Source organism: Chaetodon auriga, chromosome 24 (assembly GCF_051107435.1).
Source record: "Chaetodon auriga isolate fChaAug3 chromosome 24, fChaAug3.hap1, whole genome shotgun sequence".
Taxonomy (NCBI): Eukaryota; Metazoa; Chordata; class Actinopteri; order Chaetodontiformes; family Chaetodontidae; genus Chaetodon; species Chaetodon auriga.
The window spans coordinates 5,379,580-5,663,959 of NC_135097.1; the positions used below are offsets into that span (position 1 = coordinate 5,379,580).

General features: G+C 45.2%; 13 protein-coding genes across 21 annotated transcripts; 7 read left to right on the top strand and 6 right to left on the bottom strand.

The window, feature by feature from the left end:
* The first annotated feature begins 8,164 nt into the window (after nt 1-8,164).
* On the top strand, nt 8,165-11,237 carry pnp5a (purine nucleoside phosphorylase 5a). Its single transcript, XM_076725022.1, has 6 exons — nt 8,165-8,402; nt 9,210-9,379; nt 9,465-9,568; nt 9,713-9,888; nt 9,987-10,177; nt 10,484-11,237. The coding sequence occupies exons 1-6, from the start codon at nt 8,380-8,382 to the stop codon at nt 10,699-10,701; spliced, it is 882 nt and encodes a 293-aa protein (XP_076581137.1). The 5' UTR covers nt 8,165-8,379; the 3' UTR covers nt 10,702-11,237.
* Nucleotides 11,238-11,347: 110 nt separating this feature from the next.
* Nucleotides 11,348-33,652, bottom strand: capn1 (calpain 1). Its single transcript, XM_076724623.1, has 22 exons — nt 33,539-33,652; nt 29,535-30,277; nt 27,951-28,020; nt 25,237-25,355; nt 20,166-20,299; nt 19,477-19,645; nt 18,782-18,865; nt 18,426-18,511; nt 17,616-17,690; nt 17,146-17,306; nt 16,600-16,760; nt 16,120-16,131; nt 15,749-15,960; nt 15,543-15,582; nt 15,391-15,456; nt 15,256-15,313; nt 15,071-15,135; nt 14,564-14,632; nt 14,310-14,388; nt 13,835-13,951; nt 13,494-13,552; nt 11,348-13,029 (listed from the first exon to the last, which is right to left on the bottom strand). The coding sequence occupies exons 2-22, from the start codon at nt 29,787-29,789 to the stop codon at nt 13,003-13,005; spliced, it is 2,118 nt and encodes a 705-aa protein (XP_076580738.1). The 5' UTR covers nt 29,790-30,277; nt 33,539-33,652; the 3' UTR covers nt 11,348-13,002.
* An 840-nt stretch (nt 33,653-34,492) lies between these two features.
* sf3b2 (splicing factor 3b, subunit 2) lies at nt 34,493-43,487 on the top strand. Its single transcript, XM_076724622.1, has 22 exons — nt 34,493-34,699; nt 35,173-35,219; nt 35,417-35,467; nt 35,666-35,896; nt 36,106-36,156; nt 36,402-36,489; nt 37,296-37,390; nt 37,542-37,650; nt 37,853-37,947; nt 38,091-38,309; nt 38,451-38,573; nt 38,660-38,740; nt 38,842-39,069; nt 39,153-39,302; nt 39,458-39,547; nt 40,124-40,231; nt 40,362-40,469; nt 40,812-40,954; nt 41,249-41,350; nt 42,508-42,607; nt 42,707-42,898; nt 43,079-43,487. Exons 1-22 carry the CDS (start codon nt 34,570-34,572, stop codon nt 43,148-43,150), a joined length of 2,613 nt encoding a protein of 870 aa, XP_076580737.1. The 5' UTR covers nt 34,493-34,569; the 3' UTR covers nt 43,151-43,487.
* Nucleotides 43,488-48,308: 4,821 nt separating this feature from the next.
* pacs1 (phosphofurin acidic cluster sorting protein 1) lies at nt 48,309-99,506 on the top strand. Of its 3 annotated transcripts, none has more exons than XM_076724516.1 (23): nt 48,309-48,881; nt 76,393-76,480; nt 77,052-77,141; nt 77,990-78,115; nt 81,960-82,104; nt 82,184-82,275; nt 83,238-83,315; nt 86,257-86,316; nt 88,842-89,002; nt 89,820-89,913; nt 90,915-90,998; nt 91,229-91,350; nt 92,183-92,318; nt 92,657-92,761; nt 92,893-92,999; nt 93,549-93,703; nt 93,878-94,091; nt 94,174-94,216; nt 94,318-94,360; nt 94,462-94,603; nt 95,253-95,491; nt 95,995-96,114; nt 96,215-99,506. In XM_076724516.1, exons 1-23 carry the CDS (start codon nt 48,727-48,729, stop codon nt 96,331-96,333), a joined length of 2,718 nt encoding a protein of 905 aa, XP_076580631.1. In that variant the 5' UTR covers nt 48,309-48,726; the 3' UTR covers nt 96,334-99,506. The 3 variants fall into 3 exon arrangements, with proteins under 3 accessions (XP_076580631.1, XP_076580633.1, XP_076580632.1); XM_076724518.1 differs by having other exon boundaries at nt 48,605-48,881; nt 90,918-90,998; XM_076724517.1 differs by having other exon boundaries at nt 48,605-48,881; nt 77,052-77,135; nt 77,984-78,115.
* A 2,127-nt stretch (nt 99,507-101,633) lies between these two features.
* On the top strand, nt 101,634-112,144 carry klc2 (kinesin light chain 2). 2 transcript variants are annotated; one of them, XM_076724445.1, is made up of 14 exons: nt 101,634-101,829; nt 104,959-105,204; nt 105,319-105,661; nt 106,310-106,526; nt 106,614-106,803; nt 106,890-107,063; nt 107,221-107,320; nt 107,816-107,865; nt 108,027-108,094; nt 108,276-108,384; nt 108,687-108,839; nt 108,988-109,112; nt 109,268-109,325; nt 109,526-112,144. In XM_076724445.1, exons 2-14 carry the CDS (start codon nt 104,977-104,979, stop codon nt 109,607-109,609), a joined length of 1,899 nt encoding a protein of 632 aa, XP_076580560.1. In that variant the 5' UTR covers nt 101,634-101,829; nt 104,959-104,976; the 3' UTR covers nt 109,610-112,144. The 2 variants fall into 2 exon arrangements, with proteins under 2 accessions (XP_076580560.1, XP_076580559.1); XM_076724444.1 differs by lacking the exon at nt 101,634-101,829 and adding an exon at nt 102,263-102,371.
* A 755-nt stretch (nt 112,145-112,899) lies between these two features.
* prkd4 (protein kinase D4) lies at nt 112,900-123,616 on the top strand. 3 transcript variants are annotated; one of them, XM_076724443.1, is made up of 18 exons: nt 112,900-113,142; nt 115,082-115,220; nt 116,560-116,691; nt 116,770-116,924; nt 117,011-117,206; nt 117,750-117,833; nt 118,529-118,676; nt 118,934-119,057; nt 119,360-119,437; nt 119,520-119,733; nt 119,905-119,930; nt 120,036-120,108; nt 121,196-121,302; nt 121,403-121,564; nt 122,121-122,219; nt 122,296-122,563; nt 122,942-123,027; nt 123,273-123,616. In XM_076724443.1, the coding sequence occupies exons 1-18, from the start codon at nt 112,987-112,989 to the stop codon at nt 123,435-123,437; spliced, it is 2,412 nt and encodes an 803-aa protein (XP_076580558.1). In that variant the 5' UTR covers nt 112,900-112,986; the 3' UTR covers nt 123,438-123,616. The 3 variants fall into 3 exon arrangements, with proteins under 3 accessions (XP_076580558.1, XP_076580556.1, XP_076580557.1); XM_076724441.1 differs by having other exon boundaries at nt 119,905-120,108; nt 123,273-123,557; XM_076724442.1 differs by having other exon boundaries at nt 119,905-120,108; nt 122,869-123,027; nt 123,273-123,432.
* A 27-nt stretch (nt 123,617-123,643) lies between these two features.
* actn3b (actinin alpha 3b) lies at nt 123,644-156,074 on the bottom strand. 2 transcript variants are annotated; one of them, XM_076724439.1, is made up of 23 exons: nt 155,936-156,074; nt 155,338-155,463; nt 151,550-151,721; nt 134,512-134,626; nt 133,801-133,920; nt 132,895-132,981; nt 131,810-131,897; nt 131,550-131,628; nt 131,240-131,321; nt 130,845-130,930; nt 130,597-130,689; nt 129,932-130,162; nt 129,350-129,497; nt 128,958-129,108; nt 128,206-128,314; nt 127,973-128,113; nt 127,388-127,570; nt 126,854-126,988; nt 126,250-126,429; nt 126,008-126,154; nt 125,789-125,854; nt 125,494-125,652; nt 123,644-125,075 (listed from the first exon to the last, which is right to left on the bottom strand). In XM_076724439.1, exons 3-23 carry the CDS (start codon nt 151,682-151,684, stop codon nt 124,917-124,919), a joined length of 2,694 nt encoding a protein of 897 aa, XP_076580554.1. In that variant the 5' UTR covers nt 151,685-151,721; nt 155,338-155,463; nt 155,936-156,074; the 3' UTR covers nt 123,644-124,916. The 2 variants fall into 2 exon arrangements, with proteins under 2 accessions (XP_076580554.1, XP_076580555.1); XM_076724440.1 differs by lacking the exons at nt 131,550-131,628; nt 132,895-132,981; nt 133,801-133,920; ... (2 more) ...; nt 155,338-155,463; nt 155,936-156,074 and having other exon boundaries at nt 131,810-131,860.
* On the bottom strand, nt 155,509-162,914 carry rbm14b (RNA binding motif protein 14b). 3 transcript variants are annotated; one of them, XM_076724449.1, is made up of 4 exons: nt 162,812-162,914; nt 160,693-161,045; nt 158,841-159,888; nt 155,509-158,521 (listed from the first exon to the last, which is right to left on the bottom strand). In XM_076724449.1, exons 2-4 carry the CDS (start codon nt 161,039-161,041, stop codon nt 158,209-158,211), a joined length of 1,710 nt encoding a protein of 569 aa, XP_076580564.1. In that variant the 5' UTR covers nt 161,042-161,045; nt 162,812-162,914; the 3' UTR covers nt 155,509-158,208. The 3 variants fall into 3 exon arrangements, with proteins under 3 accessions (XP_076580564.1, XP_076580561.1, XP_076580562.1); XM_076724446.1 differs by having other exon boundaries at nt 158,841-159,909; XM_076724447.1 differs by having other exon boundaries at nt 158,841-159,909; nt 162,743-162,816.
* Nucleotides 162,915-163,016: 102 nt separating this feature from the next.
* ccs (copper chaperone for superoxide dismutase) lies at nt 163,017-168,482 on the bottom strand. Its single transcript, XM_076724450.1, has 8 exons — nt 168,337-168,482; nt 168,012-168,084; nt 167,290-167,427; nt 166,219-166,393; nt 165,950-166,010; nt 165,697-165,774; nt 165,400-165,503; nt 163,017-164,913 (listed from the first exon to the last, which is right to left on the bottom strand). Exons 1-8 carry the CDS (start codon nt 168,358-168,360, stop codon nt 164,754-164,756), a joined length of 813 nt encoding a protein of 270 aa, XP_076580565.1. The 5' UTR covers nt 168,361-168,482; the 3' UTR covers nt 163,017-164,753.
* A 7,536-nt stretch (nt 168,483-176,018) lies between these two features.
* On the top strand, nt 176,019-214,705 carry gal3st3 (galactose-3-O-sulfotransferase 3). Its single transcript, XM_076725098.1, has 3 exons — nt 176,019-176,440; nt 208,566-208,670; nt 209,816-214,705. Exons 2-3 carry the CDS (start codon nt 208,588-208,590, stop codon nt 211,116-211,118), a joined length of 1,386 nt encoding a protein of 461 aa, XP_076581213.1. The 5' UTR covers nt 176,019-176,440; nt 208,566-208,587; the 3' UTR covers nt 211,119-214,705.
* A 24,845-nt stretch (nt 214,706-239,550) lies between these two features.
* Nucleotides 239,551-267,452, top strand: rin1b (Ras and Rab interactor 1b). Its single transcript, XM_076725670.1, has 12 exons — nt 239,551-239,889; nt 252,624-252,761; nt 253,585-253,699; nt 253,921-253,993; nt 254,255-254,346; nt 255,178-255,359; nt 255,677-255,961; nt 256,521-257,073; nt 260,503-260,811; nt 261,393-261,524; nt 262,166-262,335; nt 265,480-267,452. The coding sequence occupies exons 2-12, from the start codon at nt 252,624-252,626 to the stop codon at nt 265,801-265,803; spliced, it is 2,373 nt and encodes a 790-aa protein (XP_076581785.1). The 5' UTR covers nt 239,551-239,889; the 3' UTR covers nt 265,804-267,452.
* On the bottom strand, nt 266,643-272,641 carry LOC143317512 (actin-related protein 2). The gene is made up of 9 exons (XM_076725671.1): nt 272,502-272,641; nt 271,410-271,520; nt 270,809-270,967; nt 270,481-270,610; nt 270,163-270,299; nt 269,899-270,048; nt 269,526-269,671; nt 269,268-269,400; nt 266,643-268,797 (listed from the first exon to the last, which is right to left on the bottom strand). Exons 1-9 carry the CDS (start codon nt 272,547-272,549, stop codon nt 268,627-268,629), a joined length of 1,185 nt encoding a protein of 394 aa, XP_076581786.1. The 5' UTR covers nt 272,550-272,641; the 3' UTR covers nt 266,643-268,626.
* Nucleotides 272,642-274,487: 1,846 nt separating this feature from the next.
* Nucleotides 274,488-278,170, bottom strand: six7 (SIX homeobox 7). The gene is made up of 3 exons (XM_076725039.1): nt 277,531-278,170; nt 276,101-276,264; nt 274,488-275,802 (listed from the first exon to the last, which is right to left on the bottom strand). The coding sequence occupies exons 1-3, from the start codon at nt 277,936-277,938 to the stop codon at nt 275,592-275,594; spliced, it is 783 nt and encodes a 260-aa protein (XP_076581154.1). The 5' UTR covers nt 277,939-278,170; the 3' UTR covers nt 274,488-275,591.
* Between the last annotated feature and the right edge of the window lie 6,210 nt (nt 278,171-284,380).

Consider the following 284,380-nt stretch of genomic DNA (forward strand, 5'->3'; position numbering starts at 1 on the left):
CTCTCATGTTACACCCCTGTTTGAAGGGGACGATCCTGCTTATCTCAGTAACGACCCTGTTACAGTTTGTAATATTTGCCTGAAGCTCTGGAGTCCTTGACTGATAAACAAATCAGGTGTTTGGTTTCAAGGTATGACATGAAGACAGTTATGCTTTTCCTTTGCAAGTTTCCCGAAACTTTAAATGAGGCATTATATAGTTAAATGTGCACAAATTTGCATAAATTTAGAGAAAAGAAATCACAGAAAATATTGTCACTTTCACCCTGTTCTTAGGAATAAATCGTAACATGAATCAGACACTGATTAACGTATGAGCAGACCTTCAGTAGATCCCTTTAGAATTTAGGATTAAAACTGGAAGCTCTGGTGTACGTAAATGCTGCAGAAGTGGAGACTTCTGGCTCAGAGTGTGAGAAAAAAACTCATTTTGAGAATAAAATGAATGAACAAAGAGAGAAAGAGGTCATTGGATGCGCTGCCCCCTGCAGCTCCATCAGAGAGGTGTGAAGCCGAACCATTCAACAGGTCGGTCTTCATACTTGGATGCTTTTAAAGTTATGTGTTTACTCTTTTTAAGATTCTGTTCATGACTCCTTTCTGTTTTCCTGCTGCTTATGTCAGCCTCTAGGCGGACATCTTGCTGCTTTTATCCTCACCTACATTTCTTCACCTGCTCATTTCTGGACGCGGCGCAGCTGGTCCAGAGCGTCGGCACAGACAGCTGAAAAGACAAACAGGTTGTGTGGGTCACCTGTTACATAACTGACTGCACAAATGGCCATATGTGTCCCTACACACCCACGCTATTCGTGTGTCATCGCTCACTTTACACACGTCTTTCTTCATGCACTTTGTAGAGCAGTCCATGCTTCTCTTGAAACAGAACTTTTTTTTTTTTTTAGATATTAAAATCCAGGAATCGATTGTGGATATTTTTGGTCACTGAAATGAACCTTTTGGAAAAGTCCCTCCAGGATGAAGATATCCAGAAACTCTGTTTGCATGTGTTAACGTGTAGACATAAAAAAATAAAAAATAAAAATATCTCCTTTGTTTGACGTCAGAGCGGGTGCCGTTATCTGCTTTGTTTACATGAAGCGGTTTTGCGCAATGGCAGAAATGGCCAAAACAGTGCTGGTGCTAACCTTGCTAACAGGCCTTTTTACATGTTTACACATAAATGTACAGTTAATCTTTCACTTTTATTGAGGAACGGAGGCGTCAGAATGCACCACAGAGGTCACTGCTACATAATCCAACGCTCCCACGACAAGGACCCCGCGGCCAACATCACCAGATTTGGAGGAGACCCAGTTGGACCGCTTGTTGTAGGTCGACTACCTGTAGTAGCTTTTTTCAGGCCTCTGATTGGCCAACGTGGCATTGGGGTGAGGGCTATATCGGTGCTTTGGTCTGACGTGTGTTCGTGTTTTCATGTGTAGGGAGACTTTTTAAAAAACAGTGGTTGTGTGAACAAGATTTCCGATTTATTTATTTATTTATTTATTTATTTATTTGGAGAATGAAGGTGGGAAAAAGCTGCTTTTTTAAAAATAGCTGCCTACATGTGAACTTAATTTATGGCCCAATAAATGCCCCTAACCCTTACACGAACAGCGTCAATGCAGCATTATAAAGCTGTTTGTAATTCTAAAGCCTCATTTTTTAGAGGTATTACTTGAGGTAAACCAACGGCGCAGATAGGACAGACAGTATTTTTTTTCCAAGGATGGCGAAGGCATGACTTGCCAGACTCTGCATCTAATAGACTTACAATGATATTCCTACCCAAACCCCAACCAATCATCACTCCTCATGCCTAAACCAAACCTCCTCATATCTAAACCTAGCCAACCCAGTCAACGAGGCACTCGTACCAGCCAATCAGAGGCAGACGAGGGCGTGTCACACCTTTGCCATCCTAGGAAAAGAAAGGCAGCTCACTACAGAATGGTGCACATCAGGTGGGATTTAGAAGTATGCTGCACACCTGCATGAAACCACTGGGAATCCTGCAGCAGTAGACGTATCCTCAATAATCATAGTGCATCTCAGAAATAAAGTGGAGTTAGACATTTCCATATAACAGAACTGAATTGGTGTTAATCCAAGTCTAACCTGAGCAGGAATAGTGACTAACATCCCCGCTAAATTAAATCAGTTGCTCTGAAACAAAGTTTTGTTCCATTAAATTCCAGGTAATAATCCTCCAGACACGCTTTCCCATCTTAATCTCCACCGTATGAGTGAAGTCAGCGTGTGAAAATGAGACCACATGATTCTGTTTTCACATGTAGCCTCAATGTTCCACTGATACAAACCTCTGCAGCTGCACGCACACATGTGGAATGTGTCTCTATTACCGTGACCTCTTTCACTCATACTGTACATGTAATGCACAGAAGAGCTCCGAACCAGTGACTGAAAGATTACTTCATGAGATGCTGAGATTGCAGGATTTTTAAAGTAGAGCCGAGTCAGAGCGCAGTTCAAAGCCCCACCTGGCACCCAGAGCACTGATGTGTACGATCGAGCAAACATCCATGTATGTGTTCTTATATTCACGGTACTCCTGAGCAGGCTGAAGATTCAGCGCTCTGGATTTTCCCCAGTATCTTCTAACCCTCCATGTCGGTGCCACTGTCAAGGTAAAAGCCCAACCTTTGACTTTCATCCAGTCGTCGCTCACATGCTTGTTTTCCCAGTGTTATCTTTGAGATAAGATGTCTGCAGGTTATGTAAAACACATTTCCATCACTCTTTTTAGAAATATCCCTGATAAAGGACTCTTCAAATCTTGTTTCACATGTTTGTTTTTTTTTATTTACCTCACCATAGATCTATTTCTAGTGCAAGCTTGTTTTTTTTTTCCTCTGTTGTTTGTATTTCTCTAAATCAGCTGCATGTTTTTTATTGCCGAGCAGAAAAAGTAGATTTTTTTAAATTTGATTTCAGATTTTTAAAGTCGCCCTGAAACCTTGAACTGACGTTGAGAATGTGCTTTCATTGTAGATGTCAAAATGTGTATGTTTTTGCTACAGAAAAACACCCACTAGAGAACATTTTTGACAACATATGAAGACTTTTTAGGCCGTTTTTCATGTGTGAGCTGCGGAAAAGTTGTCCTATAACTGCGGACAGCAGTTCATCTAACAGTGAGAGTGTTAAAGGAATGTGTCCTGATAACAAGGACACACACACGCTGATGGTATGTTGAACTCATCGCACTGTAAGTTCACGAGCACTCGTCATGACCCAGTGCTGATTGACAGGCAGCGCTTCAGTTTTATGTAACTTGTTTTATTGCAGGAATGACACCAGGAGACGCTAAACATTTGCTTTGTTTTCCAGGAATTCTACTTTTATGAGGTCATATTTTAGTTTCATTGCTTGAATAGACACAGCGTCAAGGCTGCAAAACAAAGTCTGACATGTATGTATGACATACACAAAAACACACGACACACACATACATGCATGTCCTCGAGAGGCTCCACAGATCGTTAAGCCAGTTGAATACATAATCAGCAACATCAGACAATAACATAACAGCCCGAAATGTAAGAATTCATCTTACTTTAGATGTAGCTCAGTTTCCTCTTCCAGCTCTCTCTTCCAGCATCGTTTGGTACAATATTTCTAATACAATATTTAAGATTTTAACCTAAAATTAGCCTGGTAGGTGCAATTTGTAGCCTTCACTTATTGTTTTACAGTGTCATTTTGTCAATAAACAGTTTCAAGTTATCATTTTAGGGCTGTGTTAATTACTATTATATCAACTTAGGTGTTGTTTTTAGATCCTTTTGGGGCACATCGAGTCATCCACTTTAAATTTCCATCATCGCCTTCAGCTGTGCATGGGAGGTGCTTAGGTGATAAATCATCTCATTGCCCTCCATGATTCAGAAAGTAGGCCATGAGTCCACAGTGGGTCAACCTCTCACACACAAGTTGTCCCATAAGATCAATAATTTGTATTTTATATGGGGACAGTTTACCTGTAGGACACTGGGAACAGAATGTAACAGCCAGTTCTGTTCAGGTCTGTATAGGACAGGTGAAAGGCTAATTTAGGTGTTTTGTGGGACATCAAGAAGTGCGTTTGTACAACCTCAGGTGTCTTCACTGTGCTGTGCGTGGGGCTTTTATCAGAACAATGTGATGAGCAAAGTAAAAGATAAGAAAATCTGCTGCAGAGTGAAGAAACGGCACCACAAAGAATGGAAACAGATTTTTTTATGCAGGTTGAAACTTCTCGTGTCACCGTGCACCCAGAAGACCAAGCTGCTCTTCTGAGGGTCAAACAGCCAAAACAGTCGAGTCGTCACTGTCTCCAACACTCTGTTGAATGTGTAATATTTACCACAGACGCTCCACAAATAAGAGATCTGCATCATGTTAATTGGGACCTAACCGAACTTAGAGACTTGTGGGAACTGGACGGAGCTAAGAGTTCCTGATATAATCTAACCACTGAATCATAAAAAGCCTTGTAAGTCCTTACTTTAAGGCAGGGGTGAGGAACCTCCGGCCTCTCTACCTCATACGCAACGTTAGCAACGTTACTCTGAGTGGACGTCTTGCACATCACGTCAATGCATCATGGCACCAGACATGAAAACATGAGTAGAGTTAGAGGCTGCATACCCACAACATACTGTAACACACCTGAATCTCCAACCAAGCTGTTGGCAGCTGAGTTGCATTGTGGGTAATGTAGGTCTAGGGTTTTGACAAGAACAAGGAGTTTGACATCCAGGCTGCGCAGATCTGCAGCTGGTTAAAGGGAGGCTGCTAGTATTGATCTAAAATGACTGCGGGGGCAGGACCTGTCAGCAGGCGATGTCCGTCTCAGCGGCTGTCTTATGAAGCTACGAGGAGTCATTGATTTCAGGTGAGGACTTCACTGTGTGGGATATCTCAGCTTTGCATTAGCTCTGGCAGCTTTGGGAATGACGTCAAACACAGCAGATGTGGAAGGCAAATCGAGATGTGTAACATCACTAACCAGTATGACTCAGCAGCGTCTGCTGACACTGTATCCCGTAACTGACCGATGTCTGCGTGCAGCATGTACAACTAGCTGACAGTGAGGTGACAGACTTCTGCGGGAGTTCATCTGTGTTTATCTTGGACTGACCTCGCTGTAACTTTGGATCCACGTTATCAGAGTCCTTTCTGCTTCTGGATTAGATCATTTGAGGGGATGAGCTGTGCGTTTGATGCAAATTGCAAATAAGCACAAACCCATTTGCAAATTGAGACCAAGCAGACACAACGGTTTGTTAACTGGAGCTGAGAAAGTACGAGCAGGCAGCACCCACATACTTGGCACTGGGAACCCCTTCAGCATCTTTGCTCCTGAAGGACTGAAACATAGTAGTTGTCAGTAAGAGTCCTCAGATCCTCTTGTATTTACAAAAAGGCTTTTTTGCCTGCAGCAAATCTGACAGGATAAAATTGGGAAGAAGCCTCATGGCACTCGAGCTTTAAACCTTCTCTGGCAGCGTTTGGAGCAGATGTTTGCATGTTAGGAAGATATTAACCAGGAGTCAATGGGTTTTCTGCAGGGCATGAAACTTTGTTCATGATGTGGTTGCACCAATTTCAACCACAAAACATCAACATTTACCTTACATACGATCTGAAGGGGGTGAATGGAAAAATTGGTCCAAAATACATAAACAAAGTTTGGCACCAGACACCTGACAGACAACTGACTGCAACCATGTGACGGCTCCGTTCCTGCCTCTACCAGCGTCTCCATCAGGAGAATCCGCAGGAACATTTTTATTGACGTTTCATTTGGCCGTAAAAAACTGAGGGACGGGTACACAGGTTTCTGTGGGCCGTCGTGCTACAGTCGGATGGCCCCCACTCATTGGCTGAGCCAAAGGCGTGTTCACTGTAACCCAGGGGAGGGGAGAAGAGGTCAGCGGGTCAACGACTCCCTCTGCGTTATCAGACAAAGTGAGCAACTGGGTTGAAAAAGAGTGAGAGATAGGCCAAAGCCAGAACCCAAACAGAGAGGTGGTTGACTCGGTAGGAAATCATAATACACATCAAGGCTGACGGCTGGCCTCTTATGTGTCAACGCCAAACAACAACTCAAGGTCCAGCGACGTCAGGCTGCGTGTTGTGGCGTCGGCTCCCTGTGTTTTGGCTGGTGCTGGACTTCGGCGTTCTTTGCTCTGCACAAGAAATTTGTGTTTGTCATCGAGTCTTGTGTTCTTAAAAAACAAGCAGCTTACGATCATTTCAGCCCGTTTTGATAGTTCAGATCAGCTCCGCCATCAGCTAACAGGAAAGTGCTGCTTCCACGCCAACGCACAGGTGATGCAATTAAATCAAAGGGCTGTTCTGCACAATTAGTTCTTGACACTTTAAGTGCATTTTTGCTGGTCTTAGTGAGGTACTTTTACTGCAGTAAAACTTTCAATGCAGACCTTTTACTTCTGCATACTTCTTCCACCTCTGCTAATCTGCTAATAAGTGTTTTCTGCTGTTTCGCACACGGCTCGCCTGCATGAATGTGTGCTCAGTGTACCGTTCAGCTCCATGTTTATTATGGCGGATCAATTACAGGACGATCAGTCCAGGTGATATTTCTCGTGATCGTGACTGCGCTTGCACGACTGGAATATCCCACGAGTACAGCGCGGAGCCATAAAAGATTATTTCATGACTTGCCGGCCTGTGATGTGCCTCGTTTACAACACACGCCTGCTCCAAACAGGGTGTGCCAGTGGACTAAGTCTTACTGGCAACAAAAGCAAAAACACACATCGTGATGCAATCTGTTTCAGGGTTGGTGGGACGTCATGTTGAGCTTCGGTGGTTTTGTCAACCTCTTCTGAACACGTCCTTCTTAGTATTTCAAACTGCATCAATGCAGTTTGACCCTTTGGGGAATTTCAACATGTTACATTTCAGCCTGAAAAATGTCCATAAAGCGTCAGATGTCTGAATTGGTCTGAATTGTAGCTTTTCATCATATTAGCTGTGGAAAACACTCCAAAAAAACTGCTGCTGTCACTAGTTTCAAGCTGGAGGTACAGTCAGAGGGCTGCTTTTAAAGTAAATACATAAAGCATAATGCAAATAAACTTCGTACTTCCCGGCAACTGGAGGAGTGTTTGTCATATTTGATGGTACAGCTGTTTGTTGGACATGTTAGAAGTAGCACTGTAGGGTCTCAGGTCTGTGTTGGAAGGAGTATTCAGATCTTTTACTTAAGCAAAAGTAGCCATACAGCAATCTAAAAACACTCTGTTAGAAGTTAAAAGCCAATATTAAATATACAGAACTTTTATTAGCATTCTGAGTTACAGAAATGGGATCTTTAGAAACATTAGAAATGGATGTGTACCAGTGGATACTTGCAAATCACTGGGACTTTACACAGAAGGCAACCATAACATAGATCTCTAGATGTCTTGTTCAGTTTTATTGCTTCTTCAGCACTTAGTGAGCGTGACCTTCAGACAGCACGAGTCTTTTGCTGTGTCTGTGACTGGAAACCTGGGATTAAGACAAGAGCAAGACGGAAAAACCTGTCATCTTATTTTTACTTTGATCATCAACTGGGTTTTACTTTCCATCCCATTTTCCAATCATTATTGCATTCTGTCCCTGCTTTCACATTCACTGTGTCTTTTTTGTGTGAAGCACTTGTTGCATGTGATTCCTTCGTTGTAAAGCTGCATTTCTTGTATGAAAGGCGTCATACAAATCAAGTTCATCACTCTTACTGCAGTCAGCCCGTGCTGTGATCACATGACCCGATGGACAGGTGAGACACAGGGTGTTCAAAACAAAACGCAAAGCACATCTTGTTCTGCATCTGGCACAATAACTAATGTTGATCAATAAGAAGCTGACTGGTCATTGGTGAGTGGATGTTGCAACAGCTGTCAAAGCCTGCTGACAGGGATGTGGACATTGAATGCAGCAGCGTTTAAAGTGGCTGATGATGGGAAGAGGGAGGGGAAGGAAGTATAGTTCCTCTTCTAAGTTGCATAGATTTTTGAAGGTGTGTCCACTCAGCCAATGAGGCTGCAGCAGGCCACATGCGTCATCTTTAGCAGGGGAGGAGCGGGTGCGGGGGTGGGGGTGTCTGAGCCTTTAATAAAAAGCCGACCACTGCGCCTTCTCCCCCAGACACAAGTGAGAAGGACCGAAGACTTTAACTGGACTCCAAACCTCAAGAGAAGACATTTTTACAAATCTTTTCCTCCTAATATTTGACAGACCGCTGGGCTCTGATTCAACGTTTCACCACTTTGGAACTTGTTTTTTCTGCGCTAAAAAAGTGTGCAGTCGCCCATTTACTCCTTTTTCTTCCATCGGCAGACACTTATTTAATCTTCCGCAATGTTTCCAGAGGTAAACAAAGGGTGAGTACACATTTTGAACAGCCTGTACTTTCAGGCCTCCTCTTCCCGTGCTGCTGAGCACATGGCCCCTTCATGGGCCGGTCAGCACAGTGGGTGAAATAATACACTGGGAATGTTTGGCAGGTGGCCAGAAAAAGTTTGCTCATGAGCTGAGTTTAAATGGAAAAAAAGGGTCTTGCACTGTGTCTTTGACAGCTTTTATGGACTTAACAGCACATTTTAGCTGATTAGTGATAAAAGGTGCTGACTTGAACTTGAAGCACTACAGCGCTAACTTAGTATAGTTATTTATAGCGCAGTGTTTAACAGCCAAACTGGGGTTTATCCATTGGTCCATGTTTAAGTGAGGGTGAAACTAGCAGCATGTCAAATTAAACCAATTACACAAATCACAGGGGATGAGTGAGCGGAACATTTCAACCCAGCAGCAGAAAAAATGTGTGTGTTGAAGTGCATTAAAAGGCGCGATACGGCCGTGACTCTGCAGGAATGTGTGTGTGTGTGTGTGTGTGTGTGTCTTCAAAAGTCGTATCCTTATTAACAGCACTTCTCAGGTTAGGCCTCTTATCCTGTAATCTGATAATAATGACCGCATCACATGTTGGGCAGTGAATCAGGAGGCAGGTGATTAAGGGCAAAACATTTTTCATGAATGACGTGTCTGTGGTCATTTTGGCTTGACAGTAAGCACTTTAACATCATTTAGGGATAAGACTAATTTAAGCTAATAAAAGCTTTGGAGTGACTCCTGCTTGATTTGCTGACTGCGGTCATCCTAATCTCTGACCCTTTTTTTATGTCATCCAGCTACAGCTACGAGGAGTGCAAGGCCACTGCCGATTGGCTGCTGGCCCAGACCGACGTCCGACCCACAGTTGGCATCGTGTGCGGCTCCGGGCTCGGAGGTCTTGCTGACATGTTAAAGGACCAGGTTGCCTTCAACTACAAGGACATCCCCAACTTCCCACAGAGCACCGGTGAGTTCGACCACAAACCTCTCTGCTGCTGACTGGTTTCCACTCATGGTTGAGATTTACTGATTTTTTTCTTTTTTCCCTGCAGTGCACGGACACGCAGGTCGGCTGGTCTTCGGCACCCTGAAGGGGAGGCCGTGTGTTTGCATGCAGGGGCGTTTCCACTTGTATGAGGGCTACCCAATCCAGAAGGTGTGTGCGCTTCAGAGAGCATTTGAACTCTTCAACTGACTTTGATTTGCTGTGAAATCTGTAAGAATGTTCCATACCCTGTCACGCTGCTGAAAGATCCTTTTAGTTCCCTCTGATGTGACATCTGTATTTACTTGTTTCCAGATCACGTTGCCCATTCGCATCTTCAAGCTGCTCGGCGTGGAGACGGTGATGCTGACCAACGCAGCCGGAGGCCTCAATCAGGACTTCAAAGTGGGAGACGTCATGATCATCAAAGACCACCTCAACATGCCGGGCTTCGCTGGCAACAATCCGCTGGCTGGACCCAACGATGAGAGGTAGGTGTGAGGGTGTGGACCTGTGCATGCTGTCAGGTCTCCTCTGGCTTGTACCTCACTAAACCCTCCACTTGTCCCTCTTCTTCCTCCTCTCACAGGTTCGGTGTGCGTTTCCCCTGCATGTCCGACGCCTATGACAGAGAGCTGCAGCAGCTGGCCATGGACGTGGGACAGGAGCTCGGCTACCAGGACTTCCTGAAGGAGGGCGTCTACTGCGTGCTGGGCGGACCCTCGTTTGAGACCATTGCTGAGTGCCGCATGCTGCACAAACTGGGCGCTGATGCTGTTGGTGAGTAGTTCTCGTGGACTTAATAGTGATTATTAGCCATGAATACAAAATATTTTACAGTTGAAGTGCACGTGCATCAATTCTGTATGAAAAATGAACCATTGAAGCTGCAGAAAGAGAGAAATCAAAGCTGTAACGCTTAATACAAACCAATTAGCAACATTAGCTCTGCATTTCTTCTTCTGTTAGCCAGCGTGGCATCGCATTTCATAGCTTTAAGTAGTAAAAATAATCATTTTATATCCATCTCGTGTCTTTAATGCTTTTCCTGAAGGTTTATCTTAAATGCCGTCTTTTCCTCACCAGGCATGAGCACAGCGCACGAGGTGATCATCGCGCGCCACTGCGGCATGCGCGTTTTCGCCCTCTCGTTGATCACCAACCAGGCGGTGATGGACTACGACAGCGAGGAGAAGGCCAACCACGAGGAGGTCCTTCAGACGGGCAAGCAGCGGGCGGAGCAGCTGGAGCGGCTGGTTTCCACCATGGTGACCAGGATCGAGCACAACAACAACTACGCTTAAGAGGCGCCATGCTGCGTCAGGGGCACTCATGCTAATCAGAAGCTAGTTTTTAGCCTTTGGGCTTGACTGACGGAGACTTAAAGTTGTGGCTCACGTTTAATGATACTGTGCCAAAGAAAATCACACAGTTCATCTTTTAGGTGAGCAGTTGGGCTGTTTGTAGGGTTAGGTCAAAAGACGATAGCAATCTTAGTCCTCTGAATAATCTCACTTAGATGTAAACACACATAGAGAACACACACAATCTTTGTTGTCACGTCACCGTGCTTACATTCCTCCTGTCGAGCGGCTCCACGCAAAAAAGCCGCTTTTTTTTTTTTTTGTATCATTTTAGCCTACGCGTGTTTGTTCTAACTTAAAAATATATGATCAGCTTGTATAAATGTCTGCAATTTAACTTAACAATGAGCAAAAATCTGAAGTTAAGATCTTAATGTTATGATGTTGTTGAAATATGTACATTGGTGGACTTAAGGTATTTTATTGTGCTTTTTTAATATGAATGTTGTTACTAAAGGTACTATTTATTACTACAATGAGTTTGTGTTGTTCTTTGGGTGTTTTTTTTACTCATCACAACCATAAATATAACCAGACTTGATTTAGAGATTCAGTCAAAAATGAATTGCTGATTAACTCAGAGACTCATCGAAACATTCCCATTTATTTTCAAAGTGTGTTTTACAGAAACACTACATAGTAAAGTACTGCACGATGAACGGGTCCCAGAATGTCACGAGTGTAAACAGTAATGTTATATAATCATTACGCTGTAAAAACTGAAGACAAGAATGCTGGCATTGCAGGAGTATCGTATGAATTTATGGGCTTGGCAGTAACTTTTAGACGAAATTTACAAAAAGATGAAAGAAAAAATGGAAAAAGCAGAAACAGTTTTGATATTTGAGACACTTGTAGGTCAACTTTCCATGTAGATCCTCCATATTTAAAGGCTTTCAAGTCTTTTTTTTAACACTTGCTCCCCTGATTGAACAGAAAGTAGGCAGGCAGACAACATATCACATTGCATGCACACGACTTATCCACCCATCTTGCATAATTGTTTACCTTCACCAAAGGTACACGACGTGTTCTTGTTCCCTTTAAAAGGCGAGATTAAACACAAAACGCTGACACGTCCCCTTTTTAAACCACCACGACGTCCAGTTCCAACCCTGACATAAAAGCTTTTTTTTTTTCATATGTGCCATGCGTAAGGACAAACAGGTACATCTCAGAGCTAAACAGGATTAGTTTTAAAGAAATAGAAGTCAACACATTCTCTGTGATGCAGCACCCCAACATTGCCTCTGCACTGCAGGGCCCCGTCGTGCTTCATGAGTGGACCCTTGACGCTGAGGCGAAAGCAAAGTTTGGCACCAGTAAACAGAGAGCGGCAGGCCGGCGACGTCGCCACAAAGGCCGAGCACAGATACAAGTTACGCACATTCACAGGCGTTGGCACAGCTTTCCACATGGAGCTCTGAGAGGAGCGTTTTGCAGATTGTCACGTTGTCCTCAAGTACATTAACTCTTGCTGGACGAGCCACAGGATTTTTTTTTCACTTATCAATATCAAAAATCTGTTAAAAAGTATTATTTCCCCTCTGCAGATGAATGTAACCAAGCAGAAATATCCCTCACAGTCTGGTAATACTATAATATATAATATCATGGACAGCTAAAACATGCTAATGGATAAGAGCTCTCAGTAAATAATACACGTTTTTCTCCTCAATTTCTTTGTCCATTTGTTAATGTGTTTATTAATGAAGTGTTTATAAGTCAATTCATCAATTTGTTTGAGCACTTCTTTCATTTACTTCCTTTAAGCCACATTTCTGAAATGTGGTAGCGACAAGCTAGCATTTCTTTAAACATGAAAGACAGTTTGGCTGAAGAAATTTGGAGAAAAGTAGATGGCTCGATTGCTTTTTTTCAAGCAAGCTACATAAATGTGTGAGTGTTTTGTCTCCAAAATGAACCAATAAGTTTATTTCTGCCCCCAGAGCAGCTCTGCCTTCAAGTAAAGTTTGCACAGCTGGAAAATGTCTGCGCTGACTGCGAGGCTACAAGAAGTGAGCTTCCTTTTGTTGGCAAAACAGGTGACAAATAAAGGATTGGCACGTTTCCAACAGAGGCACTGTAAAGATGAATATAAAGTCTTTTAGCGTCAGAGGGCCTCAGCAGTGGAGGAGGGGAAGAACTGGAGCAGAAAAAGGCACTTCTGAAACGACAACATGCTGGGCCTGGAGCTGCAGGAGGATGCAGTGCAACAGTTACAGAGGAGCCCACGCATCCCTAGGCAAACATGGTCAGGGTGATCCACTGCAGAACAAAGACAGCATGTCAATCAGGGAATGCTAGCTGTGACTAAATCAGTTTATGCACAGAAATGGTTTGTAAATATCCAACGTGATGGGAGAAAAAAAACGTTCTTTCTGGATTTCTCTGCTTCTTACGTAATAATCACTTATGGTGCAGCGTAGATTCTTTTAAATGCATGTATTGAACTTTATTCACCACCAGCAATGAAACATGATGAAGCATGCATTATATAACACGAGCAATGATAACTTATAACGCTGCACGGACTGTTACTGTGAGTCCTTACTGCAGTAGATTGTTGAGGTGTGTTAAGGTGAGTATGCACCATCATAAGGTATCATAAGGCCCATCAATGAGTCATTGCATAAATTCACTATGAGTGCCATCATAACACACCATAAAAGTGTTACCAGACTGTGTTTGGGTTAATGGTTGCATTTCTGTTCATGTACATGTGATCATACCTGGAAGAAGTTGAGGCTTATGACTTTGTCATTATCTGTGTCCATGGTCTGAAAGGTCTCTGCACAGACAGAAACAAAGACAGTCACTTATTTTAATTCAAGTGTTTTACTTTCTATTTTGGTTTAATATGCTGCATGAATCCTCACACATCACAGCAAACCACAGACATGTGCTGCTAGTAATTTATTTTCAATAAGAAGTGGTGTGTATCGTCTGGTTATGATCTTTTTAGAGGTAAAACGTCTTTTTCTTAACAAAATGCTTTGATTGTACAAAACATATAGGAAGTAGGCGATCTCCTCCTTTAAAGACATGTAAGGTGTGCAGTAACGGCACTCACTGTACATGGTCTCCAATCTGACCAGACAGGTGACAAAGTTGTCAAAGTCGACCGTCATGTCGGCCTCCGTGTAGCGCAGGATGATCAGCTGGAACAGGTGGTTGGTCAGTTTGAAACCTGAAGGAGAAAAGACAAAAAGGAAAATCAGACCACAAGAGACACAAAAGTACAAATATACAAAGGTTTTTATCTGCATTTATGATCTACCATCCAGTTCCTCAATGCATTTAAACAGATGTTCAATGCAGAAAGTTTAAGAGGTTCATCTGGATTAAATGAAAAATACAACAGGGTGTCATCAGCATACAGATGATAAGAGATGTTGCTAAAGCTACTGATCTTCTGTTCTAATGGCAGCATGTATGCGGAGAATGAAACAGCAAAAAGAACAAAAGCATTGGAAAAAGATGTTTAACCCGTAACCCACCGTGTTTTTCTTCCATTTTTCTTGTGCTGAAAGGAAAAGGAATATTACCTGCAGACTCAAGAGCCATCCTCATCTCATAGGAGCTCATGGTGCCCGATTTGTCCAAGTCAAACTCCCTGAATATCGTCTGGCATGGTGACACAAACAGATGGAGAAAATTAAATATTTAGACAGCAAACAGGAAAATGAGAAACCAGTCAACTGTCCAGAAAATCAAAATAAATAACAGGCTGCGACCTTAAACCGCAATCGGCATCATCAAGCCTGATTTCCCCGTCTGAGCTATCAGTGTTTAATCTCACCAGGTATCGTTTAATCTTTTCCCAGAGTACGTGAAACTCTGTCAGGCCCAGCTTTCCACTGCCGTCCGTCTGAGCCGAGAGGTTGAGGAACAACAAGTACGACAACAGAACAGACGGAGCGGTTTGTGTTCCCTGACAATATTTATGTTCTACTGATGGTACAAAGCGGAAAATATGGCCACCTGCCGAAGGTCACTCCAAACAACAGGGGGCAGCACATCACCAGAGCAATTATTAACTGCCGCTCACTACACCCTTTGCTGCAGCTATCTATAGCTGTAGCTACTAGCTGTCGTAAGCTAGTTAGCTCTGTTAGCTGCACAGCTAGTGGCTCTATTATCAGACCTCACACTACACAATAAAACACAATAGAGTGTCTTCGACATAACGTCAGAGCTGTTGTTTCTACCGCTGAACGTTTTAAAGACAAATTCTGTCCATAATCTTCCACATCGCACCTTTAATGTTTAAAAACAAAGAAAAATTGAACTGTTATTGTAAGGATACGTCCATGAGATTGATCATACTGCGACACGCTTCTTTTGTGAAGCCGTCTGTCTTCAGGTCTTTATCTGTTGGCATGAAAACGTGAGAGATAAAAAGCAGAACATTCACAAAAGTCTGATGTGACATTGAACCAAAACGGAGACATTTTTAAATGCTTTTGTAATTCTCCTGCACAGCACACTAACGTTTGCTGATGATCCTGTTCAGTATGGTTTGCAGCTCTGTCACACTGATCTCCATGTCCTGTTGGCACAAACACAGACGGTCAAACAACTTCAACATGACTGTGTGAAACATTTCTCCACTCCAGCTGAGCTCACCGGCCCCGCCAGCTGCCTGAAGAGGCTCTTGAAGCCTGCGTCGATCTGGCTCTCCTCCAGCCGAGTCTGAAACGCAAACAGTGACGCTTTCAGTGCACATTCGGTTTCTTCCTCCACATCAGCTGCAGCTCTGTTGTGTTTCATCCTCTCACCTCTGCTGGAAGATCCGCTGTGACGTCATCATCAAGCTCCCTGACGTGGACAGAAAGACGACCTCAAGTTACTTCACTGGCCTTCAACATGTGTAATGGCATTGGCTTTTGCTTCTGATGTGAAGATTATATAGAAAAATGCTAAATTTGCTTCATATCATTCACAAAGCTCCTTCTCTCCCTCCTCCCACGTTGGAAGCACTCACTCAGAGTCGGCGGGCTTCTCAGAGAAAACCCTGAGGACGAAGTCGGCCTCTTTGTGCGGCTCGAAGGTGGAGGGCACGATGACGTATTCGCCGGCCGGCAGCTGCAACCGCGAGCTGACCTCCCTCAGGTTGATGAAGAGCTCTGAGCGAGCGCTGGAGGCGTGGGTGAGGAAGAAGTCTCGCTTCAGGTGGACCCCTGAGCTGCCCACTAACTGAGAGGGGAGACAGCCTACGATCAGTAGAGCTTTGACATTATGTTGTTGAATGAAGCGCTCATTGTTCTCAAAGTGAGTATTTTATTTTAATCAGGCTACATCCCATTATGTTTGCATTCCACAATGTCTGGATAGCAGAAGGAGGAAAACACGTACCTGCCTTGGAACCTGTAAAGGACAACGAGAGAGATGAGATTATTACCACGATGGATCAGAGACACAAAAAGACACAGAAGAATCCTGAAATGTCACGTTACAAGCTGAGATTCGCTGCGGTTTTAGGTACATTTAAAGTTCGCTGGCACTGCTGTTGATTGGCATGTGTCATCGCATCCACAATGAGGACGACGACTACCAACAAAATGCTGATGTCCTGCAGAACATGCAGCCAAACAGAGCAGGGAAAACTTTAAAAATGGGGTTTAAGGCGCCGCCATGAACCACAGAATCTCCCAGGTTCAAGGTCGGGCTGGAAACCTTTAACAGCGTGTGGTTCCCCTCCTCGCTCTCCCCTCATTTCCTTTAATCTCTCTACTGTTGACTCACTAATAAAGGCATAAAATCCCCCAAAAGCTACTTTTTAGATTATAGAAAATAGATTAGTGCTGAAAAACTTGACTTCTACAGGCAGCCAACCTCATAGATGGCAAAGCCGATGGTCTCCATGTCTTTGCCCTCCCGCCGTTTCTTCCTGCGGTCCTTCTGCATGAGCCCAACCAGGAAGCTGCAGTCTGATTGGCCGGGAGTGTCCGGGTGCTGCAGCACAAGCTTGAACTGAGGGTTGAGCCAAAAGGTTGCTGGGAAGAAGAAAGGTCAGATTTGTTTATCTGCGACTGTATCTTATAACAAATACTGATTTTGAATTGTGTTTTTTTTTCCACTAGTGTAGTAAATTAGAACAAAATTCTCGCTGTTTAGGTCACAGTCGATCGAGAAAACAGACGTCCATGCATGTCTTCAGTCCTGATGGGGAATTTCCAAAACTGACAGGCCATTGTTTGGTTAGTTATTGTTTAAATGGGAGTCACTGGTTCACATTCCTTCAGTGAATTCATCCAAATCTTCCCTCCTTTGTTTTTTTCCAACATTTTTATCCCCCCAAAAATGTCCAAAACTGAAGCAGCATTCAGCGCCTCTGGAGCAGAATCCAACTCAGTTTTCCTCCATCTCATCCCTTCATACCTGGGTAGTTCCTGCAGCCTCCAGCCGTGCTGCCTCTCCTCCACTCCCCCTGATAGAGCGAGGAGCTCCACTTCTTCAGCTGGCTGTTCTGCAGGGCGTCCGCCGTCAGGTTGCACAGCTCCAGACGGCTGAACTCGCGCAGGAAGTCACTGAAGGACATCCTGAGGGACAGAAATACAGTAGATGCACCTTTTGGGTCAATGTAGAGACGCACTGCTTCTTTCCCCATCACAAAGTCAGAGAGAGCTGAACCTCGTTTCAGCACAGATACGAGAGAGAAAACTGTGTGTTTGGTGTCTGAAATCAAAGGATGACATTGAACCGACACATTTATTCCTATAATGGGTAAAACACAACATTGGCCACTGCCTACTAAGTAATGATCAGGTGATTTTCTATCAGCTGTAAAAAAGCCAAAAGTCGTGATGACACAGGTCATGATGAGAGTCCACCGGCACAAGAAGACTCACCAGAATTCACCGTCCTCGCTGCGGTTCTGGAGCCGACTTCTGACAGAGCGATCCACGTTGTCCCACTCTCTGGAGCTGAGGATTTCACACAGGAAAGACATGACAGCAGTAAGCTAACTGCTCAAGCAGACTGGGTTTTCTCCATGTGGTTCGTCTTGAAGCAGCTTCCTCTTTTCTCCAGTTTCCCTCCGGATCATCAAATCAATTTCCCTTTTCTGCCTATTATTTCAACGATCCATCGGCCTGATGCTTTGATGCCCAACAAAACTAAAAGTCTAAAGTCATGCTAGCAGCTCTGCTAGTTATGCACGTGGTTTAGTATCTTTAAATCAGCAAAGCTGCACAGTCGTGGCACTGATGGTCAAGAGGGAATGTTTCATGTCCATTTGAGCTGGTGTTGGAGTGTTGAAAATGTCCAGTTAGACCGTGACATCATGTTGGCAAACGTCTGGTATTTTTACTTCAGAACTACAGTGAGATTACATAACACAATCTCTCCCATTTCTCCTCTCTGTCTGACTCTTCTGGCCAATGCAGAGGCAGCTGGGCAGCCCAGCTAACCCCCTTCCCCCACTGCTTTTCCTTTCTTGGACTCTGTGGGATCGTATGAGTGGGAACAGTTTTTTAAGCTAATTTCACAGGTCATAAATACACGTAAGAACTGTCGAGAAAAAGGGCGAAAGCTTCCTGAAACAGCCTGCACATCTACCTGCCTCATGCACTCATAAGAAATGGGGAAATGTGTGTTTTTATTCCCAATCATTTGCGATTTAATGCCACATCTTCAGCGGCACTGAAGTAAAATCTTACTTGTCGCTCCAGGCTCCCGTCCATTCCACTTCCCCCCAGGGGTTCCTGATGCGAACCAGCTTGGTCAGATTCCCTCTGTACACCACCTAAAGGCAAAAAAAACACCACCAAATTCACGCCTTGTCGCTGTTTAACTGCTTCCACGCCTGGTGGTAGTGGCTTTCAGAAATGTTTCCCAAAGAGGATCCTTAAAGTTTCCTTTCAGTATGCTCATGTGTGTTTCAGTGGCGAAAGATAAATCTTAATTTCAATTAAACACTGATGAATAGAAGAGTGATTTCATGCTTTCTTCTTTTTCTCATGCTTTATATTGACATTGCTGTTATTTCCAGGGCAAAATGTCTGATTTGCGTCACCTCGTCCACGCCGGTCACAGAGTAGGCGTGTCCCTTCACCAGCTTCTTGAACGTGACGGCCTCCATGTCTAATGAGCTGGTGATCTGAGGATGAGAGCAGGCACAGACATTAACGTCTGGACGGTGAGGGAGAAATCCACGACTGAGACGACTCTCAATGGTTGTTTTAACTAATTCAAACAATGTGTAAGGAGTGTAACCTGCGCTGCTAACATGACGACTGCTGAGAGGGCTGCACAGCCTCGTCACAGTAAACATGTACAAACTTCCTTTGTTTGATGCCGTTAATGTCAATGTTTTACTATTTCATCATCTCCGGAGCAGAAAGCCCTCAGACCGGCCAGATGAGGTAAACCGCTTGTTCTTTCTACCCAAACTGAGCAGCACAGGGAGCACAAATGTCCTCCAGCGAGACAGACAGGGTTCAATCCCCTCCGTCTGCAAACATCCGCTTCATTGACACGTCCTTGAGAATTACCCTGAGCTTCAGCCAGCTCCAGCCTTTTCCCTCAGTCTTCACTGCCCTCTCCTGGTGCCCTCCCCGGTCACACTGTCACCTTGTTTTTTACAACTTACAATTAAAAATGCTGATTATAGTCAATTAAAAAAAAAAAAAAAAGGAACAATCTGTGACAAATCTGTGTTAATTTCTCATTTGCTTGGGTCAAAGGTGTCATGAATGTCGCAGTACTTACGTCTATGGAGCAGCCCAGCAGTGATCCCCTCTCTATGGCCCTGCTGATGATGCTGTAGAGGTCGGAGGGGGCTTTCCTCAGCTCGTACATCTCCGTCACGCCGCCTGTGAAGTCCTCAAAGCCCTCTGACGTGCTGCCGCCTGACAGAGCCTCATAGCAGCCGTTCAACCTGGGAGATTAATGAGGATTTAAAGGCATTCGTATCGTACATAGAGACTTAGTAGGTTTATGAGCAGGGCTTAAATGGAGGCCTAACACAGAAATGATGATTCTTAATGTTTATATACAGTTTAAACTGTGCAGCCGAACGACCTGATGTTAGTGGAAGTTTAGAGTAAAGGTACAGTATGTTCTCTGGCTGCTGCAGGCTGGACTACCATATATGAACGTGTGCCTGCAGCAGATGAACACTTTCACATCACACTTGCTGTTTCCTCTCCGCTCTTAACTTGGCACACTTCCACACACAATGCTTCGCTCCAGCTTTTACATCTGGGACCACAGCTGGAGCAGCTGGAGCCTGAATTTGAGAGCTTCAAGTGTTTCTCAATCACGTTCCTCACACAGACACCATCCGGTCGTAGTTTCAATTAATGTATGAGAGCTCAGACTGTAGATGTCAGCGTGAAGTGTTGATTAAAATGGTTTTTAAATGTGGACTTTGTGAAATGTCTGTGTGCCGGCCTCACTTGGCGTAGGCCTTCTCCAGCAGCGCGCTCCAGAACTCGGCTCCCTCCGCCGAGTGGACGAACAGCAGCTTCCCGTCCTTCACTGGCAGCCGGTCATCGATCACCACCTCCACCCACTCGCCGAACTGCCAGAACTGCATTGCACACAGAGGAAAACACCATTGTTACAGCTCACATAAAACAAAAGAAAAATCAGGAAAATGGGGTCAAGCATTGATGTCTGATGGGGTTGATGGGGTTTCAATCACAGAGGATGTTGGGTGGAGATTCAGAGCCTTAACTGAAGCACTTTAAACTCCTGCTTATGTAAGAGGACAGAGTGTTTGCAGATCAGGAGCAAAAGTAGTGGTTCTACAGAAACTCTACAGAAGAGACATTATTTTCAGTGCTAAAGAATTCAAAATGTCCCTTAAATTTCTCGGACATGAAGGTGAACCAGGAGGTAAAACCAGGCTTTGCTGTGCAGCAGCTGAACTGAGGGGACTGAGGGCAGGGGGAGTTTGAGACGGAGTTTTCAGCACATTCAGCCTTCACACGGTGCAGTGTACCTGTGCGCCAGCAGGGGGCAGAAGAGACCGACATGTGAAAAGATGCCAGCAGTGGCTCAAAAAGGGTTAAAACAGGATCAAGTTTCAGAGTTTCTGCTGGAAAAACATGTTTGAAATTTGGAAAACCTTACAGAGCACTTCCATCAGAGCTCGACCCAAGTGCTATGGGAAGTTTTGAAGATTCAAACCTCAACACTTCTTATCTTTCAACACAACTGACGGGCATTTGCTCAGACAAAACAAAAACCTCAGCACATCACACACTGCAGCCACGCTGAGACGCTGAAGGGAGTTTCTGTGTGTGCAGAAAACACACACAGCAGACCGAGAAACTGGTTGCACCCATACAGAAACCTCGAGGCAGTGAATCCTCATGTAAAAGAAGAGCTTGCGGTGCAGTCGTACAGTGCTGGGAAGGAAATATCTCTACGTAGAAGTGATTAGATTTGTAGAAGAGGGAGAGAAGGGCAGGGGCGTCGCAGCATCGGCAGAAAAAAGGCCACAGCTGGAGTGTGTGTGTGCACTTCATGTCACTGCAATGTGTGCACCGTAGGTGGGTGGGTGGACGGAGCTGAATTCACCTCTGGGAGGAGCTCTGTCACAACACGGCTGACTGGAGACAACACAAACACACACACACACACACACACACACACACACACACACACACACACACACACACACAGGCTTGCCTATGTTGCACACAACTTCCTCGTTTCACTCTTGGACACTGACGCTGCAGAGCATTTCTCTCACAGCGCTGTGGGAGCAGCAGCCAGCCTCACGGAGGGGAAGTCAACTCTTACCACATGACATGCAGTTAACTCAAGGATTGAGAAATCCCCAAAACAATTCAGCAAACTCTTCCGACTTTCTGCGCGAAATACAGGCTATAATAAGAACACGATAAAGGATTCTGCCCCAGTTAACGGTTTCGACTGAGATGGCTGAGATTGCCTTGTTTATAATTCATTCTTGGTCTTTTGTTTGCCTGCCTGGCTGCTTCGCACACACTCCCTCCCTTTTCTCTCCTACTTCTTAAACCAATTACGATTCCCACTGCCAGCACTCATAATTACATTTTGGGATGACTCATGCAGGTCTGGGTAACTTATCCAGAGGCTTAAAGGATCCAAAATGAAACAAAGGGGACTCCCTGGGAGACGCACAAGCGAGCAGCGAGTGGAAACATGCTCGGACAGAAAAGGAGAATGAGAAACACGATGGCATTAAAGCATCTGCTGGCAAACACCATGAAGAGAGGCTAAAAACAAGAGCCCATACAGGAATCGTAGCAGAAGATGAAACTAGGGCAGCTGCTTTCTAAATGGGACGCAGCCATACGTGTAGCATCCATGCATGTACATTAAACACATGCATGCTTTTACAAACCTTTAGAGCAAATAATAGTATTATTTCCACTCATTCTGGCAGTGAGAGCAAATGTGTGTGTGTGCACGTATATGGAGAATGACTCTGAACACAGTGTCTCTGGAAATAATCAGAGAAACAGAGGCCAGATATCCTGCTTTCCTCTGCCAGACTCCTCTGTAATTGAGTCACCGGGCCCAGCAGACGTGTGCAGAGGGGAGTTCGTTTTGGCTGATGGTATTTAGCCTTCCTTCGATATCAGATGATTCAGCGCAGCACCTCCGGAGAGAGATTCAGGGTCTTTCTCAAGGCCGCTTCAGAGTTTGATGGATGGATTTCCCTGCAATGCTATAACCTAACCCGGATGTGTGCGTGTGCTTGTGCAGTATGAGCAAGTGCTGCAGGAGACTCAGTCTTCGTGGCCACGTCCATGTGTGTGTTCTACACTGAGGGTCATTTCCTGTGCACATACTACTCGTCTTTGATGTGCGAGAGCTTCCCCTCCGCTCTCTCTTTCACTTCCTCATTTTTTCTCTCTCTCTCTCTCCCCTTTTTATAGCTCTCTCTTTCTCTCCCTTGTCAACACTTGGGCGGGCTGACAGTCTGGTTGGCACAGAGCTCGCTGCATCAAAGAGGGCAGCCGACTCAGCTCAAAGCGGCCCGTGACAAAGCAAGTTGAGACGGTGGAGAATTATTAATAACGAAAATGCTTCCCTGTCTTCTTGCTAATAAAGGTCATACAAAGGGATGAAATATCAATCTGCAGCTGTTTGGGCTGATTCTGAGCACTGAGAGAAACACGAGAGGCCGCTTGGATTAGGGGTTCGCGATCGCTCCTGCCCTTCAGACACATGCTGGTGTAAGATCAGAGGAGTCCTCAGATAAGGACTCGTCACACTGAGGCACAGGTAATGAGGCGTGTGAGATCACAGGAGAGACACGCTCCTCCGCAGCCCTTCCTGATGTCGCTAACGAACACACAGGCACGACAGAAAAGACCACGCTGACGCCTGAATCCAACGCATGATGGCAGACAGCACATGCAAAAAGACAACACGGAAGCAAACATCTTGACCAACTTCACAACACGAGCCCAGTGAGAAAACACGAGCACAAACAGAAACGCTGCAAACATCACAGACGATAACGGAAGCTGCTCCCAGGGGTCGGTGAAGAAGTGATGAACACAGCTGGGACGGACTTGCTGCTGCCACGGTTTTTGAAGTTATTGAAGTCTCTATCTGTAAGAGGAAAATGAGCTACAAAATTCAGTTTTCACTGGCGAGACAACCAGGGAGTCACAGCCCTGTTCGTCACTTTTACAGTCACCTGGAGGCAGTTTCTGCTGCCGTCTGTGCTGCTAGCTAATTTTCTGTGTGCGGTTTCTCACTTTGCAGCTCTTTTTTCTAAACGCTGCTCGTGTGGTGAAGAGCACTGAGCTCTCAGGGCCGCCACATAAAAGAGGTAATGCTTGTCAGGATGCATCAGCACCACCCGGCCGAATAACATGCTAACACTTAGCATATGGGCGGGTTACATTGGCAAAAAAGTGGAAATTTGCTGGTGAGAAAAAATCAGCTTAGCTTTAGAATGAACACAGCTAAATGATTTGAAGTTTAATCATTAGAAACCACGGCTGCAAGATTTCCCGATCTCACATTGGACTGAATTCATGTGTTCATCTGCTCACGGCTGCAGCGTTAAAAAGAGTTTACGATGAGGCCAAAGCCTGCGTCACTGCTACGAGAGCAGCAGCTGCGGTCTCAACTCACCTGTGCTTTGTGTTTGTGTGTTTGTGTGTTTGTGTGTGTGTATCAGTATCTCAGTATTTGTTTGTTTTTTTTGTTCAAAGTTCAGCTGATAAGGCGTAGAGGCAGATGAATAGATGTTTTGCATTTTCAGTGTCAAAGCAGAAGGACTGGTCCTTCGGGCGGGAGGCGACACAGAGCTGCAGCCGACGGAGGCTTGACTGCTCACAGCAGTTTGGCCTGCACAGGCGTGACTGACAGATCGTATCTTCTCTCAGCTTCACAGTCCTGTGTTTGATCACGAAATGGGCGTCGGTCCCTTTAGGAGAGTGTGCTGAAATCAGGCGGTGACTCAAATCCTCCCAGGTAACGTTTATTGACTGACTGGGCGTGGAGGTGAGAGGTCAGCCATCTTGGGTGACTCAGTGGGGTTTTACAAGTGAAAAAAAGGTGGTTATGAAAGGAACAGTACTGTTTTACATTGTCAGCCTCGCTGGGAAATATCTGGGGAGGAAAGGAATAATTTACTCTAAATAACTGACTAACTAACAGCTAACTAACTCACTGGTTCAACAAATCAGGCAATAAACTGCACATTAGGACGAGAGCTACAGATTATTAACATTATCTTATCATCTATAAATCATTTTTCAATGAATCTGTTCATTATATGATCTACGTATCATTCTGCAAATGGTTATTCTAGCAAAACAAGGGTTAAAAACCCAAATGGATGCGATTTATAATTATACTGTATGTAGATAAAATAGATAAAATAAAATGAATGCTTGTCAGCGCATGAGTATAAATCAATGTGCTGCTTAGTGTGTATTGGCAAAAATAAAGGTAAATGATTGGAACTGACAGAATCAGGGATCTTCCTGTGACTCAGTTTCACAGCAGAAATGACATCATGCTTCTAACCACAGTAAGAAATCAACAAAATCCTTCACAGACAAAGAAAACTCAACCAACGCGTTCAAAAATGCAACCAAACAAATTTTCCCACTTTGCTTTGAACCAAAGGAACCAAACGTTGATTTCACTGAATAGTTTGCACCACCGATGGTGCGTCTAACAGGAAATGACACAACAGGAAGCTGCTGCACCACAACAGATGCAAGAAGTGAGCTGCCACAGAGCTGCTGGCTCCCACTTTATGGCTCTTTATGGCTGAATCCGAACGTCCGGACTTCCTCAGCATTAAATGGTTTCTATCCACCTGAAAGTCATCAGTCTAAACTGCAGCCTGTTAATGCACATCCACCATAAACCTCCATTTAAAACACCACCGCTGCACTGATCTGCTCACAGGGGAATTTGTGCGGGAGGCTTCGGCTGTGGTTGTCGTGTTTCCAGCCTCAGACATACACATGTAAATACAGGAAGTGGAGCTGTGGTCACCTGGAAGTGAAAGATGCCGGCGTATCCCCGCTCAAAGCTCTGCCCGTGAGGGACCACTCTGTGGAGGAGGTTGTCGTTTAAGGTCAGCGAGGCGATGGCCGCCAGCAGCCAGCAGTCCCCTGTGGACACACACAGTTTCATTACCGCGGATCAGCGCTGAGTGCCAGAAAATCAGGACTACCATGATGCATTTGGTCAGCAAATACTGTGATGATAAGTATTCTCTGCCCTCCTTTTATTTCACTTAATTGTGACAATAAACGAAAAGACAAAAATTATTCCCTGACGAGTAAAAACAAGATGAAATAGTTGGCTTTGTGGAAGTTTGAGGTATACTTTTTTATTTTCGACATTTTTTATTGTCTATTTGTTCATTTCCTTTTTATTCTTGCTGCTGGAGCACGTAGATTTCCCCAGTGTGGGATCAATAAAGTCTTATCTTACTTCTCACTGGGATTTTTACAGCCAGGAGCAACATGCGTCAGCAAAATCCATGACAGTATCCTGAAGCTGAGGAAACCTGGACTACAGCATTGTCCAAAATGCCCAAATGCAAGATTTCCACTGACTAAATCTTGACTAAGACAAAATAAATGTGACTTTAAACCAGTTGCAGCCCTTATCAGGTCAAACACACTCAGTGGGAACGCACTCACAAAACTGGAATTCACCCAGTAACAGCTCAGTGGAGGCAGGAGTGTGGAACTATGTTTGAACAAGCTTTGCCCTCTGGGAAATGGGAGAGGCACTTTGTTCCAGTGGACTCCACCGTAAGTCACTCACACAGTGGGGCTGAGCCACAATGGACGCCGTGTTGCAGAAGTGTCTCGGCTGGCGGACGGGAACACCCTGACTGACCGTTTTTTCTCAGCTCTCACACACAGGCTGCTGCATGTCGTCTAGATATGCTCATCCAAATTAAAAACAGTGGTCTGTGTTGTGTTATCTGACCTGCTGGTGATCAGATCCAGAAGTGTGACTTTTGATTGGTTTACTCTCATGTCTGTATGTGTGTACTTTCTGAAGACCATGATTGTTTTTCGTACTTTCGTTTTAGCCACTGTTCCACCTATTAATGCTGGTTAATGATACACAGGACTGTTATATGCAGGCCGTTAGACTCTTATCTGTCATATGATCTGTAAACAGCCCCTGACAGCAGCTGGTGGGCTGTCTAACAGATACCTCCATGGCACTGATCAGGACCCCTCAGCCTTGGTGCTCTTTGCCTGTAAAACAAAGTGGAGCATTTTGTTTACTGGCTCGACATTTTTGGGGTTCTTGTTCTGCAACTAAGCCACTCCTCTGGGAGTGGGGGGGGGGGTCGGGTACAGTACTTCATTTTGAGACGAGGGAAGTCGTTTCTTGCGCTGCCAGAGCCACTCAAACGGAGAGAGGCCGGCCTTGTTTACAGATGTGAAGCAGGGAAACAAAGCATGCATTATAAATGCGGCTCTGTGTCGAGCAGGAAGCATCCAGGCAATAAGCTGTTACCGGTGCTGTTAACTCTGCTCTGTTTCTCCTCTCCTTCAGGCTGTCCATCCCGCGCTGTCACTCATATTCTGACTCAGCTTGCTCTGTTGGCTTTGACTGCTCATTTTTCAATCCTCACAGCAGGTAACCTGTTGACTATAGACCTCAGATACACGCAGCAGGAGCTGGTTACAGTTGGGATAATCTTCTTTAAAAAACATTCAGGCTCAATAATCTTGGCTAACATCATCACCATATGTAATATTTAAAGGGGAGCTGCACCAGTGTTGCGCATTAACTAGATGCATGACATTTGAAAAACATGCATCCAAAGAAGAGACGCTATCTAGAGACGCTCTCCTCTGCTGCTTCTTTAAATCTGTCTCTCCCAAGTCCCCAAACTTTATGGCAGTGCAGTACTAAAAGGGTGGACGTCCTTTACTGACTTTATATTAATTTATAATGGCCTCATTCTGTTTTAGCTGACTGGCTTAAAGGTCCTGTGTTCACAAGTCTGACTTAAGTCATATCAGAGGATTGTTGTCTGTTTAATAAAGGAGAAGTCTGGTTGGACTTTTGGTGAATTATATTTATTTCACTGCGGGGGATTACGAGCTGTTCAGGCACAGTGAGCTCATTGTCTTGTCATCTTCATGAGTTTGTCTGGCCAACCAGGCTGCCGCCCACGAAATATCTCGGCGCACAACCCTCCATGAAACGACAAATTAAACAATCAAATGAGATGTAACGTGTAAACTGGAGGTGCTGGTGGACACAGCCAGGCTAGGTGTTTCTCAATGCTTCCAGTCTGTATGCTAAGCTAAGATAACCTGGCTTATCATAGCGTGAGAAGCACAGTAAGGCTCCGTTCCACTCCGACACTGAAGCAGCGAAATGGAATTCAGACATCATAAATATTGATATTCACACCACAGCGTTTTCCACTCTGACATATCGAAAAGAGGGAATAAAGTCTATCACACTTAGCAAAGGTTCAGCCTTTTACTCAGGGGCACGCTGTCTGTGTTTCTGAAGGGAAAGCTTCACTTATTCACATCCCACATCTCCCATCTTGACATCGCAGCCTGGCCACCTTTGTCCTTCTGGTTTCCTCCATCGTTCCTCACTTTGGCTTTCCACCAGATTAAATCCAAGCTATTTCTCTCCCCTCCTGCCCTCCAGTATCTGACTCACGCTGTAATAACAGTGAAACTGTTGGGAACTCTCCTGGTTGAGCTTACCTAGAGCTCCCTGGCAGATGTCTGTGCGAGTGGCTCCGTCCATGATGAACTGTGGACGCTTGCAGAACTCCTGTCAAATACACACGTAGAGAAAAACACATCAGTGCTTTGGCTTTGGATGCCCGTTTTCAAAGACATGTTCCATTGGCTGGCTAGCACAAAGAGCCAAATCCACAGAAATGACACAAAACATGGCTGATATACAGGTTTCAACAAGTCACCGCACTGCCAGTTTGAGTATCCTGCAAAACCACAAGTCAAAGATGCTGAAGATGTTTGTCAATGTCAGATTTTCTGTTGTTTGAATGACACGTGAAGTACCATATATGAGACAATGCACATTTACAGCTGTCAAAACATGTTTTTTAACTTTGACTTAGCTCAGTTTAGCTAACTTTAGCTAAAGTTTAAATCACTGTTCATCTTCCAAAAGAGTTTCCTGTGTCTCTTGTTCAGGTCTCGGTCCCAGTATCACCCTGCTTCACAGACCATCTTCTACTCTGCATGTTGAGCGTGAGAAACCCCACGTTACACAGCTATAAAAAGACATATTCCATTTATCCTTATGCCCCACAAGCACACACAGAGCTGCACACAACCCATGAGGCACATGGGTGAATGCACACACACACACACACACATGCGCGCACACAGACACACACAGGCTTAAAACTCTCTTTTTCAGTACACGTTTTTTGGAGAAATGTGAACACCATGAACCCTCTTATGCAGCGTAAATATTACAGATCCTGTGCATGCATTATAAAACATCAAGACTTTTTGGAGAGAAGAAACCCTGGGAAGCACTAGAGCTGTATGACACACGCATGTTCACACACATGGTCGTCTACACACTCAAATGGAAGCTGCAAGAGGAGCTGAGAGGCTGCAGTCACGATCACGACCCTGAGAGCTTTTAAGATCGCCTCGTTTGCTCCGTTACAGGACTGACAGCAGCGACCTGTCACAGCATGTACAAATCGAACAGTAATGAGAGCGTGCTGTCTTCAGGCCTGCCGTGATAACACCTAATGAAGACAGTCCCACTTCAGTCTCTGGTGTCACCTTCGGCTGCAGGGAGCACCGCGGTGTATTTATAATGTAGTGAACAGCGATGAGAGACTAAGACACATGGAGACAGGCCAGCAGGAAAGGACTGGGAGACACATGGAAGGATAAAAACAAGACGAGAATGCTGATATACACTCTGTCCCTCCGTGAGACACTTTCAAACTGACTTAACTGGAGCACACACAGCTCCTACCTGGTGTTATTGTACCATTAAAATGACATCTACCCATCATCCCAGAAAGTTTAGTTGCCAAGCAACAGATGAAATTCAAGTCTTGGGGTAAAAAAAAAGCTCCAAGGATGAAGAGACGTTCAGTCTGCTCATCTGCTCAGTCCTGAAGTCATCAGTCAAATGTCTGGATGATCACATACAAGCTACTGTATAGTACTGGAAAATCAGGCAAGTCTGGTAAGATGTTGGAGCTTTCCAACTGCACTTGAATGCACCAACTGGTCAGCATCTAATGAGGCATATTTACCAGATTATCTCTCTTACCCCCCTCCCTGTCTCACCGTGGGCCTCATCCAGCGGACTCCCTGGGTCTTGGAGGATCTCGGGCCGAGCTCGTTGAATCCTAGAGACGATCCGGCACAAGGGAACAAACTATCCTCAAACAGCCTCCCGCTCTGGAGGCTCTGGGCTCTCAGATGCTCAAAGTCCTGGCCCAGAAACTTCACGGCGTTGTGGTTCTGCCCCAGACCTTGCTCACGGTCCCACTGGCTCCTCAGCTTGGCGGCCATGCCTGTGGCGTGAATGCGCTCCTCCATCCTGAGCTTGTGGAGTTGACAGCGTGGGTTCAACTGTCACTCTCCGATGGATGTTTGTATGTGTTGAACTACAATATGATGTAAAGATGTGTCACTAATTAATGAGGCAACCGTGACTTATTGTAGGTACAGTTTTGATGTAAAGCACTGCAGCACTTCTGACGTAAATCCGATGAAAGGTGGTGCTGGCTTCAAGGTTCAATCATAAATCAAAATAAAACATCAGTGGCCATTAAGAAGCTATTAAATATTGATGGGACCAGGCCACTGCTTGATCAGGGTTCTTGTGGTTGCTTCCAATGCAATAACAACCAAGAGTGTAGAGGCTCAAAAAGCAAAAGCTTTACAGGCGCAAGTCCTCACAGCGAAGGCAGATCTCGTCCCAGTTAGCGACCGATCACTGCGTGTTGCTATTTTTTTTTTTTTATCCAGATGCCAACAGGAGTGCAGGGTTTCAGTCCGTCCTTGTCCCACCAGCAGCTAAAACCCTAAAAGAAAACAAGTTAAAGATCAGATGGTGAACAGAGGAAGTACTGAGAAAGTATGCAGAGATGCAAGTCCACAAATAGCTCTATAGCTGTGCATGCAACACAGGCAAAAGCAGCAGCTATATTCACTGCATGCATTCAGGGTTTAAAAGACAAAAGAGCCCACCCTCTTTCTTTTCAGTCAACTGTATACACACATGCTCGCTATGCATAGCAATGGGATTAGTCACAGTAGGCGCTAGTGCTACTTTTGCTGTGTGGTGCTGAATGTGTACACAGTGTCAGTCAGGAGCATATTAAAATCAATGATTAATCACACAGTTGTATGAACAAACTGGTGGATTGCAGCTCTGTGTGTGTGTGTGTGTGTGTGTGTGTGTGTGTGTGTGGGACAGGGCTGACACAGGGTGTGGTTTTCTGTGAATCTTGATGCACACTGAAGGCAGCACGAGGCCCACAACAGGCAAAAGCTCTCTCCAGCTCTTTAATTAAGCAGAGGAAGTGTAAACTGTCATTAGTGCCACCGAAGCTCCTGACAGAACTGGAGCTTCGTGAACGGTTCATCTCAGTTCGTATGTCTTTGTAGTCCTTCGCTCTGCTTCTTTCTGTCTCTCTCTGTCTTTCTAGCAGAGGGAAGACACATGTACACAAAAGGCTGGTTTATTTTTAACATCAACACGTTTTTTTTTTACTACTTCAACTATCCAAACCGAGCACTCTTCCTGTTCAGAGGCTCGGCTGTCAGTCACAACAGAAGCTGGAGAGAGTCATTAGCTCAAGGAAGGCAGCACACCCCTGTTACTGTTTCCACTGCTCACGGTGAACCACACCCAACCAAAACAGCCCAGATTAGTGACTGAAAAATAAAAAATGTTCCTGCTAACAGGACCAGGAAACAGGACATGCAGCTACAACAACAGGTTTCCCAGTCCTGAGTTTAACAGGCGTGTTTTCTAATGAGAACTTTAGAAGATTCAATGCTTTTACTATAGTTTCCACTCTCACTACCATTACCAGTTCTACAATTACTATTAGCCTACTGCTACAAGGTTAGCTTGTTCTTGTGAGTTACCCAAAAGGTGTTCAATGTAACAAAGATTTATTTGACTCAAGTTCGGTTTTATTCACTATATTGTAGGAAAAATACATGTGCAACTAAATAACATTAATGATGGAGACATTCCTTTTCAGTGTCCCAACAAACCACAACAGCTAGCGAGCAGGCTGAACACATTTAGAGAGCACAAAGTCATCATTAATTATTAAGCTATTACTAATTATTAAGCATGCTGTTCCTGCTACGACTAGTCAAAATGTCTAGTGTGAAAATGGACTGTGGACTGGAGCAAGTGTTAATTCAAGTTTTTCATTGAAAAACGAGGCTACAGCTAGCAGTGCTAGCTAACACGACCAGCTAGCTAGCAGAACCACCGCTACTAGCGCTATGACTCTCAATACCACGACAATATCCAAACTATTAGTACTATTTAACTGTTTTTACTAATGTTGTTACTAAAACTACTACTACAGACAATTTTGCTACCACTAATAGTAGTACTACAACTTCACGACAGGTTTTTTTATCGAAATGTTTCATAGCTTCATATGGAAAACTGAAGGAGCGATAGCTAGCATTGAATGTTCGTACTTGTCAATCATGATTACTGTAACTGCAACTGCAGATCCCATATAACACTCTAAAATACTGCATCCCCAGCTGCCAAATTATGTGAGCTGGTATTACTGTACAACAAAGTATAACCTGTTCCACCAACATCCTCACCATTTCGTGGTTTTTATCTCTGCTGCATGTTATCAGGATGCAATCTGCCCCACATGAGTTCAGTCTGTCTATAATGAATATTTAATTTCCTCTTACATGTGAAATGCACTTATATACCCCCCTTGTGCACACAAAGATATCCCCCAACTCAGTGCAGGTGGTGACATGTATGAGAAATGACAAGCAGTAGACCGCATGTCCAAACACATAAGGAGAAGTCTCAAAGCTTTATCGAGATTCTGATGGAGCCAGGAAATGCAACAACTCTACGGTAACATATGCATGCACCCAAGTATAACATCATGTGTTTATGCGCTATGCCACAAGCGTGTACTGAAATACCTCCAAAGGCACGAGCATGGCATTTTCTCCATTACAGACGGTGTAATATATTGCAGCCATATGGTCAAAAAAAAAACAAAAAAAACTTTACCACATGAGGAATTAGGTTATATACATGTTATGTTATTATTAGCTGTTATTATGCAATTAGAAAAAAGATATGGGTCATGCAGCTATAAGGGGAAAACACTCAGTGAAGACAGAGATGAGGGGTCACATGAGTTTAACCGCAGGCACACAAGGGTTTTGAAACCAATACAAATGTCAGCACAGAGTGTGTCACTGCTGCTTTTCTGCTGATGCGTGTCTGCGTCGTGCCTCCTCACGACAGTCAGGGACTCACACCGCTTAAAGGCGCTTTAGTTGTACCAAACTAATGCCTGTGGCCGTGTGAGGTCCACTCTTTGTGCTATGAGTAAGCATTCTGGTCACCTCTGGTGTATTTCTGCACGCGGGGTTCACGCTGGAAACACTGTGAAATGAAATATCCAGAGTGTCTGGAGAAAATAGACCTGCAGAGAAACCAGACACGCACAGTGTCCAATAGGAGAAATAAGCGCTGACTGGCGGAGTGATCTTTATCAAAGTCGCTACGATGAAGAAATGGGCTTAAAAACAGGCTGTGCATGCAGACAACACTATCGGGTCACTTACATGTTTCACAGCATACCCTGGCGCATATGAAATGTTTAGATGGACATGTGGCTCACATAGATAAGCATGTAGCTCTGATGGGGGGTGGGGCCTCTGAGAGGGGGTAAAATGCCCAGCTGTCAGAACTGCAACTTTGTCAAGTTGAGCAACGCAAACAGCTGGCAGACCGATCTCTCTCTCATCAAATATAGTCCCCGTATACACTGAGCAGAAGGGCAGACGGAAACGCAAGAGGATTCATGCAAATAACCGCGCAGCACCGGCAGATTTCATGCTTTTATGGTGTCCCGAAAGTTGCGTGCGAGTGGTCTTGAGCAAGGAGTTACAGTTATGTTACAGTTCTTACAATGCAACCGCTCACAAACATGCGTTAAAAAAAGGGGGAAAAAAAGTTCAGGCCAGTGTGTCAAAAGCATTTAAAGATATCGATCTTATAGCAGCACATCTGCAAAATACTGTTGATGAAGGAATTTTATATTTACCTTGCCGGGAGTTTCCTTTTAAAAGGCAGTTATTTAGACATTCAATATGCTCCTTCAGTGTCTCTCTTCCCTTCCATGTTTAGCATGGGTTCGTCCCCTCCCCTGCTCTCCACCAGCCCTCGAACATAGAAACGCCCTGCTGCCTCTGCTCTGATTTATTGGCCCTAATGCGCCGCGCTCCGCAGCGCGTCTGCGCACTGCCCGCTGGTCATGAACACTCCACTGAAAGGCAGGCTGTACGCACACTGAGCTCTCATGGAGCTGTTGACTTCAGAGCACAGCCAGTTCAGTCTTATTCACATTTATGTACATTGTAGCCAATTATTCTGGCATCACATAAAGTTTTAACAAACATGCGTTTACATAAAATTGTGCGTTATTATGGGAGACAATGTGTACATATAGCCTGGCATTACTCAGGGGTAGAATGTAGCTGGTTATATTTAGCTACTTCACTATAGTTATGAACTTTACTTACATTCCAAGCTACTTTAAACTTAATTTAAGAGGAAAATATGGTCATTTTTTTTACTTCACATGTATTTGACTTTTGCAGTTTACAAGCTAATTGCACATACTAATGCATTGTAACAATACTACAATAATTTTTGACAGGCGTTATTCTGCAGCATGATGAGTATCAACTTTGCAAACTTTAAGTGTAATTTGTAGGCTAGATAATACCACTTTACTTTTACTTTTGAATACAGGACTTTTACTGACAGCGGAGACAACATTCAGTTGTTTTTCCTCTTACCAAACTTCGATACTTCAATTAATATAGAAAACAGAATATTTTACAGTTATTTTACCAACCCGTAAAGAATGATTATGGGGACGCCAAGTATCATACAAGAAGTAACCACTGACATCTAGAGGCTATAATTAGTAAATGCCATGTTCTCGTTTCGGACTTCATGTCCCAGCAAGCAGTGCGATACAGTTCTTCCCGTCATGCTTTGCACTAGTTCCGTCCTGCGCCGCTCGCGTGTCTTCCGCTGCCGCCGTTGTTCCATTGAGAGAAATTGAACATGGCATCCGACGGACCGCCGGGTACCGAGTCCCTCCCGTCCGATTTAGGGAGTGCTATTGCGGCATTGAACACATGGAGTCACCCGGAGCTTCAGTCCAAGCTTGCGGAGCTGGGAGCGCCCACGATGGGTAAGGAAATTCTGGAAAAGACTGAGAGGGCTCTGGAGGAAGGACTGTGTTTAGCTAAGTCAGTTGCTAATGCTAGCTAGCTAAACGCAACGCTTCCGTTGCGATAAGCCAAAGCTAGGCCCCCGGTGTGTTTACACTCTTTGAAACACATTTCCACTATGTGTTCATGTCAGCAACTTACTAGTAACCAGCCATGTGTTGAACGCAGCACCAGCAACGTATATCTGGTCCTGTAGTGCGGTTAGTGGCACGGATTTAGTTAGCTTGCGGGCTAACTTCAAAGGGTCATGTAACGCGAAGCGCTTGCTGGCAAACTTCTCTGGTTGTCAGTTTAGTGTTGGTGAGGGGCTTTAAATAGTGAGGCAAACACACCTTACAATCATGGAAGTGTCCGTGTAATGTTAAGCCATGACTGTTGATAACAATGGAGTCCATACTTCTTCTATGCATTAAGTTTTTTCGTCATTCATCAGGTCTCAGAGAGGAGCTGATTGACAGACTGAAGAGCTACATGATGCAGGTAAATGCCACTCCAAAGTCAATGCTTTTGGTTTTAAACATGTAATAGCATCACCCATGTATTGAGGAGGAGTTTTCTACCTGTTAGCATTGACATGTTCCACCTTCTTGATGCAATTAAAGAAACAATGCACATCTAACTTCTCAGATACTGCTGCTGAAAAAGTCTTTGTTTCATTTGTGTGTTTCTCTCTGCAGACTGGGATCCTCCTTAGCAAACCCAATGATGACAAATCAATGGGCTCGCAGGTAAATGACACATGTCAAATGGCAAACGTAGCTGAAAATGTGTGAAACTTTGTACATTGCAGTTTACTATTTTTGTGATACAAAGGCTACATTAGATTCATGTTTTGTGAATAAAAGAATAACAAGATTGAAGCCTCACTCACAGCATCAATGTGAGCTCACTTCACACCTCCCATTTTCCTCCCCTCACCTCTGCAGGTGCCAGGTATGCCTCCCATGCCCCCGATGCCCATGCCACCCATGCCTCCTGGTATGGGCATGCTCCAGGCTATGACCATGATGCCCGGAGGCCCCCCTCCACCCAGCATCCATATGGGCATGGAGCCCCCCGGTTTGCCTCCTCCAGGCCTGTCGCAGGATGATCAGCTGAAGATGGTTCAGCAGAGAGCGGCCATGGTGTTACAGCAGGAGGAGAGAGCCAAGCAGCAGGTGAGGGTGGATCCACTTGTTGCATTAAGATTTGAGTAAGGAGCACAAATTATAGAAAACAACCCAAAGCATTTGTTCTGGAATCAAAGACCCCCATTTGCATTTGGTATTAAAATGCAATCTGTGTACAGACACATAATCCAAATAAGGATGAACGCACGTTAATGCGAGGTTGTTGTTCAGTGCTGAATTGTGTCTTTGTATCACAGGGTGATCCCCATGTCATGGATGAAAATGATCTTCTGGAGCAGCAAAAGAGGGTGAGATAACAGACACAGTCCACCTGTTAAATAAAGTCACTCAGCTGTTAAGGACCAGCTTTACCTCAGATTTAAAGAGTTGAATGTCTCAAACACTGTTAGGAAATGTTGTTCTTGTGTGTAAAATTGTCTTCATGTCACTAAAATCATTAGATTTTTGTACATTGCTGCATCAACAAGTTAGAAACACTCACTTCATAACAGTTTATGTGCTTATTTCCATCTCCTCTCTTCTTCAACATCAGGCTGCAGTGCTGCTGGAACAGGAGCGTCAGCAGGAGATGGCCAAGATGGGGGGGTCCAGAGCCATTCCCCCTGTCAGCACAATGAGAGGTGCGATGGTGATGTAGTGCTCTCTAAAGCTTGGTTTAGGCTTCTGCGTCGCGGCGACGCCGTACCTACGCCGTCGACGCAGACCCCTACGCGGACCCTACGCCGTAGCCTGACGCGCACCTCCAAAAAATCCTGACTACGCGTCGCGTCGACGCGTAGTGACGTGAACGTCGAGGACTGTGATTGGTCCGTTCAGAACGTAATTTTCGGTTCAGTCGCAGCCCTATGGTCGCAGCACAACAACACCGCCATTTTCAAAGTTTCTGTGGTGAGAGCTACAAGAAAAACTGGACCAAGCCGAAGAAAGAATTATCGAGGAGGTACGCAAGTACGACCACCTCTACAACTCCTCTTCGCGGCAGCAAGAGCCCCCCGAAACCATACAAAGACACAGCCGCACCCCCCTAGCGGCTTGGCGGTGAATTGCGGAGCAACGCGTTCCCTCGACGCAGAACTACGAATGCTCAGTGACGGCGTAGGGTGTACGCCGTAGGTACGGCGTAGGGTGTACGCCGTAGGTACGGCGTCGCCGCGACGCCGAAGCCTAAACCAAGCTTTATTCCTGCTGCAAGTTGCCTCAACCATGTTTTTATAGCAGTTTCATTTTTCCTAAAGTGAAAGGAGACCGAATTATATTTGCAGACGTGGATTAGCGTGAAAATGACAGCAGTTTCATCTGTACTCTAAGCGAGGGCTTCAGATTTCCTGTGATGTTTTGGGATTTAAGTTTTTATACCTCATGTTTGGTGCAAATGGTCACATCCTAAATAACAAACTTTCATCCCCTGCAAACTGTGTTTTTGCAGGCTTGGATCCTCGCGCGCCGCTGCCTCCTGGTGTCAGTATGATGCCGACCCAGAAACAGAGAGTGCCACCTCCTCCAGGAGAAGATAACAGAGAGGTAAGCAGTGAAAAAAATGCTTCAGTTTAAAGACTTCAGTTTAGTATTTGTTCTTGAGGAAATTTCAGTTGTGTTTCTTCATTTTTCTTTTCAAAACCTGTTGGCTAATCACACAGACTGTATTTAAAAAGCAGTACGTGTATTTTTGCAGCCCTGGCAGAGTGATGAGGTCAGCGTCAGCGGCCCCAAGATCCCTCAAGCTCTGGAGAAGATCCTCCAGCTGAAGGAGATCAGACAGGAGCAGCTCACCGACCCCACAGGTCAGTACAGCTGCATTTATAGTCTCTTTGACGGACACGCGCTTTGACAATGCATGCTGCTCTGCACGCTGCAGAAGATAAGTAAGAATTACTCTGTTTTGCTGGAATATTTGGAAAAGAGTGGACATGGGGATGCAGCTGGGATGTTGAAGAATTCGAGTTTCTAATCTGACTCGTCCGCTTCTGTTTATCTGCTTTTCAGAAGAGGAAGATGATGACGAGGGTGCAGAGATGAACTCCTCTGCACCAGTCATGTCTGAGACGGAAGACGACGACGGCCAGATATCTAAGAAAGATGTAAGTCTCGTCGCGCGCTGCCTTTCTGTTGCCAGGCAGCTGTAAGACTTTGTGATTGTGCAGGTTTTCCATGTGGTTCTTTAATAAACATTTAGCTTGTTTGAGCTGTAATTTCTGAATTCACCAACCAACTCTCCCCTCAGAAAAACCGCAGACGCAGAAACCGCAAGAAGAAGAGCAAGCAGAAGCGAGCCCAGGAGAAGAAGGAGCAGCAGCAGCAGCAGCAGCAGCAGCAGCAGAAGGAGGGCGGCGACAAGGAGAAAGAGAGGGAGTCAGAGGTGGAGATCGAGTACGTCACAGAGGAGCCAGAGATCTACGACCCCAACTTCATCTTCTTCAAGAGGATCTTTGAGGCGTTCAAGGTGACGACAGAGCGCTGACCTGCTGTCGGGGTTTCAGCTTTGTGCTGCTGAACACGTTCTTTCAGAGACATTTCAGTCAAATACAGGGGATTATTTTCTGCTTTTATTTTGCTGTAATGCTGTCTTTTTCTTCTCTTCTAGCTGACGGATGATGTGAAGAAAGAGAAGGAGAAGGAGCCCGAGAAGGCCGAGAAGCAGGAGACAGCTGTGCTGCGCAAAAAGGGCTTTGAGGACGAGAAGAAAGACAGCGACGACAGCGATGAGGTTTGACTCCCTCCATCTGTTAGGAAAATGGACCAGAAAGAGCTAAATCCTGTTGGTTAACATATTAAACATTTCTTCATGTACAGGAAATCAGACCAGACGCACCGAAACTGTCAAAGAAGAAGCTGAGGAGGATGAACAGGCTGACTGTGGCCGAACTCAAACAGGTAGATTAAGACTAGCGGTTGTAATTACGGTGATGATGACAGAAGAGTTTCCAGCAGTCTGTAACCTTTCATCTCCTTTCTCTTCCACCTCTTTGCTCCAGCTGGTGGCTCGTCCAGATGTGGTGGAGATGCATGACGTGACGGCCCAGGAGCCCAAGCTGCTGGTCCACCTAAAGGCCACCAGGAATACGGTGCCGGTGCCCCGCCATTGGTGCTTCAAAAGGAAGTATCTGCAGGGCAAGAGAGGCATAGAGAAACCTCCCTTCGAGCTGCCCGAGTTCATCAAGAAGACGGGGATCCAGGAGATGAGGGAGGCCCTGCAGGAGAAGGTGGGTCACCAGGCCGACGTTTGTTCATTTAAGGAGGAGCTCTGAAATTCAAACATATCCTCTGCATTTCTCTCTGTTCACAGGAGGACGCCAAAACCATGAAAACCAAAATGAGGGAGAAGGTTCGACCCAAGATGGGAAAGATCGACATCGACTACCAGAAGCTCCACGACGCCTTCTTCAAATGGCAGATCAAACCCAAACTCACCATCCACGGAGACCTGTACTACGAGGTAGAAGAGCCTTGACAGTTCAACCATTTCTCCCAGTCTTCATATCCTGTGGGGAGAAGATGTTGAATCTTAAAGCTTTGATTAACTTGTCATTAGCGTTGTTCTGCTGCGGCCCACCAAGTGACCTGCGGTGTGTGTTTTCCGTGTCTCTGCAGGGAAAAGAGTTCGAGACTCGCCTGAAAGAGAAGAAGCCGGGCGATCTGTCGGATGAGCTGCGCATCGCTCTGGGCATGCCCGTCGGACCTGTAAGCACCACCATCGTTACTGTTCCCTGTGAATTTACTGAGCAGATTTGACCATACACAGAACATCCTCAGCAGTATGAGGTTCCAGTTGTGCCAAGAATGTGCTGTGGACAGTATATCTGTACATGTCTGTTATAGCTGCCTGTCGTATTGTGTTGTTATCCCTTCTGTCTTCATCATCCAGTTGTGTCTGTCTCCTTGTTACTGCTGTAAAATGTCCAGGCTTTTAAAGTGAACCTCCTGTAAGATGAGAAGAAACTTGTATTATTTTTATTCCGTAAACACAGTAACAAGCTCAGGAACACCACAGCTGGGATAATGACAGTCATAAAAAAATATACCTGGGCTGCTTTTCTTTGTTTTGTAAACGTCAGCTGCAGGCAGCAGCAGTCGACACGGATAAATGAACATATTTTTAGCTCTAATAACCCCTCAGAGAATTAACCCAGTATTCCACAAAGGATTCAGATAGAACAGCTTCTGTTTCCAGACGCGGCTCCTGCAGCTTTACAACATGTGTTGAGGAAACAGTCCGGGTCGGCGAGCTCACGCTGCCTGTGTCTCTTTCTTCTCCAGAACGCCCACAAGGTGCCTCCCCCCTGGCTGATAGCCATGCAGAGGTACGGCCCCCCTCCCTCCTACCCCAATCTCAAGATCCCTGGACTGAACTCCCCAATCCCTGAGGTAAGACAGCTTCTCCCACTGCAGACTTTTTTTTTTTTCCTGTACAGTAAAACAACAAACCTCCGATGAGTTTGTCCGTGTGTTTAATTTTTCTGGTTCTTCTTCATCCTCTTGTTCGTCCGCCTGACAGAACTGTACGTTTGGTTATCACGCCGGAGGCTGGGGGAAGCCGCCAGTCGATGAAATGGGCAAACCTCTGTACGGCGATGTGTTTGGGACCAATGCTGCAGACTTCCAGGTACACACACACACACACACACACACACCCATACATACACACATAGATCAGAATTAAAAGGCTTTAAGTCATCGAACATCAGCAGTTATGAGTGCAGCTCTAAATGAATAGAGAATATTTTAAGCCTGAAATTCATCAGCAGTGCAAATGTTGGACCAGAGTCTTGGTCCACTGTTGATCCTGATAGAAATGTTTCCAGTGTAGGACAGTTTTTCGTGTCCATCATACATTTTGTTCATACTGTCCTCCCGAGTCCTCTAACAGCTGAAATGGCGTCTTAATGACATCGTATACACTTGTGGAACAGACTTATGGAACAGAGGTGTCCTTGTTTATGATCAGGCCAAAGCGGAGGAGGAGGAGGTGGATCACACACCGTGGGGAGAGCTGGAGCCTTCAGATGAGGAGTCATCAGAGGAAGAGGAGGAGGAGGAGAGCGACGAGGAGAAACCGGACGAAACCGGATTCTTCACTCCAGCAGACAGGTACCCGACGTGCACATTAATGGACAAAACATGAACGTGTGAATGTTGAAGAGACTCAAAACAAGACAACATCACATTCTTTGCAATGAGCTGCGAGGCTAAATGTCACTTCTTATCACTTTTACTGGCCAAGTGTTTGACTGACGATCTGCTGGGACCGCGTGTCCTTTTTGTGTATGCACAGATGAGTGAAGCCGTTTTTGCTTATATGTTCACATTACGTAACGTTCATGTAAGCGCTCATGGAGATGGACACGCATGGATAAACTCTGCATCTCATGTCGTGTGTTTCAGCGGTTTGATCACCCCCGGAGGCTTCTCATCAGTGCCCGCCGGCATGGAGACCCCAGAGCTGATCGAGCTGAGGAAGAAGAAAATCGAGGAGGCCATGGATGGGTGAGTGTCGCTCTGTCACAGCAGTGCTGCTGGTTTAATCTCCCATTTTCTCCCACAGCAGGGCTCCTGCTGTTTGACTGCACCACATGCTAGAAACGGGGAGCTTCTGACATTCAGTGTCAGTTAATGGCTTATTGAAGGAGCTGAAAATATGGAAAACATTTATTTCCATAAACATGTCTTTAAATAAATGCGGCCATATTGATTTGGATAAATTAAATGTACATACAAGTACTTTGTATGGTTATAAGTTAACAGCCAATGTCAGAGCTGGAAGTGACCACCAGGAGGGGATAGATCAGGGGTCACTAACAGGCGGACCGCGGTCCGAGTCCGGACCCGGACACCGTCCTATACGGACCCGGACCTATATCCAGTAAATTATTAAGGGACTTCAAATTTTGACGGGACACTTATATTTTAACCGGCGCAACTTTTCTAGTCTTTACGGCACCGGTTTAGCGGCTCAGGAAACGCACAAACCAATTGCATGCGAGTTAAGCCATCCCACGTGATGCTACCCAGCCAGTCGCATCTCTGCATTGCGGACGATAAACACAGCAACTCTGACTGCAGTCAGATGAGGAGTGAGAAGCGAACGGAGAGACGATAGAAAATTAGAAAGTTAGAAAGAACAACAAAAAGTGTGGAGAGCGGGAAAAGAGGGAAAGAAAGAGAAACTGTATAACTGTTCAGCTGTTATTTTCAAATTCGTTGAGACTGTTAAGATGTGAAAGTTAACAAAGAAAGAGGAATATTCAAGCTGTTGCTTCACTTTTACTTTTTCTAAAATTAAACACTTTCTTTTATAATGCACAATTTTTCAAAAAACATTTTATTTTCTCTATTTCATTTTTAAATTCAAATCTGCCTGGTTTAATGTTAAGTGACAATAAATACTGTCGAAATGTTTTTGAATTGTACTTTCTTTATTTGATCAGATGTTGATTACATGCAGATGTTGATACAACTACTAGGCTACTTCAGTATATATATCACACAAATCATAACGTTATGACATTATGATGTTCCGGACCTTTGCTTTAGGAATTTTTCTCTAACCGGACCTCTTTGAATTTTAGTTGAATACCCCTGGGATAGATAATGAATAATGACTAATATGAGCTAAAACCCTGTGTCGTTTGTTGTGTTCATAGAAATGAGACGCCTCAGCTGTTCACAGTGCTCCCAGAGAGACGAACTGGCCCCGTAGGCGCAGCCATGATGGCCTCAACGCACATCTACGACATGTCAGGGGTAAGACGACTCTGCGTGAGCTTGAGATGAGATCTACGAGTGTGTAGCTGCTCCTTAAATGTCTTCCCTCCTCATGTTTTCCCTCTCTGCGGTCTCCAGGCCATGGCGGGTCGTAAGGCGGGCGGAGGTCAGGAGTCACAGGGCGTAGAGGTGGCCCTGGCTCCAGAGGAGCTGGAGCTGGACCCCATGGCCATGACGCAGAAGTATGAGGAGCACGTCAGAGAGCAGCAGGCCCAGGTGGAGAAAGAGGACTTCAGCGACATGGTGGCTGAGCACGCTGCCAAACAGAAGGTAGAGAGACACCAGATCAATATTATTAAAGTTAGCGTCCTTCGTCATCTAAATAAATGTAACTATATCCTATTATTTCTAAACTACAGTGGCAGGCTGTTAGCGCAGTGCGGTGTGCGGTGACATTTGATCATTAACAGCCTCTCTTTCTCCCCCCTCTGCTCGCTCGTCACCGTACAGCAAAAAAAGAGGAAGGCCCAGCCGCAGGACACGCGAGGCGGCGCCAAGAAGTACAAAGAGTTCAAGTTCTAGAGCAGAGACGCCGAGACGCAGCACCGCGCGAGAGTGAGCCACAACAGGAAATGAAAGAGGAAGAGCCGTACTCAGATTTTAACTTTGGAGGATTCAGACTACAACACCAATCATCTGTTAGACCAGTAGCAGTAAACACGTGTTTGTTCCTTTTTTAAAACTATAAATAGACGATTCCTTTTGACGCATCTCATGTAATCCATGTCACATGACAGCGGTGACGTGTATTTCCTCTCTTTGACTCTATTTGTTATGCCTTGGTTGTTGTTTTTTCACTGTAGCCATATCCTGTTTTCTGTTTTTTGTAAATAAATGAAGCGACGATGAGTTCACAGCTGCTGCCGCCATGTTTCCATTTCATCTGTGTGTGGGCAGTTGCTTACAGTAGATAATGAGGTGGTAAAATGCAAGGTGTTTGCCCGGCCTGAGTCAGCTGATCCAGTCTCAAGCAGATCGCGTGTAGACTGAAGGGAGCTGCCATTTAGGACACTGAAGTATGTTTTGTGGTAAAACTCTGGGGGGTTTGTGGGGTTAAATCACACAAAGAGGAGTTTTCGTCATATGATTATAAAAATATCACACACGGTAGAGGTTGTAAGGCTGATGCTTATCAAGACTACTGAATTTTAATAAATATTTTTTTTAAAAAATAAGCTAGCTGAACTCGGTAAAGAACAAAACTATGGGCTGGATGTGGCTAGTCTATATTTTCTTACATATTGATAAATATTCATATTTTCTTTCTGTCCTAGAGTTAAAAGGTTTGTCCCACTCTTGTCTGGATGCTTTACACGAAACTACTGGTCGCCCAGTAGCCGCTTAGCTTATTTTAATTTAGCTTATTTTAGCTAATGTAGCTGCTCGATCTGTACCGGAAGCGGAAATACAATTTTTTTTCTACATGTCAAAAATGCGGTCCCACGATGGGAGACCGCTAGCCTGGCTCTATCCAAAGGTAATAAAGTCCAGCTCACAAATTAACACGTTAAATCTTGTTTGCTTACTTCGCCAAAAACGGTGTTAAAATGACTATTAAGTGAGTGTTTTACAGGGGTTATGTGCCGGACTATTTCTTGGCTGGGACCAGTTACTTCCTGGATACTTAGCTGTTTGCCTGGTAACTGCTCAGAGCCAGGACCATCCCACTAAAACCATACCGCCAAATATATATGAAATTTATGTAATTGTCTTTAACACTTATACAGATTAATGTGAGTAATGACAGAACAAGTATTTTTTGTTTGTTTGTTTTTTATTATTATAAAGCGACAAGAGTTATTTCCTGTTTACCGGCTCGTTTGCCCCGGAAACGCTGATGTCATTACACTGAAACCGAGATGTCAGGGGGATTACCACATGCACGAGGGACTGAAAGGGCAATACCTCACACTTTCCAGTAATGACTCTCGCAAACGTGCAGCCTTTGCTGCTGTATTGCAATGCAACAAGCTGCAGTTCACGTTTGTGCGGCTGGGGGGCAGTAAAGGACCCCGAACGTGACAGTCACCTGACCGCCTGGAAAGCACAGTGACCTACATAGCTGCTGCACCCGCGTGCTGTCTCGGTCACTAGCACACACGCTCGCACACCCAGCGAGCAGCGGTCAGCTCAAAATCAAAGGCTGTCGCTTTCTTAAAAATACACATGCTGCAAATGTTACGGAGCTGTTTGCACAACGGATGGTGATTATTCAAGGTATTATTTTACCTGTATATCATTATTTCACAGTGACACCTTTGTGGTTCGGCCATGCGCCCGTTCTGGAATAAATGACATCATCTCCTGGCGTGTAAGCATGTCTTACATGTGTTTGCCAGCGCTCTCACTGGTTCAGTGTGGGAGACAGGCTGTGATGATACTGCCCACAAAGCCTCATCATCCATCCATCCACCCAAAAAAAAAAACATGAAGAGCACAATGTATGTTCTCAAATGAAGATTTGAAGCTTTTTTTGTTCTATATGATGAACTGAATATTTTTTGGGATAATGATTGGAAATTATATTAAAAAACTGAGTATTTTCCACATATTATAATGCAGCTGGGAGCCGGTTAAACCCAGGCATAATGTCAAAGAATCCATAACTATGCTATTAAGAATATTGTACATGCTGCACAATACTTTGTAAATGCAAAGCCACAGTAGATCTCTGCATGCGGGGTTAGTTGTGTTACATAAGAGACGGTGTAAACTTAATTGATTTTGACATTGGCTTTGGAGCCTGTGCAGTGTCACTTGATGACCTGGCAGATTTAGGGCGCTGTGTAAAAAGTAACCCAGGATTATCTCGTGACCATGCTTTAATCTGCTTGATTCTAATCTCTTTATCAATGGCAGGGGACAAGCGTGTTAAAAAGAGCAGGGGGTTTTGCACTGCCTTTAAGTCATCCGGCTGATTATCTACAGCGAGGGACCGAGAACAGGCCCGGGCGTCCAGACGGGTTCCAGCTCATTAGTGCACCAGCTGATTTCACCCACCGCCACGCCTTCAATCTGAGAGCGAGCTCGCCGCTGACCTCCGCTTTTGTTTTGCCAGGCTGGAATGAAAACCAAACCCTCTTCTCTGGTCTGTGACCAGAATCTGAGTACGTGGGTTTGAAGTTTGAACCTGCAGTCCACAGGCCATGAAACACACTTACCATCTATAAAACACTGGCTGCACACCATTAACAACACAGAACTGCTGGCAAGTGCAAATGTAGATCCCCGCTGTGAATAAATTGGCCTAACGAGCCAGTTTATCGCCTACACATATACACTAATTTATCACATGTGTAAGCGATGTAAGTAATGCTGCCTTGAAAAGAGGAGACTGTAGATTTAGCACTGCACTCCAATGACTCAAAAACAAATCAATGCCGCAGATCCACAATGCAACTCAACAGCCGACAGTTCAGTTTGAGATTATGGTGCGTTATGCTACAGTAGCCTCCCAGTGCTAGACTAAAGTAGAGATTAGGAGCAGGCTAGGTCTGTTAAGATCGCTTCATCCAGACAAACACACAAGAATGACACAAGGGCATGACTGCTGCACAGTGTTGGCTACGGTGTTCAGTAATTTTATGCATGAGTTTCTATTTAACATAGCAACACGTGCATGCATCTGATCTCACATCAACACTGGTTGACACCGAGTGTGAATACTATGAGATCAGCAATGACCTTGTTATATTATGAAGGGGAGAGGCCAAGATGGTGGGAGCCCTCCAACCATTTATGAAGTTAAAAAACTGGCTTTTCTAATTTTCTGCCTCATAAGCATTACGCAGAAAGTCTTCCAGAGACAATATTCAGGATTTCATCAGTATACTGTATTAAAATGTCAATGTAATGCATCTCTTTTGCATTAGTTATAAGTAGATGCAGCTTCACTGCTGTCAATCTCCTCAATGTCCCATGATGCCTTCCTGAAGATCTGAATGATAAAGATGCAGGTTAGTTTAGTCATTTTTTGTAGTCGCGGATGTTTTGCGTCAAAAATCAAGCAGCACGGTGCTGTTTCATGCTGCAGTGCTGCAGTGAGAAATCCATTCAAGTGACGTCTTAATGGATTTGATGGAGACAAACAAACATGCAGCCGGGCCGCGCTGTGACGCCGGTGGAGTGATTAGGTCACCTTCTGATTCACATTCAGATTCAGAGATCGTAATCGTAGCCAAGCCTTTGTCACCTGAGGGTGCAAACACTACACCTGTTTCATGCTGCACTCGCAGGCAGCCCAACACATGGAGAGCTGCAGCACGGTGTTTGTGTCACAGGGGGAAGTGTTGCTTCCCGTTGGTGATTAGAAGGTAAACAGAAGTGGGAAAAAACATGGCAGACGAGGCTTTAAACCGCATTTGACCTCATAACCTGCCACTTAAAAAGGAAGCAAAAATCTTTCCTGGACACTAAAAGCTGGACTTTCCGTTCATACTATGAAATGAAAGGGAGCTCAATACGCAGGCTGGAACCGGTTTTACAACTTTGTATATTTGTCTGCTTACAACAGCCGAGAGAAGGCGTGTGTGCGTGTGAGTGATGTGAGCTTGCACGTGTGTGTGACTAATGGGAATCATTTCAGCAACACCTGAGACTCCAGCCCGTGTGCCATATGGGCCTAAAATACAACAATGCACAAATTCACCCACACTGATCCTCAGTGAAACATCAGAATACGTTTTCCTGTAGAGGGAGAGTTTGCTCTAATGCAAACACAATACACATAGTCATACAAAGTGCAGGTGGTGGGAGGATAAAGCAGTGAATGATGGGCCAATATCGGCACTGAGGCTGGTGTAAATAAAAGTCACTGTAAGGAGGGAAAGGTGTTGTTTCACTTTGCACAACCACACTGATCAACTGGCTGAGTAATGAGGTCAAAGGTCACAAAGTGCCTCTTGCTTTCGCTTTTATTTTCAAATTGAAATAAGCCTTATATTTGCATGGTCACACTTATGTTAGTACAGAGGATATACTGCACCATGCCTGTACTGTAAATGTGTACTATAAATGTTTATACTATATATGCAGCGTACCATGCAGCCTAGTATAACATAAGGAAAACATTTAAAAAATAAAACAGTTGAAATAATAAATACATAGATTAATATACTAAGACTAATAATAACAATAATAATGGAACTAATACATATATTTCACAATATTTAATATTTTTAACAATATTGTATTTATAAACAATAATATTCTTAGTATTATAAATTGTTTTTATTGTATAAATTTATCAAACTATTTTATGAAACTGAATATTAAGTATACAAATTAAAATGAAACAATAATGAAATACACTTAGTAAGTACGTAACATAATAAAACAAACATAATTGAAATAATAATAATAAATAATCTGTCTTAATTCAATTAACTGTGGTACTATAGTATGAGATATGACTGAGTAAGGTTTGGAGGCAAAGCACTTCCAGCCTACATGTAGTATTACTGCAACCTCAAAAAAAATATATGTATACCAATACACTTAACGTAGTAGTAGCAGTACATGTACATATATAGTACAGTACATTTAAGAAACATGAAACATATGGAAAGGCAGGGTTTAAAAAAACACATAAACATGAGCGCAGCACGCTATTGGCCAGCCTCGCTCTCTCGTGCTCTCTCTCCCTCGCGCTCGCTCTCTCGTGCTTTTACGTCCTCTAACTGAAGAGGCGTAGCTCGCTGGTTTCTGCTCATTGTGCTGCTCCGGCGAGAGAAATTTCCGCTTCCTCCACCGATAAACACCAACCAGCGCACACCGGGAAGACACGAAGTTGAGGCGGAGAGGGTAGCGAGAGGACACACGGACGGACGCGGGGTTTTACCGCCTGTCTTCGGGTACAGACCCCGACGACTGCGATGTGTTCAGTACCGGGCGGCGAATAGCACAAAACGGATCAACTTTCCGGTTGCATTGTACGCGGGAGCGTTTTACGCATTTGCACCACCAGGAGCCTGAAAAAATAAGCTAAAGGAAGGAGGAAAAAAGGGCAACACACACACACACACACTCACGGAGAAGCCAGGCTACTACGGGTACTCCTCCTATCAGCTCCGTCTGAAAGCCCGTTCTCAGCCTCCAGGATGTCGGAGCGAGGAGGGCTCCCGCGGACTGGGGGCGTCCCTTCGCCGCACATGCAGCCCTCCAAGCCGGTCAGCATCACCTCCAACCGGCCGGTCCACATGAACCTGTACGCTACCTGGGAGGTGGACCGCTCCTCGCCCAGCTGCGTGCCGAGGTATGTGACGGGGGCCACGGCGAAAAAAAGGGTGCATGACTTATCATTTTGTGGGTGGTTGTGAGTGGGAAATAACCCAATCAGTGTGTTTACAATGGGGAATTTTTAAACAAACACCCATGGGTGCCTCTTTGGAAAGATTGAGAGGATGGTTGCTGTTCATGTGACATTAACAAACGGAAATTACGCATTAAAGGCAATAATTAGAAATGTATTAGCTCTAATTGGGATATTTACCCGATGTGACCCTTTATGGCACCTCCAGGACCCTTTAAGGTCCTTAGACCCCAGTTTGACTACCCCAGTTCACCCAGACAACCATTACCCAGCAGCTACCACCATCCTAATGTTACAGATAGCCCCAGCATGCCCTGTGGTTATCTTTTATACTCGTTTATATTTGTGTTGGGGCAGCTGCAGCATTTCCCAGAGAGCTTCAGGTCGTGCTCACCTGATCGATGCAGACAGACAGTGATGAAGCGTTGGGTTGCAGACTGTCACTGCAACTATAGAAGGGCATTTTGTTTCCATATGCGATACAGGTGTAACATCAGGCGCTGTGATTTACTGGCTTGTCGAGGAAGAGGTGACACTGCAGGGAGAAGTGAGTCATTTTTGATCAGATGTTTTGCTCGTTTCCTTGACGTGTGTAATCACAGCAGGCTGTGATGCAATGAGTGTTGTGCACCTGCATGCTTATGTAGACAATGCAGCAAGGGCACGGTAGGCGAGACACCTTATCCACCTTGGCTTAGTCCTAAACAAAGACTCTCAAGTAGGCTCCTTTGTTCGACTGAAAGGCTGTAGAGGGATTCAGACTGAATGTCACACCGCTGACACAAGCAGACGCACTTGCTCGTGTGATGGTTTCATCTGCACGGCAAGAAGCGTACTGGATGTGATGTCTGTCGGTCCGCTTGTATTTACGATGCCTGAGTAATAACTGAAGTCATGAGGTTAGATTCAAGGTCAAAGGTTAAGCGGCGTGACCGAGGTGCCACTCATGTGATTCACAGCCCCGGCTTAACGTACAGCGTGTGAGCTGAGGATGGATCGTGTCAGAGGAAGAGGAACGTATGAAATTACATTGCAGTTTTCACCTGTTAAACCAGGCTTGTAAATCTGCAACCTCTCAGTAACATGCATGAAATGTGAAGTTCTCCCTCAACTTGTGTTGTTTTTTTCTAGCCAAAAGACTGAACGGCAGCTTTCCAGATGAGCTCAGATGTTTAGGTTACTGAAAGCAATTAGTGGGAATAAAGCACGCTGGTAAAAGCATCATACAAAGCTCACATGCTGACATCTTAATCCTGCTTTCTAAAATGCTTCGGGGCTTTACTGGGTTAGAAGCAAAGCCTCAAGGGTACGTTTTGCTTCTTAACACACATTGCTTTTTGGCGGTGTGCGTCTGTGTGTGCGTGTGCCATGTGCTTGTGAATAAACAATACAGTCCCGGATCTATATTTTGGAACAGCTCACATGAATAAAACATCCATTGTTAGCCTACATTTGAGATATCTTTCCTCCTGACCTTTCCTTTGAGATGCGGATTATTACCCTCTTTGTGTTTGCGAGCAAATATCCTCAGCCGATTTTGAATATTTTGGCGTCGTGCTTCCAAATGTGATTGTAGATGTTTTCAGGACCCTTTTTTCAGCAGCCGTCACGGTCCGTCAAATGTCTTCGATTTCACTGCAGTTGCAGCAGCAGAGACAGACTCGCGGAGCCAGAAAAAGGGGGATGGAGAGAGGATGAGGCCGGGAGATGGGAGAAGAAGCGGTGGCTCTGTCATCTACATTTAAATAGGATTTCTCACAGACACAGGCAGGAGGAAAGTCCTCAGAAACGGTTGTGACAGCTAATCTGTGGCTTCCAGAGCTCGAAGAAACTGCAAATAACAACAGAGTGAAATTCAGCTGCGATGATGTTTTGCAGTCAGCTGAATATAGTCTGTTTGCTTGTTGCTTAATCTTCGTTGTTGCAAGAAGGACTCTGAACTTCCCCCCTCCAGCTGAGGTGTTGCTGCTCTAACCTCTTCCTGTCTACCCAAAATGCCACTTGGTATGCTGTTTATGTGGTGCTTTGTATTGAATCCGCCGCAGCAGGCACAAATATGCACTCAGTCGCCTACTCCAAAACCCATTTTTGCAGCAAAACATGGAAAAATACTAAACAAATTCAGGGCTGTTTGTTTTTGTGGCTCTTTTGGTCATATTCAGTGGGGAGTCACAGGAAATATTCAAGAGTGAGAGATGATATCGCGCTTGAGCATTCGTGAGTTCAGTGCCTCGGTATCAGAGCAACCAGGATACTACGAATATTTGTTTTGAAGGGCACAGAAGCTGAAATCAGCTCCACCCTTCCTCCTGTCCGTCAGCACAGTGTGAGTGCCTCTGAGGTCACTTCTGTGTTCAGCCTTCCTGACCTCTTCTATTCTTTACTACAGAGGAATAAATCATCTCACTGGCTCCAAACCAGCTCTTGCAGTGTGGTGTAGTGGGTGATTCCTCTCTCCGCTGTCTCTTCTGGGTTCTGCAGTGTCATCAACACACACATATACGGGTGCTTGGCACTATCCTCTCTGCTCGCTTCACTGCTTCTTCTGCCTCACCTCGGGGGATGAAACCTTCATTTTCTGGCAGCCAAATAATCCCACTGATGAGTACAGTATCTGCTCTCCCAGGCTCCAAAGCCTCACCTCAGTCTTATCGAGGCTGTAGTGAATAAAGATGAGCAGTTCTCAGGTGTATTTAGTGTTGCTGTCAGGTGGAATGTCGATGGTGGCCGTCAGTGTTCACACCACAAATGGTTTGGATTCCAGCATCCAGCATAGTTTAGTTAAGGCCTCCTTGTGCAGCTACTCTGCTTCAGGTATTCCAGGAATGGGCCCTGTCACAGAGCTCATCGCCTTGCATTATTAAAGGTCTCCTCAAAGAGCTGAGTGGAAAGTCCCATAGATGGATGCTGGGCTTCAATGTGGCTTTCAAGCCACGAGTGAGTCTTTTCCCTCAAAGAAACCACAGATCCACAAGAAGGACTTTGGAAACGGGGTAACATTTGGACCATAGACGAGGAAACGTTTAACCGTTTTGACTTGTGAGTCCTTAAAATGAAGCTTAGTCTTTGCCCTGACACATTTAACGTGTTACATTACTCCGTTACTCACTCCAGCTCCGTTAAAGGTGCCTTTAAACAACTCCTAATCCTCCACACCCATACTTCCTGTCTCCTAACTAACACGTGTCGAAGTAGAAAACAAGACAATCAAGCAGCCCTATAATTTGGAGGGCTTTATTTAGCAGCTAGCTTAGCGTCTGTGCCTGCAGACAGCTCTCCCGTTGCACACCTCCAGCTCTGAACAACTCCTGAATGCGGCTATAACAAGCCAAGGAGGCTTCCTCTCACCTCAGGCTGCTAGCTAGCATGTTGGGAGGCAAGAGTTAAACATTAACTAACATTAAAATGGCTAAATCCTTGAAAAGTAACAGCTGCTAGCTTGTTTGTGCGTTAGCGGCGAGGTTAGGTTAAGGGTAACTTGCCACTTTCAGCACAGATCAACATGTAGGTTCCTCGCAGAGGGTGTTGGAGGTTACAGGTGGGAGGGTGGTGGTGTTGTCGTTTCCTGTAGTGATGGGGATTTTGAAAACGGTAGCACGCAGATAGCGGAAGGGCCTGCCAGACTTATACCCACAGTCATCTGGTGAGTCAGACCCACTCCCAGTAAGACAGCTCACAAATCAGCCTTCAAATGTCAAAGTCACAGAGCGTCACTGCCGTTAGTAACACCTGATTTTCAGATCATAGCACCTGACACAAACTATTTCATGTACTTCACAGAGCAGCTGACAGTGGAATATGTTTAATCTCCTGCATCAGCGAGGATGGGACAAAAATCGTACCTTATTTTGTCAGGAGCCCTCCAAATGTTCGCTTTATGTATCCTAAAATGTTTGTAATTTGGCAATTTAATCCAGTTCTGCTCTTGAGCTCTTTGTATGTTCCTCCATCAGCTGAAAGACTGAAGATTTAGAGCTGAAAACAAACAAATAAAAGAGAACAGCAGGGTCACTGCATTAAAAATAAATGCTTATCTACTCACCTGGTAATGAACACTGTTTCTATGAAGAAGCACGTTGCAGAAATGCAGGATGTTCTGAATTATACATCGTGCATTTGTTAGACTCCTTTGCTAATTGCCCTGCAGCACAGTGGGGACGACACTCGTCCCTCGAGCGTTAGCGTTACATTAGCCGCCGTGGCCCCTGAACCCGTGGCTGCTGAACTCGGAAATGGAAAGAAGTGGATGGAGCGCCAACATCGCCATTGCACACATGCACGCACACACAGACGGGCTGCAGCGTTCATTAAGAAGCTTTGGTTTTACTGCGCTGCTCGTTCTTCCGCACAGCTGAGTGGCCGAGAGGTCTGAAGTTTCCGCCGCGCCTCAGAGATGAAGGGAGATAGAGTGTAAAGTGCAAACCCCCTCCTCCTCCTCTTCCTCCTCCTGACTTTCCATGATTATTTACTGTTTTTGATAGTAGCTGTCCAACGTCAGTCCTCAGGGAGAAATGGGAGATGGTGCCATTCGTGGCCATTATTGCCTTTAATGGTCTGTGAACCCAGTGGCTTTAGAAAGTTAGAGGAATGGATTTTATTAGTGGTACTCATAGAAATTATAATGCAGCTGAAATGGCCAACCAGAAAAATCTCCGTAGTGAAGGGAGTCATGTTTTCTCGGCAGCTTGAAGGCTGTAAAAAAAACCTGCAGTGAAACCTCTCACCCAGCTTTAAAAAGCTGCTAACCCACTCAAAGAATTTCACTGGTGTGCCTCTCAGCGCCGTGATGGCCAAACAGTGGCATAAATGCTCTTTATAGATCTTCCTAAGAATAGAATTAGCAGGATAACAGGGTCAGTTCGGAGGCTTGAAAATGAGTCAAAATATACTAAATTCGATTATGTGATCACATCATAAAGAAACAGGCTTTCAGTTGTGAAAGTTGACATTCGGCTGTGATTAAAAAAAAGAGCTGCATGTCTTCGCGTTGGCCTGAGCTGCTGCGCTGAATGCAAGGCATGGCAGACACGAGTCGCATGCGTGTGTGAAAATGAAGCGCAGTTCAAGCCAAAAAGAGCAAATTATTCAGCAGCAGCCGTCTGGTAATGATGGTGGAGAAGTGCTTTGGATTTTGGTGAGCGGACGCTGCCGCTGTGAATAACACATCAACTAGGAATCATTCATTTGATCTCGCATTCAGAGACCTCCGTTCTCACACTCGTATCAGCAGAGAGTCTGTAGAGGACATTATTTTCTTTATTTTTTAATGTGTAGATGTAGTTAACCTTGAAATGAATGCACCTATTCAAGTCGAAGGTCTCCCGTATCGGTTTGCTCTCTTATGAAACTCAACAAACAACTAAAACAACCTACGATTCAACGCTAACATCCTCGCTGATGTTATAGACTAAGTGTGTCAGGCATTGGAGAAGGAGAACACAGATAGTCCAGCTGAGGTGTCCTGCTGCTGCTGTTGGTTGGTTGGGGCTGTAAGGTGTCTGTTTTTGAGAGCTCGTCCCCCTGGCAGCGACCCCCCTGCTGTGGAATCATAGACTCCCACCTGGCAGCCTGCACGCACGCACGCAGATTTCCATTTCCGAGGTGCGGCGACACCTCCTCACGGACAGTGTCACTGACATATGCTTCGCTCTCATCTGAGGTGTAAATAAACAAGGACACTGTGGCATCCAGTTACACAAAAAGGACACGGTGTGAGGGAAGCACAAATCATGACAACAGGTGCATAATGACGCACACACACCCGCACTGGATCATGTTATGACAAAGCCCTTTCTACGCAATCTCCTTTTCAACCTGTTGAAACACGCTTAGGTGGAAATACGAGATAGAAACGTTTCTTCATCCAGCGCACATCTGAGATTGTGTTTATTTTTGCACATTTCTGAAGTATCTGGGGAGGAAGCTGCAGTTGGTTATTGCACTCCAGCAAAGATAAACAGACGTGGACTCAGAATAAACACATAAAGCTCACTTGGTCGGGAGCAACACAACGCCACCTCCACTGTGTTATCCTCAGGTCCATGCAAATAATGCGTGCACACGTGTGTAATCTGCAGCTCAGGTTACTCACTGTTTCACCTGAGTGACAACACAAGCTTATAATGAACTTAACACAGGCTGACCTTGTCACCGTGCTTGTGTTTAAGGATTACTGACAATTATTTAGTGACGTTTTCTCAATTTTGCAGAAGTTTGCTATAATTTGCTATAATTTTTGGTGCTTTTTTGGTGCTTTTTTTTGGGTATATTATTTGAAATAATTAAAACTAAATGAAAACTAAGCACGGCTTTTTGTAATTGATATTCCGCAGTCTAAGGAATTCATTCAACATTCTTTCTTGCCAAGATAAGATAGATGAGACTGATACCGATTCACACATGAAGCCACATGCAGGAGATGGTTAGCTTAGCGTAAACACTGGAAGCACTGAGAGCGCAGCTAACCTGATAACAGTCTGCTCACTAATGAGCGTGTTGTGTCTTGTTTGTTTAGTCCATGCAAATACTTGAGTGTATAAACAGTAAGGTGATGGTAGGCCAGCTGTCTCCAGTCTATTTTGCTAAGCTAAGCTAACCGTCCTCATAATCAGTGTATAGATGTGAGAGTGGTATTGATCGTCTGACTCTTGGCAGCGATATGTTCCCGAAATGTCAAACGCTGCAGGAGGTAGAATCCCTGTTTTTCTTAAGAAACTGAAGCAGATGATCGAGTGAGTTCAGGTAATGGATGTTAACCACTTCAGAAGTAAAGCTACTGCTAAATTAAGACACGTTATGGGAAAACAGACACGTCCTCAGTTTTCTTTCTGGCTCCTCGCCGTCGCTCTGATGCTCTCAGCCCGCTCTGACGGCTGTATCGATGCTGCAGCTGCTCCGGTTGGTTGATAACCAGGAAGCTAATGCGATCGCCCGTTCAGATAGAGGTTTCCTGTTCCGCGGTTGTGCAGAGTGGCGGACAGCGAGCTCCGATGGCATTGTCTCCCCACCTCCAGCTAAACTGGATTAGGCGGGTGCTCAGCTCATTAATCTGTAATCGCTTTAATGGAGGGTCAATTATATTATATGTGTGCACTTGTGTTGTGTGGGAGGCAACACAAAGAGGATTCCTCCTATGTGCTCCTAATTGAGGCAATCTTTATTTTCACTGTAACCTCACATATTCAATCAAACACAGACGCATGCATGCTGAATATGCCTGTGTGTTTTCCAGTTTCTCTCAATGCAAGCACTATCTTATCTCCTCTCGTAGGCACACACGCACTCACACAGAACTGGCCTCGACTGGGGGGGGGGGGGGGCAGCAGTCCTGCGCTCTGGATAACAAAGTGCAAACCAGCAAAAACATGATTAGCAAACTTGCCAACAATAACTTGTGCTCAGGGTGTTTCTGTTTTTTCAGCCCAGCCTGCGAACGCCGCGACCTCAATTTGTCGAGCGCACATTTTGTTGTAGTTCGTAAGCGCATGTGATGTTGGCTACATGTGTGTTTGAGTGTAAATGTGTGTGTTTGTAAGGGTTGATTCTGCCCTCCTTTGGAAGTAACGGGCCTCAGTGTGTCCTTGCCTGTGGCTGTGGGAAGTAGAGCAAGACGGGAAGAGCTGAAGAGAGGGGGAGCGAGGGAGAGAGGTTGGCACAGAATGAAGGAGAGGGAGGGAGAAAGATGATGGAAAGCACGCCGAAGAACAAGAGGTGACTTTTTTATTAACACACAAGACACCTCGGTGTGTGCCTGCGAGGAGGTGGATATGTATTACACGCACTGTGGGAAATAAAAGGTGTTCGCACTGTCACATTCTGCCCATCTGAATGGGAAGTCCCCATAATGTCCCCACAGAGCTGGTCCCCACAAGGGGACAAATAGCTGTGTAATAAACAAAGAAGAAAGGTGTGTGCGCATGTCAGGTCGCAGGTTTTCGGGCCGTTACAGACGCGTTCAGAGAAGCATACTGGCCCCTAAACTGTAGGTTGCAGATGTTTTCTGATCCAAGGAGGCTCAAATCAGGAGCAACTGGACTGGACGTTTCGCTTCTTATTCGGGGGTCTTTTGCAGGTATTCAACCTGAAGACCCCTCAGATGGTCAATACCTGGTGGCGAATGTCATAAGCAGGTGGTTTCAGTACCTAGACTCGCACCTCAGAGGCTGCCTGTGGAAACGTCGTCCATTAATTTCTATTGATCGTGTCCAATTACTATATAATCAGGCCCCCGCCTCCAGAAGCAAAGAATTGTGTGTACAGCGAGAAGGTGGTGGGAGCTTTTGCTGCTCTTGAATCTGCAGCTCGTCTCGCCTTTAACCTGTCATCAAATGGAGGTGGCGTGTTATCGTGCGCTGTCGCTGCTGTCACATGAAGTGCCCGTAATCACTGCAGCGCGCCGAATTCACAACAAGCACTCGAACCCGCATCTCGCCTCAACTTAGATCCTCCTAACATGCTGGCGTTTTTTGTTTGCTGCGCCGTCGTGTGTTCGTGTGTGTTCACCTCTGCCTCTTTACGCCTTGATTCAAAGGGTGTTCATATGTATGTGTGAGCGTGTATTTTTGCGTGTTCACACTGCGCGCTGCCTGTCGTGGTGTGATTTTCATTGCAGCTGCTTCTTGCCTCTGCATTGAATAGAGTGTGTGTGTCTGTATTCACCATGATTGCTGCTTTTAAGTGTCATCTTCACTGTGTTCTTCGCTGTCTCACCTACACATTACATCAAACAGCGGTTGAGTGTGTGTGTTGGTTTGTGTGCGTGCTGTTGTTTGTTCACGCTGTGTGTGCTGCCTTTAGCAGTGTCATTTTCATTATATGTTTGGCAGCACTCAAATCAGTGTCCTGGCTGACCTTGCGCTTGTGTGTGTGTCTGTGTTCTTGCTGCATTTGTGCCTTGCAATATCACCTTATGCCTCACAGAGAGCAAATCGTCTCGCCTCACCTAGCGACTTACATCAAGTAACGCTTTACTGTGTGTACATGTGTGTCTGTGTGTCCTGGCGGGGTGCCTTCGCTTCGGGCTAAGTGTCAGCTCATGACAGCGGGGTGACTGTTGCTCGCTGCAGAGGCACAGCAAGGGGAAAGAAACGGGAAAAGAAGAGCGAGGGATCAGGCGTCTTCAGGGAACCGTAGCAGAGAAAATGAGGAAGTGAAGGGTGGCGTTTGTGTGGTTTCAGACCTCTGAACTGTCGCACACATCTCAGTAAAAAGGTCTGGTGTTGCTCATGTGAAAGACCGTTTTACGTGGTTTGGGAAATAGTCAAGCTAATTAGAAATTTGCGGGACTAATTTGTCTGACTGTGCCAGTTGGACAGATAAGGACATTGTGAACAGTTATGGTTATGATCAGCAGTTTAACGTAAGGCCGCAACTAATCGATGTCCAAAAACTGTCAGCGCAGTTTCCCAGAATCATATCAATAGTCCAATAGATTCAGCTAATTAGCAAAAAGAGCAGCAAATTTTCACATTTAAGAAACTGAAACTACTAAAGGTTGTTCATACCCAGTGTTAAACTTCATATGTTCATAGATTAGATATAAAGTAAGAATGCAAGTGATCATGCAGTGTGAGCTGATACATGCTAATGAACGCAGCTTGCTTGCTTGCTAACTATTTTAGCTAATATATTAGCTACTGTTGCCATCCTGCTCCTGTCCCAGTTCATCTGTTCCCAACATTAACCCACACAAACACACTGAGGAGGGAACTTTTATTTCCCACAATGGACATGTTGCAGGACACCTGGCCACACGTTATTGATTATTTATCCAGCATCTCATTGTCTTAGCTTGCAAACCTGCCAAGCTATGCTAAATGTATGCTAACGTAGCTGAAAAGAACGTGAGAGCATTGGAGATCGGTCAGTGGTGGTCCGTCAAAGGCGGTGTCACACTGAATAATGGAGCGATAGCAAAATGGCCTTTCAGCCTGGATGTGAAGTCAAGGTACAGCAGAGGAAAAGTGTATTTGATGCAGAGATCGGGAAACAAGGCGGACGGGGGGGAGTGATGAGAAGAGGTCGATGAGAACGAGAAGAGGAGGGCACCATTGTGAGAAGTCAAGGGGGAGGGAGCGTGAAGCCAAGGGTGAGATGACAGGAGGGGGACAAAGGATTCGGCTGTGAAGGGGAGAAAATGGGCTCGAGTGGATGAAGGTGAGAAGGAGGAGGAGGGGCTGATGAGAGGGGGAGAAAAGGGAGGCTTTATCAGAGAAGGGTGACATCAAAGCAAGGGTGATTTGTTAAATGGGAAGAGGAGCAGCTGGAGCACAGGGAGGAGATGCGGCGGAGAGATGTGAGCTGATGGAGGAATTAGACTCCGCCACATGCCTCCTTCTTCCTCCTCGCCCTCACTTGATTTGCCTCTCCTGCTTCCTCCACATCTGTCTCCTCTCCTTGTGTTTTCACCTTTCCATTCGTCCCTCCTTCACACCCCCCACCTCCCCTCAGAGCCGTACTTCACCACTGATGCTGGCGTGCTTTTGTCACGGGTGCTGCCCCGGTCTTGTCCACAGCTCAGCCCTCTGATCCACCGTCCCCCGCCGGCCTCCTTCCTCCCAGTGTCGCACGATGGATCTGCCACCAAGTGCAGTTTCACGTCCGCCGCCATTGTTCCCAGAGCAGTCAACATCCAAGGTGCCACAATGGCTGACTCACCTGCTGTCAGTGGTTTGGTACCAACATGACCGTCATGGGCGCTGTTTCAGTCCTGCTGCGTCACATTGCAGCTGCTTCAAGCTTGACTGAATGTAAATGAAAAAGCCTCGCATCCCTACTAATTTTAAGTGCCGTTTTGGCTCCAAGTCCCAGCGATTTAATTGGTGTCCCTCACTGTGCCAAGGCGTGAACAGAGACGTAATGGAAGAGTTAAGCAGAGGTAAAAACACCAAACGCGAGCAGAGCGCTCACTCCCCAGCGTTGGTCCGATGTGCTTGTTGAAATACGCTTTCCTCGTGTCGTTCTGTCCGCTCTTTTTGTTCACTTTTGAGACGTGACAGTTATTTTCATCACGCGCCGCTGCTGAAAATAAACTCCACGAAGGCGTCGAAAGGTGCGACTTGTGCTATTTCTGCTTTCACGGGGGACAGCAGGACTAGTTAATATGCTGCATGTAGGAGTTGTTGAATGCTATTGATACAAAGGAAATAATTCACAGTATGCTCGTTCTGGGGAATACTGCAATCAGAAACAAAGGGGTTTTTTATTTCTTTGTCTTTTTTAGTGCGGTGTCCTCCCACGCTTGTAACAGCGGCTCCTCCAAAGACTCCATAGAAGCAGATATAGATGGTCTGAGGCAGCTGTTGTTCACGCTGAAATAATATCATTGTTGTGATTGTTGCTGCGTCTTAAATATGTAATTAAAAGGGATATATGCTAACTTTCTTCAGCGCCTTTTCTCCTTCGTTATACTGTGGTTTTTCTGTAAATCTGTGAAATTGTGCTGTATGTGTGATGTGAACTCTACATGATAGCAGCTTATCTTCGGTAGTTTCCGTCTCAAAAGCCCCTGAAAGTCCAGAATGGAGCATATCTCTTGATTATCGCTCCCTTTAAGCCCTCTGATTGTTCTGTCTTGGTGTTTTGAGGTGGAAAGCGCTGTGTGTTGTGCATTCAGGTACTTTTGGCTGTAAAACGCAGCAACGACGGCTGCTGTTTGGAAGTTCCTGCTTTTGCCTGATTTGCTCTCTTGCCTAAGTTTTAGCCGCTGTGAGCAGGACAAACACATTTGAAGTGGAAGTTTTGTTTGCAGTTTTGTGACACTGAACACATCATCATGCACCGAGGAGCCACAGGCGTGCACCGAGAACTGAAATAAGAAGTTTGCACTCGTTGGGTTTGTGTGGGCATTTGTGGCGAACGCAGAAAGCACAACACCTCTTGAAGGCACCATAAGATCTGTGTCTTCCTGGTTTTTAATGCTCTGTTTCACAGGCTGAATCCAGGCCACGGGCTGCAATTTGTCGCCGTCGCGTCGTGTTTCCTGCGAGCTGCTCGTTCCGAGGGTTACGTAACAGACTGATAAGTGTGTTTCTGTGCGGTGGCTGTCGCGCGCTTGTGTGTGTCCGTCGCAGAAATCGGATGTGATCAGTGAACTTGTTCATTTTTTTTTTAATTTATTTATTTTTCCTCTGTCCAGATGTAGAGCAGAGCTACATGTTGAAGTGCAGCTGGCAACACAAGCCCAAGGGAAACACACACATATGTTTATTTAGCTCCATGAGTGACCTGCCTCATCCTTACCTCCACACCAACACACCTCTGTCATGACTCAACACATCCATCTGCACTTCTTCGCCCTCTGTTGCTTTTTTATCTCTCCGTCTGTCTCATTTCGCTGCGTCCAGCCGATGTGGTGTGAGGTTTCGCTTTATTTCCAGCGCCGTCTCTCTGTCATTTCACGTTAAGCGCACAAGCTGAACTGCTGAACTGTCCAGAACCATTTTCGGTCGATGGTGTTTACTTCCTTCCTTCCCCCCTCCCCGTCTTTCTACAATTTTGAGTTTCTCCAGGGATTTGATTAATAGCTCGCACACGCTCTGCACAGTTGACTCTCATGCCTTCCAAAACGAGGCAGCTGCCGCCCACGTACCCATACGCATACGAGATAGCTCAGTATAACAACATCAAAAAAATGAAGTGCCCACCCACCTACGTGTAGTCACACGCTCATATAGCTCCCCTGCTGTGGGCAAAAGCACACAGCGAAGAGCCATGTCATTTATCGTTCTTGATGAGAGTTGGTGAGCAAGGGGTCTACGCACACGCACGCACACACACACACACACACACACACACACACACACACACACACATACATATGAGTTCTTTTGCTGTAATGGAGGAATCACTTCTGCTCTGCGTTCACATTACATATGATTCACAGAGCAGGAAGCCACACACAGTAACTGCCTCATAGCTGTATGGGAAAGCCACATACTGCAGGCTCAGTGATGCATATAGTACATATTGTCCATGTGGCACATACTGTGTACACACACACACACACACACACACACACACACACACACACACACACGCACACACCATGACCACGTTACGTATTACCTGTAACCTACTTATGCCAATGTACACTCACCCACTCTCTTTCTGTGGCTGTTTCTCCCACACACACTCGGATTGACACATGCATTTACACACTCTTTCTGTTTCACACACACACACACACACACACACACACACGCCCACACGCGTGTGCTGACAGACTGATGTGCTTATTCATCAGTGCAAACACACATGCATGCGTGGGAGATCTTTGCATCAAAAGTAGGCATGGTACAGGCAGGGTGGAGAGGGACAGCAGAAGGGTGTGTGTGAGTGTGTGTGCGTGTGTGTGTGTGTGTGTGTGTGTGTGTGTGTGTGTTTGCCAGCCAAAAGCATGTTCAGCGCCACGGAGGTCAGAAGTCGTGGTGATCTTGTGAGCTGATTGTGCTGATATTTGGCAGCCTCGAGCGTCTTCACACGTTTGATGTTTGAGGCGTGCAAAAGGCTGGGCCTTTCAAAATAAAGGTCAGGGAGCTTCCAAAGATGACCAGTTTCCTTCAGAGTTTTAAATATAGTAAATCTTGCTGATATTCTGCATCTTTTAGATCTTGATGTGGGCACTTTTTGCTGTACCCGAGGTTAGTTGCAGGGTTAAACGCCAGGAAATCAGTTGGTGGAGGTGGTGCGGTCTCAGATCAGTCATTGTCAGCTCCTGAGTTGAATCAGATCTGGATGCATCTTGTCTTGTGATTAATTAAGTCACTAAACGATGGTTAAAACAGTTGCCTCACCCGTTGAATATATGACATTTGCTTCCGCTCTGCCTTCCTGAAGGGAGTTTTATTTTAGAAAAGCCGGGCTATTACATGGTTTTTGAGGCTGATGCTGAAAACCTGAAAACAAAATATCAACTGTTTTATTAATTTATTATATTTTTTATTTTTACATCAACATGTAACGTAAACAGTCTTGTTACAGGTAAAACCGTTGCTATATTAGTTAGTGATGAAGTGCGACAAAGGGGACATTAATGTCGTATTTCTGGCGCCAGTCATCGTCTGAATTTCATGGACCAAATGTGCCTTTATGGCTTAATGTAGTAAAAGACAGACAGCAGGGGGACCAGGCAAGCATCATAAAGTGAAGATAGATGTGAAGGAGAGAGACAGAACACACAGAGGGCAGACTGAACTGGAGTAACACAAAATCAATCCAAATCCTGTGTTGGAGAAAGAAGAGATGGAGATCGAACTGGAAAAAAAAAGATTTTTAAAAATAAGGAGCAGCAATTAGACAAATCCTGCAGAGCGGGATGTGGAAAACAGGAGCAGAAGGAGGAGCAGGGTGATGGGACAGAGCGAAACAGAGGCGCTATCAGATGAGACAGATGGAGAGGATGGAGAACTGTTGATTGCCAGAGGAGAGATGGAAAAAGCCTCAATGAGGAGAAGGGAGTGGGCAGGAGATGAGAGGCAGAAGGAGAGATAGTCCTGCTTTTTGTTGGCGGACAGTGGTGGACAGCTTGTGTTACTGGGAGAGATAAGAAATGGGGGGAAATTGAAGGGAGAGGAGACAAAGAGCCTGCAGCACAAAGGCGCACAGACAAACACGCTGAATTTTAATGGGTCTTAACGCTTGGAGCCAGTGTGACCGTGACCCCGCTGTAAGAGCCTGCCACGCTGTGATGCAGGTGACACACCTTCAAAACTGATCTTAGACGTTTACCGAAACACACACGCGCCGTCAGGCTCAGACTGGCCAGATTATTAATAGATTCAGTTTGCAAACGCTGACTGTCACACACACACACACACACACACACACACACACCGTGGAAAAGGGAAATGTCACAGAGGAGGAACAGAGACTGGCAGGATTGACGGCTGGCATCATTTCACGTCTAATCTTCCCGAACAGAATATTCTGGCAGAACCAAACGTCTCTTTTATCATCCGGCGTAGCCTCAGTGGCCTCGCTGCGCCCGTGTCTCACAGCTCATTTAATTATAGCCCCTAACTTACGAGGCACTTCTCCTAGATTGCCACGAAAGCCCCCCCCCCCCGCTTACCGAAAACCAAAACAACAAAAGCAGACGCGGACGGAAAGATTAGGCCGACTGGAGACTGACGTCTCGCAAAGCCATTAGCTGATGAAAGGTAGTTTAATGTTACGTTGGTCTTGGCTGTTATCGTTTATTGAGACTCACCTTGTGCGTCAAGGTGAGTTCTGGATCTATTATATATATATTATATAGAGGCTTGTTTGTAATTCACCGTGCAGATCTGACGAGACGAGGACGAGAGATCTGAGGGACGGGAAAAGAAGCGCATTTTTAGAAAATTTATTTTAAGCACCAGGTAATTATTTTTCTGACTTTTGCTGCTTTGGAGGTGTTGGTTGCTCACGTCCCTCCGACAGCATCAGAGAGACAAAAAGACTGACGGAGCGTCTGCGCGTGCTCACGGGGGAATGAGTTAGCTGCAGATGGACGCAAGACGCTTCTGTATTTAAGAGAGAGAGAGAGGAGAAATGGGGACGGCCGATCATAAATGCATCATGGGTGGACTGACCAGGTGCCGCCTGCCAGGACCTGGAGGCAGACATGAAACCCAGACAGCAGCCCAGGGCGAGACACACACCACAGGCCGCGGCGGAGCCAGAGAGCCGTCACAGCATTTAGAGCAAAATGAAAGTCTGTGGTGTATTAAAGAGCGTTTAGCCCCAGTTAACCTTATTTAACACCCAGATATGATTGCTGGGATCCGAAAATATGACGGTTAATATATATGTGAGCGCTGGTTTCTCTACAGTCTGTTAGCTGCTGCTTGCTGGATGATTAAAGTGTCATTGCAAAGGGGGGGGGGGGGGGGGGTGAGGAGTAGAGTAAATATTAGTGACAGACTGAAAATGTGCAGCATATCGTGCAATTTACAGAAAATGCGTTTTTACATCGTGATGTCATTTTTTTCCGCCAAATTTGTGGTGTGTGATGTGCAGTGCAGCGGTGGAAGAAGTACTCAGATTTTTTACTCAAGTAAAAGTAGGAAGACCGCAGTGTAGGAATACTCTGTCGCACGAAAAGGCACTGAATTCAAGATCTGTCTTCAGTAAAAGTACAAAAGTATAGCATCAAAACACACTTTGAGTGCTAAAAGTACTCACTGTGTGTGTACCTACTCCAGACTGCTGGATTATAATTAGTGATGCATGAAGGTGTAAGCATTGCTAAAGCTGCATCTTGTGAAGGTGGAGCTAATTTAAACTGCTTTATATTCTGCCAGGGAGCTTAATCCATAATAACCAACCACAGTTTAAGAGGTGATATATATTATGGATTAGCTGCAGCCGGGTCACATGATGTTACTGCAGTGGATGTAAAGTGTCTGACCAGTACCAGCCCAAATTACTGTGACGATAAGTTATGGTGTACTGGTACTTTGATAGTATGCGTTTGCAATATCAACTTGACCCGACTGGCAAACCGACTCTGGCTCCCTAAACTGGCTGGAGGGATGCAGCATCGATCAATACGCACTATATTAAAAGCTGCTGGATTAGTGTCCCGTTGCCCTGCTGCTCCTCTTCCTCCCCGTTTCGTCCCCCCTCCCTCCACTTCTCTGTCTCTCTCCGTCGGAGCGAATAGCAAAGCATTCATGCATATTGATCAGCCGAAACACAATTAGCCTCCTCTGTGTACATGTTTGTTTGTGGTCGCCCACGAGCGGGCGGCGCTGTCGCCCCTCCGGTGTGTGTCAGCGGGGTTGGACAAACATCGATAAGATCTGAATCGGGACAAGTCTGGGCCGACGCTAACATGGGTGGAGATGATACGCCGGTGGGCTGTTGTTGCTGCTGTGTGTGTGCGCGTGTGAGCGCGTGTGTGTGGTTGACTCACAGTGCATCATCCAGAGGTTTCCCCATGACTCTGATTAGAAACTGCCGCCACTGAGCGAGGCTGTATCAGAATACTAATGTGACCACAGTGGGGTTTTAGTGTTTTCAGACGCTGTGCAATCATGCACACACAAATCTGAATGACTTCACAAACTTAAGTTAAATTTCCCTAACAGACAACCAAAGCTACCTCAAAGCAGTTAAATATAGGACTTGGGGTTAAATCAGGTTGTGCCGTGGTTTAATTTAGGGGCTGTGGGTTTGGTTTAGAGCGAGTGTTTGATAATCAAACACTTGATTTTCTCTTGCCAAGTCTCTAAATGATTCAGCATAACAAAATCCAAAGCGCCGCTCCACAGGTGCAGCTGCGCCTCTCTCGGCATCCAAATTGTTCATCAGATGAAACCGCATCATCTCTTACTCCGTGAGTCAGATCATGTTAAAAGCGAGTCCTCCCACTCGCAGCTGACATTTCCTTTTGTCGATGTAACTCCTTATTTTTAGTCCTAAGTCATGCCAGAATCTTTGAGTCAACCCTAACCCTAACCTCCGTGGGCGTGAGGCCGGCTGTCGCGCCTCCGCCGAAGCCCGACCGAGTCCGTAATCTTAACAGTGAACCCGAGCTGTAGCGCTGAACTCTTGACCTAAACCGGATCAACCAGATCGTATCCGTAAAGTGTTCAATGAGTCAGCCGAGGAGAAGTCTCTGTAACATCTAGTGTGCGATGATGTGTGACTGCTGATGATTGAGGGGATAATGATGTCACGCCGCCGCTCGATGCACAACACCTCCAGTGAGCTTGTGTGCTGAGTGTTAGCGTGTGTTTCTGCACAGCGTCCGCGCCGACTCGAGTGACATCACTTGAGACCAAGCAGACGTCGATGCGTAAGATCAGCGGAGTTCCCCTTTAAAGGAGACTGTCACAAACGCTGCTTGTCTTTCCGTCTTCGTGAAGAAATCTGGGCCTCCGGAAGCATTTCGACACACGCGCTCTCTCTCGCACACACACATGCACTCCTTCATGCATCAGCACAACCACGGAGCGTCTTGTTTTTCTTCACTGATGCTGTTTGACAGACTGTTCTGCCGTGTTGCCTGTTGGTTCTCATGTTACCGGAGCATTAGTCTGCTGCACCACTGTGGGCGAGGAAGGAGGAAGCCTCAGCCTCACTGGAGTCTGCCTGCTGATGTGACCCGCATGCTAATCATGTGTAGGACCAGGCTAGGGGGGTATAGCCTATATACACACACACACGCACACACACGTACAGTGCGCATACACACTGTTATAGCTCAGCTCTCAGTTTTGCTCCATCTGTAGACTTAACACAATTTCTCCTCAGCGATTGATGCCTTGGCAACCCAATGCCACGCCTCACCGCCTCCTCCCCCAATATGCATGCCCCGCCCCGTCCAGCAGCTCATTGGCTGTCACAGAGCTGTCACAGGGTCACGGATGAGAAGCGGAGCAGACTGCAGAGCTTTATGACTCACTCTGCTCTGCAGGCAGGTTGTGCTCCTATAGGCAGGGCTTCAGCTCGGATGGAGGCAGCCTCAGGTGTACCGCGCCTCGGCGAGCTCCATCTCGTCAAACTGCGGAAAGTCCGGTGAATTTTTTCACGTAATGCCGGTGCCGGATTGTTCCTTGTTGGCAGAATGGGAACAAAGGGAAAATGTCCCGATTTTATGACTCAGTGGCTTTTTTTTGCATTAAGTAAAATCAATGCTGGAGGTACCTGGATCCTTATTTCTCATATGAAACCTTTACTGACTGTAGACTGTAATGAGTCGGAGGTGTTTAAGTCTAAAAAGTAAAATTCAGAGTAAAATAAAACCTGTTTTTCCTTTGTTTCATGTAATTGTGGACCCGCACTCGCTACCTCGCGTCTCTGTTTTTCCGCACGTTCGACATATTGCAAATAGTTTTGCGCTCGCGCTCGCGCCGTCAGCCGTCCCCTCTTGTAATCACGCACGCTGAGAGCTCGAGATTCTGTTTGCATCTTAATATAAAAGCGGGAGGATAAAAAAAATGATTCAGCGCTGCTCTGCCAAACTGTTGACATCGTTACAGGCTGTCTCCACTCAGCTGAGAGCTATTTTAAGACTGTTGTTAGTGAGGAACCAAATGCTTGTTATTTTTGCTGCCTGTGAGCATCCACACTACTAGATATTGTTGATCCCCCCCCCCCCCCGTCGTCCTCCGTTCGTTGCCTATCTCGCTCTGTCTCTGTCTTTACTTGGTGTTTGCCTGCGCCTGCTTGTGTGTGCTCTGGATTTCATGTACAAGTTAATTTCTATGAGCATGTTTATCTTTTGTGCCTCCATGTGTGTTTGTGTGTGTTCGTGCATGAGTGTGTGGAGATAAGCTCATTGAGGACCTCGGGATCTCCCCATGTGAGGTTTTAAGCCGCATCAACTCCCACTACTTCACATGAATACATGTACACCAACTCTAAAGTTAGCGTTGGGTCACCTGGATTTCAGGGGTTTGAACACTGTGAAAACTTTGTTGGTTATTTTGTGTGTGTGTGTGTGTGTGTGTGTGTGTGTGTGTGTGTGTGTGTGCGTGTGTGTGTGTGAAGCTCGCCCATAAATCTGCCAGGATCAAAGTGACTCTGGAAAGGTGGCAAATAAGTGGATGAAGGGAAATAGGGTTTGGCTGACCTCACTCCAAGTTCTCAGACTGAAACACACACCGATCACACTCTGGTGTTTGTGCTATCCCTGTGTTTGTACGTGTGTGCGTGCACGTGTGTGTGTGTGTGCGCGCGTGCATGCATGTGTGTTTGTACCTCTTGGCCACGCCTGTAGCAAGTGCATTTCCTCTAGATTGCTTTAGCGAGTCTCGTAAAGCACGAATTGTCCGAGCTTCGCGGTTGCCTCGTGGTTAAGACACATGCTGTTTAAGTGCAGCGTGTAGCCATGGTCCTTTGCTGCATGTCTTTCTTTCTATAAGATAAACAAACACTTAAATAAAGGCTAAAACTCCCTTTACACAAATGATGTTGCACAGTAGGTGATGGTTAAACCGTGCAGTGAATCCGGCCCTCAGTCACGTTGTCGCTCCTTCACTTTAACTGTCAAACAGGCTTTTTTGTTGGCTCTGCGTCATTGTCCTCTGAACGACACATGATGAAGGTTCAGACTGGAAACGCAGCATGAGCCATTGTTCAGTCTGCAACGTTTTCCAGAACTTGTTTTGTCTTGAGACTCGGCTCAGTGTACTGTAGGTAATCCGTCATACATTAAACAGCGTGTCCTCTTTTGCTTTTACGTGGTTATGTAACGGTGCTGTGGTATCGTGGTTAAGAGCAGGAGCTTCCTTGAGAAGGCTACCTTGACGGTGCGTTTGGGTGTTTTTGGAAAGTGTAGAAAAAATGGACCCTAACGACATTTTTGTCGTTCATTGCAAAATTTAATTTGATTTTGAAAATTCAGGTTGGGAACAGAATAAATGTGGGCTTTAGAGTAATTGCTGCTGACATATCATTCCACTAATCACGATGATATTATCACAGTGTGTTTTGCAAAATTCAGCCCATCCAAATGACTGTTTAGCCCTCAACCAAATTTTAATTAAAATCGAACAAAATGAGTTTGTTATGGTTTTGTTTTCCATCTTTGAAGAGTTTAGTCTGATGAAATGCGCAACAATGGCACACAGGTTGTTGCTTTCACATTCATTGGCCTGAAATTAACCTGAAGCTGCGATGAAATTGGTTTTGAGGATCAGGATATCGTAGATATTGGACCTCACTGTGGGTGTGTGTCTGGAGTGTTATGCCCGGCTGTGTGTCAGGGACGGACTAATCCATGTTATGGAATGATAATGAGTTTGGAGGAGAGCAGCTTGGGAAGCTAATAAAGTAGGAGGGCAAGACTCTTACTCTTCCTGTCAGCGGCAGCACCGGTGCTGCCATTGATCACAATTACCGAAGGGAGGACGGGGCGCGGTGCTACTTAAGAGAGGAGGTGGGGCGGAGTGGGTGCTAAGGGGAAGGACAGGAGTTGAGTTAGTGTTACGTAAGTGAGGGAGAACGGCAGAAACTGTCCTTAAATAAGGGAGGCGACAAGCCGCTGATGACAAGAGGAAGAAGGGAAGAGCAGATTAGGAGCAAGGAGCCGAGGAAGGAAGGTGATGTGGGAGAAGAGGAGGGATGTGGAGCGTTGGGAGTCAGAGTTAAGATTAAGGAGAAGCTGAGGGAAGAAAATAAACAAGAGGACGTGGCTTGAAGGTCAAAGGACTGTTTTCCCTCTGTACTGTGCACTTAACGTGTTGTTTTGCTTGTATGACACAGCAAGGTCACACCTCCAAAGACGGACCTTCCTCTTAAAGCCGCAGGCAGTCACACGTTTCGACGTACACTCACAGCTCTGCGTAAATCCCTTTGAAGCACATCTTGACGCTTTTATGCTTAAATATTCTCATATTAATTTCCATCATGTGGAAGTCATGGCAGCCTTTGTGTAATTGGCAAGCCTCCCGCTGTACTTTAAACTAATCTGCTGCTGAAGTGATTAGACAGTTAATGGATTAGTTGCTTGGCATAAAATTAATTGACAGCATCGGCATGATCTCTTAATCATCCGAGTCTTTTCTCAAGCAAAAAATGCCAAGAATTTTCTGCTTCTAGCTTTAAAAAATGTAAAGATTTTCTGCTTTTTTCTCTTTGTTTTGAGCTACATGCTAACACGTTTTAGCTTAGCGTGAGAGCAGGCTAACATCTGCTAATCAGCATTTAACACAAAGGTGAGGATGGTGGAGATGTGCTAATTAGCTTTGCAGGCATTTGATCATAAACCAAAGTATTGGAGAAATTCATATTTTGACTTAATGATGGCGCTCGATGAAAAGTAAAGAAAATATTTGGATTTTCTCTTGTGCTTTTCACACTTTGCCACCTTTTACATATGTAAGAAATGTTCTTCTCATCCAAAGAGGTGCTTCGAGCTTCTTAGTATGCTGGATGTTTTTTTTTCTTATGGTTAATGTTGGCTCAACACTACTCCTTGAGAAGCTATTTTCGACTAAAGATGATTCAGTCGCTTGTAAAAACTGCCATAAGTGACAGATAAATCAACTAAATGAACCCTCAATGCTATTTTTTGCTTTTAGTTGTTGAATATTTGATGTGTTTGCGTGCGTGCGACTGTATTTGTCGCCTTAACGGATGCGCTTCCTCAGCGACTGGCCTTTCCAGAAAGTCAGAGGTCAACCTTCCCACGGACATTATTGAACCGTTCTCCGTCAGCTCCCTCCTTTCATCCACCCATGCCTTCTTCCCTCAGCGGATAAACAAAGACATAGCAGCGACTGCTGGAAAAACACGAGGCGTTATCACCCAGAGGGACAGTAAAGATTTATTTAGTGGATGTGAGTCAAGCATGGGGGTCTCCTCCAGTTTGTCCTATAGAGCCATGAAGACTTTCTATGACAAATTGATGTACTCAGTAACCCACCGGGGACACAAACATACTGTTCCTCTCCCACACAGCAACACTGTTTGATAGCGTAATATGCAAGACAGTTTCACAACTCAAGGGCATAAATTAAGATCCCACATGTGATGTTGACAACCAAGGATGCATCAGACTGATAAATCTGTTCATTTACAAAATGTGAAAATGCCCCTGAATGATTCAGAGCTTCTTTTATTTTTATTATATTCAGATAAAAATGGTCTGAAATATAGAGCAAAGTGAACATTGGAACCAGCGAGTATTTGGCTTTTTTGCCTGTGTTACGTTCCTGTTTAGGAGCTTTGACCAAGAGCCCAAAATGATCTTTAAAACAGGGAATATATGATATTTTATTTCTTCAATGTCTTAAACAAGTGTTGATTAAATGTCAGCCAGTCAATTTATGGATGAATCGATCATATCAGGTGAATAAGAATAAGAATAATGCATGGCATCCTCACCGTGTACTCGAAACCATAAATGCAGAATATGCATATTTGGAGGGGGGTGGGAGGTGTTTGGTTTAGACATCTGTCAATCAAACAAACGCACCCAGACAGCTACTGTCCACTGAAAGTGTCCTGTTCACTGGAACTGCAGTTTGTACACGTACACACGAGATTCACGTTAAAGAAGTGAAAGTGGCGTGTTATGAGGAAAAATGTGTTGACAGGTTTCTCGAGAGAAGTTCCGCCTTTTTTCTTAAGAGGAGTTTTTTTTTTGGAGCCAGCAGCCATTAGAGGAAGTGCAACTTGATTAACTTCCACCTCGGCTTTAACGTCGGCTTGTGGCAGCTCCGGCTTGGTCCAGTTAAAACAGCAGGGAAAAACCTGCTTGCATCTCGGTTTTGTTTATCATGTGATGTCGAGCGCGCCGTAACCGGGAAGCTGCTCCTCCGATCCCGCATCCTCGACACGACGTGTTAGTTTTGTGAGCAGAAGAGGAGCAGACCTCGCTCAGACAACATCTGCTGGTGCTTTTCACAGCTTGTTTAATCCTCAGCGGGTGTCAGAAGGGCGAGGCTGGCTCCACCAGACGACTGAACGACTCTCGGGAAGTTTAGACAACCACAGAAGTGCTTTTTAAAGTACACATCTGAGTAATTACTGCTCTACACCTTAACTGAACACGAGCCCCTGAAGTACACGTGGCGTTCAAGTCGTGAGAAAACGAGTGACAACATGGACGCCCGGATTAGATATAGATGCAACACGCCAGACTTTCTGACATTTTGTGAAGTATCACTGTAAAAAACAGACTTGCATCCAGGAGATTTAGACTCTACTGGGAATTAATCAAAGCCCTGCCATAGACGGACAAATTGGTTTGTTATTTTTCTCCATGATGCACTGCAGCCAATAATTATATGCCAGCTGTTGCGGCGTAGAAGCAGGTTTGTAATTATTTCTGCAAGAAAGACGATGCCGTGCTCCCGTTTTCCCCTTCTTGGTCGTTCAGTCGGAGGTGGTCTTCCCTGGCTGGCGTGCTGCTCGTTGCCCTCGTAACGCTGCTGTATTTGCCTGTTCTTTCGCTCAGATTGATAATAACGTGTCGTGACTGTTGAGGTGTAGTGACAGGCTGTCGAGGAGACGAGGCAGAGAAGTGAGAACTGGACCGGAGAGGAAGTGTTCGTGGCAGGCGGGCTGTTTTGACCTTTAGCATGTGATTCCCCTCGTCAGATGTGCTCACAAGTGCTGTAACAGTGCGGCAGTCGAGGCTTTGCAGAGGGGTTTACAGTAGTGAAACAATGCTGGTGTCACTGCTGAGGCTTCCCAGCAGTTTCCCTGTGAGCATATTAGTTGTTGTGTAGCCAGTCGTGCTTCTGTTATCATCTGTTTCCTCAGGGATGTACAGTGCTGAAGCATAAGACATAGAAGAGGTGTTTTCCCCCTGAAATTTACCATTACGAGCGCTTCTTGTTAAGGTCTGGATGGCGCCCTGTATGCTGCATTAATGTCCTTTGTCAGCCACAGCCCTCTTTAAGTGGTGAACTGCACTGCTTGTGGTTGTTTCCAGAGATGGCAGTCGACGTTTTACGCAATCTTGCGGCCTGTGTTACAAAACTATCAGCCTCTCCAGCGGCTGTTAGCGTGCAGCTCTGTTCCTGCGTTGAGATGTTTGATCCTTAACCTGATAGTGTGAATGAATAAAAGTACAATTCAGCATGCTGCTCTAATGGAAGGCTTGGTGCGGATGTAGTAATGGAGAAATCCCTCTGGTGCTGAGCAACAATGAAATACACCTCGGCTGTTTACAGTAAGTTTATCTCAAGGGGAGTTTTGAATTTGTCCAGCCGTTACATCACGCAAGTAATGATCCACCGAGCAGCTGATTAAGAGACTGGTTTTGTGTGACAGTACGCCTCGTTAATGCACTAAATTGAGAGGTTTCTCCAGGCAGCGAGCATCATCAGGATGACATCTTATTTTGAGATTTGATTCATTGTACTCTACGATCCAGGAGCTTTAGGACCCTCAAAAAGCTATAACCCACAGCTATGATGTCCGATGATGAAGGTCCCAGCGGTGCCGTAAACATTTACTGTCCTGTCAGCTGTGATTGATCACAGTGTGGGAGGGAAACGCTGCAGAGCAGGTACAGACCAGCGACGTCCTCCTGATGTGCAAAGCATACAGAAGCATATGTGTTGCTTTTAGGTCCCCCCCCCCCCAAGGATGTGCTATAGTTGAAGGGATCCTTAAAATCTGTTGGTACGTGGACTCGTCAATTTATCAATTTGTCAATAGACAGAAATGACTCAGCAGCTATGGTTTGAGCTACTCTCTAATGTAAGGATTTGCTGCTTTTCTTCATCTTATATGACAGCGTATGGGATATCACTCAGTGGCCACTTCATTAGGTACATTAGATACCGCCATCACTGCATTCGTCTTTTTTCCATTCTTCTAATTTGTCTTTGTCTGTTCGACTGGAGGACAGACAGATTGTCCCCTCCTCTCTCACCCCCTCCATTTCTCCACCCCCCCTTGTCTCCCGAGAGGCTTACCTCAGGTGCTTCAGCCCCGTCCCAAATCGACCCTGGCACCGGGCCTCTTCTGCCTCTCCTCCACCTTGATTCACTCCACTCACATCCAGCAGGTGTAAGCAGAAGCTGCACTTAGCCGCCTCTCCACCAGAGGAAAAAATTGATTTGTTTTTATTCATAGGCTCAGCCTCTCCTGGCCACTTTGATCCCGAGCAGAAAGCCTCGGGAGCGAGGAGAAAGGCTCTCGCTGTTTGTCGCCGAGTGTTAAATTAGTTGCATCAGCTGTCGGGCCACTCGTCCATTTCGGTGTTGGGATGTGAGCGCTGAAAGAAAGATGAAAGGCAGCAAATGGGGTTTATTTGGAGGACGGCCCAGGTGAGATGAGAGGGAGCTGAGGGCGGAGAGGTGTGAGGCAGTTTTTCCGTCCACTCCGCCTGCCTTTAATCTTTGTAGTTTTCATTACAGCTCGCGTTAGAAGTTTGAGCGTAAGTGTTTGTGTCCTGGCACTTGTTTCTCGATGTCCCGTCCAGACTCTTGATCTATGCAGAGCTCTGGCGATCATCATCGATCGTATTGCTTGATTGCTTATTGCTTCACACCCGTCGCAGCAGGGATTTGGGAGTGATGGTCGCGTACTGGTGGAGGTGGGGCCTTTAAGGTGGTGTATGAACAGCAGCAGTGGTGGACAGTCTTTGCAGCAGTTTGCCATTTTTACATGATAAAATCAGTCTGTTTTTGGGCTCTTGTTGTGTGACACCAAACATTACTCTTAACATAATAAAGTACTGTAGTATCAAAGTGGATTTTCTCAAAAGCCACCTTTTGTTTTTTATCTTTGCAGTGTCAGACTGTTCGTCTGTTTCTCAACACACTGTGTCAGCCTCTGTCATCCCCACATCTCTGTCAGTTTTCACGTCTCCTGCTCCCTCCCTGTCTCTTCTGCCTCCATTGTCTGACTGCTTGCCAGTTTCCTCCTCTTTGCATTCATTGCTGTCTCTACATCTTTATTTGTCATTTTCTTCTGTCTCTCTCTCTGGTCCTTTGTCAGCCCGTCTGTCTTTTCCTTTTCCCTGCACATCATTCTTCGGCGTAATGTTCTCTCTCTATCTCTGTGTTTTTCCTTTGTTTTCTTGCTCTTTCTCCAATTCCCTCCAGGCAGCCCCAGCAGGTCTATTTTAGTGGTTTACTTTCTGTCTCGAGCCCCTGGAGATGAATTATTGAACAGGCTGACCCCTGGCTGCACAGCTGCTGTTTGGGTGGGGTCTGTCTGTGTGTCTTTTCTTTGTATGCCTCTGTGTTTTTGAACAATTACAGCATTTCTTTCTTTCTTTCTTTGCCATTTCTGTGCTCTTTATGCTACAGTAGGAAGTATGTGGCTAAGGTACAAATGTTAGTGGTGTCAGCTGGAAAAAGGACAGTCATATCAGCGCTTTCCTGTCCTGATATCTCGTGTTTGCTCCCTGATCTCATTCCTAATCATTTTCCCCTGTAGATAGATCAAATTCTTCTACATTTTGCTTTTTTTTTGTGAATCTTTTTAACTTCAGCTGTTGCTCTGCCCCTGCACGTCCAGCTTAATAAGGAGCAGCGGCTCATTTACTTGCAGAAGGACGAGGTGATAGTGCTGATGACTATTCTTGAAATCGAATCTGTGATCTTTCATTTGCAGAATGAGTTTTTCAAACCTGTAACCCCCTCGGTCACACAGCTCGGGAGCTCAGTTGATGAGATGGAGCCAAAGATGCGAAGCTGCTGCTGTGCTTTTACCTTTCATGCTTTTACACTGAAAAGCTCAGTTTCCACATCGTCAGTCAAAAAAATGAATGTTTTATTTGGAGATGTGTGTGTCTGTTGTCTTTCACTACCTTTTGAGAGCTTCTCGTCCGTTTTGCAGAATTAATGCTCACCAGAGGGGATTGTATAAGTAAGCACAAAAACATGAGTAGGTGTTGATTTCTAATGAGTGTGCCGTCCACTCATTGGTCAGCCCCGGTAGCTCAGCTCTTCAGGGAACGACTGGACCGCCGCTGACTTGTTGATCACGTTGCGTTGACGCTCGGAAAGGCAGCGCCGTGTCCTCTAATCCGAGTCGTCCTTGTGTTTGCCCGCAGGTTGTTCAACCTGACTCTGAAGAAGCTGATCATGCTGAAGGAGCTGGACAAAGACCTCACCTCTGTGGTCATCGCCGTCAAACTGCAGGTAAGGGATGTCTACAGAGTTAGTCAGTGCTTCCCCCCTCCTACTTTCTTCAGGGGCTCGGCCACCTCCGTCTTGTCCCTAATTGAAGAAATACCCAAATACGTTGTTGACACACAGTACAGTTTACATTGTTTAAACGATGCTGTGGCTGCGCTCCCGGTTTCTGCTCCTTGCCTTGTTTTGTCTCCTCACCATCTCCATCTTGTGTTCTATCTAAGTAAACCCATGAATTCTCTGCTCTTTCTGGCACATAATACACTGTAAGCTGTTTTAATTCTTCCTCCATGCTGCTGCTGCCGCCGCCACTTGCTCAGTCTCCCCCCTCTGCTCCTTCCTATCAGTCAATTTCCTCCCCTTCTCCTGCCTCCCTCCCTCCCTCCCGACCTCCTCTGCTCCCACGCTTCTCTCGCTGCATGTGGTTGATGAGAGTTCATTGTTTTGACTCTGCTGGAGTTGACTCGGGCATGCTAACAGTAATCTTTCCATCTTTCCCCTCTCTCTTTCCCCGCCCTCTTGACATCCTCTCTTTTGTCTTTTCTCTCCGTCCCTCCTCCTCCTGTCGCCTACTCAGGGCTCCAAGCGGATCCTGCGCTCCAACGAGATCCTGCTGTCCTCAGCAGGGCTGACAGAGACCGACCTGCAGCTCACCTTCTCCCTGCAGGTAAAGACGAGCTTTCAGAGACCCTGTCAGTCAAAAACAAACACAAACTTTGGACAGAAATAACGTAGAAGTGTAAGTTTTAATATCTTCTTATGGGTAGCTTTATCCACTATTTCCAGTCAGGGAGCTCCTGAGTGTTAAGTATTCCTATCTGTCCTTAACAGTGTTGATCCAAAAATGAATCTGTTAATTTTGTTTTGCTTCCAAAAACATGAGAAATGTTGTCCAGGTGCAGAGGCGCTCCATGTAACGAACATCAGACCCCCGCATGCATCAACACTCACACGGCGTGTTACATCCACTACCTCTGTGCATTCAGGCTGAGCACGGTTAATGTAACTCCCAGGAGGGTTTCTTCTGCTCTAAATTATCCTTTCCAATTTTCATGTTTCTAAATGCTGCTAAAAGGTCAGGGAGTTTCTCTCTCTGGATCTTTCCGAGTGCAGTGAGCCAGACATTATACATTATACATTAAACTTTCCACACTGCCGAGAGGAAGCCTATTAAAAGCGGGCAGCGGAGTGCTTTCATGGCTTTGAACATTGTTACAGCAGTCGGTTTTTGTTCCATTTATAGTGCAGCCGGTGAGATCCTTAATGATGGGTTATGTCACAGTTTGTGACGAAGTGGTTTGACACTTCAGGGCGCCGGAGACAGGTCAGCGGGTGTGAGCTCCTTATGCAACGAGCCAGTTAGATCGGCATAATTATCACGACCTGGGAAACAAATGTCACCGCTTTATCAGTCTTATCTGAACCTGTCCGGCAGGTCAGACCCCCCCCAGCTGTTTACGTGCATGCTTATCTCTGTTTGCTAATGTGTGTATTTGTGTGTATTTATACCTGCAGTACCCACACTTCCTTAAGAGGGACGCCAACAAACTTCAGATCATGCTGCAGCGACGGAAGCGATACAAGAACCGGACCATCCTGGGCTACAAGACGCTGGCGTTGGGACTCATCAACATGGCCGAGGTATCACAGCTCGGTTCAGGAGATTCAGGAGAAAATCCATTCGTTGAAACTCTCAGGGACGATTTTGTCACGTTTTGCTCGATCAGTTGTTTCATTACACATCGCAGTTTCCTCAAGCCTAAGAAGATGTCTTGATACCGCTTGTTTTTAAAAGCTCATACAGTAAATATTCAGTTTATTATCACACAAGCCAAAGAAAAACAGCAAACGCTCACATCAGAGAAGCTGACAGCAGGGACCGGCAGCAGTTGTTTGAATGATTAATACATTATCAAAGTAGTTTGTTATTACTCTGTCGATTTTATTTGAGTGAGCAGTTAATTGTTTCAGCTTTAAACTTGGCCGATTATCCTTGTCTTCTTTCAGCTGCAAACAAATCTTTTGAGTTTAAATAATCTGCTCCTGTAAAAGTGATAGTGATAATAATAATCTTGGTATTTCATTTGGTTAAAGTCTAACAACTAAAGAACAGTTCATCCTACGTAAAGTGTAGGGCGTTTGCACTTCAAAGTATTTTCCAAATGAACGGATAATTTGCGGTTGCGTGCTCGCTCGGTGGAGGAAAGGCTGCGTAAACGCACACAGATTCATGTCTTGAAGCTCCTGCGTGGTACATTTTTGTGTGTTTTCAGCACCGAGCACCTCCAGCAGCAGCAGATGGAGGTTGAGCTGCATGTTTGAGGGCACGTCAGCTGTGAGTTGTTGAGTCAGCGGAGTCTCACCCTCTTCAGCCGGACAAATGTCCCAGCTGATCTGAGCTGTTCACCCGACAAACCACCGGTCACAGGCTCATTTCCGGAAACACGCGGCCTCTGCCTTCTCCTTCAGTCTCTGTTTGACTTTCGCTAAGTGCCGGCTAATATCAACCAGAATAAAGGGAATCGCCTTCTCTCCTGCGCTTCTGTTCTTCCATATTTCTGCTTTATCATTCGGAAACTTTTATTCCAAACTTATTTAGCACTGACCTTCACTTAACCTTCAACTCAATCCAAGCAAGTGCACTTTTAAAAATCGGTTTTTGCTCTTTGGCCCGGCGTTCTCTTCTCAGTCGCCATAAATGTCGCCATAAATCAAACTTCCAATTAAATATTAGCCTCTTCTGCCAAAAGCTCCTCGCGTTCTCCGTCTCTCACAATGTGAAACCTTTATAAAAGGCCTGTGACTAACGGCCGTGTGTCTGTACATGTGGACGTTCCTTGTGCTCTGCGAAGGCCTTGTTGGCTTTTCATTGGCCAAAACACCTTGAACAAACTGGCTCACCACAAAAGACTTTATGAAAGAAAAGGACACGAGTACAGATCCAGAGGTGGGTTCGGTCTCCAGGATGTTTGCACATTCAGCACTCACATCAGGCTTTTATCAAGAGCAAATGGAACCAAATACAATGTTAGAATAAGTCGATGCGAATAAAGACGCCGTTCTTTGGAAGCCTTCGGCGTGTTCCTCCAGGCCCTGTGATGCCTGCTGCGTGTCCGAGGCTGCCTCTGCGTATGAAATAAAGTCAAATTTTATTCATGAAGCTCTTTCAGCAGACAGGCTGAGCTGCAAAGTGCTTTACAGAGAGCAGAGGCCACGAATACAGACTCGTACGCGTGAAAGGTTCAAACTCATTTCCTTCACAGGAACAGCAAAAGTGTCTGCAGGATGAACTCCTGTGGAAAATAATGTGCTATAGGGGACGTTTCAAAACGTCTTTTTGATCGCACCGTGCTGCTCCAGTATGACAGGCAGCTTCCACTGACCCAGCAGGTATTGTGAGGAAGAACCTGTTTGAAAATTCGCCCGTAAACTTCAGCTCCTACAAAATACAGATTCTCCAGAGTCTTTAAGATCTGTCTGTGACACACTGAAAAGATGGATTTGCGCTTGATTACGTCCATTATCAGTCAATCTGCCGGTTATTTCCTCAAGTCTATGGAACATTGAAAAGTAGTGAAAATGCCCATCACAACCTCCCAGAGCCCAAAGTGAGGTCCTTAAGTTGTTTGTTGCTGATGTGCAGATTTCTGAGTGTAAACAACTAAAAGGAAGCTGAAGACTCAAGTTGTCTCCAAAAACCAGTACACTGCAGACCTTCTGTTCACAGCTCTGTATGAATAAATGAACGTAAATATGGCGAATTCGAGCCGGTCTTCTCCTATTCAGGGTTAGAAGTCAATTAAGAACAGGAAATAAACTCTAAACATGATCTTCTCACTTCGATGCTACTGCTCAAGTGAGGCTGTTAAAATGTTATTACTGGTTATTTTTATGTGCGCCGTGAAGTCACTGCTGAAGAAGCACAATTTCACAAGAAGTAAATGTAAGTGAGATTAAATAAAAGATAAAAATGGCGTGCATGTATTGGTACGGGCCATTTCTCAGCATCGTCTTTTCCTCAAAAATACTTTAAAAACAGCTGCCGGGGTCGTTATTTTTAACAAACACTCATATTAATCACGCAGCATCGTGTTACCTTGGAGTTTTTCCATTTAACTAGCATTTGCATAACATCAGCTCCCTCTGGCTCAAATCTTGCTTCGTCACGTCCACCTGGGAGCGCATAACGCTGTGCAGTAATGGACACTGAACGCTGTAATTACCCGTGTGATAAAAGTATGTTTTAGAAAGAATTCACTGCCCCGCGTTCGTTGAGGCGGTAGTTTATCTCTGCGAGCGCTTTTTAATGGACTTGACAAAGCGACGGCAGCGTTTTAGAAGATGAACCTGCTGTAAATCCTACAGTAGATTTACTCTCTGAGAGATTGAGGGAAATCAAATATGCATATTGCATCTTCGTGATGTTTGCCTCGTCAGATTTGCATAATTGTCTTTCTGACTGGAAATGGGTTAAAATTAGCCGCAGCTTTGAAAAGCCGGCGGCGGCGTCTGCGTCAGGTTAGCGGAGCTTCATCTGCGCGTCTGGATGTATAGCAGTGATGTCTGTCTTTAATGTGTGGCTGAGGCTGTCTCCATAATAAGCTGCTCAGACTTCATTAACTCTCTGAGTGTGACCAGACTGCTGAGAGAGGCTGGATGTCAGTTAGATGCACACACACACACACACACACACACACACACACACACACACACACACACACACACACACACACACACACACACACAGAGGAGATGTGATGCTGCTGTTTGCCGCAGAGAGAAACGTGCTGCCTCACATGTTCATGTTTTCTCCGTCATGGTGGTGACAGTCTCTGGTTTTCTTAATCCCTGACTCCTATTTTTGTGTATCTCCTCCTTTCTTTCTCCTCCTCGTTCCCTTATCACGCTCCTCTCTCCGTCCTTTATTTTCTGCCTCTCCTCCTCTCGCTCCTCTTCCTCTAAGTTAAATCACATCCAGTGTTTATATCCGCTGTGTGTACTGGCGGACGACACTTGAAATAAGTCTCTTTTTCCTGAATATTTCTATAAAAGCTTTACGGAGTCTGACTTTCTTTCCTTCAGTGCTGTCTCATTTCCTTTTGCGTCTCATCGAAGAAAACGGTTCATATCAGTTCAAACGTTTTCTCGATTTCTCACTGACTTTGCAAATGTGCATCTATTAAACATTTAAACAGACTTTGTCTTTTCATTTTATTTTGAAAATCCATCAATGACATTAAATCCCTCTTGTATTCTCAGTGAATAGTTTCATGAGGTAGATGATGAAATGATATTCTGTTATGATATGAGACTAGGTACCATGTTTGGGTTTTCTTGCCTTCATCATGTACCTTGAATAGTGTTTTTTCCTGATTTTAAAGGCTGCATGTTGAAAAGCATTCTTCAGCTCATCTGGCGTGCTTTTCCTAAAAGTTGTATGTATTTCATGCAGCTCACGACAGCGACCTTTTTTCCCCACGTCCAGGTGATGCAGCACCCCAGCGAGGGGGCCCAGGTCCTGGGGCTCCACAGCCAGCTGAAGGACGCCTCGGTGCCCGTGGCCGAGATCCGAGTCTACTCCCTGTCCAGCCAGCCCATCGACCACGAGGGACCGAAAGCGAAGATGTCTGGTGAGCGCATGGTCTTACCACATCTGTCTTCTCTCTTTCAGCGTGTCCCCGTTCCTCATGTGTCCCCCTGTCTCTGCAGATCGCTCCCCAGACATCGACAACTACTCTGAAGAGGAGGAGGAGAGCTACTCGTCAGAACAGGAAGGCAGCGACGACCCCATTCACGGGCAGGTATGTCCATGAATGTGTGGACGAGGGCTACAGCGCACAGTTATTAGAAAGACTTAGCGTAGAAAGACACATAAACAGCGGCATCACGATATGTTTCACCACAGACGTGTAAAATAAGTCGTTAAAGTACAGAAAAGTCACCCCTAGAAAATGTAAATCTCGAGTTGGCAGGGGACAAGTCCCCAAACAGGCTGGTGTGAGGACAAGCCGAGAGCTTTGAGGTTTTTTATTGCGTCTCCTTTTCTCTCTTGGCTTACGAGAGAGAGAGAGGGTGACGGCGCTCGGGGGATGCGAGGGGGATCGGCGCCCATCGGCGCGAGAGATTGGAGGAGGGAGTGAAAGGAGCAAACAGACAGTGGAGAGAGATAAGGAGGGAGCAACAAGGCTTTGGAGGCCGGATTGAAAAGGCTGAAAGGAGGGATGGAGGGGAAGGCTGAGCGGTGGGAGAAGAGGGGGCCGGTGGCGCGGAGGTGAGGGGAGCTGCAGCAGGAGTGGAGCAGTGAGACGAGGCTGGATGAAGAGGAAAAGAGCAAATCTGTCACAGCCGAAGTTCAGCGTCGAGTTAAGGGAAAATTCCAGCTAACAGTTAGCACGAGAGGTCAGAACGTCGCGCTCTGAGCGAGGGTCTTCCTCGTTAGCTGCACTTTTGGTTTTAGCTCAAAATGAAGTGGCTCAGATACAGTCGGCTTGTTTACAACCTGTGTGACGCTCACGCTTCTTGCCCTGTTGCTGTTCTATCAGTGCCGCCATGATCCCGACACCTCAGCAGCACTTTGATGAATCACATCTTACCACAATTAGAAAAGAAGTCCGACGTCTTTCTGTATTTTTCTCATTGTTAACTCGTCTTTTGTCCCTGTCTCAAGACTGCCTGATGTCCCTGACCTGTCTGTGGCGCCTGGTCTCCACTAAAGATCTTTGAACATGACTCACAAACCTCCTCCTCTGTCTCCTTCTCTCAGTATCTGTATGACGAAGAAGAGGAGGTGAGGAAGAAGAAGCCGAGGCGTAAGCTCCCTTCCAATGCCGCCATCACCAGAGTAAGAAAAGCTCCCCTCTCCCCTCCACCCCCTCCACCCGTCTCTGTTTCCCCTCCACCTGCTTGTTTTGTCTGCAGAGCAGTTTGCTGCAAACCTGCCTGGTGAAAAAGCTCTTTCAAACAGATTTGATTCGACTGGACTGGACCCTCATCTGCCTCCTGCCTCACCCCATTCAACCTCTCCTCCTCTCTCTCCTCCTATCTGCTCCTCTTATCTCTCCTCCCTCCCTCCCTCCCTCCCTCCCTCCCTCCCCTTTTGTTGGTTTTTCTATAAATCCATTTCCTCCCTCTCAATCTGGATACATGTAATTCAGGCCAATTTTCCAGGGAGAAAACATTGAGACAAGGCACCATAAACGCTCGCAATAACATTAAGCACTTCCTCAGACGCACACACACGCGCGCACACACACACACACACACACACACACACACACACACACACACACACTCAGCAGGCGCACAGATTAACACAAAATTGTCGACAACTCAGAAAATTACAAAGGACCTGCAATTTGCAAGGACAGCGGCGTATTTTGCGTGTGTGTGAGTGTGTTTGTGCGTGTGTGTCTGTGTGTGTAGCTGCAGGAGTTTGTCTCAGCAGGTTATTAATGGAGCACCCCTGTGGAGGTCTCCGTGAGGCTGTCACTGACGCTCCCTAACACCACCACCTGTGGACAACACACATGCACACGCACACACAACATAACCATAATTTCAGCTCTGCTGCAATTGAAGAACACACACACGTTGAGCATGAACACACACTGAAAAGCCGTTTCAACAGAGCCTCTGCCCTGTACTGCAAACACACACACACACACACACACACACACACTTACACACACGCACAGAGTCGTGTTTCCATTACTTCTGGGGACATTACATAGACTTCCATTCATTTCTTACAGACCGTAACCAGTGCTAGCTTAAACCTGACCTTAACCAAAGTCTTCACCCTAAAATTTAATAATCAAGGTGAGTCCCCACAATCTGACTGTGAAGAGATTTATGTCCCCACAACATAAGTAATACGTATCCACACACACACACGCACACACAGAGAAACATTTTCACCACCAGAGTCCGGCGTGAAGTCGACCCTCTCCACTCTCCAGCAGCAAATTGGGACACAACCTCCAGAACAGCGCAGCTCTGTGCAGCCACTCAGACGTCCACTCATGCTGCTGATGAAAGCTTTGCTCAGAGCTCATTGTCACCAAAAACACCCAGGCGTTTCAAAGGGAGCGTTACTGTTCAAGCTAGTTTTCTGGGTTTCCTTCCGTAAGAAAAAACACAGTTTAACCACGGCGTTCACACCACGTTAATGGTTTTCTGTCTGTTTATTGGTTTTCACCCATTTTTATTCATTTAAAAAGAGTAAAGTCTAAAATTTAAACAAGTGAAAACACTGCATGCATACTTGAACACATCCTCCTGCACTGACAGATGGTGACGTCCAATTATAAGGAATTAACGAATTCACGTTTCACTCTGTCAACAACAGTCAGGATCCCCATAAACTTCCTCTCTGGCAGAAAATTAGGAAAGGTCACTTTCATCTGCTGCATTTGCAAGAATGCCAGTCATGGGCCCGTGTATGTGAATGAACAGAGTGGCCGTTATCCTCGCCCTCCTTATGATATTTATCATTTTATATTGATATAGTAAATCACCATATAGTCAATTTATATGGCTACAATAGCTTGATACATGCAGAGGTATTAGTGGGATGGCTACACTGGTGTAAACGGATGTCATCATGACACATTTGTGAGCATTTTAAACCTGCTATGGTGTCATAGTGAGTTCAGCTCATTGTTTATCTGTCCGGCTGCACCACTTAAACCACATCCTAATGTAGGATTTCCCAACTCTCCTGTTCGTTTCAGCTGTCTTTTGTCTCGTTGAGCAGCAGAAAAGTGACAGTGAAGCAGAGGAGAAGGTTAGCAGTAGGCTGTCAGTCTGACAGTAAATGTACAGCGTAGGTTACAGCGTGTCAGTTAATAATGCTGCTTCCTCTCAAGACCAAGAAAAGTGAAGGGTGTTAACCCTGAAGCCCCTCTAACAGCCCAGCCTGGATTGAAGCTTACAGTCTGCAGTGGAAAGCAGATCCAAGTAGGTGTGGGTTAAGTACGGGCTGCTGAAAGAGCAGTGAGAAAGCAGGCTGCTGCACTACCCGCTTAGCACCACAGTTAGCAACTACGGTGAACATAGCGCAGCACTGAGCAGCTAAAGAGTCAGGTATATCCTCCAGGAGCTGGTGGAGACCAAAAACAGAGCTAGAAGAGGGTGAATGTATGACTCCATCAGACACCTGGAAACATGAGCCTAAATGAAAGTCAGTGTTGTTTTGTTTCCGCAGCCCCCAAATGGCCAAAACATCATTTACTGCAGGTTTAAAGAAAGTTTTGTGGGTCTGAAAAGAACTGAAATCCACCGACTGTCATAGTTTAATACGGTGCAGCTAAGAGTCATGTTTTCAAGCTGTTTTCAGAGGTCGTGCACAGAAAACGAATGCGTCGTTGAACCGCAGAGACTTAGAGAAAAGCACATTTGAAGAAAACCCTGAGCCGCTGAGTCACTTCTGATAGATTCGACATGCACTGTACATCCCTTTCAAATCAACGACCCTTTGTACTCATTCAGGCGAACATCTGCGATGGGAGCCATCGACTCGATAACCTCAATGACGCTCTCACATATTCCAGTTTAATGACACAGCATGCGGTCACACGCGTGCACAGCGGCAGCGTTGCTTTATGTGACATGCAGATATATGTCGCGCTGCTGTATCCATTAACCGCTGTTGTTTTCGAGTCAGCGAGCGTGAAAAGAGGCCTCAGAAATTACGGTTACATCCCGCTCCTGTCATCTCCTCCTCCGCCGTGCGCCCCCCCTCCCTCCATCTCCTGAGCTCTTTTCATTTTCTGTCTCTGCAGCAACCCAACATCAAGCAGAAGTTCGTGGCCCTGCTGAAGAGGTTTAAAGTCACCGATGAGGTAGGTGCCGTTTTTCCCTCACCCTCCGCCCGACACGCTTCCGCTTCACGCGCGAGGCTCAGACTCAGGCTCAGAGCGTGCGTTTGGCTGAAGTCGACGTGTATTTCGGTTCGGCTTTAAGAAACGCGGAGAGGCGTGTGGGAGAGAAATGTGGCAGAGCAACTGAGATTCAGCTGGCAGCGCAGAAAAACAACAACAAAAGAGACGCTAAACATTGACGGTTAAAATAGAACGGGAGTGTGTGTGTGTGTGTGTGTGTGTGTGTGTGTTTAATGTGTTCATGTGCTTCTGGAGCGCTGCCACCTGAATGTGTGTGCTGGGTCGGTTTGGGTGTGTGTTTGTGTGAGCTATGAACATGTTGGGGTTTGTGTGGGTGCTTTCCTTCTGTTTTTGTCACTCTTGATCTGAATTTGTGCCTCAATATCCATGTTTTCGTGTCGTCTCGTCAGTTATTTTCTTTGTGTTTTGCTAAATCATGCAGTATTAATTGTGTTTACTTATTAATTGTGTACTCATGTCATTTCTGTTGTGTATCTATCAGTTTTTTTAGTATTAAAACATCTAAAATGCAGCATCTATCAAACTTTATATCGATGTTTATGCTATTTCTTACATGTACATGAGCTTGTGCCTTTATGATTCATCACTTAAGTATCAAAGCATCGATAACTTCTCCTCCTGACAGCAGGAGGTTACAGCTTCTCTTATGATAACTGTTATCACTGCTCCCAGTATTACTTTGCTGTTATTTGATGATGCACAGCGTGATGCACGGGATCACGTTTGGCGCCGATAGTGACGGATAATTCAACAACAATAAGCTTTATTTGCACAGCACTTTTCATACAAGAAATGCAGCTCAAAGATAGAGAGAGAGATGGAGTAAGGATGAAAACTAAAGCCAGTGCATAACACGAGATGGGAAATAAAACCACTGAATAATAGTGATGAAGTAAAGTACAAAATCAAGTTAAATACAACAACTTAAAAGAAGTACAGCAGTGCATCAGTGGCAAAGCGTCAGGCCTACAGAAGGTCAAAGGCTACAGTGAAAAGATTAGCTTTTAGCTTTAAAAATGCCTGACATCATTGTGTTCAGCAAGTTAATTGCTCTGATTTGGGAACATTGCCTGAAACCAGCAAACAGGAAACGCCAGCGGAGGATCGTGCGCGCTTTAAACGCACCTATTCCTGCTTTTTGAAACAGAGACGAGGGCGGACGGTCACATTTTTACCCAAACAGTCTGTCGTAAACATCTGTCACTGCTGCAGACAACGTCCAGAGTCACCCTGGAGCTCATGTACTCACTGCACAGGCAGAGATGAGTTCCACAGATATAAATACACATTACTGTTACCTGTCTGACATACTGGATCAGTATTGGTGCAGACGATCCACATAATTACTGTTTCGTAGCAGAGGAACTTTATAAACCCTCTGGGACAATTTCAGTTTGACAAAATAGTCCCAACTGCAGGTCCACTCACTTTACTTCTTTTACAGCTTTCAACCATCTTTCACTGCCTTCTATCAGGAAACAGAGTCTGCCTGTGAGGCTTTAAATCGAGCATCAGTAATCCCTACATCCACCTGTGTTTACGCACATGAAGAAAACCACTTCAAGCCCAGTTTTAGCTGGTCTTTCGGCTGGTCTTAAACAGCTCTCTGCGACGTGTGGACACCTCCCGTCTTTCACTTTTACTTCTCACTGTGTGTGAGACTCAGACTTGCAGAGCCTCGTGGGGGAAACCTGGCAGCGAACAGTGTTTATTATTACTGCTGGGATCAACGAATCTCTGCTCTGTACGGGAAGTTATCGCTGCTCGGTTGAGGTTCCTCTCCAGGCATTGATTAAAACCCTGAAAACTCATCTCTGTTCATCAGAATTAGAAGTTTTTTTTATGAGAGATTAGATGTGATACTGTACCTTTGCCTTCGTGTAGTGTCCCAGCCTCTGTCTCCACCCTCCCTCCACCCTCCATCTGCAGCTTCGACGCTGCTCATCAAGCACGCAGACCTCACCGGCAGCCTTAACTATCTGACAAATTGTTTTGAGTAATGTTCGCCGTAACTTTCTTCATCAACGCCCTCGAGCCACATAAAATCCGAAACTGCCGTCGGATTTCGACGCCAATCGTCACGTGACTTGGCCGCCTAACGCTGGCGAGCATTATCTAGCACGCTGCAGATTTGTTTGGACACAGTCAATAAATAAAGCATGAGAGACATAAACCTGCTGACAAGTTGGCTTGTACTGGCTGTGTCTCCAGGATAAATGGATGGAAAAGCATCGGCCTTCGGTGTGTGTTTTATGTTAAAACGGCGCTCCAGGAAAAGGCGACTGCAGGCTGCAGATCCTTTGGTAATAGATGAAGACTCACCAGTTGCCAGAGTGCAAACTAGATTTTTATATGAGGGGGTCTTTGGGCCACTGTTTTGATAGCTTCTTCATGTGTGAACAGAACTGATCCACGTTGCCTGACCAGTGTATGTTTGACAGTTGTCTCCTCTGTGTTTCGTCCAGGTTGGTTTTGGCCTGGAGCACGTGTCGAGGGAGCAGATCCAGGAGGTGGAGGAGGACCTGGACGAGCTCTACGACAGCCTGGAGATGTACAACCCCAGCGACAGCGGGCCGGAGATGGAGGAGACCGACAGCATCCTCAGCACGCCCAAACCCAAGCTACGGTAACGGCACAGGCTCACGCTTAGCATCAGGACACCTCATGCTCACCGAGCTCCACATATCTATAAACACTTCGGTGCCGCATGCTTGACACAAACTGCATGTCTCCATTGACGATTCAGAGCCCCCTCTGCTGGTGAAAACAGCTCATTGCATCCACATAAATTGAAGTTTATTTGAGCTTTATATGAACAAAATTGAGTCAGTTAACTCTGAGCTAGTGATGCAAAATATATACAAAAAAGAAATGTCACCCCCAAACATTTATTTAAAGCATAAGTTCAAGAAAAAAAGCCAGTGAAAAGTCAGAAAAAAGTCTGAAAGCATCAGACTTTAAAAAGTTATTTAACTTATTTTTAGTCCTTTCTTCTGATTGTTTCTCATGCACTTCCTATTTTGCTCTGGACTATGACTTCCTGCCCCTCTTATCTTATTAGCCTCCAGATAAAATACAAAAAATAGCTCTATTTGATGGTGAAAAGTGTAGCTAGTTGTAAAGTAGTGCTGTGAGACTTGAAAACAAAGGAGCTCCATAAATAACCATGAAAGACTCGTCTGTTTCTCACTGTCACAGTTCTGTTAAGGTTTATATCAGGATGACAGACGTACAAGAACGTGTTTGTTTTAGAAGCCGCTAATAAAGATATTTTTGATTACATTTTGATAGTCACAGTCTGAAAAACGCAGGTGTAAATGATAAGATTCATGATGGCTGAGTTCCATTCAGCTGCTTCAGTTTGTTTTTCGTACTCAGAGTCAAAATGTCCGCTGTGATCGTTGGTCTGAAGTTGTCTTCTGTGTCTTCCTGCGTGCGCTCAGGCCGTTCTTTGAGGGGATGTCCCAGTCCAGCTCGCAGACGGAGATCGGCAGCCTGAACAGCAAAGGCAGTTTGGGTCGAGACACTTTCAGCCCGGTGAGTAACTCAGATCTGGTGGGGGGGGGGTGCAGCAGCAGCTGCAGCATCAGCAGCAATTTCACTTATGAGAGCTGTGGGGCGTTCAAGAAAACCTCAACCGTTTGTGGTGCTTTCTTTTGGGTTTTTTTTTTTTTTTTTTCCTCCGCCTCACCGGGAGCTGAGCGCAGTAAAACTTTATTGTCCCCAAAAGGCTTCTGCCTTCGCAACAAGCCCTCGTTTAAAGTGCGTACAAAAGACAGGTGCTACAGGTGCAGCACGCAGCTGAGACTGTATAACAGCTGAAAGGTTTCCTATAAATGAAGTCAAATTTTTAGAGTTGTTTTTCCTCCTTAGCTCCTCTGAATGTAGTTGGGAGTTTTTACCCATAATGCCTGCCTCATCCCGCTCTTCAGAAGTCATTCACATTTATTATGAATGCAGTCGGCGTGAGTCAGAGCGCTTCACACTCACAGTTAACATGTGGCAGGATAATGAAGTCAGCAAGCTGTACCAAAACACAGCCACTAAATAGCATACAGTGACATCAAATAGTGTAAGAATACACCATGAAATGGTTCAACACAAGCTTGGAAGCAACATGCGACTCTGCATTGACGTGTTAAATATCCAGAATCTGAAGCCCATGAAAATCGCCCAGTGGGGGAAGCAGTGTGCAAGTATGAAATATCAGAAATGTCTCCTTAATGGAGCAGAAATCCAATAGCTCTTTGACGGTCTCCATCTGCTCGATAAAAAGTGTGTTTAATCTCGCCGGGCTGAATGGATTTCACTGGATGTCTCGCTGCTTCGCTTCCTCCTTTCACAGTGAAGTGAGCTTCTGTTGTGGCTCGTGTCGGCACGCTTCCTAAAAGCATGTTTACTTTCATTTCACTGAGTCGTTGTAAACCAGTGTATTAGTGTGAAACACCGTGTGCAGCAGACAAACTACATCGCAGCTTTAGATTGCTCGGGATGTTTTCTTCTGTGCACCGACTGACTGCCCTTCTCTCGTCTTCCAGCAGGGGGAGCAGCCTCCTCTGGAGAAGATGAAACCCTCCCGCAGCCGCAACCTGGAGGAGGCATTGTCTGAGACCGACACGCTGGTACGACTCCTATAGTGTGTGTGTGTGTGTGTGTGTGTGTGTGTGTGTGTGTGTGTGTGAAGCAGAGAGAATTAATGGTGTCGGGGTCTTTGTTGATATCACTCTGGAGGAGACTCGCTGCCGTCTGCGCTGTAAGTGAGACAGATTGAGAGAAGAAAGGGAGAAACGGTCTCTGTGTGCGTGTGTGTGTGCGTGTGTGTGTGTGTGTGTGTGTGTGTGTGTGTGTGTAGGAGCTAACAGATCAGGAGCTGTTCGCTGAGGTGGGCCCCTGCATCATGGTGTCAGTGGCAGAGAAACCCCGTACGCCCCTGAAGAGCAGCAAAAGTGAAACCCAGGCCATGCCGTCGCCCAGGTAAACAGTCACCTACGATTACAAAGAAACTGTGCAAACTGTGAGATATTTCATCATTAAATAACTACGCGTTGATTAAAATCAATGAAATGAACCATCCTCACTCATGAGCCCCCTTTCATACCCAGCCATGATCCTGTCACCTGACACCAGTCAGCCTGTGGTTTTTGATCGAGTGTGTGTCAAAGAGGGTCAGAGGATGATCACATTGTGCTTAATTTATGTTTCACAGAGTCCAAACTTTTTTCAAATTGTTGTTAGATGCTGAGTAACCCACACGAGTGAGTCACCGCTGGCTCTCTGACTGTTTCCCTCGCTCTCGGTCGTGTCACCCCGATGATGTCTTTTAAAGCGACTGACTCAGAGGAGTCGGAGAAATTCAGTCTGTCATTATCATGGAATTGCCTATTGTTGGGGCCCAGCAGTGGCCTGATCTGTGAGGCCGAAGAACAAAAATACGTGTCAGTTGCTTGTTTTATTTCATGTGTCTTAAAAGACGGTGAATGCGGCATCTTTTTTTTTAATGTCCCCTGGAAACAGAGGCACAATGCTGTGTCACCTTCTGTGTCTGAAACCGCAGTGACAGACGCACGATATCGAATCAATCACACGTTTGGGTGTGATGCCACTGTGTGCACGTATATGTATGAAGCACACCCACACACTCACAGTCTTTCTAGGGACAGAGAATAGAGACAGCTTCACTTTCATTCATAGAAGGTTAACAGCAAAGATGAACGGTGACAGTGAAATATGCTCTAGTCTGTCCCCTGCATTTAAAACCCACTGTGTTGGATATGCGTGATGTCACTTGAGTCTGTTTTTTCGCCAGGTTGGACGGAGGCCACACGCCCAGACAGAAGCGCATCAGCACACCCATGAAGGAGAGACAGCTGTCCAAGCCTCTGAGCGAGCGGACCAACAGCTCAGACTCCGAGAGGTCCCCGGAGCTGGGACACAGCACGCCGGTGAGTTGGCGTTTTAAGAGGCTTTCCAGGGTTTCACCGCGAGCTCCAGCGTCGTTTTAACCCAGCATACGGGAAGGAATCGTGCTGTGCGTCAGGATTCCCTCAGAGGGATTTGAGCTTTCGCTGCCTTTGTTCTGTGTCCTCCTCCACCCACTCCTCTCTTGTCTTTTCCCAAAGTAAAGAAAGCGTCCTGATAATCTATGACTCGCTCGGAGCGCAGAAATGAATTATGTATGTGCCGATGAGTCATCTGCAGACTAAATGTGTTGCTGTAGGGCGGTTCACGTACTCTGTGTGTGTGTGTGTGTGTGTGTGTGTGTGTGTGTGTGTGTGTGTAGCTCTTGAGGAAGGTGGTGTATGACCAGCTGAACCAGATCTTGTTGTCGGACTCTGCGCTCCCAGAGAGCCTCATCTTGGTCAATGGCACCGACTGGCAGGGCCAGGTAAGCCTGACTCTGTGTGTGTGTGCGTGTGTGTAAACATTTGGTGGGGGTTTTCCATCAGACGCCTCACTCCTCGTGTGTGTGTGTGTGTGTGTGTGTGTGTGTGTGTGTGTGTGTGTGTGTGTGCGCAGTATGTCGCAGAGCAGCTCCAGGTGCAGAGACACCCGGTGGTGTGCACGTGCTCGGCGGCTGAGATCCAGGCGGTGCTGTCCGCCGTGCTCACTCGCATCCAGAAATTGTGAGTGTCTTTCACGCACACGCAGAAACACACACGTTCTGCGCTAAAAGCATCTCTTCGTTAGCAGGATGACTCATCATCTCGGTCTTTTTTTCCCACTCCGAGCCTCATTTTTCTGTTCTCTGTCGTGTGTTTGACATTTCTTTCTTCTCCCTCCTCCTCCTCATCTCTGCCCTCGTGACTCCACGTCTGTAACTCTGTTCTGTTCATCTCCCATTTCTTTTCCTCTTTTCTCCTCCTTCCTCTGTTTTGTCTCTTCATCCTCTGGTGGTGGTTGAGATACAAGCTGGTTTTACATTTATGACATTACATTAAAGAGAATTATTATATATCTTGTGTACATCCAGTGTGGTACAAATACACGTCAGAGGTGTTTTAAATTAAAAGTTAAAAGTAGAAATATACTGAAGGACTTGATGATTTGTTGTCTCGTCTGCGCTGTTTACTGGAGGTGTTTTTCAAAGGCTTTGACGGATGAGACCGTGTGACGGAGTTCCAGTGGATCCACCTCCACACTGATAGCACCGCTCTCTCTCTCTCTCTCTTTAGCTGTAACTGTAACTCGTCCATGCCCAGAGCGGTGAAGGTGGCGGCGGTGGGCAGCCAGAGTTACCTGGGAGCCATCCTGCAGTTCTTCGTCACCCAGCTCGCCAACAAGACGTCCGATTGGCTCAACCACATGCGCTTCCTGGTTGTGCCTCTGGGTAAGGGGGAGGGGCTTTCTGTGTGCGTGCTGGTTGAGTGTGTCTCGTCACTGATTGGCCTGATTACGGCGCTGCAGTTACACCTCATAAAAAGGATGATGTTCACTTTTTATTCGTGTTTTTGTTCTTTTTCTTTCCCTCCCTCCCTTCGCTTCACTCCATCGTCCCCGTCAGGCTCCCATCCGGTCGCCAAGCACCTCGGCGCCCTTGACAATCGCTACAGCTCGTCCTTCCTGGACGGCGCGTGGAGGGACGTGTTCAGCCGCTCTGAGCCGCCTCCTACAGATCAGCTGGACGTCGCAGGAAGAATCGCCCAGTACATCAGCGGAGCCACAGTCACGCACCAGCTGCCCATCGCCGAGGCCATGCTCACCTGCAAACACAGGACGTGAGTCCAGACGCAAAGACAAGCCAGGCTGTCCCACACGGTGGACTTTCTCTGACCTCCTCTGTTCCTTTTCTCCTTTCAGGCGAGATGAAGACTCCTACCAGAAGTTTATTCCTTTCATAGGGGTGAGATGCTACTTTTGCTATCACAGCAGGATGGGAGAGAAAGTCTGTCTTGTGCTGATCATTCAGGTGTTTTTTGTCTGACCTCACGTGTCGTTTTCCAGGTGGTGAAGGTCGGTCTTATCGAGTCCGGTCCGTCTCCAACAGGTGAGGAAACAGTTTTGACGCTCGTCCCAAAGCTGAGATTGAATGACAGGTTTGATTCAGCTGTTGAAAAAAGCCATAATGTTCGTTTTGTGGTCATCAAGGAGACACAGAAGAGGGCGTGGCGGTGAGCTTGGCCGTCCCCTCCACGTCCCCCCCCTCCCACGGCTCACCCACAGGGATGATTAAAGAGGCAGCCACGCCGCCCTCCTCCCCGTCCATGGGCAGCGTCCTGACCGTACAGGGGTAACTCTGACCCGACTGTTCATCAGAAGCCTTTATTTCTCGTCTTCTCCTTCTTTATTTTCCTGTTTCCCCTTCATCCCTCCTCACCCTCTTCATCACTGGTGGGAAAATTAATCGTCTTTTAATTCATTCAGATCCCACAATGTAAAAATATTGCATGTACTGTTTATGCATCACACTGCATGTTTCGAGGGGAGAATTATGACCAGTGATGTAAAGGCTCATTCATCTGCTCTCCTTATGTTCAGAATTCGTCAACACAAAGTACCAAAATGTGGATGTTACTCTCAGTGCTGAGTTGCATATTTTGCTCCGGGCGCCACTTTAGCTCGACTGTGAACCAGTTCCAGAGGAGTGAGGGGCTCTTTGATACTTCAGTCATGTTCTCATCTGTTTGATTTTTGCTGCAGTCCCTCTGTGAAGAGCCAGACAGACTGCAGCTGTGCTGCTCCAGTCTTTCCATTTCACCCTCTGCCGAACACATTTAGAGCAAGTTTTGAACATAATGTACAAGATTCAACTGCGAAGCCTTTTTCTGGACTAGTGTTTAAATGGATTGTGGCAGAGCTGGTGCCGCAGAGGCTGTCGAAAAGTTTGCAGCAGCAGGACGATAACGATTCTCGTGCTTTTGTAACACTTCTGTCCAAAGGAGTCCCAGTATGTCTCACGGCGTGGACGCCATCGGCCTGCAGGTGGATTACTGGCTGGCCTCCCTGGCCGAGAAGCGGCGGGAGGGCGAGCGACGCGACACGGGCTGCAAGAACACGCTGAAGAGCGCCTTCCGCTCGCTGCAGGTCAGCAGGCTACCAGGCGGGGGCAGCAGCGACCCCCAGGCCCAGGTCAGCACCATGGCCATGACCGTGGTCACCAAGGAGAAGAACAAGAAAGGTGAGCAGAGACGATCAGAGGCGAGGTGTGAGAGGAATTATTAAGATGTCTCCTCCTGGTCCAAGCACGTAATAGTAACGTGAAGGATATGATCCACTGTTATTGTGTGTATGTAAAGATACAAGAGTGCGATCGAGGGCTTCCCCTTTAATTTGCACGAGTCCTGCTGTCTGTCAGAGCATCCAGTCGAATCATCAAAGACATGCTTAATCGCCCCCTGCAGCATTTCCCACAGCACAACTAAATTTAGGCTGACAGCAGCGAGTGGAAGAGTCTGTACGCCATTTCACAGACTGTGCAGCTGTGGTCAGAGAGCAGATCGATCAGATCCATCAATACAGACATCGTCAATCAATCTGAAACACAGCTTAGTTTTTTCTGAGTGTATTACATTACTCCCAGTGTCCGTGGGTGTGGAAAGATTCAGAAATCTTCAAAATTCCTGCTTTACCCTCAACTAGGGCTGACACAGTGCTTTTTCCAATTCCTCCTCCTCTCCTCAGTTCCCACCATCTTCCTGGGAAAGAAGCCAAAGGAGAAGGACGTGGACTCGAAGAGCCAGGTCATTGAAGGCATCAGCCGACTCATCTGCTCCGCCAAGCAGCAGCAGACCATCCTGAAAGGTAAACCCGAGCGACCGGGACGCTTCCGCTCCTCCGTTCCCCTCATGTGCTTTACCTCCTCACCGTCGAGTGTGTGTGACTCGTCTCTGCTTCCCCCCAGTGTCCATAGACGGCGTGGAGTGGAACGACGTGAAGTTCTTCCAGCTGGCCGCCCAGTGGCCCACTCACGTCAAATACCTACCTGTCGGACTTTTCGGCTACAGCAAGCCCCCCTCCTAGGGCCGAGCACCCGCCGACTCCTCTGACCCCGACTCGACCTTCGACGTTCCTCGATCCCGTCACACCTTTGTGCAAAGGCCCCGCCTCTGGGCACCCGCGGAGCAGAGAGAAGACGTCAGCGGCTGGATTATTTTCCTTTCTTTAGTTTCCTTTGGCCTGCAGTCGTCCGGTTTCTCTTTTGGGAGGGAGAGTGTGAGGAAGAGGAAGGAGGCGTGGGGGTGCAGCGCTGTTACTAGTCACTTTAACGCCCCTTTCGGTGTGTGTTTGTGCGTGTGGCGAGTGTGCATGCACACGTGAATGTACAGTATGTCTGTGTGTGTGTGTGTGTGTGTGTTTACAAGGGGCTTACAGCACAAGTTTATTAGCTAACTGCCATTTACGTTTCCGTTCTATGGAATGCGATAGCATGCGACAACTCACCGATTTCAAGCCCTGAAAGGCTCAACTTCTGACCCCCTCGAAGTCCCGCTCACCTCAAGTCCTGATTCACACGTGCATGCTCCGAAACCGAAAACACCGCTCACGTGCCAGAAACAGTAACCCAGAATATTAAAAAAAGAAACGCAACAGGGCTTCAGTGTTTGCATGAGCACCGAAAACACAAACAAAAAGTCTCCTCTGCTCACAAAACGCAGTCAAATAAAAGGTTTGCATGTGATGAATTTCTCCTCCACATGTTCTCAGACGCCCTTCAAAAACAGGCCTGTTCTTTCTTTCTCTTTCATTTCAAGGGCTTCCACGTCGTTTAGAACATTTTTTTCTGTACCAAAAGAAGTCATTTGGATGTCTAATGCCAAACGTTTCCTGTCAAAAAAAAAAGAAAGAAAAAATGAATATCTATAAAGGGGAAGTGTGTTTTTTTTTTTAAACTGTGCTCTCGTGAATAATAGTAAAACCTTCCCTTTAACGCTGTTTTGTGATACGTAGTGTGCGTTTTTGTGAAGAGTCCCAGGCTCTCGGGGTGGGGCCGACTGTGAAGTGCAGTTTTCTTTATTCTTATTTGCTCTGTACTCGTGAACACACGTCTGAGTGTTCGCTGAGTGCAGCTGGGTTAAAAATAGATGAACCCTCTTAGCAACAGAGCCAATCAAATGTGCAACAGGAAACAACGAAACGCGTCTTTGAGCAGTCCAAACTTCAGCAGCACTGATGGGAATCTGACGGTGTTTTTCCTGCATAAACGCAGCTTTTCCGCGAGGATCGATGCTGTTAATCACCTGCAGTAAAGCACAATAATGTCCGCCAGTTGTCCCCCAATGACGTGAAAACAGCTGACCTGGTCAAAAGTCAAATTTCCGTTTCCCTTCTCCCGAATAACCTTCATTTTATCAGCAATCAAAGACGTATTCGGGTTGATTTCGGCCACTTTGGCGCAGGTCTGCCACGTGCTTTCTCTAGTCGTGAGGTGATTAGTGAGTGTACAGTAACTGGTAACACGTGTGTGTGCGTGGTGACATTAATGTAATGTGGAAACAAACAAACAAACAAAAAAAAATCTAAATATGAGGAATACTTTTTCTACCGTGTGACAGAGGGCATGCAGTTGGCGTGTGCGCGCGTGCGTTGGCACTGTGTGTTGATCATCATCATTAATATCATCGATTAGGGCTGCAGAAGCTGCGGCGGACATGCTGTGTGCTTTGTAGTCTGGCTCAAGGCCAGTGCAGATGTTTTTTTTTCCACCACTTTCAAACCGAAAGCTTCACTCAAACCCGGATTGATTTGAGGAATGTAGCCACAGCGGTGGTTCGTAAAAGCGTCTTGTCGTCGCCTCGTGTCGCCGTCTCCATCTCCACTGAAGTATTAGCAGAGTAGTTCTTCTTGAATAGTGTTAACGCCAGCGTTTCTGTTTGTTTGACGATAGATTAGACAGCTTCGACGTTACAGTGTTAACAGTTTCGATGTCAGCAGCACGACTCGGCGCGCGACCTGTGACACCAGGTGTGACGCCGACGGGTTTCAGAGCTCGCTCCGTTTGTTCGCTCTGTTTGGTGTTCATACGTCCAAATATTTGAATGTACTGAATTTAGTTTACATGTCTGTGTGAAAGACCAAGTCTGAAGGCACAAGTAGACCTGTGTGTCTCTATTATATAATCATCTGGTGTTATTTGGCCTAAAACTACGGTGGCTGGCGAGGGCAAACACCGCAACAGCCCAAAAAGGTTTCCATTAGGAGGAAGGTGCTGCAGCAAAAACACACAACAGCAGAGGTGTGCAGCAGAGTGGACATGTTTGGGACCCTCGAGGGCCAGCGTATGAACCAGACATCAGACTGGAGGCAGTGCAGTCATTTGAAGCCTGCATGAGCAGCTCACAGATAACGAGCCAGATTGGATTTTTGAGCCAGTGGGCCTCTGGAAACCTGTATCTTCTACTCTGGCGTTGCTGAAAACCAGTTAAGGGCTTAACAGACAGACAGACAGACAGATGGGTTTCATTCTCCATTGATATTAATAGATGTTTAAGAATACATCAAAGTTCTGCTATTATGCATGAATGGAAAGAACGTTTGGGTTGCCAGGTTGTGAAGCCCTTTGTTTGATGTACAGTATGAACTCAAGCTGCATTTCTACATTTTTTTATCTTGATGATGGATCAAATTGGTACGTGTAATGAACATCGTGACAAACCTCCAGAGAATTATCACTCAGCCCTTCAGTTCCTCGCAGAGCTTTTTAGTGTCTTTACGCTCGTTGTTTTGGTTTAAGGGGCAGATGTTTCCCTCAGGAGTTGGTGGAGACTCACACTGAGCTAAAATGAAAGTGAATTTTGGACTTGCGTTCATCAGGTGGCCACAAACATGACTCCAAATGAGTGATCATGCTGCTCTGTAACGTGCACCAGTAACAACTTTCGTGAAGTGGTTTGTTAATGTTGTGTTCCCAGCTTGTTTCTGCTGCCCCCAAGTGGCCAAAAGTTGTCTTCTGCTAACATTAAGTCATCAGTTAATAAGTCAAACAGGGTACTGAAGCAGGATAAAACTGTAGATGAAACTAAGGGATTCTTCACCAAAACGTGGCAACCCAAAGCTTTACGCGTTCGAAACGACTCCTTGCTGATCTGTTTAGGATGTTGATATAATTTTAAACTTTACTAAAGTCATTATTGACGGCTTAGAGAGGTTGTTTTTTACGTAAGCGTTATTATGAAAGGTTACTGCATTTTACAACAAAAAAAAATGGATTTCAAAAAGAAAAAAAGTTTCCAAAAGTTTGTGCTTTGGAGTGAAATATTTCATTATTTTTAGTCAAACTGGGTCAATGATCTTGTGTCTACTAACTCAAAATGCTGTTTGCCTTGTGGTGTTGTAGCCTAAATACTGCAATGATGTGAACCTAAACTACTTTTCCTAAATTGTGCAAAGTCATAGTCTGTTGATGCCTCTTTCGCTCGCAGCCTCCACGGGGAGGTCAAAGGTCGGCTGACTCTCCGGCTCCCTGATTGAACTGAACTCGGCATTAAAAACCAAAATCACTGCCAAACCTACAATGTGAGCAGATTGTGGTTGTATCCAGATGGATTTGTGTCGGTTTTTTGGGTCGATGATAACCGAGAACACGTGAACAACAAAGTGATCCTTGTTCTGTAGTCATCATTTCAATGTTCGGAGGAACTGAATGCTTTTTTTATCGCAGCCACATTCTGCAGCTTTTCTTGTCTGTGTCACCTTTCGACCATCTTTCCCCTCATTCTTACCGTTTACATGTTTTTTCTAACGTCTCTTTGAAAAGCCGGTTGTTCTGTAAGTCTTGAACTTGTTCCTGTGCGTTTTTACCTGTACCTCTGTACCTGTGTGTGTTTGTGACGGTGTAACGATCGTTCCTCTGTCCCTTTGCTAGTCGTGGTTAGAGATTACGAGCTGTTTGGTCCATCAGTAATGTCTGTCGGTGATCAGCAGTGTCTCTTCTCTCCACCGTCCTCAGAAACCTCACGTCCCTCTGATGATGAGAGTCGTCTTCACCAGGCCTCCACGAGCGTAGCTTTCTGAAATCATCTTAAATGATATTGTCCTCATTCCCTCACAGCTTGTAAATCTGCTGTCTGTCCTCATGGGAACGGGATTTGCCTATGAAAGCAGTAGATTTATACCTGAGGAGGTTCTGCTCAGAGCAGAGCTCGTGGACTTGTGGAGTATTTTGCACATGCCATTGTTTCTTCAGCAGCAGTCTTCAGCTTATTTGCCTTTTGCCTATAACAATAATTATAATAAGCTATAATGCTTGTACATATCAGATAGTACTTGTTATATTGTATTCTAGTTCTGTTTTTTTTTTTTTTTTTTCTTAATTTGACATGTTTTGTAGTACTGCTTTTTCATGATTACGTTTGTCAATCAAACAGATGTGGGATGAAAAGTGGAAGTGTTTATTGTTTCATTTGTTTTTTAAAATAAAATATTCCTGATTTGTAGCTCAGTCTCTTGTTTTTGAAATATAGGATATGTATGTTTTGTGTGTTTGTACCTTAAATTACCTCTTATTTACAAAGAATGATGATAATATTGCAATATATAAAGCAAATATGAAAAATAATAGAGAAAAAAGGGAGAAATAAAGATGACCAAAATATATAAGCTGGTAAAGTAAGTGGCAATAAAAATTCATAGAGCTTTGACCTAAAATACATTTATTTTACCTCTGCAAATTACACCAAATAGAGAGTTTCCATGCAAATTTCCAACTGATAACACAAGTATTTCTAGTGAATGAAATGAGTACAAGTGCTTTTTGGGAGGAGAAAGTATTTAAATAGTTAGACATTGTGACAATGTAAATAAATAGTGCGTATGATGCCTGTGAAGCGGGTCAGTGGTACACAGCAGACCCCCTTTACTCCCCTCACAGTGTTTGAATGGGCCCTCTGCTAACATCAGAACACAAAGAGTATGAGCAAATCAAGAGAGTTCACGTCCAGCTAATCCTGTTCTAACTACTAAGCTAACTTACTTTTTAAAAATAGCTTTAATCAGAACAAAGTGATACTGTAATACTTCATTGGGTCATCATGATATTAAAGCGCAGTTAGTGAAAGATTCTCTGTCCTGTACTGTTTTAAACGTACTGTTTGCCAATTGACAAAATACTCAAGTTAACTGTCCAGTGCAGTATATACACAAAAATGTGTAGTAAAATCTTTGAGTCTTTCAGAGGGACTGATAAAATACACTCAAAACCACGGTTCAAGAGGATGCTAGTGGATCAGAAGCTAGCTGGGAGCGGCACTTCAGCTGTACGCGTGCGCAGGATAATTTCCCGCCCCGCTTGCAAAAATGGTAAACATGAACCATCTTGATATCGTACTTCATCTTTGGTTGTAGATTCTGGGAGAACAGCCATCTTTCGTTTCCCAGCTGTCACATCTGAAGCACGTCTACGATAACATCATTTTTTTTAATTGAATGAAAGTTTTTATTGGGATGACCAGCCAGTAACGGCCAACACTGAACACGTTCGGGAGCTTTCTTGCACTCCTCCATTGTGAAGTGACAGTCAGGGTAAGTTAAGATGAAGGAGAAGGTTGATTACCGTTGGGAGCTCGCTAAGACGGCTGATAGATAACTAACTTATAGACTTCAGCTGTGATAGTAATCGTATTAAACTAAACTGAGTGGTGTGAGAGCTATTTCGGTGTGCGCTGTACCGGCCAAATGTCGTGAACGGTAGTTAATAGCACCCTGCGTCCTTCAAAGTAGAGCTAATGTTAACTGTACGGTTAATGTTAGCGTTTATTACTCGCTAGCTAACCGCCGTTAGCATCCATTGCTTAGCTAATTCACGTTTTCGAAATAAAAGAACGATGTTTTCATGTATTATTGTAATTTCATCCCCCCTGTAACCAGCAGTGTTGTGTTTGACAGCCTACATCGTCTCACTTCGAGTCGCCCTAACCGAAAATGAAATCTTATTTTGAAAATCGCATCGGGAAGCAGTTGGTTTTGTATGAGTAAGCTTGACAGTGCTCTGCCTTGTAGCATCATAACATTGTCCTGCTGCTTTGTTCGAGGGACGGAAAGCATCGCACTTGTCTTCGATGAAGGTAAAAATGCTGAAATGTAATATTTAGATGAACATGAAGTCGCAGTCATATGATGAAAATATATAGATTCTTTTTTAGCAACCTGTCAAAGCAAACGTTACATCCTCGGCGAGGTCCGTGAATGTGTCATCTGCGGTCAACGCTCGCCGGTGTTTGTACTGATGAAACAGCACTTTTAAAGTTATCCTTATTATATTCTTATCTGTGCATATGGCGAATAGTGTGCAGTGGCTTGATATAATGTGCATCGGTGTGTATTGTGTAACGTGATGGTGCTCCGGCCTGCACTGTTTACAAACAGGTTACATGCTGGAAGCAGACATTTTGACGCATTTGCGGTGTATGTCTGTTATTTAATGAATGGCCTGTGGTAGATTTGTCCTGTTTGACCAGTGCTCTCCATTGTCGGTCACCTTGATTGATCTGCTGCCAAGCCAAACGCTGCCGCCCCTCCCGGCCACAGGCCTCGACCATCCGCCGGCTCATTTATCTATTTGTGCCGGAAAACAGCCAAAGGAAAGATGCGCCAAGAGGCGATGACATTTATTTTTGGCTTTTCCGCTTTTTCGACGTTTCACAGCTTTTCCGCTTTGGCAAACGGTGGACTTGAAGGGAAATGTGAATATTGGTGCATTGCAGTCAGTGTATGAGGCGGATGGGAGGAGTTGGGGGGAGTGAGAGAGCTAGACAGACAGGGAGGGGGGAGAGAGGGGGGGGGGGGAGGGGAGAACAGGTGCGCCTCCGCCATCAGAGCAGGAAAGCAGAGAAAGTCACGATGCTGCACAATTGGCTCCTCTGTGCTGCTGCAACGGATTCATTTTCAGCGTGCTCAGGATGGGAGGTGACTATTTCCTGGGCCAGACCTCCTCTGCCTGCGCGTGGATAAGTGTTGATCCGGTGAAATCCAACTTCCTGGATGTTGTTTTCCCAGACATAAAGATGCAGGATGAAGGCTGCCTTTTCCTTAAGGTGCATTAAGAATAAATCCTGAATTTGTTTGTGCTCTAGCTGAAGAAATGAATAGTGAACAGTAGGTTTCATTACTCATGATGTCCAACGTCAGGCAGCAGACATCATCTAATTACACTGATAAACTGAAATAAACAATAATAAATGTACTCAAAGATGTCACTTTTGGTAAATTATTAATTTAAAAAAATTAAAGATGCATTGATAAAGAAAATAATTCTTAATTGTGGCACATAGTGAGTGCAAAATATTGCACTAGAGGAGTTTATATTGAGGTTTTTGTGGCGACTTTGGCTCATTATCAGCCTGAACTGAGCCTATTTATGTATATATATATTAGAGAGTTTAAAAATGTGATTATGATAAAGCAGTTTATTGTTTAACATTAACATGAAACAAAGGTTTTTGATGAGAGTCCTTTAAATTTGGCTATTAAAGACTTGTGACTTGACGTGTTTTACAGTTAAAACATAAACTTCCTGCTGTGCCGACCATGTGATGGGGTCAGTTTTTCTAAATTGGTAAAAGCGTCTCTGTTCTCTGCTCCTCTGCCTCCTGTGACGTTTGATTTTGCTGGTCACCTCTGAATCAGCCTCAGCTGAGCTCTCCGGTGACTGCGTCTCATTTTAATTGTCTTTGCTGGTCACTGGCAGTTGCTGCGTCACCGCCGAGCTCGGAGGAATCCTCTCGTAGTAACCTGAATGCGGTTTAACTCCTTACACACGCACCTTATCACTTTCCATCAAGCCCAGCTACCCACGGGGCACGTTACGCAACAGTGAAACGGGAAACTTATTATTTAGCCGCTGACCTCTTTGAAACTGGAGAGGAAGACAAAGAAAAGGAAGATCTGAGCTTGTAGCAGCAACCTACTGAGAAAGCCTCCAACTACATGATGTTTAATATTTCATATATCCTCTATCCATCTTTTCAAACTCTCTTAACATATTCATTGAATTTAAATGTGCTATCGTGCAGTAAATGAGTCTCCGGGACATTAATGTCATTCTGTTGCCGGTCTGTCTCTTCATTAAGGTTGTTTTTACTGCAGTTTTCTTTGTTTTATGGCACACGCTGTCCTCAATGGCTCGGCATTTCTTATGTGTGCACAGGTGGATAATGAAAGTGTCTCCCTGAAACACCCACACGGGGAAATATTAGATATGAATGCTCCCCTGGAGGGTCTTATATTCAGACAATAGGTTTGAACTTCTCGGCTGTGACACCATTGTACCTCATTTTTACCATCCTAATGAATCTGGTGAGATTCAGTTTCTACTTTTCTAGCTCAGTTGTTTGTTTTTCTTTCTTTCTGACCTTCCTCTCATCAAGTATCTGTTTATTTCTATTGTATCTTATTTCCGTTCTCCCTTTCTGTCCTCCTCATCCTTTCTTATCTCGTGTGTCCTGTCTTTTCATCTCATTGCCTCCACTTGACCTCAGCGACCAGCAGATAAAGGATGTGGTTGCACCGAGCAGCTCGTGTGTGAATTGTGAGAATGTCAGGCAGGACAAAGACAACGCTCGCTCAGCAAAAAGCACCGCGCATCCCGATGATAAATAAAACAACATTCACTCTGTCGTCGTCCTGTTCTATTTTTATTTTTCATTCCCGCAGTGTGTATGAAACCAGGCAATGTCCACCATGGTGTATCCACGTGAAGAAGCCCTGGAGCGACTGAGCCAGGATGAGATCGTCCTCAACACCAAGGCCGTCATGCAGGGCCTGGAGACGCTGCGCGGCGAGCACGCCCAGCTCCTCAACTCGCTGCTGGACTGCACCCAACCACCCGTCGCCCAGGAGAAATCCGGGCTGCTCCGCAAGAGTCTGGAGGCCATCGAGCTGGGCCTGGGAGAGGCGCAGGTGAGAGAGCGGCTCCTGTTTTCTTTTTGCTGATTGGTAACAAACAAGTGTAAAGAAAATGTCATATCCTCACAGTTTCAGCCAGTAACAGTTCTATTTTTCCCCTCTCCCCAGGTGATCATCGCCCTGTCGAGCCACCTGAGCGCCGTGGAGTCGGAGAAGCAGAAGCTGCGCGCTCAGGTGCGCCGGCTCTGCCAGGAGAACCAGTGGCTGCGGGACGAGCTGGCGGGGACGCAGCACAAGCTGCAGCGCAGCGAGCAGAGCGTCGCCCAGCTGGAGGAGGAGAAGAAGCACCTGGAGTTCATGAACCAGATCAAGAAGTTTGATGATGACGTGTCGCCCTCGGAGGAGAAGAGCCAGAGCTCTGGTGGCGGTGGCGGCGGAGGCGGCGGAAGCGGAGACACTTCAAAGGACAGTCTGGACGACCTGTTCCCCAACGACGATGACCAGGGACCAGGTGTGACATCAGCAGCAGTTATTAGACCTCAGACAGGAGACGATAGCAAGAGGCTAAAGACACACGCACCTGAGTAGGGCTGCAAGTAACGATTATTCTCATTATCAATTCGTCCACAGATTATTCTCTAGTTTATTCAAGTTGTGATTCATAAAAGACAAAAGCAGGGTGTTCATATTAAGCAAAGCACAAACTGAAACAATCCTGCTTCCACACTTATCTGCCGCAAAAGCACTCGGAGCTCAAGACAGCTTTTCACTACAAGTTACGTTCAGGCCTCATCTGCCCTGAGGCCCCAGCCCTTAAGACTGATTCAAACACTGAGGCACGAGCTGCTCTTAAGTGTTCGTACAAGCAGCTCCTTGTGGGAGAGGGAGTGCAGTTTCCCCCTCAGCTGCGTTGTAGTTTACATAAGATGCAGGAGCTGTGGTTTGGTTAATGCAAAATCCACCGTCTAAACCGCAGCCCCGGCTAGAGGGTGCATTTGTGGATCCGTGTCAACAAAGAGAAATCACATTGTAGATAGAGAAGGTCGCTCACACTGCGTGTTGTGACGTGTAGAGGAAAATACTGTCTGTTTGACTGAGATGTTCCCATCACAGGCTGATGACAGCAAGACGTTTTAACATCCTCCCGTCTGTCCCACAGCCCAGCCCAGCGGAGAGGTGGCAGCCCAGCAGGGAGGCTACGAGATCCCGGCCCGCCTCAGGACACTCCACAACCTGGTGATCCAGTACGCCTCGCAGGGGAGGTACGAGGTGGCCGTGCCGCTGTGCAAGCAAGCCCTGGAGGACCTGGAGAAGACGTCCGGACACGACCACCCAGACGTAGCCACCATGCTCAACATCCTGGCCTTGGTGTACAGGTGGGGAGCGGAGAGGAGGTTGTTTATAAGCCGACGTCAAGTAAGAACGTTTTTAACGAAGCGCCGCTGTTCTGTTTTGGCCTCCAGGGATCAGAACAAGTACAAAGAAGCCGCTCACCTCCTGAATGACGCCCTGGCCATCAGAGAGAAGACGCTGGGGAAGGATCATCCAGCTGTGGCCGCGACCCTCAACAACCTGGCTGTGCTGTACGGCAAGAGGGGCAAATACAAGGAGGCTGAGCCCCTCTGCAAGAGAGCGCTGGAGATCAGAGAGAAGGTAAGGAAACATGTCAGATCTCCTCGCTAGATAAAGGATACAATACTCCACGTGATTATGATTAATATGCACAAATCTGTCTCCAGGTGTTGGGGAAGTACCACCCAGATGTGGCCAAGCAGCTGAACAACCTGGCCCTGCTGTGCCAGAACCAGGGCAAGTACGATGAGGTGGAGTACTACTACAGACGAGCCCTGGAGATCTACGAGTCCAAGCTGGGAGCTGATGACCCCAACGTGGCCAAGACCAAAAACAACCTGGTGGGGCCTTTTTTCAATGAACATGCAGCCATGAAGTGTTTGTGTTTGTGCATGTTGCGTGCCTCCCGCACCTCTGCGCTCTAATCCCGTCCTCCGCTGACGTGCTTTGCCAGTTTAGACACATGAATAAAAGACGGTCCTCGCTGCTTCTCCTCAGGCTACGTGCTACCTGAAGCAGGGGAAGTTCAAGGACGCCGAGGCCCTGTACAAAGAGATCCTGACCCGGGCGCACGAGAAGGAGTTTGGATCTGTCAACAGTAAGCACGCTGAAAAATCTGCACATCACTAACGTTGTAATATCGCTGATAATCTCTGATGTTTGATGAAATCTGACCATGGACGATGTCCAGGAGTCCCCCCACTTTCACTTCGCCTGACAGTTGCAGCATTTTGGCACTCAGGTCTTGATTTTTCCACACCCTGATCCCTGCTGTTACCCTCGGGACTCTCAGCAGGTCAGAGGATTATGTCGTGCCGCCGTGGCGCACGAAGCGGCTTAATGTTGATGTTTCCCTCCCGCCGCCGCTGAGCCCGTCAAACCCCGACGTGCTCACATGCTCAGCGTGAGAGACGGGGCCTTGGCAGGGATCTGCCACCGCAGGAGTTTGATGAAATTCAGGACAATCCAGGGATCGTTGTTAGTTCCTGCACAAATGATTTATTTGTTCTGTTGCTCGTTTGTTGGGTTTCTGCTGCAGCTTATTCTCAGTGCTGCCATCACTCATGATGTTGTTTTTGTGCTCATGTTGCAGATGACAACAAGCCAATCTGGATGCACGCGGAGGAGAGAGAGGAGAGCAAGGTCAGTGTTTTAGGTGTAGGAAATGGACTGGACAGCAAAATGAGAGTGATGAACAGCAGACTACAGAGCTGACAGCAGGGACGTTTTTAAGAGGCTCTGTAATAGGATAATCTTTCACACTTGTCTCTTCCTGCTCTCTGCCTCTTTTCTGTCTCTCTCAGGGTAAACGCAAGGACTCTGGCCCGTATGTCGAGTATGGAAGCTGGTATAAGGCCTGCAAGGTGGACAGGTGGGTCACACATGTGAAGTCACTGCAAACGTACCGTGAAGCGCTAAAGTTTTTACAAATAAAATCCTAAAAACATCATCTATATGCCAAAAAAACAACCCAAAAACCATCTTCTGGCTCATTTTGTGTCACTGGTGAATGGAACAAAGATGGCTGAGAAACATTTTTTTTATTTTTACAGCCCCACAGTGAACACAACCCTCAAAAGCTTGGGAGCTTTGTACCGTCGCCAGGGCAAACTGGAGGCCGCAGAGACGCTGGAGGAGTGCGCCAGCAAGTCCCGTAAACAGGTGCGACACAACCGCAGGCTGCTGCAGCGCCGGCTGAATTACGGCCGCTAGATTAGCCGAGCGGCCTCTTTCAGGGGCTCGGCCGGTTAAGAAGGCCGTTCAACAGGCATTCCAGCTGTTATTTATGAGCCCATTAACGATGCCAAACTGATTTAGAGATCAGTCATGAGGCTAATGTGTGTCCGCTGTGTGAGCCGCTGTGGAAGAAGCTCATTTATTTTTCAATCCTTTAATCACTCGTCTCCCATCTTTGGCTTTCTTTGTGTCTTTGTTTGCTTGTCCTCTCTCTCTCGCTCTCTCAGGGCATTGATGCCATTAACCAGAGTAAGGTGGTGGAGCTGCTGAAGGACGGAGGAGCCGGAGGAGGCGACAGGCGACACAGCAGGGAAGGAATCAACGGGCCGGGGGGGCCGCGGGGGGAGAGCGAGGGCGACGACTCCGCCGAGTGGAACGGGGTCAGTTAACGGGCGCCAAGTAGTGCTTCAACACAGATTTTATAAGTTCATCGCTTAATGTGATGATGTGACCCCCAGTTTTTTTTTTTTTTTGTTTAACGAGCTTTAACAGGAAGTGTCAGTGACCCTCTGTGTTCTGTTTCCTCAGGATGGTAACGGGTCTCTGCGTCGCAGCGGCTCCTTCGGGAAGATTCGTGAAGCCCTGAGGAGGAGCAGCGAGATGCTGGTGAAGAAGCTGCAGGGGAGCGGACCGCAAGAGCCCCGCAACCCGGGGTGAGATTACTGCGTGTGTGTGTGTGTGTGTGCGTTCGTGTTCGGTGCAGCGCTGCCGCTCATCGTTTTCTGTGTCAATGCAAATTGATGCGAGTTTTGGATGTTTATGCTCATTGTTTGTTTGTTTGTTTGTTTGTTTGTGTTGTTTTGATCAGAATGAAGAGAGCAAGCTCCCTCAACTTCCTCAACAAGAGCGCCGAGGAGGCCGCACAGGTACGACCACGTGCCCATCACAGCACGGCGCAGGCTTTCACCAGGCCTGCGCTGTGAAGACACGTACAAACTGTCATGTTTCTAAAAAATTGAGTGGACAAACTGTCAGATTTGGATAATCTGGTGGATTAAATGTGACAAATCCACTTCTGCGGTCTGTTATCCAGCAGTCCTTCTAACACTACCTGCTCTGTTTTTAGGACACCACCTCCGGGTTCTCGGACTGCAGGGGACTTAGCGCCAGCAACGTGGACCTATCCAGACGCAGCTCCCTGATTGGCTAGACTGAGGCGGGAGGCGGGAGAACCAGAGCGGCCCGGCGAGGAGAGGCTGTTTGCAGCTCGGTTTGATCAAACAAACACACCTAAAGCTCCAAGCGAGATCAAACACTTTGCACCTGCGGCATATTTTTTAAAGAACACTGGAGAAAAAAAAGCATTAAACGTCACTAATCGTCATTCTGTAAGACGCAGTCGCTGCCGCCGCTTCGCTGTACAAACCGCTGCCCTCGATCAGAAAGAGAATATTTAGATACACATTAATCAGCATGCTGCTTACTAGCAAGTGGAATGTCTGCACCTGAACGCCTCGCGTGTTCGACTCATAGCCCCGTAGCAAAGCATCGTATCCACACCGCGGCGAGTCCGCCCTCGCGTGCAGACACTCGACCTCACGTAGGCCACACGCACTCGGGCTTCAGCTCAAAGAGAAGCCGTGCACTCTGTGTTTCACCAGTAGCATGTTTGCTGATGCTAACCACACACCGTACGCGTATCACAGACGGGAAAAACGGTACGAGCCGCTTTGATTTTACCAGAGGAAGCAAAGTAATACAAGCAATCTTTGGGGATTTTCCAAAAAAAAAAAAAAAACCATGAGCACTAACCATTTCAACCTCACTTTTTGCCTTCTTGTTTTTATGTATATACAGTTTTAAATTATTTGATATTTCATTCTTTGTATATAGTGCACATTAATTTTCTTTTCGTTTACACTTTACTGGGTCAAAGAGGGGCTCGGCTGTGGAAAACACTACTTATGTGAAGCGGTGAAGACTGGAAAGGAAATAAATGGTTTAGTCCCTCAATCACTGGAATCTGCTGACGGTCGGGATGAGCCACGAGGCTTCAGTCCAAACTGTCGTACTGCACTTTGAGCGTGACAGTACTGCACACAGCGGTCAGTACTGCGTCCTCTACTGTCACGCTCATACCTTCAAACCTCCCCAAAGCACCACCTGCAGTGAGGTGCTGCAACAGGAAGTTCGACTGAACTCTAATCGCTTCTTTCAGGTCACTTTTCCCACGAAAACTCTTGATTTCCAGCCTCTTACCAAACAGCCACTGAGGGAAAACGCTGTGAAAGATATTTAAACTGAATTTGTTTACAATCATTAAACCAGGACGTTCCAGTCATAATCAACCCTCGTTAAGAATCTACCTTTAATCATTGGTTAAGGCTGATGCAGCGCGTCCGCCGCAGTGTTTACTTTTGTTGCTGAATATTATCATTTTGTACAAAACAATCCTCAGTGTGAACGTCTTCACCGCCGACCTGGACGGACGTCCTCGGCCCTGAATCAAACGCTGACCGCCGGCCGTCCGTCCTCGTTGACTTTTGTTGTGCTGATTGTGTTTTTCCTGTTTTGTTTTGTTTTGTTTTGTTTTGTTTTTTTGGCTCTGAGCTTTTATGTTGAAGGCAACAAAAACTGATGATTTGAATGTTACACTTCACGTCGATTGTGCCGTCTGGTGGCGTTCACGCTGGATTTTTGTGCTGTGAATGTTTGCAAGCTGGAATGTATGCGTCTCCGGAAATGAGGATCAGCAGGTCGTGACGTCACTTCCTCAACGGTGATCAGACTGTCAAAGAGTTATGTTCTTTTTTTTGGCCTTCTTTTTTTTGTTTCTCTTAATTTTCTCATACAAGAAAGCTAAAAAAAAAAAAAAAAGATTGACTCTTGACGAGCTGAGTTTGATTTCAAGGAGGCGAAGACGTCGCGGAGGCACTTCGTCGACGACGGTGCGTGCACACCGTCGCCACGCGCCGTCACTGACCTGACGTCGGCCTTCTCGAAACCGCCTCGTGGGAGAGGAAGTGATAAATGTTGTATCAGCTTCTGATTGTGCTGAGTGTGCGAGGCAGTGCAGGTTTGAGTAGGAACGATGGAAAGAAGGAGTAAAGCAAGTGCAGGAAGGAGTCAGGGCGCTTCAGAGAGACGTTCAAGTGCTTTAAGTGTCGTTCGCAGCAAATAATGTACAGAATTATCCGTGTACGACCTCTTTATGTATGTTTACCGTTTGTCACTTCACACGTAACAGTGATGGGAAACTCCTGTAATCACAATCGACACCATGTAGCTGTGTGCAAACGTTAGTGAAGCACTAATTTGTAGTTTAAAAAAAAAAAAAAAACCAACTTCTCCTGACTGTGGGTTCCTCTACACACCGTACTTTAGAAACCAATACTAATCAATGATTCACTGGATCGATCAGGCGCTCCTTCACCCCGGGGTCAGCCTTCCGGAGCATCTCAGACTCCACAAATGTGAGCGTTGAGGCGCCGTGTCGCTCAATAAACATGAAAGCTTCAGGAAGATTTTGATCCAAAGCTCCAGAGATGAATCACAATTTAGTTTCTCCTAATATTTATGGAGCTCAGCGCATTTACTCAGAGCCGTGGAGGGTGAATATTGTGGGTAGGAGGGTCTTGTGTGTGTCTAATTTCAGCTCCTGTATCGCTGATGATCTTATTGTGAAGGGGCCAACCTAATGTGTATTTTATCAAAGGTTCAATAAATGCAAATTCCACTTTTCAAACCGTCTCGTGTCGTTTCTTTTCATCCTCTGCGATGGTTTTGACCATCTCAAAAGTGCATGTGTGCGCGTGTCTTCGCAGCCAGGGCAGGAGGTGTGAACAGTGCGTTGCACTGTCTCAGCTGTCAAAGAGGTGAGTCTCTCCGTGTTACTTCCTGTCTCATCGACGCCCCACATAAAGGAAACCAGACCCACCAGAGCTGAGCATCGGCAGCGCGAGCGCAGACCGATCAGCTGTCGCATCGTCGAGACGGGATCCTGCCGTCGAGGTGACAGATCGGAGCTTCAATGAACCAGGATTAGAAAGTAAGGCCACTCACGTCGAGCGCTCTGAGATGCTAATTCAGCGTTTTGATTTTGGTGAAAGGAAATTTAAAAAGACTGCAGATGTGGATCCTCATGCAGCTTAATGATGTCCTTATAGGGCTGTGTGTGAACTGTGAAGCAGTTTTAAACATCAGATAAGGTCAAGTTTGGCTTTTTAGGGACAAGAAGGTGTGAGTTACTTTCTAATTCATCCTGGTGATTCCATTCATTTTAAAAAAAAAAAGCTCCAGCAGGTGGTAGACAGAAGAAATTTGCATCACTATTTAACAAAAAAAAATACAAACTGTCTGTAGCAGCAGCTTGTTTAAAGCAAATCTCTTCTAAAATGTGCACTAGTCCATGATGTGCTTTGTTCTGAGACTCCAGAAGACAATCAGCTTTTTCTGCATTGAACCTCAGCAGGTTTTTGTCTGTTTCTAATCAGAAACTCTCCATCACAGTCCATCGTGTGTGTGTGTGTGTGTGTGTGTCTGCAGTAATCCACAAACGAATCCCGTCTTGCTGCAGGATCTTCCTCCATGTCCACAGTGGCTCCCTCCAGTCCCACCAGTCTCGCGGCGCCGGCTCTGGTCCAGTTCCAGCTCGGCCTGTTCAGGGAGGTGGTTCAAGTCCCCGCCGCCAACCTGAGCTATCGGCATGCCAAGAGGCTGGCTGCAGAGATCATAGAGCGCAAGGTAATCCGGACCTCACGCTGCTTTCCCCGAGCGGTTTGAGGACTGAGTCGATCAGAGGCTTTAAGGAGCTTTTCACCAAATGTACCCTTGAAGTTCAGTTTATTGGTCATGAGGAGCAACCTGTGGGAACAGTGGTCCTCTCGCTTTGGAAGGAGCTTTTGCTAAAAAGTTAGAAAAAATGACTGGACTTTGGTGTAGACTGAGAATTGTTTACGTCACAAACTGGAGGTGTGGGCTTTGGGAGAAGTGGACATTTAGGAAGCAGTGAAAGATGCCATAGAGTTGCATTATGGGAATTGTAGGATTGTGGTTGTTTTGGGAGTTTGACTTGATTTCTGATCCTGGGGATCAGAAATCTTGATATTTCGGTCTCCCATCTGTACAGAAGTGCAGTGCTAAATGTGCGGTAGGAGCTTCTAGGTTGGTCTTTTCTCTCATTTCTAAAACCTGAATATCCGGCACATAGCTAGGTCAAAGCAAATTAGGCAGTTTTTAAAATCGGCACAGGTTAAAACTGAACCACTGCTCTGTGTGTGACCAGAATGTGGCTGGTTCAAGCCCCACACCTGCAGGTGATCAAGATGGCACTCAAACTCATGGTACAAAGAGCCGAGGTGTCTGGTTAATAAAGAAATATTAGTAATAAAGAGTGATTAAATGATGCATGAATGACAAGCTGCTCTAACCCTTAACACAGTCCCACTTGGAAAATATTCAGTTGACGCTTCGAGCCTCTCAGAGCTGTCAGGAAGTGGACTGTGAAAGGTCACCGTGAGCGTGAAGGAGGATTGTGTAGGTTACTATGTAAAATGTGGCTTTTGAGAAACCAGCGAGCATCTTCAGTCTGAAGGATGCTGCGTGTTTTCTGGCTGTGGTGTACCCCGCCCACTGACGCTCAGCCGGCGTTTGGCCTGTTAAAGCAGGTGAAATGGGAGCTTTTTTTTTAGCCTGCGTGACACAACCAGACTGTGTTTGCAGATCTAAACTGTGTGTAAAATGTTACAGGGAAACCGTCCTTTTCACAGCCTCCTATCACTGAACTTTATGGAGCATTTAACGGCTTCAGGGGAGAGACACAGATGACACAAGGGCTGAATCTTCGATGAGAATAGAGTGTGAATGAGCGGCGTGTCGGTTAATGGCGCAGTCACACTGGAGATGAGGTTAGATAAGGAGGAATCGCAGGTGTTGGTCTCAGACTCAGCTGCTCCGGCCTTCGTACCGCCTCAGCTACAGAGACGGTGTGGTCGAGCAAAGTTTCCAACCACAGCCTCTCCACCGCTGTCACACACACACCCTGCTTCACTGCACACCAGCGCTCCTCTTCACTTTTATCTTTGCTTGAGCTTCCAGACAGCAGATCAGCAGGTTACAAATTAACGTATTTTATCCAATGAAGACTGAAGATGCGGTTTTCTTCACTGTTTGCAGTGTTTTAGATTGTATCATCTTTGATCTCTGATCTGCTGAGCACATAGGACCGTTCTCGGTGTGTAACTAGGTCAGTGTTTGCGATGCTAAAGAGACTGTTTGACTCGTACAAATATAGATGTTGAACTTTCCTCCAGACTGAAAATGCATCGCTTCCTTTGTGACCGGGAAACATTAACTGAGCATTTCAGCCGCGCACACCGAGCCCTCCAAGATTCAGAATTGGCCTCTTTAGGCTGGATATTTTTCTGTGTCCCCAGACAGATCACATAAATACAGATATGAAATGTTAACCTTACCAAGAAGCTTCTCAGTGAAGTGTGTGAGCTTTAATTTTGTCATTAGAGAAACTTTGACACGTGGTTAAAGTGTTGAAAGAGCTAAATAAGTGCAGTTATTTTCTGCATTCACATGCTAGATGTAGATGTCTTGGCGTCTCCCCGGCTGGGGGATGTGATGCGTTCTAGCAGAAAAAAAAGACCCAACTTGTGACCGTCTGTGTCTTCAGGCTCCAGACTGCAGCGTGGTGGGCGTCGGGGAGAAGATTCTGCTGTTCAGACATCAGGCCGCCTCAGAGCAGCTGCTGCGCCGCCTGACAGACGACGACAAGCTGCAGGATGGAGACCTCATCGAAGTCATCATCGCAGGTCAGAGGGCAACGGCTTCGAGCGTGGAAACAAAACTTTGTGACTGGCTGTGGATTGTCTTTCAGTTATCTGTTGGCTGTTTGAGCCACGGATGGGATAAAAAAAAAAGTGTTTTTGTATCTAAGTGACTAATAGAGACAACAATTTTTGAAATTGGTCCAGTATTGAGCGAGAACGCTGCAGCCGGCAGCTGCTAAACGGGCTGCAATCTAATCCTTCAACCGTCAACATACGTCCACTGAAGGTCTTTGTTTTTGCTGTTATGTTATTATTCTGTCTGAGAACGTTATGGAATGGATCCCAACACTTACAGACCTTTTTTTTGTAGTGAAAAACAGCTCCTGTCACAACCACCAGACCCCATTTACAGAAACAGTCATTTTATCATTATGGAACACACAGAAACTAAATAAAACCCACCAAACTCTTCTCGGTTCATCCTTCACTGCTCCAGTAATCACAACCAACTCTGCTTTGGAGGAAATAAAGCCTTAATTCACAGAGTCAGATGTGAAAATATTCTGGCTCTACAAACTGTTTTTCCCTGCTGTCTCGCCGATGTCCGATCTCTCTCGCTCCTCTCCTGATATTTTTACACCAACTCGGTGAATTAAAGGTTTATTTCAACCACACCCGAGTTGGTGATGATTTCTAGGGCAGTGAAAGATGAGACAGGACAGTTTTGGTGGGTTTTATTTTGTGTCCGTCGTGTTTGAATGAAGCCTGTTTAACAGTGATAAAATTAGTGTTTCTGTAAATGGAGTCTGGTGGCTTTGGCGAGGGTGATACAGCAGCTGTCAAACAACAAGGTCTCTCTCTGTAGGGATCCTTTCCATGATGCTGCAGACACTTGGAATAATAATCCAAGCCTGTCAGTGACAAAAACAAACACTTTCAGCGAACATATGCTGACGGAGCACAAATGTCTGAATGGATTACATTGCAGTTAGTTAGACAAAAACATGGGAAAAAAGGGTCCAGGGTGAAAAACACCGAAGTTTAAGCAGACGTCATTTTACAAATCAAAGGCCTCTGATTACATAAATGTTTGTTTTTAGTCTTTCAAGTGTTGCTGGAATTGCTTTGCTCTCTCGGTCTTTGAGTTTACCTTGTTACAGTTTCACACATTACTCAGATCCTCGCAGGCTGTCTCCTTATCTGCGAGGAGCAGAGACAGTGTTCCTTCATGCAAACAAGCATTACGAAGCTGCTAAACGTCGCCACGAAGCGGACTCCTCGTCTAAAACAGATGTTTTCGGTGGCGAATCTACCGGCAGAGCGCAGATGTGAGCCCGGTGTAATTGGACTTGACTCATCTCTTTGTTTTAATCTGACTCAGAGTCTGCGGCGGTGACTGAGATGAGGATCCGGCCACACTCCCTGGTGGTCCAGTCGTACCGGGCTCCCACCTTCTGCCACCACTGTGGGGAGATGCTGTGGGGCCTCGTTCGACAGGGGTTAAAGTGTGAAGGTGAAGTGTCTTCATCACAGTGTGTGAACGTGCTGTGGAAGAAGGACATCCTGATTAAATCCTGTCTCCTCTCTCCAGGTTGTGGATTAGACTTTCATAAACGCTGTGCTTTCCAGTTGCCCAATGACTGCCGTCGAGCACGGCGTCAGGTTAGCACCAGCCTCTCCCTGTTTCATCCCCAACGACCACACAAGCACTCCCTGTCCAATCCGGCAGGAGGCAGTCTGGAGGAGGTGAGGAGCCGTCTGGTGACAGCATCTTACGTCTTTTTCACAACCAGGTTACATTATATTTACCCCAAACTGTCGTCCCTCACCAGATCAGCATGTCCAAGCCCTCCTCCAGGCCCCCGTCCTGGGCCGAGGCCCCGGTGTGGCTGGGAGTCGGGTACAGCGAGAGGAGCGGGGTTCTGGTCCCCCACACCTTCCACATCCACAGCTACACCAAACCCACCGTCTGCCAGTACTGCCACCGGCTGCTCAAAGGGCTCTTCAGACAGGGGCTGCAGTGCTCAGGTGAGGGGCTGCAGGTCAGGTGAGGGGGGCTGCAGTGGCAGGTCTGAGAGTTTCACACTCTGAAGTTTTTTAGCTGAACTCAGGTCCTCTTTGTAGCCTTTTCCAGAGCTTTCAACCACAACCAGTCTACCGGTCTTAGAGGCGGCATGTAATTTTCATGACAGTCGAAGCTGTTTCCATGGTCCAGAATGAACTCTGACCCTCAGGTTGAGCTATTTAAAGGATAAATATTTTGTAGCCAGCCGTCTTCTCTGAACCGCCTTTTCACGGCAATGACTTATATAATATATAAACCTCTTCTGTGGCCATTTTTAGATGTTCTGTTCCAGCAGCGTCTGGGCTTTGACGAGCTGTCGTGGATTAGACGTTCGGAAACATCAGTCCGCTGAGGAAACTGAACTTTAAATCACATTTAGGAGTCAGATTCTGTCCTTTTCTTGCATCTGTAAAAGTCAGCGTCATGATGCGACTGAGCGCCTCTCCTCACACCAGCATCCGCCTCCCTCTCTGTGTTTCCCCCTCTCCCCTCTGATCCTTCGTCAGACTGCAGGTTTAACTGCCATCGGCGCTGTGAGCCGTTGGTCCCCAGAGACTGTCCAGGAGAGAAGAGGGGCGTCAACGGGGAAGGTGAGCGGCGGCCCCTGCAGGGCCTGGTCTTTCATTCTGGCCTCGTACAGTAGCTCTGTTAGATCACGCTCCTTTGAGAAGCCCCCCCCCCCCCCGCTCTGACAGTCCCATGACGCCGTGGTGAGTCAAAGCTGAGTCAGCCTCCATCTCAAGAATCTCTGATGGATTCAGGCTCATTTCAGATTCCCAGAAGCATCACGTTTATAAAAAGCAGCGGTGCTTCAGAATCTTAAAAACTTTGCTGGTCACGACTCATCTCCTCAAAATCCAGCAGTCCAGCACTTGACATGATGCTCCCATCAGCCTCAGCTGCTCTCTGTGTTTAATCCTAATTAGCAATTGTTAGCATGCTAACAGGCTAAACTAAGATGGATACCTGCAACACATCTGCATGTTAGCATGCTAGCGTTAGCATTTAGATCAAAGCACTTGTGCATCACGAAGAGCAATCGAGAGACGTGATACTCTAACTTCTTCCTGTTTTTAATTTTACATGATCATTGGTATCACGTGAGAAAAATAACTACTTTGTAAAAGTCACATTTTCAACTGGAGAGGAAACGCAGAACTTTTGCTCGTTCCAGCTTTTGGATTCTTGCCTCACTTTGGCATTTTTCCCAACATGTCACTGAAAACCTGCAGATGAAAACGACTTGCAGCTCTGATATTGTTTGCGTATGATGTCACTTTCCCAGAATCCACAGCAGCGGCTCACAGTCACCCACCGGACCCCGAGGACGATGATTCAGAGCTCACCAGCACGACAACACTAGAAGTCTCTGACGATGACGGAGACTCGATGGCCGAGGCCAAGGACGAGGAGCCGCCGCGAGAGCCGATGAGGTCAGGGCTCGTTGATGCGTTCAGGTGATGTCATCCCGTTTAGAGGGTGGTGCCCTGTTGGCACAGATGATGTCAGACTCACAGCTGTTGTCAGGTGCCACCTCTACACACACACACACTCATCTGTCCCGTCACCCATCACTGAATTCATCACCGTCGTCTGTGAGCTGTGGGCCGTGCTGCCACCTAGAGGCATGTAGACGATACTGTCACAGTGAGTTTCAGCCCTGAATCGTCCTGCTTCTCGTCTTTTTCAGCCCGTGTTTCAGCAGCTACATCCCTCTGATGAGGCTCGTCCAGACGGTGCATCACACCAAGAGGAGAGCCGGCGGAGTCCTGAGGGAGGGATGGCTGCTGCATCACACCAACACCGACACACTGGTGAGACACACGAAGATGAAAGCAGTACTCAGATCCTGGAGTAAAAGTGCTAATACCACGCTGAAACTACAAGTCCAAGTCCTGCCTTAAAAACTTCACTTACATATGGAGAGTAAAAGTACTCGTTCTGCAGTAAAATGTTCCCTGTTAGTGTTTTTCTATTCTGTCTTTACTGCTGTAGATGTTTCAGCTCATTTGAACGTCTTTACATACTGTCAGCGTGTTTGATCTACAGCTGTGCATCATGTTCTATGAGATCAGTGAGAAAACTCTCTCAGCTGCTGTGTCTGTGGTTTTCTCAGAGGAAACGTCATTACTGGATCTTGGACTGGAAGAGCATCACGCTGTACCAGAACGAGAGCAGCACCAAGTACTACAAGGTAGAATTCACCAGCGACGCCTCGGCGCCGAGCTCTCTGCCAGAACGCTAAGACCCTCCTCACCCCTCCGCCTCTCCTCCAGGAGATCGCTCTGTCTGAGGTGCTGCAGGTCCGGGGCCCCGCCCGGCTCTCCGTGGCCCCATTGCCGGGCAGCGGCGGCCATTCCTTCGAGGTGGTGACGTCCTCGCTGGTGTACTGCGTGGTGGCCGGAGAGGACGGGCCGGCCTGGGAGGGCGCCGTCCGTCAGGCTCTGATGCCCGTCCAGAGCAGCGGGGGACACGGCGAGGAGCAGCAGGGTGAGGCGGAAACAAACAGTGCTGCTGGTTTCTGAAAACTCCTCTTAATATAGTTTAATGAGTCAGACGGGGGAATCAGAGTATTTGTTAATCAATAAGCTCTTATTTAACGATGTTTCCACACGATGATCTTCTCTCTGTGTGAGCGAGTCTGTCCTGCTCTGATTACAGATACGGATTCACGGCGGGACAGCGTGGTAAGGATCACACTGCTGACACACGATCAACACAGTGAGCTGAAGACATGGTGCTGGACACTGTTAGTGTGTGTGTGTGTGTGTGTGCGTGTGTGTGTGTTTCAGGACATCAGCTCGGTGTATCAGATCTTCACAGATGAGGTTTTGGGCTCGGGACAGTTTGGAGTGGTGTACAAAGGTGAGTTTTTTTTAACCTGAATTTTGGTTTCATCTGACCATATGACCTTCTCCCAATCCTCTTCTGGATCATCCAAATGCTCTCTAGCAAACCTCAGACGGGCCTGGACATGCACTGGCAGGGGGACACGTCTGGCACTGCAGGATTTGAGTCCCTGGCGGCGTAGTGTGTTACTGATGGTAGCCTTTGTTACGTTGGTCCCAGCTCTCTGCAGGTCACTCACTAGGTCCCCCCATGTGGTTCTGGGATTTTTGCTCACCATTCTTGTGATCATTTTGACCCCACGGGGTGAGATCTTGCGTGGAGCCGCAGATCGAGGGAGATTATCAGTGGTCTTAATTAATATTTGCTCCCACAGTTGATTTCTTCACACCAAGCTGCTTACCTATTGCAGATTCAGTCTTCCCAGCCTGGTGCAGGTCTACAATTTTGTTTCTGGTGTCCTTTGACAGCTCTTTGGTCTTGGCCATAGTGGAGTTTGGAGTGTGACTGTTTGAGGTTGTGGACAGGTGTCTTATATACTAGTAACGAGTTCAAACAGGTGCCATTAATACAGGTAACGAGTGGAGGACAGAGGAGCCTCTTAAAGAAGAAGTTACAGGTCTGTGAGAGCCAGAAGTCTTGCTTGTTTGTAGGTGACCAAATACTTATTTTACCAAGGAATTTACCAATTAATTCATTAAAAATCCTACAATGTGCTTTCCTGGATTCTTTCCCCCCATTCTGTCTCTCATAGTTGAAGTGTACCTATGATGAAAATTACAGGCCTCTCAGCTTTTTAAGTGGGAGAACTTGCACAATTGGTGGCTGACTAAATACTTTTTTGCCCCACTGTAGCTGATCTAACGTGCCTTAACCAAACGAGGAAATTAATTTCAGTTAATTAGAAGTGTGCTAATTGAACACTGACTCTGATTGGGTGCTAATTACAGGCCTCCTTTTTAGAAAATGAATATGAAATGATGGACCTGTAAAATAAAGCATCACCTTGACTGACTCCTAAAAATCACTTGATTAAAATCGGATTGAAATTAATAAAAACCGAGGCTCGTTAAATGGGCGATTATCACTATTTCTCCTTCCTCAGGTACTCACAGGAAGTCGGGTCGGCCAGTCGCCATCAAAGTCATCGACAAGACGCGCTTCCCCACCAAACAGGAGCGACAGCTGAGGAACGAAGTGGCCATCCTGCAGGTGCCGACGCGTTTTAGCTTTGTGTTCGTTCATTCTCTGTAATGTCTAATGTATGTGTGTGTGTGTGTGTGTGTGTGTGTGTGTGCATGCGTGCGTGCAGAGTCTGTCCCACCTCGGCGTGGTCCTGTTGGAGGGGATGTTCGAGACGGCGGAGCACGTCTTCGTGGTCATGGAGCGGCTCCACGGAGACATGCTGGAGATGATTCTGTCCAGTGAGATGGGCCGACTCCCTGAACGCAACACGCGCTTCCTGGTCATGCAGGTGACGCCGCCGTCCCGTCGTCAAAGGGGGGGTCAAAAGATAAATGTGAGGGGTCGTGAGATGAAGAACACGAGTCTTCCTCTGTGTGTGAAAACCTGGAGACTTGTAATTTTCAGAAGCTGTTGAACTAAAATAACCTGAGAGTCGCTCTTTGGTTAAACTGATCTCAGCTCAGACGACTAAGAAATGCTTTTATTTGATCAAACAGACGCGAAGACGGCTGGAAATCTCCTCTCTCTTCACCTCTGAGTGGTTCTATCAGCAGATTTGTAGACAGATTGTGTTCTTGTTTCAGTTAAAGCCTTTTTTTTTCTTTGAGTTCAGCTTTCATTTCAGTGTTTTTTTAATAGATTTTGACCAAAAGTCTCAAACACTGAAATTTTATTCAGAACAAAATGCAGTCGTAGCTGAAATCCAGATCCTTCCCCCCACAGCATGACCTCCTGCATGTATGAAGCTTAAATTATTGTACTGTGACTGCTCACTCTCATGCTTCTTTGCACTGTGTGTGGTGTGTGTGTGTGTGTGTGTGTGTGTGTGTGTGTGTACGCTGCAGATCCTCGAGGCTCTGCGGTACCTGCACTTCAAACACATCGCTCACTGTGACCTGAAACCTGAGAACGTGCTGCTGGCCTCGGCAGACCCCTTCCCACAGGTGGGACTTCTTTTTTTCCATGCGCCGTTTTAATTCACCACATCAGACACATTAAATCCACCCCGCACCCCTGCAGGTGAAGCTGTGCGACTTCGGCTTCGCCCGCATCATCGGCGAGAAGTCTTTCCGCCGCTCGGTCGTGGGCACGCCCGCCTACCTGGCGCCGGAGGTGATCAGCAGCAACGGCTACAACCGCTCCCTGGACATGTGGTCAGTGGGCGTCATCATGTACGTGAGCCTGAGCGGCACGTTCCCCTTCAACGAGGACGAGGACATCAGGCAGCAGATCACCAACGCTGCCTTCATGTTCCCCCGACAGCCCTGGACGTCCATCTCACTGGAGGGTGAGGAGGATTTCTCTTACTGTGGGTGCATTCAGGGACAGTCTGATACACGAGACGTCCTTTAACGCAGGATTGTATGATCCTGGACTCATGGATCATGTTTGATTATTGCTTGTCTTCAGGGTTTGACTTTAGGAATATGAAGCGATCAGATGTCAGAGTGCCCTTGAATGCATCATCAAGGACAGTTGTTAGCTGCTAACTTCACTACTATGAATCAGAAATGCATCTATCAGAGGGTTTGAACATTGTTTGTCTGCACACTGGGAGTCTGTGGAGGTCTGTGTTCTCCTGCTGGCCACTAGGTGCCTCCACCGGACCGCTTTTAAGACAGCCTGCGCCTCATCGCCTCACCCGTCTGTCTCTTTTCGTCTCCAGCCGTGAGTCTCATCAGCAACCTGCTGCAGGTGTCGGTCAGACGGAGGTTCAGTGTGGGCAAAGCACTGGGACACCCCTGGCTGGAGGTCAGACATCACACCTGTCCGGTCTGATGCTGGCAGGACTCTAAAATGGTTTTGTTGAAGATGTCAGAAATGATATTTATAGAAAAGACATGTTGCTTTGTCGCATTTGGAATATTGTGTTCTCTGTCTTACAGAGTGCAGCTGCTTGTTGTCTGTGTGGACCGTGAAGCTAAATTTTCTGTGATTTCGTTGCATGTTTTAATTCATTAATTAACTCCCTCCTCTTCGTCCCCCCCCTCCTGCAGGACTTCCAGCTGTGGTGTGACCTCAGGGAGTTCGAGCAGAGGATGGGCTGCAGGTACCTGACGCACCGGGGGGACGAGGAGCGCTGGATGCGCCACGCCCAGGAGAGAGGCCTGAGCTTCCCGTCCCACCTGTGCTGGGACCCCGACAACGACCCCAACATGTGACCATGGCTCGGAGGTCAAAGGTCGGACTGTTAGCTGAGACATCACGCTGAAAACAATCCTGAATTTACTGATTTGCACTGAGATCCAAAGCACAGTTATTCCTTCTTGTATGCTAGAGAAAAAAATGCAGGTCAATTTTTTTTTTTTTTTTTTTTTTTTTGTCTCGTGCTGAAGCAATTAAAAAAAAAACACACACACAAACAACTGTTGTTTAGTAATATAATTTTCCTTTTTTATTCCAAGTTGTGGCTTTTTAAAATTTGTGAAAGTGAGCTTGTGTGGCTTTCGGTGGCGATGTGGAGGAGGAGAACGGAGCACGGGCGACGCGCGGGGAGGAGTCGACTCGCACTGATTACGCCAATGGGACCAAAACCCTACTTGCTTCCTGGCTGACATAGGCCTGCTGTGGTCCCACGTACAGTATCGATCCTTCTGTCCACAACTTTCCTGAAGCCCTGTCGTCCCTCACTGCTCGACACCTCTCTCTGTCAGTCTGTCCCTCCTCAGTGATGAGACAAAATCGCCTCCCTGTTTTTTGTTAAATTTAGGAGAGAGGTGCGTGGGATCGATCTCTCTGGCCGTAAGTCTTTCCGTCTTCGTTCTTAAGTCCAGCCGTGGCCCTCTCTTCGTCTATATTTACCCACAGTGCTTTGCTGAGTTGCTCTCTCTGCCTGCTGTCGTCGTCTTAACATTCAGTGCTTCAAAGTTTAAGCGCTCCCGTTCGCCCTCCGTTCCTTCCTGAGCTTAAGGCTTTAAGATCTTCAGGTTTCACAGTGCTGTGGTATATTCAACAGAGTGACACTGGCTTTGTGACGTGGTAGCACCTGACCGGCTCGGCCCCTCTGCGGCCTCAAAACAGGCTCCTAATGATGCCGTCGGCTTTGTTTTTGTCGTATGATTTAAGAGTCGGGGACTCACAAAGGCAGCGTTTCTAAACTTCAACATAGCATGCATCTGCACAAATACACAACCAACTGACCAACCAGCATTTTCATCACGTTTTCTTCTTTAATTACCCTTCTACAAAAAAAATATGTCATCTGATAGAGAGGGGGAGAGCAGGAGGCTTTGCTCAAAGCACCTTTTCTTTCCTCTCCCTCACTGCCTCCTCCTGTTTATCGTCTCCTAAAGGCAGGTATGTTAATATGTATGCTGCTTACATACGTTCAGTGCAATGCCCGGCACGCTCCTGGTTTTTAAAGGCACTCGGACAGAAATGAGGGACGAGCTGACCGGTCCGAACGCGGCGTCTACGATTTTTGAGCAAAGTCTTCGACTCTCACCCTCTCTGGGCGGTGTTTCTGGGACGGGAGGAGTTGGGGAGAAGGGGGAGAAAGATTTGAAAGAGGAAAAAATGATAAGAACAAAGAATATAGGAGGACAGTGGAAGGGGTTTAAATCGCTCTCTCTCCACAGAGGAGGGAACAGCGGGAGCTGGGAAGAAGGGACGGGAGGAGGAGGAGGAGGAGGAGGAGCGGTTTATAAGTCGCTCTCTCCGTAGAGGGCGCTGGAGAAGGAGATGTAGTCCAGGGCGCCGGAGGGGCAGTCGCTTCCGATGTACCTGGTCATGCGGCTGATGCAGTACTCGGCCTGCTCGGGCGGCAGCTCCCTGCGCAGCTCCTCCACTGTGATGTAATTCTGCAGGACGGAGAAGAGGCGGGCTGTGATTTTCAGTCCGAGCCAAAACAGCAAGCGAGAAAGATTTCCTGTTAATAATCCAGATTTAAAGGGAATCTGGCTCTTGTTTTCGTACTTCTGGCCTAATTTTAGCCTGCTGACTAACTTCAGAGGATCAGATCAAAGCTGAATTTTAATTGCACAAAGATTCTTCGCTCTCCTTCTCTGCAGCGTCTCTGCTGTCACTGTTACTTTGCCAGTTTGGTGCTTTTCTGCGTAGAAAAAGACCATTAAAACTCCAGTTAACATGTATCTGTGACCAAGGGTCTCCTGGGAAATCAGGTCTGTCTAATCCGCTGACAGAAACTGGATTTGGCTGTAGTGGCGTCAGTCTTCTGAGAGGGTAAAACGTTCTTCTCCTCTGCGTTCGTCTGCTTACCTTGTCTGAGGCCAGAATCTTGAAGGAGGCCATGACCTGTTCTGCGGTGTCGGTCTCTGCGGTCTCGCGGGTCATGAAGTCGATGAAGGCCTGGAAGGTCACCACGCCCGTGTTGTTGGGGTCCACCAGAGTCATGATGCGAGCAAACTCCACCTCACCCTGTCAGACAGAAAAGACGGGATTAGCACATAAAACGGCTTTTTACGTTTGGATGAGTGAACTGAGGTAAAGCTCGGAAACTGATGCTGGTTTAACGAGTTTCAGACGACAGCGAAGCCGCACACGTGGCACTGACCAGATCGTAACCCATTGAGATGAGGCAGGCACGGAAGTCGTCTGGGTCCATCATGCCGTTTCTCTTCTGCAAAGGAAAGACGCAGCTCATAGTAACAAGGTTCAGGTTTTAAGTTCTTAATGGTGCTGGAAAAAAAAAACACCACATTACTGAATAACCCCAGTTTACGTCCAGATGCCGGACAGTTAGGTTCCCTTTCAAGGTCAGTGAACGCCTCACCCTGTCGAAGTGGTTGAAGGAGGCCCTGAACTCGTTGAGCTGCTCCTGGCTGATGCCCTTGGCGTCGCGGGTCAGGATCTGGTTCTCCACCTCGTTGATGGTTCTGGCGATGGTGGTGAGCAGCTGTTCCCAGCCCACGCGGACGTGCTGCAGAGGTGGAGAAAACAGGCGTTAAGCAAAGGAACGAGAGGCGGCGGCGGCGGCTCGGCCCGTCGCAGTGGCCACGGTAAAGCCCGCTGTACCTCCATGGTGTAGTTGGTGTGCTTGTTGTCGAAGATGAGGGACTCCTGGCTGAGCTGGTGGTCTCCCTCCAGCTTGTCGATGTTGGACTTGTAGTTGATGATGTTCTGCTCGTACTGCTTCAGGCTGTTCATCTGTTCCTCCAGCGAGCCGGCGATGTCCACGGACACGTGGCTGATCTCCTGCAGGCGTCACAGGATGAGAGCATGAGGCCCTGAGACCGAGTCTGTGACAACCGGGTTTCATCTGGTGCTTAAAGATTCATCTATTTTTAATGGACTGCTCGTTACTTTCAACTGAGCAACCACGAATGAAGAGGAGCTGAAAGTTAATCAAAACATCCGAAGACTTAATATTTCACTGAATTGCACTTTTCTATAATTCTGTCTTGTGTTTTATTGCCTTCATACTCTACTGCTATCATTCCACCACAGGACTCAATAAAAATGCCATCACTGTATAAAAAATGTCAAAAGTCGTCAATATCCTTCGTGCTCCAGTGTCCCAAATCCTGCCTTTATCGTGTTTTGCTGACTGCAGAGAGAGGCAGTGGTTATAGTGCAGTTTCCTGTTCTACCTCCACAGCCTGGTGTGGTGACACTGTACCTCCATCTTGGTTTGGATCCAGGGTCCGATGATGTTGGCCTGGGCGGCGAACTGGCGCCTCAGTCTCTCGTTGGCCTGCTGTCTGGCCACCTCCTCCTGGAGCATTTGGTCTCTGAGGGGAACGAGGTGCTTCACCTGCGGGTGGATGGATCACGTTCATGAGTAAACGACAGCCCCAAAAGAAGAGATTTCGTGATGTTTGCAAATTCAATATAGCCGTTCAGTCCAGCTCGAGTTATTTCATGGTTCCCACAGTGCAGTCTTGCGGTGACACACATCTGCAGGATTGTGTTGTGCAGTTATTTTGATTTGCCCTGTGCGCTCGCAGCCAGCAGGATTCAGTGTCACTCTAACCTACATGTACTGTACTATTTCTGACCCGTCGCTGTGTTTGCACTGTACTTATTATTAGCCAGCTGACCAAATGCAGAGCGTGAGGAAGGTTATTTCCTGTTTACACAACGTCAGATTACACAAACTGCTTAGTTTTGGATCTACCAGTTATCCCCTGTGTTCCCCCGCATGTGGACTCACAGTGTCCCACTTAGTGCTGATGTCCTGGGGGGAGAGGTTGGTGTACGGGTTGACTCCGGATAGCTTGATGCCGTAGGTCTGGGCGATCTTCAGGATCTCGTTGTGGATGCCCATGGTGGCCATGCGCTCCTTGTCGGCCTCGGGCAGAGTGGCCTTGAACTGGTCGTGAGCGGTGATCAGACTCTGAGGGAGAACACGTTGAGTTTTAATGAGATTAGCTCGAGACGTTCGCTTACCAGCATTTACAGAAAAACTCACCCTGAGCGTTTTATTTTGTACTAATGGACAGAAAAGTCTGCCAAAACTGTGCAGTAATGTCTGAGGTCAGAAGCAAACTCAATTACAGACTCAAAGGAGTTTCCCGAATCTTAATTTTTTACTTTTCCAGACACGGTTCATATTTATTCAGGCAAACTGTCAATTAAGAGAAAAGTTGGAGACTTTTCTATTGATTTTCTGCAGCATGTAACAACAGAAATCGACGTTTTCCTGTGGATTGTGATGGCTGGATCATTTATTTTAATGTCCAGCAGGGCCGTAAGATGATTACAAATAATATATCAAGACTGTGTCGTCCGGCTGTACCTGGATCTCCTCAATGCTGTGGACAATGAACATGTCCTGCAGGTCCTCCATGGCTCCGTCCATCCAGTTGTTGAAGGGCGCCGCCCTCTTGGCAAACTCCAGGTACAGCTGGTCAATAGTCTCCCACAGCTTCTCCACACGCTGCAGACGCACGAAAACAAAGGTTTTGGTACATGAAGAACCCGTCTTTGAGCTGCACGACCACAGCGCCGTCATGAGTCAGAGTGTTTCACCTCCAGCGCGTCCCTCCTCTTCTGGGTCAGGGTACCCAGGTTGTCCCACTGGTCGCAGATGCCCTGGCAGCGGGAGTTGACTGTGGCAGCATCGTGATAGTCCAGCTCACTGCAGGAGACAACAGAGCGCCACCGCTGATCATCTGCACTCATGAGGAACTCGAGGTCAGTTGTCAAATTCACCGCTGGTTTGCGAACAAAATACCACCTTTTAAAAGTACACTCAGCTTCTTCTTCGCAAATATCTGGAATCTCCATCGGAGCATTTGATGCCACTTTGAGGGGTCATCTCAGAACATTCTGCTTTCGAGTATTTAATATCTCCTTTTGAAGTAATGAATGATAAATTATGGGTGGCACGCATACATATTCAGCCCATATTAGACCGTATATAGCATCAAAGAGATCATCTCAAAACTATGTGTGGGGAAAAAAAGGGCCCTGAGGAGTGGTGAGGAATGAGGAAACCGTGAGATCAGAGGTTTCTGCTCTTTCATGAACCATCCTTTCATCTTTTTATTCCTCTCATTAAAATGCTCTCCACTCATCTGTTGCATCTTTTGTTCTTGGCTGCGCTCACATCCTCGTCTGCTCTCAGCATGTCACGGCCATTAGGAGTCCTAAAACACTTCAGTCGCTCACTTTCTCCTCTCCTGTCCCTCCTACAGTTTCCAAATAAGACCCTTAATCTAACATAATCTCTAATCTCATTCCTCATCACCATTTTCCCACACCTCTTCCCAGCCTCTTACTTCAGCTCCTGAGCGATGGCGGCGATCTGCTCCACTCTGTCCTGGTGAGCGGCAAGGTCGCTCTCGAACGCCTCGTGCTTCCTCATCAGGGCCCTGATCTCCATCAGAGAGGCCGACTCGTAGTCCTTCTGGGACAGCAGGTCCTCCTTACCTGAAACACACGGATGGTTTGACCTGCGGTGGAAACGTTTCATGACCTAATCTTCACGTCGTCTCCCTTCGTCTAACTCCTCCATCCAGCCCTCCATTAAATTCTATCTCTTATTAACCCTCTGAAGGTCACAGTGGACAAACACAAAATGGCTCTTGCTCGCACTCCTCGCTCTCCCCTCCCTCTGTGTGATCCTGGAGCGCCGGAAATCATGTTCATCGCACCTTTCTGCGGCCCCTACCTCCGGTCCAGGCCTCATGCATGGCGCACTTCTGCTTGAACTTCTCAGCCAGGTGATCGAGTCTCTCCAGGCGGCGGATCTCGGTCAGCAGCCACTCCTCGTAGCCCTTCTCCACCTGCTCCAGACCCTTCCAGGCGTTGGCGATATCCTGGAGGAGAGTGTTGTTGACACTTGTTAGAGGGAGCCGAGCGTTCAGAACGTGAATAATGAAATGTATGCCTCGAGAACATTTTAATATCTATGTAAATTTCAGGGAGAAAATTTGAAATTAGTTTGAAAACGAAGTGCAGCTCCTGTTTGCATTTCAAACTCGGCTCCAGCGTCTGCGAAACGTTTTGTGCTCTTCGAGTTTTTCCTTCTTTCAGCTGATACTTTTTCGTTGCTGCTGTTGTTACTTAAGGTTACGGTCTTATTTTTGTTGGATCACAATGCTGGAGGGTTTGAAAGGATTTTCGAAGCTTTAGGGCATAAAAAAACACCACAGGGGGGAAATAATCCTCCAACTGATGCTAAAGCCCGAAAATCTTCAATTACGCCGTGCGGCAGCGATGATATACTGAGCTAAAAATCCGCCCCGCTCACCGACACCATCTTGCCCTCGGAGGGCATGAAGGCGGGCCTGTTGCTGAGTCTCAGCTTGGTCTGCAGGGTGTTGAAGTTGATCTCCAGCTGGCACTTCTCCTGCACGCGGGGCGGCTTGTGGATGCGGCGGTAGTCGCGGAAATCCTCCAGCTTCTGCTGCATGGAGCGCATGGTCTGCTCCGCCACGCGGTTCTCCAGCCAGGGGATGGTGCGGCGGATCCACTCCAGCAGCTGCAGAGAGGAGGGAAGTGAGGGGATTCATTGTTGTCTGTTACACTTGAACATGATTCGCCTCAACAGAATAATCAATAATCAAAATAATCTGTAGCTGCTACACTTCTTTAAACAGCTGAAGCATCTTCTTGGTGTACAGGACACGTCACGTTCAGCCGCCTTGTTAAGGAAAAGTGTGGTTCAGTGTTAGATATTTGCAGTATTCTACTACGTTGTCATCATTTCTGTGTACTCTAAATGTGTACTTTTCTCAACTCCGTGCCTGTAAAACTTCCACCTCTCATCACATTATCGAGCTGTCGTGTGCAGTCGGTCAGAGGATCGTCAAGTTTAAGAGAAAAGCAGTGAGTTGAAACATTGACGCGTGGCTGCAGAGGAGGATGTGCAGGACAGACTGAGCGTGGGAGTGTTGGGCTGCAGCGGTTTCTCACCTCGCTGGCCAGCTTCTCGTACTCCTCCATCAGTTTCTCGTTCTCCTGGTTGACGGCCAGCACCTTGCAGATACGGTTGGCAGCTGTCTCAGCCTGAGAGAGGCAGAGAGTAACCATTAATATGCATTTACAACCTCATATTTATTCATTAGGACTGCTGTTCTATCATGTCGATTGTGTTTTATGTGCCATCTGTTCTAATCAATTAAAAAAATCAGCTCCACAGAATAAATAAAATCTGCTCAGACCTGCTCAGCGCCAGCGAAGGCGTGGTAGAAGCAGGACACGTAGGTCATGATGGCCTTCTCGTCGGGTTTGGGTGTGTTCACGATATCTGAGGGCGGAAAAAAATGAAATGATGAAATGACGCACACACTCAAAATGACTGCCAGCGTAAAGTAAGAACATCATGATTTAAGTTTGTATCTGTGAGTCACTTTATTCATGAGCTAAAAAACACATTTCCGGAGGTCAGAACCATCAGTTACAGATGCTTTTATTCATGTTTTAATGCAGATGGTTGAGAGGGATCTCTCGTCCTTGCACCGTTTGCCGACATGTGCTGTTATCAGAGTGTGTCGGCACAAGTTCCCGCAGGCGTTTGTCACTTTGATCGTTTCAGGATTCTGATTCACAGTTTCACCTTCAGCGTCGAGCATCTTGGGGATGTCCAGGAACTTCTCAGCCACCTCGAAGGCAGTGTTCAGGTTACCAATGGGGTCATCCTACGAGAAGAAACAACGACTGTGAGCCACACATGTGAGACTGCACTGGATTCATCATGAAGCCACAAAGAGAAGGCAAGAATCATAACACACATACAGAAGATTTTAGGTTACGACACGATGTTTGCACTGGATGATCACACACCAGACACACAGAAACTCAGTACTGAGGTGAAAGATGCGAGTGGGAAGGAAACAGGAAGGAAGGAAGGAAGGAAGGAGAGGCACCTTTCTCAGTTTGGAGTAGTCAATGAGGTCAGGTCTGTGTCTGTGGATGAGGGCGCACAGAGCCAGGCCGTCCTTCCAACTGAGCCGCGAGAAGACCAATGAAAAGTGGGCGAAACACCAGAGAGGAAGGTGGGAGGGTTCATTAGATAAAGGAGGATGAGGAGGAGAGAAGAAAGGAATAAACATGGTAGAACATTAGATTTAAGAAAAAGATGGCTGCAGTTCCCCGTTAAGGCCACAGTTTGGCGTCATGCACCCACCTGATGTGGAAGTTCTGCACGTTGACGTTCCTGTAGGGGGCAGTCTTCCTCTGGCACCACAGCAGCAGACCCTCCTTAGCAGAGGTCTCTGGAAAGAGTCAGAGAGGGAGAAGGTGAGCACTGCAGCATTTATTCAAGCATTATTATCACAAAAGGAGAGAATACAGGTGAAAAGTGGATAAACCGTGTAAAGAAAGCACAGAAGAAAAGCCGTATGGTGAGGTCCAGGCGTGCTGTCACTCTGTCTGCAGCTGATATATTTGTTAATTTACGGTAAACTTTATTTTTAAAGTGCAGCTGCTGGCTGAAAGACTTCATTTACTGCACCAGTGGAGAGAAGAGCCGTTATGAGAGGCTAGAAGGAGGTCGACGGCAAAGGAAGTCAAGCTACGAGACAGCAGAAAATAAGAGGAGAGCTAACGAAGACGACCTGCAGGTGAGGGTCAGAGTGTGAGGAAGGACAGGCCGAACAGTCGACCCGCCCGACGACGCGGGGGTTTAATGAAATGACACGAGGTGCAGATAAAGTTCAGGGGAACGTGTTAGACGGGCTGCATCGCAGGACGTGACTGACTGCACCAAGTACGCCACAAATCACACAGAGCAGTAAATACACAGGCGTGAAATGTGCGAGGACGCCGCCGACCTTGACGCCGCTCGCACAGGACTGACGTGTGAAACGCTACGCCAAAGTAATCTGAACGTAGTATTCTGTGATGTCTGCGCTTTTCACCCCTCAGGAGTGAAATCTCTTGATTTTTATGCCACTTCAAGAGCGACGAAGTATCAAATGTGAATTTTGTACAAGCATCAAAAATGTTTTAGCAGCGCTGATATTCATTTGAAATAACCTGAAGATTTAAAGGAACAGCTTGACTTGTCGGGTTAGATGAGCAGAGCAACACGTCTCATATGTGTATGATAAATATGACACTATGATCAGCTGTTAGTTAGCTTAGCTTAGCACAAAGGCTTAAAACGGGGGGAAACAACTAGCCTGGCTCTGTGCAAACTAACAAATTCTACTTTAAGTTGTTTTTTAATGTTAATGTATTTATTTTCAAAGCAAACACACACACACACACCTTCCACGGAGATGTCCTGGATGGCAAAGCGCAGGATGATGGTCCAGATCATACCAAGAGTCATCTTCACGTTACCGTCGACAATTTCTGTCAGAGGAATAAACACACACACACACACACACACACACACACACACACACACACGTCTCAGCAGGTCTCTCAGTCACGACTCGTCTGTGGAGGTTAGATGTTGTGTCTCTTTGAGCCTTTTGGAGCTGCTGCTGCTGCTGAGACGCAGTGAATTTCACTCGGCCTGAAGGCTCAAAAGGAATCCAGCAATTAGACTGAGGAAAATCAAAGTCACACAGAAACACACTGAGGCGAACTTGTCAGTCTGAGCAGGTTTTACCCTGCCGAGCGTTTAGTCGGTTTAACCTCAGAGAGTCGGGCAGACGTGCGAGATCCTCGCTGTTCAAAACTCCAGTTCAGTTATTACCGTTGTTGTTTTTCCCCTTTAACTGTTTGTTTTTATCTCCTGTAACTCTTCTGTCATCTTTAACAAGCTGCTGTTTCCCTGCACTTAAAAAAAAGCTTTAAGTGATGAGCAGATTTTTTTGAATTATTTAACATAAATTTCAATCAACAAAAAGGCAAAAAAAGGTGCTTTCACACAGCTTTGAATATGCAGCATGTGAAGTAAAATACTTCAGCATGAATTAAAACACTCGTGTCTTGCAGCTAATTCTTGGTCTTTGTTGCCAGTTGGGGGATCCGTAGTTTACTTTCCTGTCACTGCCAACTCATCTGAATTCTCCTGACGTGCTGAACTTCAGCAGCCATCTGGTGCTCAGAAACAGGTCCAAGAAATGCAAATAATAGGTGACCTTGGCATATTAATTAAAAGAGATGGAAATAGGTGGCAGAGGGAGGGAAACAGCGGAGGTCTCTGGTGAAAGCGGGACTCACCCTCAGCACCAATAGACACCAGTTTGACCCCCTTGCTGCAGATGAAGTCCAGGGCTTTGTTCACGTTGGCGATCTTGTGGAAACGCATCTTGCCTTTGTCGGGTTTGGGCAGCCTCTCGCCTGAAAGACAAGATTTGATGATAGATGAGTTGATTTGATAATAGATTAATCGCCGAGCAAACATGTCCTGCAGCTTCTGAAATGTGAGGATTTGCTGAGTTTCTCCGTTTCATATCTGAGGACGTCGCCTTCTGCTATGAAAAATAATAGTTTCTACAATTTTCTGGCATTTTATAGGCCAAACAACTCAAAACTTCACCTCCAAATACCTGTTGGTTTTGTCAATAAATGGAATATAACTGACTTTTCTTCACCTGTGTTGCTTCAAAGTGTCTCTGAGATTATGCTAATGAGCGAAATGCTACCATCACTGAGAGGAGCGGTGGCTGAAATGACGACGGACAAAAAAAGGATGTATGTCTTATTAAGTCATTAAATCTAAAATGATCCTTCAAGAGCATCAGCTCATAGAAACGTGTCTCTTATCCTCAAAGAAAGCACCAAAGGGAGCGACAGAAACCTGATTGTTTTCCATCTTGAAGAGTTTCCAAACAGCATCACATCATGGTTGGATACAGTATCTCATCCACAATGAGCCAGTAAATGACCAACGAATGTGTGTGTGTGTGTGTCCTCCAGTGTGAGATCCACCTGATATGACCTCCAGCAGCAGCATGAGTTTGAGGCCATTTCTGAAATCCTCTTCAATGTTCTCGATCTGTGTCCCGGCCTTCCTCAAGTGGGAGTTACACCAAGCTGTGAAGGTCTGAGAGAGGGAGAGCAGAGGAGGTTACCTGTCTGTCCCCCATCCCACCGTCTGACAAGTGCTTCCACAGACACTGACAGCAAGCACAGTAACCACACACACACACACACACACACACACACACACACACACACACACACACACACACACACAGCTTGATGTTCATCTTCTGTGAGCAGGGTCAAATCTGCTTAGCGAGACCTGAACCGTCCACTTTAGTTTGTGACCTTGTTGTTACTGTGGCTGCTGACGGTGAGAGCGCGCACACACACACACACACACACACACACACACACACACACACACACACACACACACACTCTCTGAGACATTTATGTCCGTCTGACGGCCACTGTTGACTCAACAGTCCTGAAGCACGTTGAAACTTGTGCTTTATATTATTATTATCCGGTTAGAAAATCAAACGCTGCAACATCACAGGAGTGAAATGCATTTACTCGTCGATTAGAGTAAATATATCACAAAAAGGGGGGAAAAAAAGATGAAAGAAAAATGTGCGCGTGAATAATTTATTCGCAAAATGAATAAATTATTTGTGGAAATCTGGTGCGGTCTGTCCAGCTCCTGTAACAAGTAACAACCCTTCACAGCCATTTATCAAGCAAATGTACTTTTACTACGTATTTTCTACTTCAAGCCTCTTGGATGTTTTCCCCTGTTTTAAATTCAGTGTAAATTAAATATCTCTGTGGATTCAGAAAACATTAACAGTATTTGAAGATTTTACCTTGGAAAATTTTCTATTTTTCACTATTTTATGTGATTTTAAAGACTGGTTAATCAGAAAATTCATACCGATTTATCAATGATAAACTGAATAGCCGTTGGGTGCAGCCCTCCATGGAGTTCATGGGCAGCACTACTGAAGCCTCACCAAAACGCTCATGAAATTATGATGCAGAAGCTTTTTGGGAAATTTCTTGGCTTGCTGATTTTTATTTGCTTGCAATACCTACAAGTTCACAGATGAGAGGCGGCCATAGCCCCGTCGCTCGTCTCCCTCCCGATGCCGACACACTCAGCATCACAGCTGCGTCGCCTCAAGCCACCAGCTTACATCTGAGTCTGAAAAAAACATGTGCAAGCGGCACCGCCGGCCTTGAAATTTGCATCCGATTGGCATTTTGGTGGCAAACGGAGAGCGCATGGTGCACAGGTGGATAGCGGTGCACAAGCAGGCGGGAGGTTCATTCAAACGTTAGAACGTCACCGGAAAATAAATGACTTCAACCAAACGCTGCTCAGTCAGTACATATGTTCAAATCAGCACCGGAAACACATTTTAACGTGGTTAAAGCAGGACTGCAGCGGTCTGCATTGATCTCATACGTTAATATGAGCCACTCTCACAGTGCGTGTTGTTGAAAAGCTTCTTCCGACAGTTCAGTAAATCCCTGCAGCAGTATGAAGGCAGCAGGGAGGGTATGTAAATAACTCTGCAGCCTCTGATTCGAGAGCTGCCACGTGAGCGCACACGGGTATCCGCTGTGTTTCCCTCCATTAAATAATGCTCAAATGGCTGCTACAGAAAAACCACACACACATCAGCGTTCTGCCCGTTAATGCAGGAGATGCTGGATTAATCCTGTGTATCGTCACCGCCTTTTCAAGCTATTCTTTCATTATCTATTGTGCTAATTAACTGTTTACCAGGTCATTTCAGTACAGTGTGATCAGTCTATTAGAGTTACAAACGCTAAGCCTGGAGGATACTTGCGATAAAGTCCTGTATTTGGTCTGTGTTGTGTCAAGCATTTTGCAAGAGTAGGTGCTTCGTCTCTCAAAAGCCAGATCTCACATGTTGGAACCCAAACTGCTCATTAGGTGACACTGCTGTGTATAATGGGCCGAATACAGACAGTGATGTAAATGGCTCTCAGCCGCTGAGTGCTTGCTTTCGGTCTGTCTGGAAAATCGCCTAATGGCATCGGAGGCTCGCGTCAGGGACAGTTCAATTGGCTCCATCAGGCCATTCAATCAATCGCTGAATGGTGTTTTGAGAGGCTTTCATGGTGTTTAGCTTCGAATGTGAACATGGGATGTGTGTGTTCAGACGGTGCGCTCGGGCTGCTACTGTAGAGCCAAAACTTTGACGGGGTTTGGAGGTTGTGTGGGTGCAGAAGCAGAATAAGTACATGAGCTGAATAACTAACTACAGATGATCGCGTGGGCAGAGTGAGGAGAGAAAGACTGAGCCGAGACAGAGCGAGAGAGAGATGTATAAATTAGCAATGAAACAGGGTTTGTGCTCAGCAGGTGAGAGCATAAATTTTCCATTTCAGCAGAGCGCATTAAACAATCTAGAAATCAAAATGTACACGTCCTTGTACAGTGCGTGGGCGTGAGCTGACATCCACGTGTGCTTCCACGTCTATCGCCGCGCACCCCGCGTCCACACGGGTGAACGGAGAGGCAAAGCAGCACAGACAGACGGAGAGGAGACGGGGAGGGAAAAGAAACCAGAGAGAAACCACGCGAGTGACTCAGTGGGAGAGGAGAGGAAGAGGAGAAACAGAGTGCACAACGCAGAGAGACACCTCACAGCTCTATGTGCACGGAGAGCTGAAACCATTATCTGATGAACTGATCAAAAGACAGCTGACAGACCCCGAATACGACATTGTTCCGCCTTCTAAATCCTGCTGATTTTCTGCTTTTCTCTGTCAATTCAAGATGACATTTCTTGATACTTTGAGATGTTACGGACCGATTAAGTGAGGTAGTACAAGCTGAGGTAATTAGCTGAGGTACGAGAGCACCACCACGGTGCTCAAATGTGTTAAAAGTAAAAGGCCGTGACGTGCGCAGGGAGCTACAGGTGCTCTTTCCATCATGTAATCTCGACTCGCCATCTTTGTATTAACATTTGCACAGCAGCGGAGCGCAACCCTGGCTCCGTAAACGCTGGGACGCCGCAAAAAACAATCAATGACAATCACTTCTGATGCAATTACTCCACTGCATTTGAGTGGAATACTGCTCCTAATATTGTACTTCATTTATGTGACACCAGTGCTTACTGCGCAGAGGAGTATTTTATACAGACACACGATCGTCTTATAAAATGTCTTATTATAGATTAAACTACGTAATGTGCATAAACTAGTACCAAGCGACTCCACTTCAAGCAGCCATAACGTTAAGATAACTCTCCTATATAAAGACAACAAAAAACACTGTAATCAGATATACAGACGTATAATAAAAACAAATAAAAACGCTCAAGTACAATCTGTCACACCTGCAGCTGCTGGACTTTTACTTGGAATGAAGTATTCTCATATTGTGGTATTGGTACTTTGACTTCTGAGCACTTGTTTTACGAGTGGCTCGCTGGAACGCGCTAAATCACATTTTCTTTCACAAACTTTGCACATCGTTCGGACAGACAAATCCGGCGTCCCTCCTGTGAGGCATTACTCGACTCCAACTCAATTTCAGAATTTGAGGGCCAAAGAAAAACAGTCGTAGGAAGAGAAAGAGAGAGGCAGCGAAGTGGAGAAGTGAGAGGAGTGACAGGAATGCCCAGGCCCTGGTGTAATTTGATGTAAGGGTCTGGAGAGGAGAGGAGGCCGCCTGTCCAACCGGCCGGGGTCCCAGCAGGTGCTTGTCTCCTTTGCCATGCATGACCAAATTTAGACAGACTCCTAATCCAGCACACGCGGGCCACCAGGCCGAGCCGGAGAGGAGACGAGAAGGTGTGCGAAGGAGGAGGCGGGGAGCCGAAGGAGGAGGGGGAGGGTGGGGGCTAAATTAGGTAGAGGAGGAGGAGAAAAGACTGAGGAGCAGAGGGGTGGGGGGGGGTGGAGGAGGGCTAAATCGGGTTGCTATGGGACACCACCGGACAGCTGAGAAGGCAGGATTCCTGAGGTGAACTGTAAGGGGGTCCAAGATGCAGAGAAAGGAGGAGGAGGAGGAGGAGGAGGAGGAGGAGGAGGAGAAGGGGAGGAAGGAATGGATTGAAGAATACGCCAGTGTATAAAATAATCACTTGAGAGAGTGTGGGTAAGATGAGAGGGGTGACACCTCGGCAACATCAAAGGACAGCTGTTAGAAGCTCAACCGGCGGTAACTGGAATCAACGAGTCAATTAACCTCATAATAACTGACATAATGCAGAATTCATTAAATCCAAAGTGCTTAGCGGAGCACCGCGGGATTAAAAAAAAAACAAAAAAACAATTACCTGCCATACGTGTGACGGCTAAATCTATTATTTCTGTTCCTCTGTTAGCTCACCCCTCGGGTCTGTTTTAATGCCTGTGGTTGTCTGCAGGCATGAAGTCACCCTCCATGCTGGAATCACCCCCCCCCTCCGCTCCTCTGTCTCTCCACACCTGTCGGTCTGCCCTGGCTCAGCCCGGCCGGGGCCTTTTTACAGGTCCTTCTTGTAAAATGAGGTCACGGTAGTCCTGCTGAATGCCTGTCATACCTACGCCCACCCCCCCCTCCAACCACCCCCAAGGGGAATCAGGGCTGCTGACCCTCAATACAGCTGACACGTACATACACGCATGTTCCTACACGCACACACATCCCTCTTCCCATTTGTACAAGCTCGGAGCTCTTAATAATGTCAACCAGCTCGGCTGTCCATCAAAGAGCTGACGCAACCGCGGCGCCGCCTGGAGTTACCGCTGCTGGCCTCAGAGGGGCGCCAATGAGCAAGATACACTCTGAGCAGACCCGTTCAGCATCCGCACAGCTGAGCCCTGCTGTCGCCTGGTTTGGTGGAAAATAGTAATATTATGCACCGAAGAGGCAAACGCTGCCTTGTGATGTGATTCTCCATTATTACAAAGAATATAAGTGGAAGATCCAGGTGTGTTAAATACACCTTGATGCCAATTAAACAACATCTTTCTTCATGACATCATGACTACATCACTTCCTGGTCGGACGGCGGCTGCCTGGGATTGTCCTGTGTTTACCTGTGACATAACTCTCACGACTCACTGACCATCGTCCTGACTTGCTGCTGTGTCAAAGGAATGTACCTCCTGCCCACTGCGGTGCTACACACACACACACACACACACACACACACACACACACACACACACACACACACACACACACACACACACTTCAGCTGACCTGATTATTAGCCCAGAGTGAGTGTTACTCCTGCTACGTCAAGGCGCTGTTTACACTTACACAGCTCAGTTTCTCTGTCTCGGCCAATCCTCGACCCAGAAATAAAACATCAGACTTCACCCTTCTGGATATTTGCATGAACCTGCAGGACGGCCTTCGTTTCCACCTGACCTCTTTGTAATTGTCCCTCACTGGCGGCGAGTCTTTCGCATCGAGAAGTGCGCTGATTTAATTACAGAAGTCCTCAGTAGCTGATTTCCCTAATTAGCACCTTCAATCAGGGACGGGTGATTTAATTATGGAAATATGCTGGTGTAGTGGTCGTCTGGAATGCCTGCACGCATCCATCTACAGTTCCCCATTATCTCGCACAGCTTTGCGCTCTAGTGTTTCAAGATCTGGTGCATTTCTTTTTTTTTTTACCTGTGGACACAAAGCTGCTGCACAGGGCCTGCGACGCAGAAAACAGCAAGCAGAGCTTTAAAACGGCACATGTGCACTCGTTCTTTTTTATGAAACGTTTATCGTCCATGTAAAGTGTCTTAGAGGATCATCCCGTGTGCTCGTGATGGATGAAGACAGGGCACTTTCACTGCAGCTTTAAACATTAAGCCCATAACCCCATTCTTTCAAGTGCAGTTAGTTTGAATAAAGGTCCTTCTGTAGCACTTAAATTACACAGACAGGTATATTCTTTCACTCTCGTCTTTCCATCTCTTCTGTTCTTTTGCTTTTGTTGCATATCTGCATGTACAAGTGTGTGAGAGTGGTGTGTATCTAAAAGAGTTCAAGTTAACATACAGCCAGTATAAATACAATATGCGCAGTGCAAAAATAGCCTGCCTGCAAGGTTGACATGGTCGACTCCATTCACACCTGTCCAGCACAGCTACCTTTGTCGCACACACCTGTTCAGATGTCACACACGTGCCACATAAACAAACCTCAGCCAGCTCACATGCACTCACAGTGTACACAGTAATAGCAGCAGATAAATACGTCGTGCTCCTTCGTTTGTAAGGTCACTAATAGTGACTCCGTGTGTTTGTGACGCACGAGGACACACACACAATTAAACTTGGACCAAGCAAGATCATAAACACATAAATTCACACACACAGTAAACTGTTTTCATAGGGTAGATCTATAAACCGCGATAATGATTAAGCTGTTTAATTTTAAGTTCAGTCACATGTCACAGAACCTACTTTCACACACAAACCTCCCAAATAATCTAAATCACAGCCTCAAGCCAAAACATGACGCCGCATTGTGATAAAAGCTCCATGATTCTGGACCGCCGCCACTTCAGTCCACCTGTCCGACCATAATAAGGGCATGCACGGAGAAGGAAATGTGCACCCCTCCCCCCGCAGTGAGAGAGACTGCAGCTCGCTGTCAACAAACCACAGGTCAGGAGTTATTAAACAGGCAGAGCGAAAACACAAAGGGCTCCAGTCCTCTGCACCGTTTGTGCCTGCTCGTCCTTTTTTGAAGCAACGAGAATCACCTTCACTGAAGATATCCTCAACTAAAGCGTGTGAAACATGTTTAAATGAGTCTTTTGCACCACTGTCATTGTTTCTAACAGACATGGGTCATACTGTAAATAATGTGAGATTCAAGATCATTCAGAAAAACGACCCTCATGTATGTTCTTTCTTTCTGAATATAATGCTCACGCGCTCAGTCTCATTTACAGCTGGCTGAGACGCGACCACTCTGAAAGCCTTAGCATGACGCTATGAACTGAACAAAGCTAACAAACGGCGGGAGAAGTGGAACAGGTCGCGTTCACTCGTCAGCACACAGCAGAGCGCAGGGAAAGAGGCTCATTTGCTCATCTGTCAGGGCCGTTGGATCGAACCTGCTCCGCTGCCGAGCTTCGACCGAGCCCCTCACATCAGTAACACCTCGAACGCATCAAAGTCAAACACATAAGGAACTAAATCTAACATCGATCCACCCGAGGCTTCCACAGAAAGGGTGTGTCAACGGTGTTCAACCATATACGCCAAGAACGGTTCACGAGAAAAAAAAAAAAAAAATCCCAAAACTGCTGACACGATGGTATTTTTCTACACTCGCACAAATCAGAACTGTGTGGAAAACTGTGACAGCACTCACGAAAGTCCTCCACCATAACACTCGTGACAGACTCGAACAGCCGCCGTGAAGCCGTATCAGCTCTGAGTGGACAAACAACGCTCGTCACACACAGTTCCACACAAACCAAATCTACAGTGAAGCAGGTGAAACACGGTGTAGGGCTGAATTTTATACAGCCCTACACCCTGGACCTCAAACCACTGATGTTTGATATCCTCCACACGCCGGAATAACTGCCTGCTTTATGCATTTTGTTTTCCTCGCTGACCTCGTGTCTGACATCACTGTCTTGTGTTCAGGGGTCTCTTGTGAACAACAATAGCCCTGAACTCCTCCACTGAGTTTCAACAGCCGATAAAGTAACAGGACCACGGGGGAGAGGAGTTACGACACACAACAGGTGTAGCCGACATTTAGGAGCCCCCGCCCCCCCCAAACTCCTCTCTGCTTCGCCTGTGGACTTTAAATACCCCCCCTCCCAAACGCACCAGGTGCCCTGAACTTGGGTGCCGCGGGGACGATTTGGGAAAATGACACAAGAGCCAAGAGTTGATCCCCCCCGCCCACCCAAACACACACCTCTAATAGGCCAACCTGAACTCTCCTGCCCTATGGACTCACCTCTAATCCCCTCACAATGTCAACAACCATTACAGCCATAGAAAGGAACCGCTGAGAGCAACTTCCTCTTACACTTCACGCACAGCATAAACCTTGATGGACCGTCTCTATTTCGATTAATTCGGGGTATTATAACTTCTCTGAAGCTCAAAATCTTCATTAAAATCATGTGAGCAGCAGTTTCAGGTTATACCTCAGCTGCAGTCACTCATCCAGCACCAATTTATCGCCCTCGTTTCCGCCTCTTCTCTATGGCGGATTAACAGGCTAATATCCCAGAGACCCTGCTGACAACAGGGCCGCTGCTGGCTTCCAATGCAAGGCCTGGTCCAAACCCATGGATTTAAATCTGTGTTTAGAGGATAAAAGGCCTAGGACACCTCTTCCAGTCACAGTGCATGTGTGTGTGTGTGTGTGTGTGTCAACCCTGTGCCAGATGCCAGTGAGATATACTGTAGGCACAAGGGATTTTAGCTGGTGAGACAACAGGTGGGGCAGACAACAGCCCTCCACCCTCGACCGTGAGAACAAAGCTAATGTTTTCAGCAGACAGAACGTGATATTAAGCTCCTCTCTGTCACGTAAATCCGCAACGGCTCGCTGCTGACACGTCAGACATCCCCGTGCTTAAACATCACCTGCGGCATTCGAATAACTCTATGAAGACATCTGATGTCAATTCACGGCACGCAGGCGAGCAGTTCCATCACTGCGCTCCGAGAAATAAGGTTATGACAGAAACAAAACGACTCGTGCCGCTCGGAAACACAGGAGCTGTGCCTGACAAGCCTGCGCCGCATCATCCGCAGCCCAGGTACTCCATTTATTTTCCGTCCACGGCTGCACAACAGCAAGGGGACGGCTGGCTAACCTGGTTCAGTCAGTCACTTGCTTTGACACAACCATCTGTCTGCGTTGTCATATTTAATTGCCTCGGCTCAGTGCAGGGAAACATTGTGTCCTGCTCCGCTCCATTATGCTGCCTTACATTGTGTTCCGCTGCCACATGGTTCCAGGTCACTGTGCTACCAGAATGATGATGCCTGCCAGAAATACCAGCCAAAACTTAACAATGAGCTCCTCCAGCAGTGTCTCTGCGTGTGTGTGTGTGCAGGTGTTTTCAGAAGCATCAGAAAGGCTGACAGGAATGACAGAGCAGGAGCAGTGTGGCACATCTTTCAGATTTTTGGATTTCTCTATGGTTAGAAGAAGAATGGACACGAAGGACGAGCCAGCTGATGGGAATGTCAGAGATCATTAAAATCATTCCAAGGGCATTGCCTGTACCTGATTTCATGATAATCCACCCAATGCTTATCGAGATAATTCACTCAAAACCATAAATGTCAAACTAATGGTGGCAGGGGGTCACCAGAATCATCAGGATTCATCCTCTGAGCGACCTGGACGTCAGCATTTCAGCAACATTTCATGGCGATCCCTCAAAAAGCTGCTGAGACCGACACTGCCATCGCTTCCCGCTGCTAACACGGCTAACATATGCCAATTCTGTTTAAAAACTAGAACAATTTATTAATTTCTATAATTTTTTGGTGTATAAATGCATGGAAAAGTCACTTTTCATGCCGTTGTGACTTGAGATTGTACACAACAACCCTGATTTAGTGCTTGCTGCACACACACTATCACATACAGCGTCCTTATCTTTCATTGTTCACTCTTACACCTCCATCACCTTCTTTCTTGTCGCCCCAGTCAACAGATGAATTGACTGACTGTGTGATCGATGGTGGAGAATAAAGGTGAACGTACAGGTTCATGGTTGGCTGCAGCAGCACGCAGAGTCTTTTGTCGTGTAATGAGCTCTGGACTGCGGAGACTGATAGGGCAGACATGAATTGGTGTAAGTGGTTGTGGAGGATTTATGGCGGTGCGGCTGGCCTGAGAATGAGGACGGATTGGGGGTAGGAGGAGGAGGAGGAGGAGGAGAAGGAGCAGGGGGAGGCTTGTGTCTAATTTCAGAAGGCGAGTTCTTTCTCTGAAATAGAGGTAAAACTGTCCAATCAGCTCATTCGATCTTAACGGGAACCATGGGAGACCACACGTGAAACTGATGTCAGGTTGTCTATACTAACACCGGGTTAGGGATACCTTCACTGAACCCTAACACAGCTACGCTAACTAGCATTCATTTAGCAGAAAACAGCAAGTCACTGTCGACCTTGTGATTCCACTTCTGCCTGAACTAGAGAACCACAAAAAAGGTTGTATGCTGCTCTGGTCACATGATCTGTACGTTGTGAAAGTGAGGTGACAGCAGACTGACCACTGCTGCTGCCTGCTTCCTCATTCAGGAAGTCCTGCTTTAACACCTATAACATGACTGACACGACAGCTAATGAACATCTTTGACTCTGAATTAAACAGCTCAGAATACGACAATATCTTCTGTTAATCAACTGCACAAAATCCAAACAGGACAGTGAAAGCTTCTATCAGTCATGACGTAAAACGCTTCAAGTTACATCTCAAGGTTAGACAAAGTCAGAAATGATGGCAGTGTGCTTAGATTTTGAACCGGAGCTAGCAATAATCTGTCAGAGCGCTTTGCGACTGCGGCTTCTTAAGGCATTATAAAGTACATAATGATATCTTCATGACCTCAGTCCTATTATAAGAGACCCATCATCTCAGCAGACCTCCAACTGATGACTGTAACTTCTGCTACCAGCTGCCTATAAATATCCATCGCACGCAGCCGGCATTCAGCCCGAACATTATGCATTTACTTTCATAAAGACAGGTTCAGTGTTCAGTTCGCCTCATTACTACAGGAAACCGAACGGTCGACGCGAACGTGGCTTCTCAGTCCGACACCATTAGGACCCGAGGTGACATTTTGTCGGTGTTCGGCCATGTTTCCTCTGTGTGTCATTCGCTGCTGAGGTCACAGACCTGGCATCTTGGCAGCTTTCTGCTTCCTCATAAACACAAGTCTCCATTTCCAACACCAGCACTGACCCTGACGAATAATAATAGCTAAAACTGGCATGGCTGCAGGCTCATTTGTCGAAAACACAGATTCTGCTTTATTTTTTTTTTTGGTTCAGTTTTGCTCGTCTGCACAAACACAAACCGAACATAACCGAGATGGCAGTAACTCCGCTGTCAAGCAGGCACTTTTCTCTAACCAATGCATCATTTTATTTTATTTACGGACCCACAGGATTGCTCTGATCAGATCAAGATGGCTGCTCTCACGGCCCATCAATCATCATTTCTACTTTCCCCCGGTGGATCCTGACACTGCGGTTGTATCGTGCGTCTGCTTTCTGCCATTACAACACTCTGCAAGAACTTGTCTTCAAACTGTGTCCCAGTCCTCATAACAACTCATCCACAAAACTCACCAGTAACACACGTTCATGCTGATAAAACGCCAGTGCATGAAGAATATGTAACACACACACACACACACACACACACACTCCTCAGCCCTTCCTGCGGCCTCCCAGGGCTCCTGCGCCTGCACTAAAGCAGTTTATAGAAGCCTCCCTACATGGACACGGCTTCTGGAATAGAAACTGCTATTTGATCTGACTGCAGCTCTCTCACCTCTCCACTTACGCTTAACCCTCGTACGCCTACTCTCTGCGTGTTATCACACACCACACACACAGTGCACTGGGCTAATTAATGCTATTATTTTGACACAATTCAACTGCACTAGACTTTAAAACTTTTGTGAATTGTGAAATAGTTTTGATTTTTAATGTCAAACTCAGTAGACAGTGAATTAATGCTAAACACTTGGGAGATTTTATGAAAATGATGAGTCATAATTCAATCATTTCTCAGAGATAAAGGATGAGTCGCATATATTTACACACAGGAGGGGATAACGAGGACTCCTGCCTTTTTATTTTTTTATTTCCTGCCATTTTCTTCTCACTTTTTGCTTCAGTCAAACATCTATGTAGATATACTTTAACCACTTCCAGCCCAGTGCCTCCTGTAAATCCTTAAACACATGTTAAAATGTTAAAGACTGATGTATCTGAATAATATTAAAGCATGTTTCTTGCACAGTGGTCTCATTTTAGCCACTAAAAGAAGTCTCTGTGTGCGCCACTGGTCTGGTGAGTGAAAATATGCTGAGAGATCAGCTCTACTGGGTAACTGTTCCTGCCCTGGGATCACATGACCCTGACAGAATGAATCATGGGAGGGAATCTAAAATGCCCCCCTCTCCAAAGTGCACCTTGGGATTAGGTGCTGTAGGCTGGGTGAGCTCAAACTGGGGGAGTCGGTCTAATTTCTTCACTAACGGCGTCTCTGAGCTGTCCCTCTGCTCAGTGACGAAATCTTTTCTTTCATCAACTTACATTAAAATCATGTAGTTTAGTTCTGCAAAGAGAAACCTGAGACCTGGATCGAACACATCCCATCTCAAACAAGAGATGGCGATTTATATGCTACATTATTATGCAACAGTGTGTCCCCACTGTAAAGGGAACACATGGCCAATTCATTACCACTGGTAATGTGATTTCAGTACTTTCAGTTTAACTGTTGGCTCGACGTGTAACTCAGGATCATTTCAAAAACACACACCACAGAGTCAACACAACGTCTTACACTTGGAGGGATTTGAAATCTCAGGTTTAGACAGCTTCTTCTTAATATGACATTCATAAAAAAAATGTTCTACAAGCTACGAGTACATTGCCTTCAGTGCGCATCACTGTCCATGTATTGTTTTTGTATTGTCTCACTAAACACCAGGTAGCAGGTGAGATCAATAACGCTGTCTGGCTGCTGCACTACTGGTCTGATAAGTGCAAAATGAGATTAGACAAGAATACATTCGATTACGCAGCAGCCGAGGACCTCTCATCGCCCACACAGTGGGGTATTACATTAGCTTGAGTGGATAAATATCACATTACTGAATATAACTTTGTAACACTTGGATCTGACGATCAGTCTTTTGGACACTTCATTCATTTTACACCCTGTGGAATAGAACAGGTAAAAAAAAACACTGGAAACACTTAAGATTTAGTGCAAATCTAATTTAGAAGGTGTAAAAAAAAAGGATGGAGAAATAACCAATGTGTCTCAATGCATGATGGTTACTGTTAATCCCGGGAATAAATGTTCATAATTAGACACTGCACAAAAACGACCTCTTAATCGTCCCTAATAACTGATGGATCAGTCACATCTGTTGGCATGCTTACTCGATTTACATGGTACTCACACATGAGACTGGGGGAATAATTCAATATTTTATCTCTGCATTCACCTGAAAACATTTTAAGCGACGGGCTGAACTTGAGTTTAACATTTTGTGACTTTGGTAAATATCATTATAAATCCAACAATGTAGGACGATGGACAAAAACACTTCCTCAGACAAGCCTAAGACATCTTTGTTTTTGTGGTTGTGTGGGTGTATTTATACATGTGTGAATGTATATGAAGCTCTCACCATATGGCTAATAGGCTCAGCCAATGTTGATAACCCTATGTAATGGGTATTTTTAGGTTATTGCTCACTTAAGCTACATTAGGCAGCCAGTCATTCACTTAGTTAGCAGCTGAACTCTTCAACTATGTGAAACAGAAGATGTCTTCCATCACAGTGGTGAACTTTTCTGGAGTATTGAGTTTTTCTAGTTACTTTTAATATTCCAGTGCATCACTGCACTACACCTATCAACGATCAACGATAGTGTTTCTAAGTAACGGCCACGTGTTCAGCACGACAAGTGGTGTTGTGAGCGCAGTCCTCTGCAGTGCCAGTTAATATTTAAAGAGCTATTGATCCCCTTCATAAAGATCACTACTTTCTGTAAATGTGGTCAAATAAGATAGAGTATGAGCTCTGTGAGCTGTCAGCAAAACATCTGGGTGAGGCAGACATCAATAAGCTTTGAGAGTTCATGGAAACATCTACTTCAGTCCCTGACTGGCCTGTTCGCCTCATCTCTTGAATCAGTCTGACAACCAAACTCTTCTTATTTCTAGGATTACAGCTGCTTTGAGGAAAGAATATCACCAAGACAAGATGCAGCCAAATCTCATCACTCTGTCCTGTCATATCTTATTCCAGCTGACACCCTTTGATAGACAGTATCTGGCACTATTTTTGCCAGCTCCTATCAAATAAAATTCCTGGTCCAAACCGAGCCATGAATCATTTAGTTAGCAATCTACAAGAGTGACTTCATGTTAAATATAAACCAATGTCAAGATGTACAGTTCAGTTCAGACACACATACCCAAGCACACACAATTTCTAATGTCCAGTATCAGATTCAGCATCACTGTGTGTTGACAAACACTACTGCGTCAAGTGCTGAGCAGCTTTTTCCACTGAAATTTCAAGGATAGAAGACACAACAGGTGGTGCGAGGATTTCCTTTCATATTCATTACATTACAAAATGAGGCACCGGCTATATTTATGGGCTGATATCAGCTCCTTAAGCTAGATTTTACATGCCGAGGAGAGCAGTGGAGTACGATGACCTGCTCCCCTGGGAGGTTGAGAGGTGAAGACTAAAGAGAGGGGTTTGCTTGGCTGTGTGAGGTTTTTCAAGGCCTATTGTATCACCTTACATTAAAAGATTGACAGGCGCACAAGACGAAAAAAACCACTCTCCTAACTGACAAAAAACAGAAAAACAAGACAAAGCGCGCCACAGAAAAGGAAACAGAAAAAGCAACGGGATATTTCCAAGAACGGCAGCAAGAGGAAGTGTTCGGCCTAACTAAAGAAAAGCCAGAGAAGAAGGCACGGAGGGAGGGAAGCTGGAGCCGAGCAAGTCGAAAAGTATTTTTAGGAAGATGTTTATTTGTAGGTCTGTGAAACTAACCCGGGGTGTATATCTACCAGCCTTGCCATCTCTCTCTCTGTTACCATCTGTTGAGGTCTCTCAGCCTGTCACGGTGCTCTGGCTCTACATTCTGCACTGACAGAACAATTCTGCAGATACGCTGCAAAGTACCATGTGAACATGGCAGTCAAAAATGCCGCTGCTCTGCGCTGTAATGCAGCACAATAGTGCAGATTAGGTGTTATTAGATTAGATTAGATTAGGTTGGGTTAGATTAGTGTAGATTAGATAAGATTATCTCTATGGGGGATTTGTTAAGTGGCAGCAGGAGCACTAAAATAGAACACAATAAAGAAAAATTGACATAAATTGGAATAAATACCTTAATATATTAATATACAGATGGCTGACATCAGACCAATTGATTGCCATTTTTTATAAGGAGCATGTAAATTATGACAAATTGATGTAAACAATAATAAGTGTTTGTTAGTTCACTTGTTTGAAAACAGTACAAAATCCATACCAGTGTCTGTATCGTCTGACAATTACCCAAAAAGGAGACTTTTCCCCATCCTGTGCCTCTCCTGTCCTGTCAGCTAATCAATGCTTTGGCATTTCAGACGTTTCCTCTGATAATTACTGTATATCAGAGATATGCAAAGCATGTATTTTAACTTCTTTTGACAACACTTACAGCCTTTCTGACATCACTCTCACATTTCTATAAGACTCTTCTATTCGGTTCTATTCTATACTGAAACCATAAATATCACACCAGGATCACATTAATGTTGATTTATAACCACTCCTCCATGTTGTGACTCCTGTTCAGCCAACGGTGATAACAGGAAGTGACTGAGATAGTTTCTACAGGTAAATTAATCAATATAAACTAGAAGTAACATTACTGTCTGTATTGGTAAATAAAACTTGTTTTAATATGTTATTTTTCAAAGCTACACAAGAGCTTTCAAAACGTTTTGAAGCAATATTTATGAAACTGTGGTAAGTGTTGTCAAACAGCCCCATTAGATTTAATTTATCTTTGCTAGTTCGGTGATCCGGATGTAACATTAGCTACTTAGCTAACAGGCTGCGTCTCTTGCACAATATCCAGGCCTAAAATACCATCTGTACTAACCTTAGTATCAGAAAGTTTAATACTCAGAAATAGTTAGAAGTCAACAGTGCCTCTAAAACGTGTTTAATTATCTATCTGAAGTCTATTTTCGGCTTGGGCTCCAGTATTTCCATGGCGGAGGACGCGAACTCTGGCTAGCTTAGCAAGCAGCTAAACTACCGTTAAGCTAACTCAGCAGGGATGATACGTATCTTTACGCTTAACTGAAATGTTGGGGGAGCAATTTTGTGTGTGAAGGGGACGTTTTCACAAATGTTAAAACCGCATTAACCTTTGCTGAGGTTGTTTCTGTCAAAGTTTTGCGGCGGCACACGTCACCTGCGTCAGCTGACTTCAGCTCATTACTCGCGCGCACCTCTCCATCTCGTCCCCCACGAGGCAAGGCCAGCTGGTCGCCAAGGCAACGGCTGGCCTCGTCATCCGGACAAGCTTAGTATGTCTGACGACTTCAGGCTAAAAAAAAAAGTCTGTTTTACAGATCTTTCTGTTGTTGCTTGTATTTACAAACCATTACATTTAGTTTTCAATAATAACGTGAAAACATTTCTCTCTCTCTTTGTTTTTTTTGGTATTTAATGTTAAATTAAGTTACACTCAGACCTTATCTCGGCCTAAGCGGGTAAAACTGACATAAATCAAAATGACTGCAGGTAAGATTCCCTCTCTTCATTTCACATCTCCGTCTGAATTCAGCGCGTTTTATACCCGTTCCACGTTAGCTTTAAACGCTGATAAACGCATCTGTATTTTTTAAGTCATGATTCAAATGTAGTCGAAAGACAGGGGAGGGTGGTTTTATATTTAGACAGCCGTCGCAAGGCAATCGGGGGTAACTGAAAGACAACACTGAGAAAGTTCCACGGCCTAAAATATCTGCCCACACAGCTTCCAGCAGGGCTGAAGTGCCAGGTGTGAGGACAGCTATAAGGCGCAGATGACCACTTTCATGTTGGGCTGTTTTAGACTTTACACAATTAGGGAGAGGCCAGTGATTCCGACACTATACAGTTTGTCATGTTAAACTGCATAAAAAGCCATCGATTGGTTGTGTGAGGGCATGGGTTAAGCTGTGCGTAATTACGCACGGCGGCACAAGCGCAGCCCGCTGCTCAGTCTCCAAACCTACCTTCCTCTGCTGCTTCTCCCAGGCAGGATCCAGCAGCAGGTCCCTGTCCCAGTCGTCCTCTTGGGTCATGTACGCCTCTTCATGGTGGATCGTGTAGGAGTTGCTGTAAGTCATTTGGGTTTCGACAGCTGTCATCGTGCGCCTCTGTTTGGACTTCTCACGTCCCCCTCAGCTTACAGTAAGAAAAAAAAATAATAATCAGCAATAGAAACGACGACGAGGCCGTGAGGGCAAGAACCTCCTTGAGACGAGGGGTCTCGCGTTCGGGGGGAGAGAGACAGTTAGGGGCTGCAGAGACCAGACTCCACTGGTGCGAGGTGCCTATGCGGAGGTGGTGCTCCCACTACCAGAAGACCCTGCGGGCCGTTGCTCCTTTCCTGGTCAAAAGTGGCACACGTGACCGCACCCCAATAAGTATGGGAACCGACAGCTTGGGTATCAGGTTCTGACCCTAAAAAGGCGTAAAAGGCGGGGTAGCCTCCTGCGGGCAGGGTTAACGGACCTGTGAGTGGTGTGGAGGGATGTCATTCACGCCCCCTCGCACCAGAGAGGTTTTTATGGCCTGTGCAATGCACCTGTTGCTGTTAGTGATCCTCAATGGCAAACCCAGGCCTCTGTCGTTTCAGCCTGCCTCTGCCAGAAAACTCAAAGAAAATCAACGAAATTAATCTCAGATTCTTAAAAATAAATAAATAAATAAATAAAAATCAGTCATTTAAGAAATCTTAGAAAGCCCCCCTGAGCATGCAGCTCTCTGGCAGTCCAGGCAAAGTATCCCTGGGCCTATTCAAGAGCTGCGAAGACTGACAGCATCTCAAACCATCTACCAGGCTGCAGGTAAATGCATAGTTTATACTGTTTATTTTCTATCATACTGAAAGATATTTAACAGTCTGTAAGGCAATATTCATTACCTTCTGCATCAGCTGCCCCAGTACAGAATTCCAATTAGAATAAAAGAGATTCAGGCACTTTTCTGAAAAAAATTATAATTTATTCATGTTTTGCATGCAGACTGAAAAATGCCTCAGAAGGTTTTAAGAAATACAGATTAAAAGGCATATATATGCATATACAACCTTACAATATAATTCGTGTTTATATCAGGATGTCATTCACAGTCAACATGTTGATGCAAAGATTTCATCTAACATTCATCAATTAAACCCCCCCAGTCCCATTCAACTTTGTGCTGGAACAAATTTCCTTGAAATCAGCTGACTGTTCTCCTCTCGAGGTGGCACGTTATTCAGTCACCCTTGATGTGTCTTTGGAAGCCAGGATAATTTATTTTATAATTAATCAGGCAATTAAATGTAACTACACTCTGCTTGGTCCAGTAACCTACTTGAGGAAGCTTAGCTACTGTGTGACTATTTGTGGTTACCATTAGGTACTGTGCTACTGCTGAGCTGAGGGAATTGGATGGGTTGATCACTGTAAACATACTGCAGCTAAGTTTTGATAATAATATGGACCATGGAAAAAGACAGACTTGGCCTCAGGTGGTGTGTGCACCCTGTGTAGATGAGGTAACGAAGGTATGAATCCGCTGCTAACGGCTTTTATCCGATGAAAGGATGCAGCAGTAGACTGTGTTATCTGCACTTCACATCTGTGCTAGAATAATCATGGTCACATCGGTTACTGAATCTCATTACTGCAAAAGGCAATTAGGTCTATTGGTTGTGCTCAAACCAAACCGGAGCGTGTTCCAGATGCACGCACTTGCACATCTCAGCTGACACCTGCTGCAGGGGAACAGATGTAACCTGTGGGATCCCGTCAAAACAACACAACACAGAGATGTGCGCACAAAGAGCATCTGGATTACAGTTCTTCAGCTGTCCAAACCACAGAAGGCGAGGGGAAGAGTGGGTGAGGAAGTGGAAGTAGGGAGGAGGCTGCAGCGAGCTTTGGCTGTCAGTACGGTGCGACTGTGAATTCAGAGCGGAGGGGGGGGGGTGGGGTTTAAAAGATGCGCGGCTGCATTCACCCAAGCACGGGAAGCCCAGACTCGAAAAGCACCCGACGAAGCCTTTAGTGAGGAGCTGGGAGGGTGGGGAGGATGGGGTGGCTGGAGGAAAAAAAATTGGAGCACCACACGCCCTGATCATGGAGGCCTGGAAGGGAGCCTGCACTTAATCTACTCACTCCAAAGCTGCATTGTTTTCAGGGTAATTCTCACAAAACTGGCTCTTGAATTCCTGCCTGCATGTGCTGTAATTTGATGCTGTGAAAAGATGACATTTTCTTTATGCTGGGAGCATGAGGCATATCCAAGAAATAGACACCTCAGAGTCAAAGCTGCACTATCAGGATACGCTACGGTCAATAAAATGTCCAGTGTAAACACGGCCCTTTTTAGAATAAGACTCTGGTCTGTGCATCTACTGTGGCAATCAACAATAGGGTCCTCCAAGATCAGGAAGGTGAGGTTAGGGAGCAGCTTTTGAACCTTCGACTACCAACTCACCTTATAATCAACTCATCTATTCATTCCTGTCCTCCTTCTTCCCTCTCCCTCCTTCCCTTTGTTAGGCTGAAAGAAGGCAACACCCTCCTTGTCTCGACTCCATCTCGCAGCTGTCAGAGCAAATGCCGGACAACTCGTTTGACATACTAAAAGCCTGCGACTGTGGGATCGTGTGTGCGAGGCTCCAGCTCTCTATCTCAGCACACAGACAATCCTAACAGGTAAGAACACGTACAAGTCACTCAGAGCACATATCCAGCCCATCCCAGTATTCGAGAAATCGAGCTGCCGTACCAGAAAAGTCCTATAGGAACCCTGAGATTGGTGAGAATCTACAGGTCAGACTGGCCTCATACCTTGGCCTATCTTATAGGATGTTTCTGATTGGCAACACAGGCTGTGAGGGGCCCAATGGTAAGAAAATTGTTCCATAGTTTGAGGTTGATTGATCGCTTTAGATGTAATGGAGCTAAGTTCTTTTTGGCACACAGGAGTTAAGATCCCTTACACAGCCATGCGGAGCAAACCCAGCATTCAACAGTTTTAGCAAAGCGACTTGTCCAACACCGAAGTCTCTCTGTGTCATGTTACTGAGTCCGGCGTTGGGCCACCACACATACACTGTCCATTGGCACGCCCAGGCCTCTACGGTAACAAAGGAGGGTGGGGAGGTTGGGTCAGGTGGATGGTTCTGGGAAGTTGAGTCCGAGCCAGAGCCACGAACCCAGATCCAAGGTGGCGACGGCGGTGGCGGCGGAAAAAGCGCTATGTGTGTGTGGACGGCGGAGAGGAGAGGCGCATAGGGACAGTAAGGTGGGAGGAGGAGGGAAGAGGGAGGGGGAGAAGGGAGGGAAGGGGGGTGAGGGCGGCGAATACGGCGGTGGAGAGGAGTTGACTAGCGGGCAGGGGGAGGGGAAGGGTGTGTCCGCATGTGCCAAGCCTCGCTAATCAGTGACACCACCCAAAAAGTTCTTCAGACATCCATGCTCTCTCTCGCTCACACACACACACACACTTCCCTTTATTCACTAGCTCAGACTCCAGCGGGACAGAGAGGCACAGTCAGTCTCCTTGTATGCAGGACTCAGTCTTGTGGAGGGGGTCCTAGCCCCACCCCACCCCCACCCGCCACCCCCACCGATGGCGCTGCCATTGCAGCAGAGGAGTTACGGATCGGGGAGAGGAGGAGGTGGTGATGGTGGAGGAGAGGAGGGGGAGGAGTGTTTGGTCAAGGCACAGTCAAAGGAGGGGCGGCAGGTGGGGGGGGAGAAAGGAGGTCAGTGCTTTTGTTTTTGTTTTGCTTTTCATTTACCTTGGTGGTGAAGAGAGAGAGAACAAGTTCCCACTGCGGTGGCGTCGCACTAAAAGTCCTCCCCATGGCTCACGCCGCCACACTCACGCACGGCTTCACGCTGCCTGTTCCAGGTGGCACGGTGACCTAATTCAGTTGAGATAGTTAGTTCAGAGCTGGACTGTCGCGGGGTTGTTTTTTTTTTCTTTTTTTTTTTTCTTTGCGGCAGAGTTACAGATTATCACACATGCAGGTCTAGAGAGTGGAGTGGACACAGAGACACACGGAGGGGGAGAATTTGGTGCAGCAGGGAGAGACCAGACCAGACCAGACCAGACCAGACGCACACCCATCAACCCCAGGAACAGGACTGCTCCACAGATCAAAATGCACCCAGGCCATTCTATCTGTGTGCCTCTCCCCAGCTCTCAGCGTGATTTCACAGTGCCTAAAATGTCCTTTTCTGCATGGAAATCAATTTAAAGGACCATACCAAGCCTGTCTTGCCAGAATCAAACACTGGAGTGCATTTGGTCAAGTGCAAACCCCTGCACATAATTCTGGATTTGCACCCAATTTGAGAGGCTGGAGAGAGAAAGGAGCACCAACCCGCACTTACCCTGACCAAAGAGAGCAAAGCTGGGCCACATCTACACCTGTCTCCCCCTGGGTCCCCAGTCAAATGGGTCTGGTGGTCATTTTACACAAGAGAAACAGATAGTGGAGAAGAACAACATAAACAAGAAGGGGAAATGTCCAAACCCTTTGCTTTCTTTAACCACAGTAGTCAGCCAAACATTCTTTATTATAATAATGATTATAGTATACATATTCTCAATAAAAAGCATGCTGATTTTTTTTTTTTTACTTTGTTTTTGTCTTTTCCTAAAAAAAGGCAAAATTAAAATACTTCTCTAAAAAATACGGTCTCAAACATGGCAAACAAGACATTTCGCAAACCACATAATTCTACAAAGGATGCAACTGGTATGTGTTTGTATATACAACACAGAAAGATTACACTGTGAGATGCAAAAGTCACTTAACCACTAAAAACCACACGGGGAGAGGGGAGGGGGGGGACAGCGAGGCAGTAAGGTGATTTCAGAGGGCATGTCTGCATGTGCATCAGACCGCTGCCAAACAGTAGTTGCAAAGAAACTCCGAGTGACTGTTTTAAGTGATTGTAGAATCGAATGGGTGGAAGCTGACGAATGTCCAAAAGTCATGCTTTTGATATCCTGATGCAGCAAACCACACCCACCGGATCCAACAACCAGATTAAAACAGACACTAAAATATCTTTGCAATTACAATCTGAAGCAGGTCTGGTATTTGGAAAAGTAGGACAGTTGGGGCAACTGGAAGACACTGCCCCGTCTCTCGCTTCATTGGTGCTATCACTGACGTTCCTGCTTAAAACCAGCGGCTAATCACGAGCCTGCGAGTCTCAGTTTGTGGCTTTTTTCGAAAAAACCGTATGATATGAAACAAATCTGACACAGGAGTCCACGAGAAAGCGCCGCTGCTGGATACTAAGCTCCATAGGGCTCCCGATGCCCCCCTTGAAATGATTAAAAAGTCAAAAGCACTTAAAAATGGGAGATCCCTCCACTTAATGCACTTCACTCAAAGCTTATAGGCACGTAATTGAGCTTGTCACATATCATGATTCCTAATAGGATGCAGTGTAAAGATCCTTTGTAAACAGCTCATTCAGTAGTCACGCATGTTTTTTAGTTTCCCCATTTACAATTCATCACACCCCAGTTTGACTTGTATCACATGTAAACTACATTAAAACAAACAAAAACACATAAAGAATTCTTTAAAAAAGGCCTCTGAACATGTAGGAGGACTTAATACAGAATATCTACAAAAGTCATTGTCGCCAAAATCCGGCTCCTCCCTCCGTAAACTGCTGACCCTGTACTTTTCCGAGGAGCAGGAAATGAAATGCTGACTGGGTGAAAGGTGTGGAATATAATAGAGTCGAAGAGACTCTACACTGAAATTTACTGTTAGAGGTAGGCAGCTGTAGTTAGAAAGAGAAAGAGAGGTGAAGCAGTGTCTTCCAGTGCTGTAGTTAGAATACAGGCGGGGGGGGGGTCAAGGAGAGATCCAAACATACATTACAGTACGCATTGTGTGTGTGCTTTACTTTTTTTTTCTGCAAGGCGCAGTCTTAGCTGCTGCGTTTGTGTGCTGCAAGGTCAGGAGCCCGCACGTCTCAGTCTTGCACTCGTTCAGACATACATCCACGTCACATTCAAGACAAACACCCCCCCACCCAAAAAAAAACAACCTTGGTTCTGCCGGGCACGATGCAATACAGCCAGGACACAATATGTGTTTATCTGACTTCTCATCTGATTATAAATCTAAACTCTTCAACATAAGGCAAAAAAGGTTTCAAATTAGCTGCCCTAACTGATCATCTAGGCCGAAGGAGGATGGCTGATAGGTTCAAAAACCAATGTCTCTTATCATAGATTTGGCCTTAGAAAATCATAACTGGGTTGTGGAAATAAAGGCATATGAAACGACTGACTGGATCAGTCTAATACTGGCACAAGTGTGAGACTGGCACAATAAAAAGTAAAACTGAGAAGCACAAAGAATGCCCGTACAACAGATGAGAGCCTCCCTTTCATGGCTGCACTGTGTGAATGCAAACAGGACCAAGGTTAGCTGATCAAGTCCCTCGTAAAGCAGGTTAATAAACCCCAGTTTCAAACCCTGCCCCACGCACTCAGAGCCCCCAGACACACACAAACTCACATACACACACGTACAGCTGCTGTAAGGTGTTCAAGTTTGGGGTGGAAGAGGAGATGGGGGGGTGGGGTTCAGGGCAAAGAGGGAGGGGTGGGGGCAGAGAGTTGTGTGCGACTATCGGAAGGGGGGCTCAGGCGTGTGAAGGGAGAGTTCGGGGCGGCGGAGGATGGCCTCCTTGCGCGTGGGCGGCGGCAACGGCGGCTCATACACCCTGGGCGCAGCCATGGCGGCTGCCACTGCCGCAGCTGTGGGGACCACTGGCCTGAGGGCGTCCAGCGTGGCAACTGGCTGGGCGGACATCGTGGGCACAGCAGGGACTGCTGACACTCCCGGCATGCCAGGGATGGCTGTCATGGTGTTCGGCGGTGGGTAGGCATACTGGAACTGGGGGTACTGCTGCAGCTGCTGGTAGTACTCTGCATAGTACCTAAGAGATGTGAGGAAGGGGAATGGAGAGGGACGGATTAAGGGAGAGTGAGAAGGCTTTCAGTAGGAAGAGGACAGCATGGGCACTTACTGTGGCACTTGTAGTAGCATGAAAAATCTAAAAATGCAATAATCAGACATGAGAAATGTGCCTACAAGGTTGTAAAAGCATGATTAAAAACAAGAGGAAAAAAATCAGATACCTGAAGGTAAACAGCTGGAAAGGATAGTATTAGAGGAACTAAAAGTTGGCTCTCTCTGGGCATGTTGCAGTGGTGCTGTAGAGCTGATGGTAAAGACAGTCAAGGATCATGTCCTACCTGGCCATGGGGTCCTCTGCAGCCTCCACTGCCTCTTCTGCCGCTCTTCCAGCTGGCGTAGGGAGCAGGGGTCGGCGCGGCTTGGCTCTCTGGTACATGAACGGCTTCATCACAGGGTCTGGCAGCAGAGGTACCGACCTCCGTAGGGGACTACGGTCCCTCTCGCCAGACTTTGCCACAGCGGCTGCTGCTGCTGCGGCAGCCACTGACTGCTGCTCGGCAACCACCTGCTGGCCCTGGGCAAAGTAATGCGCCTGTCTGGCTGCCTCAAAGATGGCTGTGGTAGGGTCTGCTGCTCCCATGGCGCTTATATGAGCGTAGGCTGGTGTGGCGGCACCATAAATCGCTGGAGATACAGTGTAGGCCGGGTTGACCGCAGCCGCTGCTGTCTGCATTTCTATTCCAGGAGCAGCAGCCAGATAGACAGGGGGATTGGCCACAGTTGGGGTGTAAACCGGAGTTGTGTAGGCAGCAGCCGCAGCAGCTGCAGCAGCAGCCGCCGGGGTTGCAGCCATTTGGCCATAGATGTTGGGGGTCATCGAGCTGTACATTTGGGTGGCGCCTGACGTAAGAGCTGCCTGATTGGCCACCGTTCCATAAAGCTGATTGGCAACATTGGCACCATACACCTGGCTGGCAAGGGCACCATAAACAGCTGGATTCACTGGGTTTCCATCAGTGCGTGTGCCTGTGGTGATCCCAGTGAGAGCTGCATATGTGGGATCAAAGGTGGAGGTGTTGTAGACTGAATTGTGCACGCTTTGTTGGACTTGTAGTGGCAGGCCGGCGGCTGCAGCGGCGGCGGCGGCCAGGACCGCTGCCTGACTCTGGTACTGCTCCAGAGACGGCTTCCCCACAGGGCACTCTCCAGCATAGTGGCCCTGTTTTCCACAGTTAACGCAGGGGATTTTTCCTGTAGGAGCCTGCTTGCTGGGCTGGACCTTGGACAGCTCTACAGACAGGGGGCGGCCTTTAAACGAGGTGCCATGCAGGGCCTCGATGGCCTGGAGGGCATCCTCCTTGTTTTCCATGTGGACAAAGGCATAGCCTGCGGAAGAGGAATGCCTGGCTGTCATTGAGCGCAGGGACAACAGTTAGGACCACAGTGCCGTAGCCTCAGGCACTTACTTATTACTTCTAAGAAAAAGTATAAATTGTGCCAAAGAAAACCACCTTGTCCATCTTTACAACAAGGACAACTTTATATTTGTGTATCATACAACCCGATTCCAAAAAAGCTGCTGCATAAGACATACATAAAACAGAATGTAATAAGTTGCTCTTCCTTTTTGACATGTACTCAACTGAAAACAGCACAAAGACAATGTATTTAATGTGTCACCTCATCAGCTTTGATGCAGCAACGCCTTTCAAACAAGTTGGGACAGGAGCAACTAAAGACTGGGAAAGATGTGGAATGCTCCAAAAACACCTGTTTGGAGCATTCCACAGGTGAACAGATCGATTGGTAACAGGTGATGGTGTCACGATTGGTATGAAAGGGGCATCCTGGAAAGGCTCGGCCGTTGTGAACACAAGAATGTGTGAAGGATGTTACTACATGGGCTCAGGAGCACTTTGTTTGTAGACTGCATTCTGTTTTTCTTCATGTTTTACACAGCGTCTCAACTTTCTTGGAATCGGGTTTGTAACACATCGCGTGGACAGACCCCAAATTAAGCAGTAGGACTTTCACATGCACTCAAAATCTCTCAGCAACCTAACACTGCCAGATACAATCTCTTACCTGCACTATAGCATGACTTCACTAACTAACATCAAGCACAAGTTGAGAGGGACATGACTGGGACAATGTCACAACAATTCAAATGTTACAAGCGTCCACACTCACCTTTCACTTTGTCACACTCGAGAACCTTTCCAAATGTCTGGAACAGCTGCTGTAGGTCTTCAGTGGTGCACATCCCACTCAGATTACCCACAAACACCTTGGTGGAGTGCAGCGGCCTTCCCCTCGACTCCTCCACCACCAAATTCCTTCCCCGAAACTCCCGCCCGTTGAGCTCCCGGATGGCGCGCTCCGCGGCGCCCTCTCCCTGCAGGTGGACGAAGGCAAACTGTCGCAGGACGCTGCAGCTGACCACCTGGCCGTAGGGTTCGAAGATGGCTGACAGCTCCTCCTGGGTGGTGTCCAACGCCAGGTTGCCCACGAAGAGCTTCACTGTGTTGCTCTTGTCCATGGCGCTGCAGAGAAACAGAGGAGTGATGTACTTCGCTGTAGTCAGAGATAAAGTGAGGGGATTAACTGCACAGTACAACTATGGGCTGTCACAGCTATAACAACCACTGAGTGAGCACAAAACCACACGTTTGGCTCTATGGTGGTCGGGTGAGGAGAGGGAAGCACTGGAGTGCAATTGTCTCAATACAGGGGTGGACTGCAGCACACAGGGACATAGCTGACCTGGCTATTTTGTGTCTTTTCCAGGGCTATGTGTGTATGTGTGTGTGTGTGTGTGTGAGGGGGGTGCTGCTGACTTTGGAAAAAAAAACTTTCAAGACTCCATTTCTCCAACATGAAACTTGTGTTAATTATGCAGAAAGATAGCAAATGAAAGAGTGAAGAGCCACAGATTAAGCACACGAATAACACATTCGAGACGGTTTCACTCAATCTTAAAAACGCCAATGATTTGCACGTGCACTCCTCATTAAGAGCCTCAGCCAGATTGTCATGCAAATGTCGCACATTAAAACCCACACAGGCCTTACATTTGCCTGTGCGCTGGCCACTCAGGTCAGATAAACTCAAAATCAGGTGAAACAGTCGCACGGAGCAGGGTTTCTGCACAGGAGCCAGGGAAACACGTCACGCCGGCTACGTGTTTCCAACGTGTTTATCATGCAAAGGAGGTCTGAAGGAGATCTTTAAAGGATCTCCTGCTCACTTGTGGAGGCTGTGATTACCCATACAGCTATGAGTCACCCTCATACACAGGAGACAGCCGGGGGGAAAGCAGCGTTTCTACCCCAAAACCCTCAAGTGAAAGCACCGTGCATCAATTCCTGTGGCATTACACACACTTCCAGACTTCCCTCATGCAGAATGGAGCCCTTAGTGTTGAAAAAGCTGCCTCCCTTCCCTCCTCGCCAGCGTCTGAATCTACAGGTCAAACTCGAGTGCGTCTCTACACCTTTCCTCCTCCTGAACAACCTTTATGGCTGGCTGTAAATCAAAGGGCAAAGTGGAACATGACACCAGAGAATGACATTTCTATTTTTTGGTTAAGGCTCCAGCCAGCTGCTCCTGACTTGAAGTGCACCTCCTCCTCCTCCTCCTGCTCATAGAAAACATGTTAAACAAGATGCAAGTAATCCTCCTCAGTGTTTGTATGCTGCATAAGTGAGCGCACCCCCCATGTTCCACATGGCTGCTGCGTTACCGCTGGGTTCATTTGAGGCATAACCAGGGGGAAGCTGGTTTTCTGATGACGCAGCACGACGCTGAGTCAACACATTTTCACAAGTCGGGTTATTTAGAGGCGAAAAATGGGCGAAAAGACACGATCAAGTTGCTTAAACACAGTTTTAACGCATTCTCCACGCTGGCTGTAAAGAAAAAAAGAAGAAGCTGAATGGCGAGACGGGATGCTTGTCGGTTTCGCTCCAAAGCAAACCAAAGCAAAACAAGCCACAAGGCGAAAACATCCGCGGAGGAACAAATAAATGAACACTTGTTTTGCTCTGTTACGCGCAACAAGGCTGATAAACACATAATATCCGCTGCAACAACTGGCTCTCAATGGGAGATCGATACAATGTACCGAGCATTTTTTCCGCACAGGACGGATTTCCTGCGCGACAACACGGTCGAACAGCGTCTGTGCTACAACATGCAGGTCGAAAACAGTTGAGCTTAAAGACGAATCGGAATTAATTACCTCCCATGCGGCTCAGATGAGAATAATACTGCAGAAAAGGCGATTAAATAAAAGGATCTACCATCTTACCTAGGCGGTGCTGTGTTTCAAAATGGTAGCGCCTGCTTCCGTTTGCATGTCGGGCATACTGCTGGAGAGGCTGCAGAGGGGGAGGGCTGCCGCTGCTGCTGCCGCTGCCGCTGCTGCACCCAGAGGATGCTGAATCCTCACAAAAACTCCTCATGAAATGACTCAAACACGCACAGCACACGTGCACAAAGCCAGTGCAAGCCTGTTTTATTTTGAAGAGGCTTTATTAGGATAAAAAGGCGACCATTCAGCCACGGGGTTGTGCTCTAGAAGGGACAGGAAACAGACGAAGTAGTGCAATTAAAGAGCTGGTTGTGTGCTATGAAAACAAATCTGACACGTGTGCTCAAACGCAGAAAGGAGAGCTGGTGCAGATGGATGTTCACTCAGATCAACACATACAAGCAGGGCTCGGAAATGTAGGAAAAACAAGTGGTTCCAGCTTCTCACATGTGAGGATTTGCTGCTTGTTACTCATTTATATCAATGTAAAGTCAATATTATTTGGACAAATGGTCAGACAAAACAAGGCTATGGGTATTTTCACTGTTTTCTGGCATTCTCTTGTCTAAATTATTAATCTAAAACAATCCACATATCAGTCAATAACATAAACAGTCATTAGTTGCATTCTCAGCCCTCGGACACAAACGGAAAAAGAGCAGCGGCTGAACATTTGGGGGAAAATTCGATAAGCTTATTCAGGCATCACAGGGACAAGACAGCAGCTCAATTTGGAAAATCAATGCAAAACTTGCTACGCACGCACAAATGCACAATACGGCGCACACAATGTCCCAATACTGATGACTTCATCCAGAGGAAACTGTGCGTTAACAGAAATCAACATGTCAGCAGGCAGAAATCAGAAGACAGCAGAGTGTCTGAGGCTCAAAAAATGTCAGTTTCCTGCATTGTATGAATCTAAAGTTGGCAACCATGAAAGAACTGTACACTTAAACTCCATGTTGATGAAACAGCTGAGCACACAACCCCTCAAGACACCCCTGCCCCTCTCAAACCTTCACCCCCTCTCGCCCTTTCACTCTGGATGGAATTTGACTCTCTCTCAGGCTCTTTCAGATCTCTCTTACCCGAGTCACTCACACCACCTCATGGATTTAAAACGCAGCAAACAGCGGGCCAGATTCCCTCCCCGTGTCCCGAGTTAGCGCTGAGGTTCCCAAGCTTTTCAGTAACGTACCCACACATAATAGAAGGGATTACTGCGGTGGATCCGTGAATCTGACATCCTCCTGCTGATGCTGCCGAGCGTGGACGTTTCAGCCATTTATCCATCGCTTTTAGCTTTCTATTTTGACTTTTTACTCCTATCTGTGTGTTGATTTCCCTCCTAAAATGACGTATGTCGATATGTTTTTGGATATATTTTTTCCACATCGTCTGAGCTAGTCCAGTGTTTCCTGCAGAAGCACCCTCTGATGGACATGAGAGTAGCAGGATGTTTTTACTGCTAATGCTTTTAAGAGGCTCGATTTACATAATTAAGTTAAGACACTTTAATGGCAAATTGAAGCTTATTTATCCCAGCCAGTACACAGCCAAAATGGATAGCTCAAGTCTTACAAGTGCATCAGTACAGACAGTCTTGTCAGAGGCTGTTATGCGCTCTACAAACATCACACTATTAACGGACATCTGGTTAATCAGAGGTGACTATTACAAACTCCTAGACGGTTTTAAATCTGCTTTAGTGCTTTTAGATTCCTCAGAGGATCTTAACTGCGGCTGTACGAGCGTTTGATTTTATCAGAGAGAAAAAATTAAAAGAAAATAAGGTCATTTGTCTTTGGTCGTCTCTCCAGCTGTCTGGAAACATATTCCTCAGTGCTTCGTCCTCCTCGATTCGCCCTCCGCTGACAGACGTCCTCTGCGTCTCCCTTCGCGGTGCTCAAACACAGCTTACAGGTATGGTTCGCGTTCAGAGGTGCGCTGCCGGCGTCTCCGCGTTGGCCTTGCTTCGACCTTTCCCAGCTATCGGCCTGTCTCTCTCCTCCCACAGCGTGACCCCGTCGCAGGCGCAGATCTGTTTGGGGTTTTGGAAAAGGCCTGCTGATCGGGCGATGATCCCACAGGCCAGTCTGAGGAGAGAATTATTGTATTCAGCCTCAAATCTGGAGCTGGTAGTTTTGCAAAGCTGCTGATGAATATCATGTGATTTATCAAAAACTACAGAACAGCCACTAAATAGACACAGAGGTGAGACTGTTTCACCATATCACCCCTTTCTCTCCTGTACGTTTTTCATGCAGTTCTGCTGAATAACGCAACTCATGGTGCTTTAATGGCAAAGAAAAGACGTATAATCAGTGATTAGAGACGTGTCTTTCGACCCTCTCACTTGCTCACGCTCTAATTTGAACAACCTGTGTTATATGCATTAGGTATCAAGTCTAAATGGGGTCAGAACAATTAGCACAGTGACCTTACATATACAGCCTCTGTATAAACAGCCAGTGGACAAATTAATAGAAACACTTTGCAAAATAATGCAATCCAAAATAACATCATCACATACTACAGATTCAAAAGAGATGATGGTAACTCAAACCGCCGTGTTGACCCACCTTTCCCCAGAGTTTCCAGTCTGTTTGGAGAGAGGGTGACTGCCTCGGCCCAGATCGTCCTCCCCTGCGTCCACAACCAGCGATCGGCCAATCACGTCCCACACCTGCAGCATGAACCCAGGGTATCAATGAAGAGGACATCAACAGCTGCCATCTGGCGTTGCTTTGGAAATTAGATGTTGATAAATGACATCTTTGCTTCCCGAAACTTTGCTGAGCTCAACACACTGTAAGTACCTGCCTAATTATCAGTGCCATACGTGTGTGTGTGTGTGTGTGTGTGTGTGCGCGCGTTACCTTCAGCTGACTGTCCTCTACTCTGAATGATGCTCTGCCGTCTGGTCCAGCCACAATATTCCCCAGATCACCTACATGCTGAAACAACAATGCGGCATGTGAGAGGAATTACACGCGACACGTGACACGCAGTCATTTGGCTTGTGTTGAAGCTTTATTAAACCTCGATCTGCTCATATCTCAATGTTTTGGCAAGCCGTCTCAAAGCTTATATATATCCATGTTTTCTTCAAAAGAGGAGATGTGACTGTACCCTTTCAGAGTCTCCTGGACCGCCGTGTTGTCTTCCAAGGGGGTTATAGTGTTCTCCACAACTAGGGAATAAGAATACATTGAATATAATTTAAAGGGGAAACAGACCACCTCCTAGCGTTTCCAAGTGGTATTATTCTTGGCGCTGCTATCGCAAAGACAGCCGGAGTGCTGTCGAACCAAGCTGCAGGCACAGTTCACAAACAGAAGGAAATACTGTAGAAGCCATTAACAAGGCCGCTATAAGCTTTACTGATACAGCGTCCCTACCTGAGGCAGTCCAGCGTGAGGTCCCCCAGGGTGTGGACATGGAGGCCGTGGAGTCCAGGCTCCAACCCATCGATGGCCCCGTCAATCAAGCAACGAGCTTCAGACAGTTGCAGGAAGCGCACCACCCCCTGGATCTTTCCCACACCGGCCAGCATGGCCACCGCCGAACCGAGGTCTGCCACAAACACACAGAGATCCTAAAACAACGTGTGCCTTTAGGGCTGCGAGCTCGTCCACACTCAGCATCCTCACATCCAGGTTGTAACTGGAGGTTACCGTAGTTCATACGTGGTAAAAGAACGCATTCGGAATGCGTCTTGAGTGACGGCCTGTGGTCAGATTATGTTTCTCAGCTCATATTTGATTTTGTCTGCGGGAGACTGTGAGCTGAACGGAAAACACGCGCAGCCACGCAGCTATTTTTATATCAGCCAGAACACAAACTTGCCTGATATGTTATGCAGGAGCAAATCAACCATAACCAACAGTTTCTGAGTGTACTACAAAGCCGACCTGGCACTCCACCAATGTGGTTACAAAATAGGTGCAGACACATTTCTATTCAGAGCTCTCAACTTGTGGTGTGTTTGTCCTGGATTACGTGTGAACAGCACCAGTGTCTCAACAATGGAAGACATTTAAGCGTCAATTATCAAGCATTTTCGCTCCGCGGGGAGATCAGGGACGGCACCATTCACAGCTTTTAGTCGCCTCTATTTCTGGAGACTTTCGTCTGCCAATTTACCCATTCACTTAAGGCTAAATTACCATAACATATCGTGCTTAAAGGTTCCCCGTGGAGTTCTTGACCTCTAGTGGCCCTATAGAGCTGTTTTTCTGTGAGTGGGGGACGCACGTACACATTCCTGCCAATGGCTTCATAGTGCTGCAAAGTGCCAGAGAAGGCAGTGAAGAGGAAGACTGGCCAGAAGACTGGATTTAAAATAGTTAAGAAATTGGCTTTGCAGACGCTGTTTTTTGGTGAGTGAGACCAAATGTAAATTTTTGTTTATTTACAAGAAACCTCCACAGGGCGACTTTAAGCCTTCCTCATGCCCCGCGTCTTCTCACCTTGCTCTGATCCTCCGATGCCTTTCAGCACCGCCCTGCGTCCGGTGCTCTCTATCAGAGCCTGCACCTCCGCACTGGTCAGAGCGGATTCCACCAACACTTCCTCCTTGCTGACGTCGACACTGAAGGACTTCACTCCTGTAAACACGTTGACGGTTAGACACACAGAGAAATGACATTACGCTGGATCGCTCGTGTCTGCATTCAAAACAAAATTGATATTGTTTCCTTAGGCTTCTGCGACGCGTCTGTTTTGACAGCAGTTGCTGATTGCCAGAGGGATTTCCTTGACTGTCAGCTTGCCAGGAGGCATACTGAACATTGCCCAGCTTGAAAATACACTTTCCAAAAAACAGACTGTCTCTATTGAGGCCAAATTGCACAGATCTTAAGAGAAACTTCCTAGAAAAGTCTTTCCAGACCTGTTCAAGCATTCACATGTTACTTATGGCTGTATGTAGTGTGCTTGTAGTGCCATGTGCTATGTAAATAACCTTGCCTGCATACTGACATCTATACGGAGCAGTGGAAAACATGAAGGACATGAACAAGAGAGATAAGAGCTAACTGACATAATCTGCTGTGTCATGGTCCTCTGCTGCGTTAACTCACACACTCACCGTTGAAAAGGAGCTGTCACTCACAAATGACACACAGCAGTTACTGTAGATGGAATAAGGGCTCATTTAACGGCACAGGTGAACCTTTAAAGGCCTTCTCACCTGGTTTATTCTCCAGAGCAGCTCTGACTTTATCTGCGCAGCTCTCACATGTCATCTGCACCGCGAACTCCAGCTGCGAGGAAGAAACAGACATGAAACACCTGTGGCTGCTCGCATGTATGGACATGATCAGATGTGTAGCTGCAGCGTGTTATTTTGGATCATTGTCGAATTGCGTAACGATGTAACTAAACACTGTTAATCATTTTAGCTGTCCGGACCACAACAACAGCAGAATAAGGCTTGTTTTTGCTTTGTCACGGGTAAAATTATGTCGTGACACAGCAAAACGTGAGCCGAAAACACGACAAAGTCACTCTCAAACCTTGCTTGGTCTCTTCGAGTCCATTTCGTAACCGCGCGTCGCCGCCTGGGGCAAAGAAAACTGAATTAAACAAATAACTTCCCACTTCTCCAGAAACGGAGCCTGACGGGCGCCGCCATGTTTGTGAGGTCAGAGCGAGGCTCAGTGCGCGCTACCGCCGCCACGTGACGACGGCCTGCCACTGCTGTTTAGTCTCACGAAGAAGACTGATGCCTTTCAGTGTCTTTGTCCTCGGCTTTGGTTAAAATAAAAAAAATACAGATGTTAATATATTGATTGACTGCATTTTAATATTGCAGCTTATCGAAAAGGAGCTAATATTAACTACGTCACATTTTCCCAGCATACCATAGATCATATTATGATCTGATAATATGATCTATGGTATGATAGGAAAATGTCTCTCCATGCATATTGTATATGTAAAATCTTGATTTGCAAATGAAATGAAAGTGGTATAAAATTGAACCAGACAAGTAAAGCATTTTAACCTCAAAATTGTACTAAAAACAGTAGAAGAATAGTTTAACAGTAGATAAATGTACTTTTTTTATGCCTGCAAGTAGCAATAATCATGCTAATATTGAAATAGTATTAAGCAGATTTATTGCCCTCCAAAGAAAAAACTATCTAAGTATCTAAGAATCATTAGACAAATCATGCAAAGCACTAGTTTACTGCAGGTGTATTGTGCAAATAGGAACAGTACAAAAATAGCATGTGATGGGTTTTGTTTTGTTTTTTTTTTTATCCTGGTCAGACTGTAGGAGGAGGGGTTTTCTGGACCACAGAAGATTGTAGCGCATGGATAAACCACCATGAAGGTTGTAGGCAGTGATATTGCTTCCTGCTGCATGTGGTGGCCTCCAGTTCAATTTCATAATGTGTATAGATTATTCTTACCAAGTCGATCTGCAGATTAAAGCTATGGGAGAGACCACCGCTAAGCTGATGACTGCTTCTCAGGTTCTTACAGGCTCAGAGGAGACTAGTATGTGTGTGTGTGTGTCTGTGTGTGTGTGTGTGCTCTCCATATATCCCTCTCATACCTCGTGGCATCTTTTATGACAGCGGAGATGAGCCACAGGAGATGGCAGATGACCGTGATGTGGCGTAAAATCTGGGTCGCAATGTCTAAAATAAAAGCTTCTAAATCAAACCTCCTCCATCTGAATTTGGGATGATAAGTACATGGGCTGACACATATTCGCCACCATGTGTGTTGATCCAGAAACGTGGCCGTCGTGACGTCAAAACAACACCAAGGGGCCGATGTTTTACACAGGAGAGGGCTGAGCGGCAGCGCAGTCAGAACACAGCTCCTTCTGTATCTGGTGGCTCATTGGCGTTGACCTTTGACCCCGCGCTCAGTAATACGACCGCGGGCTTTAACGGGGCTGAGCCAGTGCGCGCCAGGCTCAAAAACACATAAGCGCTGCCTCACGCGCGCGCGTCGCCCACAAAGCGGCCGTTAATTTATTCGGTGCATGGGAAACTGTCTGGAACCTTCGGCCTTACGTTGATCCTCAGCGCTGAGCTCCCCGTGCAAAGGAGGGGAGGGAGAGCTGCGGTGACACCTGAGCCCAAGAGAGGGGGGGATTTCATTAACACACACACATACGTCCAGAAACACACACCAGAAAGAGCCAGAAAGCAGAGGGACACCTCATGTGTACGCCAACACTGTCCACAGCAGACTCAGAGGGAGAAAGAAAGGAGGTGAGAGGGAGTGATGGAGGGGGGAAACGGGAAAGAGGAGGAAGTAGAGGACTGCAAAAGAAAGAATTTGACAAAGAGGGGTGTGTGGATGTGTGTGTGTTCAGAGGGCAGTGCTGACAGGGAGTGTTGACAGCCCAGTGCAGAACAATAGAGGTTTTTATCTGCACTAAATGAGCCACTATCCTCCACCCCATCAGCACTCACCTGGACTCTGTTATATTCTCTTATTAAAAGCCTCAAGACGGCGAGGCGGCTCGTGTTTCAGCCGCCAATGCAAGGAAGCGAAGCGAGCGGCACATGCTGGGAATAAAACGTGTGAAGCGATCATACCTGAACACGAAGGCAAAAACAGACCGACGAGAAACAGAGCGTTTTCTCATCCGTCCACTGTTCAAGCACTATTCAAGTATCGTGAGCTAATTTGTTCTTTCTTGTTAAAACTCTGGCCATGCATTTTTAATGAACTGTTGTCTTGCTGCAGTGGTTTAAGGTGACACTGAGGGAGTGTATCATTAACAGTCCCACCAGCTATGCATGCACATGCTTTACTGTCTATTTGGCAGATGTGGCAAAATGTTCAGCTCGTTAAGGACATTTATGCTTGTGCTCCAATGGGAGAAATCTGCAAAGCCTCTTCAACCCACTCCACTTCGAACTTCTACTGCTTTCTGCAGAAGATGCACTGTGAATGCTGAGAGCTAAATAATAAATAAATAAATTTCATTTCTGGAAATGCAGAAATGTGAACAAATTTGCTTGAAAGGCGGCAGAACAGTCGGGAGTCAAACCACTGACCCTGCGGTTCTCACAAGGTGTGTGGACACATGTGCTGTATGTGCTCCGACCACTGAGCGGCAACAGTTCGCAATTAAAAAAGATCTTAATACGCCAGATAGGATCCAATCAACCCGCTGATAATCAATACTGGAAGAACAACCAGGAGCAACCAGGTGGAGGCGGCAGAGCTGCTCAACACGTCAGACAAGACAGTGATTGAAATTAACTGAGGATACAGCAACAAGTGGCTGAGACAGTCAGGACAATAGGAGCGGCCGTTGAGGACTTGAGCACACCAGCAGCGGAAGACGTTCGAAGGCGTCTTCATGCTTTGTTTGAATCCATTCGAATGAATGTGGAGTCAAATGAGAAACAGCAAACATCGTAAAAGAGGCTGACGCTGACATATAAATCGCTCCGATCTTTAATCTCCCTTACAGTTATTTTTATGAAGATATAAAAACAAGTAGTTCAAGGTTAATTAATGTTGTCCACAAAGGCATGGTACCCCCTGGAAGTCCTTGCGTTTGTGCTTTAAACTTGGTTCCTGCCAACTGAAAACCTCTTTATCTTAAATTGCTGAGTAAATAAAAAGTAAACGGAGGAGCGAACTTATTCAAACCTCTTAACAACAGAGGGAAATTTTGATTAATGATTTGAGATCTAATCTTACACCTTGCTGTTGTTGGGTCTTTCCATGACAGCCTGTGGTTTTTAAAGGGGTATGCCACCATTTTTAAACAAGCAGTTCAACTTCCCAGTCTTGTCGAGCCAGTTGAGCGCCACTCAGCCTGTGAAAACATCGTGTCACCTCTTTTGTGGCTCTGGAGGAGCTTTACAAAGTCTGAAAAAGTAAGCCTGGTGACTGGAAGTGGACATTTAGGAGGCATGGAGGGTCTAAAATGAAACGTGCGTTAGGGGATGTGTGAGATCCATCTATTCTGGATTTGGACTCGAGACTAAAAACCAGAAGATCTCAGCCTCTGCTTTGATTTTGAATTTATCTCTTATCAGCTGTGGAGGTGAAATTCTCTAAAATAATCTCTCCAAATTTGATGATTTCCAAGTCTTAATGATGTTCTTTTGTAAATATGTATAGCTTTTGGTGTATGCTGAAGTATCCACATGGACGCTGCCAATAGAAACAAACAACTCTTTTACAACCTGTTGCATCACACGCTGAGAGAAAACACTCCACCCTGAAAGCATGTGAAGAGTCGCAGATGCCATTGTCCCTTTTTTGCACAATATATACAGGCTACGTTTTCTGCTTTTTGTGTAAAATGTTCCTGCAGGCGTTGCATTTACCGCCGTCAGTTTTCGTCACAAAATGCCACACGTCTAAACAAAGCTTGTGGCGCTCGCAGTGAAAAGGTTTCAGTGATATGACTTTTATTGGCTTTCTCGAGCAGCCTTGGCAGGGCTGACTGTGTTGTACCGGTTCTGCTCAACAATGACTGCCTCCTTTTACAATGTTGAAAAGTACAATCGTCACAACGATGATCAGTGGCGTCGTGGTTAAAGGGCAGGGCACTTGGCTGCAGGGTCGTTGGCTCTACTCCTGACTCATCCGGGTTTAACCAAATTTCTTTCATACTTTCTGCTAATTTTAGTCATATGATTGATTACACCTGCACCTACAGTGGGTGTATTAAAATCTTCAAAGTCAGTGGCAGGCTGGGTAGAGCAGATATGTCCAAACTGTGAGCACAAAAGACCACTGCTCCATTGGAAATGATGGATAATCGTTGTGAACATCATTTTACATCAAAATGAAGGAAAATTTGTGCTGGTCACAGACATGGAGCTGTGGGGTCAAACGGATTTAGATATTTTGACCCTGTGAGCCTCCAGATGACAGGAATGCCGAGCCGCTGCCGTACAGACTCCAATGCTAACTGGGACCAGATACTTCTGGAGGAAACCAGACAGTACCAGTTTTCTAACCTGCTTTAATTCTCATGTTTTTGAGAAAACAAACACATTTCTCACAGTGTGTTCAGTCTTTGAGCTGTAAACAGGAGTCTGAGATGTGTTTTTGTCTTAAATGAACTGTCCGGGCCGCCTATGATTCTCTTCACACCTGAAAGTTTGAACCAAAGTCTGAATCAAGCTTCAACTCTTTGTTAGACTGCCAACATTTGATCTGGTTAGTTCCTGTTTCACATTGCATTTATGTGAGCGCCCTGAGGTACAATACATGACCTACCTAGATCCTGTTGTCGTCACGTACGTGAGCTTTGTCTTGCGACACTTGCAGTTGATTGATTTGGGCGTGTCTGACAATGGTCTTGTGGAGAGCCTTGACAAGCAGATTCATTTCTTTACTGCTATCATATTATTATCACGGCATTGTGACCTGCAGCACCAACTTCAAGTATAATACTCAGGACTCGTCCTAAATCACAGAAAGAACATCCTCGTCATGCAAACATTGTCTGCCAGAGCTTCCTGTAATTGTTCCAAACTATCCAAAAAAATGTTTTCACACTAGAAATGAACTGAACCATTGGATTCTCGCTCTCTCGCTGACACACTCAGCATGTGGCCTACGAACCTTAATGATAGAGCTACTGCTATTAACCTGAGGTTTCCATGTATCTGTGACAACATATGTGTTGTGTACTTCCTCCATCCTTCTCCTACCATCTTCATCCGTCTCCAATCCCCGTCTACAAATTTTGTCTACAAATCTGTCTTTTTCGGTCTGGTGTGCATATTCCAGGTGTCTCACAACCCCACAAGTACGATCTTTTAATAGCTTAGCTGGTCTCAAAGGGAATCCAACCACTGACCCTGGTCGCGCTTTACCGGCAACACCGTCCACAGCCTCATGACGCTGAATCATTCAGCTCGCAGGAGGAGGAGTGCTGGGGCCTGTTAGTGGTGTGAGGGACCCCGCAGAGGTCAGAGTAATGTCACAGCCCAGTCAGAGCGCTCTCCATGTCTGCTGATTGCACCCTGACAGCTCGAATGGAAGATGAAGCCAAGCGTGTCCGGGGGCCAGCGTCTGGCGGCGGAGCCCCCCCGCCTCTGCAGGCTGCAGGGGCCATGTTTGTAGAAATGCACGGTGTGTGGCTTCGTCCTGGTTTCGCTGCTTTCCAATCTGTAACACTCATACGCTGAAAAATGATGGAGATTTGCTTTGGCATTTTGTTGCATTATTGAGAAATCGAACAAGATATGTTGTCAGTCCCAGAGCGCAAGAAGCTTTTAAATCAAAATCATGAATATAGTGAAGGAAAAATACTTTCCCTCATTTCGCGTGTGCCTGATTCCTGTGTGGATGAAGTCAATGAAAGTAATTATAGGAAAGGGTACAGAATTCTGTTACTGCACATTACTGGTTTTCAGGAGCAGGGAATGAGTTATCAAGAGCTTAAAGCAGGATCGCTTTTTACATAAATATCTGTCTCGTAAAGTAATTACTTGCCCCGTACAGTAAACACATCCCACTGATGGGAAAACAAAATCATGTACTGCATTTTTAGAAACATATATTCCAATTAAATCAATGCCAGACCACAAAAAAGCAGGAGCGGAAACAAAAGAAAGCATCTAATCAATCAGAAAATAGCCCCGTGAACAAACACTGTCCATTCAGCACATTATCGCTGACCCGCAAACGAGCTAAAAACTATTAATTATAATGCCAGCTGGGTGTTTAACAAACTATGGACAGACTCTACAGCTCATCACAGAGAAGATCAATAGGAAGAGGAGACGGCGTTGAATAATGACCCATATGGAGGAGGCAATATGCTGCAGTGTGGCTACCAAACACAGTCCTTCTCTTAATCATTACACCCCAGAGTCCGGATCATTGCTCAAACAATCTGTCTGTCGTGATCCAGGAAGTACCCAGAGCCCCGCTGGAAAACCATTCAGCAATTACAGAAATTAGTGGGATTTAATAGGAGGTAAAAGCCAGAAATCACAATAAGGTCACCAGCTATAAATTGTCTTTTAAGTAGGCTAGCGGTGACTCATTATTAGTCTCTACTGCAACTGCAAGAAAACTAAAAGAACAAAATGAACATGAGGTACAAGGACATTTTCTAAAACTTGCTATTGAGCAGCTATAGCTCACTCACCAACGTATAGCCATATCCTACACAATCTGCCTTTAACCAAACCTCAACCATAGATTTCTAACAGTTCCTGGAGGCACAGACAAACCATACCATCCCACTTAAGTACAACAATTTGAAGACATTTTTTCTTTATCCAATTTATGCGACTTTGTATTTGCACTCTATATATTTTGGAGGCACATATTGCACTACTCACCCCACTACATTTACTTGATTACTTTGCAGATTATTGATATAAAATATAATGAAAAATCATGATGCATTATCATGGATTAAGCTACCCAGGAACATATAAAGACGTCAAAATTACCTTAACTTGCTGCAGCACCGGTGATGACCACACATTAATGCAATGATAATTATAATCCAATAATATAAACACTATTATGAAAAGGGCCTAATGAGTACTTTTACTGTCCCTGCTTTAAATATATTTTGTTGCTACAATTTTTACAGGTGACTTTTACTTGAGTTAAATGCGGACTGCAGGACTTTTACTTGTAAGAGTATTTTTATAATTTGGCATTGCTCGTTTTACTTTAAAGTTAAAGATCTGCGTACCTCTCGTTGCATGCATTTCGTCATCCAATTAGGATGACTGGTTGGTTTTCACAGGCTGACAAGAAAGGTCAGAAACTCGAGCACAGGGAACAGTTTCTGTGTAGGAACAGCAGGTAAACATTTGCATGCATTCACAAGCAGTATCCTCATTAAATCCTATAGCAGCTCAGATGAATGAGGAAGGCCCCGTTGGTCTTGCCGCGGGCCCAACCTTGGCTAAATGCGCCCCTTGTCTGCGTCAATTTACATATCAGTGAGCTATCGAGTTCCAGTTCAGATTCAAATGAACTTTCTTGGCGTGACAGAGGCTTTCATATTCAAGCGCGACGTGGTAAAAAGCGGAAACGGCTAAGCGTAAAGAACAAACGCGTTATTAAAGATGTCACTCTGGGAATTACAGAATATGACGGGAGGACACCTGGAGTCCACTCGGTCGCTGTCACAGAGCTGTTTTCCACGCGCAGCTGGGTGAGCGGGCTATACGTGTGCGTCCTGCGAGCGTGCGTGCGCGCGTGCAGCCAGGCAGCACGCACCCTCCGCGCATCACGGGCACAAACGCGCGCGCATCGGTTGGAGCGAGAGAGAGAGAGAGAGAGAGAGAGGGAGAGAGGGAGAGAGAGAGGGGCAACCTTCCCCCGGTTTGTTGCACGAGGAGTCGCGAGAAGCCTCTGATGACAGACAGACAGCGGATCCGCCGCCCCACCGCCTGCCTCACCTGAACAACCAGCAAACCCGTGAGAGAGGAGAGCCAACTGTCGGCGAGGAGGTGGAGGAACGGAGACTTCCCCCAAAAAATAAGAGGAAAAAGAGGCAGGAGAGGAGGAGAGGAGAGGAGAGGAGAGGAGAGGAAAGCGGGGGCAGGCAGCCGGCTGGCCGGTACACGGAGTCCGTCCACCGGGGGAGAAATCACCGCCACGACCGTCACATCATATCCCAGCCCCGAGATAACAAAGGTGGGTAACGGTGTGTTCCTATTGTGTAATATCAGTATGCCTTGTCCTACATGGCGCCTTTAATCCCCACAGTGGAGTTGTAGTAGACATGTTTGGTGTGCGGTGAAAAAGAACCCGGGGCCGGTGTGGTACAGGAGGGCATTAAGAGGGCTTTGTGTGTGTTTCTGTGGCGCTGGCGCTCCGCTGTCTTCCCCCGTGCTCCGCGGCGGGGACACTTACGCACCGACGGCCGCGCCGCTTGCATAAAAACGGATTTATGGACGAGCGGATGACACTTTGTCTGCAGGGGAACACGTTCACGGGCGACATGTGTGCCACTTGGAGATGCGCGGCGGAGTGATTTCATTCAGCACGACCCCAAAAAAAATCTAATCTGATCTGGCCCACATTTCGCGGTGTGAGACCTCTTGAGGAGATTTTTGTTGTTTATGTCCTATAAGAAGCATCTGTGTGTGTGTGTGTGTGTGTGTGTGTGTGTGTGTGTGTGTGTGTGTTGAGGAGGATGATGAGGGCAGGAGGGGGGGGTGTTTATCGTGATGGTCTCCTTCAGCGCCTCAGGCTTGTCGGGATGATTGATTTCGCCTGTTCGGTCAGATTATGAGCGCGTGAACACCTATGCCGGCAAATTAATTAAACTGCAAGCAAAGATTCACCGCGCGAGGTAATCGTCATGTGCACGCGGAGGAGAGGGGGCAGCAATTAATGACAAACTATTAATATCTGGAGCTTTATTGGATGGGTTTGTAACCCCAATTGTTGCACGCGTGTTCAATATTTTCCATAACGCAGATTTGATGCCTCTCCATTAGTTGATTGGTTTCGTTGTCGGATGTAAGTTGGCTGAAGTTTTTCCATCTGCTCTGTTTGTTGTCAGCCTTCGGCGTCAATGAAATATCTTGTCCAGGTTTGTATTCTGCAGCATAGAAGTGATTGATGAAGAGGAGCTACGAACGCAGCGCGCGAGCCGAAAACTGGCAGAAATGGTCTTACAGTGAAGAAGCTTGTTTGATAAAATCGGCCTTGAGCATGACGCTGAAAGGATAACTCAGTTAACTGATTTGACAACTGTCAAGTTAGTGTATGATATGTCTGCATGTAGGACATCGTTAGGCAGGTTGTTTGGATAAGAAGAAAAATCATTTAGTGGGGAAAAATGGGGGATGCGTGGTCCTTCCTCCAACAGACAACACAACAGATGTCATAACGGATCAGTCATTCAAGTCGTTTATCACTTACCGGCTCCAGCCCCTCAAATGTGACAATTTGCTCCTTGTCTCCGTTTCATGTGGCTGTAAATTGGTCGGTTAGATAAGATATATTCACCTGTCAAACAAGTAATCAAGACAATACATGCTTTATCTGCAGACCCTGAATAACCATAATCTGTGCCAAACAAAAAAAAAAAAAAAAAAAAAAAAAAGATGAGAAGCACCTGCAGGCCTCCATCCCAGTGAAGTGTTTTGTTTCATATAAGCACCATGTCCTATCAGCTTGTTACATATTTATGACTGCGCCATTGTTCACTTCCAGGACCCGTAAGTGAGGTCAGAGTTTAAGAAAAGGGTCTGAAGTTCACAGATGTTAAGTGCCTAACCGCTGTAAAGCTGTAAAACCTTGTTTAAAAGTTTCTAAATATAAATTTGCAGAGATATATTTGTAGACACTTTGGACAATTCAAAGGGCATCTGAGGTTTGATTATGGCGGGACTAGTTTATGTGGTGAGCTTTTTTTTTCCTTCTTTGTCATGGTTGGATTTATAATATGTGGCGTAACAAAGGTAGCTGTCACTCAAAGCGGCCATGCCTGTAATTATTAATAACTTTAAGATAATTTAAACAGAGGATTTATGTAAAAATTCACCCCTGCAGTTGTATTCTGTACCAGGCTTTTCTGCTGTAGAGTCAAGCATTTTAATATGGAGGTCTATGGGGACTGAGTAGCTTTTGGGGCCAGCCTCAAGTGGCCATCTGAGGAGCTGCAGTTCTTCCACCTCAGCTTCATTTTTCAGCCCAGGAGGTCCCTGCTTGGGTAGACACAGATGTGTTTTACAACAGATGTAAAAAAAAACCAAAAAACGAAAAAAACGAAAAAAAAAAACAGATTCTCGTTTTAACCAAATTTTTATGAAGTATTTAGTAACTGTATTTTGGCAGAATTGTAGTCTTAAAGCTCGTCCCCACCTTTTTCCCTGTCCCGTCCCGCTCCTGCCTCCTCTCCTCCGCCGTGTCTTCAGGAAGTAGGCTAGGAGAAGGGAGGGCAGGTGACTTAATAAACCCTTTTTTGCGGCAGGTCGTTTACAAGCACAGACCTGAAAAAGTTCCTCTTTTTCTTTTTTTTTTTTTTCCCTCCCTGGCATGTCCACAAGAAAGGCACGAGACCGAGTGATGAATGTGCGCTCTGTGTGGAGAATAGCAAAGCAGGGAATAACAATGGAGTCCATAAATAGAGACACACACACACACACACACACACACACACACACACACACACACACAGACACGCACAAACAGACAAGCTTCTTGAAATAAGTCAATATGATAAAGTGTGTGTGCTGACTAAGATTCACTGCATTGTTGTGTTAAACCTCATCACAAGAGTCTTTTGGCCAGAGGGCGCCCTTTAAATGCCGAGGCTCCTGGAAAGGAGTTTATTTATATAGCATTGGAGCATGATATATAGCATAGCTGCGGCCGCTTGCTGTACAGTGTCCCTGTAGATGCAAGTTTTCAGGCGCTGAGCCAAAAAAAGAGAACAGTTTACTGCTTCCCTGGAGGCAAAATGACGGAGAAATGCTGGTATGTAATATTCTGTAAATTGCTCCATTTGTCTAAGGCAGTGTCGGCCTGCGTGCGGACGTTTCCTTGATGCTGAACGTTTTTGAGGTTTAGAATCTGATCCTGAATACACACATGTGACGTGCCCGAAGCCTGGTTTTAGAAAGTAGTGAAATCAGTGCATAATTAAAAAAAACCACAAGCCACTTTTTAGATTAATAGATAATTGAATAATGATAATTTTCATCATTTATCAGGTAAAAAAAAATCATTTTCTCCATTTCACTTCATTATTAATCAGATTTTATTTGGGGTTGCTTGGTTTAGTTTATAAAATGACAAAAAGTAGTGCAAAAAAAGGAGACACCTGCAGATGGCTTGTTTTGACCAAACCCCAAAGATGTTCAATTTTTAGTGATATAAAACAGAGAAAAGCAGCCAAATCCTCACATGTCACAACCTGAAATTAGAGGATATTTGGAGTTAAACGACTTAAACATTTAACCACTCACCAGGAAAAGAATCACTCAATTAATTCAACCTTCATTTTAACCTTTATTTAACCGACGAGGACAACAGAGACAGGACAAGAGGCAAAAAGCCTCCTGATGGTGATTTAAGGGGAACGGAGGAACAGAAAAAAACAGCTCAGCAAAGCTTTGAATAGGAAGGAAGGAGCAGCTGAAATAAAATCATACAGGAGCCCAGATAAAGAGCGCCAGCTTTCTTCTTCTCTCCACATTTGGTGCGCTACACGTTTTATGGCTGAGGAGGATGTGGTGTTTGTAACTGAAGCCGCCAGGATCGGCAGGTCTTCTTGATGTGTGTTAGCGGAGGTCGTGACTGGTGTTTAAGATGGCCTGAGTGATTAGAGCGCTTGTGATTAAAAATTTACTTGTGGGCATCTCAGCTTGCCGCAGAGAGGGAACGTGTGTGTGTGTGTGTGTGTGTGTGTGTGTGTGTGGGTGGGTGTGTGTGGGTGTGTGAGCATTTATATTGCAACATGTGGATGTAAGCCCAAGTGAGATTAATGCTCCATGTTAACAAACCTCATGGTCTGAGCCTGCCTAGCCTGAAAACACACACGCAATACATTCACAAACACACACAGATACATTCACACACAAACAAACGCTTTCAGCTGCTTTGGTGCTTTGACGTTTACTATTTTTTATTCTGCATCTTGTAAACTTTTTTTTATTATTTGACCTGTTATGTCACTGTGCCTGCTTCCTGTAACCTGCTGGCAGTAGTGCCTAAATTTCCCCGGTGTGGGATCAATAAAGTCATATCTACCTATCTACCTATCTACCTATCTAGCACAAAGGTGCATTTTATTGTGTCTCAGGGCCGAATTGATTTTGATGTGCAAGCTTGCTTGTGTGTGCACACAAAAATGCTACGGTGCCGGATTTCAGACTGGAGCTGATATCAAAAGGTGTGTGTGAGGAGCTGAGGATGACTTCCCTTTTGCTGTCGCTTCTTAGGGATGTCAGTTCCCCAGAGAGCTCCCGGCTGAATTAGAGACATCTGTACATCAGCAGGACTTGTTCTCGAATATTAACAAGGAGGCAAAGGCTTCAAAAATGCCTCCATATTTATTCTAAAGCGCTCATGTCAAAAATGAAAAAGGCTTTTATTGTGGTCGTGTGTTAGCCATGGTTCGGACTGCGGCCGCTGGTGCCAGATGAGGACAGATGGACGAGGGCTTTGTCAGGGTCTGGGCCGGGCTCCAGGGGAGCTGCCCTTGGTGCGAACATTTTCATCTACTTGTAGATGTCCGACAGACAGATTCCAGCAGACCCTGGATTAAAATGGTCTGGGCAGGAAGATTATGGGAGCAAAGTCCTGTATCTGGATGGCCCCGCTGTTCCGCATAACACGAAATGCATTATTTATTATTAATACTGAGAGCATCTCGGTTTGGTTGTTGTTGTTGTGGTCGGACAAACTCCTCTGTGGCAGAGTTCTCCCTGGTTCACCAGTCAGACAAAATTCAAAGCCGGACCCTGATTTTTTTCATTAAGATGTGATTATCTGATCTGCAGCCTTTCAGCAAACCAAAGCCCTGAAGTATACTTCCATGCACGCAGTACTCAGCGCTGTAACGGATTTTTCTGAGGTTAACGAGAAAAGACGTGATGCTGGAAGAGGTGGTTTCAGAGGTGAAACGCTGTGTGGATCTGTATTATTTCTAGCCGTATTTCTATGAATTTTGCAGTGATCTATCATATAAAACACAATGTTATTGTGATTTTCATGATAATGGCATTAAGAAATACAAATGTAAATCACTGAATTGATAACCTTCTTTAAAATTGTGATAAGTTTATTTGATAGTGTCCCGATATTCTGTGAGAGGTCAAGTTGACTTATTTTTTAGGTTCAGTTCAAGTCTCTTTTTAGGATAAGCCCCCAACAACCTTCAGTAGGCAGCCTGAGAGGCAAAATCCAGGGCAAAATAACCCTACGGGTACTTGCTGCAGCTCCTTATTTAAATAACTATCAACACTTTGATCAACCAAGAAGAGCAAGAAGACACCAAAGGTCCCCTCCTGTAATATTATATAAAACGATGTGACCCCTTCCTGTGTATTATGTTGTGACGTGCATGATGGTCAGCAAGACACAAGCGCATCTAAACATGAACGAAAAAATGGTTTAGATGTTATGTAAGTGGATTTATGTTTCATTGTTGACCTGATGAGAAAACACCCTCAGGACCAGGTCCATCCAGTTCGATCCAGGGTCGAAGGCTCCTGACCTCTTAGGACTATTATTTTCTCAATAAATAACAATGTTGTGCAAGAAAGTTGCCGTTTGTGCTACGCAATTTATGATTCTACCTCTGATCCTGAAGATAATGAGATCAGAGTTTTATATAACTGTTCCCGTAATCAGATTATTGCTTCAAATGGGATTAGAGACATGACATACCCGATGTCATGTTTACTGTTTGGAAGTCGGTTCCTAATCTTTCACTGATTGGGATTCTTCCCCAGTTTTCCTGCGTCCCCGCCTGAAACCTGAGCCGAAACAAGGGCAGGAACAGTCGGCGTGCTGGCGTGTTCTGGTGTTGATAACAGTTCTGATTGAAGAAGTTGGGGCGTTGCGTTTACTTCCCGGCGTCGCTCTCTTTGTGGTGCCGTTCCCATGAACCCAGAGGAAACACAAGCCCCTCTGAGGAGAGAAAGTCAAGATTTATACCGCAAAGAAACTCCACATCAAACAAAGCATCATCGTCAGGAGAACAAGTGAGACTGTTCAGTATGGACACGCCGTGTTGGCTATCAACTCGAAGGTCTGCGACAATGAGCCATTCGATACGTTATCTATAGAACCTGTAGCACAAGACAATCAGGGAACCAGACACTCCCCTCTGAATATCACTTTTCAGTGCGAGCTTCTGCGAGGGGCTTTGCTTAATTCTTGGTTTGACAAATGCATGACACCACTGACTTTTCTAAAAACAAGCACAGTGTTTGACAAAGAACTTTTTTTTTTATTGTTGTCTGGTTTTAAGGGTGTCTTGCTTGTAAAATAGTCAATGACCTCAGGTGAAAGTCTTCAAACTGAGTTTCTTTTTATTACAGCGCATCATATTACTTCTTGTTCAATAGCCCACAAGGTGAAAGCTGAAGCACTTGGACATGGATTAATGCAGGACACCTCCAAGGACTGAGCAGCGCTGACAAATGTTTGCCCCTCGCTGTGATCTTTTGACGAATTCGGCTTTGATACAGACGTATGCATTTTTACACGTCTTCTCTCGGGATCTCAGAATAATGAGTGAACAGATTTGTTCATACATTGAGAGGATTTTAGCTCAAATCCGTTGTGTTGTTGATTTTACCTTAAGGCGAGATTTTTATGTGCATCCTGACTACAGCAGAGTAGCTTCTTTCAAGGTACCTGCATCTGCGTTTTTTGTTTCTTTTCCCCCCAAGAACTAACTGATTAAGGGCTGCGCAAACACAATTGATTCATGCCTTTGAATTAGACTTTGTTTGATTTCATCCAGAATGGAAATGTTTGACCTAATAAGCAGGAGGAATTTAATTAGCGCTGAGCTACCCAGACAAGTGAGTAGTCATCTGTATGGTGCTAAAGGTGTTTCCACCGGAGCGGTACACACCCTGCCAGTGTTAGTTAGTGGAGGATGTTAAACAGGATGTTAAACAGGCAGGAATGTTTTGAACCTGCAGAGTCTGCGTGTCTATCCGGCCCCATCTCATTCCCAGGGTGTCAGATACTGGCGTTTTATCCCGCCCTTTGGCGTCTCATACAGATGCAGAGGGTACCCTTGAGCACCTATATAGAATAGATCAAGCTTTCAGCCAGCTCCAATGTAAACCCATCCACTGCAATACTATACGCTCATAACAGCTGCTCCACCCGACGCTGTAGAAAGAGACAAAGTCCTCAAAGGGGTGGAGGTTGGGGCAGAGCGGAGCGGCTTTCACCCAGGAGACGGGAGTTCGTGTCCCGTGTTAAACCAAAAGTCAACAGCCAGATGAGAACGTGTTGGTCAGCCTGTGTGTGTGTGTGTGTGTGTGTGGCTCACTTACCTGTGTGAAAGTCTGAGGCTGTGAGTTCATGAGGTCTGCTTGCCGTGCGTGTACGCTTTAGTCACACAAGTGTCTGTGTGCATGTGGGTGTGTTGGATGGAGGCGGGAGCTGCAGAGGGCGTCCTTCCCTTGGGGGTTCTAGTCTGGCCCTTAATTAATCCCTTTTCTGGCCGGAGGGTCCCCGTTATCAGGCCATTACAGAGTAGCCGGCTGCGTCCAAACAGCACTGTCCCAGAGAGCACAACACAGGTACGCACACAGCAACAAGCAGCACTGTGGGTTTTGTTTCTGTTGTTTTGGCTTTCGGTTATGATAACATTTTATTCAGCGTAATGAATATCTGGGAACGATGCTAAAAAAAGACGTCACGCAAGGGAAGAAACAGCAGCAGCCAGTTGATCAAACTGGTTTAAACAAGTAGGACTTGATTTTTGAGTTACTCCAAATAAAGTATTTTACATCTGGCTGTTTGCGTGACATGATGTTGTCATAGATCTTATCAGTTACTCCTGGGATCCATGTGAAGCCTGGCAGGTGCAAACAGGTGACGAACGGGGCCAAGCTTACCATAACCTAACTTAAGCTTAACCCTAAAACCACATTTTAACCCTCTAACCGGTCTTTTAAAGAGGTGCAGCCAAAGTGTTGCCACGTTCCAACTCCAAAAAATATCCTAAAACACCTCAGTCCTCACAAAGATAGAAGACACACACAAAAAAACACCCACAAACACACACCAGTAAAAGCAAGCGTGGCATAGAAACAGTAAATACAGGTGTGTAAGCAGCTGGATATAGACATTGGCATACCCACACACTGACTGCATAAACCGAGTGCACAAACACACGTCACACACATGCATGGGTGCAGGCACACACACACACACACACACACACACAAATGTGCACATAAAAGCAGCTTCCATCAAGCGCCACCAACCCGCACACTCTTTCAGCACGTCCCCCTCTTCTCTTACTTTTCCTGTAGCCCACATCAGTATCAGTCCAGCCAGCTGACTGCAGAGGAGCCCGGCTGTTTGGTCGGGATGCTCGAGCGGCGTGTGAAATCTGATTACGGTCTTACACAGCTTCCCTCAGCGGCGGGAGGGCGAGCGCTGTTACTGCCGCCTCACTTGCCCGGTCTGGCTGCCCCCTTTCCCTTCATGGGTCTCTGTCTGCTTAAACTCTGTAATGTGCTACAAGCCGGACCAGCGGTTGGACAGACCTCTGTAGCTGAAAGGCCGCGTCTTTGATCCCCTGCAGCCGCCGACACGCGCGCTCTGCTGAGGTGGTCTTGAGGATGATCAGAACTTAAAAGGAAAAGTGCATTTAGGGCATTGTTCCCGTGGGTAATGTTTTTCAAACAAAGCGTGCTTAGTACATTCTACAAAAGTTACATATAAGTCTATTATCTTCTCACCTGGTCTACCTGCTTGTCAGTAAGTGTAACCTGAAGCTCTCGGCACTTCCTTCTCTTGTAAAAACAACCTCTGCTGCTGTATGCATCACATGTCTTCAGGCTCTGTGTGTCCATTTCCCATAATAGCTGTCACCGAACCTACAGATTTGTTGTTTAAATTCTTGTGGTCGTCAAACTGGTTCCCAGTTGTCCCAGCAGAGAAACACTATAGGCTCCTATAGAGGACTTACAGGGACGACAAAGAAAAGCGAGTGGGCTGGTTTGACGTGGAAACCTGGCCCTTTTATTCTCTGTATGGTGTTTTTGCAACTCCATTGTTTCTACGACCTTCTGCCCTCAGGCTTTCTCTCAGTTCAACACTTTTTCTCTTTGTCTCTCACCTGTGTTGTCATCTTCTGCCTCAAAATCAGGTTTTCTGCTTTCTTTTTTCCTGTCATCACCGCCTGCGCCTTATCTCCTGTCTTCAGTGGCGCAGCGGTACGTTAAAATGCACTCCAGCATAACTAACTACAAGCAAAGACAGTTACGTCTCCATTGCAGTAATATTTTTATTTTCTTCTACCTCATTTGCCTCAATGCATGTAGAGACGTTTTTTAATGCATTTAAAGGATTCACATATAAAACGTGGGTCAGCCATTCACCCAGCTTCCCGCTCTTGCTAAAAAAAAACCCCTCCTTGACTTATTTTCCATCTCTCCTTCCTTCTTTTTTTCTTTTCGCTCCGTTCTCGCCTCTCTATTCGCTCTACACCAAAGGTTCGCTGCAGGCAGCGTGCCATCTGCTTTGGACATTTTTAGTATGAGGAGAACTTGTGAGAACAGCCTGTTTATTGTTCCGTTGTGGTTAATCATTCAGACTCCGGCTCTCCGTTCGGCCTCTGTGGAGGCATGGCCCGACACAAAGCAGGACTGACACTCTGTGGAGAATCTGGCATTTGGAATCCGTCGTCCCAATTCTGTTCTGCTCCGGTCCGGAAGTGACGGTCGGGGCTGACACCAGAATGAGACCCTCCTATTGTCAGTCCAGCGGTTATCCTTTGACCTCTCTGCTCCGAGTGCCAGAGCTGAGCCTCAAAGCCGTTACAGCCACATGGGTGTGAGTGACACGTTCACAATGAGCCATGTTCCCCGTCGTTTGCCATTGGCTGCCGGCCAATAGAGGGCGCACGCGTGATCCCCCCCCCCCGCTGTGCACAAAGCTTATCTCAGAGTCAACAAGCTTAATTAACAATTTAAAAAAATGACATGAGCCAGTAAAGTAGCGTTTACTTTAAAGTGAAGTTATACAGTATGAAATTAATGGGTGCCATCCCAACCGCGCTGCCAGCCACGCCGCCATCTGACACAACTAAATGGTGTTTAGCCACTCTCTTTAAATTAACTTTGAGCAGCAACTTTATCCAACAACATCTTCCTAGTTACACCCAGCTCTAGTATGGCAGCCCCATGGGGCACGCCTACATATAGCCATTACAACAGTGGTAGCACTGGCAATGTGACGATTAAAAGTAAGATGGCAGTGTAGGCTAAACTGTAGGCTGCTGCCACGTCTTACATGCACTACTGCAGATTTGCATGTACCTATAACAGAGGCAGCGGCCCTTATGATTATGAAAAACAGGTGTTAATGTGCCTTCAACAATAATGCATCCTCCAGCTTGCTGAGAAAAGAGATTACTTACCCGGTTTTCACATCTGTAGACGCCACGGAAGACAGCAGCACAAGCTTTAAGCCAATCGCGGAACATTTGGCAAAATGAAATATGAATCTGTACATCTTCAGCCACATTTATGTGAAATTATCACATATTTAACCAGGCGACTCTTAAACATTACGGTATATCATGCTGCTTCCTACCAAAGATTGCAGATGTGTTTTATAGCTGAGCACAGCTCTACGAATGACAATGAGGCGTCTGTGACTTTTTCTTAAGTGCCACCATGGGGTTCATCTCAACAAGTGTGGGAGGGATTGACATTTGGTGCGCACCTTGACGTTTCTGTCAGGATAAACTGAAATAACATTTCATCTTGTGCCATCTCGAAGTGAAATTTTCAGTTTGTCCAAACCTCTATACAAGCCCCAGCTGTACTGTGCTAATTAGCAGATGTCAGCATGCTTACACAATAAACCAAGATGGTAAACATGGCTCACAAGCCTTGTTTTCATGTAAAATTAAAATAAGGATTAAAAACCAGCACATGGAGGAGGCTTTGACAGAAATGAGCACTCAAAGTCGCAGCCATGGATACTTTTACTAAACCTATTATTACCAGAAACACCGTAAGAAAACACAATATTTGTGTTAAGATTGTACAAATGCAAAAGTTTAACCTCTAAGGATTAAGATTCAGTTAGACTCAAATTACCTTAAAATCTCTTTTCCCTTTTTTTTCACTGATAAATATTCACTGTCACTCCGGAGTGAAACACCTCCATTTGCCTGCTCCAATCAGAGGTGGACATCCCCTCTGCCTCTTCCTCTCCCGAATTACTCCACAAGTTATCCAGAAACACTGACCACAACGTTATGGATTATTTGCTTTTTAATTTCCTAATTACGACTGCAGAAGCAAGCCAGAATTAACCGGGGACCTCGCTTCTATCAGTATGATAAACGGGGCGATTTGCTTCTTTCAGCGATAATCAACAAACTAGACACCCAATTAAGCCCATTTGACCCAGTCATAATTGGGTATCAACGAGGACACCGCCCTCTCGAGCCGCATCTAATTGCTTGCAGGGATTTCCACTATCAGAGTGATGTTTTATTGATCCAGTATGTATTGATCTTGCTTATTGCTGCTTGCACGGGGGTTTATCGGCTCATTAGCCTATGTTGTGTTTGTAAATGCAGCGATGTGGGCATGAAGCCTGCCGGGGTTAGCATTCCACATCGGGGTTAATGACGTCTGTTTTCAAGATCAGAGCTGCTGAATGCTGTTCCCATGCCATTGCTCAATACTTTATAACAGTTTTGCAATATGGTCAATATTGTTTTCCACACAAATCACCCCAACGCACCATGAATGCAATCATTCCTACAGAGTTGTACTAATTAAAGTCTAACTCTGTCACTGTTGGCTTCTTCTTCTGCAGATTTATAGGTTTAATCCACCTTAAGGACGCTTTTGTAAGGCTGTATTTTCTTCACCACCCTCTATAGTAAGCACAACATCCCCTCAGGCCTATAATAAGAGCTAAGAGAACATGTAGGATTACCGGTTTCAACCCCTGAGGTGGTTGGGAGAGTCTGGGCAGGTTAAACCCATGCTAAATTCTCTGTTTCCTCAGCAAACACTGGCAAGGTGCCTGTGGACATAACCAGTCCAGCTGCTCAGTCAGCAGCAGCAGATGACGAAAGGTGTGCTCGACAGGTACAGTACCAGGTGTGAACGTCTGAGCTCGATCACCTTAGGCATTGTCTTAATCTTCACAGCTGCTATTAAGCACACATTGTGATGAAATCCAGGGGCGTATTATGGTCAATAAGTACCCAGAGAGGATAATGCCCAATAAAAAAGGCACTGCGTGCTGTCCTCACAACACGTGTCTGTGTGCTGCTAGACAGCTAGCGAACCACTTAAGAAAACTCCGTACACAAGGCCTTCCTTTCTTGTTTTTATGGAGCCATCTTGTAGTCAACATGCCAGTTAGTGATATGACAATGGTGACAAACGTTGACAAACGGTAACTGTAACATACAGAAAAATGTAATTAATATGTATAGTAAAGGTGGTATGCTAACACAAACATGTAGCTAATATACGTCGGTAACATCGGCATCCGCCAACGGAAACACAATTGACTTGCAAACACTAATTCATAACATTCATGGCCTCTATATAAGTGCTTTGTATAGGTGATACCTACAAAGGCGAAAATTTCCCGAGGCTCAAACGCTTTAAAGTCAACACAGCGAACTATGAGGGTTTTTACGATCTTAATTTTTGCCGTACAGCTAGCCAGTCTCAATTACCAAAGATTGTCTATTGATTGATGAGCACCCACTCTACAGAAACCAAAATGATCCTTTACGAAGGGTGTCTCACTCTGATAACTTTTAACCACAGCATTTTAACAGTTTTTAACCATGAAATTAACTTATGTATTTAAACACTTTGAACTTATTTGTGACCTTATAACTAACTGTTAACCAAAGGCATGACACACTGAATAAATACATCTGTTTATATTTTGTAACCGAGGTGCAGCAGGTGTGCTCATCTGTGCCTACTTTTCCAAATGCAATATTCACACTCAACTTGAAAAGCCTTTCTTGTGTGGCTCCTCACCACTGTGTTTATGATGTTTTTCTCATATCATATCAGTGTGTCTCATAACAGAGTCAGTTTTATTTGCCCTGTCCAGAGTCTTCCCAGGTGACAGGCAATTGCGTGCCGGTCGCTTAAGGGCTGATCAGGACGATCTAAATACTCATAAAACAGCCACATCAGGGTCACCACACTCCCATTTGGTCTCTAATATAAGTTTACCACCCAGACAATAAGACACAGTAATTCTCTTATCAGATTACAATAAAGGATTTCAGATGTAAAACCAGCAGTATAAAAAAAACTTATACTATACTGTTATCCATTTGGTTGCAGTATGAACAGCCATTTTGGAGTCTAAATCTGTTTTTCCCCCCTTTGTTGGTAGACAAAAGGCAGAACATTAACAGGATAAAACAAGGGAAACAAAACAATGAACGCAGGACAATTAACCAAACTGCTGTTAGAGAACATGTTGTATTGAGAAAAGGGTGAAACAAAAGCGAGCTCGTACCAAGTCACATCAACAAATCTTTGTGTCAGACTGGGAAGACGTCCTTGAGGTGGAGTAGAGGGAGATAAAGGGCGATAGTGAGCCAAGGGACAGCATGGGTGGGGGAAGAAAGGAAATGGACGCCAATGCAAATGCTCTCTTTAGGTTTTTGAAGTGCAAAAAAAGTGCAAATAGCAATAAAATGTGACCAGAGTCAAACTGCATAACATATATAAATTTGATAAGATTTCCTCCTCCTGCAGAGTTCAGCAAATACCTGTTTGATTACATCTGGTTTTCCATAATTTCTCACACGCAGCACCTGCCATCACTTGAATCAGCTCTGTACGTTTAGGTGGCGGTTCATCTTACGTAACACAAGACAGATTTATAACAGATCAAAATGTGCACAAAGCCCTTTAGTTGATTCCACTTGTCTGTTGCCCTGTTTTCTCATCGTCACTGCAATAAATCAGGACTACATTTTCTTTATTACCTAACGACTGCAAGACACAGCAGCTCCAACATGAAGGTTTCCCACATACTGATCATACCTTAGGCTCTCTGAGAGATTCGTATCTTTCACATGTTTTTATCACCTCTGCACCTTCATATCAAAAAGATCTTCCCAGAGTTTCTATCACTACATCCAGCATTAAATTCTGATAAAATTGCCTCTTGGCTCACAGAATCAGTGGATGTGTTAACTAGTTTGCCAGACATGCTAACATTTGCAGCTACATTAGAGCAGATACGTTTAATCCTCAATAAGTTAATGTGAATAAATAAATAATAATAAGTTTAATAGGATTCATTACCTGTTTTCCACCATAAAAAAGAATAGAACTTCCCATGCAGCCACTCTGCCGACCTTCATTATACATGGAAGCGAGTAGGTTTATGATTGTCAGCATATAACTGATGAAACTCTGGGGGCAGGACATCCGAACAGAACATTTAGTTGTTAGTAGCCTGTGCTCGTTGTGTCTTATTGCTCCAATAAGAGAAGTAAGAATCGTTGGGCTGTATGAATGGACAGTCCTCAAAAAACTCTTGGTTTTTCAGTGTTTCCCATACTTCAGTGTCAGATTTTCAGCCAGAAAATTCAATTTAATCGTTTTATGTGTTTCCTGTCATCAAATCTTTCCGCGTATCAAGTTTACAGAAGCTTCTGTCAGCTGAGGATCCAGATGACGAAGACGTTTTAACTAAAAGGTGGTTGGAGAAATCAGTTTTAGTTGCTGAATCGAACCAGTAAAATCGGTATACGCACCAGCTGACTTTTAAAAGTTTACCGTCAGGTTTGAAAAACTGACGCTAAACTGCAAAAGCTGAACAAATGATGTGTGAAAGATGTGGAGCATTACAAGGTTTGAATGACGTAGAGCATGAATGAGCAGATACATGTTTGTGTGGAAAAAATAAAGAAATGAAGGAAGATCATTGTGCAAGCTGAGCGATGAGAAAGTGCATTGCTTCGCTCGTTAAGCTCAGAGCTAAACTACATTACTGCCTTGACTTTTTTATGACAGAGCAGCTGAAATAGCAGGAATGATGGCTGGGAGCTAAACTGGTTTGCTGTCACTCCTCTGTCTTGGAAGCTCAAGCAGTGTTTGCAAAGGGAATTTGTACGCGATCCTTCTTTGCCTCCTCCACTCATCTTCACAGATTAGAAGTTTGATACTCAGTAGTTACCAATGCCAATAATACTATTACCACTAAAGTCAGGCAGGGCGCTGGTCTGCCCAACCGGGAGCTGCAGAACAGGTCAGCGGGGTCGGGCTCACTGGGTCAACAGTATTGTCACTGCTGGTTAATCCTTTAAACTAAGATTAGCGAAACAATTTTGCAACCACAAATCCGCCACACTAAACTACGGCTCCATCGCTGTCACTCTCGAAACGCACACACGGAGCTTGATTTTTATTCATATCACTCTGTGTGTTTGTGAATGACGCCCGGTTCAACTCCAAGATCATGAATTGATTAAGTCCAAACGGCGACCTAAATACAAGATAATGTCCGGCTGTAGAAGTCCATCCTTTGCTGTTTCATACTGGCAAACCTGACTTAAGACAGAAGAACACATGACAGGATTCATGAAAATAACTTAGTGCCTTAATGCACCAGATTTTCTTTCCATTGTTCAGTAGCTTAACTCTTGTAGACTGTCAACACCATATTCACAATGAGCAACTGCAACTTGTGCAGCTGACTCCTTTACATCCAAATACAAAATTAAGCATTTTTGAACGCAGAAACAACCCAATGCCTCCAGAAGAGCGGCCAAAAACAACATGCATTATAAAAACTGCATTGCTGATTAACCTTTAGCTTTAGCTAAATGTGTTTTTCTATTCATTCAGTTATTTGCACAGGCATGACAATGGATGTGATCAATCCGTTTGGAAAAGTCAATATGTGTTTACACATGGGCAGGAGTGAAGTTTCACAGGTTATGTTTGCATCCTAACATGATACGTCCGTCTTAATGGAAGTTCAGGGTTAAGTGCATATTGATGGCATTAGCGATAGGGTGATTAGTGCATCCTTACCTACTCCGTGTCCTCCACAGCTTTATGTCTCTGTATCCATTCCGCGGGATTTGCTCGGTTTATACTAATCACCGCAGGCCACCCTGTCTGTCTGTCCACCTCGGTAGCATTTGCAACTGGCTGATGAAAGCCGACAAGCTTTTTATACAAGCTTGTACATATTCCGCTGTGATGCTGAGGAGCCTTTAATGTTCCTGCTGTCTCCGATTGTGACAGCGTCTTTGCTTAATTGCAGCATGCAGGCAGCTCTTTTAGTTTTCTGCTCTGGTGCTGGCAGAATCAAAGCTCTCTCTGGGTTCAGATACTCCCGGTGGGGGTGGGGGTGGGGGGTTTGTACGGGGTTACTGCTGAAAACATACAGTAACTTTGAGAGGAGCTGGCGTGTTTAGATTCATAAATCTTGCTCATTTGTCATGCCGATGAAGTGGGGCTTTCTCTTTTATCTTTAGCAAGAAGGGAAAAAAGCCTAAATGACACACTGCAGCAGAATAAACTGTCATCCAATAAAAGCAGGAACACAAAATAGGCTGCGGTCCAAATGAACCTGCTGGATGGCTCAGCTCCCTCAGTTCTGTGCTAGTAATTGGCACCAAGCTTAAGTACAGAACAGCAGCACAGGGAGGGGGAGCTTTGTGAAAAGCATGCAATTGGAGTTTCATAAGAGGAGCAACAAAAGCAGAGAGAGCTTGACATGCTGGTTAGCTCAGTTCATGTAAAACCTGTAGGTCAGACTAGACAGACCGGCAAGAAGCTGCATTTTCATCTGGTGGACTTTAGGCCTTCAGGGCTTTACCTCCGAGCATCAAATTAATTTGACGAGGAGGAACTGTGTGTCTTATGTAAATGAACAGCTGAGTTGCAAAAGCACATTCAGGTCCCTGAGCAGAAAATGAATGCAGATAAATAAAGAAGAGGGAGCAATATTTTGAAGGAGTGCTTCCCCCTGAATGTATACACTCACCCCCTGCTGGACTGAACCGAACACATAAACACACGCTCACCGCCTGCCCAAAGCAAAGATGCCGATCGGAGACCTTTTCAGTGCCACCGGGCGCTTATGATCCAGATTGCTTTTTTATTTGTCGGTGGCGGTTGAAGCGCTCTGTCGATGCTCGCCTGAGTGACAAAGTGTAGAGGCCCGCTAGAATAATTAGAAACCTCTTGATTGTTCATTTCTAGTCGAGGCCTGGAGAAAATTGAAGTGGTCGCCTCTGTTGTTTAGAAATTATGCGCCTGCCTTTCTGAGGTGCGTCTACGTGGAATGGGTTTTCTCTTGTGGAAAATGAAGCTTTCACCCTTTCCATAAGTAAGCAGTAAGTCCACATAATGTAATGGGACTGCAAAGGCATGGCTGCCAAATTTTTGCAGAGTGAGACTTGCACCTGGGGAGGGCGGCGGAGGGGGGGGGGGGGGGGGCTGCTCAGTAACACCTAACAAATGACATACCTGTCAAGTTAGCATGACTGACATTCATGAGCCAACACCCACAAACACACTAGTGCCTTGCCCCACATACATCAAGTTGTTTAGCGATGAAGGTGGTTGTTGACTGACACTCGTCACTGCAATGCAGACGTAGTGAGCAGCAGAGCGTGAACAATGCTCACACCACTCCAGCTCGGCTCATGCTCGGCAGACTAGCTGCTAGAACACAAAATCATCGTGACTGGAACACGCATCCCGATGAGCGGGGCGTGTAGCCATTAATAGCTAATCGATAACTTCTGGGTGGATTACTGATGAAATTCAAAGGTCCCCAGAGGATAAACTTTACTGGCTTACTGCAATACTTTTTCTCCGGAATCACCATGAGGTTGGTATTTTAGTTTTTCATTGAAATATTTCAACTAATGGAAGGATTGCCTTGAAATTCGGTGCTTTGATCCCCTGACATCTCATTAGCTCCCCCGTTAGGTCAAAACTTCCATGTGTTCAGTGAGTCGATAAATAAGTACTTGCAAAAGTTTAAATTTTTTGTGAAGTGCTAATTAGCAAATGTTAGCATGCTAACACACTAAGAGAAGAAACTTAGGTAAAGCCACTGTTTAGCATGCTGTTATTTAGTCAACATCAAGATGCTAGCGTTATCTTTGTGAGCATGTTAGCATCGCCTCACAGATCCGCTAGCTTGGGTGTAACGTCTTAGCATCGGGTTACGCTTGTCGCAAGGCCAAAATGTTTTTAGTTGCTCAGGGCGGCCACAGTAGACAGCGAGGTGAAACGCCGCCCATCTTAGAGAGCGATGATATTGTTTGAATATGAGGATAACGCTGCACAGTCTCTCCTCAAAAGCATAGCATGACAGTGTAAATAATGGAAAAACCCTGGTTCCTTTCTCGCCTCCGCACAGCTGACCAGTCACGACATGAGGTGGGTGTGAATGTCGCATTCGGTTTCAGAAAGCGGCAGTAATGGCGGGACACAGCGCCTCTCTAATCTGCTGTAGGGAAGGTGTCGGGGAAGGGGATCATCCAACAGGCACTTCTGATAGAGCGTACTGGCCGCTTAAAAAACATGCCCAGCCGCTGATATGCAGACATTATCATAAAAATGGCAAAGCGCAACACATCCCAGTGTGGGTATTAAGCTGCAAACAATGTGGAGTGTGTTTAGACTCAAAGAGAGAGAAAAGGAGATGTGCTTGTCATCTGACGTCGCCAAAGGGAACATTGTCTCGCTGATGTTTTCTGTCTCTGCCTCTTGTTCCCTCGCTGGATTTGACTTAAGGCGATTGCCGGTAAGAAATGATCTAAAAGGCATTCATCAATAAGCGCACAAGCACAGGGCCTGATGTTGATTCAGCCCGCTCAATCAGTCTCAGGCCTCCTTCATTTTCTCCCTCTGTGTTTGTCTTTCGTCAAATCCTCCTGCCTCCGTTCTCGCTCTCTTCCTCTTCTCGCCCCGTCCTTCGCTCTCCCTGTTCTCCACCGCTCTCTCATCGCCCTCTCTGGGGGGTCATTTAGGGCGAGATAAAGCCTGTATCTGTGGGTCCACGGGGAGTCTCCCCTGCAGACGAGTAATGATCCAGACACACTCTCAGGCTCGCTCTTACACAAACACACACACGTGCCAGCAAACGCAGCTGGGTACACATACATTAACATACATGTTCGAGTACAGACACGCACTCAGTTTCATTCTCTCCTGCTCAGCGTCTGTAGCAGGTCCAGGAACAGGGTGGGGCAGATGCTTAAAAAGTACCACAGGGACGCTGGCCAGAGAGCGCTGGCTGCCTTTACTGCTAAGATAAAGAGAGGGTGGAGTGATGGAGAGAGGAAAAGCCCAGCGGAGAGGATGAGGAGGAGGAGGAGGAGGAGGAGGAGGAGGAGGAGGAGGAGGAGGAGGAGGGGAAGGAAGTGAGGTGCAGTTCAGATTAAAGTAATGAGGATTGGATGGAAACTGTGGGGAGGGAGCGATAAGACGAAGGGTTTGCACGAGTGTGGACAGAAGCCGTGATGCTCTTCAAAATCAGAAGCTTCACGCCGACGCTGCGCCGCGTTCATGGCATTGAACTGCAGCCTCCAGGTCGTAAACTCCTGGTTGCCTCTGGCCTGAAAGAACAACAGATTAGATTTTATAATGTGGTTTAAAATTAGACTTCCTGACAGGTGGAAAGAGTTTACAGAGAAAAACACTGAGTAATAGCGAACAGTACGAATGTGATCATGTTTAAAATGAATGTACCTGCATCTACGCTCTTGCACGTACTTCATTGGCTCTTGCCGGACGATACCGCGATGTGTTTGAGGTTCAACTCTAACGTCGATCTGAACCAGGCCAAGGCCTCACTGTGCTTCAAAGTGCTTGATGGATTATTTAATAGAGTCTGAAAGCACCTTTCTAACAGAATCGGGAAATAGACGTGCCCTCTCTATCTTTGATAAAAGCCGCGTCAAGCTGCACAGAGCCGATCGCGCCGAGCAGGAAGTCAGACGCAGGAAGTGCACAGAGAATCTGGTCGGTTTTCAAAATAGAACGCCTTGTGCAGACAAATACATCAAAGATAAACACAATGAGATTAAAAAAAAAAACAAACAGACAATTTGATTTAGATAGAAGCTTAAACATCAAGGAAAAATGACCAAATCAAGAAAATCTGAACAAGTCAACATAATCGGGGAGGCCAAACGCTCGCGCTTCTGAGACGCTGCCGGTGGAGTATGAAGCCATGACTCACAGCCAGCACACAATGCATCCCAGTGACATCAATAAGTCAATCAATCAGTAAGACAGAAGGCTTTTCAAATGTAGCCAGCGTGTGTTTGAAGCAGACTGAGACCTTGAACTGCTCTTCATAGCACTGCAAAGGAGTCTGAAGTGTTCTACAGGTTTCTCCGTATCATGTCAAATAACCGACAGAGGAGTCTCCCCTTGACATTACAAAAGAAGTGTCGCACTCTCTGGCTCCAAAGGCGTTTCCTCTATTCAGATGTCGTTTTGGCCCTTGGGCCGCCTTCAAGATCCACAGCCATCATGAGACCCAGGCGCTGGTTTGTTAAATCGGTCACACCCTAGCAACACATCTGATGCTGAATAGATCATCATGTTCTCACGTCATAGTGACATTGTGTACAACAGTGCACAGTATTTCTTTTTAAAGCACACAGTGACAGGAGCTACAGCTAATCACCTAGCTTCAAACAAAGTGAGAAAACACGCACATCTCATACCTCATGTGGAGATTTAAGCACACACTGATTTCTATTAGACATGCATAAAAAGGCTAACATGAGCTCTGACTGAGCATCATTTACATTATATAAATGTCCAATAAATAGAGGCGCATTACAGAAAACACTTATAGCCGTAATCTACATTCAGTCCATGAGGCGACGGTGAATCCAACAGCGTTCCCTTCCGGACAGGAAGACACTTAAATTAGCACCTCTTGGGCGAAGTGAACCCTTTTCAATTCCATATCTAAGAGAAGAAATGGGATGATTAAATGCAATGAAATGTGCTGCTAGTGGATGATTCATGTTTTTGCATTTGATAGCTCTTCTGCCCTCAGCAGCGTGAGTTTCCAGTGCTCTGCTCACCTTTCCAGCTTGTGGCTTACCACAGGGGCGAGTGGCATAAATGACACGACACAAGTCCTTTTAAAGGGATCTGATTACCAGCAACCACAGCAGCAGGTGTCCTCAGGAATAGCTGCTAAACAAACTAAATTGGTAAATATGATTGTCTCTTTGGTTTTTACCTGTTTTATATATCACGAGCGGCCGTTCTTTAATCTTTAATTACATGTATGCCAGTATTTCATTATTCCCTTTATCGATTCTGCACCTTGAGAAACCTCAATACTCAGAGGTAAGGAGTCAGAGTCCGCCCTCACTAAGTATGTCTAGCAGCATGTTTTCTGAACACATCTGTGTACAAGTGATTATTTTCTGTAATTATCCACAGTGGAACGTCACATGTGTGACTAGGGTGTGGTCTATTTAACATACCAGTGTCTCCGCATCACTGTGGAGCTAGGAAAAGGCCCGAGGGCAGACTCTTCATCTGGATACAAGCCAGAGTGTGACACTCCCTCCCTGCTCTCAAGTTTACTGCCAGTGATCAGCCCCTCACCACAACCCATGGTGTGCATTACTTCTCTATTATAGCAAAGTCTCCCTTGCAGCATGAGAAAACAACTTATGTCATCAGATTTGAATTCAGATTCATGACCGCTGAATCGCCGCCCACATCTCCGATTTCCCCAGCGATTCAAACAGTTCGGTGTTGTGCTCGCTGATGTCTGTTTACCCTGCTGAGCCGGCCAATCAGAGCTCTGCGGGGGGGATTAAGGAGGGGGGGGGATGTCATCCTCTTGCTCCAGGCCAGATACATAGCTACATCCATGAAAGACAGTGGCAGGAAAATGACAGAAATGAGGTGGACACAGCAGCACAAGTTAAACTGATATATTTCTGGTAACTATCAGTGAATTTAAATGTATGTATTCAGAACAGATACGTTTGCTGCTCCTGAGGACAAAACAAACAGAAATGAGCCAGAATGAAGCACACACAGAAAACTGGTTTTCATAGCCTTTAGCTCTCATCACTGCACGTTTGTATAGACTGTTTTCATGCTGCTACAGGAACGAGGAACCCCTGTTTTGTCGGCTGTGGATGGCATGACTTCCCAATATTGCCATGATGCGCCCATCTGACCTTGGTTTGAAATAGGTTTAAAAATATCTCATCTCTCGAGGACGTTTGGCTTCACCAAATGGCATGAAGTGGAAGGGCGTAGCATTGGAGGGGGTGGGCGAGGAGGCACGACTGCGGGAAATAACTTGAAGCCTCATATCTCAGATTGATTTTGAGGATTTCAGAGATAAAGCCTCAGACGTAACAGCCTTCCTGGAAAATGAACGGATTTCTTAGATCGCCCTGAACAGCCTTTGAGGATTTCTTAGAACTTAGCCGCGGTTTTATATTCACCCTCCCCCCGCACACTCCTCATGATTCATACAGTAGCTACACCCGCAGTGTGTTCAATAGCTAAAAAAAAAAAAAAAAAGGTCTTAGCATTTCACTGTCCCGCTGTTGAGTAAATCCTCAAATCATTAAGAAAATAAAGTCTTTGTCCTTGAGCTGTAAGTCACGGGCAGCTGCAGATGTTAATGGCAAGACAAGTTTCTGCAGCGGGCTGCAGCTGTTACCAGCACAGCCACGACACGTCCGCCCGTCCAGTTGCTGTTTCCCGCTTTCTCCAACAAGGTCACCTCGTGAACAGTAATAATCAGATGCGTTTGATCCACGCAGGGCTGAAAACTGTCAGGCAGCACTGGGAGGTCAGACCTCTGGGTCGGCGGCCCTCGAGCTGGGAGCCATCCAGCGACTTTTCAGGATGGGTGCTGGATCGCTGCCACTTATCTGTAATTTAGCTGTATTCACGTCGTGTGGAAGTGATGGTAAAAAGTCCACGTTTACGACAGCTGTGCGGCTGCAGAGTTGATCATGTGAGGGCTTAAAATACTGGGCACTGACAGCGTAACACTTACATAAAACTATATCCATTAAATTTAATTACCTTGAATTATGGTTTGGCTGATGTGGCACACCTGGGTTTGGTTGGTGATACTATATATACTCACATATAAATATTCAGTTTTATAGAGTCAGAGAGTCAGAAAACAGGAACTATGACAGCTCTGATATGACATTAAGAATTATGCTGTTTAGTAAGGACTCCGTGGCCAGGAAGCTGCTGACTAACAATGGCGATGCTGTTTGGAAAGAAGCTCCTAGCAACAGCTGTAAAACACCTCCACCATGCACTGTAGATGGAATTCCTGGAACAGACAATACTGTTGAGTTATGGCGGCAGCATTATAGCACCTCGTTCGACTGTGTCAAAAGTGATTTGTATAAGAGTACCGAGCGCAGTAATTCAGTGTTGATCATTTCACATGACGAGTACCAAGCTAACAAGCTGTCTGAAGACTAAGCAAGTGGTTTGGGCCATATTACAGCTCAACATGTCAGTCAGGGTTTTTTGTTTTTACCCATGGTTTTTACGATGACATATGTTATGATGATGATTTATGAGTTTAATCTTCTTCTCTTCTGTGCCATCACTGAAGGCAGCGCTGCTCATGTATGTAGCCTGGATGACTACAGGCAACATATAGCCTTCGCCAGCGTACTATCAGCAGTCTTCTGAGGATAAGATAACCAACACATGGCACAACAAAGACAGAGGTCAAAACTAATCACTTCTAATCTGTTTTATTGCTGCTGCAGATGATTTTGATTGTGTTAATCACAGGAAGTTTGTAAAATTGCTCAAATATGCTGGGTGAATTCTGGCTAGCTAGTTTTACTAAGCAAGTAAAATGAGGCAACGGTGTCTCATTTTTGGTTAGAAATGGTGTCAGACGAGGGGGGACATTGTCCCCACTTCTTTTTAATCTACATACTGATGATCTGTCTAAGCATCTGAAAGCCTGTAACACTGAGTGCGTGACTGCTAATACTCTAGCAAGTCATATTATGCATGCAGGTGATCCTGTGGTCCTTGCAGCATCGGCCCCCAGCAGCTCCTTGTTACATGTTCTGTGTAACATGATATCAAATACACTACCAGCAAGAGTGTTAAGATATCTGAAATTTCCTGACTTCCTTGTCTGATAATAACCTCCGTGTCTGCGGCGTGGCTAAACTGCCTCGGCCATTTTATAACAGAACAAATGACAGGTGATGTGGATATTTATAGGCGGTGTTGCAGGAGGTGTGCACAAGCAAACACTCTCCCATCAGTTTAGCATTTGTACAGATGCAGTGAGGAGGCGTCTGCTCAGAGCTCACCGTGCACCACTCTATGCTGCACACTTGTGGTCGCACCACAAAAAGGCAAGCTGACGGAGACTTCAGGTGACTTATAATGCTGCATGAGGGTGTTACTGTAGAGACCTTAGATGGTGAAGCGCGGGGGAAATGTTTGTCGCTGCAGCATTCATTTCCAAACTGATTTCAGAAATGTCATGGATAAATTTATTTGCCGGCTCAGTGACTCTGAAAATGAAATCTTGGTTTTAAGGTTTAGTGCTGCACGCGACCTGTGGAGGTATTGTCTGGAAGATATTTATATATGTGTGTTTCTCTTTTGGCCTTGGTCTTTTATTGTGCTTTTGTGTGACTTTATCCGACATATTGGCTTGTCTGGGGCCTGAGTTTGAAATGCAAGTTTGAATGAACAAGTTGCAAAAGTATATACTTTAAGTATAAAAGTGTAAAATATACAGAATTATACTTCATATTATTGGATCATAATTATTGACTCATTAATGTTCATGGCACTTTATTGTTGCAGCTGGTGAAAGTGGAGCTAATCTTAATCATACTGCTGAGGAGCTTGTGAATTTCCTCCAGGGATCAATTAAGTTTTATCTCATTTTAACCTGTAATCATAATAAATCCTAATTTATTTTTTTGATAATATTTTGAATTAGTCCCGTTAATCTGAACGTGCATTTGCTTCTGAACTGTAGTGGAGTAGAAGCATAGTCGGAGAAAATTGAAATATTCAAGCATAGGTACTTCAGAATTGTACTCAAGTGCAGTACTTTATGGAAATGTAATACTAAATTTCAGTGGTGTTAATACTGTCATAACAAAACCTAATAAAACCGTCGTGTCTGTTACCCCAGGATCACTTGCTATACTTAAACTAGCATTTTCCACATTGCTGTTGAAGGGCAGCGCTAACACTAACGTACCCCACGGGTTTGAGAGCTGGCTGTGTGTGTGTGTGTGTGTGTGTGTGTGTGTGTGTGTGTGTGTGTGTGTGTGTGTGTGTGTGTGTGCATGCGTGCGTGCTCACAGTGTTAGATGGTACGTCGGGCTTTGCCCTTGGTCTCCTGCAGCAACAGTCATCCTGTTACTGATGGCCGGACTATGGGTCATCTCCCTGGTGGCTGGGCCCTGAACAGCTGTGTGTGTGTGTGCGTGTGTGTCTGTGTGTGTGTGTTTAAGGGGGAAAAGTGGGCAAACAAGCTGACATATGTGCCTAACCTATCATTTGTCATGGCTTGGAATGTGGGCTGGGTTGGACGAAAAGACGCACAGAAAGCAGGAATCATAACTCACTGATCACATTTTGATCAAACACGGAGGCTCACAGTTTAAACCGCGTGTGTGTGTTATTTTTGTGAAACCTTACAGATCATTTGAGGTATAAAAGTCCCTTGGGAGAGGTCAAAGGTCGCCGTCTGAGATCAGAACAGATGACAAGATCATAGAGCGAAGCAGCTGCTGTTGCCCTGGAGGACTGAGCACGAAGCTGCCTTCATACGCTCATTAGGTTGTAGTCAGCTGTGTGTGCGTGTACTTGTGTGTGTGTCTGGGGGAGCAGTGTGTGTGGTGAACATCTGTGTGTGGCAGTGTAAGCCTGTGTGCCGGGACTGTAGTTGTTATATTTGTTCCTGTATCACAGTGCAGGTTTGCTCGTCTGTGTGTTCTGCTCTTTCTGTCGGTGTGTGTGTTACGTGTCTTTGAGCTGTAGTTCTCTGTTTGCGTGGCTCACAGCCGTATTTCTGCACGGGCAGCGACTGTGACATTCATCCAAACTTATCAGGAGACAAAAAACTTCTTTCTTCTTCATTGATTCATAACGGCTGACATTTTGGAGATACGACATTTTCACTGCAGCGGCAGCGGTGGCGGCGGCGGCAGCAATGTAAAAAAAAAAAAAAAAAAGACCTCTGGGAGAAACGGAGGTAAACTGACAAAAAGACAAGAATCAGACGGGAAAAAGTGCAGGGAAAGGAGAGGAAATAACATTCGAATCACCTGCGGGGAGAATTTCAGGGAGATGTGAGAATAATTCCTTCACACATCGCCGTCTGAAGGAACATCGTGTCTTCAAGCAGGAGCAGCCACACACAGACCAGCAGCCACAGACAGCCTGTGCATCAATATTACATTTAATTCACCCTTTATGTGCGAGAGACAGATTTAATATACATAGAGAATTACACAACAAATTAACCAGCGAAGTGTATCACAGCCTTTATAGCTACCGCTAATTTCCAATGCTGTCCCTAGAAGGGCCTTTAAAATATTTATGAAATATTTATTATACCTTGGCGAAAATTGATTTCTAATTAGCTCAGAGTGTATCTTGAATAGAGCAAGACTGAGGCCAACGTTAGCAGCTCACACCGGCTTGTCACACAGACAACAGTATTGTTTAAAGACAAATTGCAGGACATAAATGTTGCACAAGAGACAAGTGTGCAGGAAATGAATATGCATAAAATGGGCGTTGGTTACTGCCTTTTGCCCTCTAACCTTTTGCCTCTTCAGAGCTCAAACATACGAGAATAAACCAGCAAATGCTCCTGTTTAAAAACTTTGGTGAGTGACCGCGATGTAAAATGGATAATCCACTCTGAGATCTGCATTAAAGGATTAACTGAAATCCTTCACTGAGGACGCTTCGCATCAGGTGGTTCTTTACCTTCACGTCACGTGTTGAAATCCTTTAAAACACACACCTCCTTGTGGATTATCCCCCGTTTAATCATTAAATCAATACACAAATAAGATAAGGTAACTTTCCGTCCGTCTGCTTTATCTAATTCATTGTCTGCGAACGGAGCTTTCATATCTGCTGCGATCATAAGAGAAACCTAATCAGACCATTATAATTAAAGAGGCCGGAGTGTCGGTGAAGAAGGAGCAGAGAGGAGGAGGAGGAGGAGGAGGTGAAGGGAGAAGATGGCAGCATTTGAGGGTGGATGAAGGGGAGAGGTCGAGTCTGTCTGCTGAAAGCCACTTAAATCCCTTTCTTATTAACTCTCTGTGACACATGATCTACCTCCATCCCCTGCACACACACACACACACACACACACACACACACACACACACACACACACACACACACACACACACTGCCATGAACCAGCTCCTCTTACCACAAGAAACTGTCCAGCCTCAGCTGACCCAGTCCCCAGAATAAACATTGGCGTTGTACGTTTCTGCAAACCACAGATATGTTGAAACTTTACATTTCTTTAAGGTTTTTACATCCAAACTTTACATTTTTTAAAGGTTTTTACATCCAAACTTTACATTTTTTAAAGGTTTTTACATCCAAACTTTACATTTTTTAAAGGTTTTTACATCCAAACTTTACATTTCCATTTTCATTTTTATGTTGCAACAACGCAACGATTTGGGAAAAGATTGCACTTTGGCTTAAAATACTTTTGCTGCGCCAAACACGGTTGGAAAAAGGCCCGACATCTCGTTAAAATACGAGATTTTGCTGCCACAAACACGGTTGGAAAGTGTCCTGACATCTTGTTAAAAATACCCGCTTTTGTTGCCATAAACACAGACGGAAAATGTCTGGACATTTCGTTAAAATACCTGGTTTTGTTGCCACAAACACAGCTGGAAAGTGTCCCAACATCTTGTTAAAAATACCCAGTTTTGTTGCCACAAAGACAACTGGAACAGTGGTCCGCTCCTCGGTGGTCTCGCCACCAAGAAGCTCGTGTACAAGTACCTCTAAGCCGGACTACATCACTTTGATACCTATTGTAGAAATGTTGATACGTATGAAACACACAATGCCGACATTTTCTTCTGCCTGGGCTGCATCAGCTGCAGCGGCACATTTTACTGCATCTCTGAATTCATCTGGATTAGCCCCCGCTTTCATTAATGCATCATTCAAAACATGTACTACGGTGACATTTTCCAATGCAAATGGCACCTAACCTTGAGCCGAAGAGGGCAGTGTAACTAAATGTAATTGACCAACCTTGAAAAGGTGACATTTCACAGGATTGTAATGAAAAGTTCATCCTGTTCCACTTCATGCAAATGTTTGAGGAATATAAGGATGTTGGGGTTTGATGATAGAGAGAGAAAACTTTTGTTTTACTACAGTTTTCATCCATTTTCATGGTTTTGGTCATCATATCCTTAGGTTCGTTGTACTCCGGAGCGGAGACTGACCTTTCCAGGATAACAGCAGCATCAGTCGATTCAAGAAGTGCATCAAAACAATGTTGGTTTACGTCCAAAGTCCACTGGAGGCTTTAGTGACTGGATCAAGTAGGAGATGAGCTATCATAATTATGGAGTAGAGGTTGGGGGGGTGGATGTGTCAATAAAACATTGGACTTTGATACTGGCAACCAACAGTTGATTGGTCGTTGGTTTTATTAATCATCACCACGACCGTCCTCAAACCTTACCTGAGTGTTGAAGCTGTGATGACACGGCTCTCGTGACCTTAGCATTTTACTTATTTCATGACTTATGACTTACATTAACCCGGACCACGATCGATGCTAATCCATCAATAGAACCAGGCTGGTTGCTCTATGGATGTTTATGGATGTTGATGCTATCATTCAGTCGACCATTTCGATAACAACCAACACATGGATTGCTATGAAGTACCAACTGCCTCCATATGTGGACTTTCTTGCTCACCTGACTTCCTCCTTTGCTCCCGTCATAATCACTACGTGGTGGCTGCTCACGTGGCTCTTTTGGTCATGAATCTACAATCTACAAACCTCCGTTGCACAGACAGGCAAGTCCTCTCCCACTTTCCCATCTCTGTCCATTCTTAAAATTAGAGCCCTACAGCTTCTTTACTGCAATTTTCACACAAATTTGATCCACCTAGAGTGAATTTGTCCTTTGTTTGTATACAATCATGCCAACTCTAATATTCTCCACGGTCTGAACACACCTTCAGGGGTTTCTTTGCTGTTTTTAAAATCCAAACTGCTGCCCCGTCCCTCGCTGAATACAAAGAGACCTGACAATAAAGTGGCTGAGGTGAACTGTTTTTCAGTGAGTGCATCCTGGGAGATACTTCACTCTCCTCCCGTCTGCGTCGGGTGATTAACAGTAACGGGAGGATGATGTGACGAGGGCACAGATATGAAAACACTCGACTCAGGCACAGTGAAAAAGAAATAAACCAGAAACTGTGGCAGAACCACATTAAGGTGTCATGTTTAATGCGATGGATTATCCAGCTCAGGCAATTTTCAAGTCACTGGAGGTTGTTTTTCACGCTGTACAAGATATAATAGCTGCAAATGACTTCTTCTTCTGCAGGGGGAGAACATGAACACGAATATCTCCAGCTACTCAGAGTTTGTTCAGACAAAGCAGGAACAATGTAAAGGAGAGAGGAAACATGTTTTAAGAACAACATTTTATTTATTAAAGAGCACAGAGGAGCCTTTTCCCAGCCTTAAAAGTGCTGTTAGCCGTGCTGAATCTTGCCAGACCACTCTCTAAAAGCTAAAAGTATTTGTCATACAAAGTGATTTTGGCATACTTTACATAAAAGCATTCATTGGTTGAAGAACTAAGCTTTTCACTGGGTTGTATTGCCTTCTGGAGCGGTCTGAGTGTCCTGTTTCTGGTGCCAATCAAGGTTATTTTAGACTAAAAACTAAAAGCCAACTAGGTTTGAAAAAACACTTTCGTTAGCTGAAATATAAATAAAAACTAAAAGTAACTGAAATGATATTGTGCACCTACAAAACTACAGTTCTTATGCAAATGAATACATTAAGAACACTTAAAGCGTCAGTCAAACATCAGGAAAAGATTAATTTATTAATCCTCTAAGTGATTTAACCGAAAATACTTAAAAAGTCTCAGCTGCCCAAACGTGACGATTGGCTCCTGTTGTCCCGTCTTTGCATCCCTCAGTGCTTCACGAACTGACGTTTCTTTGAAAAAAAAAAAAAATGCAAAGGAAGGGAAACACATAAGATGCAGTTGTGCCCAGATTAAGAGTCAGGGCACAGGACACGCCGTGTTGACATCAACAAAAGATTAACGAGCCAAAGTCAACCAAACTCTCTGCGACAATCTGTGCATCAATTACGTGAGAGCATTAGCGGCTGTTCAGTGTCAGAGCTGGCTTAGCATTATTGTGTATTTGTGTGTTCCTGCACACGAGTGTGTTTACGCACGTTCCTCCTTAGCGCAAGCTCTGAAATCCCAGCTGTCCGAGTGTTGAGGAATTAAAAAAATTAATCTCAGTGTTCACGTTTCTCTGTTAATCTTCTACGACGAGGTCAGCAGGCGGTTCTTCCCTGAGTGCTTCGTCGCTTCACCTGAGCTAATTTTTCTCCATCACACCTGAAATGATCTCCCATCTCACCCACGTCTATGAGCTTTGTATTTTGGGGGGGAGTCTCTTATAATTTCCTACTGTGGTGGTTTTTGAGATGTCTTCATGTTCATCAGCCATTCCTGCAAACCAGATTTCCATTTCTTGATCGCCAGTTTATCATTAAAATTCATTGAATTGATCAAAAAATTGTGCTGAAACGATTAGTGTGTTGACAGAATGGGTTCGGTCTGAATGGATTCTTTAAATTCATTAAGCACAAAATGCCAAACATTTGCCGCTTTCAGCTTCTCAAGTGTGGATTTGTAGTTTTTTATATCAGTATGAATTTGGGCTGCTTGGCCAAAGAAAACAAGCAATTTTTGTACATTTTATAGACTGACTGATGAGTTATTTCCTCAAAACATAAATGGCAGATTAATGCATAATGAAGATGATAAATTGCCGCCCTCAAAGAATCAATGATACAGTTCTGTTTGATAAGAAAGCAGATTACACGAATCTAAATCAAAATACCAGTGTGTTTGGACATATTTAACGCTTATTTCTCTCTCATGCCAAAATCCCTGTGTGTGCAGCAAACCCTTAATAATCCCATTTATCTGAGTGGGTGGCAGTAACACCGCCATGGGGCCAACCATGCTCAAAACCGATGCACTCATGCTCCTCCGCCATGATTCAGCTAAAAGCGTCCACCCAGCGGCGCACACAGTGTAAAATACAGCTGCTTCGAGTAACGTGAGCTGGCTTTGGTAACTGTTGGCATGCGTGTGGACACTAACAGACGGTGTAATCAAGGAGAGAGACGTCGGCCATTGTTATGCAAGTGAGATGCCGTCGAGAGAGGCTTGGACTCCTTCCCAGGTTCCATTGCTGTCGTGGCGTTTTGGCGGCGCGGGTCGAGTGACGCGGGGAGTTTCTGCCACTCTGAACCGAGCAGCGTGAAGTGCTGTTGGTTTTTCACATATGTGCGCCCCTCGTTGCTGACAGCACCTAATGTGCGGGGCCATCTGTCCGGGGTTTCAGCCAAAGAATATAAAAGGGTGTAATTCTGAATGTGACTATTGCAGCTGTGGAAGGTAATGAAATTATCATTCACTGTATTATTACAGAGTGACAAAAGCCAGGCCTCGCTACCCTCTCCTGCCAATGGATCCTGGTCATTATTTGCTGAATAAATCCTCTTCACCGTGTCCGTCTCTTCCTCTTGGTCCCTTGCTCTCTTCCCTTGTCTTCCTGTCCCTCCACTCCTCATTTCTGCTTCCTTTCATCTCTTCTCCCTCTGAACCCCCCTCTTGTCTGCCTCATCCCCATTTTCGCTCGCTCGTCACACCTCCACCTGCCCTCGCTCTCATGCTTCCCTTCTCTCCTTTTACTCGTGTTCCCCGTTCACCTCGCTCTTCTTCTCTGGCTCCCAGGATCCCACAGAGGCAGAGAAGGATGTCGCAAAAGAAGATATTCCTGATCGTGGTTGCCATCAGTACTGTCAGTCTTCTGCTGCACCAGGGGGGCCACTGGAACTGGCAAGTGATTGAAACACCCACACAAATGAAAACATGCACTTTGTCACATTATATACCCTCCGAATCTCCAGAAATCCATATGGTGTGATGATGGTGGTGAAAAATCTGGCAATGGCAGCTCCTGTCTTTTCCTTTTGAAGACAAATGAAGAGAGAGGCTGGCTCATTATAATACTCATATATGGAGACTTGGTGTGCTGAGGCTCGGCCAAGTTGGTCAAGGGACCAATTATAAAAGTAGAGGGGCGGTAGATCTTTGACAGCCCTGCAGTCTGTTGTCGCACTCTTTCAACTTAACGTTTTGCTCATGTAACCTTTTCCCTGTTCCGGTCTTTCCCGTCTCCGTTCGTCGAACATTATTGCCGCCTCGTCTCTCCACTTCTCAGACACCGTTTCCACGTTTTCAATATCTGACCCTGTCTGCAGGGAATACTGCGTGCTGTAATACTGCAGAGCGCTCAGTATGTATGCACCCAGCACTGTGCATGATGGGACTTTTCTGTGATTTTATATCGAGCTCATTTGCAATGGTAAAATTCTATCATGAATATTCATCTGAATTAGAATTTGGCAAAGCATTAAGTTTTATGTCAGATCCTACTGAATATGCTTGATTATGTTGTACTTAGTATACATTTTCAAGATCACATTGCACATGCAAAAAAAAAATCCCTCTTATTATAATGTAGTGGGGCTCAGTCATATGTATGAAATTATTATTATGATAATAAGAATATTTTTCCAGTAACAAAAGATATCACAACAAGGAAAGTTATGAGATGATTGAATGGATGTTTTGGATATTCAAAATTTGTGAAAGGATAACACACAAGTCCATATTATCACGCTACGATTCCACTGAAAGTCAATAATATTATAATGATGATAATACTGAACCGTCACCCAGCCACAGCATGCAGAACGAATACTTCAGACACACATTTTATTATCTTGCACTCTCACTTTCTCATATTCCGGTGGCTTTATCCTGCTTCATTGTCTGCCTCCTTTTCTCATTTCTCATTTTGATTCCCTGCTGATTTTTATTTTATATTACCTCTGTCCCGTCGGACACATTATCTGTCCAGTGTCTGCGCAATTATGTCTCTAATGTCATCATTTTACGCTTTCTTTTTCTCTCTGTAGGACCATGGAGGTCTTCCACACAGGTTGTCCTGTCCTCCGTTCCCACCCTGCCCCGGGTCTGAAACCTAAGCACACCAATGTGGCCTTCCTCAAGACCCACAAAACAGCCAGCAGCACCATGCAGAACCTGCTTTTCCGCTTCGCAGAGCGCAATAACCTCACGGTGGCATTGCCCATACAGGGCTGTGGCCACCAGTTCTGCTACCCACGTGTATTCAGCACCCACTTTGTCCACCCGCACGCGCAAACACCAAACATCATCACCAACCACATGCGCTTCAGCAAGACCGAGCTGCAGCGCCTGATGCCCAATGACACCATATATATCACCATCCTGAGAGAGCCAGTCTCCATGTTTGAATCCTTGTTCACCTACTACTACCAGCACTGTCAGAGCTTCAAGAGGGTCACCAATGGCTCCCTGGAGGCTTTCTTAAAGGATCCCAGGCGCTACTACCGAGCAGACGAGAAGGACTCCATGTATGCACACAACACCTTGACCTTCGACTTGGGTGGAGACAAAGATCGAACAAAAGATGCGGCGTATGCGCAGGCCTTTTTGATGGAAGTAGAGCAAAATTTCTCCCTGGTGATGATTGCTGAGTACTTTGATGAGTCCCTGGTCCTCCTTCGCCATCTCCTCTCCTGGGATCTGGATGACATTCTGTACGTTAAGCTCAACATGCGGGCAGAAGGCTCAAAGCGGAACCTGACGCCGAGCCTTCCTGCAAAGATCCGTGCCTGGAACACCTTAGATGCACTTCTCTATGACCACTTCAACGCCTCATTGTGGCGCCAGCTGTCAGCTCTGGGTCTAGACTGCGTGGCAACGGAGGTGCGACTCCTTCGGCAAGCTCAGGAGAGGCTAATGAGAAGCTGTTTCGGTGGGAGTACGCCACTCGTCCGAACAGCCAAGCAGATCAAAAACAAGGAGCTCCGTCCCTGGCAGCCTAGTGGAAAAGTTGCCATCGTGGGTTACGACCTCCCAGTGAAGCCCAGCCAGGGGTTCTCAAAAGAGGCCCAGGACCTCTGCCTCAAGCTCATCATGCCAGAGATCTCATACTCACGGACAATTTTTCGTTCCCAATCACTGCGCTACCAGCCCCGGACTTCAACTCAGTCACAAGTCTCCCAGCGGTTCACACGCACAGTCCTGACTCGGCGTCCTCAAGTGCCACAGAACCAACCACCATCAGTAACAGGATCCATCTCCTCCTCAAAGTCTGCTACAGGAAGTCAGGATCAGCACATAGAGTTAGGGCCTAATTCCTCGCAGACCCAGGAATCACACACTAAAAAATAGAGACATGAATATAATATATATGAGTGCCCAACAGACTGTACAGCATTGGTTTTGGGTGTTGTAAACAAGAGTCCTTGGGAAAAAGTCTGGGGTGTTCTTGAATCCATGTCTCTCCTGTCCCTTCCAGACAGAATTTGTTACAAAATACATGTGGAAAAAAAGGGGAAATGGGGCTTAGGCATATCTGGACACGAGGAAGGAGAAATCTACTCTAGGATTTTGCTAAATTGCACACGTCTGCAGGCCCAACTGCAGGTTGGAGAGGGTTTTGGGTGAAAGTGGCTCTTTGAAGCGAATCTGTTACGTGCAACCAGGACTCAATAGGGAAGCGGGGATATCGGGCCATTGTGAGGCACAGTGTGGGCTTTGTGAGCATCACACTGGTATAGTATCATATTACTTGCTTTCATTCTCTGTTTCTCGAGCTCTCTTTCACTCTCTCTCCTTAACATATGCCATTTAAAGTCCTTGAGAGAGACGTAATGACATAAAGGGATCAGCTGTCAGGCTGATTCCTTTATGTCTAAGAGGCCAGACAGACACTGAGATAACCTCCAACCATTAATACAACAGCACAATCATCAACTCTTCTCTGCTGCAACGTCTAGAGCCTAAAGTACCCCCCCCCCCCCCCCCCCCCATGACTCACACAGACACTGAACACACACATAAAGCCTGTGTCCCTTCAGCCATCGACCTCTCTGGCCTCCTCCCTGCACCCGTCCCCCCATCCTCCACCCTCTCATCCCTGCTGCTACCCTCTGGTCCGGCTCTCAATCCAGACAGCAGCGCTGACGTCTCTTCATCTCGGTTCACCGTTGACTGCAGTCTCCCTCGGACCAACAGCTGAGATCACATCCTGCAGGGACTTTACGCAGAGGGTTTCTGGATGTGGGGCTTTATTTTAATCTTTGGGCGTTATTGCAATAAGATCACCAAGCCTGCGTTCTATATGACAGGCGTGGATTTAATAGCCTACCAGCAACCCCACACCGCACACATTGGCACTAGCAAAAACGTAAAACAACTTGACAGGACAAAGACTTGAAGCCTGTGGGTTGCAGTGTTTGAATATTTAATTGTCTCCCTTCACGGCCCTCTTATGGCTCGTGTTCTTGGGTTACACGGCTGTACATTTTCATCATGAAGACCAGGCGAAAGCTGCTCATTCTGAACCCGGAAGCGCAGGAGGACAAAGCGAGAGCGTCAACGTACGATGCTTAAAGCCCCGCAAGGCTGGTGGGCCGGCTGACTCGGCCGGGATCTCGAAATGTCGAAATGTCATCACTTAATCTCAGCTGTGATCCATTTTTAATGCATTCTGCTCATATTTTATGTGTCTTTTATGTTCTTTTATTCCTCCAGTGATCAGCAGGGTACTGCTAAGTAACTGAGAGGCGGATGAAGGATTTCTGTGTGTTTTTGTGTGTGACCCAGGAAGTGATTCTCTCTGCATCATGTTGTATTTGTTTTTTTTTCCATGCTCAGCCAAGTTGGCATGGCAACAAAAGGAAGTAAAAATGTAATTAAATACATGTTTTGCAAAATGCAAAAGTACAAAGACCACTTCTGAAAACTGCGCATTGGAACAAGTGCAGCCACTTTGAAATTAATCGTTCATTCAGCAGTGCTTAAAGTACTCGACCACACGACGCCTTTGGGGTCGGCGTGTGTCGCGCTGTAACTGTCAGGAAGAACAAAAAGATAAGCAGTTTTGTGAAGCGGCTGTGACTATCTGAGTTCAAAGTGTGCTTATCTGAACTTCCTGGGGAACCTCAGCTTTGAAAGCGCGGGATACACAGCCGTTTTTATTTATTTACAGGTATTTGAAACGTGTTCAGGTATATTTATTCATGGTACATACACTGTAGAAACAGTCTTTGGCTCGAGTCACTTTAAAGTAAAAAGGCTCGTGTTTATTTCTGTATTTTGCTCACTGTCAACAAATCCCACAGAAAGACCAAAACCGACGATGTGTGACCGCCAACTTCCCGAAACGCCGACTCACATATCAGGCTTTTATCAAACGCTGCTCAAACAGAAGCATGCGTTTAGTGTCAGCTGTGGATGAATACACATTGAGTGCACAATGAACCATTTCTCAAACTCAAACTAGTGCCTGTGTTCAGCACAATAATGGAACATGTCACCCAGTGCACCAGTGTGACAATAAATACCTTTGGTACATGACGCGGTGAATATCAAGCTTTGTCTGCACATGTTATTTGTTAATAGGATCAATTTCTTGCAGGTTTTGGTTGTTTCATGGGATTAGTTGACAATAGGGTAAATGTAGAATATCCCCACTCTTATCCCTTGAATATATTTGATAATTATGCTGATCCTCAACTATATTTTAATTAGTTCGAATTCAGCCGCTGCATTTAAAAAGGCCAAAATGCAGAAATGCTTCAACCTGCTGTAAATTAAGAAGGAGACTGAAGTTACATGTTTGTCGCTCATTCGGCATTAAGGCGTTCAATATTAATATGAGATGGAATAAACAATCATGTGAATATAGTCTTAAAAGAATCAGATCAGAAAATTTGGCCCAATAAAGTTTTAAAACTCAGCAGCTTCGTTTTTATTTCAAAATGTCCCTTTTCCATTTTACCCCATTGATCACAGTTATTTATTGCTAGCGAAGACAAACGGAACAAAGGCAGCTTTGTCACTTTGGTCTGAACGATCAGACAAAAACACTTTGGAAGAGAGACATTTTGGAGTAAAGTAAAAATGAAGTAAGAGGATCAACTCTGTGAGAAGAAGCAGGATGAAATAACGTTTTATAAGAACACGCCGAGTTTCAACTCTTTGTTGGGTTATTTCACAGCTTCCTGGTTCGTATGTCACTGATTTGTTTGACATAATGTCTTGTAATTCAAGTCTGAACAGGTGATTTTGATGTGGACTTCAGGTACCGTCAGCACTCTCATAAAGGGTACGAAACGCTCGAATGCGTAAAGCAACCTCTCTGCCATGTGTTCGAATCACAGGTAAATAAACTATAAAGTACAGTCAAAATAGGCATTTGAAAAGGTTTCTCCTCCCATGTCTGTGGCAGCCAGATGAAGAATATGCTTTTATTTCCCCTCAACTGCTCATTTATGATCCATTTCTCGCCGACTGTGAGTCTCTTTAAGTGCTCTTTTGACTGTGCGAGTCGTTCGCCCGACTGTTCTACTTCTTGTGGGAGAGCTTCGGTAATGGTCATGCTGTCGTGTCTAAAGTGTTGACAAAAATGCCAGGGGGGCTATAAAAGCAGCATGCTAACATCGCATCGTCTTCACATTAGCTGCCCGGCTTTCTCTTCTTAAGAGTGACATGCAAAGCTGTTGTTACTCGATCGATCTATTTTCCTCCGTTGCCTCTTTGATCTGCTCATCGTTTATTTCCATCCTCTGTTTGTGAACTTCTCTGTGAACTGAGTAGACTTTTTTTTTTTTTTCCATTTTGGTGACTGAGTTGAAGAATTTAAGTGGGTGACGGGGCTCTGAACAAATGGCTAATGACAATCAGAGCTAGGGGGCCCAAAGCTTTGTAATGATGGGTGATGAATGTGACAAATAAAGTTTGAATGATTTCAATTCATCTGCGAGTGAACGTGTTTTTGTCTCCCCTTTCCCTTTTCAATGCAGATTTATTCATAATCTGACTTGAATTATTCTGAATGTTAGAGCAACGCACACACACACACACACACACACACACACACACACACACACCTTTCATCAGCGGCGATACATAACACACAGTGACAGTTGCTCAATTAAGATTCTGATTCTAAATGGCTTCTATTTCCCCAAAGACCCAAACCAGACATTTCAGCCGGCAATCAGTTGTTTGAAATTACCTCCATCCAGCACGCCTGCCTAAATGAATGAACAAATTGCTTCTCACAGAGACAAAAACAAAATGCAAAGCAAAGCAAACAAACGCAATGCAAAGCGAGGCGGCCCTCCGGACCAGAGGCTTCAGCACCACCACACCCTTTTACTCCTTCGCTGCCTCTTTTTGTTGCTCTTATCTTTCGTATAATCGTGGTTCTACTCTTAAGCGTCATTAGCATCATTTAAACAATTTCCCCTTTCTTCTGATTCTGATTCTGATCGAGTAATGACCAATAACAGCGTAGTGACCACAGAGTGAAAAGCGCTTGGAGTTTCATTTGCTTTCGTTCCTTTTTACTTTCTCCTGAAACAACCATGTAGAGATCTGTGAGATTCCAATATTAGCCCCAACACTGCTTTTTTTCCCCACTCAGAGCTGCTCCCTGCTGCATGAAATTCACTTAAGAATGTATATAAATGCATATACTTGTAGAGAATTTACATTAATTGAATATTTAAGGATCATTTAATCATTCATTGACTTCTTTGCTAGTCCCGTGGTGTTGGCAGTGTATGGCCTATAGGTCTGTTGGTCTGTCCACAATTATATTGGATGGACTGACATGATGCTTTCTATAGACATTCATGGCCACCAGAGGATGAATCCTACTGACTTTCATGATAGCTTAACCTTTCCTCTAGCGCCACCAGCAGGTTGACACGTTCAGCTTTTGGATGATTATCTCAACAAATGGATTAATTAGCATGAAATTCAATGCTAGCATTCATGTCTCCCTCACAATGAATTTCAGTCACCTTCGGTCACTCAATACGCATCCAGCGTGTCTGAGAAATGATTCTCATCAGGCTTAGCTGCACGTTGTGTTTTTAGCCAATGTTAGCATGCAAACCAGCTGAACTTACACGGTGATTGTGGTATAACATTATACCTGCTTCGGCACATTAGCGTTGACATTTTGAATATGTTAGCATTTAGCTCAAAGCATCATTATATCTACATACAGCCTCGCAGAGCTGCTAGCATGGCTGTAGACTCTTGTTTACAGACCAAAACCCGTTTTCCTTCACACTTGCTTCTTCTGCTAATATTTATTATTCTGCCAGTATGGATACATAATAAAGGTGAGACAGGGTTTTGCCCACAGTCATTAAAACAACATGACAGTGGCTTAACCTGAATGTAGCGCTACAGAGAAAGTAAAGTCTCTCTACACAGAAAACAACAAGAACGTCAGAGGGAATAATTGGCTGGGTAACCAAATGGCCACTCATTCTGGGTATCAGGCTACAAGCTTTCACAAGACCACATTTAACTCCCTAATAACACACCGACAAACACACAGCTGTGTATTGCGGATCGTGCACTCAAATGCATTAAATCTCTTGTTAATGTATAAACAGGCTTTTAGACATGCACACAAGGGGCCCTCAGACACAAACAAACAAATTCCCGTCCAACACAAAACCAAAATGAGACCTCAAACACCAACAATGCAAAACACAAGTGAAAGCACTTGTGCCGAGGAAAATTCAAGCCAGAACAGCCCACCAGGATGGATTCCATCACTTCCACGGCCATGAATTTATGGGTTGTGCACATGCTGTTCTGTGCAGCAATTTATCGGATTATTCATTTGAAAGTGCATAAGGAACTCCGGCTGAATTGAAGGCGGTATGTTGTTACGGCTCGGCCCAAGTGCTTCGCCCTGATTGCACTATGAGTGGGCCGAAAACGTCAACCACCTATTTGTCACGGAGGAGAAAGTGCATTTCCAGCCTTTATGTATTCCGGCTCTGTAACTCGCTGTAATCACAGAAAAAAATCATGGGAGCGGGGTTAAATATGTTTACACTTCAAGACTGAATGTGGCCACTGTGCGAAAAAGTTAAAGTCTCTTTTTTGAGGCAGCAGATGACTTGTTGGATCTTTATCTTATCTTATATTTACTTCAGACAGCTTTTTGTCAAAGACATCACGCCAGCTGACCATCCTTTGTCTTGACGTCGACCAGAGTGGCACATTTGCTCTTCAACTGCTCTCTGGTGATGATCAATACATTAAACAAGCAGAGCTGTGACTTGGACTTTGACTTGGGTCTGATTCAAATCATATAAGTGAAGACATGGGACTTGAAACTTGCAGAAAAACATGCTAGTCTCATGACAGACTTGCATCTGAAGCTTGCTTATGAAGACTTGAGATGAACTTGTCTTAAAGGACTCAAAGAACAGAATTCATATTGAGCAAGTTGTGGCCTTGAGAACTGGACTTGTATCTCCAAAAGGAGGACTTGAGGACTTGGATTCTCTCCAAACATTTGATTTGTTTTGAAACTTTGGAGCAAGAACATTGAAGCCTCTGAAACCAGAACAGTTAGATTCTTTACCTGACTTATGTGGCCTTGTGGTTGACTTGGACCTGTCCGGATCAACTTGCGGACAAAAAAACATTCAACACCTGTCACAGACTCGGGTGAAGTCATGATGACCCTCCTTTCAGGTATCATGTCAGACAGTTTACAGAAATTGCAATTTCAGGAAATATGGAGCCAAAAACTGTTTTTTTTTAATTTTTTAAAAATGCATCATAAGATTATTGTAAGAAATAATTTTCTGATATTCATTCTCTCAAATAATATTTGATTTTTGTCAGCGGTCCCTCTTTTGGTGCCCTGCTGTAACGCTCCAGCTTTAACACCAGCAGGAGGATGCATGCAGCTCTCCAGCTCTTTTGTCAGGCTGTGTTGGCGACGGATGTTGCGGGCTAAATGTAGTCCAGCTTTGTGAGTCACAGAGAGCAAGGAGGCACCACAGCACCGAGGTTTCAATGTATTTTTGCCTTTTGTGAGTCAGAGTGTGTTGGAACAATGCAGGAGCGCAGGAGGCTGGCTGGGTGGGCTGTTAGAGCAGCTTATCCCTGATAATGTGTGCTCATCCCCTCTCTGAATAACTGCTCTGCTGGGCTCAGAGGTGCCACTGACACCGAATCTACCTTTTGTTCTTGCTTTACGCTCTCCTCTACAGAGAGGGAATTTATAGGTTTGCATGTGTTTCTCTTGGGCAGAAATTATATAATTGAGTGAGTTGAACCTGGTGAAGCCAAAGAACGACAGCTTTTCAGGAAAAAGCAGGGAGGTAGCTGAACTTTTTGTTAGCTAATAAATGCTAATTATTTAGGCTAGCTGAAAGTTGAAACTTTGAAAAAGATCATGTCTGAAATGCAAACATGTGCTCCAGACATTAACAAGTGAGATAAATGTGTGCTTGGAGAGCAAATATCCTAACATCAACTCAACAACAGTTTAACTCAAGGCTTTGTCTGCAAGGCAGTGTGTGGACTCACTCTAAGGCAGGACAGGTCGGATAAAACCAAGGTTTACTTGTTCAAAAAAGCCTCAAAAACAAGGTAATGACCAGCAACAGAGCTGAATAAGCAACTAGGGAAAAGGCAGGACAAGGAAGTTAAAACTATACAAGCTGGATAGCACTACAAACAATCTGGTGAGAAACAGTGGCTTCAGGACTTGAATGCACACTGGGGAGCTGATGAGGGAATTGGGAGCAAGTGTGCAGGCAGGTGTGAAGCTCAGGTGAAAACGACTGCAGGACAGGAAGGGAATGAGATTAGTGACTGTTATCAGAGTAAAGAAGGTGCACAAAGAACAAAGCCATGAATCAGATTTTGCCATGCCAGCCTGCACAGGATCCCACAACTCATGGTCTTCGTGCAGCAGGAAGGTGGTGTTGTAACATTTCACAAACAGAGTCTGTGCTCCACCACCGAGCTGCAGCCAACATTTGCATTTTTATAAACCACAACCAAACTTCCTTCACTCAATCAGGTGTTTATTTGTATAGCTTTAACTGCATTAAACTGCATCACTAAAACTGACTACTGTCAAGGCCAATTGAGACATATTACAGCCCATGTTTATGACTCCAGCGATGGCATGATATTACTTTGGCTGTTGCTGTCACTGTGGCTGTGCTTTGATTGTTACAGTTATGGCTTAGTCACATTGGTTTATAATGGGTGCAAAACAAATACAGGGGTTGTGTGTGCGTGCAATGAACTGATATGGTTGTGCTGACTCAGCGCTACACTGGAACTACTGAATTCCTGTACACCTCATATCTTAATAGAGATACCACAGGTTCAAATCCCCTGTGGCTAAACTGTTCTCTTTTTAAAAGGAACTGCAGAGAGTCACCGTGGTGCCACAAATGCAGACGTTGAAGTTACGTTTGTAGATATATTTGTTAGTGTTAATGTTGGACGGTGAAAATGATGTTGATGTTCTTATCTGGCGATAACAGTCTGACATAAAATAGATTAGTTCTAGTCTAAATTGGCTCTTCACCAGGCACCATTTTTTATTTCCTCTCTCTCTCTCTCTCTCTCTCTCTGGACGAAGTGCAGCCTTTCACACAGAGGTGTTCAGAGAGGGGGTGGACAGATGAAGGAATGAAGTGATGGAGGGATGAGAGGAAAGCCAGACTCTGTGTTGTTCTGTCAGCGCTGATCACCCACAGCAGACGGCTGGGACTGTGATCAAGTTTTAGCCAGAGGGACAGACGGATGGACGGCCATCAGCCATTTTTGTTGTTTCTGTTCACACGAGCCAGTGAGGGGACGGAGGTTAGGTCTCATTTCCATGACCGACTTAATTAGTCCCCATCTCTCCCTCGCTAGTGTGTGTGTGTGTGTGTGTGTGTGTGTGTGTGTGTGTGTGTGTGTGTGTGTTTGGGATGTGAATGCAGGCCCGAAGGAGGAGAGAGGATAAACCAGCTTTGCATAAACATAAAATAAACAAATACTTCAGCACAATCACACACTTGTAAAGGCGTTGCAGGAAAACATAGCTTTTCATATGTGCGTGCCTTGACTCACAAAGGGACACGCACAGGCATAGAGATTCACAAACGCCTTAATTAAACAATATCACAGGGGGGTCCGCGGGGAATGGCTACCTTCAAAGCTGTCTGTGTATGCAAATGGAAAGGCCAGCAGTGAGAACAGGCTGGAAACAACACAGAAAACGCCTGAAAGGAGACAGTGGGAGGACAGGCTGAGGGTAGAGTGGCCTTCTCTTCCACTACAGGAGCTTAACATAACATAGCTGCTGTCAAGATTTTTATTTCAATTGTTCTCCACAAGCTTTATGAAGAAGCTGCTGGAACAAAACTTTGCATCTGCAGTAACATCCATCCTGCCTCTTGGGTCCAGGTCGTGGTGGTAGGAGGGTCGCCCTTTGCCCCAGCTCTGTCCGGCCCATCTCAAGGTGTTTCCAAGGCAGATGGGAAATATGATCTCTTGAACATGTTCTGGGTCAGTTCCAGACTCTCTGTCCAGTTGGAGGCGTTTCAAAAATCTGCACACAGAAGCATCCGCTACACCACCTGTTCAGTACCAAACGGTAGGCGGAGTGAGGAGCGCCTTCACACCCACAGAGCAGTTTGTTTGCTCTGGTCTGATTCAGTTGACGGATTTGTAAACTTTGGGCGTTTTGGTTCAGTTTCTTTTCACACACAAAATCCAAACCTACGTTCAGTGCGTGTATTTGTCAGATGAAGGTCCTCTGTTCTAGATTAGTCCATATTTCTATTCGAAGAAACATTAAACATGGAGCAACGGCACAGTTGGTATTTGAAAATACTACACTGCCTTCAGATGGCCGAGCAGAACAAGAGCACCTGCTGCTACAGTCTACATGCTCTGTCATGTCCCAGAATGCAAAGCACACCTGCCTACAGCAGCCGTTTAACCCAAACTTGCAGAGAACACCTGGTATGTTGGATCACGTTCCCACCACAAGCCAACGCCGGACTTTGTTTGATCTCGGTGTAATTGCTTTGGTCCACGTCCAGTTGTGATTACTCTTCTTCAACCAGCCCAGACGAATTGCACCAAGGAGCGAAACAGTCCAACTTAAAAGCACAGGTGTGAAAACACCCTGGCTGGTGAACATAGTAGAACATTTAGCAGCTTAAGAGGCAGATAGTTCCCTCTGGAGTTGGTAGAGACTAAAAACAGAGCTAAAAGAGACTTAAATTCACGACAGTCTGCAGCCATGCTAGCTGACGAAGTCCATCCTCAAAGAGCTGAATGCTAATACTAATGCAGCTTGCCCACAATGATAACGGCAACATGCTGATGTTCAGCAGGTATAATGTTTAAGCCACTCTGCTCACCATCTTAGTTTAGTATGTTAGCGTGCTAACATTAGCTAATTAGGGCTAAGCATTTTTTTTTGTCACTCATTTTGCAGCAACATCCATGACTGCTGGATGTGTTGGCTAACAAGTTCACCATATCAATTTAAAAGGTGATGATATGTTAATATTGTATTCACAAGTTGTATTCGATGGCCCCGAATGGCCCAAAAAAAAAAAAAAAAAAAAAGTGTTATTGCAGGTTTAACAAGATCTGAAACAAGTTGTGGTTTTACAAGGAGTTAAATGACAGAGCTGTCTCTCTGGGGCCTCACTGACATCCTGGAATCCACTCTGGCTGCCCTGCAATGCCACAGTGTGACAACAAGACTGACTTTTCCATTATAATTTTCTAAATGTCAATATTCCTCTACAAAGTTCAAGAACCACAGCGCAAAGCAAACAGCAAACCAACAGCAGTTTGACGCACTGGAGGAAATTCAGACAGCGACTGTGCACCAAAGCTGAAAATGAACCAGAAGATGCAAATGAGTTGGAATGAGAGTTGATGATTAAGGATGGTGAGTCGCACAAAATGGATCAGAAATGAGAGGAAACGTAAAGAGATCGTGTGCTATCAAGACAGATGTGTGTTGTGTGCTGGTTGCTTGCGCTGATTGCTGATTACACACCCCTACTGTGGACACACAATCACAGGACAGAACACATATCCTCTCCTTCTCTGCTTGTACGGCACATTTTTCAAGCCAAATCAGGTTCTTAAAACCGCGTAGATGGAGCTATACATGCACACATCCATTGCATCCCACATTCACACACTCACACGCCAGAAAATACTTTGATTAACAGGCGAAAGCGCACACAAACACACACACACAACCCTCGTCTTTGTCAGCCGGCAGTGGCTCCAGCGGCTGGATCGACCGACGACCTAAAGCCTCCCCGTTGTTTACCGAGACTCCCATGACCACAGCTCAAAGCACTCCTCATGCTTCCCTCTGCAGTGCACCACTCTCTGACCCCATGCCCACACAGGAGCTGAGATCTAAAATAAAACAAACACTTTGTTCTCTGCAGAGTGAAGCCCGCTCGATATTGAAGAGAGTGAAAGGAAACCTCCCAGAGAAATGCGTGCTTCTTTTCAACTGGAGACAAGTTGGACAAGCATGTGGGGGGTGCGCGTGAATGGGAGTGTGTGTTCGAGGCTCGAAGCAGCGTGCACGGCGAACATATGATTGCAAGTTCGTGAATCTATACATGGTGGTTTGCAAGCAGTGAGCAGAGCTGCGACTTGTGTATATTCAGTTTATAAGTGAGGACATACTATATATGTTCCTCTGCACATTTGAGGTGAGTTTTCCGTCTTCATGGGTGTGTGTGTGTGTTTGAATTTGTCTAGCGAACTGTCAGGTTTGCACTGTTATTATTGGCCGGTTGTAGAATCTCCTCCTTAAACATTCATTAGCCCCAAACATCAAGCAAGAAAGCAAGATGTGTGTAGGTGTGCAGAGCTACAAAGAGCATAAGGAATGCCACAGGCTGAAGTTGGGAAGAGAACTTCTTTTTTCAATCATCTGAAGCACAAGCAGAAAGACGCTGTAATTCATGGTGTTAGCAGCGTGGAAATTCCAATACTGCTGGTAAACCATGTTAGGTATAATTTAACGTCAAGCTTAAACATCTGATGTCTAATTAAGTAGCTGCTGGCTCCGCTGTGGATAGAAGAAAAATCACAGATCAAATACATTTAAATCAGAAATACTGAAAATGTTCCTGTTTGATGTCGATCTTGTAGTTGGAGATACATGTTTTGCACCTCGCAGAAACAGCCGGGTTGATCCGAGAAAGATGAACTTTTGCTTAGATCTCATCAGCAAACTGTCTGAGTTTGTCTGTTGCACAAAGCTGGCAAGTTTCTCATTAAAATAGGATGTATTTTCTATGTATTCTTAGTTAATTAAGGATCTTTTTAAAGTACCGCATGGCTGAATGAGATTCAAGCTGCTCGCTTCTTTACTTTTAAACTGTGAAATTCAGTAATGAGTCAAGCAGCATCAGCAAAAAAAAAAAAAAAAAAAAATACATGTTTCCAAGGGATTCCTGCTGTGTTTAAAAACCTTTTCCCTTCTCAGCATCTTACCTGCTAAACAACATTATTAGCACACCGCAAACCGAGTTGTGTTGTTCTAATAATGTCGGTTGTTTATCAGGTGGCGTTGATGTTGAACGTGTGAGGTTTAAGTGCCCACAAACCCACTGGACACCCACACAGGTGTGCTCACTTCTCTTGCTTGATTAGACCTCCTCTGTGGGAGTGAACGGTCCGTGGTTGACTTTACCCTCCTGTTAGATTTGTTTCATTTCGTAGGTGTGAGACAAATAATGCATTTATCTCTCTTAATTTGTGATATCAGTTTAATGAACTCACGTCATCGATTTCTGGCGTGAATTCACCCAGCTGAAAGTCTGACTGAAGTCTGAGCTCTCCTCATTTTTAGGTAAAAAGATGCAAACAGTGATCCTGCAGGTGTTGTCTTTTTAGCCATGATAGCGAGGTAACGTCACGGATGCCAGTCTGTTGTTTGGGCCACCACTTTGGTCCTGACCGAAATAGCTTCACAAATATATGTATTATAAAATTTCTTTATAGGTTTTGTACAGATGTGCACCCAGAGGATGAATCTTACTGACTTGTGATCCCTTGACTTTTCGTCTAGCACCAGCATCAGGTCAAAAATTTAAGTTAGCTCAATATTTTGGATTATGACCTGCAAAACTAGTGTAAGACATAATGTTTGGTGCTAATTAGCAGATGTTAGCATGGTAACACACTAAGTTAAGATTGGGAACATGGTATCCATTACACCTGCTTAGCATCAGCATGTTAGAATCGTCACTGAAAGCATGTTAGCATGCTGACATTAGCATTTAGCTCTGTGAAGCTGTTGCTAGCAAGCTGTTCAAAAGAGGACAAAACTTTGGACAAATTTATGGAAGCAGTTTCTTTCTCCATACTGAGAAGTTTGTTGAGAGATAACTGAGAGGCAATATTGCTCGGAGATGCCTGGTTAACTTCTGTAGTGCGCCACAGAGTGGAGAATCCTGTTAGCCATCAAGCATTAGCGATTTAAGATATCGCTGTCCCTTCGCAACATTGACCATTTGGGTAAGTGAAAGCTAATTTATAGAACAGAAACAGTCCAATTAACATGAGCAGTATTTCTTTCCTGTTTGCAGACGCTATGATGGCGAATTCTACCATTTTTTCACCAAAATTAGATCTATATTATATGATCGACTCCTTTCCTGTTGCCTGTAGACAAGTCTTATTTTCTGGTGTCACATTCAGGGAACAGTAGAAAGCAGCGTAGAAAATATTACGGCTGCTATTTCATTTCTTTTAAGAGATGATGAAGAACACTTCCGCTCCGGGATTTCAACGTGCGTCATCATCGGATGTAAAAGGGGCAGAAATGTGCCTGTTCACCAGCAAAAGCCAGATGTTAGTGGGTGTTTTTTGTTTCAGCGTGAAAGAGGCTTTAGACTACTCACAGCAACACTCACAGTAACAAGTCCTGTGACCTACATGACTCCCAGCACCAACAGGTGGGAGTAATCATCTGCTGGAAAACACTGATATAAGGGAGCTATCGCCGCAGAAAAATAATTAAGAGTCGTTCTTCTTTGGAAATTCCCATTTTGGACAAGACACAATGCTAAAACAAAAACACCAAGGAGATTTATTTCTAGCTAAGATAACTAAAAACACCTTCTGCAGGGCCTCTAAAATGAGTCGCTCTGTGTAAGAATTAGATTTATTTTGTGAAACCTGCCTAATTTTCCTAAATATTTGTTGCACGAGCAAACACTCATGTCATAAAAACTCAGTCTCACACATGTAGCTGCGGCACACACTGTAGCTAACATTCAGTTCAGGCATCCAGTTACAATTATAGTATCATTTAGACCCACTGCTGCCTTCCTTACTTGTTTTATGCGTTATTTTTTGCCTTCATATCTTCCTTAAGCAGTTGGAAAATGTGTTTCGTTTTCATACACAGAGCGCGCCATTGCATCACACTCATTTCACCAAATTTCTCCACATGTGCGCGATGACTAAGTGTATCATGTTATGTGCAGTGTATGTGTGTATTGTACTCGGATTCCAAACACATACGCCTACGGCCTCACACGAGTCTTTGTTTTTGCTCCTTTTTGCTATAATAGCGTAATGAGGAAGAGACAGCAGGCAGTGTCGGGGAGATGACAGAGCCTGTCTCACTTTCATTAAACCTCACACAGACCTGTCTTCACCCACAGATAAAAGAGCAGAAGAGGAAGACAGGAGGATAATTGGAACAGCAGTATATGCAAATATTTAGCCATTTAGAGGATTCATGGAGGTCTGTGTGTGTGGAAGCAGTGGGTGGTGAGGCTGGTGTGTGTTTTCCAGAGTGTGTGCGTGTGCGTGCATCTTCTCCCCAAGCGGCTGATGTCACTCAGTAGCCGAGCGGAGGAGCATCTCCGGTTTCCCGGGCTCACAAAGAAATAACGGCCCCTCTGTTGCAGCGCTCCATTCTTCCAGCGGTCTGTGGAGACCCGGTGGGCCTTACAGGAGATCCCTCGCCCCACTCATCATCAACCCCTCTCTCACACACACACACATCATTTAATTTAGCCACTTCTGCGCCTCCTTCTTCTTCTACATCCTACTTGTTTTCTCACACCCACACTGTATTTTCAGTTTCTCCAGAATATTCTGGCAGAATTTCACTCCTGTTGCCAAAGAGGCTTAAAAACTTTTTAAAAAACATGATGCTGGCAAGAGAAAATCATCAAAAGGCGACGCCAGTGAAGATCAAAGTGTAAATACATCACCTTTCCCCTCACACCATCTCCATCTTCTTCCCAGGATTTCTCTGACACCTTTGACTTTGACAAAACACAGGTGAATTATACATCTCACCTCCGCGTTTCAGCATTTTCTTTTGAAATTATGATTCATGTTGTGTTTCAAAACAGGATGATGTGTTGCTGACTGAATGTGAGAGGGGCTGTGCCTTGTTTCAATAATGCAACACTCTAAAGCATCCATCCATACATCATTCAGAGGACCAAGCTCCGCTTTACTCTCACCTACTTCCTGAACTCGCCCCTGCAAAACCGCACAGCAAACTTTTACTGATTTTCACTGAGAAATGCACCGAGAGGAGCAGCTCATTTAGATGGATTTTCACTTTGATTTCATGTCTCAGAGCATCTAAAAGTTGTTTCTTTTTGCGAGAAGATGCTCATCACTGTGGTTTACAGTTACAAAATAAGTTCAGGAAGCCCCAAAGAAAGAGGTGGCTGCATCACAAGAAACATGGGGGGCAGAATTACGAATGAGCTGCTGATTATGAGTAAGTAAGATGAAAGGAAAAGTTGGTATTCGTCACACTTTGTAAATGGTTTATGAGTTGTAACTGATTAAGATTCATTACAGATCGGGTAGGAGCTGCATTATTGAGAACAACATTTGGGTTGGCTGGTGTTTATCTTTGTGATTTTAGGTCTTGAATTCGTTTGACCTCTGATCTTCTGGAAAAGAGCTGCAGGGGTTTGCTTCGTTTCACAGGCGCTCTTCTGATAAATAGGCAAAATAAACTCGCAAACTGTCAAGAGAGGAAATACTTTATGTCTATTGGCCTTCTGAGTTCAAGTTTCTCTCTTTAACCAAACTAAGACGAGCTAAATTGCCAAGTTGATTCACAACTGACTCAACATTTATGCCTGCAGACGTGACGGTTTTGTACAAAGTGAGAAACTCATGATAATGTCAAAATGACTTGAGTACGAATGACTCATCAGCATTAAGAGATTTTCACAACCTGGCAACCCAGAAACGTAATTTTCTGTGTAAACTCTGACAAGTAAATGTTGCAGAACAGTATGAAATTGCATGACATTATTATTCTCAAAAAGTTCAAATACTTCAAAATTGTACTTAAGTATATGAGGTGAGTAAATGTACTTCGTTGCTCTTCACCACTGTACATTATAATATTAGCATTTTAGCATCTTCAACAGGCCTTTATTTGGTGAAAAATACTTTAAAAAATGAATAGTGAGTATGATAAACCCTTAGTATAAAGTATGGTGGACAAAACATGAGATTATGGACAGCAGTGTTTGAAAAGTTTAGTTTAAGAAAGTTCAGCTTGACCCTTGAACTCTGTAAGGCTGAAGATACATTTTCAGCAGACAGCAATTCTCTTTTGAGTCTTTTTCTCTGTCATGTTCAAGATGCCACTGAACGAAAGCCTGAAACTTGAGCCTCGGATAAAAGCACTCGTTATTGGGTTATCGAACCAAAGGACAGAGAGCTGGTGGAGGAGGAGGAGGAGGAGGAGGTCCGGGGGAGGTGGGGCGGAGGCGGTGGTCTTAACTGTCCGTTGTGGTCCCTGAGAGAGCGCGAGTCATGGATTTAAAAAACAAATGAATGGTTACAAGAGGAGCGAGAGGGGGAGTAATCTGACCCCTCCCCTGCTTTGCATTCACATTAAAGAACTGCTCTCTGCTACTTCTACAACCCCCCCCCCCCCCCCCCCGACCCCACCCACCCAGGTCTGAACACACACACATACACAAACACACACACACACAAACATACACACACCCTCCTCCTCCTCCTCCTCCTCCTCCTCCTCCTCCTCCTCCTCCTCCTCTGAAAGACAGCTTTCAGAATTGGATTACCAGCTCTGAATGGGGTCGGTTCCCCTCCGCTGGGCTTCGTCTCCATCCCCTGCCGGGACTAGTGGTCCACACACACACAGACACACACAGAGACACACACACACGCACACACACACACACACACCAGTCCTCCTTAATTGGTGGGCTGTGCCCTCATTACATGTCCAAATATATGCATGTGCTGATATTGTCTCTCCCAGAAGACCCCTCTTTGAATGCGAATTGAAAGTGTATGACATGCTGAGTCTGTGTGTGTGTGTGTGTGTGTGTGTGTGTGTGCGTGTGTGTGTGTGTGTGTGTGTGTGTGTGTGTGTGTGTGTGTGTGTGTGTGTGTGCGTAGTGATCACAGCTGCGGATGTATCCTTGGTGGCGGTGAACTTGAATCTCAATCTGACCCTATTCTTCTGTGGGCTGGGGGTTCGGAGACAAAGCTTCGTACTGTCTGTGGTGACACCGTGAGCACTCATTCACACACCGACCTGCGCACGCACACACACACACACACACACACACACACACACACACACACACAGGTGAGCTCGGTGGGAGCTCGGAGAAAGGGATCTGGTGTCTTGTTATCTGCTGCAGGCTGTTGCTCTCTCTCTCTCTGCTTCTCACTGATGAATACCTCGGAGTAATTACCATAAAATATTCAAGCAGAAGTGAGGAAAATGGAACCTCTTCAGCAAAAACCACAATTATCTCCAATCCAAACCTCACATTACGGCAGTAAGAGAGCCAGAACACTACCTGAGCTTACCTTTCGTCATCTCAAATCCAGACCAGCTGCTTGCTGCTGAAAACACAACGTGTTTCCACATACAGTAGCTATCTAAGCAGCTTTTGTGTATTTGGCTTTCTCTTGTTTTGACAGGTATTCAATTTGTGATGCTGACAAGCTTAAAGTCAATAACCACTGTGCAGCTGCCAGTAGATATCAAAGCACATTGTGTATGTTTTAAAAGAGTTAACATCCAGCCTCAATGCATCTCTCAGAATGCTGGTTTTGCTCGCTCATTATCAAGCAGTGGTGTGTTCAAAACAGATGGGAAGTAAAGTTCTGCTTTATCTGCAGCTTCTGTATTTCTGCTTGAATTATGGGAAGAGACTCAAAGCATGTAATTAAATCCACAGTTATGACATATTGATGCTGCTTTAATCAATATTTTAATATTAGCAATGGATCAATGGACCTAAGCTCTACAGAGTCTTCTAGCATCTTTGAGCTCATCATTTTCGTTTAATGTTCTGTCTCACTCCCACCTCTCTAATTTTTCTGCGAAAACCTTCAGAGAAATGCACTTTATGCTACCAATAGACACAGTTAGCAACAAGCTGGTGAAGATAGTGGAGCACTGAGCAGCTAAAGGGCTGGATGTTTCCCTCAGGAGTTGGTGGAGACCAAATCAGAGCTAAAATGAGAGTCAGTGTGGTGTTTACAGCTCGTCGTGCCTCCCCCAGGTGGGGGAACGCAGGTTTAAGAGGGAAACGGACGCTCACCTGTCATCTCTCATGCAGTGCAGCGTCCTCTGAATAAAGTGGAAATCACAATGACAACCACTGTGCATAATTGATTTTGATCTTTTTAAAGTGCTGCAGAGAAAATCACCATCATTCTTACCCACTGTCAGCTGGTGCAAAGAAACCAGGGCTGACTAATTATAGTGTAGAAAAAGTATTGATTTGCACCAAAACTCTCCTCCAGACTTGTTCGGTTTTTATCTTTCCATCTTGTCAGATGCCTTTTAGAGTGCAGACGCATTATCCAGTATAAAGGAATTAATTAACTACATTTTTTATGCCGCTTTTTTGTTATTTTTGTTCCCCTATTTCCTGTATGCACCCTTCAACCTGTCAATCATCTTTCATCATTATCTGTCATCATTAATCTGCCATTGTTTAACAGACTAATTTGCGGATGGCGGAGGCAGGATTAGTCAGCCACAGGTGTGATCGACACGCCTGTCATTCCTCACTTTACACGTCCCTCGCTTCACCCCCGCCACCCCCCGCTCAATAAGAAAGACACTTAAACCATATTCTCCCTCACATTATCACCTCCACACACACACATCCCCATCACTCCCTCCTCGCTTTCACACCCTCACTCGTTTCCTCCCTCCTTCTGTCTAGAAGGTTTTCCAGTAAGGAGACCCGACGGTGCTGGCAGCGACACGCTTATGCAACGTTAGAACTTCCGCAGAGGAGAGGACTGGAGGTGGAGTGTTTATGTGCATGTATGTGCAGAGGAAAGGGACACACAGGGCTTTTTTTTTTTTTTTTTTCGCCGTGCGTGGGGGTGTTAGCGTGTGAGAGAACAGCTGTGGATTATTTCATATCAGCCACTGTTTCTGCCGTCTGTGCCGAGGATTGAAATGTGACCTAATGACTGCATGAGTGTGGAAAAGCATTGGACGATAACATTCAGTATTTAGTAGTGATCTTAGATGTCAGTCAGGGTTACACAGGGGAAGTTTCATTGCACCCACTCAATGATTATTTCATCAGGTGCAGGGTTTTCTGACTTTGTAACGTCGCTTCACCCTCTAAGAAACTTCCAAACCTAAACAGCAGACCAGGTTGTTGACCAGTGCCCAGTGTGACTGTTAAAACTGCTTAAAGCTGCACAAAAGACTGTATAAGGTGACGCTTGTGGCGATAAACCTGCAGAGACTCATCACAGACCTTGCAGTTCCCCTCAACTCTTCAGAGCCTCCAACCGTTTTCCAGCTCATTGTTTCGATTTTATGGCAACTTCACATCAGCGCTTTCCACAAGTAGCACGCAGCTGTTTTAAGCCCCCGTGTGTGAGAGCCCCCCTGTGTGTTATCTGTCCAGCAGCAGACAGAAATAGTTAGCAACTAGCTGCAGATCATAGTGGAGCATCAAGCAGCTACAGAGACAGATATTTCCCACAGGAGGACTCCAAACAAAAGCTAATTTTGCTCCTCGACTGCCGGATGTGTAAATAGGGATCTGTTTGCTAGCAAGTTCACCACAACAACTTTATGAAGGGATAATATGTGAACGTTGTGTTTGCAGCATAGAGCAGACCCCAAGTGGCCCCAAAAACCATTTACTGCAGGTTTAATGTGAAAATTCACGCAAAGATGACTGATGAAGAGAAGTCAGGTGGGTGTTTATGTCCTGCCAATACTGCCTGTGTTGCTGAGAGAGGAGAGTCATTGTTTGCACCACATGAGGTCATTTTATCTATTTGAGCACCCAGACAGTCTCTGCGTTTCTAATTAAAACGAGCACTTTACTCACATTTTAAAATGCTTCAAAGTCAGAAGTGGGACCGCTGTTTGGAGAGTTCACAAGCAAATTAAAGTGCTGCCCATGAAGTCCGAAGTCAAATCATGGAGATGCAGATTGACACCAACTGAACAGCCCTCACCTCACCTCATCTGTACGTATGAAACCAGCAAAAAACATGAAAGGCACTCTCAAGAGTCTGGTTTGTCCATCCTGGGCCACTGTAGAAACATGGTGGTGCATTATGGTGGACCACATTGAAGAGGACCCGCTCTCTCTGTCAATTTTCAGGTGGTTATACACTAATGAAAACATACCTATGAATATTATATTCCATTTCTACCATATTCTGCCAATAGAGCCTCCGAATCTCACACACTGGACCTTTAAGTATGCAGCAAAAACTAAAAACTATTCCAGTGTGGCCATAAAATGAGATGTTCCTAGGTAAAAAAAATATTACTACAGTACAAATTTTCAAGGTAAACTTCTGCAACTTTGCTCTAAAAGTAGTTTATTTTAGGATAAGAAAAGATAATAAATACTTTTTGATCTCCAGGAGAAAAATAAGTATTGCAGCAGGAGACGAGGCAGAGCAGATAAAGATGCAAAAAGGATAAAAACGGAGCAAAGGAAATTCACAAAAACTAGCTGAACTACACCACAAATAGAAAAGGAATTAAAGCTAAAAACAGATGCAAGATTAGCAGAAATAAGAAAGCTCTCTACAATACAACACGCTCGGCCAGCGTGCACAACTGTGCTTTGAATAAAGATGACCAGAAGGAACTAAACACGCAGAGTTTCATACAAAGGGTGTTTAAAAGGGTCTTTTATGGGTTGCAAAGATAAATAAGTTGAGTGACTTGCCCTTTTATTCCTCACACACACACACACACACACACACACACACACAGGGTGAGAGACAGCAATTCTGACATCCGAACAGATTTGCAGGTACAGGGCGTTTGGATCGTGTGATTTCACCTCAGCCTCGGCGTTTCAGGCGCAGTGAAACTCTGTGACGACGGTGCAGCGAGCGAGACGACAGCTGCAGGAGATCAGGAGACGTCAGCTGATGCGCGGCGTCTCCAACAGATGTTGGTGTCAAAACATTTTTGCGTTAGTGTCTGTTCCAGCCGATGGGCTCTGATCTGGAAGTTCTCTCCGTCTTTTTCTACTCCTGTGTTGTTAAACACGGAAATATATATATACTGTACACACATATACACACAGAACTCTCCACTGTATATTAAATTACAGTATGTTGGCTCCTATTGGCTGTGGTGGGATGAAACTGAAGACATTTACTTTAAAGTACTGCACTTAAGTCAAATTTTAAGGTGCTTTTCCATTTAATGTTACGTAATACTTCTACCGCACTGCATTTTGGAGGCAAATATTGTACATTTTACTCCTACTTACTACTTTAAGTAGTCAAAATTAGCTCCACCTTTACCAGCTACAACTTTAATTGCGGTAATTGCACTTACACATTAATGCAAAGTATAATGCAATGGCCCAGATGAAGGCTTTGAAATATCAGTAGCTTAACTGTGGTGTGTGTTGCTAAATCCAGAGAGCTCTCCGTGGTGCTGAAATAAGAGATCTTAATTGCGCTGTTTTGTCTCAGTTGCGCCCTTTTGCCAGTTTTCGCTATGGATCTCTAAACCATGCTATACTGTAGCCTATACACTCAATAGAGTGGCTTCACCGTCATGATCGAAGTGATAAGCAGCAACATGTAGCCGTGGAAGAAAGAGAGGATCATAGAGGCACAAGGCTGCCTGTAGTATTCCTATAATATTCCTGTGATCATTCGGTAGCAGCTGTGCTGCCCCGGTTATGGTTTTCACACCAGGCTTAGGGCCAGTTGTTGATTCTTAAGTTGGGTCTGACGTGCAGCTCGCCGTCCGATCAGGGTACAACTTCTTATGGGTATCCACATGAGCAGTAAACAATGTGTGTGTGTCCATATGGCTGTCAATTGATCCTTGCAATTTTCCTTTTAAAGGGAAGGGAGGTTGTCAAACTGCCATTGTGCGAGTCTGCAAGCCAGAAAACTTCCATACATTTGAGAGCCAGATGCATTGATGTCCAATCAAAAGTGACTGTTAACTAAGGAAGGACTGGACCAAAAAACATATGAGCGTGTCTTGCTGAGCTGAAGACAATTTTCTACCTTGATGAACAGTAAATTCTTTTCTAGTCTCTCACAGTTTGACAATTAACCAGGTCAAATTCCTCGTGTATCCTCACCCCTCACTTCTCACTCTGTGCAGCAGTAGCATGCTGCTCTTGGACCAGACTGACTGAGGATTAACTGAGTGGAGGGTCGTCAAGCTGAGGCCGGTGTGACTCCCTCAGCCCGTTCTAGTCCAGCACAGACTGCTGTGCTGCTGCGTCCGCTTGCTTTGGCCTCTGCGGTCGCTATCCGGCCACGGAGTCTTGACTCCGTGACTCAGCTGTCGGTTTCTGAGCCCAGCAGACGTGAACAAGGTGTCAACTCGACTGTCTCACTGCAGCAGAGGGGTGATCGGTGATGAAGGGAGGCAAACAGACAGACAGGCAGAGGAGGAGGAGGACAGCCAAGTCAGCTCTTCTGCCTGTTGTCATATGCCGCTTGGCCCTCGGGCATCATGGGAAATGTGCATGTGAGAGTCTTGGCACGTGTGTTTGGCGTGTTTGTGTGCAGATACGGTCTCATTGTCCGGCTTTTTTCATTGTTTGAGGATTATTCAAAATGTGACGAGAGATGAAGGGTGTCGAAAGAGGGTTCGGTGTTACTTTCTTCTTTCCTTTGACTGTTGGATTAACCCCTCACCGTGCAGGTTTCCCCCGTCATATCATACAAACATGTTTTATGGCTGCACCATTTTCTCAGATTTAAATGTTCTCGATGTCTTGAGCATAATTCCTTTACATACTTCTCCAAAATTCAGCCCGTCACATTTGGTGTCCTTGGAAACTTTCGCATCGCCACGAGAATTTCAAATAAAGGTCTGTGGGTTTGAACAATGTTTGGCTGAACAGCTTGAGCTTGTATTGGCTGACTCATCAGTGGGTCTGCGAGGTTTAAGAGCTTAAAAGTACAGTCTTGCAGCAAACACACTGCAGCAGAATAAATTGTGATTTACTATTTGCATAGAAATGATCATGAAACACATAATCACATGTTCTGTATGTCCTCTTTTAATGGAAATTAATTAACAACAAGATCCATCTAGTAGCTTTTCTGGAGCTTTTGACACAGTCGTCCTCAGCAGATGGTCCAAACCATCCCAAAAGATGGTTTCACAGTCAGAATGAACCGAGAGACGGTTCAATGTGATCCCGACGGAGAGCACATCTTCTTGTCGCACACAGGTTCGTCTGTTTGGTCTGAAAGTCTGCGTTAAAGCAGGCAGCTGTTAAAGGGCCTGTAAGCCCTGTTCGCAAGGTACAGCTATCACCAGGGGACCTCATGCGTTTGAGAAGATCACATCTGTGTTTCGTGCAGCGCATTTGTTCAGGATAAGCAAAGCCTGCATTTTCCTCGAACTGACTGACATTATCCCCCAGATATGATGTCAAGGCCCTGCATAGCATCTGCCTCCTGAACGACAGAAGCAATGAGCCTCGTCAATTTGCACCCAAAATGCTGTCAAATACTTTCACTCATCGGCAAAGCAGCCTCCGTAACTCTCACTCGGGACAGGAAATCACTGAGGTGCCAGTTCGTGCAGTACACAACCTCTGCGTTTGCCAAAATATGGTCGGTAATTTGCCACTTTAGATTGGATTAAGATCACAGACGACATCCGCAGTTACTACAAATTACTAGAGCTCTCCAGGCAATACTAGTCCTGAATTGGTTTCTGCCAGGTGTACCTAATAAACTGACAACTGGGTGTAGTTGTGACGTCACAAAAACACACTCGCACATACATGTAGCGTGCTCGAAGGTGAGCGCTGCAGCACGTGACTGTTGAAACAGCCTTCTGGTGTCAAACTTAGCACATACATCATTCAGCAAACTGAAGTTAGAGGAGGTAAAACACATTTCTGAGTGGACTGAAGGTGGGAGTTAAACAGCTTTTCTCAGCTGTACACGCCGCCGCTACCTGTCGTCCATCCGTCACCTTACCCTCCCTCAAACTGATAGGGAAAGGAGTGACAAAGCAGCACACCCGGCCGTTTCCATGACCTCCACACAGCATATGATATGAGCCCACACGCAGTATCCGACATGAGCGTAACATGATGACACACACACAGACACACACACGCTGACAGTATCTCACACGGGCAGCGTCTCTGCTCGTTCCTCTCTCCGTGAGTCAGACATGCTTTGCACAGCGTCGAGACCACAATGCATCACTTCCATTTTAGTTCACGCTCTGGAGGGCTGTGGGCAGCATGTGTGTGCGTGTGTGTGTGTGTGTGTGTGTGTGTGTGTGTGCTTAGAGAGAGAGAGCAGGGGGGCAAAAAGGAAAGGGATAACTCATGTGCATGCGTGTGTGTTCCAATTAATTAGCATTAGCTCTGCGCTGTTGGTTTCCGAGTGGCTGCAGATTGCCACACTAGTGGTTTTTCCCCTCAGTGGACGGAGGAACTGGCCCACAGTGATCTGGCACGTGAAGGATGCTGGAGAGAGGGAGCTGTCCTAACGTGGCAAACACCCAGCAATGAAACGCAGACAGCCACACAACATCTGAAGCAGAGTTTCCCCCCTGAGGGCGTTCAGCAGACTGCAGCTTGAGAAAATGTGACTTAAAAAAAGAAGACACATCACACATCCCGACCTTGGAATCATGGGCGTGGTAGTGGGGGGAAAAGTGGACCTGACTACCCAGGGCCCGAGTAGGGAGAGGGGCCCATGACAATCCTGATTCTTTTTTTTTTTTTTTTTTTGTGATGTTTTTATTTCGAATGAATTGGGCCCTCCAATTAATTGGTGTCATAATTTATTTCAAATATATTTATAACATCAACTGAGAGAATGAACTTTATGTCACAGTCCTCCCAACATATTGGACATTCTGGGGCCCCCCCCTCTTGGACGCGCAAAATGGTTTAGTCCGCCCGACAGCGACCGGCGACAAGTGTAACTTCAGTGAGCCCAGATTGAATGACCTGGGGGTCAGACAGCATGCTGCCCAAAAAGCAAAAATCGGGGTATCAAAAGAAGAAAGAGCGGAAGGCAAAAGAAAAAATGCAGAATGAAGGGAGGCAGCTGTTGACTGCTTTCTTTCCAAAAGGTGAACCGAGTTTGCTTGTTATGCAAAATCCAATTAAAGTTAACGTAGTCCACTACAGACAGCTGCTGCTGATGTTTGTATGCTCATGTGAAGTCTTTAGCTTTGCTAGTTTCCAACCAGGCTGCTTGCAGCTTTTTGCAGCTTTAGATAACGTTAGTTGTCACTTTACATCTCATGTCAGCAAGGCTTTATTTCTTTTTCTGCAAGCTGAAGAACAATTTGACAGTCAACATTTTGTACTATCGCAGGCTCTGTTGATAAAATGACATAGGCCTTTAATGTAAAAAGCAGAAACCAGTCACAGCTTCTTTTTTTCACATTGAACCTTAATATTTTTCTGTTCATTTATACTGTACCATCTCATTACAAAAGTAATGCAGCTTATTTGATTTGATCCTGAGTGTGCAGTTGTCTCCTGTTCTCCTGTTCAAGAATAAATGTTTTTAAATCAAAATTTGCAAGAGTGTCATGGATCAAAACGTTAGTACAGAAACCAGATGTAGCCTAATGTTTTAGGTATTTGAGCAGAAGTAGACCAAATGCATCAATTCAGGTGGTGAATGAAAGAACCACTCATCAATATAATCTGATCTGGCTGTAGCTTAAAACCCTATTTATGCTTTTTTTAAATTTTAAATAAATACCCTCTTTTTGTCTTTTTCTTCTTTTTTTTTTTTTTTTTGCCCACGCGCCTCGTGCACTGGCATGGATAGGGGCCCACTGACATTGAGAGTGTACAGGGCCCAGAATTTGGTGCTACGCCCCTGCTTGGAATGATACGGTTTCTTCTGCCAGTTTGCTCAGAAATGAGATATTCACATTAGACAGGCACACCAAATGTGGCTATCTATATTCCCTCTTGAAAATAGTTTGTGCACAATGAATAATGGAAAAGGTGAAATATCAAAATGTCTCTGATTGCAGACAGAGCTGCACACTGTAATTTTGAGCCTGCAATTTTGTAATTTAGCCCTACAATACGGACAGTCAATAACAGCACTGCTGTAGCCTCCGCCAGGGACGCTGAGCTCTGTACTTCTGAGATCTGTATTTCTGGGTATGCTAATGGCTCTAGGGATGGCAATATCTGTCTGTGTGCTGGTTGTTCTACCACTTTGGTCCAGGCTGAAAAGAGTGGACTTCTGGCTGTAATGCACCAATAATGAATGTGTCCTGTAGATATCAAGTGCTTTCACTCGACATCGCAGTTTCTTGGATCCTCAGCAATACACCCACCAAGAGAGGGGTCAATCGGATAAACATTGTGGAGAAAATCAAAGGACAGACAGACCGTTAGACAGACAGACAGACAGACAGACAGACACTACTTTTATGACCTGCAAAACTCATGACATTCTCATTAGCGTCAGTTGGGATTTCTATTGATTACCAAATGCTAGCAAAATAACTGTGGTAAACATCGTGGTCGTGAGCATGTTTTTGCATGCTGACGTTAGCGTTTAGCTCAAAGCACGGATGTGCCCTAAGCAGAGCAGCTAGCATGGCCGTACACTTATTAATCATAGTCAGTCTTATTCCCTGCAGCGTAAACACGGCTTTGAATCAATATTTCCACCTTTATTCGGGGAAATAAAACAGTACTTCTTTAAAAAACATTTTTTAATCTTTTAGCTGCATCCCATTTTCTGTTTTGTCTTTATACCTCTGGGATTTTCGGGGGATTTTGACTCATGACATCAGCGTTAAAATCCTGGCTGCACCATGGTGCATTCAAAAAAAATCTTATTTGTGGGGTCGATGACCAAAACAAGAGCAGAAAAGGAGGAACGCAGAGCAAAATCTCATTAAGTTATGGGGTAAGACATGAGAACTGTAAACACATTTCGTCAGTCACGCCAGCCATCAGTTTGTAAGTGTCAGTGTAATAAATTTCAAAATGGCAGGATTTCACAACTACACTCATCATCTGCAAGAATGAATCCAGAGAGGCATGAAAATTACGAGGAAGCGAATCTTACTGGGAACAAGACAACAAACCTGATTAAATCAGGGTGTGTGGGGGAATGATTGTGGTCATAAGATGCATGGCAGAGGCCCAGAGAATAATGATCCACTGCCAGACACCAAACAACATCTGGAGCTGGCACAGCACCAACAAACACAGCAATTAGAGAAATGAGGAATGTGCATGAACAGGGACGTTTCAGACTTAATCTGATCAGAAATTAGATTATGTAGCATGAGATTATAGGATGAAAACATAAAGGGCGGATCAAGCTTAAGTCTACAAAGAACTACACGGCCAAAAGTATGTGGACACCAACATATTACACCCATGAAGACGCTGGTCTAACAGCCGTCACTGTTCTGGGGAGGGTTGCACAGCTACAGGAAAAAGAAACACGGCTTCAGCCATTTTTTTCCTCATACATTCACTATGAATAAAGTTTATTCAAAATAACCAAACACAAACATAATGAAGCAGAGCTGAACCTTCCCTTATTAAACCTTAAATTGAATCACAGTATTTCACTCAGCGGTGATGATGCTGCTTCTGGCCCTGTGGGTGAATCTAAAGGCGGCCTGTGGCGCCCTCCAGCGGGCAGCAGCGGGACTACAAATCCTCACCTGTTAGGAGAAGAAGAAGAAGAAGAAAATGATGGATGCAGTAGTCCAGAAATAGCTCACACACGAAAAAACGCACCGTGCGTCAAAGTCCAGTTCCGGTTACATGACGCGTCTAGCAGCTTTTCCATGGTCACAGTGTTAAATCATTGTGATATTTCTAATTTATCAGCCTCAATTTGCATTTTAGGACCTTTAGCTATTTTCTCCCACCTTAACAGGGTGTTGTGTACAAGTATTTTATGTAATGGACAATAAGGATGGTTGCTTGCTTTTTAGTGGCTTTGAATACTTTCTTATATCTTTTTAATGTTTATCTAATATTTTCTGTATTAAACTCTTAAAATTAGAGTTTATAGCTCATTGTGGCTTTAAAATGGCATCTTCGAGGCATGTTTTTAAGTAAATAATCTTCATTATCGTTATTTTGTTCCTCATGGGGTGTTTATACTTCATGGTATCACTGGAATAATTGTTAAGGAGCTGCATGGTGTTATTTTAAACGTTTCCGCAGGATTACTCCACCGGAAACGCCTTCCTTTATTATTTTCCTTATAAACAAAAAGTGCTTTGCCTGACTAAAATATCATTTTTCAGTGGCATGATATGATTTGGTGTGTGAGTGAGTGTGTGTCAGAGTCAGGGAGGCGGGAGGGGGGGGCACACACACTCACACACACACACACATACACACAGTGTCTCTGCTGTGACTGTGTATCACTTCAGATGCTCAGACAGAATTAAAAATGCGCTCCTCCGCCTTGTCACCAGTGTTGTGCGCATTTTCTTGACAAGCCCGCGTTCCCACAGCATGGTGCTCGGACTCAGACGCTCAGCACTGTCTTCATACAGAAGCATTAAACTCTCCAGGACGTCTAAGTAGACAGCAGACTACGCACAGCACCTGTTCCCACCTTCAGAGAAAAGGTAAGTCATATCTTTTTTAGCGCAAGTAAAGAAAGAAGAGTCGAGGTTGCCATACTTAAAAATCGATTGCATGAAGTAAGACTGCAGGAGTTCCTGGAGAGTTGGCACATGCATGCTGGCTGCAGGCTACAGTATCTGTATTAATATTTTCTCCTCCCTTTGAAGGTTTCTTTCTATTCTCAAGTTCAAAGCGCGTTGGCGTTTGTTGTTTAACGTAGTTTCCGGTCAGCAGGGGACGTCTTGGTAAACAATGCTGCACGGTGATTCATGCATATGTGACATTCGTGCTCTGCCAATTAATCAATTAGTGATCGGGGACAATCATGATGTGACGGCGAGGCAGCGCTGTCGTCCACGCTGCTGTCCCACAGTGCAGCCAGAGCCACAACAGTGACTTCATCGAATTAGGAGAGAAGTTTTCAGCCTTCAGAAAGTAAAAATGACAAGTTTCTCCTCATTGTTTCAGCCTGGCATTGAAGACGCAAAGTGTAGGTGTTTCAGAAATCTAATTAGTGCCAGCCACAGGTTTATGCTCAGGTTAGTCAGAGGAAGCCGTTGTTCTCATTGTGTGCACTGACAGCTGGCTTTCTCCTCAGTTTAACTGATGACTTGGATGCTTGGAAACATCTGCGTGTTTTTTGTCCAGAAGCCTCAAAAGTTTGATTCTTTGCACACGCAAGCAGAGTTTTGATGATGTTTCGACCTAAACCAGCACCCACGAATAATAATTCACACTACTGAAATCTGCCTTTTCACAGCCTTAGATGTCATCTAGGCTAATTTATGCAGCATTACCTGCCAGAGCAGTGTTCAATTAGCCACTCAGACTTTTTATTTTGGAGTATCTTGATCTCTCGTCTCCCCTCTGAGGGCAAAGTGAATGTAATCTCACACCATTGGACTGTTACATAACTTTAAAACTGAAGTGCCATCCTGCCTGCGTGGGAGTGGATGTGATGTTCCCACTTCCTTGCTGTTGTTTTGCTCGTTAATGCTGAGAAGCACATTACTGTAAGTGGCATTTTGTGACTTTACATGGCTGCTGATTTTGTTTTTGTTTGTTTTTTGTGTTGTTGTTTTTTGTTTTTTTTTTAATGCAGATGAGGGCCAACGAGCAGGACTGATTACCTGAAGTCCTCGCTGTGATTATGTAGCCTACCTACATGAAGTCTGTGATTGTTGAATGTGGAATGACATGTTAATTTTGAAGGTGGCATGACCAAATGTGTGTATATATTTATGTGTGTGTATGGGGGGGGGGGGGGGGGGGGGGGCTGGCTGCGTTCTGCCCTGTGTTGTGTAGGAGGAGTGTGATCGCAGTGTGCCCGAGCATGACGCTCAGAGCTGTTGGACAGAGTTCAGTCCTTTGCTGAGCAGTCTGTCCTCTGCGCTGGAAGTGGTGCGCAGACAGACACGTTACAGTAACCTGACTCATGTATATGGCAGGCTTCCCCCATCAGGAATTGTGTCATCGTCATGCAACACAACACACAATCCAGCATTGAAAATGAATTTCATTCCTGGAGCGAATGGCCACCATTTTGACAAATCCGGCAGCTGCTCGGATAAAATGATGGCTGGAGAGTTTCTGTTCTTTTTTAGCTGAAGGCTATTTCTTACCAAGCAAAACACTTTAGATGACCAGTATCTGTAAGTAATGTTACATAATCTTACAACTGAAAACCTTAAAACACCTCAAGAGCTGCACTGAACTCATATTACCACATTATTTTATCCATATGTTGCTGTCCTCTTAATATCCAGGACATTTTCTCAATAACTTCCTTCTAAGATCAAGTATTTAACTGTTAACTCTTTGGAAATTTGCATGAAAAAGGTTATGTAATCTGGTGGTACATGGGACTCGTTCAGGTGGTGTTAAAGAAAGATCTTAGAAAGGAAAACCGTTAACATTTTCAACATTTCAGATAAGCAACTGAAGTGACTGGGCACTTTCATATTGTGTGAACTCTACACTTTGTCCATTTTCCTCATTATTAGTACCAAATTACATTGAGCTTTCTGGGAATTTTAAGGTTAACTTGGCTTTTATTCCACATTGTTGTGTTCAGGTTTTACCCTCTCTCAGTTTTATCCTTCATTTACGGCCACATAGGTTTAATGTTGCACATTTGCCTTCGCTTTTATAGTCGTGCCTGTGCAAAAGAGAGTGAACTGCACTCATTGGACCACAAGCTTGAACAAAAAAATCTCAATCTGATGTGAAGTTACATACTAGAAAAGAAGATGAGCGGGAAGTTAGTCTGAAATTAATGGACCCCGCAAAGTAAAGCATGACTGACTTTTGATTTTTGTACCTCCTTCACTTTCCACACACCTCCACCCACCATCCGTCCTACCACCTCATAGAGAGTAAACGTGATATATCAACAACATTAGATAAATAGAAGTGCAGTCGATGCACCACACCACTGACTGAGTGATGAAGAGGTGACACAGTGTGGAGGTCACCACCTCGCTGACACCTTCACCTTCACTCTTGATGTTTTGTAGCTTTATGTTGATTTTGTAGTTTCCGCAGCACCACTCTTGGATACTATGAGTAAATCATGAAGTGAGTCTTTACAATCAGAATTCACTTAAAACACTTGTGTTTTTTACGGAGGTTTGCATTTTTTCAGACTTTTTTTTGCTTATTTTCAGACTTTTCTTAAGCAGGTCTGGTGGATAAATGCTGCAGTACAGACAATGAGACATCCAGCTGAGATGTTTCAAGTGCAGCTACATTTATTTATTCAACAACATAATACCAAAACATTAAGGTTTGGTGTCAGTTTTTTCAGAATTAAATAATAATAAGGACTCCTTCCTGGACAGAATAACTCCTTTAGTGTGTCAAAAACACTGACCGTGATTGGAGGCAGATGCCCTGCTCTGGAGTTTGACATCCTCCCTCCTCGGCCGCTTCAGAGAGTACAGTATTAATGCAGGCTTTTGTCCTCTTGTGGTCACTCTAACACTATCTGAAAATGGAGGATGAACGTGATCCCCCATTGTCATTGTCAAGGCTATGCTGTGAAGATTCATAGGAGGGTGTAGAGAGCCTTGAAAGGGCTGCAAAATGAAATATAGCCTGAATGTTAAACGTTAGGAACGTACAAAAGTCCAGTGGGCCAAATCTGAGTTTTTACCTCCCAAACATGCATATTTTGTCTTTTAACCCATCATCCTGTCAGGTGTTCTCATCATGATTGTAGTTTTTTCTTTGGAAAAAAAACATCTTTCTTCTTAAAGTGATTTCATCTGATTGAGTGAAACTAAATGTTTGAGACCAAAGACATTGAACTTGGTCTCAAACGGCAACTAAACCGGAGATCAACACAACGTCTTCGACACCTGCGCCGCCCCTGATTTAGCAAAATATCTACTTAAAACATCCCCAACAAAACTTTAAAAGCATTCTGTTTTTTAGGAGGTGTTATTCACACTCACTGATCGCAAACCCCTGACATTATCTAACAGTCCTTTACAAAAATAACATTTTGTATGAAGTGCTCCTCATGCCGATCCGTCATTAGTCACGCTGTGAATCACACAGTCATCCAGAGGTCAAAACAGATCAGGAAAGAAAGATTTTTAAGTGCACGAATCCTGTCATCCCCCCACAAATATTCTTAAATTATTTCACTTTAACTCAAGTCCGAAGAAATATCGAAATTTCTCTGCCACTTTTGCAATTTCCCTCAGAATAATGTGAAGGTTTCTGAGCCTTCGAAGCTGGTGTTCACCATCCAATCGTGTTTTTATTTTAAAAAAAAAAGTGTGAAAGCTCTGACAGCATGGTGAGATTGTTCTAGGTGTTTTGTGTTTTGAGAAGTGACATTACCAAGTGACAGCATCTTGGAAAAAGTTGGATTTTAGTTTTCATGGGTGGATGGATTGGAACTAGACTGTTATTCTGGCAACTTTCCGCAGCTTATTATGAGAGAAGTAGGATTTAAAAACTCAATGAGTGACCTGCTCAGATGGATGAATTTGGCATCGCGAGCCAAGTGTAGCCCTCACAAAAAAGCTCAAAAACATGGTGAGAAAAACAAGACTCAGTGATAAATATTCATAAGGCATTGCCTAAATAATTAATCAACAATTTAAACTTTATTCAGTCACCAATCAAAATAAGGTGGTTATGCACCCATACGCCACCTGATCAGGTGTTTTTGCTTACGGTGGTTGATTAGACGTCGTGTTAAAACCTTGACAACACGTATACGGATGTCTTTAAAAAGGATATTTTACCCCTCCATTAAAAAATCAATCCCAGTGTTTAGTGAAAATTATACTATTCTTTGGTTTCAAGGCAAGGTGCATTATTTAGGCTACCACAAGGTGACGCCAAAGCAAAACATTGTTAAATTCTACACATGGAAATTTTACAATATAGTTTAATGTAAAGTTAAAATAGAAAAAATGCAAAATAATGCCATTAAAAATGATCTGAGCATGGAGCTGTGCATTACTCAATGTTATCGGTGATTAAATTTATTTATCTTATAGGTGGTTTTGCATATCTTGTTTAATATTGTGATAGTGATTTCAACCCGGCGCCTCAAACACCCCAAGCAACCTCTTATGTGCTTCAGAGCTTCTCTAATTAAAACATTCGCACGTCGAGATCATCGGAGTGTGACAGAGTCAGAGCAAAGTGTCAGTTCAGACAGAGTTTAGCTCAGTTCAGTGTCGCGCTGCAGAGAAAAATCAAGGAAAGACCATTCATGGAGAGATCAGAGATTTTATGACATCATGATGACTACTCTATAGCTTTTACTTCTTTCACGCACACACACACACAGACACACACACACACACGTCCCTCGGGCCTGGTCACAATTGTGAAATTGCCCGTTCTGAATCACTGCAACAATTAGCCGATATGCTTCTAAAATTATGAATATTCACAGTTATGCTAACAGTCCTTCTCCTCTCCTACAGCCCCAGTGTTAATTCTGACTCATACTAATGCCTTTGTACAACTTCGTCACACCAAACACACACTCAGTAACACACAGCTCTCACTTCCTTGTCACTGGTCCTGAGCGCCATCGCTACGACGCTTTGCAGCAGGCATCAAAACGGACACCTGTCATCAGTCAGCAGGCCACTGTGCCCACTGTTGCCCCCTGCGGATACTTATAGCCCACTGCAATTATGTTGTCCATTAGTCATCCTACGCATGCAGCGATGGGCTGCTGGCTATACTTAGCCACTGTCATGGTCACTCTTGTGCAAATGAGAGATTTCACAGACTGATGCTTGCAGTTGGCGTCAAACGCTATGAATAGAGATGAATAATAAGTACAAATTTGTAGTTTTGACAAAGTTGCCTGTTGGTTTGTGAAGAACTGCTGCTCATTAATATGTGTTAAACTATGATTTGTTATGTGAGAGAAAGTGCTTCATCAGGTGAAAGCTGCCATCTGAAGCACCGCCCCTGGACTCAAAACTCAAAGTACACTTAAGCTGATGTTAGCCATTAGCTGTAGCTATTCCTTGATGAACATCAGTTTGCAACTCCCAGTTGAGTTTTCCAGCATCATTCACTCAAATGGCGCTCGCCAATAAGACAAGAAGAAGAGGAAGAAGATGGATGAGCATGATGGAGAACCTGACAAAAAGGCTAAAAGTTCATGCATATATCAGGAGGAGGCTTACCTCTACTTAACGAAGAGCAACTTTGGCTTTTCATAAAATATGCACATGTATTTCAGTGTATCTCATGAAGGAAAAAGTGACAAATCTGCCAATATAAGCACGTTCAAGAGGCACAGAAACATTCTCCGCCAATGTCTGCATTTATGCGATCTCTCAGATCCATTTTCATAATCACCCTCTCCTACAAACCGTCTCTCTTGCCAGTAGCCTCTCTGAAAATCACAACTGAGGCATATTGTGTAAATGCCATATCCTTCAGGTAATACATGAATAGACTGAGCGCTGCATTTATGTGTCCCTTTGTTCAGGCGTTTCAGTTTCAACCGATTATCTGATTCTGACCACCTAATGGTCGTCAATCACTTAATAGAGGAACTGGTTCTTAAATCCTTGTTGCTCTGATATTTTAAAGCAAGTGGTTGCCTAGTCGTGATTTTAGGATTCACTGCGTGTATAAATGTGTAAATGTAAGGAGTGTGTGGACAGTGGTGAGGGTGGTGGGACGGCACACGGCGAACACCAAGTTGCCTGTTGCCTCTGCAGAGAGACAGTTTGCATAATTTACAGACTCCAGCAACGACAGCGTGTATGGACACTTTATTTTGTGACTGGACTGTAAGAGTTTTAGTAAAGTTTGGGGTTTACTTCCTGCTTGAAGTGTCAGTTGTCAGATGAAATGTCAGTTTGTGTGTTTTAGATGTCCAATGTTTAAATATGAGCTTAGTCATTTCCTCCAGCGTATTTGCATCAGCAGTCTGCAGTTGAGGTTGCAGCTTCCTGAATTTGACAAACAAATGTAAAATAAGGACAATACACGCTGATGGTTAAGTGAAAACTGTTGGAAATTAGGGCAGTTGTTGATTAGTTTAATGTACTTTGCAGGCACACATTTTTCACTATATGATGGCTGGATGAAAAGACTGAAAAGGTGTGGATTCGACATCATGTGGGTGTGCAAGAGCTGTGAAAAAGACAAAAAATGAGCATCGCAACATGTTAAAAAATATAGATTTATAAGAGAACTAAAGCAGGGAAGGATTTCAAAATGTACGACAAATGAGATGATTAAAAAACCAAATGTGTGAGTTTACAGTGGCCGGATATGTACTTTGCTCGCTGCCTGCTTATCAAAATCTCCAGATGGAAATACCGTATGGAGGATGTGACAGCGAGCAAAGAGCACGACACCGCTGTCTGTTTTCAGTATCACTATCATTACATGTTTGTTGGCTGGAGGTTACATTTGTGGAGAATGATGTTGTGAAGACTCTGTGTCGCACCTTGGATGATGAAGCAGAGGCCGGAGATGGGCTGTAGCTGCATCAGCTCAGTCTCAAGGGGGGTGGAGGATTCGGCTTCCTCCTCGTCCTCCCTCTGCTGCTGTCTCAGGAGTCTCTGTAGCCGTCTTTGGGCTTATTTTTTGTTGCAGAATTTTCCTGTGGATAACTGGAAAAAATGTAACATACAGAAGATTTATCACTGAGATATTTCCATCACAGCATCAGCAGCATTTCAGTCTCAATATTTTGGACTAATGATCAGAAATAATCTTAGAGGAGGCAGATACACTAATTCCTCCCTTGGCTGTATCCTCAAGAGACCAGAATCTCTCTCAAAGAGCTACAGTGCGTGTTGTGTTCAGTGTAAAGGGCAGTTTTTCTTCACTGTAATCCTGCTCTGCTCTTCTGCTCTTACTATCTCTTCCATTATGGCTCGAGCCACCTACACAAAATACTTAACTGAATCCAAGTTCATGTGCATGTGGAGGCTGCTGAAAGTAATTCTGGGAAATGTAGGAAATCACTAACTGGGCTAGAAGCAGAGGAGGCAGGTTGAGGCAAAGTCAAACTATTGCACTGGCAAAATCACTGCACCAAACTCCAAGAATTCACGGTGTTATGCAGGCAAGTGTTGTGGCGAGCGAGCTAATAGCTAAGAAGCTCTAACCTCGTTCAGAGGGAGAATTTATGATGAGAGCCTTGTTGCTGCTGTGGAGCTGCTAGCACCAGACAAAGTTGTTCCAAAGTGTCAAGCTCCAGCAGCTTCTCAGCTCTCTGCTTTCAAATGTGAAATCATTTGAGGTGAATTTACAGTGCAACTGGAAAGAGGAAGCACTGCACGTGTTCCTACTCTGCAAGAACAAAAACCTGCTACGACATCTGCACGTGCTGCTGAGTGTGAAAACTCCTTCAGGCATTCTGGTGAGAGGTTTCAGGACACGAAAAGTAAACAAAAGGAGCTGAACATATTTGTTTTTTTAAAGTGGAACCAGATTAACAACCCACAGCATGAAGTCATTAAGCTGCAAAGCAACAAGCTGCTACTGTGAGCAGCTCTTTTCACTTGCAAAGACTTACTCAAGTCTGACTGACCAAACCTGGAAAACCACCTGTGCGTATCATCATCACCGTCATCATCACTATCATCTGACTTCAGACACCACAAAGAGAAACAGTTCCAGCCAGCATTGAGGTTAGTATGATATATGCGTTAAGGAAGTAATTATTTTAAGCCTAATCATGACCTAACCAAGTAGTTTTGGTGCCTAAATCTATACCTATATGCCTAAACCTCTGTAAGCTCTACCTTGACAGTGGCTTTGCAGATTTATTATTGCTATCCTGGACGTGGAATCAGAAGGTGTTGATTTCACACCTGGGTGGTCCGGCAGGTGTATTAATACACGTAGTGTTAATATAAGCTTCATTTTCAGACCACATTATTTTGTGGCTTTTATGGGTACTTTGCAAAGAGCATTTAAATAAACTTATAACAAGAAGTTTAAAGATTAGTTAAAAGAAACTTTAAGACCATCTAAGGCTGCTTTTGCTCCCCCTCACTCCGGACAGCTCCACTTTATTTCGTGCTCCACTGGAAACCTACTGAAAGCTCCTTCGCCTTGCAGACACTGAGGTTTAGGTGGTTCTCCTCACAGCACCTGACAAAAGTCCTCACCAGACTTGTGTCCTCCTCTTCATCTGCTTCACTGATGCATAACATGACAAAGCTGCCATCTGGGAACAGCATTGCTCAGGTTGAAGGTATTCATCCCTTGGGGGCGCCGCTGGGCTTCTCTGTAACCTCTGCAGCCGGTTCCTGGGGAACTGGTTTGGAGGTGGAAAAATCTGGACACCACAATGTTGTCCATCTGCACCGGGCTGAGCCTCTCGCTGAGCAGCTGCTCACTCTCAGTGATCTCTCTCGTCCTACACTGATCTCCTAAAAGCCTTCTTTCTCGCCTCGAATCCCTTGTAATCAAGGATTTGTCATATGAAAAAAAAAAAAGTGTGCATATCTGATTAACAGATGCATGACACTGTGGTCCGATGAGTGACGGCTCTACTTATTCTTAGGCTGCACAACACAACACCTTGAAAAACTACAGGAAAATGTAGTTCAACACCGATACCTATAGCACCTGTTGTTTTCTCAGATCTGCTAAAAAATTGTCTTCTGCAAGTGTTTGAGTCACTCCATCACTCCGTCATCACTCGCTCAGCCAGCAAGTCGATCAGTCCTTCTGTCCAGTTATGCATCCGATTTCTTTCCAAATTTCTCATATCTTCTGCAAATAGGTCTAAACCGGTCAGCTTTGCTCTAGCATTCAGTCAATTTGCGCAATAAAATCTAACGTCCCCTTTCCAGAATGCAGAATTTTGGTGCTCTAAATGCTCACTCCAGTTTGGCCTGCACAAGCCCATTCTCCTTTTACTGAGCCTGTCTCCCCGAAGAGGGAACGCAATTCAGGGTTTTCCGAAACTTCGCTTTCCTCGCCAGCTCCCCAGAGAATCCCACCACTGGACTCAGCACTCCTCTCCCTTCCTCTACTCTCTCCATCCCCCTTCAGACAAGTCCTGCCCTAAGTCTCTCGTCATCTACTTCTTAAGTGCTCCGTACGTTCAACAGCATCAGACTTTACCGTCTGTCCCGCTGGGTTGCCGACTGCTGCTGCTGCTGCTGCCCTCAGGTCTAGAAACACCTTGTTAGATATACAGTGTACGTCTCCCTCTGCTTCTTACATTTCCAGTCTGTCAGCTTGAACTGCAGTGCTGCAGGCCCACTGTAGTTGTGATTTCCTTACCCAGCTTTAATTTTCAGCCCAGGCTTTTCTCTTTTCATCATTTTATCTTTTATCTTTCTCTTCTGTTTCTCCCTCTCTGTGTGTCTCTCTTTCTCTGAGGGAATTACATAAGTCTTTCTGTGTGTGTGGGCAGCGTTGCATTTTATGTAAGGCGGACCTGGAAATGGCTAGTGAAACACTAGGGTCCTGCTCTCTGTTTTTTTTCTTTCTCTCTCTTTACTTGTCTTATAGCCTTGTGTGGTTGGGTCATCGGACTGCAGATCTGCGTGGTGGTTGGCTCCAGATATGCAAAGGGTTGACTGTGCAGGCCCACGCAGAGTCACACTCACAGCTTTTTTTAAAGCACACCTTGAGATAAAAAATGTTTGACTCCTAATTTGACGATGATGATGCCTGTTGATTTGTAGCGCTCATGTGAAGTGCATCTGTTTTGAAGTGAGGAAAGTCACCCTTAGCTTCTGCTGCTACGCCTGTTTCTAGTCTAGCTCAACACATTTGTATTGTATTGTATTGTATTGTATTGTATGTAACAATTGAAACAATGAGCTTTTGATTTTACACAGAAGTAAACAAAAGCAGATTTGTTGTTTCTAGTCGACCACTGTTGATTTTATTAGCTGAAATGAGTATGGTCGCTAGCATATTTTATCAACTGTAGCTAACTAGCATAAGTGAAGGCTAATGCAAAAGCTCCATGACTTGGTTAAAAACTCCAGCTGACTTTTTTAAACATTTTAAAACAAAACCCACAAAGGGGTCTTAAAAATGTGCTCATGATAGATGCTAATGCTAAAAGACTAAGGCTAAAGTGATAGCAAGAAGTTAGCATCCTCACACATCTGTGTGCTCTAGAAAACACGTAAATATCATTATTCGTATATTTCAGGGTTGAGCTAGCTCACCCTAATATTATAGTACTATTTTATGAGACAAAATGAAATTATAATTTTATTTGTTCTAACATCGTTCTAACGTTGAATTGCTTTAAGCTACTTAGCTGGACATGCTAACATTAGCGGTTTATGTTAGAGCAGATAAACACACTGTTTAATTTATTCCATACATACACATTTGCTCTTGTATTATTGTTTTTGAACTCTTTATTGACAGTATGGCTCTGATAATACTCCCATACTGTTGGTCAAATCCAAAGTCATGTCTGCCCTGCAGGGTTGCTAATGAATGATTGGACAATTGCTGTTTGAGGTTTAGCAAACTGTCAGTTCCTCACATTTTTAAACAGAATCAACAAGGTCTGCAAGAGTTTCTTCTAACGTTGTACAACTATCAGAACAAACCTGTGATTATTATATAACGCCGACCCCCTCCTTTGATTGATATCTGCTGTACTTGATCCTGACCCCTCTAACGCTATTTACCATTAACTGTTAATGGTCCTACAGTGCAGATTTGCACACGGATAACTGATTTCCCTGAGAGGTGGGGGGAGAGTTATGTAATAAGTGGCAGGAGGTGATGAGAAATGTGAAAAATTCAAATGTGTTACTGAATGAAAACAATATTCATAATGCTTCCTGTAATGCCACTGAAACAGGTTGCTGCATCTGATGCTGCAGCAGCTCAGAAATGAACTTTGGTGCTCTGATGTGAGGGAGGAACCAACACTTTTTTGTTTTCCCATAAAAAATAAAAAATCTTCCTAGAAATAAAACACCTCTGCACCCCGGAAAATCTTTAAGATAGCGTGTATGTGCGTGCATGCACCAGCGAGTGTGTCCTCATGTTTTGTGTGCATGTACTGTATAAATACGCGCGTGTGAGCGTGTGTGTTTGCATGCACGCGCATCTCAAACTTGTCGGAGAAAGGGTGTTTCACTGAGTGGGAATGCCTGGTAGGATGTGTAGGCCCGGGTTGCTATGGCAACCATCTGCTGCTACGCTCACAAGCATTCGCCAGCAGCCCACACAGTGTGACATCCAACAGCACGCCAATGTGAGCAAGGGAGAGAGAGCGAGAGAGAGAGAGGGAGAGAGAGAAGGTAAATCTGTGATTGAATGCTGACATTAAAGGTCCAAAAATAAGGAAAACGTGGAGTTCAGACTGAGCTGAGCGTCGTTTTAAAGTGTCTGTAAAAGTGCATTTTTCTCCACAAAGTGTGAGTTCAAACGCTTTTATTCTTTGACCGTATGCGGTTGAGTTTTCTGTTGTTATAGTGATGGCAGAAGGAGGAGAGGTGCGCGGCTTTCAGAGCAACACACTGAAGCACAAAACACAGATTATAGGATAAACAGAAGCACATAAAGCTTCTGTAAGATGTTTAAAACTTTGAACTGAGGTTTGGTGGAGGGTAAACGCAGACCATGCTGACCATGATCCTCAGTCCAGTTCGTTGCACCTCTCTCTCTCCCCCATGTCCTGTCATCCCTCCACTATAGGTGTCCAATAAAACTGGAGATATATATTAAAAAAATCAGCATTTATCTGGTATATGAAACAAATTATCTGCTTCTTTTCTGTGTGGTCACAGTCTGATTGGATTTCATGAGCGTTTATATCACTGCAACGTGGAGTTCATGGTGATGTCATGCTGATGGTTGAAGTGTAAATGAGATTGGTGCTGCCAATGAAATAGAGGAAAGCTGAGATGAAGAGGGGATATGCAGGAAAATGAAAGGCAGAAAGATGTTGGATACACTTTTTGCTTTTATTTGACAGTCAGTGTAGAAAAAGGATGGTGGCCCCTGAGCCTCCTCTTCTCAGTCAAGTTTAAAAAAAAATAACACCTTTTCACATTTAACTTCTCACTCTATAAGTACACTTGTGTGGTGTGTAGGTTTTCACTTCAACATTAAGGGTCACAGTCTGGGCACAACTGAAGGAGAATCAAGGCAAACTAAATATATTCTCAGATATATTTTCCTTATTGCAGCTTAAAAACAACTCATTGACAAAAACATGGAAAAAGAAAATCTGCACGCATGACAAATACGATACAATAATAACCTTGGACTTGTGTTTCAGATGCAGGAGGCTACCCAGCCAGGCTCTCAGCGGGCCTTCAGCGTCCTGGATCGTCTGCTGATCACACATCCCGTGTGGCTGCAGCTGTCACTCAACCAAGACTCTGCCCTCTATATGCTGCTCAGAGAGCCTGTTGGGGTACGGACAAGTCAGCCATTTCAATCACATGAAGTTAGCGGTTAAAAGAATACAGGAATACACATGAAAGCGTGGGATTTAGCTTACTTTAATTGTACAACTTAACTGTTTAAGCTTTAATTTTCCCAGAAGAGGAAAATAAACTTATACAAAATATACATAGTGCAGCATTTCAACATTTTTGTTTCCTGTCATGTCTGGGTGCTAAGTATAGAGCTTGCGCCAGGAAGCGATTAGCTTAGCTTAGCTTAGCTTAGCTTAAACACTGGCAGCACAGGGACACAGTCATCTTTGCACTGTAAAGTTTGAAAAACCACCCACCTCCTTTAAGGCACCGAAAACTAACTTACAAACATACTGTATCTTGTTTGTTTACTAATTCACAGACAGAAATGTAATGACAATTTGCTGTTTTATGGAGAGAATGACAGGCTAGCTGTTTCCCCATGTTGTCATTCTTTAAGCTAGGCTATGCTAATCGTGCTCCAAGAGAGGTATTGATCCTTTTATCTACTAATTCAAGGATAGTAAGCAAGTAGGGAAATATCCCAAAGTGTTGAACTACTCATTTATCATCTATTTGATATCATACTAGCAACTTTCATGTAATTAAACCCATAAAAGTTTGCTTGAAAATCATCCATATTTACATTAAATGCAGATTAACAGCAAAACTGTTACCTATTATTTTGTGCTTTACTGCTGTTTGCACCATCTGTGCCTTCTCCTGAAAAAACGTGTGAAAAGAAAATGTATTTAAAAACAGACATTAACACCTCTGTGCTTTATTCTTGTCGTCTGTGGTGGTTGTTGGTGCCTACAGACCTTCCTGGTGCGTAAATGCAGCTCCAGCCAGAGGAAGGTGCTGTGTTTGAGAGTGACAGCGGACAAAAGTGCCTCCTCTGTTAAGGAGTGCTTCATCTGTGAGGAGGACTCCAGTGAGTATAAAACAAGCGAGATTAGCGTGTGTTATCCACCCGCCACTACAGCAATACACTCCATATTTGTTGTGCAGTGCAGTTCAGACACTTGCTGGGTGAAGTAGTGTGGGACAGAGAGGATGGGTCCTCCAAAAGATTTGCAGCTGCCATAACTTCCTGCTAAATTTGAACAAGTGCCTCCACAGCTGTCAATCACACTCTGTCTGTTCTATAACCAGCATTCGCCTTGGAGAACTCAGCACTCAGCTTCCCTGACTTGTGTCGCCTGGTGGCCTTCTACTGTGTCAGCAGGTGACGTATTATTTTAACTGTATGGCCAAAAGTATGTGGACATCCCCGTCCCTGACGCTTTTGGTCGAGGCTGCTTGTCATCATTTCCCCCCTTAGCGTTGGGATGAGATGTGCAACAATCACATGTGGGTGTCCACATACTTTTGGCCAGGCACTGTACATGATTTCATTTAGCCCAGACCGTCTGGAAATCTGATAGTCACACACATGCTCAGGGTTCATTTTAATTTCTTTTCGTGTGACTTGTCTTCTTGCTTGCAGAGATGTGTTGCCCTTCCCACTGCAGTTACCAGAGGCCATCGCTAAAGCCACAACACACAGGCAGCTGGAGGCCATCTCACACATGGGACAAGGTACAGTGATTGAAAACCTCTCACTCTTCTCAAACTGAGCATGCTAAGTGTTTCACTTTGTCTCTTTCCCTAAATAATAGCAGTTTTATCTTACATTTGTTATGACCAAATACCTACAAAACTAACACTCCCATCAGCCTCAACTGGTCAGTAACAATTAGCAAATGTTAGCATCTTAGCACGCTAAACTAAGATTGTGATGTAAACATACCTGGTAAACATCAGCATGTTAGCATTCTCATTGTGGCTGTGCAACATGTTGACATCACTACCTTCACATTGCCCACTTACTAACCAACAGCAAATACTACTATGTTCATACAATCATTGTGCAGATAACTATCAAGCTAAAGTTAGTCATCATTTTTAAAGTACCGCTTTGTAGCATTGGATTCGTCGAGGACACAGTGATGTTCCTCTGTAGTGGAAATGTATTGCAAATGAAAAACTGAATAACTGGCTACAGTAGTGACTGCCAGCTTGCATCTATTTTAACGTGGTAACATGTACTGATGCAGCAGCGCAGCGGAGAGCGAGGTGTGACTTCAGGATGGATAAAAATGACACGAGTATGTGTCACTGACTGCAGCTCAAAAGTAAAAGACTCTTTCTCACCATGGTTCTGCAAAATCAGTCTGCTCTGCTCAGCTTGCAGTAGATAAACTTACATAATACAGTCCATTCTTATTGTTTGTGTTTGGTTTGATTACTGATTTGCACAATCAATTCAAGCAAACTAGGAAATATCTGACTGGCTGTTTACTATATCTGCGTTTATTAAATGTAACTAAAGCATTCAAACTGTCTTATTCTTTCCGGATCTCCCACTAGACTTCTGGAGCGCACCGAGTGCTTCAGACATCCAAAACGGACCGATCGACCTGGCCGCGTCTACCAGTGGCAGCCAGGGTCAGACAACACTGGCCCAGGACTACTGTGCCCTGCTGACCCGGGGTAGACAAGGCAAACTCTGCTTCATTAACCCGCTCTTCCTACAGCTGGAGGTTAGCAAGGTTAGTAGTGAGGGTTGTTTGTTTATGTGAGAGTATTTAAGGAGTCCATTTTTGGTGACTGTTCAGCATTTTACCTCAATTTGAACTCCACATGGTCCTTTATAGGATGTCAGAGGATTACTGAGCAAAACAGCTGAAAATGTGTTATAAAAGTTTTGTGAAAACTCTGGAAAGTTCACTCTTTCCAAGTTATTTCTTTTACAAGTGCTCTAAATCCATCCTCCTATATGACTGCTAATATGCTTACTGTTGACCTTGCACTCAAAACCGCTGTTATTGTTAGAAGAAGGACTGAATCCACTTTTTCTTTTCCACAGCAGCCACAACTCATAAACCACAGTGCCTCCAATAAGCGGCACCGCTTCAAGCGCAGCATGCGGCTCCGGCTCTCCGAGTCGTCCATGAATCTGTCCCTCGAGGGCGTCGGCTCCTACTCGCCTTCCACCTCAGAGGATCAGCCCAGCGGGTCAGAGAGGCTGCAGAAGACCAGCACCAACCCACAGAGAAGGGTTCACCCCGGGGCAGGGGTGCTGAGGAGAACCCCTGCGGTTTCACCAGGTTCTGCAGAGGAAGAGGACATGATGTCTGTCTATGTGCCACAAGTAATACGTGTTAGCATCTTAATTTGTCTGTCAGACCAGGCCTTCACTGATGTGGAGACAGTAGAGCCCACTGTTTATGTTTTTTGAAACAGTGGCTCTCATGGGTCACAACATAATTAACAAAATGGGAGAGCAGTAAGATATTTATGCCTCAGGCTGTCCTCTGATCTTTGCATTTTTGCAAATTACTGGATAACTTTACTTCTTTAGGCCCCTACAAAGTACTCAAATGAAAGTGACCCAGTTATAACCCATAAACGTATGCGTGGCTTTGTTTAAAAAATTATTTGAAACTGCTGTTCTAAAAGATCCCTTTTTAGTTATTTAGTGTGGATGGAAGGACATTTTCATTTGATCTGCATCAGTGTGGACAAAGTCTCACTGTCTTGGTCCAACTTGTGTTTGGTATTCATGCTTTGTGCTTATTTTAAACCTACAGTTTTCAGTTCTCTATGGAAAAAGTTAAGGAAATCATCTGACAGTCACTTTAATCTTTTAATGATGTGAAGTGAAAAATGAGTTGTCATGCTGTCAATTTATTGCTTCTGTCCTTGTCAAGACGTCTGCAAAGGTGGACGAGCCTCCACAGCCCCAGCAGTCCGCCCGGGCAGGGGAGCCAGGCGTCGAGGTGGCGGCTCTGGCCCTGGAGCGCCGCCCGGCTCCGTCCCTGGCCGAGCTCGACAGCAGCAGCTCCTTCAGCAGCGTGGATGAGGACAATGACTCGGATTCTGACACAGACAGCATGGCGCGAGCCCAGACCCACCTCTACCCGCGCCCGCCGCTCATGCGCTCTCGAGGCCGTGGCGGGCTGCACCGTATGAGCGAGGCGTTTGTGTGTTTCTTCGCTCCGGACAAGAGGCTGACACGACTGGTGGAGGAGCTGTCCAGAGACAGGCGCTCCACCTTTGGAGGCATGGTTCAGGACTTCCTCCTGGAACAGAGAGAGGTGCTCAAATCCCTGGTTTCCTCTACATCCTCTTCCTCGTCACGCGTGACCTCTGTGCAACTCCTGCAGGGTCTGCGCCTCTTCCTGTCCCAGGCAAAGTGCTGCCTGCTGGACAGCGGAGAGCTGGAACCTCCCATTGAAACCCTGGTGCCAGAGAACGAGAAAGGTAAACAAACATGCTAAATGTGTCAGTGCACAATATTGCTTACATCAAAGTGACACACATTACATTTGAATCATAGCATGGACCAAGTCTGTCAAATACTGACTGGACAGCCATATATACAGTGTGTGTGTGTGTGTGTGTGTGTGTGTGTGTGTGTACTGATTTTTAAAGTGTAAACCAATGATCTATTAACCATGAATAAATCCACCAAGTTCAACTTAAACGGCCCTGATAAAGCGTGTCCTGTTAGAAAGTGCCTTTTTCAAGCAGATTAATGCAACTCATCTATGTGAAATTGAGTGAGTCAGTTTTGTTTCAACAATATTCACACCTGGGAGCTGCCAAGTGCTACTAGTCTTTCACTGTTGACCACTGAGCGCCATCACTGGAAGATAACATAAGTCAAGTTTTTACTTTTTTCATCTAGCAGCAAAAGTAAAAGAAGACGTTTTCAGTTTTTTTTTCACTGGGTCCCAAAATTCTTTTATTAAGAATGCATGAATAATTAAGAAATGATGCGTATAGGCATTATACTTGTGTGAAAATTTACATAAACATCACTGCAGAACAATGCACAGAAGGAGCGATGACTAACTGTCACCTACCATCCAGCCTTGTACCTCAAACAATCTGATTGGTCGATCTGACTTCCTGTTAGACAGCAGCATTACCTAAAATCTGGACAAGTTTAACAGAAAATGTCTCTGAATAACACCCGTGCATTTTCACATGCAGAATGAGAAGCCTTTAACGCACCTTAATCTCAGCCTTATTAGAAAGTTTCCAACTAAAGTTAAAAAATACACTTCTGTAGTTGAACCAAAGACAAAAAAGCCATTTTACCCATTTCCGAATCCTTTGATTCAATCAGCAAAGAAAGTGAATTATTTCACTGAGTTTCGCTGACTGTGCCGGATTACAGTCTGAGCTTCTCAACCTTGTGAATTTCCTGCTTGATTAGTTTATCACATCACAACGAGGAGACGGCGAGAGCAGCAGGGGACCGCAGGAGAGAGAGAGATATGGGAAAAAAAAAAAAATGGTAGTATTAGAAAACACTGATTCAATAGAGCACAGTGCCAGAGGATGCAGGTCTATGGAAACAGACAGCCTTTTCTGATAAATGGTGGGCTGCCCAGGCTCTAGTGAAAGGCACTGTCAACACAAAGTAGTGTGCGTGGGGGGGTAGAGCCTCATTCACTAGAGCTCATATTGTCTCTTGTATTTAGAAAACAGCATTAGGAAAGCCCTGCCCGGCGCGCCTGCACTCGCATCCATCGCATTCAGCGTGATTCGTCTCATTATTGTAAAGACATTGCAGGGTGTTACTTTGGAAGGATTCTAGTCAGATCTTTTGACACAGTCCTGTGCGTAGGTTTTTCTTTTTTGGACTCCTTTGTGTGCGGCTGACAGTGTGCTTCGCAGGTGTGTTTGTGAGTAAATGTGTGATGATGGATGGTTGCCTGGCAGTGCAGAGGCTTCAGGGGAGAGCGCTCGGCCGCTGCCTTCCTTCCTCCCGTCCTTCCTTCCTGGGCTCTGATTCTGATTTATCTCGCATTGCGTCGGTGGGAGGCATTTGCATTTTTTTTTTTTTCTCCCCCTCGTTTATCATAAAAAGATATCACAGTCCCACGCTCACTTGAAGAGCAGCACGATTCAGGGGAGGGTAGGAGGGAGGGATAGAAATAGGCAGGATACTTTCAGAATGTAATCAGTTACAGATCTGTGAGTAATAGCCCAACAAAAGACAGTAAATGACAAGGCTGTAATCACATTACATGTAATCTGTTACTCTCCAGAGCTGGTAAAAGGGAGAGGGATGCTGGGAGTAGAGTGGAAGAGAGGGGGGTAGAAAAACAGAGGATGGAGGGCGTGAATGACTGATCACAAGGGGGAATGATATAGTAAGATATATGGGAGGGATGTACGGGGATTATACAGGCTAGGAGGGACGCACGAAGGAGGGAGAGGAGGATATTGATGATGAGTGGAAAACAGTGTGCATTGGAGAATTTTTACCCACTTAGTCAGGACTGCCCACTGACTGCAGGAGAATCACTGAGTGTGTGTGTGTGTGTGTGTGTGTGTGTGTGTGTGTGTGTGTGTGTGTGTGTGTGTGTTTCCACATTTGAGAGCATGCATGCATGTGTAAGATGTACACTAGCTGGTGTATTACAGATGGCTGTTTTCAGGCCAAAAACACAAGCCCGTATGCCCAGAATGTTAGCTTTAACGCGCTAAGGAAAATAGCCTTGCGTTAGCTTGAGCACAGTGCATTTCTGACGATATACAAAGAGGTTTTAGGGGAGTAGTTTGATATTTTTGGACAAATGTTTTGTTTTTGGCAAACAGCAGCTAACATTTAACTGACATTCAGCTGACAGCTAGTTCAGCTAACTTTTAAGTTAGCTTACACCAGCTAACATTTGAATGACATTTAGCTTAGCTGACAGATAGCTAACTTTTAACTTACAGTTAGCTGACACGAGATTGTGCTAATTTAATTGGAAACCTGCTCTCACAATATCAGTCAGAGCCCAAAGGTGCTTCCTACTTTATTACCTGATCTGTCTTGATGAAGGTCCCTGTGTCAAAATCTACCTTTAAGACTTTTTTCTGATCATAGTGTGTTTACATGCAGCATATTCCTAAATTAACATGTTAAATCAAACTGTCACAGAGTAAACCTGGGACCTGGAGTAAACCGTGTTGTTTGCAAGCATAGAGAAGCTGTAAACATGACACAGGTAGGAGGAGAAACAAGAGATTTTACAGAGGCTTTAGAAACCAGTTTTGGCCCAAAGGGTTCCTACAGGTTAATCTGGCCATGCATGTAGGTAAATATGTGAACTTGCGGGCCTTTCTTGGTGAAGACTCATTTAGGATTTTCATAGTCAGTGATATTTCCAGATTTTAAAACACATTTTCTTGACTTTACATGAGGTGGACGAAAAACACGAACGCCTGTACAATCTGATGCAATCCCATACAGCAGCCCTGCAATCAGTTGTGCCTTTTGGGAGTTGGTCAAGTCTGTCTCAGAAAGTGTGATTTGACAAATGTTGATGTCTTCCAGAAATTAAGGTTTTGAAGGGAGTAACAGTTACAGGATCTTCATTTTAATTAACTGGTTGAGATGCATCCTTCCTGTGTAGATAATGGAACTGGGCTTTAGAGGTAGCAGCTTATAGCTCCTTGGTATTGATATCAACATTTTCTACATTTGGAAAAGCAATTATACTTTCATTTTCGGCGCTTCATTCACCCTAATGATTCCAGTGCAATGATCAGCATACCTTTCTGGGCCTCTTGCCAGTCCCTCTAGATATGTAGTGTTCACAGTTCCATACTTGCAAATAATAAACAAAACAAGAGTCAAGAGACAAGTTTCAGTCTTCCCAAACTATGAACTCCTCCCTCTGTCCTCAGACCTGGCGCTGGAGCGGGCCATGTTCTCCTGTGTGCTCAGGCCTCTGAAGTCCCCCCTTGCAAAGGCTCTGGTTGAGCTGCACAATCAGGACGGCTCCAGCCAGTGTCTCACCCAAAACCTGCTCCGACTGAAGGGGGACGCCGCCATGGAGCGCCTCGGCGTGCGGACGGGCGTCCCTGACGGCCGCGGGGTGGAGAGGGTGAAGCAGAAGCTGGTCATGATGCAGAGGACGCACTCGCCCATCGACAAGGTGCTGCTGCTCCTGCAAGTGTGCAAGTGCGTCCACAAGGCCATGGGGTCCTTACATGGTGAGACCAAATACTTATTATTAGTAGCAGCCCTTATTTGAAAACTACGCAGATTTCAAGTTCCTGCCTTCACAGAGAGAGATTGTCAACCAAAATACAGACATCTGGAAGTATTTGCTGTAACATTTTAAAACATACTGCATTTGCTGCTTGAAAGCTTCCCTGTAAAAGGATTGAAGGTCAACAATCTTTGTAAAGGCAAGTGTCTTGTCACTTTCAAAAGCTCTACACTTCAGACATTCTGTATCTGCATGAGCTGTAGCACGACCTGTCTGCTTTTCATCACGACCTGCTGCCGATGCTGCTGGCAGGGAATTAATGCAATCTCATGTCGGTACAGTTGAATATTGGGTATAATTTTGGAATTCGTATTTTTACTGAGCTGACATTTGCAAAGTCTGAGGTAACTAGACTGGGCGAAATTATGCGCTTGTATGTCTGGAAAGCACGGTTGATGTTGACAGATCTGATCTAAATTGTCCAAAAAGACACCGGTTTTTCTAATTTCTTCTCCATATATTGCTATGATTTATTTAAATTGTCAGCTTGTATTTAAACTGAAATTTTTGTTTTCTTTCCAGGGCAGGAAGTGAGCTGGGATGACTTCCTGCCGTCGTTGTCCTACGTGATTGTGGAGTGTAACAGGCCTCACATCCTGATAGAGGTGGAGTACATGATGGAGCTGCTGGAGCCGTCCTGGCTCGGAGGAGAGGGTACGACAAAAACTTCTGAAATGCTCCCTGTAGCTCCAAAATGTTGGCTGTTCAGGAGCTGTGCTGTGCTTTTACCAACAGATCACATAGCCTTCATTTTAGTTAATATGAAGACACCCAGCCAGCAGATAAATGAACAGGTGTTGCAGATTTGGTCAAAGGTCAAAGGTCAAGCAACCTCACAAAACACATTTTCATAACCCAAGAATTAATATGCTAATTATGGCAAAATTTCACACAGATATCTCATATGCTGAAATGATGAAGTCATTTAAGGTCAAAGGTCAACTCCTCTGTGACATCATGATGAAATGCATAATGATGCTGAACTGGTGACACTAACCTTGTGTCCACCTTGAAGCTGGGGTGATTATATAGATCTGCTGCTGACCGGTTGAGGATGTGTGTGTAATTTGTCGCTTCGTTGCAGCAACTAAGTGTCGTCCACCACAGGCTCACTGGTTTAGCTGATATTGAGCTTCAGGCGACGGTCGTTGCACCGTGTGACAAAGCTACGAGCACATGCAGTCATACCTTTTATTAGACTCCTTCAAAGCCCTCACTACATATATTAAAGGAGTCTGGATCAGAGATATACAACCACGAGGTGGTAATTCTAGTTTGTTTGTTTTTGGTTGCAGGCGGGTACTACCTGACCAGCGTGTACGCCAGCCTGTGTCTGATCCAGAGCCTGGACAAGGAGCAGCCGTTCTCAGGCTGCCTGACGCCGGAGGCCCAGGAGGCGCTGAAGGAGTGGAGCTGCAGACGGAGCCGAGAGGCCCAGAGACAAAAGGAGAACCAGCAGAACCAGGTGGGCACCAGAGGTTTTGATTGTAGTTGTACGACGCAGAAACACTGATAGTATTACAGCTTGTGTGGGTTTGTACACTGATCTACTTTATAGCTGTCACACATAGCTGCCCTGTGTGAAATACTGATTGATGCGCAGACAAAAGGAACTCCTACTTATTCTGCAGTGAAACAAATCTATGGGATATTCTCAGCTGTACCCTGTGAGTGACATGATGGCAATATTAGATTAAAGAAACTGAACTTTTTTACGTTAGAATTGTTAGAATTGTCAGTGAATATACACTATGTATTTTTGTAATTTGTGTGAAAACATGAAATTTACTTTTTTAACACCCTGATTACGTTAGACAATCCTGATGCTTCCGAGAGCGTTTGCAGAGGAGAAAGTGACATATTGAGTGATGCTGATTAAAGGCTGAGAAATTCTAAAACCAGTAATGTAATGTGATTGACAGCAGGGGTCTTAACTTTAATCCAGATGTTGCACAGGTCATGAAATATATCAGATCAGAGAATGGGCCAAAAACTGTTCCCACATATGTGCTCTCAGTTGTTGTTTATTTGGATCCTCATTAAATGTTGCCTTACTAACAACTACAGGGGTGCTGGGGTTGTTGTATGCTGATTTGGGTGGAGTTTGACCGAGGGCCATAAGAAAATACCATCAAGTCCAGTTTATGGCCTTAAATGCTTTTTTAGAAAGCTACAAAGGCACCACACGGTGTAAAGGCTGATGAGAGCTGTGATTTGGAAAGGTCAAAGGTCAGCTCAACTCTGATTCTGACTTCAAATCTCAATCAAGGTCACAAATGTAACAAACATGTGAATTTTGCACCTGAAATATGGACAAATATAAGTTTGCTGCTGGTACAATTTTTCATGCCCTTCTTGTGCATTGAAAACCATGTATTTCCAAATTTTGTGATTTTTAATTTTTCTGATAAACTATCACCTCTGAAGCTAAATACACTCTTTAAAAACCCTCTCGGATTAGCTGGAAAACGCACCGTCGCAAAGCTGAAAACAGGCTGTTTTTCTGAGCCCATGAAAACTCGACTTTTCGGAGATACGTGGTTCTCACGGGACAGCCACGCTACGAACATACGATGATCTTATAGAATATGATGCAGTGCTGCAGATTAAATTAGCCAACAGCATATAAAGTGATTAAAATGAGCTCCACCTTAAACAAACAGCAGTAAAATACAACATGCACATGAATGCAGCAGTGATATTAATCCAAAACCATCAGATATGATAATAAAACACTGACAGGGAACATTTGACCGCAAAGAGTATTTCACAGTGTGTTGTTAGTACTTTTACTAAAGTAAAGGATCTAAATATATGAAAAGATCTGTCCTGATATCCAGAGGCTAAACTCGATCTTATCTGGCACCTAAAGAAGTTTCAAACAGACACTGAAAATGATCACTGAGCTGTTTCCACATCCCAACTAATCAAACGTGAGCCTTTTTTTTTTTGTTTTTTTAAATGCCGCAAAAGACAAATGACAACAAAAACAAGGCGATAATCCACCCAAAGAGGTCAGACTTTACATTAATTATACTGATGGCGATGCACGCTGAGCAACAGCAGATTATCCTACATCTGTGACTGGCAGGTGGGGGAGAACGAGCAACAGCAATCCATATTTGATTCATCTCAGGTATTACCGCTGCTGTTCGGGAAGCTGACGACAGTACTCAAATGATCTACAGGTCGTGCAAAAGGTGACGATTTTCAGTGGAACAGTAGGTCATCCGCCAAAAGTCAGACAACACACCTGGATTTCCCTCCTTTGCGTGCAAACACGTTTCAAATTCATTTGAGGGGATTAGTTTTTAGGCATTTTTAGAAGTAATCCTCTGATCTGGGGCCGCCGGCTTACGACGGGGCACGCACTAATGCACACACTCACTTTTACCTACACTCTCCTGTTATCGCTCTGCCGGCCTCAGATTGGCGTAGCGGTCCACCAGATGCCATGGAAAAAAGGCATTGTCATCCACAACGTTTCTGTCTCGTCACGTGGTGCCTCTCCTGGCTTCAAATAGCCGATCTAACTCACCCGGCAGCCAGATTTTCCACTGACACAGGCGGGGATCAGTGAGCCAAGTGCTATGAAGAAGTGGGCGGTCAGATAACATGAAATTTATTGAGCTGCATCTACCCATCGAAGCAGGCAAACACAATATGCACACGGACAGCGAGGAGCTCAGTGACTCTGTAAGTTCTGATGATGGCTGACCTGTTGATTGTTATAGCCGGTGTGTGTTTTTCCTTTTTTTTTTCCTTGGTTTAGAGCATATTTGGCCACTTGTGCATCTGTGGGGGGATAGCTGTGTATACAGGTAGGATGTGTTTGTGTGTGTGTGTGTGTGTGTGTGTGTGTGTGTGTGTGTGTGTGTGTGTGTGTGTGTGTGTGTGTGGCAGAGACAGGGATTCTCACTGGTTTCTCAAGACTGGATGTTTGGTTAAAGGATTATGTTCAGTATGTTTTCATTGTGTGTGTGTGTTTTAAAGGGAGTTGTGAGGGCGTCTGTAGGTGGTTGAATCTGACATTATATAATAGCTCAGGTGCAGCACAATTGATGGTAAGTGTTTGAAGAGTGGCAATTGTTGAGACAGACTCGTTAGTTGTGTGTTTGCTCGCTCTCTGTTCTTCTGAAAATGTCAAAAAGTTTCTGTTTGGATTAAAGTGCAGAGGGAAAACTTCACCAGAGCGCCGCGCTAGAGCGAGCTTAATGGATTATATTCGATCAGTTTGGACGAGGACGGTCTCTGGTGGATTCATGCTGGGAGTCTGTCAACGAGGCTGAGACATGCAACAGCAAAAAAAAAGAGCAATTTTACGAAGATGATTTTCATATAAAGCTCTTGGACCTGCCGCTCGTGTGTGTGGGAAGCACGAGCTTTGTTTCAGAGAGAATTTCTTTTCTAAACATCATTTTGGCTCATTCGCTGTAGTGGATTATCAGCCAGTGTGTTTGCACAGCTCTCACTCCTCCTCTGGCTCCATCTCTCTCCTCCCCCTCTTCTGCCCTCACTCCATAAGCCTCTTGACCTCTGTTTTGCATGAATACAGCATATATTCAGTCTTTTTTTCCCCCTCTCTATCTCTCCTCCTCCCTCCCTCCAGAGGTGCGTTCGGATACTGTTCCAGGACGGGGAGCGGAGCGCCGTGCGGACGTTGCAGTGGAGAGCCGGGGAGACCAGCCAGGCCCTGGCGCAGCTGTGCGCCACCACCTTCGGAGTGTCCGACCCACAGCAATACACCCTGTACTGGCGCAGCGGCGGCGAGATGAGGGCCCTGCCGCCTCAGGCCCAGCCCCAGGACCTGGCCAGCCACAGCGAGGGAGGCCCCTCGCTCTCCTACCTGAGGACCGACCACGACTTCAGCAAGATGCGGCGGCTCACCAGAGGTGGCGCCGTGGACCTGAGCGAGTCGGTGTGTGAGGAGTGAGTGGGAGGCAGGAGGAAGGAGGGAGGAGGAGGAGATGGATGGCTGCTCTCGCTTTCTCTCTCGTTCTCTCTCTTGTTCTGTCTCTTTCTCTCCGGCGGTGTGTTGTGTCTCGTCGTGGGTCAGGACTTGTTGTGAAAAACTACAGCCCTTCTCCAGACTAGGAGCAGACCTTAAACGGTAAACTCTTCCCTGAATGGACCAGCATGCAGAGAGCAGGACCAACATGGGGACTGTTGCCAAAAGTTGTACTATGTACCACTCAGTGTGGCTGCTGGTGTAAAGGAGTGTGCTATTTGTGACATGGAAAATGTGTAATTAATGGATTTGGTTGTTATTTGAAACATGAACCCAGAGTTATACCATGAAGGGATTACATCATTAAACACGTGAGGAGGCTCAAATCCAAAGACAAATTCTGTGAGACTACTGTTGCCTGGAAACAAACATCACTTCCTGTACGCACACGAGAAGGCAAATTGTCCACCGTGGTGATGTAACCCTATCACGGTATAGTTCTGGGCACAATCTAAAAGACACTTGGATGTTTTATTACTTCACTCTTATGTGTAAAAGTCTGCAGATTTTGGGATGGAGCCATGTTATTAAAGGGTGTGGGGAAGCAGACCTTTCTGTGCTCTCTGGAATACAGCGTGACAAAAAGGTGAGATGTGTTATAGCCAAGACCAAACCTCAATACCAAAGGGACAAAAAAACCAACAACAGATAACGAGAGGCCATTTTGTTACACAACAGGTGTTTACGTCGAAGGAAATCAGGTGTACAAGCTCGCGAGAAGCTTTAAATCAGCCGTTTATTTTTAGAATCACCCACAGAGACAGTTTTATTTTTGCTTTTTGAGAAAAAAGCAGACTCTGCTCCTTGCTCGCGTATTCTATTAAGTGTTTTTGGCAGGTTCGGTAATGAGCGAGTAGGAGGGAAGTGATAGAAAAGCATCAGCTCTCTGTTTTTAAAACCATGTGAGAAAAAAAACAAAAAAAACAACAACAACATCACATCGACACACCGACACAACCTGCAACAGATTTACTGAATGACTTGCGAATGTATTAAAATCTTTGTGCGTGTCAGACTTTAATCCCTTCACAACTGCATTCATTTCACGTTTCAACTCACTGCTTTTCAGTTCTACTGTTTCTCTTGGCCGTACTGGAAAAGAACTGCGTTACAACCTGGACTGAGAGGACAGTCTGACCAATAAACCAGGACCTCCCGGTGACTGGTAGAATGTAAATGTAAAAGTCACCAGCTTCTGGTGGCTCCTGCTGCAAGTCATCACTATCAACTGACTGTTCGCCTCAGTGTCATTATCAGTTATCATGTTCTGTATTTAAAACTAACTTTTAATTGTTCAATTTGTTGGGTAGATATCAAACCTAAGTATGGATTTTCAACATATCTGGAGTTTTCAATCAGCTGAGGAGGTTCGTTTTGAGAACTATGACGTGCTTTGGACATTATTGCATGCTTTTTCATTTAACGTGAAGGTTCTGCGGATGTGGTGTGTGCGTGTGTGCGTGAAGCATGTGTTCATTGTGAGAGCTCACTATTTCTTTTCAGTGTGAAAACACATTACTGTATTTCGTCAGGTAACTCAGTATCGCAATAAAAATTGCAATATTTGGTCGCAATGTGGTTACATCCAGTTTTGGGTTGTGGTGGGATTGTGGATGTTGTCATGTGATGTCTTAAGCAAACTCAACCACCAGAGGGCAGCAAATACCTGCACTGTTTTACTCCTGCCTCTAAACTTTGTGTTGTTTCTTCAGGGTTTGTGGTTTCTAATGTGCAAACAGAGTTGATATTTTTTGCTATTTTTGATGTAAAAGCAGCTCTGCTCACCTTCAACACAAGGCACGATTAGCATGTTTGATAAGATTTATTTAAAAAGCTTCTTAACCCTTAAAAAGTACATCCTCGTACGTTTGCGTAATAAATGTTAGGAATGATATTGCCCAAATGCAAAATTAAACAGAAAACCACTGTGCTCCTCAGGTGCAGTTTGGCAGGTTTATGGTTATTTTAAACATTCACATTTCTGCTTCAGTCACTTGGTGTTTTCCAGCATATATTAACATATCTTTCCCACTGTTTCCAGTAGCCGTTTACAAAGTCCCTCTGGGACTCTGGGCACAACGTGAGGTCAGATATGGGCTTGAAATTTATGGACAGAATTTCACCCAAATGACAGAAGAACAGAAACATCAAATTTCAGATTCAGTAGCCACAGTGTGTTAAAAGGCTTAGAAAAGTCTCAGGTATCCATATACTGGATCTGTTCAGTGTGTCCCAAAAATACTTATGGTAAAATAATGCAAAATAAACCAGGATGGATACCTGAGACTTAGACTTTTTTTTTTTTTTTTTTTTTTTGGTGGACATTCAGATATTGTTTTACTATTACAAAACAAATTAGAGTTTTTTTTTCTAATACCAGTTAATGAATTAAGTAATTGTTTAGTCTATAAAATGTCAGAAAATACATTTTCAAATTGCTGTTTTTGTCCAAAACCCAAATATAATGTTCACTTTACAATGATACAAACAGAGAAAAGCAGCAAATCTTCACATTTCAGAAGCAGGAACAAGAGACTGTTTGACATTTCAGCTTGATGAAAGACGATTAAATGACTCTAAAAACTGTTTTTCTGCGACTGTCGACTAAAATCGTTTCAGCACTAGCAGGAATGAAGGAGCACCATTTTCTGTAAAATGAATTGAGTGCAAACCTTTCAAGGCTATGAGAGGCGAGAAGTTGAAATATTTTGGGTGAGGTCATTTTTTTTTTTTTTTTAAGTTTTATTTTCATCTGACTGCACCTCCCAGCTTCTGCAGCGCTCCCAGGCCTTTCTCCTCGTACTCTGCCCGGCTCAGCCAGAAGGAGTCCTTGTCTTTCATGATGTTGGCCAGCACCGCGCCGCCCAGGAACACCATGTGTTTACGCCTGGGAGGGTCCTCGATGCGGATCTTAAACTTCTGCACGGGTGAAGAAAGAAGACCGGAGGGGTCATTAAATCACAGAGCTCTACGTGTACGTACATACTGCACATTCCCTCTTTTATGCTTTGATGCTCTGTCTCTGTCCGGATACAACTGCTGCTCTTCAAATAACCACCTCAATAATCATACTAGCAAAGTATGTTCCCATTATTGTAAAAAAAAAAGGTCACCAACTGAAAGAAAAATCACTATAATATTCCTATGAGGGTCAGGGCAAGGCGTTAGGATTAGGATGTTAAACATTAACAAATCACCTACAGTTTATGCTATAGATTATGTTGCTGTTACCTTAATGAATTGTGGCATTTATGCAAAGGTATTATAGAGTGTCAGAGGTTGTATAACACCATATCTAACATCCTGGTGCTGTTTTAAAATACAGATTATCAACAGTTTAAACCCCACTGCTTCATTCTCCAGTCGAGCAGAGACATTGTGGATCTTACTGATAGTTTCTCAGTGTCTCCGTCCAGCACCCTCTCCAGGTAGAGCTGCTTGATCTCTCTTTCCAGTCTGGATGGAAGCCCGGGGTACATGGTGGTCCCTCCTGACAGAACAATGTGCTTATAGAAGTCTGCCCTGCACAGAAGAACAGGTGGCAGAGGGGATATTTACAAGCTCTGTTTGTCTACAACCCACCCGCCTTTTCCTTTTATGTTCACACATTAACCGTAGTGCATTAGTAGAGACAGCAGAGAGGAGACCTGAGGTCAATGTCTGCAGCCTGGATGGTGTTAAACAGCAGCTCAGCCACTCCTGCCCCCTCCACGTTGATGAGATGAGGCTGGAAGAGAGCTTCAGGAGCCCCAAACCTCTCTCCACCCACCTTCACCTGCCGGCCATCAGGGAGCTGCACCAGAGAGAGTTAAGAAAAATCTAAGCATCCTTGATTTTTGAGCCAAATACTTATTTCATCTAGATGCTATTTCATTAAACTATGTGGTCTGTGCTGGTGCTGCATCCACACAGTGGAGCAGTATGAGATATTATGTAATGTATATGTGCATGCATTACATAACCACTTTGTATATATTTTTAATGTGATTGTTGCATCAGTGAAATTATTCTTCAACCTACCGTGAATGACTCCACCAGGTAGGTGGTCTCTGTGGCGAGGCGCTGCTCCTGCTCGATGTTGTATCCCACATAGCAGAGCTTCTCCTTCAACATACGCACCGTCTCAAAGTCGGCCGTGTGGTTGAAGGCGTAACCGCGGAGAAGCAGGAGCTGGTGGTGGAGAAACACTTGTGAAACATTGGGGATTATGTATGTTTACAACAGCTGCAGCTGACCTGCTGTGTTTTCTCAGCTCAGACATGAACCAAGGGTCTCCCTGCTCACCTTAATGAGGTAGCGTGTGATGTCACGTCCTGCGATGTCCAGTCTGCGTGTGAGGTGGGGTAAAGAAAAGCCCTCATACACCGGACAGATGTGGGTGACGCCATCCCCCGAGTCGACGACCACACCGGTCAGCAAACCTGTAGACAGGGTCGATTCCCAAAAGAGTATTTCATGAAACATTTCCAGCAAATCAGTGAATCCATCACGGAGGTCAGATTGAAAAGAGAAGTTTGATATCTTGCGTCTCTAAGAACTGAAACCCAGTAGGAGGATTTAATCCATCACATATTAATTCACCACTGACTTTTGACGTCTTACCTTGAGCGTAGAGAGTGAGCACAGCCTGAATTGCCACATAAATGCCGTGGAACTGGTACTTCTCAAACATGACCTCTGTGATCTTCTCCCGGTTCTTGGTGGGGTTCATGGGTGGCTCAGTCAGCAGGATCTTGAGGAAGCAAAAATTTAATACAAACTGAGTAAATGCTTTAAAAGCTTACAATGTGTAGTGTTTTTTTGCGGGCATTTACAATAGGTGTTACTGAGCTTTATTTTGAAAGGTTGACCCTGTCGGCTTCTGACACTTGCCTCATCTTATGTGCACTGAACAAAATCCGAAAACAGCATCTGCCCAGCTGTGTTCTACCTTGCATTCTGATGGGTTGATGTTCAGACGGTCGGGACCAAAGGTGTAGTCCCACAGGTGGAGCATGTCCTCCCAGCAGCGCACCATGCCGTTCTCCATGGGGTAAGACACCTCCAGCATGGAGCGACACTCGCTGGCCTCATCACCCACCATCAGGTCCTGGTGGAGGGGAGAAGAAGGAGTTCAGCCCCAGTAGAGGTCGACTTTAAAGGGATAAGATAAGAGATATCTGCAGATGGATGCAGATCAGTTTTTTGTTAAAAATGCTAATTAAAAGCTAAATGGTCATCAGAAGATAGTCGATGGGTTCTGAATTTGCATATTGGCCAATGAGTTCTGCCTCTTTTGCTCTCCACGTAGACTGTTCACCTGCATGCAACCAAAGTATGCTCAAATGTGATCAGTCATTAAAACTTCTACACCAATCTGACATCAAAATCAGTAACAGTAAGGAGTAATAGACATTATTCTCAAAATAAGAGCAAACCACAGCAGGCTGGATGGGGATGCATGCAAAGCAGACATGAAAGATGAATGTTTAATTATGTTGAATTGTCCATGATCACAACCCAGATCCCTTTTCATTTTAAAGTAAGCTCACCTTTATCTCAATGTTGCCCATTCTGGTGGTAGATCGTATGATTGGTCGACCCACCATGGCGGGGAAGATGTGTTCAGGGAAGTTGGATCCAGCAAAGCCACACTTGACAAACTGTGTACAGATGTGAGCATAAAACATGACTTTTCTGTGTGTGTGTGTGTGTGTGTGTGTGTGTGAATTCTGGTGTTCACTGAAACCCAAAATTTGTTTGGAAATCCCTGAATCGACGCTGCACATTTAATTGTACTCCTGCTTTAAGCCTTTTGTATGGATCATTTCCATCAGTTCTATTGAGTTTAATCTGGCACTAATCCAGGAAACTGCCCCAGAGTGTATTATCATGACACATTTACCAGATTATTTATCAGCAACTGCAATTTCATCACATTTTTAAAAGCATGTGGAATAATTCATTTGGCAGCCATTTGGGAAATTAAATACAGGCTATTGTTTCATTGCTTTTTAAACAGACTGCAGTTTACTACAGGCTATCTGCTCCTCTGCCTGTCATGACTGCACCTCATACCGTAGTGTCTCAACTTGTCTTTGTGACCATAGACACATTCCTTAGCCTGGAGGGATGCAATACATTCCAAGCAGAAGCAAAAATAGGATACAACTGGTATCTGACAGCAGGTAGGAGTCGGTTCATAACCCATATTTGTCGTAAGAGCCAATTCCTGGATATCAACACATGCAAGACACAACACAGAAATGTTTCAGTTCCTCAAATCTCTCTTCCTGCTTTTCATCCAATTGTTGCTCAGTTCAAAACATCACAACCATTTATGGCTGTGTGTGCACTTCAGAGGCAGGGTGACAAGTCCAGACAGATGTGGAATCAGGCTGCAGTATGCACACAGATTCACTCCCTTCAGACGTGATCCACTACATGATCCAGATGCAAACTTTGGCTTCTTAGAAAAACCACTTCAAGATAAAACAAACCTGGTTTGCATTCAAAACAGAAGATGACACTTAGAATGCAAGCTAATATCTACTGGAAAAGAATAAAGCCTGTAACCAGTGCTGTTGATAGGCAGTCAAGAAACTGTATGGTACAATACAAACACTCTGATCCATTTGACTTACCCCTGTCCCATTGTCACAGACCACCACTTTTCTCCCCTCACTGTCCATGCTTAAAAAATACTAAAAAAAACAGCTCAAGATACTCCCTCCTGTCAGGACAGGGGTCTGACTCACAAGTAACCAAATTACATGAATTTAGCAATGACTGCAACTGACAGGTAAGCAGAAGTCTCCTTCTTCCTCCTTCAGGCGTGGGCGGGATCACTGAATGTGAGGACGCCCATTTTCTGTGGCCAGGGAGGAGGGACACCTTCACTCTTTTTTTTTTTTTATAAGGGAAACAGGTAGTGCTCTTTTTATTGAAACATGTAGAAATCATTTCTAAAGCTGACATTTCCGCAGGCTCATTTTGCTATAAACAAGGAAACACTTGGTCCATTTATTGTCTGAATGTCAATATTTTCTCTGCTTTCTCTAGGCAGATAAAACTGAAGCAATCGTGATCTTGTGTTTAATTTAATACTGGAAAAGAAAGTAGATTATAGATTATAACGTCAAGCTTTTGTGCCTTGAAATGAATGAATTCCAAGCCATACAGCATACAGCAAAAATTATTTTTATTCTAAGTAATTTATATATAATCAAAACTATTTATTTGTTGTTTAATTTTAATGTGATTATAAAACTAATTTAAGTATGTCATCTTTATTTATTTCTATGTATAACTTGTATGATATATTTAATTATATATTCCTAATATATATTACATATATTAAGAATAATTATTCTTATTTCCATTTTTCGCTGTCAAATAAATAATGGGGGGACGTTAAGTTTTCCGCCCCCTTAACGTCTTCCGTTGGTCTAAAAAACGAGCAAAATTCAAGACGTCGCTTCCGGCCGCCATCTTTGTTTTGTTAAAGAAACAGTTGCAACTTGTGAACAGTGTTGAAAGTCCCAGCAGAGACAACATTGGTCGTTCAAGCTGGCCAGAAGAATATTTTGTGAACCCAGAAATGTCCTCAAAACATGGGTAAGTGTCTTCTTTCCCCCGAAGTTTGTCTTGCTAGCTGCTAAATCATGCTAGAGACTAGACTACAGCTATGCTAATAATCAGTGCTAAAGTCTTAGCTAGCTACATGTAAAAGCTATGATTTCTGTTAGCAGAGTTAGCTAGCTGCTTCTCACAGTGGAGCATCTGGCAGCCAAGGAGCCAGATATTTTCCTCAGGAGACTAAAACAGAGATAAAATTAAGATGTGAGGTGGGCCGAAAGCTGAATGTGTAAAAGTTTGATAACGTCAATCAAATCAACTGTGAGAAATGTGGAGAACTGAAATCCTTAATGTTGTTAGCTGCACCTGTGCTTTTACTGGCCTGACAAAATGTGAGCCAGGTCCATGAATCTGAACCACATGGGAGGTTGGGGACCTCTGATTTAATACGTGGCATTTTCTGGTGTGGTGAGCTAGAGAAAGACTAGAATGCAGTTTGTGTCTGTTTTTGTGTCACAGCTCGCTGCTGAGACGATTCACACTGCAGGGGGAACGTCCCACTGACTGTCAGATCCCAGCAAAACATCAGATCCATCTCTGTTTTCACCCATGAGGTAAATAAACCCCATCACGAAAAGCTCAGTTTGCAGAAATGGGAGGCGCTGTCTGTAAGTAGAGTATATTACAGCTCTCCTTTTGTCTCTGGGTCTTTAAATGGAGCAAAGCGTGGTGGCAGTCATTGCTTATTACTTCAAAAAAAATTCTTTATTGCCTTATGGAGGCTGCTATTAATAATCAAAGAAACAGTTAGATAAAGTGCTGAAAATGGGATTGTCAGATAGATTCCTATTGTATAACTGTGTTTTCTACCCAGTGTTGAAGTGGCATAAAGAAAAGCCAGTTTAGGGATTGTCCCTCAGTTTAAGTGTAGAAACCATTTTACTGTAAGGACTGTATGTGGTGTAGGACTCAAGTCCTTTCACATTGTATTAATACTGTCCGGAACTTATAAATACACTGAGTCACTTTAACTTTGGATAAAAATAGGATCATTTATTTACATAAAACATTTACAAAATACATCTTTTCATTGAAATGCAGTGATGTGTTTTGAGAAGTGATGCTTGTAAGAAAGACAGCAAACAGTAGGCCTTTGAGTGTGTCGTTCTGACATGAGGACACAATCCTAATCTGACTTGGTCTCACTGTTCTCAAATGTAATAGGCACACCGAGTTAAGACCGATTCGTGCTTTCACATTCGCTGTTTCATCGTTTCTGTTTCAGCTCCTGCAGGATCACCAGAGCAGCTCAGGAGCGTTTACAAAAAGCCTGACACGATTCAAACAGTCACCGAAAGACAAGTGACAACAGACAACAGGTAAAACGCAGCTGGTAACAAAATGCTTTGAATTTTAGCAGCACATGTGCATCATTAGTTACACAAAGTCTCTCTAAGTATATGTTATTGTTTGCGTTGCATTGTAAAAGAGTGATGCCCTTAGTTCCTTTTTAAGGCAGTGTTTATTTGGTCAGTCTCCATGTTTACATGCACATTATAACCTCAGAAAATCTTGGTTATGCTTATGCCGATGATTGATGAAATTTATAGGTTGGCAAAATGCCATAATGTGAAGATAATAATGTGCATATAACAGTAGTGACATTTAACAGCCTACTCAAGGCATTGTTCATTGTGTCCTCACAATTTCCATACAAATGAATTGTGTAGCTGAGATAACAACTATTAGAAAGTCATCTATCCAAAAATATTTACTGAAAGCAGTATCAAAACTTAAAATATTAATATTCACATTACCTAAAGACCATTGGCATTATTTCTATAAATAATAAACTTTGATTGTTGAGAAACGCTGTTGTTCATGTAGAAGCACCTGTCCTATGTTTATCTATCAAGAATTAATATAACAGTCAAGGTCATGTGCCATGGTGCTTTTTTAAGTGCATGTTGTTTTTGCATATCATTCCCTTTCAATGTCCACTCAACATCCACATCGAGTGGCCTCATCGTCACCCTCTTCCCACTGAGAACGCCTCCAGTCCAGACAGTTCAAGTGTCTTTAACGTATGTCTGAGTCTGACGGCGGCCGCCGCTCTGCGGGGAACGAGAGTTCGTCCGTGAAAAGTTTCTGTCGTCTCAAGACTCGAACTCGCTGTCGCTGCTGACGGAGATGTCCGGGGTGGAGGCTCCTATTCCTCTGCGCTCGGTCTCTGTGCTGCAGTCGCTGGCCTCCGGGCTGCCCGGGTGTCGGGGGGAGGTAGGCAACAAGTGGGGGTGATGGCGGCGCTCCTGATGGGAGCCGTCAGGGGAGCTCTCGGAGGGCAGGAGGGAAGGATCCTGCTGCAGTCTGGGTGGAGGGAGAGAGGAGAGAGACAAGAGTGAGCTCCCACATCAGTCTTTTTTAAGAGTACACGTGGCAGAGCCGCTCTTCAGGCAAAGATGCAGGCGTTTGCTTTCTAACAAACCTGCTGAAAGTCATTTGAGTTTTTCACATTATGTGTAAAGAAGTTCTGTATTTGTACAACACAAGCTGATACTTTAACTCGCATAAACAGCTAATTTCCAGCCACCATGAGCATGAATCTCTACCCCCTTTTCTCCCTTTCATTTATAATCAGCGTGATCATTTGTCATTTTTGAGATACCTGTTCTTGGCGGATGCTGCGCGGTCTCTTTGGCGGCGGTTCTTGAACCAGTTGCCGACCTGTGTGGGCGTGAGTCCGGTGGCCTGGGCCAGGTGCCGTTTCCTGGACGGGTTGGGGTAGGGGTCTTGGAGGTACCACTCTCTCAACAAACTGCGAGTTCTTTCCTGGAGAACACATAGACATGTATGGAATATTTAGGCTGGTGCTCCATTACAGTATCTCCTGTTAGCCACACTACAAAGTACACTTTTATCAGCATGGAATCGCATGTTGTGAAAATTGAAGCATGCCATTTTTAAAAGACTCCATATGGTGTTTAGATATCATCCTATTAAACCATCCAATCATCTTATCACTGTCATATGATGCTGAGTGTAATCGTATTAGAGTGGATTTATAAATAGATGATTACGACCTACATTAGAGGTATACATAATGATGTATATCTACTAAATGGGATCATGTTGAGGGGCTTAATAGGCTGATGGAGAGGCGATCCCTCCAGAGGTTTTGGAATTAAAGATTATATGAGCTATACTTCACCCTGCCACATGAGGGAGGTCACACTAACAAACACACACAACAGGCCAGGTGCATGCTTCCTCTACCAGAAACTACTTGACTACTTAATCTTTGAATCCTAAAGTCTTTTTTCTCCCTGATTTGTATCTCATTCCTCTCAAATTTAACAAAAAAAGTGACGTTATCATAACTTGTAAGTGAAAAAATACAATAATTCTGCTTCCAAAAGAACCGCTCTCAAGACACTAAAACATGAAAATGTTTCACTAATTATATAAATATACATTACAGGTTATTATTGTGATACCATTAGTGTCTGTAGGTGATGCACTGATGCTATGGGGAAATCTGGCCTTTGCAACTTGCACACAGTAAATATTACAGCAAAGAAAATTAAATCGAAAAAGAAGAGAAAAGGCTATGCTGAAGTGACAATTTTAACACAAGAACATAGTAGACATGTTCGACATCATTTATGAGATAAATATGGAACATGATGTATTCATATAGATGGACACGTTGCACGAGGATCATTTATAAAATCCAAATAATCAGTGTGTGTCCCGTCAGAACACTTGAATGAGATCCCTGATCTTGCATCAGGACACTAAAGTAGTTGAGAAGATTTCCCGGCAGAAGGCAGAAGGATAACCACAGCTGTGACCATTATCATCTTAAGAGCTCAAAGACCAGGCTGCTTGATGCAGCAGCGTCAGGTTAAAAAGCACAAGAGAGCAACTGATGGTCCAGTTTCCATGTCAAGATGCCGTTTCATATCATGTTATAATATGATGCAATGAGTTCAAATTACACGTGGGTTGTGCCGGGGTCCCACTGCACCATCGTGTCACCTCCGGCCATGTGGTTAAAATCTAACACTCCAACATCTACCCCTACACGGTGGTTACCTTAAAGCAGTGCGTTTTCTGCTCGCCGTCCCAGATGGTGCGGGGCAGGGGGAACTTCTTGCGGATCCGGTACTTCTCCACCGGGCCCAGCGGCCGCCCTCTGAGCCTCTCCGCCTCCCGGTAGTGCGCGTCCAGCCACAGGTCTTGAAGCTTGGCGTGCGACTCGCGCGTAAACCGGTGGCTCTGGAGGATTTGGTAAAGAGCGTCAAAGTTTCCGCCGTGGAAGGCGACCAGCGCTCTCGCTCGCATCACGGACTCGTGTCGGTTCAGCGCCTCCCCGGCGGAGCCTGGGACGGCGGCGGGCAGGGACCAGAGGAACCTGCCGAGGCGCTCGATGTCCCCGGTCTCCTCCAGGTTTTCACACACCCGAGCGACCTGGTCCGGGGTGAACATCGGTAGCGGGAACATCTCGGGGTCGTTGCTTCTCAGTCGCTCACCGGAAAAGTTTGGAAATGTTCGCAAGACAGCATGAACTGATGTATCCAACCGCGCGTAAAGCTCCGTGCGCTCGCCCCTGATTTGAGATTTGACAAGTTTACTGACACTCGCAGCATCTATCTGCTGCCTCTCTGACGCAAAGGAGTCTTTCTTGGTATTTGGGCAAATGCTTCAGAGGAGCCGGTGCGCGGCGGCTCCGAGTTTCCAGAGTAGAGCCGAATAAAGAAAGAGGACAAGGAGTCAAACTGTATTTATAGCTAGATACAATTAGCATCTCTGTAGTTGTTTTGAGAAGGATTATAGGTCCCGGCCATTAGCCTCTTAGTGGGGGGTTGTGTGTACAGAGGTGACTGGCTGATCAGCTTGTTTGGCTTAGCCTGAGGATACATTGACTGCCAGGATGACTGCAGTGAGCAAACAAGCGAGGATAGGTTATTTAATAGGTCGGAGGTGTAGATGGAACCAAGCCCCTGGAGGAGAGGGCGAGGAGAGGGCATGTGGAGTGAGGTTGTGCGCTACAGAAACCAGAAGGCGAACCCCGACAAACCGGGTCCTCCAAAAATGAGTGAAAACTTTAAAAACACTCAGAAGCGCTTCACTCTGCCACACACTCGGATGGCACAATTAAATGGCGGCATGCTTATGAAAATCGGCATCACATGCGCCTCGACATTTGGTCAGAGGACACGTCGGGACACAAAGCTGGTCCCCGACCAGCTAATACCCATGTAATTAAAACAGACATGGTGGCACCTATAGGTTATCCTCCGCGTCCTCTTGCCAGGCCAAGACATAATGAAAACGCCTCTAGACATCGATGTGCGGGAGAGCAACTCCAGGACAAGGAATTAATGATCTGCTGCTTGGCTCAATCCTTCTGATCTCAGTAGCTCATTAATCAGTCTTAGGATAATTTCCTTATTAATCAGGTTAAGGGTCCTGTAAGCATCTGTCAGCTATAATGCAAACATGTTACACTTCATTTACACATCATAGCCTAAAGGAAAAATATTTTTCACTTTTTCCGAGCATCAGTGGACCAAAGCCTGAGTTAAGAACGCTGAGTTATAGTTAGATATGAAATGTGGCGTTTCATTAAAGGCCTACACTGGATGCCACTGATGGCAGACACAGATTAGTCTGTATTGAATATGAGGATTTGTATAAAGGTTGCAGTCAGGTGAAGGATCATCTGGTTTTAAAAGGTGAAGGGGGTTAAAATCCGTCTACAAATCTGTCTAAAATACAGATATGAGCCTGCCAGACACCGAGCACTGATGTACGAACATCAGGAGTCCCAGATTGTGGATGTAAATAATCAGGATATCTTTCATTTGATAAACTGAGACTGTCAGCTGGTTTGTTATCAGGATGCCCCTTTTCTTTCTAAATGAACCCAACAAAAACAGCAGTGCATATTAAGGTTTATTCATCTATTAAAGACGCAAATGATTATCTGTTAATGCACAAATGAAATTAGCTGAAATGAAAATGAACTGTGGACTTTATGATCAATCTTGTTCCATAACTTGGAAAAATGGTATTTAAATGATTTGTGTATAAAGTTAGGAATCATCTGCGACCTTCACTCACACATTAGTCGTGTTTGCCAGGATAAAATGTTTTATGATTTTTAAGTATTTACTGACGAAACATAAGACGATGAAGATTTTAAGCATTTAAAATGTTTATTTGGTTTTGTAAAGCAAGGTTTATTTTTCCTCAACATCGTAATTATGACTGAAGGTTCATCTGACAGCCTTTTTTCTAATCACTAATTATGAATTTGTCAATGCCTTAGTTTTAGAAAGGAACCACTACAGCTGAAATAACATGATTTATATAATAGTTGCTGTGTTTTTAGTCTCAGTTTTGCATAAAAATGCTTATCGGGCACATAACTAAAACTTACATCATGCTCAAATGTTGCATCACTTTTTTAAATTATTTTCCATATAATTTCTATAATATTTATTTTCTGACAAACAGCAAAACTATCAAAAGCTGCAGTAGTTTAAAGCAGAAACAGCCACCCAAAACCCAAAGACATTCAATTTACAGTAAAATAAGACCGAGAAAAGCACAAAATTCTCATTTTTGTGCACCTGAAGTGAGCAAATACATACAGGGTAAATTGCTTTAAGCAATTAATCGATTATCAGGATTGATAATATTCCGTCAGTCCACCAGTCGACTGATCCTTTGAGCAGCAGTCGTCGTGTTCAGTGGAGTTCAGGGTGTGGAATTACTTTATAAGCAGTCGGCAATCATTTGATACGTGTTAGATCCTAAATCTAGATTAAAATACCAGGTGGGATCGCTGGGCTAATGGTAGGTGTGTGTGTGTGTGTGTGTGTGTGTGTGTGTGTGTGTGTGTGTGTGCGTGCGTGCGTGTGCGTGCGTGTGCGTGCAGAAGGGGTGAAATGAGCTCACAGTGAAGATCATGTTCACAGTTAATCTAACCCTTCCAAGTTTCAGACACTTCGCGCCACTGACCAAAACCACCACACACACTCACTCACTCACACACACACACACACACACACGTACACACACACACACTCACCTTCATTACAAGAAATCCCTTGACTCAATCTGTTTAACACTTTGAGAGCAGACTGAACCAAAATCTGCTTAAGCGCTCCCAAGCCGTTAGAACAGAATGAATGATGAGGTGGTGGGATGAACAGATGATGTGTGTGTTCGTAGAACGGTGGGGGGTCTGGGGAGGGGGGTTGATTATATCTTTGAGAAATAGGAAATCTTTACATCACTGATTATGCTCACTGATATATTAACAAACTAATTCCCCTTGAGGCAGTTATTATTGATAACCCCCTTCAGTGATTAAACATAACAGCGTGGCACCACCTTCCACTGCTCCTGAATGACTCTCAGCAGCTTCTGCATCCATCGCAGGAAAACATTTAATGTGAAATTGACTCCAAAAATTTCGTTCACTTGTGCTTTTTAATGAAAAGGAGAATTGCACACCGCTGTGAGGCGTCGCAGATGTCCCGGTCAGTTATTGTGCACTGTGAAGAAGGTTGGTGCTTTGATTCCTTGGCCAAGATGCTGAACCCCAGAGTGCTCCCGATGCGTTTCCAGCGGTGTGTGTGGATGGTCATTGCTCCTGATGAGCAGGAGGAACCTCGCAGAGTAGCCTCTGCCACCCGTGTGTGACTGGGTGAATGTGCTGTCAAGTGCTTTGAGTGGCCGGTAAGACGAGGAAAGGGCTGTATGAATATGAGTGTAGTCCGTTTTCCATTAACTGCACAGCAAGGTTTGAGTCCGACCTGGAGGCTGGAGCATTTCTGTGTGGAGTTTTCTGTAACTATTGCCATGGATGGGTTTGACGACCGGTCTCTTTGTTCTGTAGCTCACATGGTGACATTTTTATAGAATCAAACTTCCAGTTTCATCATAATGTAAACTACAAAGAGTGCCGTCTGTGCCATATATGTCAGAAAGACAACTTAAACCTGTAATTCCATTTTTCTTTTTGTCACTGTATTTTGTTTTAGTAGAGAACAGACTGGAGAGTATGTTAAACACACACACACACACACACACACACACACACACACACACACACACACACAGTGCCTCATTGGCTGAACCCAGAGATGGTGGAACCCCACTTGGCATAATTAATTGGTGGCTTAAACAGAAGCCTCCTGCTTAAAAAATGACCTGTTGATTATGCCAACAGGCAATGCGGGGGGCATGCATCTCTCTGTGTAGGTGTGTGTGTGTGTGTGTGTGTGTGTGTGTGTGTGTGTGAGGAATGGGGGGGTGTTACCATGCTGTATAAATCCACACCAACCACAATTAACAAGCAATTGGGAGGAGAAGTAATTAGTATTATCTGCTTATCACCATCAACCCCTATTCTAACGAAAATGGGTTAAAACACACACACACACACACACACACAGACACACACACACACACACACACTAATTCCCTTCAGGCAAATGTGTAAGGGCTAATTACAAGCTCATTTGCAACTCAATAGCAGTATCCTCTCAGACAGGTCTATCCCCCTGCGTCCTCCCCTCCCCTCGTCTCCACACTGTGAGTTAGCTTTACCCCTCAGCCCACGCTGGGGGCATTCACCGAGCAAACGACAAAAACCACTTCCCCATCCGTTGCTCGGGGTTCAATAGATACAGGTGATATAACGCAAACGCTGACCGTGTTTTCAGCAAACACTGATTTGGGATTTCATTAAACTTTATAACCAAACAGAGGTTTAAATTAGATATCCAGCTAAATTTGGTGGATATACAAAGGGGCAAAAAGACAAAGGGGCTGCAATTTTTTTTTTTCAATTAATCACATTTCTTTCTCAATCAATTGTTCGGTCTCTAAAATGTAAGAAAAAAGTGAGAAATACCCATCACAGTTTTTTTTTTTTTTTTTTTTCAGATTAAGTTTTTGCTAATCAGCTAATCGATTAATGTAGTTTATATGGATAAGTATGGATTGTAATCCCTGATGGGTGTCATCACTGGGATATCAACAGATGAAATGTATCTCAGATAAGTACATTGACTACTAAACACTGTATTTAAGTACAAATTCGAGGTACTTGTACTTGAGGGAACCGTCCTGGCTCTGCAGTCGTTGGCCTGGTCACAGTTGGAGACTTCAGGGAATACAGAGAACGAATGCAGGGATTTGTGAATTGTGAACCACCTCCAGATCAATTCAAGGAAAACCAAAGAGTTGGTGGTAGATATCTGCAGGTGCAAACTCTCCTCCTAAACCAGTGAACAACCAGAGAGCAAGTACCTGTGTTCACCTGGACGATGAACTGGACTGATGAGGAGGTCTTTTGGAGCGCAGGGGTCACTCCTGAGGACCTTTTCTGGCTCTGTAGTAGCACCAGCTATTGTCTATGAAGTGGTCTGCTGGGTCAGTGGCATCTCGACTGCTGACAGTAAGAGCCTTAACTGACTGGTTAAGAAGGTCAGCTCTGTCCTGGGACGCTCCCTCGAACCCAGTGGAAGTGGGAGAAAGGCGGATGATGGCTAAATTATCATCCCCAGTGGAAAAGATGGCCCACCCCACAGTTTGTTTAATGCAGAAAAAGTCAGCAGCAATCACAGTCAGGCTTTTGTTGCTTAAACCAGACCACAATCTGGACATGAGCCCTCCCGCCTTCCACCCAGACCGCCTCCCCGCGACGCCGGCGTGGCACATAGTGTTCCATTCACGCAAACAAAGGAGACGGGCTCGTGCTTTAACGTCTGCAAATTTCCCCCCTGTGGGATAAATAAAGGATTTTTTTAAATCTCGTATCTCGACTCAGTATTTCAAGTATTTCACTCATAGATTCAAAGAGACGAAAAGTCCCAGATCTTGTGGATTTATTCACTTCTCTTATGAAGCTTCGCTGTGACATTCTCACATTTCCAGCTGAAATCCCCTCTGTGTGAATTAATGAGTGAGTCAGAGCAACAAGCTCCTTTACACTTCCAGGTGTGAAGTTAAAAGCTATCGGGAGATTATTTGTGTAATGAGATGTTCTTTCCAGGGATCGTTAACCGGTGGATTGTTGTTCCCTCCAGTACAACGAAGCGCTCCGAGACAGTATCATGTTCGCTGTTTGAGGGATCGGCTTACCGCGAGCTCACGGGTAGCTGGCAGACTCTAAATTAAGCCTCGAAAAAATAGCCCGGCAAATCAGTGCTCGCGCTGGATTATTTGTTTTCTTGTTCGCTGATGGTGGTCATAGTGCTTTTAATAGTGAGAGCTGACTGTCTGGGTGACACAGTGGGTGATGTAACGGACTGAGGGCCGTTCTGAGACTTGTGTTTAACACACACAGAGCCTGGAAACCCTTTGGCTGTTGTTGTTTGAGGGGAATTACTGACATGTGTCGCCTAAGTTTGGCTGTGATTTTGCTTTAACTCTAAAGTGAAACAAAGACGTTTGTGAATTCTGAATTTAAAGGCAAGATGAGGGACGGATGCACATTGTTCTGGATAAAAACTAATAAAGGTTGGATGATTTGAATCAGTTTTAGGGGTTCAGGAGACACCACCTGACTTAATGTAGTTCATTTATTTTGACTGCTGGCACTCAAGATTTAATCATGCGTGGTCTTTGTTAAAGCACTGCCAGGAGTGTGGAAATGTGTTCATAACTCTTCTTTTATATCTGGTAAGTTACTCATTATCTGAACTGTTATCAGTTTCGGCTGCTCTTGCGAGAACATTAAATTATTTGTTCAGACTTTGATCTAATTTTTGCTTTGAGTTAAACTGACTTTGTGACAGAGTTAGAGCAACTGGCACATACAAACTCTGCATGAGTTTATAATTATTTTAAAAGTGAAGTAAATGTATGAATTTTTTTCTGATTTAAAAACAAGGCTTGACAAATTTTCTTGAACATTGCTATC

Excerpts from the sequence above, each read along its gene's own strand:
- actn3b (XM_076724439.1), bottom strand. The coding sequence starts at position 151,684 with ATGACAGCTGTCGAAACCCAAATGACTTACAGCAACTCCTACACGATC. Across the intron at positions 132,982-133,800 it reads GGTGTCTATTGGTGCTGAGG|AAATTGTCGACGGTAACGTG; the intron begins GTGAGTCCCGCT and ends TTCCTCTGACAG. Across the intron at positions 131,322-131,549 it reads ACTACTCCAAACTGAGAAAG|GATGACCCCATTGGTAACCT; the intron begins GTGCCTCTCCTT and ends TTCTTCTCGTAG.
- capn1 (XM_076724623.1), bottom strand. The coding sequence starts at position 29,789 with ATGGAGGAGCGCATTCACGCCACAGGCATGGCCGCCAAGCTGAGGAGC. Across the intron at positions 25,356-27,950 it reads CATCTGCCAGGGAGCTCTAG|GGGACTGCTGGCTGCTGGCG; the intron begins GTAAGCTCAACC and ends GTGTGTCCACAG. Across the intron at positions 20,300-25,236 it reads CCGGCATCTTTCACTTCCAG|TTCTGGCAGTTCGGCGAGTG; the intron begins GTGACCACAGCT and ends TGTGCAATGCAG.
- ccs (XM_076724450.1), bottom strand. The coding sequence starts at position 168,360 with ATGGACTCGAAGAGACCAAGCAAG. Across the intron at positions 166,011-166,218 it reads CTCACGCTGGACTGCCTCAG|TTGTGGAGAACACTATAACC; the intron begins GTAGGGACGCTG and ends CTTATTCCCTAG. Across the intron at positions 165,504-165,696 it reads TAGAGGACAGTCAGCTGAAG|GTGTGGGACGTGATTGGCCG; the intron begins GTAACGCGCGCA and ends TTCATGCTGCAG.
- rbm14b (XM_076724446.1), bottom strand. The coding sequence starts at position 161,041 with ATGGACAAGAGCAACACAGTGAAGCTCTTCGTGGGCAACCTGGCGTTG. Across the intron at positions 159,910-160,692 it reads CGAGTGTGACAAAGTGAAAG|CCAGGCATTCCTCTTCCGCA; the intron begins GTGAGTGTGGAC and ends GCTCAATGACAG. Across the intron at positions 158,522-158,840 it reads GCAGAGGACCCCATGGCCAG|GTACTATGCAGAGTACTACC; the intron begins GTAGGACATGAT and ends CACATCTCTTAG.
- prkd4 (XM_076724441.1), top strand. The coding sequence starts at position 112,987 with ATGTCCACAGTGGCTCCCTCCAGTCCCACCAGTCTCGCGGCGCCGGCT. Across the intron at positions 120,109-121,195 it reads GTTTGGAGTGGTGTACAAAG|GTACTCACAGGAAGTCGGGT; the intron begins GTGAGTTTTTTT and ends CTCCTTCCTCAG. Across the intron at positions 122,564-122,941 it reads GACGTCCATCTCACTGGAGG|CCGTGAGTCTCATCAGCAAC; the intron begins GTGAGGAGGATT and ends TTTCGTCTCCAG.
- pacs1 (XM_076724516.1), top strand. The coding sequence starts at position 48,727 with ATGTCGGAGCGAGGAGGGCTCCCGCGGACTGGGGGCGTCCCTTCGCCG. Across the intron at positions 89,003-89,819 it reads ACGCCCAAACCCAAGCTACG|GCCGTTCTTTGAGGGGATGT; the intron begins GTAACGGCACAG and ends GCGTGCGCTCAG. Across the intron at positions 94,217-94,317 it reads AGTTTATTCCTTTCATAGGG|GTGGTGAAGGTCGGTCTTAT; the intron begins GTGAGATGCTAC and ends GTCGTTTTCCAG.
- LOC143317512 (XM_076725671.1), bottom strand. The coding sequence starts at position 272,549 with ATGGACAGTGAGGGGAGAAAAGTGGTGGTCTGTGACAATGGGACAGGG. Across the intron at positions 270,300-270,480 it reads GCTCACTCTCTACGCTCAAG|GTTTGCTGACCGGTGTGGTC; the intron begins GTAAGACGTCAA and ends CCCTGTCTACAG. Across the intron at positions 270,049-270,162 it reads TCACACGCTACCTCATTAAG|CTCCTGCTTCTCCGCGGTTA; the intron begins GTGAGCAGGGAG and ends CTCCACCACCAG.
- pnp5a (XM_076725022.1), top strand. The coding sequence starts at position 8,380 with ATGTTTCCAGAGGTAAACAAAGG. Across the intron at positions 9,380-9,464 it reads CAACTTCCCACAGAGCACCG|TGCACGGACACGCAGGTCGG; the intron begins GTGAGTTCGACC and ends TTTTCCCTGCAG. Across the intron at positions 9,889-9,986 it reads GCTGGACCCAACGATGAGAG|GTTCGGTGTGCGTTTCCCCT; the intron begins GTAGGTGTGAGG and ends CTCCTCTCACAG.
- klc2 (XM_076724445.1), top strand. The coding sequence starts at position 104,977 with ATGTCCACCATGGTGTATCCACGTGAAGAAGCCCTGGAGCGACTGAGC. Across the intron at positions 107,866-108,026 it reads AGGAGAGAGAGGAGAGCAAG|GGTAAACGCAAGGACTCTGG; the intron begins GTCAGTGTTTTA and ends TGTCTCTCTCAG. Across the intron at positions 108,840-108,987 it reads ACTCCGCCGAGTGGAACGGG|GATGGTAACGGGTCTCTGCG; the intron begins GTCAGTTAACGG and ends CTGTTTCCTCAG.
- six7 (XM_076725039.1), bottom strand. The coding sequence starts at position 277,938 with ATGTTCCCGCTACCGATGTTCACCCCGGACCAGGTCGCTCGGGTGTGT. Across the intron at positions 276,265-277,530 it reads AGAAAACGCACTGCTTTAAG|GAAAGAACTCGCAGTTTGTT; the intron begins GTAACCACCGTG and ends TGTGTTCTCCAG. Across the intron at positions 275,803-276,100 it reads GCAGCATCCGCCAAGAACAG|ACTGCAGCAGGATCCTTCCC; the intron begins GTATCTCAAAAA and ends CCCTCCACCCAG.
- rin1b (XM_076725670.1), top strand. The coding sequence starts at position 252,624 with ATGCAGGAGGCTACCCAGCCAGGCTCTCAGCGGGCCTTCAGCGTCCTG. Across the intron at positions 252,762-253,584 it reads TGCTCAGAGAGCCTGTTGGG|ACCTTCCTGGTGCGTAAATG; the intron begins GTACGGACAAGT and ends TGGTGCCTACAG. Across the intron at positions 257,074-260,502 it reads GGTGCCAGAGAACGAGAAAG|ACCTGGCGCTGGAGCGGGCC; the intron begins GTAAACAAACAT and ends CTCTGTCCTCAG.
- gal3st3 (XM_076725098.1), top strand. The coding sequence starts at position 208,588 with ATGTCGCAAAAGAAGATATTCCTGATCGTGGTTGCCATCAGTACTGTC. Across the intron at positions 208,671-209,815 it reads CAGGGGGGCCACTGGAACTG|GACCATGGAGGTCTTCCACA; the intron begins GCAAGTGATTGA and ends TTCTCTCTGTAG.
- sf3b2 (XM_076724622.1), top strand. The coding sequence starts at position 34,570 with ATGGCATCCGACGGACCGCCGGGTACCGAGTCCCTCCCGTCCGATTTA. Across the intron at positions 35,897-36,105 it reads AGGAGAGAGCCAAGCAGCAG|GGTGATCCCCATGTCATGGA; the intron begins GTGAGGGTGGAT and ends TTTGTATCACAG. Across the intron at positions 40,470-40,811 it reads CCAATGCTGCAGACTTCCAG|GCCAAAGCGGAGGAGGAGGA; the intron begins GTACACACACAC and ends GTTTATGATCAG.